General features: G+C 39.4%; 4 protein-coding genes, 2 long non-coding RNA genes and 1 other non-coding gene across 15 annotated transcripts; 3 read left to right on the top strand and 4 right to left on the bottom strand.

Annotated features, from left to right (window-relative positions):
* The first annotated feature begins 18,350 nt into the window (after positions 1-18,350).
* On the top strand, positions 18,351-25,222 carry NOPCHAP1 (NOP protein chaperone 1). Its single transcript, XM_007165749.2, has 4 exons — positions 18,351-18,514; positions 20,455-20,541; positions 22,665-22,801; positions 24,653-25,222. Exons 1-4 carry the CDS (start codon positions 18,400-18,402, stop codon positions 24,884-24,886), a joined length of 573 nt encoding a protein of 190 aa, XP_007165811.2. The 5' UTR covers positions 18,351-18,399; the 3' UTR covers positions 24,887-25,222.
* A 5,568-nt stretch (positions 25,223-30,790) lies between these two features.
* Positions 30,791-86,773, bottom strand: ALDH1L2 (aldehyde dehydrogenase 1 family member L2). Its single transcript, XM_007165747.2, has 23 exons — positions 86,610-86,773; positions 77,943-78,087; positions 72,941-73,175; positions 71,058-71,223; positions 69,257-69,358; positions 68,951-69,040; positions 66,576-66,710; positions 65,305-65,430; positions 64,653-64,744; positions 62,392-62,539; positions 58,358-58,477; positions 57,647-57,774; positions 56,103-56,253; positions 53,808-53,878; positions 53,626-53,731; positions 47,355-47,442; positions 46,786-46,879; positions 45,523-45,622; positions 44,415-44,513; positions 41,504-41,669; positions 39,949-40,054; positions 37,225-37,424; positions 30,791-35,179 (listed from the first exon to the last, which is right to left on the bottom strand). Exons 1-23 carry the CDS (start codon positions 86,655-86,657, stop codon positions 35,124-35,126), a joined length of 2,772 nt encoding a protein of 923 aa, XP_007165809.1. The 5' UTR covers positions 86,658-86,773; the 3' UTR covers positions 30,791-35,123.
* A 1,855-nt stretch (positions 86,774-88,628) lies between these two features.
* On the top strand, positions 88,629-88,701 carry TRNAG-CCC (transfer RNA glycine (anticodon CCC)). The gene has a single exon. It is a non-coding gene; the product is annotated as a tRNA-Gly (tRNA).
* Positions 88,702-92,106: 3,405 nt separating this feature from the next.
* Positions 92,107-107,729, bottom strand: LOC130709253 (uncharacterized). The gene is made up of 3 exons (XR_009009768.1): positions 107,360-107,729; positions 95,248-95,366; positions 92,107-93,610 (listed from the first exon to the last, which is right to left on the bottom strand). It is a non-coding gene; the product is annotated as an uncharacterized LOC130709253 (long non-coding RNA).
* A 291-nt stretch (positions 107,730-108,020) lies between these two features.
* Positions 108,021-194,193, top strand: WASHC4 (WASH complex subunit 4). 7 transcript variants are annotated; one of them, XR_009009826.1, is made up of 34 exons: positions 108,021-108,149; positions 111,311-111,450; positions 112,378-112,431; positions 112,528-112,593; positions 113,349-113,394; positions 113,857-113,924; positions 117,157-117,239; positions 118,873-118,915; positions 119,368-119,471; positions 120,069-120,189; positions 121,619-121,742; positions 121,847-121,974; positions 122,810-122,970; positions 128,672-128,798; positions 132,755-132,880; positions 134,705-134,812; positions 135,328-135,474; positions 135,599-135,678; positions 137,027-137,132; positions 137,696-137,812; positions 138,974-139,142; positions 139,778-139,932; positions 141,540-141,614; positions 143,345-143,449; positions 148,981-149,115; positions 151,029-151,137; positions 154,913-154,979; positions 155,452-155,538; positions 157,475-157,622; positions 159,976-160,072; positions 160,659-160,855; positions 161,594-161,693; positions 163,628-164,199; positions 164,936-166,287. XR_009009826.1 is itself a non-coding variant. In XM_007165740.3 (34 exons), the coding sequence occupies exons 1-33, from the start codon at positions 108,089-108,091 to the stop codon at positions 163,693-163,695; spliced, it is 3,522 nt and encodes a 1,173-aa protein (XP_007165802.1). In that variant the 5' UTR covers positions 108,021-108,088; the 3' UTR covers positions 163,696-163,703; positions 194,175-194,193. The 7 variants fall into 7 exon arrangements, 6 of the variants coding, with proteins under 6 accessions (XP_007165802.1, XP_007165803.1, XP_057413685.1 ...); XM_007165740.3 differs by lacking the exon at positions 164,936-166,287 and adding an exon at positions 194,175-194,193 and having other exon boundaries at positions 163,628-163,703; XM_007165741.3 differs by lacking the exon at positions 164,936-166,287 and adding an exon at positions 180,170-180,279 and having other exon boundaries at positions 163,628-163,703.
* On the bottom strand, positions 152,634-172,701 carry LOC130709305 (uncharacterized). Its single transcript, XR_009009827.1, has 3 exons — positions 172,615-172,701; positions 153,532-153,641; positions 152,634-152,925 (listed from the first exon to the last, which is right to left on the bottom strand). It is a non-coding gene; the product is annotated as an uncharacterized LOC130709305 (long non-coding RNA).
* APPL2 (adaptor protein, phosphotyrosine interacting with PH domain and leucine zipper 2) lies at positions 172,852-223,404 on the bottom strand. 3 transcript variants are annotated; one of them, XM_007165745.2, is made up of 21 exons: positions 223,151-223,404; positions 216,533-216,631; positions 205,981-206,040; positions 205,357-205,428; positions 200,334-200,421; positions 197,166-197,207; positions 196,991-197,049; positions 195,728-195,874; positions 192,782-192,864; positions 190,552-190,710; positions 188,884-189,072; positions 187,555-187,597; positions 187,415-187,471; positions 187,226-187,314; positions 182,267-182,425; positions 182,052-182,104; positions 180,241-180,415; positions 176,479-176,515; positions 176,124-176,264; positions 175,271-175,318; positions 172,852-173,781 (listed from the first exon to the last, which is right to left on the bottom strand). In XM_007165745.2, the coding sequence occupies exons 1-21, from the start codon at positions 223,202-223,204 to the stop codon at positions 173,755-173,757; spliced, it is 1,881 nt and encodes a 626-aa protein (XP_007165807.2). In that variant the 5' UTR covers positions 223,205-223,404; the 3' UTR covers positions 172,852-173,754. The 3 variants fall into 3 exon arrangements, with proteins under 3 accessions (XP_007165807.2, XP_007165805.2, XP_007165806.2); XM_007165743.2 differs by having other exon boundaries at positions 172,852-173,997; positions 223,151-223,403; XM_007165744.2 differs by lacking the exon at positions 216,533-216,631 and having other exon boundaries at positions 172,852-173,997; positions 223,151-223,403.
* Positions 223,405-272,706: the final 49,302 nt, after the last annotated feature.

The following is a 272,706-nucleotide window of genomic DNA, read 5'->3' as shown; positions in this document are numbered from 1 at the left end:
CTGTGGAGGTGTCTGGAATGCCACACTTTTCAAGCTTGCCCGTGTTTGTTTTGTAGTCTATGTAAAAGTGAGCCACAGTTTGCAACGTAAAGCCGAGAACTCATGTATTTTATTTAACAACTATCTTTTGAGCATCTTTTGCAGGTAATGGGCAACGCAGCGACGTATTCCAGTGACCCAAACAAAGGTTTCCATCCTCAGGCTCTTCTTCTAAAAGAGAGATTGTCATTTAAAAAATTACACAGCAGGGCTTCCCTGGTGGCGCAGTGGTTGAGAATCTGCCTGCCAATGCAGGGGACACGGGTTCGAGCCCTGGTCCGGGAAGATCCCACATGCCACGGAGCAACTGGGCCCGTGAGCCACAATTACTGAGCCTGCGCGTCTGGAGCCTGTGCTCTGCAACAAGAGAGGCCGCGATGGTGAGAGGCCCGCGCACCGCGATGAAGAGTGGTCCCCACTTGCCGCAACTAGAGAAAGCCCTCGCACAGAAACGAAGACTCAACACAGTCATAAATAAATAAATAAATAAAAGAACGTGAATTTCTTTAAAAAAAAAAAAAAGCAAAACTGGGCTATTCATTTCAGTAACAGTCAAGTGGTCTTAGTTTGCATTCAATTTCCAATCAGTTTCTCAATCTATTTCATCTGAAGTCTTCACATTACCCACTATAAAACATACCAATTTATTAAAAAAAAAAAATTACACAGCAAATGACACTTCCTCAAATCAAAGCTTCCACCAACTCTAAGTCACTCCAATGATTTAGTAGCAGATTTTCAGGTGCTAAAGGATATCAGAGAGTACATTTATCCTGTTTTTTTCTTCTGCTTTGCCATCAGAGTGTTGACCTTCACCTTCAGGGTGCTTCTGTATCAGTCTTGGCCATCTGGGGTAATGCTTTTTATAATGGCCCATGCAAGTGTTCTTCACCCCTGAACATCATTAGGAAAGAAAGTATAATTGCAAGGAATATGGAAAAACAGTGTTTTGACTGCCTTTTCAAGTGGTTTCTGTTCTTAATGCTTTGAATTGCATATCACTCAGAGGTAATTAGCTGCTGTTGAAAGTCGGCCAGAAGTAAAAGTTCCAAAAAGATGTGTTCCTCCTCTGGGTCCTGCAGTCTTTCAAGATTGCAAAGCATACATAGGAGAGGCCACCCTCTACCGGCTTTGAAAATTCTACCAACATTTCTTCTCAGAGACCTGATGGTTTCCATTGCCCTGAATTTCATTAGTCGTCATGTATGTAGCAACCTTCTGCCTATACAGCACCCTTCATTCTGTTTGCCACAACATAGAGTATATTTTTTTAGTTATTTTAAGCTTCAGGTTGGAATCCAAATTTAAATTAAGTTTCAACCCTGAAAATAGCTCAGGGTGGAAGCTGGCGAAGACCTACCCTCTTCTGAAAAGTTAGGTCCCGATGTGTGCAGGCAACATCACATTACTAGTCCAGCTTCTACCTGACAGCTGGCAACCCTAAATGTGAAGCAAGTGACTTAGAATTGAGGATATGTAGTAATCACTGTTGTGATGATTGCTAGAGAAAAGGCTGGGAGTTATGAAAGTGTGTAACAAAGGAACCTGCCTGTTCTAGCGGATAAGAAAGATCTCTTTGAGGAAGTGACATTTAATCTGGGCCTTGAAGAATAAAGAGGAGGAGGCCCAGCAACAAAGGGAAGGGGGTAGGGTGGGGAGTGTGCCCTTGAAGCTACAGAAACTGCGGATTTGAAGGCCCTTTGGTAGGAAGGGGTTTCACCTGTGGAGGCCTTGGGACAGGGCCACTGTGGCTGGAGTGAGATGGCTCGTTCTGCAGGAGAGGCCGGCAGGAGCCTTGAGGGCCACGCTGAGGACTTTGGATTTATTCCTAAAGACAAAAGGAAGCCACTGAAGAGTTGGAGAGGGTCCATTTGGACGTGATCAGATTTGTATTTATGAAAGACATTTCTGGTCGTAGTGTGGAGCAGGAATAGGAAGGGAGCAACGGAGGAGGCGTGAAGACCAGTTTGCGGGCAATGGGGATTAGGAGGTAGTGGATCAAAGAAATAGATCAGGGTTAGAACTGCAAAAGCTTGATCTTTGACTGTGTGTGGAAGGTGAAGGAGAGAAAAGTGTCCAAAAATGACTCCCAGGTTTCTGGCTTGAGCTTATCCTACTCCCTGAGAGGGAGAACCTGGAGGAGGAAAACTAAAGGGGACCATTTTGAGTTGCTTTGGATATGCTGGGTCTGCAGTCTCTATGAGCTATCCAAGTGAAGATGCTGAGTATATATTTGGAAAATAAATCTGGAACTCAAAGTAGAGATCTGGACTGAAGATAAACTCAAAGCTAAATTTTAAGAGAACAGGGAATATGACTTGTTTGTAAGAATTTAACCTCTAAGGTTTAGAGAAGATGAACAGAAGGAAAGGGAATCTAAATTTACTACTTGTGAGACGCTTCACAGAGGTTATTTTATTTTAATCCTCACCCCCTATGAGGGTGGTGTTATAATGCCGTTTTTCAGATGAGGAAACTAAGAGTTAAATCCTTGCTCAAAATTACTTAAATTCCCAATTAAATAAGAATCTCTGCGGGTAGTTTTGATGATCACTGAGGTTCAAGAACCACCCTGTGGACTGTTTAAAAGTGGTCCCACAAACCACATAAAACACGCATAAAGAAAAGAAGATTAGAGGAAAGCATGATTCAGAGGACATGCAGCGCATGCAGCCCTTGTTTGCAGACATATATCCCATTTCTTCCCCCTCCCCCGCATCCTACAATATCAACACTCCTCCCAGGAGTCTCTAGAACATTCATTTGTTCATTCAATCAACAAGTAGTTATGGTAGACCTACTATGTGCCAAATAATAATAATAGTAGTCATTCATTCATTTACAAATATTTACTGAGCACTTACCTAATGCCATGCTCTCTCTGTTCTGTGCTCTGGGAATAGAGCAGTGACCAAAATGAACAAATGCCTGCCTTACAGAGTTCACATTCAAGTGGAGAAAGACAACAAACAAACAGACATATGCTTGTATATGTATATTGATAGATAGACAAATGTATATCCCATATGGTGGTAACTACTATGAAGACAAAGAAAACATGGTAAGGAGTTGGAGAGTTTGGGGGCAGGTTGTGGGGATGTGTAGACAGAAAGGGAGACTTTCTTTCTATAGGGTGATCCAGGGAGGTCTTGCAGGTCTGAACAGAAAGGAGTGAGGGAAGAGCTCTGCTATCTGGGAAGTACAGCAAGCACAAAGTCCTGAGACAGAAGTATGTTTGTTGTGTTCAAGAGACAGCAGAGTCCTGTGTGGCTGGAGTGATGTGATCAAGGGGAGAGTGGTCACAGGTGCAGGCAGAGCAGTGGCTGGAGGCAGGTCACGAGGCTTGTAGGCCATGGTGAGGTCTTTGGCTTTCACTCTGGGTGAGACAGGAGCCACTGAAGGGCTCTGAGCAGAGAAGCGGTTTAGGGTTCAACGGGATCCCCGGTGGAGGACTGAATGAGACTGTGAGAAGAAAGTCAGGAGACAGAAAGAGGTAACCTGGTGAGGTCTCGCTGTTCTAATCGCCTTGGGGTGAACTCATCCAGTCTTCATGACAACTCTCTACCTTAAGTACTGCCGTTATTCCTACTTTATGGGTGAGTAACTGAGCCATTACAGTGTGCCTCAGATTCCACGGCTGTAAAATGGGGATAATAAGACTCCTGAGTTTACCACTGCATTGTGTGTCAGGGAAGACAGACAACTCGATAAACAATTACAACCATATCTGGAGCTGTGAGGGAGAGTCTGAGCGGCTGCCGTCGTACAAAGCAGCAGCATCTTCCAAAGTTTGAGGCGAGGGAAGCCAGGCAGGAGTCAGGGAAGACTTACCAGAAGAAGTGATAGTGAGTTGAAATCTAAAGGATCACCAGTTAAACTAAAAGCCATTTTAGGAGGTAGGATAGGAAAGGAAGGAGAGTATCCCAGGCAGACGGAACTACTTATGAGAAAAAGAGGGGGGACAGGGATTTCAAGGAATTGAAGAATTTCAGTGTGACGTTTGTATCTCTTTTAGAACACCTTGTTGATTGGTCCCTATTGAGAATTTTCCTCCACGAACTCGTGGTAATGTTTCAAGGGTTCCCTATTCCTGGTGTCTTTAGAACGTATCTCTGAGAAAGCAGAGGTCGGCTGTCCTTGAATACTCATCAGGGCCCTGTCGTTCCTCAGCCATGCCCATGGGTTCCTGCCTCCCAGCTTCAGGGCTTGGTGTTCTCATTAACTAGGACACTCCATTCTCCCATAAGCCTTCCCGGGTCTGCACCCACCAGCTGAACTCAGGGTCTTCCCTCTTTGCTTCCTTGACGGCCAGTGAAGGGCATGATCATGGCACTTAATTAAAATACCATGTTGGAAATGTTTACTTATCTGTCCATCATTCTACTAGGTTGCCAGCAGGGCCTTTAAATCTCAGACTAGCACACTGTTGTTAGCCTTGAACACATACTCAATAATTTTCACCCTGAAATGAATAAATAAATACATTTTAATTGACCTTCCTTTACTTTTAGTGGTGCTGCTACCAGCATTTTGATTTTCTGTTCCAGTTCCACTCCCAGCAGAATTATTAATAGATTTTATTTTTTTTTAATTTTTAAAATAAATTTATTTATTTATTTTTGGCTGTGTTGGGTCTTCATTGCTGTGCACGGGCTTTCTCTGGTTGTGGCGAGCGGGGGCTACTCTTTGTGGTGGTGCGCGGGCTTCTCATTGCAGTGGCTTCTCTTGTTGCAGAGCACAGGCTCTAGGTGCGTGGTCTTCAGTAGTTGTGGCACGCAGGCTCAGTAGTTGTGGCTTGTGGGCTCTAGCGTGCAGTCTCAGTAGTTGTGGTGTATGGGCTTAGTTGCTCCGCGGCATGTGGGATCTTCCCGGACCAGGGCTCGAACCCATGTACCCTGCATTGGCAGGCGGATTCTTAACAACTGCGCCACCAGGGAAGTCCCTTAATAGATTTTAAAATGTAATTATATATGGCATTGTTCTGGCTTCTTGAATCTGACTTTTCGGATTTTGTTGGGAGACAGGTTTTCTGTAACACTGGATGCTGATGGCTGAGATATTTTTCAGGGACATCTGGGTATTGACTACTCTTCTGGGGATGAGGGTGTGGCCTTGCTGATACTGTTTGGTTAAAGGACCTGGCAAACCCAATATTTGTTTTTGGTTTTTTTTAAGTTAATTAATTAATTAATTTATTTATTTATTTATTTATGGCTGTGTTGGGTCTTCGTTGCTGCACGCGGGCTTTCCCTAGTTGCGCCAAGCAGAGGCTACTCTTCATTGTGGTATGCGGGCTTCTCATTGTGGTGGCTTCTCTTGTTGCGGAGCACGGGCTCTAGGTGCACAGGCTTCAGTAGTTGTGGCATGCAGGCTCAGTAGTTGTGGCTTGTGGGTTCTAGAACGCAGGCTCAGTAGTTGTGGTACACAGGCTTAGTTGCTCCATGGCATGTCGGATCTTCCCAGACCAGGGCTCGAACTGTGTCTCCTGCATTGGCAGGCAGATACTTAACCACTGTGCCACCAGGGAAGTCCAAACCCAATATTTGTGACCATTCCCTTAAATGGATGCTCATATATCCCCCGCCCCCCTAAAAAGACTGTATAAAACCATTCATAGAAACAGACTCACAGATCTAGAGAACAGACTTGTGGTTGCCAAGGGGGAGGTGGGGTAAGGGAGGGATGGAGTGGGAGTTTGGGGTTAGCAGATGCAAACTATTATATATAGAATGGATAAACAACAAGATCCTACTGTATAGCACAGGGAACTATATTCAATATCCTGTGATAAACCATAATGGAAAAGAATATGAAAAAGAATATATATATGTATAACTGAATCACTTTGCTGTACAGCAGAAATGAACACAGCATTGTAAATCAACTATACTTCAATAAAATAATTTTTTTAAAAAAACTGTTCGTAGCAGTTTTGTCATAGTTGTCTAAGACTAGAAATAATCAAAAGTTCATCATAGGAGAATGGAAAAACTAATTTAATAATAGAATTACTCCGCAATGAAATGAAACAAATTATGGATATACTTAACAAAATGGATGACTCTCACTGACACTATGCTGAAAGAGAAAGAGCCTTGACAGAAAAAATATAGATACTATGCATATTTGTTTTCCATTGCTGCTGTGACAAATTACCACAAACTTAGTGCCTTAAAACAAAACATTTGTTATCTTACAGTTCTGTAAGTTACAAGTCCAAAATGAATCTTGCTGAACCAAAAGTAGGGTGTCAGCAGGGCTGCATTTCTTCTGGGGGCTCTCTTCTAGGGGAGAATCCTTTTCCAGCTTCTAGAGGCAGACCTCATTCCTTGGCTTGTGGCCCCCTTCCTCTGTCTTCAAAGGCAGCAGTGTACACAGTGTCTCTGACCCTCCTTCCATCCTCACATCTCTTTGACTCTTTTCTGCCTCCTTCTTCCACTTTTAAGGACCCTTGTGAGTACATTGGGCCTACTCAGACAATCCAGGATTATCTCCCTATTTTAAAGTCAGCTGATTAGCAACCTTAATTCGCTTTTGCCACGTAACGCATTTTGAATAAATATATTGAGAATAATGAAAGTCAGATTTCCAGTGGTACTCTGCTAAACTGGTTCTCTTGGCGGGGGGAGGGGGGGCGGGTAAAAAAAAAACAAACTTGATTTGCAGCATTTGCCAATTGCAATGGTATAAATGCTCCCATAGATGATTTCAGCCAACAACCAGCTCACAAAATTACAAATAGCTAGTAATCAGCCCTCGTGAGCTGGTTCATGCTGGTTCCAGCACATTGTTGCAAGCTTCTCATTCTTGAAGCTTTTAAATATAGATAAACATAGAAGTAAATATAGATATATTGTGGATAAGAGAGTGTATGTGTGTGTTTCCTTGCCCTCTACAATGGGAAGACCTAAAAGCTAGGACACATCAGTAGCAATTAACACACCTAGCTAACTAACACATTCAGATCTTACTTTCTAAATATCATTCTCAACATTAAAAGGTACCAGTGCTCCTTGGAGAAAAGGTTAATTCCAGGGCTGGGGCATGGAAAGTACAAAATGAATCTGCAATAACTTGTACCAGAAATTAAGGAAGTGCTCAAAGAATGATGGGGATACATAAAAAGGAGAGATTTGCAAATTGGAAGGGCTCCTGCTGGGACAATTTTAGTATCAAAATAAATTATAATAGTAGTGGATGAAAGCCCATTAAATAGAATAAAAATCCATGAGTCACACAGGTATAAATAAGTGAATAAATAAGTAAATAGGAGAAAAGAAAGCTCTTTCTCACAATAGAATACCAACTAATACATAGAAAATCATCAATAGATGTAAAAATTAAGGAGTGAAAGTTTAATGAGACAATATGTTTACATATCTCCCCACAAATACTTGTTAATTGAAAATAATAACTAGTAATTTGACAGTGCAGAAATTTCACAAACACCTTAACCAAGTGATCAAAGTTAACATCACCAGTAAGGAGACAAAACTACATCATGTGCCTCCTGATATGATGTACTGAGAAGGACCTAGTGTCACCTCTGTGGTTTATTTGCGAAAAATATATAATTTGAGTCTAATTGCAAAGAAACAGGAGAGAGACCCAAATTGAGGGACATTCTATGAAATCTCTGGTCTATCCTCTTCAAAAATGTCAAAGTCATAAAAGAAAAAATGACTGAGAAACTGTCACAGATTGATAGAGAGGACTGAATGCAGTGCATGATCTTGTGTTGGATCCTGGACTGGCAAAAAAAAGTTATAAAGGACAGTATTGAGACAATTAAAGTTTGAACACAAACAATGGGTTACATAGTGGTACTATATTCATGTTAAACTGTCTGATTTGTTCATTGTACTCTGGTTATGTAAGAAAATATCCTTAGGATTTATACACTGAAGTATTTATAGGTTAAACAGAGTAGGAAGTCTACAATCTGCTCTTAAATTATTCAAAAAAAGGATTGTATTGTATGGTGTGGGGAGAGAAAGAAAAAATATGACAAAGCAAAAATCAAATGGGGCAAAATATATCCATTTTTGAATCTGGGTAAAAGGTTTACAGGGGTTATAATACTGTTGCAACTTGTTTATAAATCAGAAATTTTATCCCCAAAAAAAGTGACAAAAAATTGAGATGGGGGAACAGGGACATAAAGAATTATTGTGGTAACATCCCACCAGTGCAGAGGTAAAAGCCATACAAAAACGTTCTGTTTCTGCGTCTGCTCTCTGTAGCCACCCCTCTTTTGATACCTTCTGTACTCTTGGCTAAAAAAAATCAGGAACTTCTAGCCAGTGTGTAGGTGGTCTGTTTGGGCAGCTTCAAAGGAAGACAGCTTCTGTGAAAATGAAAGTATTCATTTGAAAATAATAGAGATCTCTCTGTCCTGGATGGCAATTTGGGGGCCCTGTCATAGTTTATAATCAGAATGTCTAAACTTGCAAAGTGTTCTTAACATAAGATAGATGAAACAGGTAGTGTAGGATGAGAAAAAGGGAACAGTACAAACTGTACACAATTTACCAATGTTTTAAAAAAAAGTGTTTCCTTCCAGTCCTCTCTCAGGATTTAACTCATGGGTGTTACTTCTGGTTCATTAATATTTAGCAGAATTTAACACAGATCTCTTTTGTTCCATACTATGGATGGAACTTTGACAAAAAAACGACACCTTGCACTGTATACAAAATTCAACCCTTAAAATATTTTTTTCTAAATTCCAGCAGGTGAGGCAGAGAATCAAGGTTTAAGCCAGTTTATTTAAGGTGGCTACTCTTCCAAACTAGAAATAAAATCCTGTTCCCCATGCCTCCCTACTCCCTCCCCCTGCGTGAACATTTTATGTTGCTAGAAAATAAAGCATTTCTTTGATACAAATGTTTGATTTTATCCGTAGCATTAAATGGATGAATCATGAGGCTAACCAAAATAAATTATTTGCAATGTAGTTACACCATAATTTTCAGCATTAAAATATCCATGTCTCTAGAGACAAAATAGTTTTGATTTGCAAAACTGGGTAATTAAATTAAGCAGATAATTGTTCCTATGGGCCTGAGAGCCAGGTAATAGCAACTTGAAAAGTTACCAACATAAATAATCAGTTTCGTTAGTCTGCTGCAGATAAAAAATGAGTAAAATTTACCTCTTAGGAAAAAACTCTCAAAATAATAAATCCCAACTATTATTGGCTGCAGTAAACATGTGGATGCCTCCCTAATTTCCTTTGCACCCTCTCCGTATAACAGCAGCTCTGCCTTCTGGGTGATATTGACCCGCCTACCCCCAGCTGGAGGGGTAGGCCCTGATTTGCCTAAACCAATTAGGGTCATCCTAATTGTCTGAGCTAATTCAATGGCAGGCCCACAACCCAAGTTGTTTAGTTTTACATTTTAACTTTTGGATAGCAATCTTAATTCCAATTTCTTGGAAAAGTTTTATGGTAACACCCAATCAGCAATCAGGGGCTGCTTCCCTTCTCTCATGATTAGAGCTTGCCCATGATAATAACTATAACCTATGTGCAGGTCAACCGACAAGTTTCTTATATTTATATGCCTTTTAAGTATCTTAAAATTTAAAACAGTTCATCTTCTTTTTGTATGATTTTCCCTTTGAAAAAAACAGAAATTTAACCTGTAGAATTTCCCATATTCTAGATTAGGCTGATTGCTTCCTTGAGTAATTTCACTTATCCCTTTATTCCTCATATTTCCTATAAAATGGTAGTTAGAACTAGGCACTTGATTTAGAAAAGTTGTCATTATTTTACAAAACATATTAGGTGGTACTGTGCACTTCCTAATGCATTAAGATAGCAGGGCACAAACTGGTTGGTCACACTTTTAGTGATGTCAGAATGGTTGGCAGATACAGATTTTGTCAGCTTGGGCTAGTGGGAATTTCTGGAGTTAGTTCCAGATTCCTTTTGACATGACCCCAATAGTCTTTGAGAGCTTCCTTGTTTTCTGGCTCCACAGGTGTCCCAGGTTTGTATTTCCTGACCCAGACTTGAAATCAGCCATTTGTCTAAGAAGCTCTATTCCTTTTAGTGGGGAAAGGTATTTAACAGGCACTATCTGGGCTCAGGGATACTTGTATGGTGGGTTGTTATTGTTTCTAGACCTTCCAGTGGACCAAGCTAGGGAATAAGTAGTTTTTCAGAAAGAGAAGAGGAAACCATGAATTTATACAGATATTGTCAATTCAAATTTAAGATTACAGGAGGGTTTTGCTTTTGTTTCTTTTCTCTTGAACAAAAAAAATCTAAGCTGCAAATGGTGCTAATATAATTACTTATTTGCTCTATCTAAAATATTTACATAGCAGTTTCAAAATAACCATACCAATAGTAGTACGAAAAATTAAGATGATTGAATACAATTTAAGATTTCTCTGAGGGTGTGTGGCTATTGTCATTGTCCTTAAGATACATCTTACTAAGGATGTACCGTCCAAATATTGAGGTTTAAAGTCGCCTAAAATAATTCGTTTCTGTGTTGTTAGGCCACAAACTTGATATATAGTTAAATTCAGTTATTTCAGTCTGTTTTCAGTTTTGGGTGGGGATTTTCTTTCCTCTCGTATTTAATTTTTTTTAAAGTATAAAGTATTTACATGATTCCAAAGACAAAACTATAAAACAGTGCATTCGGAGAAGTCTAATACCTTCCCTGCTTCTTCCTTTCCCCTCTAGGTAACTATTTCATTCTTTTTTGGCTTATCCTCCAATGCTTCTTTTTTGAAGACATAAGTATATGTGCATATGTATGTGTGTGTACATGTATATAAACATATATAGGTATTTTCCTCATTTTATTACACAAAAGGCTGCATATTATAAACACTCTTGGAACCTGCTTTATTCACTTATCAATATACCCAGAAAATCACTCCATAGCAGGATATACATATTTTTCTCATATTTTACATTGCATAGTATTCCATTTTGTGTTTATTCAACTAGATCCCCAATGATAGACATCTGGGTTATTTTAATTTTTACTATTTCAAATAGTGCCACAGTGTGTATGTTATCTTAAATTTTCTCCCAGAGTATTGATAGGAATTTCTGGGTATAAAGGTAAATGCATATGTGTAATTTTACTAGATAATGCCTATTCCTTCCCATAGCAACTCTACCATTTTGCTTTCCCAACATTAGTGTATGACAATGTCTGGATCCCCACAACTTTGCCAGTAGGTATGTTATAATTTTTTATTCTTGCCTTTCTGATAGATGAGAAATGGTTCTCCAGTGTCATTTTCTTTTGTGTGTTTGTTTGTTTAATATGACTTTGAGCATCTTTTTTTTAATATGTTTGAGCATTATTTGTATTTCTATTTCTGTGAATTGTTGGTTCATTTCTCCAACCCGTTTTTCCGTGGAGTTATTGGTCTTTTTCTTCTCAGTTTTTAGAAGCTTTTAATGTTATGAGTATTGAGACTTTCCAGTGAGATAAGTTGGAAATCTTGTTTTCAAGTTTGTCATTTGCCTTTTTACATTGCTTATGCTGATTTTTGTTATATAAAATTTATTTTTGAATTTTTATATAGTCAAATCATGGATCTTTTCTCTTACTGCTTCTATATTTTGAATGATAGTTAAGAAAAATTTCCCCATCGATTCCAGTTATAAAGAAAATGTTTTTTCCCTCCCTCCCTCCCTGTCTCTCTCTCTCTCTCTCAGTACTTTTAAGGTTCCATTTTTAAAATTCGAATCTCTAATACATTTTGAATTTATTTGGATGCATAGTGTGTGGAATGGATGCAAATTTCCCTTTTTTTTCCAAATGGCTGTTCTTTTGTTCCAATGCCACTTATTAAAAAGCCATCTTCTCCTTACTGATCTGAGATGCTCCCGTTATCTACACCAAATTTCCCCGTGCTCTGGGATCTCCTTCTGAGTTTTCTTTTTTTGTCCCCTCTATTGTTTGTGTACCAATACTGTTTTTAATTATTATGCAGACTTTATGTTTTTAATATCTACCAGGGGTAGCTCCCCCTTCCCACTAGAGCTTTTCCTTTTCAGAGTCTCCCTGCTGTTACTGTTTGTTCGTCTTTTTGTATGAACTTTATAATCTCTCAAAGAGAAAAAAATACCTTTTGGTATTTATATTAGGATTGGGAAAATTTCATAGTGTACTTTAGGAGATTGACATGTTTTTGACGTGGAGTCTTTCTATCCAAGACCATGGATTATCTATGTTATATTGTGCCATTTACTGAAATCTGTTTTTTATATTTCCAGAATGTTTTATGGTTTTCTTCATACATTTTTTTGCAGATTTCTTGTTAAGCTTATGACGAGGTATTTTACTTTATCTTATTCCTCTTATAAATGGGTTTTCCCTTCCACTATATTTTCAGACTGGGTGGCATTTTTGTGTGTTTATTTCTTGCTACTTTACCAAATTCTCTTGTTAGTAGCAGTTTTTCTGATGCTTCCCCCACTTCAACCCCCAGGTATACCGTCATAACATCTGCATCTAGAAATAGTCTTAACTCATGCCTTTGAATTCTTGTTTCTCACTCTTTCCTCTTATGTAACTGTTTTGGCTAACATTGCCAATTCGGTGTTTAGGTAATAGTGAAGACTCAACATCCTTGTATTTCGTCTAGAGACTTTAGCAAGAAAGCCCTGTATTTCCCCATTAAGTTAAATGCTGATTTTGGGGCAGAGGTATACACATTTTATCATGCATAATGGGTATCAATTTTCATCTTACTGAATGTTGAATTTTGTCAAATATCTTTTTAACATCTATAGAGATGATTATGTGATTTTTTCTTCTTAATTCTGTTAAACTGATGTATTGTATTAATGACTATACTACTATATTAATAAATATACTAATTTCTCCTGGAATCAGCATCTCTTGTATGGCATCTATTTTTTATTGTGCTCTTGGATTCTGTTTGCTAATATTTAATTTGTTGCATCAATATTCATAATTAAGACGGGTCTTGAGTAAAGGCTGTCAGTACCTCACCCATACCACATTGGCACTTACTATTTGTGTACACATCTGCCCAGTTTTCAATGGCCAGCATTTACAACTCTTTGCCTGAAGATTTTCTCTGGCCAGTGGAGCCCACTTAACTAGAGAGCAAGGAGCAGGCCAGAAATGCAATGCTGGGAAATTTGCACCCCCTTGGAGCAGCCCTCATCCAATGACTAACATGAGCTGGTGGATAAATACGTAGGCTCACCCAGGATAACTCTGGGAATTCCCCAGCAGGATTAAGTTCCAGCTGCCCTTAGCCACAATTTGCTTGATAGTAACACATTATTGGTTCTCTTCCTTCCTCGTTTCTCTTTCTCCTTCTGGCTCCCAAACTACTTGCACTTGAACCTCACGTCCAGATTGGCTTTCTAGGGAAACCCAATTAAGCCAGGTGTATAATTTTCTTTTTTATTTATTTATTTTATTTATTTATTTTTGGCTGCATTGGGTCTTCGTTGCTGTGCACGGGCTTCCTCTAGTTGCGGTGAGCGGGGGCTGCTCTTCGTCGCGGTGCGTGGGCTTCTCATTGCGGTGGCTTCTCTTGTTGCAGAGCACGGGCTCTCGGTGCGCGGGCTTCAGTAGTTGTAGCACGTGGGCTCAGTAGTTGTGGCTCGCGGGCTCTAGAGCGCAGGATCAGTAGGTGTGGCGCATGGGCTTAGTTGCTCCACGGCATGTGGGATCTTTCCGGACCAGGGTTCAAACCCGTGTCGCCTGCATTGGCAGGCGGATTCTTAACCACTGCGCCACCAGGGAAGTCCCTAATTTTCTTTTTTGTACAATCATTGTGAAGTTTGGGTATCAATGCTATATTCATTTCTTAGAACTTGGGAAATTTACTTTTATTTCCCATACTCTGAAATAGTTTAAGTAGCATTAGATTTATCTGATCTTTAAAAGTTTGATAGAAATCCTCTTGTAAAACCAACTGGGCATGGTGTTTTTATGTGGGAGCTCTGACAACCTTCTCTGTAACGTCTATAGAAATTGCTCTCTTTAGACTTGCTATTGATTCTGGGGAAATTTTGTAAATTATATATTTATGGAACATTAACCATTTCAAATGGTTTCATACAGGTTTTCAGTTTTATTTGCATAGAGTTGTGCAAAGTAGTGTTTATAAGTTTTTATATATTTCCTCTGATTTTATGGTTATTGTTTCATTACCTTTTATTTCATATATTTATACCTTCAAACCTTCCTCCACTCCCTATTTTGGTTTAGGTTAGCTAGTGGTTTGTCATTTTCTTGACTTTTTCAGTACTTAGCTTTTGGGGGGCACAGTCTCATTTCACTATTTCCTCTTGATGCAAGGATTGATTAGCAGTGTGTTTTTACAGTTTTAGGCGGAAGAGATTTTTTTAATGTCATTATTTGCCAGTTATATAGAATTGTGATCACAGAAGGCCCCTTATATCATTTACATTTTTGGAATGTATTGAAATTTTCTTTGTGGACTATAACATGTCAATTTGGTGAATTTTCCATGTGACTTAGAAGAAAGTTTAATCTCTATTATCAGGATTCAGTGTTTACATTTATTAGATCTACTTTGTTTATAATTTTGTTTAGGTCTTCTGTATCCATACAAATTTTTTGTCCAGTTAGGTCTATTCTGTTCTGAAAGGGTGTTAAAATTTCCAATTATTAGAGTTTCTGCTTATTTATCTTTGCATTCCTTTTCAGTTTGCTTTATAATACTCACTGCTGTTTTATTGGGCACATGGATATTAATGATAGTTTCCTCTTTGCAAATTGCAGTATTTAGCATTATAAAGTGTCTTTTTGTTTCCTTTTAGGGGGAACAAGGCTGAATTCTTGCTTGTCTAATAATAAAGTCATGACCCTGTTTACTTTTTTTTTTAATTGAGATATAATTGGTATATAACATTGTATTAGTTTTAGGTAGAACATAATGATTTGATATATGTATGTGTATGCAAAGCGATTACCAGAATAAGTTAACATCCATCACCTTACACACTTAAAATTTTTTTTCTTGTGATGAGAACTTTTAAGATCTATTCTCTTAGCAACTTTCAAATATACAAGACAGTATAGTTAATTATAGTCACCATGCTGTACATTACATCTCCAGGAATTATTTACCTTACTAGAAGTTCACCCATTTCACCCACTGCCACTCCTATCCTCTGGCAACCACCAATCTGTACCTATGTGTTCTATTGTTTTTTTTTTTTAGATTCTACATATAAGTGAGAACACACAGTATTTGTCTTTCTCTGACTTATTTTGCTTAGCATAATGACCTTGAGGTCCATGCACGTTGTTACAAATGGGAAGATTTCCTTCTTTATATTGCTGAATTTATATAAGTATCACATTTTCTTTATCCATTCACCTGTTGATAGACACTTAGGTTGTTTCCATGTCTTGGCTATTATAAATAATGCTGCAAAATATGGAGGTGCTGATATGTTTTTGAGATAGTGATTTCATTTCCTTCAGATAAACATCCAGAAGTGAACTTGGTGGATTATATGATAGTTCTATTTTTAAGTTTTTCAGGAACCTCCATACTGTTTTCCACAGTGGCTGCACCGATTTATATTTCCATAAACAGTGTTCAAGTGTTCCCTTTTTTCCACATCCTCGCCAACACTTGCTGTTTCTTGTCTTTTTCGTAATAGCCATTCTATCACGTGTGAGGTGATATCTCATTGTGGCTTTGATCTGATCCCCCCCACCCTTTTTTTTTTTTAATTAATTAATTAATTTATTTATTTTTGGCTGTGTTGGGTCTTCGTTTCTGTGTGAGGGCTTTCTCCAGTTGCGGCGAGCGGGGGCCACTCTTCATCGCGGTGCGCGGGCCTCTCACTATCACGGCCTCTCTTGTTGCGGAGCACAGGCTCCAGACGCGCAGGCTCAGTAGTTGTGGCTCACGGGCCTAGTTGCTGCGCGGCATGTGGGATCTTCCCAGACTAGGGCTCGAACCCGTGTGCCCTGCATTGGCAGGCAGACTCTCAACCACTGCGCCACCAGGGAAGCCCCCCCCCCACTTTTTTTAAATTTAGGTTTTATTTAGAATGGTTATAGATATACCAGGAACACTTAAATTTTTAAAAACACCATCCTTGTATTTTTACCATTTTAATCTTATATTTTAAATAAGTCTCTTCTATCCAGCATAGAGTTGGATATTGACGTTTTATCCAATCTGAAAATCCTTTTCTTTTTATAGGTCAGTTAAGCCCTACTGCATGTATTGATACAACTGATATGCTTTGCTTCAGTTTCGTCATAATCATATAAAGTCTTTCCTATGAAGTCTGTTTTATTTCTTTCTTTCTATCTCATTAATTTGGGTATTTAGGAATATTTTAATTTTGTTCTAATACCTTTACTCAATACCATTCAGTACACCCCCCTTTTTTATATTGTCTTCCCACTATGAACAATATTGTAATTTGCAAGTCATCTCCTCTTTCTCTTCTCTCCTTTACCCCCAGCATCTAACTTAAAGTATTACCCTTTTAGGGCTTCCCTGGTGGCACAATGGTTGAGAATCTGCCTGCCAATGCAGGGGACACGGGTTCGAGCCCTGGTCTGGGAGGATCCCACATGCCGCGGAGCAACTAGGCCTGTGAGCCACAATTACTGAGCCTGCGCGTCTGCAGCCTGTGCTCCGCAACAAGAGAGGCCGCGATAGTGAGAGGCCCACGCACCGCGATGAAGAGTGGCCCCCACTTGTCGCAACTGGAGAAAGCCCTCGCACAGAAACGAAGACCCAACACAGCCATAAATAAATAAATAAACCCAAAGTTTAAAAAAAGGGAAAAAAAAGAAAATAAAGAAAAAAAAAAAGTATTAGCCTTTTAGTCCCAGTTTTTAAAAAGCCAGATTTTCTCTTCATATACAGTCTCTGCTTTCTCCCCATTTTTCGTATTTGTGTTATATCCATATTATCAAAACCTATATAAATTAAATACTATTCTTTCAACCTTATTCTCACTGTTTCTCCCCAATTCTACTGTAAAATGCTCAGCATCAAAACTTAAGTTGAATTTCTCCAATTATTTTCTGAATCATATTCTCTAGTAAATTTTTAAAAAAGGGTATGGGAATAATATTTCCTGAGTTCTTGTATGTTCATAATGGTCTATGTCTCCAAAACATTATCATATATCTGATAAGAATATGTAAATAGCTCATACAATCTGAGTTAAAATGGGCAATGGATGTGAACACACATTTCTCCCAAGTAGATATACAAATGATCAGTGAACACATGAAAAGATGCTCAACATCACTCATAATTAGAGAAATGCAAATCAAAACTACAATGAGGTATCACCTCGCACTGACTAGGATGGCCACTGTTAAAAAAAGAGAAAGAAAGAAAGAAAGAAAGAAAGAAAGAAAGAAAGAAAGAAAGAAAAAGAAAATAAGCATTGGTGAGGATGTGGAGAAATTGGAACGCTTATGCCCTACTGGTGGGAATAAGATAGTGCAGTCACTATGGAAACTAGTACAAAGGTTCTTAAAAAGTTAAAAATAGAATTAGCATACAGTCAGTAATCACACTTCTGGGTATAAATCCAAAAGAATTGAAAGCAGTATCTCAAAGATATATTTGCATACCTATGTTCATTGCAGCATTATTCACAATATCCGGGAGGAAGCAACCCAGCTATCAAGGGACGAATGGGTAAAGGAAATGTGGTATGTGCATGGAATGGAATATTATTCAGCCTTTAAAAAGAAGGGAATCCTATTACTTGCCACAGCATGGATAAACTTTGAGAACATTATACTAAGTGAAATCTGCCAGTTGTGAAAAGACAAATATTGTATGATTCCACTTATATGAAGTATCTGAAGTAGTTAAACTCATAGAAACAGAAGTTAAAATGGTGGCTGTCAGGGAGAAATGGGGAGGTTGCTCAGTGGTTATAGAGTTTCAGTTTTGCGAAAAATTCTACAGATCTGTTACATAACAACGTAGAGTTAACACTTCTGAACTGTACCCGTAAAAACAGTTAAGATGGTACATTCTGTGTTATGTGGTTTTTTTTAACCACAGTTTAAAAAAAAAAAATGAAAAGGAGGGCAGCCCTACCGCGCGCTCTTCAGGTTTTGCTAAAAAGCCAGCCTTGCCAGCTCTTTCATCCAGTCACAGGGTCTCCAGACCCTCCGCCTTCCTTTTCCCACGATAAGAATGGCCTCCTCACTCCGCTAGGGGCCGCCCTCGCCGCAGGCCACCCTCGCTCCGCCCTCGCCCCGCCCCTCCGACTTTCCTCTAATCGTAGCCCTGGCCCCGCCCCCTTCCCCAGCCTTTTTCCTGCATCCGGGCCTGGAGCGGCTGCTCTGAAGACTGGCGAGCAGCATGGAGGCCCACGGCGAATCCCAGTCCGACGCGAGCTGTTCGTCTTTTTCCCGGGACGGCTCCGGGGTCTCGGTGTCCAGGGAACTGCTGACGGCGGGCAGCGGCGGCCGCGGAGGTGACGGGCGGGCGGCGGCGGCGTGGGGCGCGCACGTGCGGCAGGGGTCGCGCTGCCGGAGCAGCCGGGGGCCGGTCGGCGGCTCCCTGCCCAGGCCCGGCCCCACCGAGGGACCCCCGGGGGTGGCCGCAGGACTCGGGGTGAGACCGGGCGGCGGGGGGGTGCGCACCCGGCCTCGGGCCTGGGCGTGGTTCCTGTATTCCGCACCGCGGTGAGCGCCCACTGCCGCGCGCCACAGCGAGACACCTCCCCTAAGGGGGCGGCCTTAGGGTCGGCTCTGGGTCCCAGCAGTTGACTGGTAAGGGGAGCGGATGAGTATTAACCACCCTTCCTCCGCAGATGCCCACAGAGCCACCCTTAGTGCCTCTCTCTAGAGGAAGACGGGTTCGGGAAATCCGCACAGGATTTCAGACACCATAATAGAGAATTAAAAAGCAAGGATTCGAATCCCAGCGCCATGAGTTATTCGCTATGGAACTTTAGGAGAGTTGTTTACATTCCCAACGCCTCAGTTTTTGCATTGGGAAAATGGAAGTAGTAGTATCTATAGAATTTGTTTTTCTTTCTTTTTTTATGGAGAAGAATAATACACCTAAGGTCTTGGGCATATTCTCCTTAAATATTCTTTTGAAGAAAAGATTCTGTGAGAATCCAGAGCATCCAAAGAAGTTATAATAATAATAGCCGAAGCTTTCTTAGTGCCTGCTTTGCCCCAGGAATTAATTCACTAATTTAATCCTCACAACCACCCTGTGTAGAAGGCTCTGTTATCGCCATTTATAGATGAGGAAACTGAGACCTGGTGTATCATACAGATGAGTAATTTGCTGGAGATCGTGTGGCTGGGAAGTGGCAAAACTGAGATTTGAATCCAATCAGCGTGGCTTCAGAGCCCGTGCTCTTTGCACTAATCCAATTGATGGGTCTAAGGTAGTAAGCAAGGAATGTTGAGCTGCTGCTCTGAGGGTGAACGGGATTTTTACACCAGAGTGAAGAGATTTTCCAGGTGTTGGAAACACGGTGCGCAAAGCCTTGGGTTGTGAAAGACGAGTCCTGTTCTCTGAGCTCTGATGGGCTGGAGAGTTGGGTTGATTTGAGGAGTTGTGAATGTAAGGCTGAATAGGTGGAGTTGGGAGTGGGGAGGTTTAAAGAGCTGTTTTGTCTAGGTTGGACATCTTTACCGAGGGGGAACTAACGTGGCAGGCATGTTTTATAAATGAAGAAATTAATGCTCAAAAAGCTTAGGTGGGGCTTCCCTAGTGGCACAGTGGTTGAGAATCTGCCTGCCAATGCAGGGGACACAGGTTCGAGCCCTGGTGTGGGAAGATCCCACATGCCGCGGAGCAACTAGGCCCGTGAGCCACAACTGCTGAGCCTGCGCGTCTGGAACCTGTGCTCCGCAACAAGAGAGGCTGCGACAGTGAGAGGCCCGCGCACCGCGATGAAGAGTGGCCCCCGCTTGCCGCAACTAGAGAAAGCCCTCGCACAGAAACGAAGACCCAACACAGCCAAAAATAAATAAATAAATAAATAAATATTTAAAAAAAAAAAAGCTTAGGTAATTTGTCCAATATAATGCAGCTGGTAAACCATTTCTGGCTTCACTTAACCCTTATGGTACTTTGTACTGCTTCTTGTGTTCTGTCATTGCCAACCCACATTTGTTACTGATGGGTTTCTGACCCAGAAAGGTGCAGTTCAGTGTGCATTTATTACTTGGCATTGGTGACTCAGAGATGTAGGAGACAGATTTAAGAAAGGGGAGATCTGTGTGCAGAACTAAAATGTTGTAATGGAACTTGGAGTGCTTTTTTTAAAAAATGTGTTGGGAAGTGAGGAACGAATGGTCAAAACCTGAGGGCTTGAGGGTGGTCTTGGAAAGTTTGCTGATGGGCTCCTATTTCTTTACGCTATAGTAAATGAAGTGTGTGTGTTTGCAGGTATATGGGACAGGTTGCTTATCAACTCCAAGCCTAATTCCAGAAAGAATTCCACTCTTCAAACAGTTTGGATAGAGAGGAGTCCCTGTAAGTACTCTTCCCTCTCTCTCTCTTCCTCTCTCTCTCTCTCAAGAACCCTCTCTGATGTGAAATTCTGCCTAATTAAGCACTTATTTGGTGGGACAGTATCTGCCTTTGTTGTCAGATATAAAACCACAGAGAGTGAACCCGAGCAAGTCTTACTTGGGAATTACGTTGTGAATTCAGTGCACAGGGATAATACATTATTCCCCTGCTTTAAGAGGGTAACCTTGCCCAGAAAAAATCCTTGTGGGATGGATTTTTGGAAATCAAAACCAATTATTGTTAATCTCCATGGGAAATTTTTCTAGAGGTTACTGAGTCCCGAATTCAATATTCATGTGTGGGAAAACACTACCAGATCCCATTAAATTGTACATAATTACTTAAATAGTAAATGTTACTCATAACAGGGCCAGTTCTCTTCATTAATTACTCTGTCATATTGCTGTACTGCACACTCACAGACCACTCAGACTTTGTTCAGGTAGCATTCATGTAATACTCAGGTTCTGCATAATTCACTCTGAATGTTTAAAAAAAAAGAATAAAAACAAGAAGTAGTATCACAGCCAAAAATAAATAAATAAATTTATTTTAAAAAAAGTAGTAAAAACAATGTAAATGATGCATGAAGTTATCATGTCTGTAAACTAAGAAATCATGAGTATTCCGAGAGGGGAACTTAACTATAGTATGCACTAAACCTACAACAGCTGAAATGACTGCATGGTGGCTCCCCATTCAAATCCAGGCTTTTGTGTGGACGTAGGTTTTTATTTTGGGGGGTACATATCTCCGAGTGGAATTTCTGGGTCCTATGAAAAGTATTCTTTAATAAAGAAAAAATTGCCAAACCCTTTTCCAAGTTGGGTATGCCATCTGGAATCCTTCCAGCCGTCCTGTTTCACAATTAAAGGCCATTTCTTGACCTTCACCTCGACTTTCTTCTCTTCTTCCATACTCTGGACATTTCCATCAGCTGTTCTGTGGTTGTAGCAGTGACTTAAGGAGTTCTGAGAGCCCATGATGTGCATAGTTATGTGCCGGGCCTCTTCTGAGAGCTAAAGAAATTAGAAATCCCTTGTTTATTGCCCCCCCCCTGTGCTTACCATAGTGCCTGTCAGTTATCGTCCCTGTTTTACAGGTGAGTAAACTGAGGTTTTGATTTTTGGTTAAATTAAACGTGTTAGTTAGACTTATGTGGTTGTAAATGACGGAAACCCAGTTCACATTGCCTTCAGCCAAACGATGCTGGCTCATTTAGTTGGGGAAAAGTACCCCAGTGATTTCAGGTACATCTGCATCCAGGTGCTTGGCATCATCCGGGATCTTCTGCTCTGTATCTCTTAGTTCTGCTTTCCTAGGTGTTGACTTCATCTAGAACAAGCTCGTCCCCGACGGGTGGCAGGTGGGCCAGTTTATCAGCAGCTCCAGGCTTATATTCAGCAGCTCACTTAGTCATTTACTCGGAAAGAAGGGATATTTCTCTCAACAGTTCCAACCTGAGTCCCAGGGTGATCTCTGATTGGCCTGACAGATCACAGTGTCGTTAAACCAAATCATAGTGGCCAAGGTTGTGGAACACGTCAGCATGAATGGGGTAGGGACGAGAGTGACTAAGAGTGACAGAGTTTAAAAGGAAAGTCATCGTTATATTATCAGAAGAAAGGGGAACAGATGTTGGGCAGGTAAAAACAGCCATTGCTTCATTAACATGCCCAAGGTAACTCAGATAGTAAGAGGTGGTACTGGGGTTCTATTATTAACATCGTCGGTCTGACCCCAAAGCCTCGGAGCCTCGTGCATTTAACTATTAAGTCCTACTGCCTACTTATTCAGTTACTGTTTGTTGAATGCCAGCCTTCTAGGAATTTCCAGTCCTGGGCATATATGAGAAACACAAAACATTGAGAAATAATTGCTGAATTGTGTAGTCCTACCGTTTTAAGAATTCAGGAGAGGATGGGAGTTTGTAAAATGGAAGGAATTTGAAAGATTTTATTATAACTATTGTTATTATTCCTGTCAAATTTAGAAGTGTTTTTACAGGAAATTCTGGATTTAAAAATTTGAAGTTTGGCCAAATACTAACATAAATATTGATAAACTATATTTTTTCTCCTTAGTATTGGCCCAAGTACAGAGCTTTCTCCCACAGATGGCTCAGGCAAATGAAAAGCTAAGGAAAGAAATGGCAGCTGCACCACCTGGTCATTTCAATATTGAAAATATTGACGAGACTCTCGGAAAAGTTATACAAATGGTAACTATGCTTTGTTTTCATTTCATAATGTAAAATTACCAGTATGCCTCGTCACCGGAAAAAGAGAACTTTTTAATTTTAATTCTGCCTGTTTTTTTCCTTCTTGCAAAGTCAGCTCATGTTTCCAGTACTGCATAGATACTCGGTCATTTGATGATTAAGGATCTCATAGGTCAGTAAGCTTCCCTGGGTGAAGTTTAGGAATTTAGTAATTCAGCATCATAGGAAGGCTTTTTCAAGTTAAATAGTACATTTGTTATGTTGAAGCATTTATTTACTAAGTGTTCTAACTGGATTTTTTTCTTATTTTCCCATCTAAGGCCCAAAAGAGGTAATCATAGTCTGATTCATTGAGAATGCGAAAGTAAATGACGTGTATAACAGAATAACTGATCACATAAGCCACGTGTGAAAACTGTCTCTCAGTTTAGGCTCTCTTGTTTCTACACTGGAATTCCCTGTATAACACTCGTGTCTGGACAGCGCTGACACCATTGTTAAGAATCATATCTGATTCATCAGCAGATCTGGCAGCTCTGCCTCCAGAACACATCCCAAATCCAGCCATTTCCACACGGCATCCAGCACCCGTGCTCTAGGTGATTACGGTCTCCCCTCTGGATTATCCCGCTAATTTCCCAGCCAGCCTTCCTGCTTCCACCCTTTCTTCCCAGAGTCTGTTCTTCACCCAGTGCGTGTGGCCCGCAGTTTGGGAACCAGGGGGCTTCCCATGACGTTTCTAATTAATTCAGAGTCCTTCGTGGGCGTGTGTGATCCTGCCTCCAGCTCTCTGTTGACCTTGTCTCCCACCAAGGACCCTCAGTGACTGCACTGCAGTCTCCATCTCCTTGCTCCGGGCCTTTTCCCTCCTTGCAGAATGCCCCTCCCCAGATTCCTGCGTCTTGACTCCTTCCATCTCTCATCACTTGTCACCTTGAGAGGCCTTCTCGGTGGCTCTATTATTAGCTTTTATTTTTTTAAATTTTCACTGCCCTACACTATGCTTTCTGTGTAATTGTTTATTGTCTTTCTTTCCCAACTAGAACAGAAGTCAGCAAACATTTTCTGTAGGGGGCCAGATAGTAAATACGTTAGGCTTTGTGGGCCCTCCTGTGCCCATTGTGACTCCTCATTTCTGCCATTTCGGTGTGGAAGCAGCTGCAGATGATATGTAATGAATAGGCAAGTTTTATAAGCTTTGTTTATGGACACCGACATTTGAATTTCATATAATTTTCACGTTTCATGAAATATTACTCTTTGGATTAGTTTTTTCTACCACTGAAAAGTGTAAAAACCGTTCTTAGCTCAGAGCTGCACTGAAAACGGGCAGTGGGCTGGGTCTGCCCTGCAGGCCGTGATTTGCCAACTCCTCCTCAAAAACATAAGTTCCACAAAGGCCAGGATTTTGTTGTTGTTGAGCCACTAGTGTGGTACCTGGTTCATGTTGATACTTGTTAATATTTGTTGAGTGAATTGTGTTGAATATAATCAGGATATATAGAATCGGTTGTGGGGGACTTTTTAGACTTGTAGTAAATATAAATCATTATGGCGGACTCTGGCAACTGAAAGAATAATAGTGCCATATTGTATTAAGAACTTTTCTTGTCCGGGGGAATTCCCTGGCGGTCCAGGGGTTGGGGCTCCATGCTTTCAGTGCTGAGGGCCTGGGTTTGAGACTTGGTCGGGGAACTAAGATCTTGCAAGCCACGTGGCACAGCCAAAAACAAGAACATTTTCTGTCCTACGTGCTGCTTGGGCTAAACGTTGGTCCCTTCCCAAAGTTGTTATTGTAACCTTTTAGGGAACTGCCCTGAAATAAATTTCCCACATGGTGGTGTTTTGCAGGATGTGGCCTTGTTTGAGATGAATCAGTCTGATTCAAAAGAAGAGGACAGTTCAGAAGAGAATTCACAAGACAGTTCAGAGGACAGTTCAGAATCTGAGGATGAAGACGATAGCACCTCTTCTGAAGGTGAAGTCACCATCGATACCATTAAGCTTCCTCATTCAGAAGATGGAAAAGGCAAAATAGAGGTTCTGGACCGTCCTGCCAGTGAAAAAAAAGAAACAGGGAAATAAACAATCTGAGAAACAGGTGATAGATGCCTGCTAATTCTGTGAAAAAGAATGTGACTTGCTGGTTATTTTGCATTTCAGATACCTATGGTGCTTTTTTGCAATATTGAATGTATTTTGCTTCTTGGAGAAACAGAAGCTGGCTTTTAAAGAGTTGGAAGAGAGAACATTTGGGGATCTTCTAAGAGCAGACTGTTTTTGGTCTCATGCTAAAGAGATTTAGTTTAGAAAGCTTAACTTTATGTATGGTGATGAGTGAATTCGTTGGCATCCTCTTTCATCAGCACAGACTTCAGAAATCTCAAACTTGTTTTAAAGTAAAAATACAAGTTACCCGTTTGTTTTTGTTTTAAATTGGCCTCTTGGATAAAACAACCTAGGTTGGGGTTTTTTTTAGGTTATTATAAAGTCGAATTTATTTGTTACCATCAAAATGGGTTCAGTGAGAGATTTTTTTTTTTTTTTTAACATCTTTATTGGAGTATAGTTGCTTCACAATGTTGTATTAGTTTCTGCTCTATAACAAAGTGAATCAGCTATATGTGTACATATATACCCATATCCCCTCCCTCTTGCGTCTCCCTTCCACCCTCCCTCTCCCACCCTGAGGGAGAAATTTTTTACAAAGAAAAGAATTACTTATATTTAGATGTCCTCAGACATATCTACTTTAATTAAAAAAAAAAATCCTTTCCAGTTTGAGCTGGAAAACTGGTGCTCTGTGGTTTAATCACTGTCAGTGACTGTGTAGCCTCTCAATGCATGTAGAATTTACTGGTTGGAAAAATTTGTGGTTTTTTTGGTTTTGTTTTTTCTTTTTCTCATAAAGCAATTTGTCTGTTTGTTTCAGCTCTTAAAATTATTCCTTCCAGTTGCCCACAGTTTTGAAACCTATTAATTGTAGACAATAGGGACACCCCAGGAAAATAGGGCACAGTACATAAAAAAGGTAGTAACAGGTTTTCCCTTTCAAAAGGCAAAATGATCCTGCATTGGAGTTGCCTTTCTGCCACATTCTTGATCTTATTTAACTTGTTTGGGATCTCATCTGCCATGGGACTGGCTTTGCTCAGGATACAGACCTGAGAATTTAAAGGACTGTCTCCAAGTGCATTGAGCTGATGGGACTTTGTTGCCTAATATTTTAGGGTTTTGTTTTAACTATTTTTTCCTACTCCTCTCATTAGCCTACGACATCTTGTAAATACTCTGAAGGTAATTCTCCAAGTTCCTTCTGGTATTTTTCATTGGGAATTGGAAATTGGCTGTGCACTCAAGGTATGCAGAAGTGAACAGATCTGGAAACGAGACTTCTCAGCTGCAAAGGGTATTATGCTGTACTTTGTAGCACCAAACACAGCTGTGATGAATTACTGGTGTGAATATTTAAGGACTGTCTTCTACCAGATAATATTTATGCCGCATTGTGGGAAGAGTTGCATTTGTCTGGTTCACTCCTTAGCTTGGTGCATGGTACACAGTAAGCACCGAATGATGTAGATAAATGAATTAACAGGTATATTGAGGATGTACAGGGCATTTTAAGCCATGGTATCCATGCGGATATGAAAGTGTAACTTCACCGGAAATACAAAGCCAAGTAGAAATAGTCTGATGGTCAGTGAAAGAGACTAGTCAGTCTAGAAATACATACTAGTGTGTAGAATTATATTTCTTCCGCCATGGCCTTCTCATATAATACAACTAGGTATTCTATACAGTTAAAGAAGTCAACTAAATTCAGTTCCTCTGGACATTCTTATGACATAGGAGGAAAAGGAAAAACAAAAATTTAATACGTAATAGGGATGTCGTTTTAAGTAAGTGTAAAATGGTTGAATTATTTAATACCCAGCGTCAGGGATGGCTGTTTTCAAACAAAGTTGGATACTAAGATAAATTATGTATGTCTTAAAGGTTTAAATATAAAGAAATAAAATTATAAGTTTCATACTAAAATATAGGTGAATATTTAATAACATAGTTAAGCAAAAGTTTTTTTTTTTTTTTTTTTTTTAAAGCAGAACATCAATGCTTGAAATTACAAAGGAAAAGAGCATAGAGTCAAGTTTGAGAATCACTGGTCTAGGTCTTAGGTCCTCTTGACTTCGCTTTACCCACTGGATCCCAGGAATATTTCCACCACACTCTCATGACGACATATTACTTCACTTGACCTACCAAGACCTCTCATTCTGTCACACCCCAACCATCCCATCTGTTTCCGTCATTTGTCCCAAAGCTGCTTTAGAGTAGTCTATACCGTCTGCTTAAACTCCTAACTTTTCAGCCCTCTGCAATTTGGCTTTTGAAACTGTTTCCCTAAAGTCTTCCATTACTGAGTATTCATTCGGCTGCCATCTGAACTAGACTGTGTGAATGGAACTCAATTTCTTCCTCTTCAGATCATCCCCTGTTTTCATCCTCACAGTGAATGATACCACTAAACTAAGGCCTGGAGTTTTGAGGGCTCTGAAATATGAACTAGAATGGAATTTCCACAAGGCTGGTGACTTTGTCTGGAACATGGCTATACTGTGCGGCATGCGGGATCTTAGTTCCCCAACCAGGGATCGAACCCAGGCCCCCTGCATTGGGAGCGCAGTCTTAACCACTGGAGCGCCAGGGAAGTAAGTCCCCTATAGCCCTTTTTTGGTTGTTGTTGAATTTTATTTTGTTTGTTTTTTGTACGGCAGGTTCTTATTAGTTCTCCATTTTAAACATATTAGTGTATATATGTCAATCCCAATCTCCCAGTTCATCCCACCCCCCCACCCCCATAGCCCTTTTAAAATTAGTGTATCATTTAAGAATGTTTATATCATGTAAATCATATCTCTGATAAGGGGTTAACATCCAGAATATATAAAGAACTCCCACAACTCATCAAAAACCCCAAACAACCCAGTTTAGAAATGGGCAAAGGACTTGAATAGACATTTCTCCAGAGAAGAAATACAAATGTCCAATAAGCACATGAAAAGATGTGCTTTTATATCATTAACATTAGAGAAATGCAAATAAAAACCACAATGAGATACTACCACATCCATGGGGATGGCTATTATAAAAATAAAACACAGAAAATAGCAACTGTTGACTAGGATGTGGAGAAATTGGAATCCTTGTGAATTGCTGGTGGGAATGTAAAATGATGCAGGCCCTCAAACCAAAAAATGTAGGGACTTCCCTGGTGGCACAGTGGTTAAGAATCCGTCTGTCACTGCAGGGCACACAGGTTCAATCCCTGGTCCAGGAAGATCCCACATGTTGCGGAGCAACTAAGCCCGTGAGCCACAACTACTGAGCCCAAGCGCCAGAACTCCTGAAGTCTGTGCACACTAGGGCCCATGTGCTGCAATTACTAAAACCTGCATGCCTAGAGTCCGTGCTCCACAACAAGAGAAGCCACTGCAATGAGAAGCCTGCGCACCGCGACGAAGAGTAGCCCTCCACTCAGCGCAACTAGAGAAAGCCTGTGCACAGCAGTGAAGACCCAATGCAGCCAAAAAAAATAAATAAAATTGAAAAAAAAATGTAGAATTATAAAAAAAAGAAAAGAGCATAAAATTCATAAATATGTAAAACTAGTGGGTGAAAAGTTTAAAGGTCAAGGGACAAATTGGGAAAAATAATTTCAATGTAAGGCAAGAGTGTTATTAGTATATAATGGGCTCTTACAAATTAGTAAAAAAAAAAAGACTAATATCTCAATAGTGAAAAGGCCTTAGGACTTGAACAGGTAATTCACAGGAAAAAAATGTTCGGTCCCATTTCTCAAAGAAATGCAAATGAAACCAATGTTGTATTTTTTACCTTTCAAAGTGGCAGATGAAACAACAGCTAGTACTTAACTGAGCCCTTTTTGTGTGTCAGCCACTATTCTAAGTGTTTTATGTTTAAGAGTTACTGCCACTCACACACACACACAAATTTCTCGAGTTATACATTTAACATCGGTGCACTTTATGTATGTTATACTTTAATTAAAAAGCTGTTTTGTTTGTAAGCAGTGTGCTCTACAGTCTCTTGGAAACTAAATCACCATCATGCTTTGGTTGGTCTGACCCTGTGGGTTCTCTGCCTGATGCTTTGGTGTGAGGTGATGGCCGCCATTTGGAGAACGGTTCTGTTCCTGCTAAGGCTGATGAAATGTTCTCTTCAACCTTGTGTATTATCTTTCTATGGCTCTTTGACAGTCATAAATCAGAAAATAAGGTGTAATGGTCTTTGAAGCAAAAATATTCTTAATGAATCTCCTCTATCTATTCTCCTGATACTTTAATTGTGCATCAAATATGGTACTTATAGAAAAACTGCCTTGCAAAGTAGCTTGTATTCCTGTGCCTGAGTCCACTACTGTGGTAGGAAAGACAAGTAAAGAGGTTGAGTCTTTCATTTGTATTTCCCTCAGTGCCTGGCATGGTGCCTTTCACTGGGAATGTACGATAAATGTTCCTGAAACTTTTTTTTCCTCTTGATGCCAATAAAGTAATACATCTTAAACATCAGTGGTTCACAATCCTGAGGAAAGAAAGACAGGTTTACTATCTTTTGATTGGTAGACTTTTCCCAAAAGTTTAATGGTGGAATCTTTGTGGTTGATTCCCCACCATATGTTCATGGAAGATCCTTGCCAGTGATTGGCTTGGGGATGGGCATGTGACAACTTTCCCAAAGAGGCACAAGCCGAGTCTTGTTAGCAGACTTTTGGAAAGAAGAGGATTTCTCATTCCTAAAAAAGAGGTACATGAAAAGATGGCTGCTTTCTTTTGGAACATGGATATCTTGTGACTGGATATGATTCCTGGAACTCTGGCCTAGTGGCCATAAACGGAGCCAGCTCTTGAGGGTACAGTCGGCACGTCAAGGATAGCAAAGAGAAGCAAGGAACATCACTGAATTACTGCATCAAATAACTCTGTAGACCAAACTGTCACTGGATTTCTTGTTTTGTGACACAATAAATTTCCTTTTTGTTAAAAAAAGACCACCAGTTTATGAGATGTTCTCTTGTACCTACTTCACAGATTTAAGAAAAAAAAAAATGGCAGGGAGACACTAAGCAAATTTTTTTAAAGCCTTACAATAGGTAACTGGTGGAGCCAACTTTTAAGTTCAGTCAGCCACATCCTGCCATTGTGGGCCTACCAGTCACTATGCCACAAGCATGGGCTCCGAAGCTGGATCGATCCCCGCCCAGCCACTTATCATTTGTAAAATGGGGATAAGAGTATCTCCCTTATGAGGTTTTAGTATGAAATTAATGAGTTAATACTCGTCATGTGCTTAGAACAGTGCTTGGTAAGTGTGAGGTATCATGATGCTGTAAGAATAATGCACAGGGCTTCCCTGGTGGCGCGGTGGTTAACAATCTGCCTGCCAATGCAGGGGACACGGGTTCGAGCCCTGGTCCGGGAAGATCCCACATGCCGTGGAGCAACGAAGCCCGTGCGCCACAACTACTGAGCCTGTGCTCTAGAGCCTGTGCGCCACAACTACTGAGCCTGTGCTCTAGAGCCCGCGAGCCACAACTACTGAAGCCTGTGCACCTAGAGCCGGTGCTCCGCAACAAGAGAGAAGCCACTGCAATGAGAAGCCCGCGCACCGCAACTAGAGAAAGCCCGCGTGCAGCAACGAAGATCCAATGCAGCCAAAAATAAATTAATTAATTAATTAAATTTTTAAAAAATGAATAATGCACAGTGGTGGCAAAAATTTGGAGAAACTGTTGGTAAGATTACAGATTGCTATATCCTTTTAATCAGGTTCCACCTCTAGGAATTTATTCTAATTAAGCAAATAACAGTTTTGTTCACAAATTTCTATCTAAGATTGACTGTGACATTTAAAATAGCAGAAAGCAAATATAAATGTCCAACAATAGAGAACAAGTTGAATCAAAGCTACTGAACATATGCAGAGGTATGTTTATTGACATAGATGCTTACATATTGTTAATTGAAAAAAGCAGGTAAAGTTATGTACAGTATTATACTAGTTCTAAAAAATGTATTCATAGAAAAAATCTGGAACATCTCAAATATCATCTGTGGTTATTTGTGGAGAGTTTATGGTTGAATCTTAACCTTCCCCTTTTATTATTTTTACAAAATTAGGTATTAATCATTTAAAAAATCTGCTTGGGTGTTATTTGCATAATAGGTATAATAATAATAATCCACCCTATCCATCATGTCTCATGTCTGATAATCTACTTATAGCCCAGGTTTCCCTTGATAGCTAGCTTCTATTTTCTTAGAAGGGAGGTATGGGGGAACCAGTTTCGTTCCTTGCCCTGTCTCTAGTCATTTCCACAAAAGCTCTTGCAATTAATGCTCACTCTGCTTAGCTTTATACTTTGACAAATATTTAACATTTGCCTACTATTCATTACCGAGGGCCTGATTCAGGCATTGGCAGTAACAGCATCTTAGCTTGGTTAAGACTACCAGCTTCATTGCTTGAGTGCCTGTTCTGCCACTGAATAGCTGTGTGATCTGGGCAGGTTTCTTAACCTCTTTCATTTGAAAGCAAATATTTATTGAGCTCCTCCTCCGTGTTAGACACTGGAGATACGTCCTTGAACAAAAGAAGCACCTGTTCACGAAGCTTACATTCTAATGGGAAGAAATCGATGATAGTAACTATGCCGGGTGGTGGTAAGTGCTACAAAAATAATGCAGGAGAAGGAGACTAAAGAATGAGGACAGATGAGGTGTGAATGTGGGGATCTATGTGCTATTTTAGGAAGAGTGGTCAGCAAATGGATCTCTACGAAGAGGATGTTTGAGCAGAGACTTGGAGGAAGTAAGGCAGCCACCAGCTGGGGGTGGTGTGTGGGGAGAATTTCAGGAAGAGGCAGTGGTGTGCTGGCGCTGGCCCACACTTGTTCTAATTACACGCATCTCATCCCAACTCTGCGTTCAGTGAAGTCAAGTTGGTAGCTTGAAATCAGCCTTGGTGAGAGCATCTGTACACAGAAATCAGCAAATGCTGCAAATCAGAGTTTTCTTTTCCTCTCAGAGAGCCACTTGTTTGTTAGATATCTACCAGCACAGCACTGAGAAGAAGGAGCAGTGAGTGCAAAGGCCCTGAGGTAGGAGTGTGCTTGATCATTTGGAGGAACATCAAGGCAGCCGGGGTGGCTAAAGAGAATGAGAAGGTAGTTGATAGGAGATGAAGTTAGAGGTAGCCGGGAACAGAATTGATAGGACTTTGCAGGCACAGTAAGTACACTGGACTTTATTCTAAGTGAAATGGGGGCCATTAGAAGGTTTTGAGCAGAGGAGTGACACCATCTGACTCAGGCTTTGAAGACAGCCACACAGGGAGGAATCGGGAAGGCCAGTCAAGAGACTGGCAATAACCTCTTGGTAGTGGTGGAGCCAGGAAAAAGAGCACCTTGATTTATTCATCTTTTCAGATGTTGTGAAGATTAAGTTGGCTTAGCATAGTGACTAGCGCACAGCAGCCCCTCAATAAATGATAGCTGTTGTTATTGACATGCCAATCCTGGGGGTGGGGGGGGGGTGCTCATATCTAATTAGGAAGACCAGTAATTCCAGCACCAAGTGGTAAGTACTATGTTCCAGACAAGTGAGAGGATAGAGGAGAGACACTTACAACCAAGTTGGGGAGTAGGAGAGGCCAGGGAGGGTGTATTTGAGCAAAAGGCTACGGGGATGGGTGGGTGCTGGGGGGCTGCTTTAGCAAAGGCACCGGGAAGTGGACTTCGAAGGAAAACAGAACTTTTAAAAGTGTCTACACCTCCCCAACTCCCCGGTTCGGGGGACAGATCACAGGTTTGTCCTTTAGATTAGCAAAATAATCAATGATCTGAAGAAATGGTGATAAATTAATTACTCAGTGTGTTAATTAAATCTCCTAGTAGGCTGTGGATCGTAACGTTCCAATTCAAATTCACTGGTAATTTTATAAATTCCATGGAGCCTTTGATTCTGGTCAGCAGTTGGATATAAAAACTCAAGCCGCTGAGAACTTTAGAACTCGCTATGGGAAAAGGGAGTTCTTAATCTGGAGGTCAAACATGGGTTTTAGGAGGTCTGTGAATCTCTTGAAGATATTTGCAGAACTAGGTGTGTACGTGTGAATTTGGGACAGAGGAGATCTATAGCTTTTATCAGATTCTCAAAGAGGTTTATGGCCCCAAAACTATTAAAAGCACTGCTACTGAGCGTAATATTAGAGGGTAAAAGTCATTCTAGAAGAAATGGCCAGGTTTTTGTTTGCCATTTCATCTATCATTAAAATATGTGGTAAAGTGATATTTTAAATCACATGAAATCAGTTAAAACACTGCATTTAAAAAGTGGTTCCTTTCTATTAAGAACATTGTCATTTTATTCAAATATGAACTGTCAGTTTGAACCCAGCTGGGTCCACATTTAGAATTTCACCTGTGCCGAGCTCTGAATGAGCTGTGGTACAATAAAAAACGCTTACAGGCAAAATTTGCTCTGTTGATCATCCAGGATCATACCTGATATTCTTCCTATTGAATGTTTTCTGCCCCTGATTTTTGTTATTGTTGTTTATTGATTACTGATTCCCTACATTCTTCTAACGTTAAGCTGCCGAGTTTCCGAAGTAACAAGTAATCCCTAAGGGCTTCTTCAAAGCCAAAGAGATGGAGATGTTTACTGAAATTTTACTTTAAAAGGAGGATTCATGGAAATTAATTGCTCTGACCAGCTACCAAAGACTCTTCAATTCAGGATCTCACCTTCTTCTAGTCATACATGGATGGTTAGAATCTACCCACCTACTTTTGTCTGACAATGGGCAATTACGTGAGTACTGCATGGGTTGTAATAATTCCTCTTTCTTGAGCACAGAGAATGGTCCAAACACCTTGTTGAGTGCGTTATGTATATTATCCCACTGGATCCTTACAACACCTAATGAGATAGGGACTTTATCCCTGTGTTATAGATTCCAAATCTGGGCTTTGAGATAGTTAGGTAACTAATTTGCCCAAGATCACCCAGCTAGTGAGTGGCAGAACCAATTAGTAGAAGAGTGGAAAACCAAATGTCCTAGAAGGACGAATGAGCTGTAGAAAGAAAAGCACCCTTTTCCTTGTACCATTTTCATTTTTCACTACATGGTATTTTCCAGTGCTGCTGTATCAGGTACTGGGTCAGACAGTGGAGGAGAAAAGCAGCATAGGAACTGATGACTACTGGAAAGGGTTGTAGGGAAATTAATTCATTGAACTAATATATCTCACTATATTTTTAAAATAGTGATGGGGAAAGCACTTAACTTTTGTTGAGTATTTGAGTATTTACCACAAACAAAGCCCAGTGCCAGGTGCTGCACTAAGATTATTGCATTGAATCCTCATTATAAGGCTTCCGAGGGAGGCATTACTGTCCCCATTTTACATATAAGGAGACTGAGGCTCTGAGAAGTTGCATAAGTTTCCCAAAGTCACATAGATAGTAAGATGGCATGATATGAACCAAGATCAGCCTCCAAAAGCTATTTACTTTATAGTACATCATACTGTAAAATCCACTTTAAAAGCTGTTGACTAGAATTTAAACTATTTGGGGCCAAAGATCATGTCATTAAATTTTGTATACTCCTCAGGACATAATATAGTACCTCGTACTTGGTAGGTACTCAAGCACTGTTTCTGGGTTGGTCACTCATCACAGTGGGTTGAAAAATAGAACATCAAAGGCACAAAGATGTATCTTATTTCCAAAAGGAAAAAAAAAAAAAAAGAACTTCCTTCATATTCCTTAGAGGATATACTGTTCCTTGAGAGCAAAATTACAGAAAATCTTTTTAACAACCCCATATGCCTGGTTCAGAGGTTAAAACCTGTACATATTATACAAGGGTTCCTAACAATGCACTTTCTGTATTATAACTGCATGATATTGACGTCTGCAAGATGAACAACCATGACTGGGTTAGTCTTGGTGGGGAACAAAAAAAGCAGCTTGATATTTTAGAAATATGTGTGGTATATGACATAGTCAAAACCCAACAACTACGCATCATTTTAAGGTATAAAAGGGGTATTAGAAAATACTCAGGAACATGTGTAAATGCTTAGACACGTGGCCCGACCCTCTTGATGGTCCTTGTGGTTTTTCTCAGCGGGTGACTGACACCTCCTTCCTCAGCACAGCCCAGCTTCTTCAGTGCGGAGGGCTGAGGAGGTGCTTGCTGTCTGCGAGGGGCTCCTGACGACGGCACTGCGCTAATATTCCAGCGTCACGGTCTTGGTTTTGAGGTATTCGTTTAGAGCTTCCTCACCTAGGGAAGAGAAAAGCAGCTGATGGACCGTGTTCACAGGCGCATGTGATGTCGCCAGATCCTGGACACAGGTGCAGGCATATCAGTCACTAGGCAAATAGAATGGGGCCGAGGCAGTGCTTCTCAAACTTTAAATTTCATGTGAATCACCTGCAGATCTTGTGACACACTAGATTCTGATTGGATTAAGTCCGGCAGAGGCCCCAAGACTGTATGTTTCTAACCATTCCCCGATGATGCTGAGGCTTGTGGGGCACACTTTGAGGAGCAAAAGGGTTTAGACCAGCTACCAGGCCTTCTAAGGACCAGACTGTTGGCTTATCACTTTCTACCCCAAACCCTTCTCCTTTATTTCCCAGCTTGATGACAAATCTCCATGTCTATTCCTTGCCCATTGAGGCTGAACAGAAGTGATCAGGATACTGTCTTTCTGATTACATTGAACGAAGCAGAACAGAGCAAAGAAAGTTTGAGATCATTTGGTCTCATCTTGTTTTAAAGATAAGGGAAAGGCAGTTTTCCTGACTTACATAGTATGTTAGAGACACAGGGGCATATCCAGGAAAAAATAAATAGGTCTGCCTTTCTGTTTCTATTCTGTTCCTATTTTGAGCTACCACAATCATCGATTTCTACAACAGTTAAAGGGCATGGGTACCACAGGTGAAACTAATGAGTATATGATTCTGGAAGTTGAGCTAAACCCAGGCTTCTTAATGTTAAATTAGAATCACCTTAGGGAGCTTTTAAAATTCCTGATCCCAGGTCATACCCCAGACCAATTAAATCAGCATCTTTGCATTTTTTTTAAAGCTCCCAGATGATTCTAATCCAATGTGCACCTGGGAACCATTGGGCTGAGGGAATTTCAAATTAGGAGAGGAAGAAACTGTTAGACAAAGTCTACTGTTTTATAATAAAACAGACATGAAGTGTGTCGATCATTCTCTATCAAAAGACAAGTGGAACACTGTTGCCTCACTTTATAAAAATAATTTCCCTAAGAAAATCTCCCCATGTGTTTTGGATCCAGGGATGAAAGCCAGATTGAAGACATGAAAAAAAAAAAACAGACTTTACCTTCAACTCAATGGAATTTAAAACAAGAGCCACGTTTATTGTTGCAAATACACTGCCAAAAGTCTTCAGGAAAGAGAAAATGTAAAAATACCCCAAATTAACCCAATTTATGTTAGCAGACTGTAATTGCAGTAAATCACAAGCATTTCAATTTTTGAAACAACCCGCCAGACCGACTATGGGGCGTGAGAACATGGGCTGCATAGCCGACTGTCTGGGTTTGCATTCTCTTTGCCAGTGGCTGTCTGGCTGACTTTGGGCAAGTTACCCAAAATCTCTGAGCCCCATTTTTCTCATCTGTAAAATAAAGAAAATAATAGCACCTACACTCCCATGGCTATTGTGAGGACTGCTCGTGCTATTACAGGTAAAGTATCAGAATAGGGCCTGGTACATATTTAGTGTTCAAAGTAAGCTATGACTGGAAACGTGATAGTGTTACTGCCCACGGTGAATTACATTTTGGGCTCTCTGCAGACTCTCAATCTGAGCTCCCAGATGCCCAGAAAACTCTGCCAGTTTCAGTGTTGTCTCTGAAAGACTGCCAGGTGGCTCAGAGACAGGATTTATTCTTGCGGCTAGCTGGTTACTGCCTTCTACCCATTTTCCTTTCTTGGTTCCACTTGGTCCCATGACATCTAAACCAAGTTCATGCTGAATGTCAGGTTAAAAAAAAAAAACAAAAAACCTAACATATTTTAGCTAAAAGATATTGTCAGGGCTTTCTTTTCAACATGAATCTTCTTTTTTAAAAGGAAACACTTTTCCACACAATTTGAGTACTTTTCTATATTTACGTTATGTTCAATAAAAATGTTTAACTTTGAAAAAAATATCAGTACCCTTGAAAGCCCAGATCCAACTGCCGTGTAGGAAGTGCCCTTTAAAGCAATACAAGAGTGTTGCCTGAAGCATGAAGCGGACTATTCTGTGACGTGCAGTAGAAAGGTAAGGCATATTCATACCTAAGTCTTTTCCGAAGCCAGACTGCTTAACTCCACCGAAAGGGGCTGCTACATCCGTCTTGTTGTAGGTGTTAATAAAAACAGTTCCTGCCTCTAGCTTTTCACTCACATACATAGCTTTATTTATGTCTCTCGTAAAAACCCCTGAGGCCAAGCCGTACTCTGTATTATTTGCTCGCTGCAACACTCCATCGATGTCCCTGCAAGATGTTTTTAGGAAGACATAAAACCTCATTAAATGCAAAAGCAAAACACCTCCATTTTCTGTGCTAATGTTTTTCCCCTCCGTGCTAGAAACAGGAAAACATTACTGCCAACGTGCTTACATTTTTATAAATGAAATATTCCAGGCTTGCACCAAAAGAAACTCCCAATGAAATATTACAACTCTAGTATTATATTTTTCACATATATCCTGAAAACACCTTTTAAAATCTGAAGTCATCTTTTCAGCCTTCTTCATTGCTTCTCCTTCATGACTACCCCATTTGTTTTCCTCTCCCTTGAGCTCCATTTACAGACATATTCTCAGAGCACCCGCAGTGTCCCCCCATCTATCCAGATTTTACATGCACATTTCAAGGCACATTCACTCGATGCCTCACCCTGAAGCCTTCCCAGATCCCCCCAGTGCCACTGTTCAGGCAGTGTAGTGTAGTGGCCTGGCGAGAAGCCTCCACAGCCAGACTGCCTGCGTGACCTTGGGTGAATCATTTCATCTCCCCTGCTTTTGTTTATTCTTGTGCAAAAAGGGAAATAATAATAATAGCACCTGTCTTGTCATGAGGATTAAATGAGCTAATAGTGTTTGGAACACAGGAAATGCTCAATGAAAGTTAGCTATAATAGGGTAGCACATATTCCTCCAATTCAGTATTTTGGTTTACCTTTTCGCGTATTTGGTGTTCACCCTCCAACTAGACTGGAAGCTCCCTGAGGGCAGGGGTAACATCTTACTTTTCTGTATACTAGGGTGTTGCACCATCAAGTGAGAGTGAACGCAATTAATATGCCAATCCAATAAAAGGGTAGTAAAATCATCCCTGAAATGGGTCTGGTGACTTCCCTGCCTTTTGACTCAGTATGTGTACACACCAAGTAAGTGCAGATGTGAGCCTGCTCTTCTCTCAGTTGGGTCCAGTTCCAACATGCCTGCCATAGTGTGAGTATCTCATCTTTATGAGTGTCATACCAGTGTTAAAAAAATGGATGAATTTTCTACAACACGGCCAGCAAATGTAAGCCAAGATTTCATCTGGGGATCCGGCAAAGAAACACGATTTCTGTTCCAAAACTGGAGCAAAAATTAGTTGTGCTGAATTCTTTGAGAGACAGCATAGGCTTCAATGTGGTGTCTTCCCAAGGGATTTTCAAAGGTAATCTTGACTATACACAATCTTCGACTCTCATGAGAAATGTGGAATCTAACTTGGAGAGGACTGAGGCTCTGCTAAAACTCTCACACTTGATGCATTGCACCTGATTGCACTGCGAATACTTATAGCCTGGACTAAGGCGGAAAGATGGCTGTATGCCATTGCCCATTGAGGACTACTGAGACGACATAGCTTCACAGCACACCTTGCCCACTTTTAGAATAATAACGAGTGTAATGACTGCAATGTCACCAACAGCAAACACTTGACTTATTTAACACTTAGAATGACCCAAAAAGGTAGATACTATTAATAACCCAACTTCACAAATAGATAAACTGCACAAATAGAGAAACTTAATAGAGGAATTAAGTGGCCCAAGCCCACAGAAGTGGTCAGTGCAGACTCTACCTACTGCACCTCCCACCTAGGCCCTCTGGGGTTAATTGCCCGTCTCCTTGTCTGTCTCCTCTATTAGATGGTGACCTCCTTGAGGACAGGAACTGTGACTTACCTAGGCTTACATCCCCTAAAACTGGCTTCTAATACCTGCATATTTAACACAAGGACCATCCTATGGGGGAACTTATAATAAGGAAAAGAGGGTAGCAGGGCATCCTTGGATCAGTATGTCAAAAGGTTACTCACTACAGCTTAGTGTCCCCAAAGGTCCCTCACAGTATGTCTGTCCAAGACCAAGAAGCCCTTCTGAACTCTGTATTCTGTTTTCTCATTGGTTAAAGGAAAACTAAAGCCAGAATTCTGAAGAATTGTGTGCAGTATACCATGAGAGTCTACTGTATTAAATATTCTGATATGAGCTCAGTTACCATACGGCCCTCTTTGATATGCTAAACACTTAGCATATCAAAGTTTCAGGCACCATAACAAACCAGTATGTCATTCACAGTTGATTATATGGTGATTGTGGACATTTCTACAAAGAGTTGAGTATTAGGCTTTTGGGTGCATGATCCCCTACGGAGAAAACACTCTTTCTTTGGGAAAATCAGATTTCATAGATGCTGCCTTCCCTAGAAATGTAAATGCGAAAACCAGTTCTGTTATTCTCAGTTACTGACCTTATTCCAGAGACATTTCAAATGCTGACTGTACAAAAACTAAAACTTAGCGAACATCCCATAATGTCAGCCATTAATTTAAGCTAAGGAGCAAAAATATATTACAATCTACATTGGTTAGCTTTCTCTTCTTATTATTTAATTAAGACAATTATTCTTATGGTAGAAAATTATATGTTCATTGATTTTATGCTCTGTACATAGCACAATGACAGAAAAAAGAAAAGTATCTAGGCAATCGGTCAAATTATGCCTGAGGAACATACCCATTTTGGAATTTAGAAATGACCATAATAGGCCCGAAGGATTCCTCTTTGGCAAGATACATGTGGTCTTCCACATCTGTGAAGACAGTAGGTTCCATAAAAAAGCCTATTTGAAAAACAGAAGAAAATAACATCAATTATAGGGTAATTTTCAATTAGTAGTTCTCTCGTTTAATTACATTATAAATTTTTTTCTTCCCTTATGGGTCAGTAAAACCAAGAAGACTTTCATTTTCCTATTTGGTGTTAGCATTCCTAGGTTATTATATTTTTAATGTCCTTATTACAAAACTTTCAAACATATGTAAAAGTAGAGAAAATAGTATAATGAACAGTAAAATAAATCTTTATGCTTATTTTGCCATATTTGATTCTTTTTTTTCTTGCTGAAATAGTTTAAAGCAAATTCCAGAGATTACAATTTATACTCCAAGTATTTCGGTACAAACCTGTGAAAAACAAGGACATTTTATTACACACCACAATACATTATCACACCTAACAAAAAATTAACGCCAATTCCTTAGTCATAGTTTACATTTCAATTCCTTTTTTTTAAGTTCCAATTTTTTAATTGAGATGCAACGACATATAACATTAGTTTCAGGTGTACACCATAATGATTCGATACTTGTATTCAATTTCTGATTTCTGGAAAATATCTTTTTATAGTTGACTTGTTTGATTCAGAATTCAATTAAGTTCCACACTGCATTTGGTTGTTAGATAGCTTAAGGGTCCTTAACTCTAGAATGTTTCTCCCCTTTACCCTTCCCCTTATTTTTCATGCCATTGACTTGGTAGACTGGTTCAGTTGTCCTGCAGAACATTTTATGCATTTCAAATTTGTCATTGCTTCCTTGGGATGATATTTAATTTGTTCCTCTATCCCCTGTCTTTCTTGTCAATGGAGAGTATGACCTAAAGGCATGATTAGATTCATGGTTAAACGTTTTTGGCAAGAGTACTTCATAGGCGATGCTGTGTTACACACTGGGCCCCACAGGAGGCACATCATAACCAGTTGTCCTGCTGGGGCTCAATCTACCCACAACAGTAAAACATGAGGCTTTCCAGTTGTTGTTTGTTTGTTTTTCTCTCCTTTTGGGTATCATGACATTGAGCTATTCACATACTTCTCTAACAAGTACGGCGTTAGACAGCAGGAATGAATCCTTCCCAGGCTAAGCTGGCTGAGATTCAATCTTACATTGACAGGAATGAAAATCACCAGTGCCTGAATAACACCGTATCCACTACACTTGTTTACTTACGCAGCTAAGGGCCCTGTCACATCCATTTTATTTGATTTTAACAGCCTCGTAAAGCGGGATATGCACATTTCATCACGTTTTACAACTGCGGCTCAGAAAAACTGTTGTTGAAGGTGTCACAGCTTATAAGTGGCCAAGCAGGATCTAGAAAGTAATTCTTCTTATCGTAACGTAAATGACACTACTTTCGAGGCAAGATGGTGCTGCAACGAAAACTGTTACCATTTATTCCAACTTAAGAAGCCAGGCCCCCAGCATACCTCCTATGGAGGTGCTCTTACCTGGCCTTTGGACTCGTCTGCCTCCGTACACCAGGGTGGCCCCCTCTTTCACTCCGGCTTCACAGTACTGCAGGAGCTTTTCCAGATGGGCCTTATGATTTTGGGGCCCGTGATCAGTAGATCTGTCAAGTGGATCACCAATTTTCATCTTTTTAATTTCTTCCACCTGTATGTCACCCAGTTCACAAAACACAACTGACTGTTAATAATAAGAATGGATACCCTTGACCGAGTTTCTACTGTGTGATGGGTATTGTACTAAGCTGTTCAAAGATGTGTCCTCATTTAGTCTTCAGTAGCACTGGAGGTAGATACTTATTATTTCCATCTTATATGAGGAAACCGAGGATCAGAAAGGCTAAGCCACTTGCCCAAGGGCACACAGCCACTAAATACTGTAGAGTTTTCTTGACTTGAAAGCCCAAGATTGTAACCACTGTGTTTTAAAATTATCCCGAATGTTAATTCATTAAAATAGCAAACCTGATGTTCTGGAATTTTTGTTAATACAGCATACTTACACTCTTCATGGCAAAATAATTTCTAAAATGGCCACATTGTTGTCTTTTTCCTTTCCCCAAATGTGGCAGACTGCCCTTGTGAAATTCTCACGGTACAGCCACACCAGAGGATATACCAGAATGTTCCAAAGAAAAACCATCTTTATCGAAGAATGTTCATCACTGACATGTGCTCCTTGGTTATCTTAATCTATTTCTGCATTTCCTGATGTTAAGTCCAATTCTAATAAGGAGAAAGAATGGGAGTTACCGTGACCCCACAGGGCCATGAATTTGAATTTAGGTCTGGCAGTAATCCCTCAGTAAGTGCTCAAGAAATACCTGCTGAATGAAGAAATGAATACTGTTCATATGTGTGCAAAACATGTTTGTTGATGGACTGATACAGCAAATCCTTGACATTTCTGGTCTCGGCATTTTAAATTTCAACAAGTTGTTGTGAAAGCCCATGACGTGTAGTGCTGTACCTTGCATTTTACTAAGGCACAAAATTGAATTATGGGGATGTTCATGAGGCAGACACTGCCCTCCGTCTGCCTCTCCCTATGACTTCCTTGTTTTCCACTCTCATGAGGAAAGATGCCTTTGCTTCTTGGGGGGTGGGATGGGGGAATTGGCTCTGAAGGAAAAAAGGCTGGGTGCTGGTTTTTTAAATAGAAACAAATTCGTGATTACTATTACCATAATAATGATATAGTGTAGTATGTTTTTTTAATTAATTAATTTTATTTTTGGCTGCGTTGTGTCTTCGTTGCTGTGCACGGGCTTTCTCTAGTTGCGGCGAGTGGGTGCTACTCTTTGTTGTGGTGCGCGGGCTTCTCATCGCGGTGGCTTCTCTTGTTGCGGAGCACGGGCTCTAGGCACGCAGGCTTCAGTAGTTGCGGCACATGGGCTCAGTAGTTGTGGCTCATGGGCTCTAGAGCGCAGGCTCAGTAGTTGTGGTGCACAGGCTTAGCTGTTCCCCAGCATGTGGGATCTTCCTGGACAAGGGCTCGAACCCGTGTCCCCTGCATTGGTAGGCAGATTCTTAACCACTGCGCCACCGTGGAAGTCCCTGTGTAGTATGTTTAGAGTTCATTTTAGCCACAGAATTCATCTTGATAGTTCTATGAATGACGTTTAGTCTCATATTTATGGAATCATGCCCAACTGCAGGGGGTATGTATGTATGTATGTATGTATGTATGTGTATATCTATCTATCTATCTATCTTAGTGGAGGAAATTATATGCTATCATTTAACTGTAAATTCAGGATTTGTAAGAATCTAGTGGTATATCTCTCATAGCCAATTTAGGGATTTATAATAATCTAGGAGTATATCTTCTACAAATATCAAGGATCTAATATACTATAAATGAAGAGCAAGGTATAGGTAGTAATAGCTCTTAAGTATACTTTATCAGGTTTTCTAATATAGACCTATAACTTTTTACTATGAAAAATTACAGGGACTTCCCTGGTGGCTCAGTGGTTAAGAATCCGCCTGCCAATGCAGGGGACACGGGTTCGAGCCCTGGTCCAGGAAGATCCCACGTGCTGCAGAGCAACTGAGCCCGTGCACCACAACTACTGAGCCTTCGCTATAGAGCCTGTGCTCTGCAACAAGAGAAGCCACTGCAGTGAGAAGCCCGTGCACCGCAACAAAGAGTAGCCCCCGCTCACTGCAACTACAGAAAGCCCACGCGCAGCAATGAAGACCCAACGCAGCCAAAAATAAATAAATACGTAAAATTTTTTTAAAGAGAAAAATTATAAACATATAAAAGTAGGTAAATAATATAATGAAACTCCACATACCCATCAGTCAGCTTCCACAACTGCCAACTCATGACCAATTTATTCCCCCACTTACTTCCTTCCCTTTTGGATTATTTTGAAGCAAAGTCCAGATATCATAATCTAATCTGTAAATATGTCAAAAAGTACTTCTAAAAGGTAAGGATTGTGTTCTTTTAAAAAAATATAACCATAGCACTATCATCACATCTAAGTTCATTAATAATCCCAGAAGTACTTTTAAAGTAAAGGCAATTTCTGGGCTTCCCTGGTGGCGCAGTGGTTGAGAATCTGCCTGCTAATGCAGGGGACACGGGTTCGAGCCCTGGTCTGGGAAGATCCCACATGCCACGGAGCAACTGGGCCCGTGAGCCACAGCTACTGAGCCTGCACGCCTGGAGCCTGTGCTCCGCAACAAGAGAGGCCGGGATAGTGAGAGGCCCGCGCACCGCGATGAAGAGTGGCCCCCACTTGCCCAACTAGAGAAAGCCCTCGCACAGAAAACGAAGACCCAACACAGCCAAGAATAAATTAATTAATTAATTAATTTAAAATAAATAAAGTAAAGGCAATTTCTATACAAATCACAGAGCAAATTTGAAGACGCTTACCACTCTTGTCACAAATTCATCATGGATGGATTCTTCCACAAACAACCGACCAGCTGCAATACAGTTCTCTCCTTTGTTGAAAAATACTGCTCCCATGCCCTTCGGCAGCAAAAGAGAAAATACTGTTATTGCTTGGGAAGTCAAGATTGTCATAAAATTGCACACACTGAGAATTAGATGTTATTGGAAGACAGCAGACAACACAGAGAATTCAGAGAAAAGCACAAGCCCTTGGCCAAGTTAGTGTTGCTTGGAGATTCTTGGTTTTGATATTTTTAGGAATTTTGCTTCTACTTTCCCCCTTTTGGTCCATGAGTACTTTAAAAAAAAATGTACATAACATGAAGGACATAGTGATAAAAACAGATTTTGTGTTATAAGAAAATTTAGATTATTCTATACATTTAAATGTAATATTTCTATTTCTATACCAAATTTTGCTTTTAAAAATCTCTACATCAGTTTAAATAAATCATGAATGCTTATAAATCTCTACATCAGTTTTAAAAACCTGGCGTCCAAGTTTCATAAACACATTTAATTATAATGACATTATTTTTTTAAATTAAGTGCCCTGAGCAGTCCCAAATCTAAACATAAAGAGAATGGTTTCTGTTTATGATTAGATAGACCCAAGTGTTGGGCTTCCCTGGTGGCGCAGTGGTTAAGAATCTGCCTGCCAATGCTGGAGACATGGGTTCGAGCCCTGGTCCGGGAAGATCCCACATGCCGTGGAGCAACTAGGCCCGTGCACCACAACTACTGAGCCTGTGCTCTAGAGCCTGTGAACCACAACTACTGAGCCCACACACCACAACTACTGAAGTCCATGCGCCTAGAGCCTGTGCTCCGCGACAAGAGAAGCCACCACAATGAGAAGCCCGCGCACCGCAACGAAAGTAGCGCTCACCGCAACTAGAGAAAGCCCGTGTGCAGCAACGAAGACTCAAGGCAGCCAAAAATAAAATCAATTAACTAATTAAGTAAAAAAAAAACCAAAAAAAAAAAAAAAACCCAACCAAGCGTCATTCTAAGGTTCCTGATGAGAAGGAGGTAGAATGTGTTTCAGAAGTGGGTACCTAGTTAGGTGGACTTGACCTACTCTTACCATTCGTACCGCCTTGTCAAGTTCACAGTCACTGAATATTATAAGGGGGGATTTGCCACCAAGTTCAAGGGAAACTTTCTTCAAGTTGCTCACAGCACAGCTAGAGAAAAATAAAGGGAATATGAGCATTTAGTCTGTCTATCAGTTTCTCTCTCTGTTTCTTCACCCATAAATTACTACTTAGCATGGGAAATATAACTGAGCCTCAGAAATATTAAGAAACTTATTCAAAGACAAAACATGAATGGTAGAATGGTGATAACAGTTGAAGCTGGGTGATGAGCACACAGGAGTTCATTACACTATTCTGTGAGCTTTGTGAATATTAGAAATCTTCTGGAATAAAAACTGGTTTCTTTTTAAATTCTGTGGTCAAATGATTAGAGATTATCATAGGTAAATTCAGATTCTTTAGGTGTAAGAATTTTGGTTACGTAAAGGCCTGGCTAAGAATTTAACCTTTAACCAGATTACTGGCACATTGGGGGAAAAGTAATCAATTTTTAGAAGTATACTGTTTATTTCTCCCTGTTTGCAAAAGTATTGTTATTTAAAGTGTTTTTAAAATACTCTTAAAAGTTCAGAAAGAAGGAAAACAATCACAGAATTCCACTCCATGGCTCAATGGCAACTATTTTTTTTTTTTTTTTTTTACCATTTTGATATACTTATTTCTGGTCTGTATCCAAGCACAGCCTTTGTCTTATTTAACATAGTTAGGATTACCCAATACATACAATTTTATACCTTATTTTTCTTTCCATTTACCGTTTAACACTCCAATGTTATTAAAAATTCTACGTGACTGCACAGTATTCCATTATGTTAACAAACTTTAACCACTGCCTTATTTTGGACATTTAGATGGTTTGCATTTTTTTCAACTAATGTTACCGCTTTTTAGGAATTAATTTTATAAATAATCCAGATTTGATTTGTCTTTTATATGTCTTTTCAGTTTCTTACTTATGCTTCAAAACCAATTTGGGCTACAGCTTTAGTACCGAAAATGTTTTGTGCTTAATGATCGTTAAAGCTCTCAGAACTTTCAGTACAACTCTGGTTTTGGGGACTTTGGGCTTTACACTTTGGAAAGTATTTTATTGTATTCAAACATTTCAATACCCTGCTGTGGTAAGATTTCTCTTCTAAATTCGATGTTATTTTTCTCCCTCCAAAAGCACCTTATTTAAAAAAGCAAAAACAAAGCCAAAGACCTGGTTTAACAGGATTTTTAGCAAATCAACACACTAAAACCAATACCTCTTCATGATCTGTTTGCCAATCAGAGTGGAACCAGTGAAACCAAGTTTGCGGATATCAGGATGTTCAGAAAGGCGCTGTCCTGCTATGCTACCTGTGGAATTATGGAATAAAACACAAATTAAAACATTATTGAGTTCTTATGGTAAAGGTGGCTTTGACTTCATTGAAGTAGATTTCTAAGCTCTCATTTAAATCTTAGTTTTACATTTTCTATACTAATAACAGTGACAAAAATCTGAATAATATCCTCCATGCAATTGTCAGTACCCCAAAGATGGGTATGCCTTGATTTTTTAATCTTCCAAAGCGATTTTTAAAAATTGAAATGGGCCACCATAGGGTGGTTTCACAATGCTGTACAATTTCCACCCCTCCCACCCTACTCATCTGCCACTGCATTTCCACTTTCAGATTTTAGCACATGGTAAGTATGTTTATACTTAACTGTTTGGTAAACTGTATTTAGTTTTAATATAGTTATAAGTCAGGACAAAACACCAGTGGGAAAACTCAGCTACCCTTGTACCATTCATTAGTTACAGCAAAGTGGGTCCTTGTTGGCTTACCTGAGCCTGGAATGATGTTGATTACCCCCTTTGGAAAGCCTGCTTTAACAGAGAGCTCTGCAAACTTCAAAGCAGTCAAGGGCGTGACCTGAGCAGAAGCAGACAGCAATTACCTGCTTCAGATTCTGTCCTGTTCTTTATATCAGTACCCAGCTTTCCTTCTATGGCCATACCAGAGTTCATTTTATATTTTCTTTTATTGTGACGTAATTTCTGACTTACAGCAAAGTTGCAAAAAATAGTACAAACAATTCCTATGTATCCATCACCCAGATTGCTCAAATGTTAACATTTTACTACGTTTGCTTTATCCTCTTTCTCTCTCCCAATGTTTTTGAACTGTTTAAGAAGTAAAATTTGGTGTGTCCCTTTACCTCTAAATACTTTTGTGTACATTTCTTAAAAACAAAGGATTCTTTTACATAACCACAATACAATTACTAAAATCAGGAAATTAACAACTGCTAGAATACCTAATTTACACTCCTTTTTCAGTTTTCACCAATGGTCCCAATCATGTGCTTTGATAGAAAAAGAAAATCCAAGATCATGCATTGCATTTAGTTACCACGTCTATAGTTTCCCTTCCTCTGAAAGAGATTCTGAGTTTTCTTTTATATTTCATTACACTGACGTTTTCGATAAAAACGGACCAGTTATTTTGTACAATGTCCTTTTGTCTGGATTTGCTGTTTCCACATGATTAGATTCAGGTTATGCACTTTTGGCAAGAACACCACAGGAGTGATGCTGAATTCTCCTCAGTGCATCATATCAAGAGGAACATGCTGTTGAATAGTCCCAATGTTGGAAATGTTAACTTTGATCCTTTGGTAAAGGTGATCTGCCAGGTTTTATCACTGTAAGTTACTGTAAAAAGAAAGGTAGCTACTTTGAGACTTTACACTTTGTAGTTAATAAATATTTTTTAGGGAGCTACTTTGAGACTATTTAAATATTCAGTTACTCCTCAAATTTCCACTAGTTTTAGTATCCATTGATGATTCCTGCCTGAATCAATCATTATTATGATGGTTGCTAAGTGGTGATTTTCTAATTCCATCATTCCTTCTACATATATTAATTAGTTGGCTTTCCACTATAAGAGCTTTCCTTTCTATCTAATCAATTAACATCAGTGTGAACTCATCATGGATTCTTACTTTATTCAAATGGTTATAATCTTTTACTACTGTTACTTTTTTTGAGGTTCAAATTGTTCCAGCTTTGGCTGATGGATCCTGTGTGGATCCTGTGCCTTTCTGACATGTCCCGGTCATTCTTTGAGCATTTCCTTGCTTTTTGGCCCAACAAGATGTTCCAGGCACACCTTGTATTTTCCTTGTTCCAACCATTTTTTCAAGAGGCCCAGGTTTCTTTTAGTGCAGAATAGCATTTTAAAACTGTGATATAATGGGAAATATATATTTGGTCTTTGTCTCTGGGTCCTGGCACAGAGTTCCTAAAACCTTGGAATCTCAAATGAAAAATGCCTTCCATATACTAATGAGATGGCTGGTAGCTGGGAGCCCCTTAGGTAGCTTCAGGATGGATTTTTGTGGCCAGAAAGATCAGGCCATGATTAGAGAGTTGGAACTTTCAGCCCCAAACCAGGGGAGAGGGGCTGAAGTTTGAGTTCAATCACCGACAGCCAATGATTTAATCAATCGTACCTATGAAATGAAATTTCCATAAAAACCTCTCAACAAAAAAAAAAAAAAAAAAAAAAAACCTCTCAACAGTGGGTTGAGGGCTCATTCTATCCTTCTTTCTGTTCATATTTGTAACTCTCTTCAACAGTGAAAAACATAGCTCCCAATATCCACAATATATTTACTTGTTTGCTTAATCCTAAAATGTACAGAAAGTAATTTGAGAATTATTAAGCCATGTCCCTGTGAAAAAGAAGCCTACTAACTTCAATACTTATTTTCAGTATTTTTGCCTCTAGTCTGAGGACATAGAGTCCAAATGTCATTCACAAGTTACTTGGGTGAGTGCTTCCTCACTCCCTTTGGCGCGGTGATGTTATTATTCATTTGAAATTTGGCTTGACTGATTTTTTTTGTATTCAATTTTGGCCTCATCTATGTTGATTATGTTTCTTTTCTTTATTTGTTCATTTGCTGTCTTGCTGAGTATGGGAAACATGCTTCCAAAAGTGAGGACTACACAAAAGCACATTCAGAGAAGTGTTGTTCTCCTGGCCAACCACCTCCCACCCCCAATCCTTTCCACCGCATCCTCCCCAAGTCTTGTAGTTAATCAACCTCATTAGTCTCCGGTTTATCCCTCGTATGTTTCTTTTTGCTCAAATGAAAACATACTTACTTTCCCTTTCTTTTTACAAAAAAATTCGTATAGTTATGGATCTCATTTTAAAGATCTATTACAGCAATGCATATCTCGGAAGCAAAATGAAAGTCATATTTTTACACTCTTAAAAAGCAATGCTGATCAAGTTTTAAATTAGGACTCGGTTAGCTTGGTCTCAAAAAATGGAATGGGCGAAAACTGAGCTGTGAATAGAAAATAGTAGAGCTTCTATTTGTATATGTCAATGGAGAAAGATATGAAATAAATCAAACATAACTAACATTTATTATGTGGCTGGATAATGGTACTCTCACTCTGTCTGAATGAAGGTCAGATGGTCACTGGTCACAGAGGTACGTGTGGTATCCTAGGAAAGAAGAGGAGCTCACAAGGCCAAGGGAAAAACAGTGGTTTCCCCACTTGCTCATGTGCTTTCAGAATATTGCCGTGTGTTCATGTTTACAGGCCAGGTTGCATGGGTTCATAGACTATGTTGTTGTTTTAACTAATGCAAACTTCATAAAATGATCAAGTGACTTAAAAAGAATCTACATAGAAACTGCATAATAAATAATACTAATAGAGCAAATACAAGTAAACAACAAGAAAAAAGCAGGGTTAACATTTTTCCTCCTTCTAGTAACAGGTCCATGACAATAACATTGTGAGGTTTAAAAAAAATGGCAATCTAGTTAGACTTGACAAGAAATTTCAAATGCCCAAATATTTGAAATTGTCAAGAAGATATTTCCAATAGTGGATTTATATCTACTATAGTTAAAGACAATCCTAGATCAAGGTGTATATTATTATGCCTTAGTATGAAGTCATCATGATTAGAAAGACTTTTTTAAAAACTATCCTAAATTAGTGATAATTTTTTTAAAGTAAGAATAAAAAGATTTTATGCCATTAATAAATAAAATAAAACAAATTGTTTCATCTTTATCTCATCCCTTTTCATTTTATTGATTTTCTTCCATTCGGCTAAACAACTGGAATATAGGTTTATATTATGGCAGGATTATAGGTTTAAATGATATATGGGAAAGCATTTAGCAGTGTTCTGGGCACGAGTAGGTCATTATTAAATATTAGATTAAAAAAGGTGTTAGAGCCTGACAGACCTGGACCAGTTCAGACCATGGGAATCTGTACTTCTTACCTGGTAAAGGGGGGAAAGCCAACTGATTCAGCCCTCCTGCCATTTGCACAGGGCCTTAATACTATCAACGGTTTCATATCATAATAAAAATATATCTCCCACATAACAATGGCAACTTTGGGTCTTTCATTCTCAGGATTAAAATTATCATCAATCATTAAACTATCAGTTTTAAACTGCAGATAGAGTTACACTGTAATTTCCACAGGAACAGAAATTTTATGTCTTTGTCACTGATAATATGCCTGGCAAACAGTGGGCACTCAATACATGTTTGTAAATTTTGAACATTCTATGTAATCACTAGGGTTTTCCAATGCTTAGCACTCTCTTTGGATGCCATATAGCGGTTCTCAACCCTGACTGTACCTTAGAAACTAATGTGAAGATTTTAAGTAATACCGATGCCTGGCCTCTGACCCAGACCAATTAAATTAGAATCTCTGCCAATGGGGCCCAGATATCAGTATTTTTAAAAGAGAACTCCAGATGATCCTAATGTGCAGCCAGGATTGAGCACCACTGGGCTAGGTTATCTGCCTTCTCTCTTCACTTTACTAGCTTCTTGCTGTTTAATGAGTGTTGCTGCTTGGGAGAAACAGCACTCATACAGGATGCTGGTGAACTATTCCATTCCCATGGAAGGATGAGCCAGTAGCTATCACACAAACACATGTATCTTTTAACTAAGCGATTCTGCTATTAGGAACATACCACCCTATAAAGATAATTGCACATGTGCATGATGCCATATTTAAAAGGTTATTAACTGCAACATAGTTTATAACAGCAAAAAGATGGGAAAATCTCAATATCTATTAATTAGGTATTGGTTAAATAAAATATTGTTTATCTACACACTGGAAACTGTTTTAAAAAAATAAGTTTTGGGGACTTCCCTGGTGGTCCAGTGGGTAAGACTCCAAGCTCCCAGTGCAGGGGGCTGGGTTCAGTCTGTGTTTGGGGAACTAGATCCTGCGTGCATGCCGCAACTGAGTCCGCATGCCGCAACTAAAAGATCCCGCATGCCACAAGTAAGACCCGGCACGGCATAAATAAATAAATAAATACATATTTAAAATTTTTAAAAATTAAAAAACAATGCTTAACACAGCATGTGGCACATACTAAGTGCTCAATAAATATTTTTTTAAAAAGTTATTTTTTCCCCCTTTGGTAGTATGTATAGAATGCTACTATTTTATTTTATTTTAATTTTCTACTGTATTATGGTTAGAACACTTAACATGACATCTACCCTCTTACGTTGTTAAGTGTACAATACAGTATAGTTAACTACAGGCAAAATGATGTGTAGCAGATTTCTAGAACTTACTCATCTTGCATAATTGAAACTTTATGCCTGTTGATTAGCAATTTCCCATTTCCCCTTCTCCTCCTGTGTGTTTTTTAATTGGTTAAAAAATATTTTTTAAAAATTATTTATTTATTTAATTTTAAAAATATGTTTGTATACACAGAGAATATTTCTAGAATACCTAAGAAACTAATAAATAACAATAACACTGGTGGCCTCTGGGAGGTAAATTGGTGGGCTGGGGGAATAAGAGGGAGACTTTTCACTATCTACCTCTTGGTATCTTTTGAATTAAAAAATTTTTGAATGTATACCTGTTTTTTTTTTTTTTTTTTTTTTTTTTTTATAGCTACTTTATTTATTTATTTCTTTATTTTTGGCTGTGTTGCGTCTTCGGTTCGTGCGAGGGCTTTCTCTAGTTACGGCAAGTGGGGGCCACTCTTCATCGCGGTGCAGGGACCGCTCTTCATCGCGGTGCGCGGGCCTTTCACTATCGCGGCCCCTCCCGTTGCGGGGCACAGGCTCCAGACGCGCAGGCTCAGTAGTTGTGGCTCGCGGGCCCAGTTGCTCCGCGGCATGTGGGATCTTCCCAGACCAGGGCTCGAACCCGCGTCCCCTGCATTGGCAGGCAGATTCTCAACCACTGCGCCACCAGGGAAGCCCCATACCTGTTTTTTTTTACTGAAATTGTTTTTAATGAGGAAAACAAGATGGCTGTGGTCACGTGACTATGTAGTTATGACAAACGAAATTGTATTTTTTTTAAGTCCTAAAAGAATAGTTAATAAGTAACAAACTGTAAACTCTTCTTGAATAGAGACCAAGTTTTCTCCACAACTTGGGTACCTCAGAATGTCTACCACTGTGCACTGTCCAGAGTAAATGCTCAGCCAGGTGTTAAGTTGGCTACCACATTTTTTTCTTGAAAAGCTACTGTAGCATTAAAAAGATGTTTTTGAGAACTCTATCATCTGAATTATTTTTTAAATTATTTCCTCATTTTCCACATGTATATATTTGCACACAGCTGCCACAATTATATACATTCTTTTGCATGCTTGTCCCTCATCTTGCATAACTTTACAATATTTTTGATAATGAAAATTTGAATGCCTGCAAAAAACTTTTTCTTTTGATATGTCGTAGCTATTCTAAATAACTCCCTTACTACTGGGCATGTGGCATTTTGCAAGAATTGAATTGGTTTGTAGAAGTTTAATGGATTTCACTGACATACACTATGTCTGCTTCCAGTGTCACGGAAGTTCTAAATTTTGGACTCCCCATAGGATACACTGGGTAGCTATTAAAAATGGATATTTACTAATATGAAAAGATGCTCATGATATATGAAATGATGTTGTGAGATATGATCCCATTTTTGTTTAAAGACATAGTATTTGTAAATGTATGTCTCTGGTTTTAAGTAAACAGGAGAGGAGGAGATGCTGCACCTGGCCCCGCGGTCTTACCTGCGCCGGCTTGAGCACTAAGGTGTTGCCTGCTGCCAAGCACGCGGCGCTCTTCCACGCCAGCATCATCAGCGGGTAGTTCCAGGGGATGATGATGGCACAGACACTGCCGGGGAAGAAAGAGACATCCTCAGTCCTCTCGAACTAACACAAGTCACTCAGAAGCGCTCTCCTTGTCTTACCCAAGTGGCTCCTTCCTGGTGAAGGTCAGATTGCGATTTGGACGGGCCTGGTTGATGGGAATTGTAGAACCCTAAAAAATGAAAAAGGTTGATACTATTTTACTAATTTCAGTGGGTAAATTTAACGAATCCATTTTCTGTCTGCCTCTCTTGCTTTTCCTTAGCTGATATTAAAAAAGCAGTGTTCAGTTTATGAGAAATACATCTACACCTAAAAAGGAACTGCTATGTCTTTCTCAAAAGAACTGAGACACAGGAGAAAAAAAACATAATTCTAATTTAATTGCCTCCATTCCCAATTTCTAGGCATGGCGGAGAATGTTAACTGCCTGAGCAATATCCATTCTCCCCTCTGTTCTTAGTAACAGAAACCCTATATTGATAATGGGAATGGCAATGTGCCCAGATAAACTGCTACGTTCCCCAGTTTCCATAGCAGATAGGGATGGCCAATGAAAGACGTAAGCACAAAGCCCTGAAAGGGGAACACTCTTTAAATTAGGTTGACTCAGCTTGGACAAGTGCTCTTTTACTCTTCCCCTCACTCTCACTTTTTCCTTCTTCCTGCTCAGAATGTTGCTAAAAAGGCTGGCACTGCAGTGGTTATCATGAGACCAAGAAGCAGCCATGAGGGTAGAGATCATATGGTATAAGGATGCCCTGGCAAAGAAAGAGCAGGAATCTTTATCTCACACACTGGACTTGATTGCCTGCCTTTGGACTCCTGAAAGTGAGATAAAAACAAACTTCTTAGTTGGGTTTTCTATTATACGCAGCCAAATTTGATCCCAGCTGATTCATGACAGTAGTCTTTAACTGAAGCTATACATCTGTTTTGCCACATAAAATATTATTGCTGTTACTAATACAAGTAAGTGTACAATCTCTTATCTGAAACCCTTGGGGCCAGGTGTGTTTTGGGATTCAGAATTTTTTGACTTTAGAAACATAATATAATGCATATACCTTATACAATGTTATTATATCTATAACCTCCAATAAGGTCTGGGGCAGTCCCCCATAATCAAGCATATGAATATTTATTCAGTGAAATATATGAATTTTCACTCTAAGCAATATGAATAAAGATTATAGACTCATCTTGGTTCAGGTCAGGTTTTGGCGCCAAATGAGTTTGAACCAATCAAACAAATCCATTTTCAGGTTTCACAGCAATTTGGATTTCATAATTGAGGATTAAGGATGGACTTGAACTGTTCTTATTAAATACTTATATATGTATGATTTTGTGGCTGAACAATAATTAAAACGACATTTATGTGCAAGACCTACTATGGTGCAGACTTTAATCCTGTAGTATATAAACACTTGTTTCTAATCCTCATAACATAACTTGCAAGGTATGGATTATTGTGACCATTTTACAGACGAGGAAAGTAAGGCAAAGAGAGGTAAATAACTTTAACAACAATAGCTGGTAAGTGTCAAAGCTGAGGCTTGGAACCAGTTCTCTCTGATTCTATATTAATGGTGTTGGCAGCAATGTGCCCAGATAAAATATTACGTTTCACAGTCTCCTTAGCAGAGACAGCCAACGGGAGATGTAAGCACAAGGTGTAGGAGGATGGGAATACTTTTTAAAGTCCTTTACCTTTCTCCCTCTTCCCCACTTCCTCCTTGCTGCTGGGAATGTGGCTGTGATGGCTGGTGCTTCAATGGTTACCATGAGTCTATGAGTGGCATGCATTCTGCTGTTTGCTGCAAGCCCTATCTCCCTTCTGTATCCCAATACCAAAGCCACGTATAGTTGCCATTTATCATCACACGCGTAATATTTATTTTCTTGTAGAAAAAAGGAAATGGAAATTTTTATCGAATTCATGTCTTTAAAATCTTTTTCTTATAACCAGTCTGCATAGCCCATCTATGTTAGCTCTCTGACCTCTGTAGGTATTTGAGTTTTCAATTCCTCCATGATACCAGGCTTCTCTCTATATGCTAACAAGACTATTAGATGCTCTCAAGAGACATTATAGTAAAGTACAAAGAACATCATTAGATTTTAGGTTCAGAAAATCTTGAGTTCAAGTCCTAGCTCTATGGTTTACTTACTATGTGACCATAGGTAAGTCACTCATTGTCCTCAAGCCTCAATTTCCTCACCTGTAATAAGAGTTAATAGATATCCACCTACCTCAGATGATTGTTATAAGGATAAGATGAGAAAACCTACATAAGGGGTGGCTCTGACAAAGTGTCTTTACAAACTAATAAACATTCGTCCCTTTTCCTCTTGGAATGATCTACATGGAGACAAACAACATTTGCACTTACTTGAATTTTGTCACACCAGCCAGCAAAATATCTGAATGTTTGCACAGACATTCCAATGTGAGTCTTCAGAGCCAAGGTGTAGACAGCCCCTGAATCGAGGGCTTCGATGGTTGCCAGCTCTTCCTGGTTCTCTTCCAGTAGGTCTGCTAGTCTGTATGGATAAAGAAATTCATTCAACAGATATTGACAGACATTCAACAAAAAATTTCATTAATAATTTGTTTTAAGAGTTATAATGAAGAAGCAGAGGGTGTTGGAAGTCTGTATCATTTGCATCATAGATGTATAAGAAGTAAAATAGTGATTGAGCCACAGTAATCCAAGGAGATCAATGATAGAAAACAGTGGGAATGTGGATAGTTCATGAATATACTGGGAGATGTTAGGGGGCAAACCACACTCCTAGAGAACCCAGGAACACTTGAGGATTTCTGGTTGGTACAGAAATATTTCCAACACTAGCTGAAAAGGACAAAGACAGAAAAACATGGAATGAATTATAAACACTGCAACAGGTTTCTGTTTGGTGTGTAGTTTCTTTGGGAAGATAAGTACAGGACTGTCTAATGACTATGAAATAGTCAAAGTTCATCTTTTGTGTTCACCTCCTCCATTTGTTTTCCTTCCTTCCTTTAGTGGTTCTGAGATGTTCCTTTTGGACCATTCCAAAGTCAGGCTTGAAATCCTCCTCCCTAATGTTTCTTTCAGATCCTGCTCCAAGAAATCTTTGGACAAAGTCAGCTATTTGGCTTTTAGTAAGTAGAAAACTGAATTAATGATCGACTCTAATTACTCTTGGCATACTCAGCTACCGATTTATAATACCCTTTCCAGGCCTTAGTGTTTTTCCTCCTTGCTCCTACTGCCTACACATGAAGTAGATTTAAAATTTCCCTTTGGAAACAACAGGGTGCTAGATGTTCTCCATGTGCAGTCTCCACCCTGCTCTGTGACCCCTGGAGGATGACCTTTATAGACTACATTACAGGCTCCCGTGCTCTCTCACTGGGCATGGCTAATGAGGGGCCAGTGGGAGGCACCCCCAGGAGACTGGCAAACTGGAGGATAAAATGGTCTGGGATTTGAATCCTCTGGTTGCCTCAGTGATGGGCTGTAGATCAGCAGATGCTGTGTCCTTCTACCAAAACCCGCTGTAGTGTGGTCTTTTCCTACAGCTATAGATCTTACCTGATTCTAGTAACAGCTCCTTCCTCTGTCCCTTCAGGCCTTGGAGTAGGAGCACCTTCCCCCTGTTCTACCCCTGCCTGGGTGCTTCACTATCCTTTGACGGATTCCCTTGACCTTGCTCACATCTTTACAAATACAAAGTCCTTTACTAAACTTCTTCTGGTACAGGCACACTGACTGAAACAAGCAACAGTACAAAAATCAGGAACTCGTATATATGGGATTTTATAGGATGCAAGGAACAAAAGACATGCTATATAACAGGTGCATGCTAGAATGTTTTGAAGAAGTTTTTAAAATCTTGGCAATGTTAGTCAGTATCCAAAGGCCACAGGCTGTGTTCTTAAAAATCATACCTGTACATCAATATTCCTCTTTCTCGTGCATTCATTCTTCCCCATTCACCATTTTCAAAAGCATCTTTGGCTGCTGCTACTGCTTTATCAACATCCACCAAAGAGGCATAGGATACTTTGCATATCGTCTATTTCAAGGTAGGAAAAAATAGGTTCTAGGTTATTTATATATGGAGATATGCAACTATGTTTCTTGGGATTAATTATTATACTATAAAATTCAAAGAATTTTTATGATGGAAAATCAATACTTCCAGTAATATAGTAAAGAAAAAGAAACAATTTTAACATGAAAATTATGAGCCTAAAATTTAGTACTTCGCATGTCACACTACAGTATGAGAAGACACATTTAGGAAACTGTATTTCTTCTCTTGCCTTGGGGAAACTGAATTTCTCACCATGAGCTTGCAAGGTCTGAGATTTTTTTTTCACACATATAGCTTTATGTGGAATTGTGCTTCTGATGTGTATAGGTATAGTGATCCATCCAAATTCATCATAAATATTCATCTTTAAAGTTGGTTACTGTAGTTAACAGCAGCCAGTACCAGAACTGAATAGTTGAAAGAAATGCATGAAGTACATTTATATTAAGTGCTCAGAGGCAGAGTAATAGAATTAGTAACTTTTTAAGACTGTTTTATAACAGTGTATAAATGAAAAAAATCCATGATCAGTGGTCACTACACACGCTAAGAAATTACTCACAGATCCATCTGTTGGGTTGATGGTGTCATAAGTCTTTCCATCATCGGCATCTGTGAACTGTCCATTTATGAAACACTGATACGGCATTTTTACTGTCATTTCATTGACCTCCTTTGAAACCTAAGAGAGAGAATTATATTGATAGATTCAATGGATTTCTGTGCATATGCATTTGATACCAAATAGCAATAAAGAAGCTTATCACTAATGCAGAGGGAGACGTTAAGTCAATGGGATTCTACTGCTTACTGTCCAGAAGAGACAAGCATATGTAATATTTAGGCCTCATGATGCTTAGATTGGCCATTGAGACAGGAGGTCAGCTTCTGTAATGACCGAAGGACTCTAGGGGGAGCTTTATAAAGAGAGATGAAATATGACTCATCTCATAGAGATGAAATATGACTCAGAAGACCTCAAGATAATGGAAACACCACCATCTAGTGGCAACATCTGTGGAGTGCACCAACTGCTGTCATTCAAAGTTTTGAAATTGCCTGTCAATAGGTTTCCTTTTACACTGGTGCATTTTAAGTTTTCTTTCCAGTGTTCGTCCCCATTTTCACTTTCCCTCTCTTACATATGTGTTGCTTAAATTGTACTCTCTACTATTAGCTGGCAAGTGAATTTAGATTAGTCCATTAACCTCTATAAATCTCAGTTTTTTCAACAATAAAATGGGGATAATATACCTGCTTCATACAGTTATTAAGAGACATAATTAAAATTATATATGTGAAAGAGCATTATTGGCATAAAATCCCACATCAATGAAGGCATTAAAAAGGAAATTGAATGATTTCAGAAATTATTTTACATAGAGAAATTGATGATGCCTGGAAAAGAAAGAAAAAATAGCAAGAGGGTAGCTTGCTGCTCATCATCAGTAAGCATTAGAGAAACACAAATCAAAACTACAATCAGGTACCACCTCACAGGTCAGAATGGCCATAATTAAACAGTCTACAAATAACAAATGCCGGAGAGGATGTGGAGAAAAGGGAACCCTCCTACACTGTTGGTGGGAATTAAATTGGTGCAGCCACTATGAAAAACGGTATGGAGGTTCCTTAAAAAACTAAAAATAGAGTTGCCATATGATCCAGCAATCCCACTCCTAGGCATATATCCAGACAAAACTCTAAATTTGAAAAGGTACATGCACCCCAATGTTCATAGCAGCACTATTTACATAGCCAAGACATGGAAACAACCTAAATGTCCATCAACAGATGAATGGATAAAGAAGATGTGGTATATATATATACATATATATATATATATATATAAACAATGGAATACTACTCAGCCATAAAAAAGCAATGTGCAATAACTGAAATTTTAAAAGTCACTGGAGAGGTTCAACAGTAGATTCAAGCAGGCAGAAGAAAGAATTAGCAAACCAGACAATGGGTCAGTAGAGATATCCAGTCTGAAAATAGGAAGGAAAAAGAATTTAAAAAATGAATAGAGGGACTTCCCTAGTGGTCCAGTGGGTAAGATGTTGCACTCCCAATGCAGGGGGCCCGGGTTCAATCCCTGGTTGGGGAACTAGATCCCACATGCATGCTGCAACTAAGAGTTCACATGCCACAACTAAGAGTCTGCATGCCACAACTAAAGATCCCGCATGCTGCAATGAAGGCCAGGTGCAGCCAAAATAAATTTTAAAAATAAATAAATATTTTTAAAAAATGAATAGAGCCTTAGAAGCCTGCAGAACACCATCAAATGTACCAACACATGCATAATGAGAGTCCCAGGAATGAGCGGAGAAGGGGAGAGGGGCAGAAAGAATATTTGAAGAAATAATGGCTGAAAATGTCCCAAATTTGATGAAAAACATTAATCTGCACATCCGAGAAGCTCAATAAACTCCAAGGAGAAAAATCTCAGAGATCCATCTTAAACACATCATACAAAAATGGTCCAGAGCCAAAGACAAAGAGGGAATCTTGAAAGCAGCAAGGGAGGAGCAACTCCTCACATAAAAGGGATCCTCAATAAAATTAACAGATGACTTATCCTCAGAAACTACGGAGGCCAGAAAGCAATAGGATGATATATTCATAGTGCTGAAAGAAAGAGACTGTCAACCGAAAATTCCACATACAGCAAAAATACCCTCCAAGAACAAAGGAGAAATTAAGTCATTCCCAAATGAACGAAACTAGCACATTGCTAGCACGTGAACATTGCTAGCACACTGCCTTTCAAAAAGTACTAAAAGGTGTCCTTCCGGCAGAAATGGAAGGACACTAGACAGTAATTTAAATCTACATGAAGAAATAAAGAACACTGACAAAGGTAAATATAAGTCAGTATAAATGTATTTTTGCTTTTAAACCTTTTTCTTCTTCTATCTGATTTGAAAGACAACTGCATAAAGCAATAATTATAAAACTTTGTTGGTGGGTTTATAATGTATAAAGATGTATTTGTATGACAGTAATAGCACAAATAAGGGGGTAAGGAGCAGAGTAGCAAATTTTTTCTACACTATTGGTATTAAGTTGGTATTAATCTGAGCTGGAATGTTTTAAGAAAAACGTCTCTTGGAATCCTCAAGGCAACCATTAAGAAAATAAAAATATATAGCAAAAGAGATTAAGCTGGCATACTAGACAATATCCATTTAACAAAAAAGAGAGCAGTAAAGGAGTAGAGGAGCAAAAAAGGCATAAAACAAGACATATAGAAGCCCAAGTGGCAAAAGAACAAACAGATTAATTAGACTTAATCAAATTTTAAAACTTTTGTGTGTTAAAGGACACTATCAAAAAAGTGAAAAGAAAACCCACAGAATGGGAGAAAATATTTACAAATAATAAATCTGATTAGGGTCTAGTATCCAAAATATACTAAGGCCTCTTACAACTCAAAAATTAAAAAGACAAATATCCCAGTTAAAACAGAAGCAAAGGATTTGAGGGAATTCCCTGGTGGTCCAGTGGTTAGGACTGGGCGTCCTCACTGCCAGGGGCCTGGGTTCCATCCCTGGTCGGGGAACTAAGATCTTACAAGCTGCTTGGTGAGGCCAAAAAAACCAAACCAAAACAAAACAAAAGAAACAACAACAATGACAGAAAAAAAAAAAAAAAAACCCAGGTGAAATATTTGAATAGGTATTTCTCCAAAGAAGACATGCAAGTGGCCAATAAGCACATGAAAAGATGTTTATCATTAGTCATTAGGGAAATGTAAATCAAAACCACAACAAGATATCACTTCACACCTGCTAGAACAGCTGAAAGAGAAAAGACAGACAATAGCATATGTTGGTGAAGACATGAAGAAATTAGAAGCTTCCTACATTGCTACTGGCATTGTAAAATGGTATAGTCACTTTGGAAAGCAGATGGGCAGTTCCTCAAAAAGTTAAACATAGAATTACTATATGACTCATCAATTCCACTTCTAGATATTTACCCAAGAGAACTGAGAACATATGTTCACACAAAAACTTATACATGAATTTTCATAACAGCATTATTTATAATAGCCCAAAAGTAGAAACAGTCCAAATGTACACCAACTGAGGAAAGGATAAACAAAATGTAGTTTATCCACACAATGGACTATTATTTGGCTAGGAAAAAGGAATGAAGTGATAATCTACTCTACAATGTGGATGAACCTTGAACACATTATGCTAAGTGAAAGAAGCCAGCTGCAAAAGGCCACTTACTGCATAATTCCATTTATATGAAACGTCTAGAATAGGCAAATCCATAGAAACAGAAAGTAAATTAGAGAGGAGAGCAGAGAATGACTGCCAAGGGATACAGGGTTTCTTTTTAGGAGGTGATAAAAATGTTCCATAACCAGACAGTGGTGATATGGTGAATATACTAAAAACCAATGAATTATACATTTTAAAAGGGTGAAATGTATGGTATCTGAATTATAATCTCAATAAAACTGTCATTTTAAAAAGGTTATAAATGTAAAAACAAATGGAGGAAAGGTACAGCATTCTTTTATAGTACGAAGGTCTTAACGATTTAGGTTTTCAACACCATGGATAGGCTTACATAATCCACCACTAGCTCCGCTTCTTGATCTTCTCCTCTCAGTTTCCTCACGACTTTTTGGATGAAGTCTTCAAACTTGGTGGCCATATAAACATCCTCATTCTGTAACTGAAGTCCTCCACATTTCTGTCTTATCTCTTCAACCAGCCTGAAAGGAAGAACCAGCTCTTGTTACTTACATTTTTTTTAACATCTTTATTGGAGTATAATTGCTTTACTATGGTGTGTTAGTTTCTGCTTTATAACAAAGTGAATCAGTTATACATATACATATGTTTCTATATCTCTTCCCTCTTGCATCTCCCTCCCTCCCACCCTCCCTATCCCACCCCTCTAGGTGATCACAAAGCACCGAGCTGATCTCCCTGTGTTATGCAGCTGCTTCCCACTACATTTTTAAAAGCGTTTAGAGGGACTGTGATTACTTTTAACATGCTTTGAAGTAGGACGTATGTCACATGCCTATTTATATCCCATGAGATCTTCTATGATAATAATCAGAGAAATTGATAAGATTGGGAGAAAAAAATTTTTAAGCTGTCTTGAAGGACAGTGGCAATTTTTAAACTTTTTATTTATTTTTTTAAAATTTTATTTATTTTTGGCTGTATCGCATGGCATGTGGGATCTTAGTTCCCCGACCAGGGATCGAACCTGCACCCCCTGCATTGGAAGTGTGGAGTCTTAACCATTGGACTGCCAGGGAAGTCCCGGCAATTATTTTTATACATGACTAGAAATACAAGAAATCAAGGCAAAGACATTTTAATTACTTGCAAGCAAGATGATAAAGGGCACATAAAATCAATTTCTTTCCTTTCAAAATACTCAAGGAATAAGAAATAAGGAAAATTTCTGAACTGTGACGATTATAAGAAACCAAAGTCATACCGTAGAATATTTTCTCTAGATCCTGTGAAACAATAAAACAAACATTTGTTTGTATTACATGGTACTAAATAGAACCATCGGGAAGGTTAATATAATTTGTAAAGTCCTTTTCAACCCTTTGATTTTTCACTGTTAATTTTTCAAATCATAGCTCTAATTTGACATTTCTTGAGTAGCAAAGGTGTACCAGACAGAGGTGTACTAGAAAGCTCACCACAGCGGTTGCTCAGCCATTTATTCCCGAAAAGAGATGAGGTACCTTGGTAGTCCAAGATAATAATATCAGATGATTATGGTAAGTCAGACACTCAAACAGGAAATGGGTAACTCCTGCAGGAGTATCTTGTTAGCAAAAAACTAGTGTTAAAAGTACAATGTTGAAATCTTTAGTTGAGCAAATGAGAAGCTTCTGGGAACTCATGAACCATAGCTGAGAAATCTGTAACTTGAGGAACCAAAACTTTTAACTTCTGATAATGATATTTGCTCTTGAGAGGATTGTTTTTGATGACTGGAATAAAAAAGATCCACGAATGAAGGGACTTTGTCTTGTTCATGACTGTATCCCCAGTGCAAAAAACTGTTCGTGATGTCATAAATGTTCAATAAATTTTGTTAAATGCATGAATGAATAAATAAATAAATAGACAGAATGTTCATCAAGAACACTTGCTTTGCCGACATGAAGGATTGTCAAGAGGAGTTCACCTTGTTTATTTAGTAAATGGCCATAGTGTGGCCCTCAAAGGAAAAGCACCTCTGCAAGACTCGCCACTGTTAGGATCCTGGTCTGCTCTTCATGCCACAGAGGGTGGCTTTCTAGTCCTCTAGCCCTTTCTACTTGTTTGAAACCTCCGTAGAGAAATTCTGACTGTAGAGTGCTTACCCTTACTCTTGCAAGAAGTCTGACAATCCTCATTCTAGATATATCATACTGGGTAACTTAGGGAGATAGGAGAAAAAGATTCGGGGTAAGCATAATCAACGTTAGGTATCCTTTTAGGTGAGACTATATAGGGAAATCCCTTTTAACATTCTCACTCAGAACTTCCCAATTCTAACTGGAGGAGAATCAACTAAGAAATATGAAGACAGATTTTTAAATGAAACAAATAATTAGAAGGGTTGTTGTTCTAGGTGTATAGTAAATATGAAAATAACTCCTGGTTAGCAACAAAGAGAAGGGAACAAATACATGTATTTGACCATGGAAACAAACAAACCAAAAAAGATGAAGAAAAGAGAAATACAGTAGATGGGTACAACAGAGTGATAACAACCAGTACAAAGGATTTCGATTTGATTTTCAAAAAGTCAAAGTCTCAAAATCCCTGGTGGAGGGGTATGAGCCAGTAAGGTGGTGGTTTTACCTGACAACATCCATTGAGCTTGCTCCAGATTTAAAGAAGTCTGTTGAATCTTCAATAACAGGGACGTTGCTTAAAATTCCAGCCCAGATGACCTACACAAGGGAAACTTTCATGAGGGAGCTGCCATGTAGGACACTGTGGCAGAGACTAGTCGGCTTCTCACCAAACCTACTTCTTTTCATGGATTGATTACAATTCTCAGCATCTCTTCAAGTTAGAGGCGGCCGTGTGATTGACTTCTAGCCGGTGAATATGAATATAAGTGACCTGTACTCCCAGTCTTGTCCCATGAAAAACCTCCTTCACACAATTCTCTGTGTTCTTGTGCTCTTCTTGGCTGTCTGAGATGGAGATGACCCCCAGCAGGACCTTGAAGATAGCCCAGCCTGGGTTCCTGCTTGACTCCACCCCTAACCCTCATGTTCCAGCTTCACCCCTAACCCCCAGGCCAACCTAGAACTGCCTTGGATTATTTATGTGAGTGACAAATAAATGTGCGTATAAATTTTGGCACTGATTTCCTTTTGCAGCTAATACGAAAATGAGGAAGTAAAAGTTCCATCCCAACTACTTTGAGGATTGATGGTACCAGTTAACAAAAATGGCTTCGTTTTCCAAGATAAGAGTAACATTAAGAACTTCACGTGTTCACCTTGATGGTCTCCGCCACCTTCACCTCTTCGGCTGTAAGTTCCACCACTGATGTCTCACCCGCTGAAAAGTACTGAAACGCAGGAATCATTTTTCCATCTTCAAACTGCAGATTTCTCACCATCAGCTATAAAATAACAACAAAACAAGCAGAAGAATTGAGGATTAGGACAGTTCAAAAGTGAGACTGGTGGGAGGAGTCTTATATGGGTATAAGAAGCGGCTTATTTGACAAATATAAAAATATGGATTAAAAGCACTCACCGTTATGTGTAAAAGGACTGAAATGGTATTTCAGCCATGGCAGCAGAAAGGAGGAAGTTAAGTCTACGGGTAGATATATCTCAAAATGGATGATAAGCACCCCCAAAACTGACATTCGGATATAGGTATTGGGTCTAAAGCCTAGTGTAACCACCATTGCTACTAGTACTACTACTACTACTACTACTGCCATCTTCTGAACACTTACTCTGCAGCATGCACTGTGCTAAGTACGTATATGCTGAAGTACCTTATTCAATCTCATAAATCCTGATGGAGGCAGGTGTCCTTATTATCCCCATTTTACTGATGAGGAAATGGAGGCTCAATGAGATTAAGTACTTTGCCCAGCGCCACACAGTGAGTAACAGAGCTGGGGTTACAACCCAGGACTAGATGGGCTCTGAAGCCTGCAATCTTAGTAACTGATCTATCCTGTAAGCCATCAGAAAGTGTCTGTGAGCTGCAGATTCCCTTTGGCTTTCTTCACTGGGCAGCTGCCCAAGAGCCCAGAGAGGCCCAGAGGCCACGCTCCCAAGCACAGGCAGAGTGGGTGGGCGTCGGCCTGGTGAGGCAGGGGAGGAGAGTCTGAAGAGGGCCACAGCATCTGAGCCTCCCAGACTCTGCCAGCGGGAAGGCAGACAGACAAGGTCACTCCCTCTGTTTTACAGATGCGGAAACTGAGCCTCCGAGGGGAGAGGCGTCCTGCCCAAGACCGGTAAGTGGCAGAGCAGGGATTCACGACCTGTTTCCTGACTAAGCTCCAAGCTCTTTCTACTGTATCACACACCAGGCTGTGCGGGTCCTCGGGGCCCGTCCTGACGAGCCTTCTTCTCATCAAGGCACCTGGAGCCAGCTCATCCGCAGAGAGATGGACCACAGACACCCTGAGCTCCCACAGCCCACTGCAAGGCCAGACTACCCTGTGAAAGCTAGTCCCTCAATAGCTTGGGTTATCAAAGGAAACCAAAAAAATTTATTTTAGAGGTAACCATGTTGAACACTCACTGCTTTTCCATCGTTACCAAAAAGAACAAGGCCGCTTTTGGTAACAAGACCAGGCTTCTTGGCACCTTTAATCTCCAGTGGTTCTCCAGGAGGGATGGAGCTATTCAGTAATGATGAGCCGTAGAAAGTGACCACCTAATAAAGAGATCAGACCCAGGTTGTGAAAGGGGGAAGCGAAGGCTGGTTATAAGGGTGTATGCGAGCAGCACTCCTGGCAAAAAAGCGAAAGTTGCAATTCTCATTTATGACAAAATTAGGGACCCCCCCCACCCCCAATGATATCAAGCATCTATGGAAATGACACAAAGCAAGAGATGGTCTGTGAATGTGTGATTGAAGAGTTTAAAAAAATGCTGCATATCCAGGTGACACGAGTATACATTTATCATTTATGCACATTGACACAAAGGTGAATGAGATAAAAGCTCTCGCAGACTTTGCAGCCTGAAGGTAGGGTTTGTGGGGGAAGTGGAGGTGTTGGTGGGGTGTCAGGGAGGGCAGATGCAGAGTAGTAAACAAACTATTATATTGCAGTGGGATGTACGATGGGAGGTACAGGTGCTTTGTGGGTCGGTTCATGGAAACAGGACTGGATCCAGACTGTAACTAAGAGAACTGGATACTAATTGATTTGTTATTATAATTATGATTATAATTCTATGGCCATTAGCTATCATTTATTGAGCACTATAATATTTAATATTTATTGAATACTTATTCTATGCCAGGGACTAAGTACTTTGATGAATTAATGTGTATTAACTCATTTCATCTTCACAACAACCCCAAACCTACAAAGGAGGCACTATTATTAGTCTCATTCTACAATGAGGAAACCAAGGCACCCAATGGTTAAATAACCTGCCAAACGTTACACAGCAAATAGTTGCAAAGCCAGAATTTTAATGGAAACATTCTGGCTTCAGATCCCACACTTTTTTTTGTGAGTATATCTGCTTTGAAAAACTGGGTATTATCAGTTGTGGTAAAATGTATTCATATGCTATGATGATGTCACTCTAGTCTAAGATATACACCCAGTACTAACCATGTGATCAAGGGTACATGTGCAAGGATGTCCATGGTAGCATTGTTTATTTTTTATTGAAGTATAGTTGATGTATAATATAAAGTTACAGGTGTACAATATAGTGACTCAAAATTTTTAAAGGTTATATTCCATTTATACTTATATAATATTGGCTATATTTCCTGCATTGTACAATATATCCTTGTAGCTTAACTTATAAATAATAGTTTGTACCTCTTAATCCCCTACTCCTACCTTGCCCCCCCCGCCCTTTCCCTCTCCCCACTGGTAACCACTAGTTTGTTCTATGTGAGTCTGCTTCTTTTATATTACATTCACTAGTTTGTTGTACTTTTTAGATTCCACATATAAGTGATATCATACAGTATTTGTCTTTCTCCCTGACTTATTTCACTTACCATAATGCCCTCCAATCCCACACTTGAAGCACTGCACTAAACCTCTTCCCTTGGTCCTTCGTTGATCCCACGTATTTTTATTGACACCTAATATGCACTAAGAACCCTGTGTAAGTGCTGAGAGTATCAAGACAATAACATGATGCTCTTGCCCCTGAGGGGTTCACAGTGTACAGGGGTAAGAGGGATAGATACATAAAGAGACGCTTATAGTATATAATACGCTGTGTCAGAGCTAGGCAGGGCATTACAGGAACAGAGAGAAGGGACGCCCAATCCCGCCAGGCTGGGCGTGTGAGGTCAGGAGACTTCCTACAAGAGGTGAAACCTGAGAAGCTGAGTTGAGTGGAGATCCCACCGGGATTAGAAGGCCTTTCCTGCCCCTGCCCCCAGCCCCTGCTGCATCTCTCCCCGTGCCTCTCACACCTGATCCTCACGCCTGGAGCTACAGCTTCACTGAACTCTACGGCGAGTCCCTGTCCAGGTAATATGCTCTCCTACCTCTGGATCGGTAACTCTTTGACTCATTCTCTACCTGCTGACCTCTTCTCGAGGTGCAAGCAAAACAGTCAGCTTTTCTAGAAAGCCTTTCCTAAGACACCTGAGTCTGGGCCTCAGTTACATCATTTGTCTTACTTCATTGTGCGTGTTTATTCACTTCTCTGCTTTCTCCATAAAACTGCAGTCTCCCTGAGAGCAGAGGCTGTGCCCAGTGTCTGCTTCACACCAAATGCTCAATACATGGGGAGTAAAGAGGGAGGTGGTCACGTGTACCTAGAACTCTTTTAGCTGGTCACGTGTACCTAGGACACAGACTCTCCTCACAACCAAAGGAAGAACCAGAGGAAGCCTAGACTTATGTGTAATACCTCTTACAAAGGTTATATGCAAAAAAAAAAAAAAAAAAAAAGGTTCCTAGAACATACCTGTCCGTTTATCTCTGTCCAAGCTCCAGGGACTTTATCATGACCTCGGATCCAGTTATGTAAAGCTTCAGCAGACTGATCCCAAGAGATCTAGAAATGCACAAAGCACAGGTTGAACTTCTAATGCTGCAAGTCTCAAAGGCAATAGAAACATTTCTCTCCATCAGTGGCGGACATGAGTAGGGATGGGGTAGCAGCCTCTCTTGGAGATCTACCTTTTGGTAAGGAAATGGTATACTGAGAACTGCTTAAAGGTGGACGACAATGAACTAACTCGGAGATGTGTTACTGAGTTGATATAAATACCTCAGCATTTTCCTTTTTCTGGATACCTTCATATGTTGCAGCTTCTTCTGACTGGGGAATACGAGGAGCTTTTCCATCGGCTATGAGCTGGACAGCTTCCACCTAAAGCCAAAAATGTTACCTGTGTTAGAGCCCAGTGGTCAACAATGGCATGGCCTGTTTAACTGAAGTTTCTGTTTAACAGAATTACTACATATAAATCTGTCCAGAGAGTCAGACTTCGATAAAATAACTACCATTTCTTTGGATCCATAATTATGCCAGGCAGTGTGGTGGCTACTTTATGTAAAATATCCCTTGCAACATCATACCAGCCCTACAACGTGGGTATTATTAGTCCTGTTTTACAGATGAGGAAACCGAGGCCTGCAAAAAGCCTCAAGCAACTAGCTCGAGAAAAAGCAACTAGCTCAAGATCACAGAGATAGCTCGTAGGTGGTAGAAGGAGGATCTGCATCCAGGTCTATCTACTGCCAATATCCAGCCTGTACTTTTTAAAATGACCCCTTTATTTAAGCAAATTTCAATCTCCCCTTGGTGTTTCAATGGAAATTTCAGGAATATAATTGTAAAATAAGTCATTGTGGGTTGTTTCTGCTCATCATGATGATTCTAGAAAGTCATATTTAAGGAATTCAACTGGCTTTCTAGCTTAGGACACCTGGAATAAAAAAAACAATTAAAACTGTCCATGAGTTTGATTGCCTTTGGGATGTGTCCTACATCCCCTTCCATGCCACATTTATGTTTACCTTGAGTTGAGAGACTCTCTCCTTCACTGGGAGACCTATGTGAGCTCAGGTTCTCAGTTTTCTCTCTAAGTACTCACAGCTAAGTACTCCAACCTCCACAAGAGCATGTGGTGGGAGCCACCTGGGAACAGGGCCAAGTTTACAGCTCATTCATTCCACCTATTTCTGGCTATAATATCACCAGGTACAGGATCCAGGCTTGCTCGAATGCTACTGAACACACAAAATACTATTTTGATTATAATGGTCATTTTGAGCACCTCCTGTGTGCCAGATGCTTTACACAAACGTCATTTAATTTTCACAACAACCCTATAAGTCAGGCAGTATTATCCACATTTTATAGATGAGGAAACCAAGGCTAAAGAGGCTAAGTGACCTGCCTATTATACAACAAATAAGTGGTAGAACGAGAACTACTCTTTTAATCGTTAAATGATACAAAGCATTGCTCTCCTCTCTCCTAAATCAATGGCTGCTTCTTTATATCATCTTACTGTCCATCTCTGTGTTGTACTTCCACCATATCAAACTACAGAAGACATTAAATGACACTGAAATTGTCTTTCAATGTTTTTACAGGTTAATATATTTTTTCTTTGTGGTGCACATGTTTCGAGCCTTTAATCCAGAGCATATCTGAACAAATAAAACAGTGTTAAATTTCATCCTTTTACATAGACTGATTTTAAATGTTTTTGAAGAAAGCCCAAATTACTATCAAAATTTCTTAAGATTCTGCCGCTTCTTTACAATTAGTCATTATAAACAGGGTTGGAGATTCAAATATTTGGTAAAATGAATGAAGGAGTTTGATTACTACTTTATCCACTTGATCACTGTTCTCAGAAGAACAAGTCAGATTCATAGACTAAGAAATTCTAAAGTGCAGATTTCCACCTTCAAAATACCATGCTACTGGCAAATATAAAATCTAATTTTATTTTGGGTTTTTTTATTTTTAGTACAAATTCACAGGAGCAAATTCTCAATAAAAGAAAAACTTTAAAGCTTTACTAAATTCTCCTTGATAGCATAAATATACTGACCATGGCCTTGATTCCTTCAGGAAAAAGAAATCGATTATAAAGTGCATCCACTGTATCATTGGGTTCGACATCACACGACCTCTGGAGAAGGATGGGTCCTGTGTCTAAACCATCATCAGCCCAGAAAACAGAAAACCCAGCTTTCTTATCTCCCATGATTAGAGTCCTGGGAAAAGAAGAGTTTCAACTTAAAATGTTGGTTAACTGTATCATCAGGTGATAAATTAGTGACATTAAAGTACAAGGTGTTTACAATGGAAAATAGACAGTGAATGAAACTACTGTGAAAATTACAGCAGAGCTGGGAGATGTAAACACTCATAAAAAGCAAAACTTAATGGTACTGCTACTTTATACATCCTCATCTCTGTAGTCTTTCTTGTTAACACATGCTAATGACTTATAGGCTACTCAAAAAGGCATTAGAGACCATCAGTACTACCCCTCACTGATTCCCAGGTGTCGGCTTTCTACTGCAGCATCAAGTAATTTTGCCCACCCATGTCCAGTTCCTACATCGTACCTGACCCTGTATTAGGCAGAATAAGATAATGGAAGATAAAACAGAAGATGATCAGTGCAATGTGAAAAGGAGAACTGATTATTAATTTAGGTTGTGTAATTCAGGTACAAGCATCACTTAGAGCTAGAATTAGTTCTAGATTAGCTATAAATTGTAGCAAAAGATGGTTGATTAATTCAACTATTTGTATTTTGTATTCTATAAATCTAGCCTCAGAGGAAATGCTGGCCCTACAGGCCTTATAATACATACAGTAAACCAGATATATGGAAATACATACATAAAAGAATATCAGCGAGCAGGCTGATACAGACAGAGTATGAACTGGTAGGTCAGCCATGCTCTCCAGCTAATCATTTTTACCTCTCTGAGCTACTAATCAAGCAAGACCTAAATCAATCAACCAACCAGGCAATCAACCACTCTTTTCAGAAATATTGAGGAATTAATTGGCATTGTGTTATCTAAGAGCCTTGAAAATATTCATGTATTTTGACCCAATGATTCTGCATGTGCAAGCAATGTGAATTGAGAGAAAAATACATGTTTAAGGACAAAGATATCTACTATAGTACAATTTACAAGAGCAAAAAAGAAATCAATTCATGTAATTGGTCTTAAAATACAATGAAATGCTTTTTTACCACCTTTAAACTAAGTATAGATTTTCTGCCTATCTGATAACTTGACACTAAGAGACAGCTGGGAGACGTGCAGGTAAAGGAGAAAAGGTAGAGAAGGTGGGAAAGGCCCACCATGACCCACAGTATAGTATACCTATAGGACTGGGCACCTACAGTATACCAGGCAGTGTTCTTGATACTGGGACATATGGCAGTAAAAATGTTAGACCAGAGTCCTTTTTCCCCTCAAGAGGCTTAAAGTAGAATGGGGGAAGTCACACCATGAGAAAGATAATTTCAGGTAATTCAGCATTTCCTGAAATATACTTGAGACATTCTATGCAAAAAAAAGTTCTACGGCCAAATAAGTGTGGGAACACCTTGTACTCAGATTTCCTCTTGGAGATTATGATGTCCACATTAAAGCACATATTAAAATCTCTAAGTCCTGAGATAAAGAAATCCAGCATAAACTAAACTTGTCTGACCACAGGGCCTTTGCCTGCTCAATACCTAGTTACATCTGATAGAGCCAATACTACATAGATTATTCTTGGGAAACGCTGTTCTGGCTTATGCAGTACCTCTAGATCTCAGGGGAGTTTGTGCAACAGTAGCAATCAGTCGGGACCTCACAATTGTTCAAGCATACCTAGTTCCTTGATCACCTAGGTAAAACACAGAACGATTACAAGCAATGGGAATGGGCCCATCTTGGTTATTTTAAAAAATCTCACCAGTTGATAGCAGAGGCTCCTCTGTGTCTGGGAAGGACAGACGGGTGATAAATGATGGAACCATGTTTAGGGCTGTCAATTACATCCATGGGGATGAACTGTGTGCAGAAGGGAAGCACGTTTAGCTCAGCACCCACGGATCTGTAGGCCTCCGCCACTTCCTTTATGGTCTTGCCCTTGACTCTCCATCTAGGGAACTTGAACACAGGGGTCCCATTTTTCTCTGCAGCCAAAGCTGAGCATGAAAGAGAAGATTATTTTCATCAAAAAAGTTTTAGTCATAATTTTGTATTACTATGGATCCACACATTGTAATTTCATGAAACATTTACAAATAAAACATGATAAAGAACAATTTAGATTCTGACCAGGATTTGACATGATACAATTTTATCAAGATGCATCCATTTTTCTAATGTGATTTTTACCTATATATTTAAGGCATAATATGTTTCAACTCAGAAGTTTGTGGCTAGACAACGTTTTGAGATTTTAACTGAAGCTGCTTCTTTTATAGATCAAAATTGTACCTTTATTACTGATACAGCCATTTAAAGGACATTTGCTTGTTTGTTTCTTAAGATTTGGAGTCAAGTGCCAAAACATCACCACCCCAATTAGACGTAGCCTCTGGTGCAGATGGAAAACCTTGATTCCCTTCCCACACCTGTTTCCTGGGGGGAGTCCCTTTTATCACAGGGCAAACTGTAGACTGGAACACTCTCCCCGCCAAACAGGCAGATCCCAAAAGATAAATGGAGAAAGTGATAGGGATAGAATAAGATAGTTACACAGCTAGAAATCCCACTAGGAGAAGATAGATAGAGAGAGACTTCAGGAGATCACCATAAGCTAGACACCAACCAGAAAATGCCCAGACCATCGGGCAGCTAAGCAACAATCAGAACATTTTGAAACTAAACAGACTTACTTAGGCCAATACCACAGAAAAACAGGTATAAGCCTACACTCGGCCTTGGGAGGTCTATAAGATAACAGACCCTGAGAAAAACTGCATTCTTGCGTGTAGCCAAGACAGGTATACAGATGAAAGGGGAAAGAAACTAGGTGGAAGGGGACATTATACCGAAACCTGAGACAAATTACCATATTTTAGTATATGTTACCACCCTTTTGCTAATATGCATATGATTTAAATAGAGCCATGACAGTCCCGGTTAGACCATGTAGGGTCAAAGGAGGAACTAATGATGTAAGCCTTGACATCTACACAAAATGAGGAAGAAGGTGGTCTTCTCCCCTCCCATTTTTTCTTTGACTATAAAAATGTAGCCCTCTGGGGACTTCCCTGGTGGTCCAGTGGTTAAGACTCATGCTCCCAATGCAGGGGGCCCGGGTTCGATCCCTGGTCAGGGAACTATAGATCCCGCATGTGTGCCACAACTAAAGATCCCGCATGCCGCAAAGAAGGTCCCGTACTCGGCAACGAAGATCCCCTGCGCCTCAAGCAGTGCTGCCAAATAAATACATAAACATTAAAAAAAAAAAGTAGCCCTCTTTGTTCTTGGGGCCGTGCTCCCTTGCCGGCCTGCTTGTATCTCTCAAGCCTCCTATGCTAATAAACTCAGTCTTTGCCTGCCACTTTGCCTCACCCTGAACTCTTTCTGTGCTGAGACAAAAGAACCTGAGCTTCAGTAAGTCCTGACACCAGGTAAGCGGTTTCAATGAAAAGACAGTGGGCTCAAGTCCCCTCCTAGGTCAGGGATTGTGGTTCAAGTCCTAGTCCGAGGTGTCGCTGGGTTCGAGTCCCATCTGAGGAGGAGTGTGGTTTCAAAAGTAGCTGAGTCGAGCTGCGTCTGTCTAGTTCCTCCTCCTAAATTCGCCCATAAGATAAGTTAGTGGAGGAGAGAGGTCAAGAGTGGGGTATCCATGCTCCCCGTAAGGGTTTGCCCTATGGAAGCAGATCCCAGGCTCTTTGCTCAGGAAATGTTGTCCCTTCTGAAAGGAATGACTCCATCCTACCTGTGTGTGAAATGGAATGGCCCTCCAAAGTACAGACAGCACGAGCCCATGTTTTCCATAATAAAAGAGCACTTTTACTCACTATATACCTTACATACATTAAGTATATATACATTTATTCTCCATCAATAACACAAAGAAACTACATTTTCGGCAATATCCAGAAGTCTTAACTAAGGCATTTTACCTGCATGCTCTGGCTTCCTTTCCTTTCTCCCCATCTAATCATCAACATCCATAGACTCTGGAGGGGATGATGTGCCCATGAAGCCTAAAGGCCAAAGCCTAACAAGTCCTAAAATGGCCTTGGCCTTCAAGGTGGCGCTTTAGTCAATCCATTTGGGAGAATCTGAGAGACCAGTATAATAATGTTTACAAAATGTAAATGTTCCTAAAATTGTTCAAAAAGCTGTGAACAAAACAAAATGTCAGATGATAGGAAAATGGGTAAATGGTGGTGAAAAAAATGTGGTGAAATTGGGAGAAAATTGTGAAAGGTTAGACTGGGAAAGAAAAATGGGGTGGAAGAGACTTAGAAGTCTTCATTTGAAAGATCCACTCCACTGAGACAAGCTTGAGCCATTCAGGTGTTGCTCCCCCATATTGATTTTTGGCTGCCCCAGGACTATTTTTTGTTGCTCTAGTTGACTATACTGACAACAAAAATCGCCGCTGTCATTATTGATCCTTTTTATGAATCAGGTGCCGTGCTGAGCACTTTACATACGTTATCTCATTTAATCCATGTGAGATGGGTATCACTGCACTAAGCTTAATGAGTTTAAGTGACTTGTCCAGGGTCACACAGCTATCAAGTGGCAGAGTCAGAACTAGTTTCATGATTCTAGAACATACACTGTTAACCATATGCTGGGACCAGGTACCAGGGAAAAGTTCATTTCCCAGGAAACACTCTGAAAGGAGATGTAAGAGTCACATGCTTGCAATTCTTCTGAAGTTCATGTACATGGTAGAGACTCTTAGTTGCCCCCTTTCCTCCCTTACCAAGGATTCCTCTACTTTAGCTGAACACATGGCCACCCCAAATAAAATCTGTATTTCTCAGCCTGTTCTACAAATAGATTTGGCCTATGACTAAGTTCTAGCCAACAGGATACAAGTGGGAGGAATATGTAAAACTTCTGGATTATGCCCTTAATAAAGGCTTGCCCTCTGCTTCCCATCTTGGCCTTTCTGCTTGGTGGAATGCAGAGTTGACAGTGGGGGCTGAAGCCACTACCTTGGACCATGAGATGGAAGCCCAGTGTTGATAATGTCAAGACAACAAACAGAAGCAGCCTTCATTGTGATAAATACCTGGCTGCCACAACAGCTGTGATGGTCAATCCAAACTTGAGAAAGGGACTTCTGTCTTATTTAAGCTAATATTATTTGAGGTCCTCCTGATTCAACAGCCAATCTGATACCCCAAATATAAGTCTTTCCAAACATCCCCCACACAAAGCTGGTGGGAATAGATAATGATGAGACAGGTAGTTAATGATGAGACAGGTAGTCCCAGTGATGGGAATCTGTCCCCTTCTGCCCTTGGAGCCAGGTATGAATTCATGAGGCAGATTCCCTCAGAATTTCCCAGGTAGAGCTAATCTTTTTCGGAAACACGAATAATTTCTAAATCAAGTGGTTAAATCCATGTGCATATGTGTTCTTGGCCCAACTCTTTTTTAGCTTGACTCTTTTTTTTTTCTTCCAGTTTTACTGAGATATAATTGATATACAACACTGTGTAAGTTTAAGGTGTACAGCATAATGATGTGACTTACATACATCATGAAATGATTATCACAATAAGTTTAGTGAGCATCCATCCTCTCAGACAGATACAAAATTAAAGAAAAAGAAACAAATTTTCCCCTGTGTTGAGAACTCTAGGAATTTACTTTCTTAACAACTTTCACATATAATGTACAGCGGTGTGAATTATATTTATCATGCTGTACACTACATCCCTAGTCCTTATTTATCTTTTTTTTTTTTCAAACATCTTTATTGAAGTATAATTGCCCCCCAATAGTGTGTTAGCTTCCGCTCTACAACAAAGTGAATCAGCTACACATATACAATACGTTCCCATCTCTCTTCCCTCTTGCATCTCCCCCACTCCCACCCTCCCCATCCCACCCCCCTAGGCGGCCACAAAGCACCGAGCTGATCTCCCCGTGCCATGCGGCTGCCCCCCACCAGCCATCCATTTTACATTTGGTAGTGTATATATGTCCATGACACTCTCTTACCCTGTCACATCTCACCCCACCCCCTCCCCCCTTATTTATCTTATAATGGGAAGTTTGTACCTTTTGACTGCCTTCATCCAATTACCCCAGTAACAAGAACTAGAATAAACCCCAGAGCTGATTCCTCCAAGAAAGAAAAGTAAAATTTTAGGGTTATCACAGATATTGTTTCCCAACCAATGTATTGCATCATACCAGTGATTTATAAAGATTCAAGTCATAAGTCACGATTTCTAGATGCTAGTTCTTATTCCCTACCTGTAGACTGTTTCTTGTACTCTTTTTCAACATAACTATAGTGTGAAAATCAGAATCATGCTGTAGGTTTGCTCTGAGGATGGCTATTTTCTTTACCTACCTTAACAACCAAGCAGTCATAGCTATAATTTGTTCTGAGATAAATGTATTCTTTATGACCCCACATCAATTGCTATTGTTGGGTGTGGCCTTCCCTGCATTCCTATTGGCACCTCTGCAACAGACATTATTCTAGATGTCCCATAGCATCTTTGGAAAGTCACAAGTGTAATTCAGGAAAAACACATGCTTGGAAATTCCTCTGAGGGACCTGGTGATTACCATGGAGGTAAGTGGAGAAACTCTTAGTACAGTAGGGGCCTGCATCTTTGTCTTGAGGCCCACAGAGAAGGGAGAGTTTCTGAGTCTGTATCCACCACACAAATAGACTTGGCCTGAGAAGGCTTTCAACAGGCAGAGGGGAGGCCAGTGCAGTCCTTGATCCAGTTGTTCCAAGATACACTCACCCAGTGGGTCAGCTTTTCCATCCTTATCTGGAACTGTGAACACTCCCACAACTCGGTGGCCCTCTTTGCAGAGGTGGCTGTAGACTTCTTGTCCAAAGAGGCTCTGACCAATAAGTGCCACCTTCAGCTTGTTTTTGAAATAAACCTGTGAAACAATTCAACAGTGACAGGTATTAGTATGGATAGAAGACATATGGATAATAAACACTCTTTTTTCAATCATACAAGATGACTTGAGCATTACAAAAGGCTCAAAGATCTACACAGTAAAATAGTTATTGACATACACTGAATTCAGACTACATGCTATATAGATAGTAGTGAAAATAATTTCACACCTAAGTATTCCTCATTTTCCCTTTGCTCTAACTCCCTTGATTATTCATTATAATCATTGGGATTGCATATATTTTTACAAGGCATTTCAACTCCTTGATGAAATGAGGCCAGATGTTAACAAATAAGCATAAGTTTCATAGTTAAAAGGGGTGTAATTCTGAGCAAGATCTATTTCAATATGACAATGCTTTTATGCCCTGCAATTTTTTATGCCCACCTCCAAAAGAGGCCAAGAGCTAACATCTAGTATAACATAGGGGTCAAAAGCAGATCCTAGACTATCTAGGGTCAAACCTAGTGTCACCCACCCCTTATTAGTTGTGTGACCTTTAGCAAGTAACTAACTTCCATTTGCCTTTTTTTCCCCTCATCTGTAAAATTGGAATAACACCAACTCACACAATTCTGATCAAGGTAGATGACAATATGCCTTAGGCTTAATGCAGTGTCTGACACAAAGCACTGTTTAAATAAAAGCTTTAATAATGTTTTAAAGGCTTTCCTATATACTAGACAATTCTGTGTTTTTTCACACGGTCCAGAATTCTAAAATCCTTGGTAAGGGGCATAAACTCATTTGGTCTCAAGACGTGGACTGAACTAATGAAATGTTCTTTATAGTCCTTGTAGGTTTCTTATAAGTTAATGCAGTCATTTGGCTTCAAACTTGACCTGAACTGATAATGTCACTTATAGTCTTTACTTATAGTATATTGTATTTTGCTGCAGAAAAGTCAATGTGCTTCATTACAGATACTATCCCAGACCCTGCTGTAAATTGTGTGTAAGGTCCTATGTACCATACTGACCTTCTCAAATGTGAATAATTCTGAACCCCACATTTGGCCCCGTAGATTTCAGATAAGGAATTGAGGCCTGCACATAATTTCATTTATTTTAATCCTCACAACTATCCTGTTTTCTTATCCCCCATTCTGTACCATTTTATGAATGAAGAAACCAAGACTTAGAAATATCAAGTATATCTCCAAGGTCATACTAGCAAAACAAGGGAGGGGTAGGATTTGAATCCAGGGCCATCTGACTCCAAAACCCGCAAATGTACTTAAAAATAAAATGAGCCACTACTGCCCATCTCTTCCATCTCCTTTTTTAGAACATTAACACTGATGCACAAAAATGCAGTGATTGTCAATAAATATAAACACCACATAGATAAGAGTGGCACTAAAGGAGTTAAAGTTTTTAAGGACTGTCTTTAAGCAATTATGTCTTCTGTAAATTCTCCCAAGATGAAACCTTTTCACAAAGCTTAAGGTAACATGTTGACATGATGATTGTTAAGACGGTGATGAAGAGCCACCAGGTGAAGCAGGCTAGATGCAGGATTGTGCATGTGGAGGTAATCAGAGGGTCACGACCTCCTATGAGCTTCCCGTCTTGGCAAAGAACCAACCCCAGTTCCCCAGAGTTCTTTCCATCTTTCATTCCTCCACGTTAGAATACATCTCCACAGGATTTGGATTTAAAATATTTTTCCTTCAATCTAAATGGGATTCATTAATGTTCCAGAAAGTCATTCTAAATTAGTAAAGCCTCACTGTTAAAATCTGACTATGAGGAAACAATTTTCCCTTATTTCCCACTTTCTTAAGGGCATAGATGGCATCCCTTTTTAGGCATGAACTTAAAAGCGTACAGGTTCAGGGACCACCCCTGGTGGCACAGTGGTTAAGAATCCACCTGCCAATGCAGGGGACATGGGTTCAAGCCCTGGTCTGGGAAGATCCCACATGCCCCAGAGCAACAAAGCCCATGCGCCACAACTACTGAGCCTGCGCTCTAGAGCCCACGAGCCACAACTACCAAAGCCCACGTGCCTAGAGCCTGTGCTCCACAACAAGAGAAGCCACCGCAATGAGAAGCCCGCGCACCACAACGAAGAGTAGCCCCCCGCTTGCCGCAACTAGAAAAAGCCCGCGTGCAGCAACAAAGACCCAACGCAGCCAAAAAAAAAAAAAAAAAAAAAAAAAAGCGTATGGGTTCACATCTTTCACATCTTCCCTGTGAGCTGATAATTAACCAATTAAGGTTTTGGTATAAAAATTCTTTTCCATGGCCAGCCAAAGTTTCTATCCCAAAAGAGCCTAGAGCTTCAACGTCTAATAGATTCTTGCAAACAAACAGATTAACTCTGTAAGAACAGCACAATTTGCCTGCAGATAAGGCATGACTATTTCATTTCCTCTCATCAAAAATATCAAAATGTTCTGTAAGTATTCTATCTTCAAATCCTATAATTAATGCTGTTGCTTGAAATAGAACTGACGTGTTGGCTATCTTACAAAATTTGGCTTTACCTCGTACCATTACCAACACCAAATATTTTAAGACTTCTAAAATTATTAGTCTTAAAACATACAAGAGCCAAGAGGATGAGGCGACTCAATTGTAATGTGCTCTCAGCTGTCATCTGGTTATTGGGAGTTCAATTCTAGAGTCAACACTGCCCCAGAAAGACAGTGTTTAAAGAAACCATGTCAGTATCTCTGGAAATTCTACACTCACTGAAACACTTTCTGAGCTTAGTGGTAAAACTGAAACCTTAAAGGTGAGTTTCTAGCAGTGAGAAAAATTTCAGAGTTTAAGATTTTAAGTATTTATAATCAGTTAGTATAATTCCAAAAAGCTGGACTGGGATATTTCACCTTAGTCTTATTTCTCCAAGTATGATCTGAGGACTGACTGCCCGTGTTGGTAGAATCAGCTGGGAGGAAATGTTAAAAATGTGGTTTCCTGGGCCCCATCCCTGATCTACTGAGTCAGACCCTCAGGAAGCTGGCACTAACTCAAAAGCATATGAGGAAATTTGGATCCTGCCTCTGCACCTTATTAGCCCAGGAAGCTGCATTTGAACAAGCTCTCCATTGATTGACAGGCACACTAAAGTCTGCGAATCTCTGCTATATAGAGTGTGTGTCCGCCCCCTACAAAAAAGATTTTGCCCTGGGGAGTTTGGGTCAGGAAAAAATGGTGGAAGTAATAGCAAACATTTTAACGAGACCCTGGTATGTGTCAGGTATTTAATATATGTTACCTCATTTTGATTGCCCAATGACTCCCAAGAGACAGACATTAATAAGCCATTTTACAGATGGCTTTACAGATGAAGAAATTAAAACAAAGAGAGGTTAAGATACAGCCTGGGGCTTCCCTGGTGGTGCAGTGGTTAAGAATCCGCCTGCCAGTGCAGGGGACACGGGTTCCATCCCTGGTCCGGGAGGATCCTACATGCCGCGGAGCAACTAAGCCCGTGCACCACAACTACTGAGCCCATGCGCCACAACTGCTGACGCCCGCGCGCCTGGAGCCCATGCTCTGCAGCGGGAGGGGCCGCCACAGTGAGGGGCCTGCGTGCTGTGGCAAGGAGTGACCCCTGCGAGGACCCAACGCAGACAAAAATAAAATAAAATAAGTGAATAAAAAGAAAGAAAGAAAGACAATGCATGGTATTAAAAAAAAAAAAAAGACACAGCCTGGAGTTAAATCACTACTCAGTGGCAGCTCTGAGATTCTAATCTAGTTATTACCCCAGTGCCATTGTTTTTCTATAACACCAGCTGTTCGATCTTGAGCTCAGCCTTATCAATTAAAATCTGAATAATAATAGTACCTATCTCATAAGGTTGTTAGGAGGATTTAGTGGGATCAAGCATGTAATGTATTAGTGCAGTGCGTGGCAATAACAAAGGCTCAATAAATGTCAACTAGTATCATTATTATACCACAAGTAATACCCAGGTAAATAAAAATGATGATAATGGATCTTTCCTACTGGGAGTGTACCATGAGGCAGGCACTGTATTGAGCCTTTTTCACCGATTAAAAGGAATGTATCAAATCCTTATCGTATGTCCGTGATCCATTTTACAAATGAGAAAACATAGGGCTCGGGGAAGTTAAGTAACTTGTCCACGGACAGGGCTAATAAGGGGCAGAGGAAGGATTCAAACTCAGATCTATTTCACTTCAGCAGATGTGCTTCTATGGCTTTCCTATGTTGATGGTTCCCCCTCCCACCCTTCTTTTTTAAAAGGAAAATTTGGCGATAGTTTGACAGGTCAATTATGGGAAATAGTTCCATCAGACTTCCTAAAGGAATATCATGGTGGTCCTGACATGGGAAACAGCACCATTCATTAAAGGGTTAGGCTGATGACCAGAGAACATACTTTAAGGCACTCTCAGTGCCTTGTTATATTGGTGAGAAAGAAGAAGGGGGCATAAAATGACCCACAGCATTTCTAAATCCGGGTGATAAGTGCTGTTATCTTGGGGTTCTCTAGAGATAACCTTCTGCATTAGAAGAGCCTTTTGCAGGGAACAGAGCTTTTGTTTCTTAAACTATCAAATATTGCATTCCCAGGCTATCCACATCCTGGTGAAATTCTTCGGGAAGCAAGTTAATATGGACTCTGATTATGCTCCAACGATTTAAAGAAAAATACACACAGTCTTCTCTGGAAAACTTAAAGGCACAGGGCTAGGAGTCTGTGCTGATCCGAAGCCCTTTTGTGAAGCAGATGCTACCTTAATAGAACCAACTGAGCAGGATGTAAAATAAGGTCAAAGCTGTCCACATTAGCAATTGTGAGAACTGGCAGTTTTCCCAATGAGAACTGGAAAGGAGAAAGGACCTTCCCACAAAAGAATAAAACAAAATAAATTTTTCTGAGACACTGAGATGCCTAACTCTTAATGGACCATTCGGCACATGGTTCCCCAAATCGTGCCTGATGGTGCGCAAGATCTGTTCACCGAGCATGTTTTGAGCATTTGCCAAGCTCTGGGCACAGTGCATGGTGGGGCTGCAATCAGTGACCTGGCAAAGAGGATTTTATTTGGCCCACAGAGCATCTGCAGAAGAACTGTGATAAGATTTTTAGGAGGTTTCACATTAGCAGGCTGAATTTCTGACTTCTCTTTAAAAATCAGGAGGTTTGTCAACCATGGTCGACATTCCCATGTGGGAACGGTCGGCTGGAGCTGAGCAGGGGCTGCCCCCTTTAACTCTGAACGTGGTCTTTCACTCCTTCCAGCCCAAATGCTACATTTGTCTTACCTGTTTGGCCTCGGGGGAGGGGGGGTTTGTTTGGGATCCCTAAGCTAAAGGCACAAGAGTAGTGCCTGCCCTAGTTTGGTTGAGTGCCTTTTCATATTTTATTGTCCACTTGTATTTCCCTTCTGTTATTATCCTTTACCTAAAGGCAAGTTTAATCATCTGTCCCACTAATCTATGGACTCCTTGAAAGCAGGGACTATTTATCTCTTGTTTATTGTTTTATCCTTTTTGGCTGTGAGACTCTAAAAAAATTATGTAACTTTTCTGGGTCTCAGTTTCCTGATTCGTAGAACGGGCATTATAATAGTACCCACTTCATTGAGATGTTATGAAGACTAAATGAGTATATGTAAAGCATTTATAACAGTGCCTGGTGCATACAAAGTCCTATATCAATGATACCTATTATTATTATTATTATTTCTTCAGGATTTACATGAAGTGCTCAGTACATAATACACAATTTAATATGGTTTGAAGTTGAATCTGAAGGTCCTAAATCAAATCAGATGCCAAAGCAGAGGGTCAGGCAATAAGGAAACAAGTTAAGGACCTGGTTGCTAGAACTAGGGTATAAAGCCAGTACTTGGTTTCAAGAAGCAGGGAAGGGTCCAGCCTCTTGAATTGGATCATAAAGTAACCCTAAGTCCTGGAACCAGGTTATGAATCCAGAGCATCAGCCAGGTTTGTCCCAGACACTGGCAGAGGAAATAACAGAGTGCCAAATAAATATGAGGGCTGAATAGCTCCCACCATCGGGAGAAATTAAGAAGCAGTGAGCCAGGCAAGATACTGGAAGTGGACCATAATAACTAATTGACAAAGGGTCTTATTGCTATATATAGTTGCACTAGTTAATGAGATCCAGTCATATCATTAAGCTGAGATCATTAAATATTTCTAAGTCCATTTCTTTAAGACAGAGAATGGAAAAATTAATTATATCAGGAAGTGTTATGAACTTATTTCCTCCTTGGATTTTGTTAAGTTCTGAGAGATTTTTTTTTCATTCCTCCTTCATTCTGCTTTAATACCAAACTCAAAAGCGCTGTGTGATTTAAAAAAATGTTTTTCATATGAAGGTACAATTTACATACAATGAACACACCATTTTCAATGTAAAATTCTTTGAGTTTGGACAAACACACAGTCATGTAACCACTGTTACAATCAAGATAAAGAACAGTTCCATCATCCTCCCAAATTTCCTCCCGTCCCTTTGCTGTCAATTCCTCCCCCTATCTCCAGCCCCTGATAACCACTGGCCTTTTTTTCCATCACTATAGGTTTACTCTTTCCAAAGTGTCAGACAAATGGACTCATATACATATGCAGCCCTTTGAGTCTACCTTCTTACACTTAGCATACATATTTGAGTTTCATCCATGTTGTTGTATATATCAGTAGTCCATTCCTTTTTTTTTTTTTCTGAGTTAAGATTCCACTATATGGATGGATATACCACAGTTTGCTTATCCTGCCACCAGCTGAAAGACATTTAAATTGGTGACTATGAATAATCCCTTTGTAAACATCCATAAATAGGTATTTGTGTGAACATAAGTTTTCATTTCTCTTGGGTAAATACCTATGAGGGCAACTGCTGGGTCATTTGATGGGTTTATGTTTAATTTTATTAAAAAAAAGTCGGTTTTCCAAAGCAGCTGTACCATTTTACGCTCCCACCAGCCATGTCTGATTTTGAACAATTCTTATAGAACACAGTCCAAAGGATGAATCTCCATTTTCTATGGAGTAAAATATCCCAAATTCTTCACTTATTATTCCATGTCTTCCTTTGACCATTGAAGAACCTGCCTTCTTCCCAGCCATATGGCACTGCTCTCCCAAATGTATTCCTAGAGATAGACTCAGGCCCCTGACCCCTGACCATACCTGGTGCTTCCCCACAAGGGTGTTTTTGTTTATGCCATTTGCCACCTGGGATGTTCATCTTTTATAACTGAAATCTTATGTAACCCCACTATTGGCATTTTTTCATCCTTCAGGAACCCCTTCTGCTCTCCAAAAAAAGACAATTAAATGAAAGGTGTTGACAGAGGAGGCCAATAAAACAGTCATGCACAAGCCCCTTGTTCTCTGTGCCATCCAACCCAGATTCCCGTGTGCCACGTGGCAGGAGAAAGCTAAGGAGGAGTCGAGAGCTCTGCATAGGACAGCAAGCAAAATATCTGCCAGAGCAAGTTTCTTTTTGCTTATTTAAAAAAAGGTGAATACTCCCAAAATAACTAGAACTGACTGCATGGGATAAAGTGAATTCTCATTACTTGTGGCTGTCTGGGGGACAAAACCTTTTCCATTTATGCAACTTTGGGCCAGTTCTTGATGCTACTCAAGACTTCTCTCTGCTCCAAGTTTTTTACATCTGGATATGTACACATGTGCATATGACTTTGGCAGAGAAGAGGAATCAAAAAGCAAATTCTTTTATAACACAGCAAACATGCACTTCCTATAAAAGAAATGATGTACATGGGGTGGACTTTTTCTTCCCTAAACAGCTTGGAGTCTGCCTAGATGCAGGGAGGCATCTCTCCCCAGGTCCCTGAAGTGCTGAAGGCAGCGCCCCATGCAACGTGTCCTCCTTCATTCCATTTCTGGAGAGGCTGATGCAATTCCAAGGCGCGGGGCTGGGCCAGGGCTAGGTTTTTGCACCATAGTTTACTAATGTTCCAGGGTGGCTGCTTCTGCAGCGCCTGGTGATCCTAGAAATCTTGCCGCCTGCAGCTCAGGAATAATGAGCTTGCGGTCAACGGCCCGGAGTGCCATTCTCTGAATGGGCCCTGCATGCCAGTCGGGAGCGCTCACACCTCTCAGGCCGCGGAGGAGGACCCGGTTGACTTGATACCACTCTCCTCCAGGAGGTGGTCTCGGTCCTGCACCTCGGCTCCATCTCGTAACCAGGCAGAGATCTCACAATTGAAATGAAAACGGAAAGGGAACCGACTCTGTCCCTCTTGCCGAGTGACTGTTTCCACCCTGTCAATTCCAGCCAGACATCCTCAGCCCCGTCCCGGTAGAAGACAATGGCTCGCTCGACAAGCCCCATTCAGGACCCTCCCCGGACCCTTCTCTTCACTCTCCCGGTTTTAAAAACGTCGTCCTGGCTTTTAGCAAAGTAAACACAGCTGCCGTCCCTCAGCCCCGCCGCCCGGCCCGCCCTCTCCGGATCTGGAAAGCAGCCCCCGGGTGAGAGCCGGGACGCTCGCCGGGGCCGGACTCACCTGGCCGGTGGAGAAGCGCCGGAGCGCCCGGTTGCCCTGCCACAACATGCTGGAAAAGAGCGCTCGTGCGGGCGGCGCGGGAGGCAAGCGGGAGGCAGGCGGGGGCGGCTCAGCCTAGACGCGGCCTGCAGCCTCGGAGTCCCGGGCGAGTCCCGGGACCCAGCTCGCGGCCCCGCCCCCTCATCTGTCAGGGCTCCCGCGGCCAATCGCGAGCGACTGGGCGGGGCGTGCTCCAGTCTCCCGGAGCCGCGCTGGTGCCCAGCCCAAGCGACAGCTTCTGGCGGCTGCCTCGGTGCAGTCTCACTAGCTGTGGGATCTTCTTCCAGTTACTCACACCCTCTGACGTACATAAGGATCTGCCTTAAAGGTCAGTCTGACACCCCAGGTCATGTCCTTAACATAGTCCTGAGAAGACAGCAGGCAAGTGCGTGGAGCCACGAAAGATAAACGAGTGAGGGCACCTTCGCGACGTGAGGATCCTGATTCCTATCTCGTAGTCTGATAAGAAGATTTAATGAGAGATTGTGTATAAAGCACCTGGCAAAGGGCTTGGCACAGAGTTGGTCCCGATAGATGATAGACAAATAGATGGGTAGATAGATGATAGACACCCGACAGCCTTTTCCCTCACCTCTCTGAAGAAACGCTCCAGACATGCTTTAGCTGAGCACTTGTCTCAAACAGAACTCCTTAGCCTGGCATTCAAGGCCGTCTGTAGTTTGGCACTTACTCTTATTTCTCGCTGCTCTTTTGCACATGTAATTCAGTGTGACCATAGTACTTGCCTATTCCTTCCTGGACAACGTTTCCCAGGAAAGCTTGCCACCTGTCACTTGTCACGATCTAGGCATGACCAAATTCCTTCTCTTCTTAAAGGCATAGCTCAAATGCTGCCTCCTACAGGTATTTTTCCTGATTCTTTCCTCCCTAAGCTCCTTACTTCCTCAAAGTAATCTTTCACTCCTCTGAACTGGGAAGGAGTTTTGTCTCTGCAGCTCTTATGAAGCCTCAGTCTGTTACTACTATTTATGTAGCAGTCATCTTCTCTACTGGAAGCTCTTTGCAGGCTGACTCCATGCCTTATTTATCAAGATTTACAGTATTTAGCACTAAGCAGAGCTTAGAAAACACTTGTTGAGAGGGTAAGAAGGAAAGAAAAAGAACCACTCTTTAAAAATTTTTTTTAAATTGAAGTATAGTTGATTTACAATGTTGTGTTAATTTCTTCTGTGCAGCAAAGTGACTCAGTTATACTCAGTTACATATATATATATATATATATATATATATATATATATATATATTCATTCTAGAAAAAGAACCATTCTTAAAGCCTGGAGAATTGCAGCAAACATCCAGGGTTTTGCTTTAGGAACTGCCCCTTGACAATTTACCCCATTTCTCTGACTGCATTTTTGTGACTTCTTGCTTCTCTGAAACTTCCAAAATTGATATTCATTTTATTTGTTCTAAACCAGGGAGGGTGGGCAAGGAGTGTGGTTTTTCCTGAGTGAAGTTTCCATAGTTATATACTCCAACTCCCAACTTAAGAAAATGAGCTTATGTTCGCCCAAATATAAGAAAATATGCATGATGTCTAAGATTTTCTTCTTTAAGAACCAAAAATGTAGTCCTCTTGATAATTGGAGGTTAGGCCAGATACAACTAGAGAGTTTAACAAACAAAAAATTGCCTGCCAACCTAGACTTCTCTTACCAGCAAAAATGGAGATGAAATAAAGTAAACTTCAGAAACAAAAACTTGAGAGACTTTGTCATCAGCAGACATAAAATAAAGGGAATATTAAAGTATCCATCAAGCAGGAGGAAAATTATCTACTTGGAAGCCCGGAAATGCAGGAAGGAATAAAGACCAACAAAAAAGGCAAATATGTGAGTGCATTTAAGTAAACATTGACCATATGAACAATAATAATAATAAAATCTTGTAGATATATATATATATATATATACACATGAAAATATACAAACAACAATAAAAAATTGTCAGGTAAGGACTTCCCTGGTGGCCCAGTGGCTAAGGCTCTGCACTCCCAATGCAGGGGACCCAAGTTCAATCCTTGGTCAGGGAACTAGATCCCACATGCCGCAACTAAGAGTTCACATGCAGCAAGTAAAGATCCCGCATGCTGCAACGAAGATACCGGCACAGCCAAGTAAGTAAATAAATATTTTTTAAAAGTGTTTGATAAGTTGGGAGGGCTGGGAGGAATGGAATATTCTTTAGGCAGAAAGATAATAATCCTAGATGGAAGCTCAGAAATGAAGGAATGAAGAGCTTTAGCAAGGGTAAATACAAGGACAAATTTTAATTAATATCGTCTAAAATGATTCTAATAATGTTCTATAGAGTTCAAAAATATGTATAATTAAAATACATGACAACAATAGCATATGACTTTCAGGGAGAAAAGGTTAAGTTAAAGGTTCTAAGCTTGCAGCATTGTCTTGGAAATAATAAAAGTACTAATTTATGTTAGACTTAATAAGTTAAGGATGCATATTATAATCTCTAGTACAACCACTAAAAGGATAGTAATATAATGTATAGCTACCAAGTTAACAGAATGTAAAACTATTAAGACAATAAAATGATAAAAAAATCAATCCAAAAGAGGGCAAGAAAGGAGAGAAAAAGGAACATGGAAGAGGAGTGAAAAATAGAGGGAAATTAGTAAGATGTTAGATTTAAGCCAGTAATTGCGGTAAATGAAAATGGACTAAATGTTTTAATAAAAAACAAAGATCATCAGGTCGGTTAAAAAACAAAACTCTGATGAGAGAGACTCATAAAATATAAAGATTCTGAAAGCACTCATAAAATATAAAGATTCCAATTTTTTAAAAAACCACTCAAACACTAGCCAAAAGAAAATGTTAATCTGACAGGAAGATAAAAATTCTAAGTTTGTATACACTTAATAACACAGCCTCAAATTTTATAAAGCAAAAATTACAGAACTTCAAGGAAAAATAGACAAACCTATAACCATACTTGAAGATTTTTTAAATACTGTAATAATTTTTTATTGAACTATAGTTGATTTACAATGTTATGTTAATTTCTGCGGTATAGCAAAGTGATTCAGTTATATATATGTTATTTTTAAAATTTTCTTTTCCATTATGGTTTATCACAGAATATTGAATATAGTCTCCTGTGCTATACAGTAGGACCTTGTTGTTTATCCATTCTCTATATAATAGTTTGCATCTGCTAACCCCAAACTCCCACTCCGTCCCTCTCCCACCTCCCCCCACCCCCATGGCAACCACAAGTCTGTTCTCTATGTCTGTGAGTCTGTTTCTGTTTCATAAAAGTTCATTTGTGGGCTTCCCTGGCGGCGCAGTGGTTAAGAATCAGCCTGCTAATGCAGGGGACATGGGTTCGAGCCCTGGTCCGGGAAGATCCCACATGCCACGGGGCAACTAAGCCCGTGTGCCACAACTACTGAGCCTGTGCTCTAGAGCCCACAGGCCACAACTACTGAAGCTCACGTGCCACAACTACTGAAGCCCGTGCACCTAGAGCCTGTGCTCCGCAACGAGAGAGGCCACCGCAATGAGAAGCCCGCGCACCTCAACGAAGAGTAGCCCCCGCTTGCCGCAACTAGAGAAAAACCTGTGTGCAGCAACGAAGACCCAATGCAACCAAAAATAAATAAATAAATAAATACTAAAAAAAAAAAGTTCATTTGTGTCATATTTTAGATTCCACATATAAGTGATATCATATGGTATTTGTCTTTCTCTTTCTGACTTACTTCATACTTGAAGATTTTTAACATACTTCTCTTAATAAGTAATAGAAGCAGGCAAAATATTAGCAATGATACAGAATATTTAAATGAGATGATTAATGCATTTGGCCTAATTAAAACATTTAGAAGCACCCAACTACCAAATACACATTCTTTTTATTTATTTATTTATTTATTTAACTTTTATTTGCATCTATTTTTTGTGGCATTTATTCTCGGGCCATAAGTTTTTGTTTCTTCTGGGATATCTTTTTCTTCTGTGCAACCTCCTCTTCTGGTTTAGGAACAATCTCTTCTTTTTCAGTAAGGATCATCTCAATGTGGCAGGGAGAGCTCATGCATGGGTTGATCCAACCATGAGCTCTGTTAAGTCCTGTGCCGCATCTTGGGGGCTTTGTTCACCTGAATGTGCTCAATGACCAGAGAATCTACCTCTAAGCCCTTAAGTTCAGCATCACTCTCTGCATTTTTGAGCATGTGCAGTAAAAATTCAGCACTTTTTTTGGGCCACCGACCTGAGTCCAGCTCCACTGTTTGGCCTGGGCACACCTACCAACTCCACCATTGTAACGACGGAATAGCACACATTGCTTCTTTAAAGTGACATCCTTCAGATACTTGGTGGCTTTTCGGATATGCATACCCTTACTGGCCTGGGCAGTTTCACGAGTGTTCTGAAAGTGAACACGAAGATTTGAATCTCTTGACTTGTATGAGTTTGTGGGGTTTTCTGGGTCAAGTGAATAGCAAACCATTTTTTAGAGGTCACCGCGAGACACTGGACCTCCAGAGTCGGCACCGACCACAGCCTGCCTGTACCCCTGCCAGCCCCATTCCCAACCATCGAGCCCCTCTGAGGCCCGCAGAGGCCTGAGAGCACGGGGCGCCAAGCCAGGGACTCCGACACATCCCCCCACACAGAACTCTGCTCCGGAGGGTCTCGAAATCAGCACCGCCAAGGCCAGGATGGCAGCAATAACCAGAGGATTCACCACTCGAGAGAGATGCCTCACATTCTTTTTTAATACATACAAAGCATTTTCAAAAATTCACCATATGCTAGCCTATAAAGAATGTAAATCATAGAGTTTGACTCTGGCTATAGTGGAATGGAGCTAGAAATCAATAACAAGAAGATAATTTCTGTAATCGCCACTTCTTTGGAAATTATGAAATACACTTCTAAATAATGATAGGGGAAGTCACTGGAAGAGATGGCATGTTCTTTGCTTTTCCCAGTGTCAGGTGTATGAGGGAGCCCTGTATCTGCAGACATTCCCAAGACATCTTTGCTGAGATGAAGGAAATGAGAGAAAAAGTGCCTAGTCTAGAGAAAAATGAAGAAGCAAAGTTGAAAACGAGCTATCCTCATCAGAGATGAAAGTCCGGGGGCAGAGCTCTTGAGGAAATAGTTGCAAAAAAGCCTTTTAAAAAATTCTGAGAATTACAACATGGATAAAACAAAAATGAAAATCAAGCAATTTCTTTTATTATTATTATTATTATCAAGGTATAGTTGATATACAATATTATATGTTTCAGGTGTACAACAAAGTGATTCACAATTTTTAAAGGTTACACTCCATTTATAGTTATTATAAAATACTGGCTACATTCCCTGTGTCGTACAATATATGCTTGTAGTTTATTTTGTACACAGTGGTTTGTACCTCTTAATCCCCTGCCTCTATCTTGCCCCTCCCCGCTGAAGATCAAGCAACTTCTACTGCAGCCTCAGATGAGACATAGGTGTCTAGGGACCATGTCTCCTACTCGACGGGACCTTCCAAACAGAGACCATTGCTGTGGCTAGTGAATTGTCTGGCTGAGTAAAAGAACTGAATTGGGAATCTTCTCATTTTTATTATTTCTTCTTAATATATTACTTCTCAGCTATTTGTTTCCTTTCATACACTATGTCATTGGGACAGCTTTGTAGGTAGCAGTGAGATGTGCTGTTTCTTGAAGGGGTATAATCTTAAAATTTGAATGTGTATAATTTTTGGATTAAACAATGCACCAATGAAAAAGACACATCAGAGCAGTATAAAGTAATTTTCTGAAAACAACTGTATATATTTCATATTTTCTAGTGTAAAACTAGTTCTAACAAGTAATAAGCAAATTTTATGATTTTAATGTTTTGGGTTTCCTCACTTAATTTTAAACTTTTAATATTTTTCTTATTTCATATAATCTCTATTGTTACTTTCCTCTGTCTTTTTCTTTTTGGATTTTGTAAAACAGAAGTTTAAGACCACAAATTAGAAGACATCACATATTTCAGGCAGATATGAAAGACTTGTGTCCCTGTAGTTGAACTTGATTTGCCTTAAACTTGTTTCATTTTTAAAAATAGAATTTTTTCTGGGCAATATTTGCCTATTCTGGTGTAACCTTGTGTGACCCTAATGCTTACGTAAGAGAGCCCATGGTACCTAGTGTTTTTCACTTCTGTAGTGTTAGAATATCTTTTTGTTTTTGTTGAAGATGTGAATGAAGTATGTACATGCATAGACTGTTGAATTCACTTTTGTGCCATTTTTGTAAATACAGTAACTTGTACAACTTTTTGCAAATGTCTGAATTGATTTCACACATTAGGTGATAGATGATGTGTGAAGTGGAAACCCAAGAATTCCCACAAAAAACTCTGTGTGTAGAGCTGTGTATAGTAAAAGTGATTTATAGTCTTGAGCTTCTAGAATATCACACTGAAATCTTTACTCAGTCTGCCATGGATAAGTGTTTACTTTTGTGACTGATATCTGTGACATTCAGAGGCCTTGTTCAAATATGATATGTTGCTCAGGGATCTATTTTGTCCTAGATAGAACATTCATTCAGAATTTTATGAAACTGCAAGTCATATAATTTATAAACTTTTTTAAAATATAAATTTATTTATTTGTTTCTATTTTTGGCTGAGTTGGGTCTTCGTTGCTGTGTGTGGGCTTTCTCTAGTTGCAGCGAGCCGGGGCTACTCTTCGTTGGGGTGCGCGGGCTTCTCATTGTCATGGCTTCTCTTGTTGCAGGACACAGGCTCTAGGCGCGTGGGCTTCAGCAGTTGTGGCACACGGGCTCTAGAGCGCAGGCTCAGTAGTTGTGGTGCATGGGCTTAGTTGCTCCGTGGCATGTGGGATCTTCCTGGACCAGGGATCAAACCCGTGTCCCCTGCACTGGCAGGCGGATTCTTAACCACTGCACCACCAGGGAAGCCCTAATTTATAAACATAGAAAAATTTTACTTTCATAGTCAACTTCAGGATTTTAGAATAAAATTCTAGGAGTTTTCATACTCTTCTTTTGTTTGGTTGCTTTTTTGACTCAAACTGATGTGCAGCCATTTTTGCTATTTGGAAACATAGCTGTGTTTATTTATTTATTTTGAATTTGAATTTGTTCTGCTGAATACTCTATGTTATTCATTTTTAGAATGGTGTTTCTTTATAAATTCTCATTTTAATTAACACACTCTTGAACCTGTATTATTATTAATGTTTGATTATTGTTAAGTGAAAATAATTTCATGATAAAACAAATACTTGAGAGCGCTGGCCGAGGAATCTACAACAGGAAGAAATGGAGTAGAGGCCAAAAGGCAGAGCAACCAGCAGATTTCAGCAATCTCATGGCGGTACAGAGAACAAATGGAGTTTGAGCAGCCAGGACTTGAGCCAAGGTCTTGGCAATAAGGGAGATACAGAGGTGAACTTAGCTCCTGACACTCACTTGATTTCTGCTTATTTTTTTTTTGGCTGCATTGGGTCTTCGTTGCTGAGTGCAGGCTTTCTCTAGTTGCAGCGAGCGGAGGCTACTCTTCGTTGTGGTGCACGGACTTCTCATTGCGGTGGCTTCTCTTCTTGCATAGCATGGGCTCTAGGCGCATGGGCTTCAGTAGTTGCAGCACGCAGGCTCAGTAGTTGTGGCATGCGGGCCCTAGAGTGCGTGGGCTTCAGTAGTTGTGGTGTGTGGACTCAGCAGTTGTGGCACGCGGGCTCAGTAGTTGTGGCACGCAGGCCCTAGAGCACACGGGATCAGTAGTTGCAGTGCGCAGGCTCTAGGGCACATGGGCTTCAGTAGTTGTGGCGCGTGGGTGCAGTAGTTGTGGTTTGCGGGCTCTAGAGCGCAGGCTCAGTAGTTGTGGTGCACGGGCTTAGTTGCTCTGTGGCATATGGGATCTTCTCGAACCAGGGATCGAACCCGTGTCCCCTGCATTGGCAGGTGGATTCTTAACCACTGTGCCACCAGGGGAGTCCCCTGACACTTGATTTCAGTTTGAGGTATGTGCTGATTCTTAAGATACATGGATTAGAGGCTATAGAAACAAGCAGAAAATGGCTAAAAAGCAAAGTAGAGTTTCCAGTACCCAGAAGTTGGAGCTGAACATCTGCCAGAAGGAGGTAATCCAGGAAACATCTCATCCCTCTCAACTGATACTCTTGGAAGGCATCCACCGAGTGCAATCTAGAGGTAGAGCAACTGCTGTAAGACTGCAGCCCAGCCTCACATGAGCTCAGCCCTCACTGTAATGAACTGATCTGCCCTACTTTAGTTGCCTGCCAAAAAATAAGGTCAATTTTTTCTGTAGAAAGATAAGATCATCTAGAACCTCTGTAATTGTTTATTTTCCTGCATTCAATCAAAAGCCTTCAGGGACAGCAAGTAAAATGGCCCAAAGAAATAAACTGTATCATATGAGAACTGCTAAGGTAGAAATGACCACCACCGCTTTCATATTCCCACCAGTAATCTCTGTGCAATAAATAAATAATATATTGTTCCATCAGGTCTGCCCCCACCAACTTGTGTCGAATTTAAGGACAAGTGTTCAATAAATCATTTTTGAGCACCTACCATGTTCTAGGCTCTGTGGTGGATGGTGGGCGTGGAGAGATGACGAGACAGAGGATTCGCTTCCCTCATGCTGCTTATGGTCCAGCAGGGAATGGCAAATAAGCGAAGTGTGATCAGTGCTATAAAAGATGAAACAGAGTTTTATGGAAACACAAAGCAGGAGGACCTAAGGGCTAGCCAGTGTGCTGATCAACCTTGCACCCCAGTACTCAGCATAGTTCTTGACACATGGAATGCATGTTTACGGAACACAGAAATAAATGAATCTAGTGACTGGATAGAGGCTGAGGAACAGAGAAAGGAGTGACCAGCTCAGTTTCACATCATAAGGGAGGATTTCACAAAAGATTTACCACCCTGCCCACTCTGACCGCCCCCACTCTAAAAGGTAAGTTTTGAAGGGGAAGAGTTTACCAAAAGATAAAGGTGGAAACAGCATCAGAGGTACAAGAAACAGCAAGTAAAAGTTATGAAGGAGAGAAAGAGCACGGTAAGATCAGAAAATGCTTTCTTGATGGTAACTGGGATAACCACTTTTAAACCTTTAATTAGAAGCAAAATACATTTTTTAAAGGAAATATCATGAAAAAGCCCAATACATTAAGAAATAAAAGGCAGGGGCAAGGAGATCCTCTGAGTGAAGGAGAGCCCTTAATCCCCTGCTGTGACCTCCAAGGCACTTCCAGGAAGAGACTTTGTTAAGCTCATTTTGTAAGCCACTGGTCTACAAAGAGTATTCACTGGAGTCAGGGGGAGTAGGCCAAGATGGAGAGGTGGTGTGGGGTCTCATAGAGCCTGTATACCATGCTAAGTAGGTGGCGGAAAGCACTGAATCTTTTTCTTCCGCTCATTACTAAAGATTGTAAAATGCCAAAATGTATAAGAACAAAAACATCAAATCATCAATCCCACAGTTCAAGGATAACTACTCAACATCTGGGTCTTTTTCCTCACTGAAGCATAGTTAAGCAATGCAGGGAGGAAATTCCATTGCATTTTAGGAAAATGCTTTTCTTAACAGTATGGAAGGTGGTAAGTGACACCGGAGGCCATTTAGGAGAAACTGTAATAGGCCAAACAAGTCATCCCCATTACAGTGGGCAGGACAAAAGGGATCAATTTGAAAGACATTGTTAAAGTCAACTGAACCCTGTGACTGACAGATGGAGGGAGAATGAGAAATAGAAGAGCATCTCCACAGTGGGCTTCTGTGGGAAATGAAACCATTTACTAAGACATGGATTGCACACAGGATGAGAAGCAGGTTTTGGAGTGGAAGCTCATGAGTTCACTTGTAGACAAATTGAATTGGATAAGATGCCTGTGGGAAGTTCCTGTGGAGATATCTAGCTGACTACAGAAAAATCATGAGGGATACACCTAACACCATTGTGAATCTCAAACTTTGGTGATAGAGAAATCTTTCCCTCACACTCCTGAGGTCCTCCAAACCATATTCCTGCCAAGAGAATTTCTTGTTTAAATCATCACCCTTCAAACTGATCACCTTTCAAATTTCCCCCCTCAGTTTTTTCTCTCTTTTGATAATCTTCATTTTGATTAGAGAAAACAGTTCATTGCACAATTCCTTTGGGAACCTGTAATAAATTATTAAAATCTTAGAAGCTCTTTCATCCTGGAGCCTAAACATAAGAAGCATCTAAATAATGAAATTGTTCTAAAAGGAATTTTGAAATGGTGATCTTTTTAGAAAAAAAAATCACCCTACTGTAATAATCAAATAATTATTTGCTCTAGTACCTGGCAAATAGTGACAGTGTGATCTGCTTGACTGCAAACGACCAAATGGCTGTTTAATGTAATGACCATGTAATGCTTTTGCCTCCCACCATCTAAGCCCACATCTTGGGATAACAGTACTCTGGTTTTCATCTGAGGATCTGTTTCTCCTCCTGTCTTAGGCCATGTGGTTTCTATGAAGTTACCTCTCCCCATAAACCCCCTTGGAGCCAGGGGTGGAGCACATGATCTACACTAAGCCAATCAGGGCGTCCCTCTCACCCTCTTAATTACAATGATTGGTTCAAAAATGTGCAAAGTATCCTAGTAAGGCTAATCAAGGCCTACAAGACTTAATTCTGGGACTTCTCTTTGAGCTATCAGTTAAGCATGCTCTTTATCTCTCCTTTGCTAGATGTGACATTGTGTCGATATGAGCCTGAAGTTGCCAAGGGCTAGCATATGCAACCTAAAGAATGTAGCAAAAACTGCAAGAGATGGAAGAGAAACAGTGAAAAGTCAAGACCTGACATCATTTGAATAATAGAACCAGATGCACAAGAAGGCCAGTCCCACCACTACGTTTTAAAATTAACATACAGTAAAATTGACTTCATTTTTGGTATACAGTTCTATAAGTTTTAGCATATGTATAGATTTTGTATAAGGAACACCACAATCAGGATACAGAATAGTTCCATTCCCCTAACACCACACCCCCAAATTCTTGCCCTATCCCTTTGTAGTCATGTCTACCACCACCCCTGAACCCTGATAACCACTGACATGTTCTCTATCCCTGTTGTTTTATCTTTTCAAGAATGTCAAATAAATGGACTCATGTAGTATGTAAGTTATTAGACTGGTTTTCTTCATTCAGCATAATGCCCTTGAGATTCATGCTAATATTTAGAAATTTTCCATTGTGGTCAGAGAATATAACTGTAACATTTCAATCCATTTAAATGTACTGAGACTTGTTTTATGGCCTAGCATGTGGCCTGTCTTGCTGGGTATTCCTTGTATACTTGAAAAAAATGTCTCTTTTGCTGTTTTGGGTGAAATGTTTTATAAATATCAATTAAGACAAGCTGGTTGAGAGTATTGTTCAGTTCTATATCCTGTCTACTTGTTATATCAATACTGAGAGAGACATGTTAAAATTTCCAACTATAAATATTTTATCTATTTCTTCTTTCTAATTCTGTCAGATTTTAGTCAGTTAAAACTTACCACTTGTAAAAAAAAAAGTAAATTCACTGACATTCTGGATTCTGTTACATTCTTAAGAAAATTATCATGGCTTTAATTTAGAAAGAAGTAAATTTGCCTGGACTCAAACCCTGTAGAGTGTAGTAGCTTATGTTTCTGCTTAGTTCTCCATTTAAACAAAGATTTGGCCAATGTTTTTGCTCAGATTATGGGGTTCACCCTCTTCACTGCTCCCCTAATGATCAGTTTTTCCCTTCTAAATGTCAAGTTACTCTCTCTGCTAGCCCTGTCTCTGTTCTCTGCTATCTTAAACCCACAGGGCTTCAGCTTTTGCTGCCTGAGGTGCACATCTGTTGGGGAATATAGGTTGTCAGAGGGCAGCAAACACACCTCTCACCCAGTGCTATTGTTTTCCAAGGACTCCTGACTGCTATTGCAATATTTCAGCAGGCCTGGGCATGTAGTTGAATGCAGCCAGGGATTTTGGCAGAGTTGTTACTCGGATTTTGGATCTTTTCCCTTCTGTGGGTCCTTTGTTTCAGGACTCCCTTCCAAGTTTGCAGGTTCTCTTCTAACAACCCTGAACTTAGTTTGCTACCACCTTGAGCCAATAAGACTTCAGTGTTGGGACTTCCCTGGTGACGCAGTGGTTAAGAATCCTCCTGCCAATGCAGGGGACACGGGTTCGATCCCTGGTCCGGGAAGATCCCACATGCTGTGGAGCAGCTAAGCCCATGCACCACAACTGCCAAGCCTGCGCTCTAGAGCCCGTGAGCCACAACTACTGAGCCCGCATGCCATAACTACTGAAGCCTGCGTGCCTAGAGCCAATGCTCCATAATAAGAGAAGTCACCGCAATGAGAAGCCCGCGCACCAAAAGGAAGAGTAGCCCCTGCTCGCTGCAACTAGAGAAAGCCCGCATGCAGCAACGAAGACCCAACGCAGCCAAAAATAAATAAATAAACATATATACATATAAAAAAAAAGACTGCAGTGTTTCACTCCTGTATTTGAAGGGGTGAGGGACACTGTCAGGTAAAAAGCCACAGATTCATAATTATCACCAGTTGCTGAGTAAATTCTGTGGTTTCTGCCTAAATTCATTGTCTTTCAGATCTTTAAAAAGTTATCTTTATTATATTTTGTCTACTTTTCTTTGTTATTAGCTGCACGTGGGTTCACGTGACTGCTTTAGGCTGCCACCAGTGCCTCTTGAGGACATAGAAGTATCTTTGTGGATTACTTTAATATGTTGATTATAAGATTTTTCTAAGGTAGTTATTTTTTTTAATTAGGTTATTTCAACCCACTTTGTAAACTAAAACTTATGTAGAAAAACATATATATGTATGTGTGTATATGTATATTGTTCATTTTGCTCTTTTGGAGTTAAAACAAGAGTTGGCAAACTTTTTCTTAAAGGGCCAGATAGATATTTTAGGCTTGTGGGCGTTATGGTCACTGTTGCAACCACTCAACCCTGCCATTGTATTGTGAAGCAGCCATAGACAAAAATGCAAATAAATGGGCATGACTGTGCTCCAAAAAAACTTTATTTACAAAAGCAGATAGTGGATCTGCTGACTGTACTTTGCCAATCCCTAACTAAAATTATCTTAATAATATATCTTATCAGACAACTGGGTTCTTTGGAAGATTTTAGTCACTATGGTGTATCAAACAGACAAGGTCCTGATTAAATACTGGTGGAAGAAATGACTAATTTAAAAAGCCACTTTTAAGTGATTTTTTTTTTTTTACACTTACACATTCTTTAACCAACAGTGCCACCTCCTGACTAAGAGGAAATAATTTTCCTGTAAAATGAGTATTATAGAGCAATTGAAAAAATAATTATTGGTTTATTCTTTCAACAAATATATATAAATATATATAGTATACCAAGCACTATACTTGGCATTGAACTGTATCAAAGAGACATGGATGTTTATAGAGTTTATAATCTAGTGGGAGAGATAAGCAATGATTAAGCAACTAACCCCCAAATAAATGATCCAAAGTTTTGACGAGAGCTACAAAGGAAAGAAGTATACAGTGAATTTCATATAATAGAAGTACCTATTTGGGCTTGTGTAGTCAGGGATGTCCTCACTAAGGAAGTGATATTTAATCTTAGATATCAAGATAACTGGAAGATATCCAGTGGGGGGTAGAACTTTCCAGGCAAAAAGAGGGCACAGTATGTGTACAGGCCTTCATGTGAAAAAGAGCTCAGTTTGTTGGAGGAACTAAAAGACCAATGTGGCTGGATCATAATGAGTGAAAAAGAAAGAGCCTGAAGAGGATGCTGGCGAGGTAGACAGGTTTTTCCTATAGATGCTGTATTTTATTGTAGGCACAATTGGAAGCCACTGATAGTTTTTTAAACAAAGGAGTAGAATACTCTGATTATATTTTAAAAATCAAGCTCTGACTACTAAGTCAAGAATTAGCTAGAGGGGGAAAAGAATGGAAACAGGGAAGTAAGCAACTTTATTAAAAACAAAAATAGAAAAGCCTTCATGGCTTCTGGCTATGACTGCCTAGCTTATATCAGAACAACCCTCTTGCTGAGAACAACTAGAAGAGCTGGTAAAATATATTTTAAAATCTTTCTGGGGGGAGAATTTTTAATTGTGGTAAAAAGCACATAACATAAAATTTACGTTCTTAAGTATACAGTTTAGCAGTGTTAACTATATTCACATTGCTGTGTAACAGATCTCTAGAATTTTTTCATCTCGCAAAGCTGAAACTCTATACTCCATAGCACAGCTCCCCATTTTCTCTTTCCCTCAGCCCCTGGCAACCACCATTCTACTTCCTTTTCCATGATTTTGACTACTCTAGATATCTCATAGGTAGAATCATATAGTATTTGTCCTTCTGTTACTGGCTTATTTCACTCAGCATAATGTCCTCAAGGCTCATCCACTGTGGTAGCATGTGGCAAAATTTCCCTCTTTTTATTTTTATTTATTTATTTATTTTGGACTGTGTTGGGTCTTTGTTGTTGTGCACAGGCTTCCTCTAGTTGCGGAGAGCGGGGGCTACTCTTTGTTGCGGTGTGGGGGCTACTCTTCGTTGCGGTGTGCGGGCTTCTCATTGCGGTGGCTTCTCTTGTTGCGGAGCATGGGCTCTAGGTGCGCAGGCTTCAGTAGTTGTGGCGTGCAGGCTCAGTAGTTGTGGCTTGTGGGCTCTAGAGTGCAGGCTCAGTAGTTGTGGCGCATGGGCTTAGTTGCTCCGCAGCATGTGGGATCTTCCTGGACCAGGGATTGAACCCGTGTCCCCTGCATTGGCAGGCAGATTCTTAACAACTGCACCACCAGGGAAGTCCCTTTTTTAAAAGCTGAATAGTATTCCACTGTATGTGTGTACCACATTTTCTTTATCCATTTATCTGTAGATAGACATTTGGGCAGCTTCATCTCTTGGCTATTGTGAATAATGTGCTCTGAACATGGGTGTGCAAATATCTCTTCAAAATCTTGCTTTCAATTCTTTTTGATACATACCCAGAAATGGATTATATGGTAATTCTAATTTTAGTTTTTTAAAGGAACCTCCATAATGTTTTCCATAGAGGCTGCACCATCTTACATTCCCTCCAGCAGTTTATAAGGATTCCAATATCTCCACATTCTCATCAACACTTGTTATTTTCTGTGTTTATTTAAATTTTTTTATAGTTGCCATCCTAATGAATGTAAGGTGATACCTAATTGTGGTTTTGATTTACACTGCTCTAATGATTAGTGATGTTGAGCATCTTTTCACATGCTTGTTGGCCATTTGTGTACCTTTTTTGTGAAGTGCTTATTCAGGTCTTTTGCCTATGTTTTAATCTGGTTACTTTTTTTTTTTTTAATGGTAGAATTGTAGCAGCTCTTTGTATATACTGGATATTAACCCCTTATCAGATAGATGATTTGCAATTATTTTCTCCCATTCCATAAGTTGCCTTTTAACTCTGTTGATTGTTTCCTTTAATGTGCAGAGGCTTTTAAGTTTGGTGTAGTCTCATCTGTCCATTTTTGCTTTTGTCGCTAAAAATCTTTTTGAAGGCATTGGAGACCTAGGTAGGTGAGGATTTGAGAAATCGAGATTCAGGAGAGAAGGTCCAGGGCGGTGAACCTCAAGGCATCTGCTGATTTGTAAGTACCAGAAAGCAGCAGCTGTGAGGTTGAAAAGCTGAGCAGAGGTTTGGCAGGACTTGCCCAGCACCCCTGCAGAGCTACATCCTAGGATTAAGATGATACAGAAATAGACCAGCCCTCACAAAGACAAAAACCCAGCTTGGAATCAGAAAAGTCCTAGACTAGGTTAAAGTAGTCTGCCCCTACTCTAATAACCTTCCAGAAGAGATAGTAATCCCCTCTGGAGGAAGATAACACCATTCAGATCCTCAACTTATCTCTGTAATTTTTCATACTTAAAGACCAGGATGCACTAAAAAATTTATCAGGCTTATCAGGAAACAAGACCAAATGGTGGAAAACCAAGAGGGGGGGGGGGAAAAACCCACACACATACCAAACAACAGAGTAGAGACATACAGATAAATCCAGATATTGGAATTATCAGAAAAGATGTACTATATGTACAGACGTGAATAATAGACTCCCAAATATGTCTATGTCCTAATTTCCAAACCTATGTTTATGATAACCTATGATTATGTTACCTTACCTGTTTAAAGGGACTCTGTGGATGTGATTAAGTTAAGGTTCTTGAGAAAGGGAGATTATCGTGGATTGTCTGCATGGGCCCAGTGTAATTGCAAGGGTCCTTATAAGAGGAAGTCAGGAGAATCAGTGTCACTAGTAGATGTGATGGCAGAAGCTAGAGACTGGAATAATGCATGGAAGCCAAAAAAGGCAGGAAAGTGGATTCTCCCCTCAGTGTCTCCAGGAGGGACCAGCCCGGCCAAGACCTTGATTTTAGCACGGTGAGATTCATGTCGGACTTCTGATCTACCCAACTGTAAGATAATAAATCTGTGCTGTTTTAAGCCACTGAGTTTGTGGCAACTTGTTACAGCCATGATAGGAAACTAGTACATAGCCTAACAGGGGATACAATTATACAAACATACAATTTCAAAGTAAATAATATGGGGGCACAGGGCTGAAGTGCTCAGTGCAATCTGGGATTCACAGAATCAGGTGTGATGGTAACCTACATGATCCCATAATCATTGGTCATCCATGAGTATAGGAATACAAAAACCCAGCTGAATGGCAGATTTTTGGAATAATCAGGAGGCTGAAACAAAACTTCATTGTATCTCTAACTAAGAAGTTTGATTTGATGAACATAGTACTCTGCATTCAATACTTAAAGAACACCTCTTTTTTTTCAGGCTCACATCCATTTTCTCATTTCACCACTTATAAGGCTACAAATTAGGATAGAAAGGAAGTCTCATAATATTTGAAAGAATCGATATCACACAGACCATCATCTGTGACCATATGAAATTGAGTTAGATATCATTTTGAATGATAAATCAAAAATCCCCATGCATTTGGAAATTTAAAAACACATTCAAAAGCACAATAAAAATAATTACTGTGTCAAAGAAAAAAATTTAATGAATATTGAACTTAATAAAAATGTCCAGGGCTTCCCTGGTGGCACAGTGGTTGGGAGTCTGCCTGCTAATGCGGGGGACACGGGTTCGAGCCCTGGTCTGGGAGGATCCCACATGCCGCGGAGCAACTGGGCCCGTGAGCCACAACTGCTGAGCCTGCGCGTCTGGAGCCTGTGCTCTGCAACAAGAGAGGCCGCGATAGTGAGAGGCCTGCGCACCGGGATGAAGAGTGGCCCCCGCTTGCTGCGGCTGGAGGAAGCCCTCGCACGGAGGCGAGGACCCAACACAGCCAATAAATAAATAAATAAATAAATAAATAAATAAATAAAATACAAGAATCTTTTAAAAAAAACCAATTAAAAAAACCCCCCCAAAACCCCCAAGTTTAAAAAATAAAAAAATAAAAAAAATAAAAATAAAAATGTCCAGATGGTAGTGAGCTAGAAAGCTCTAGGAGACGTCTGTAGGATGATGAAATTAATGGAGCACCACAGGCATCTGAACATCCTGAGAGGAAATTTAGACAATTGGGGAAGACTTTCAGGTTGAATTGGTAAAAACAAAACTAAGCAAACAACATTAAAAAAAAACCAAAATAATTATGCCAGGAAAAACAAAAAGCTTTGCATGGAAAAAATGTCATAGTCTACTACATGGCTCAACTATGAGTTGTGTTAATAGAGTCATAACACTGAATATTGACCTACCAAAATTATTATATAACTATATTGGAAAAAGGGTGGGATGGCAGAGATATGGATGGTGGGGTGAGGGGATAAAGATAGTTACATCCTCATCTCCCATAGTGGGAAGACAATATATAATTCCCAAAGTTGAAAATTAAAGAATATTGTCATTATGCTATTTAGAGAAATGGAAGTAAGTATTAAAATAATCAACTAAAAGAGATAGAAGTGGTTGCCTTTGGGGACAGGAAAATAGGGGAGGGGGTGGGTGAGACTTTGCTGTTTTTCACAACAAACTTTGTATAACTGTATGATTCTAGACCAGGGGTTGGCAAATCTTTTCTGTAAAGGACTAGACAGTAAACATTCTAGGCTTTGCAGGCCATATGGTCTCTGTTGCAGATTGGAAAAAGCCTTGTATTCCATCCTATGAAGTGTAAACTCCATGCCAAGGACAATGGAATTCACTGATGGACTTAAAGTGGGGCATTCCCTGATCAGATAGGTTTTGAGAAACTTCACTCAGTAGTGTGGACAATGCAAAGAAAAGATCTGTCATGATAGGTTTAGGAAGACTCAAATTCCTGTCCAGGTGAGAGATTATTTTGTAAAGAAATATATGAATTACCATATTAGGTATCGTTTTGACAGATACACATAGGACTCTGACAAATTACTAAGAGAAATGCCTTTAGTGAATTATTACCATAGATTTTCTATTGTAGGAAACATACTTTAAATGTATATTAAGAAACAAGTTCACCAAGACCTTAGCACTGTTTTATACACACACACACACACACACACACACACACACACACACTCACTCACTATGTTTTGGTACAGAATAAACTGGTACTTAAGTTGTGGGTATAAGGCTTAAAGGCAAGGATTGCTAGGTGCCAGAAGGCAGGCACGTTCTGAAAGCAACTGTTCTAAAGTTCTTTGAAGCTCTCAAAATAGCACAATACTTCCCCTTCTAGTTCCAAACTTGCCTTTCAGAAAGTACTGTTAAGAATGAAAAAAAGTAGAAAGAAGGATATTTAATTTTTCAAAATGATTATTTGCCTTTGATAGCCTAGGCCTGGGAAATATAGAACATCTGTTGTAATAGATAACTTTCAGATAGCACATTTCAGTTTATAGCGAATGTGCTTTATTTATTTATTTACGATGTGGACCGTTTTTAATATTTATTTTTATTATTTATTTATTTAGGCTGTGCTGGGTCTTAGCTGCAGCACACGGGGTTCTCCGTTGCGGCATGTGGGATCTTTAGTTGCAGCATGCGAATTCTTAGTTGAGGCATGCATGTGGGATCTAGTTCCCCAAACAGGGATTGAACCCAGGGCCCCCGCGGAGTCTTACCCACTGGACCACCAGGGAAGTTGCTGAATGTGCTTTAGATTTAGTATCTAACTTGTAATTCTCTAATAAAATTGTAAATTCTAGGCGTGGAATTTGATTTAAAGATATGTAAGCTCAAGACAGGCAATCCCTGACATGTCCACATTGCTATATTTAAAATGGATAACCAACTGAGGACCTACTGTATAGCACAAGGGACTCTGCTCAATAATATGTAATGGCCTAGATGGGAAAAGAATTTGAAAAAGAACAGGTACCTGTATATGTGTAACTGAGTCACTTTGCTGTATACGTGCAACTATCACAACATTGTTAATCAACTATACTCCAATATAAAATAAAAAGTTAAAAAAAAATACAGGCAATCCCTGAGATTTCTTTTAAAATTAAGGATATGATGAGTCAGAACAGCAAACATTTCTATAGTATGTGGTTGGCATTGCTCTATGCCTCTTACATGTATGAACTAAATTAGTCCTCATAACAAACCTATGAGGAGTTTACTATTATTATTCCCACTTTACAAATGAGGAAATTGAAGCAGAGGTTAAATTACTTGGCCTAAAACCCCATGGCTACTAAGTGGCAGAGCTATGATTTGGACCTACACAATTTGACTGTAGAAGCTGTGTTTTCGATTATTACATGACATTGCCTCTTGCACTGATTTAATAATTAGTGGATATGCAGATTCAAATTGCTCTGACCTGTAATTTCAATGTATCATAATGAGCTACTGGGAGATTAATTACAGTGATTAACACAAATGTGAGGAATACAGCAAAGTCAAACTCATGATCACACATAAGTAAAAGGAAAAATGTCTGCCAACCATGAGGCACTGATGCTACCTGTTATTTTCAAATTTCCTTTCTTTTTTTCCTTTCTAAAATGCCCACTAAGACTGCAAGCACCATAGGGGTGGGATCCACCTTTCTTGTCTGTTTTTTCATAATAATATCTGCATCTAGCATGGTACCTGGTACCTAGTGGACACTCAAATATTTGACCTACTGCAGATTCGCGGGCCTCAGGGAATGCTCTTCAAGAGGCCATTTACTAGCTTTGATTAAGTTAGTTATTTTTGGTCCTTTTTGAGACTACAGAAGACCTTCATAAGTTCTCCCTGTTAAAGATTTAAAAATATGTAAGTAGACACAATAAAACTTGAAAATTCACTTTCTAATCACCAACACATACTCTTTTCCAGTTGACAACTGTCCTGTTTGGTGTGATCCGAGTTCTCTTTCTATGCATCTACGTGCACATATGCCAGTACACGTTTATATAAAAATACAAATGTAACCACAAGTACACATTTTTCTGCAACTGCCTCCTGTCAGTTTCTCATGTCTCTATAAACCTACTTCATTTCTTTTAACAGTTATCTAGTATTTCGTAGTATGGACATATTAAACTTTATGTAATTACTCCCTATTGATGGAAGTTTACCTGGATTCTTACTAGTATCTATTAAAAACCATGCAGCAATGAACACTGCTGTGTAAATACCTGTAGACATGTAGCCTTACTGGGTAACACAGATCCTTGTTCACCGAAAAGCCCGTTAGCAGGTAGGCGCCTTCTAGAACCCACTTAAACAGCGCTTCTTCTTCCCCCCTGCCTTTTTAAGAAGAGGTGGGTCGAGAGCCGGTGAGCGCAAGTTAGCAGAGAAGTAAAATTCCTCGCTTAAGGTGTTCGTAAAGTAACTATTCCTCTTGCACACGGCTTTTTTTCTCAAGAACAATCTGCATAGGGCGTGCAGAACAAGAGCTCGGACGGTGGCGACCGGGAAGACGTGGGATAAACGGGCTTCTGGGAAGAAGCGCCTGCACGGCGACGTCCTAGAGGACAGCGTCTGCCCCGACCCCATCAATTTTGCCCTTTTTAGGCTAGACTGAGGGAGCACTTCTCCTAGTATTAAAAATGGCCCGGAGACAGCAGAGCGAAATTGAAGGTATCGATGTGGCGTGAAAAGTGCACTGAACGGTGGCGAGGCCCAAATAAGAACGGGAGGACACCGCGAGGACCACCGCCATCGCCGCGGCAACCTCCTCGAGCCACCACGGAGAACTCGCTTTCCCAGCGGCCCCCGCGACCTGCAGGGGCAACGAGCCCGGCCGGCCCTCGCGACCGGGGGCGGGACTGAAGCCGGAAGTCACGTGCGGTTACAGCCGCCCGGGTGAGGCCGCGTCGTCGCCAAGGCTGGTCCGGGCTGTGACTGTGGGAGGCGCCGGCGTGATGGCGGTGGAGACTCTGTCCCCGGACTGGGAGTTCGACCGCGTTGACGACGGCTCACAGAGTAAGGGAGCAGCAGGCAAGGGTTGCGGGTGGACGCTCCCCGGCCCGCCTCAGCCCCGGCAGCGCTCCTGCGGGAGGGCTCTGCGTCGCTGTCGGCGCGCAGCGGTCCACTTCGGGACATTTTCTGCGCCTCGGGGTGTGAGACGGACGCGCTCGCGAACCTAACTTTCCGTGTTGGGATCCCCGGCGACGCTGGGTCAGGCCCGGCCAGGGCTCGGCCTTCGGGGCGGTGACTGTCCTGGGGAGCCCGCTGTGGCCCGGGGGGCGCGGCGTCCACTTCGTGCAGCCGGGGGCTCGGGCGGGGCACGCCCGGGGAGGCCCGCAGCCCGAGGAGCGGAGGCTGCCTTGTCTCTGGCCGCCCGGGGTTTTCACCAGATCCTCAGAGCGTGCAGTTGTAGGTGAGGCTGAGGTCCGGGTTCCTGTTTCGGTTTCCTGTCTTTCTTCGTTTTCCTCCCAAACCAACTTTTGGAAGTTTGAGTGTTTTTACCTTCGTATTCATATGCTTATCTTCGCTAGAAGATAGCGAAAAAGAACTCATTTCGCGGTAAAAAAATAAACACGTGAATGTCAGTTTATGTCCTCCCATGCCTTTTATTTACGTTAAGTGGTATTTTTCAAAAGTGATGTCCTGTAGTTTCCAGCGCACCTAAAAAGGTTTCAGAAATTACAGCAAATCTGCTTCCGATTTTACTTAGTAAAATTGGATTGTCTCATTTTAACCTAGCAAATTCAGTTCCACGCAGCAAAATTTAGAGGCCAAACTATTTCAGTGAAAGTTTACCTAAGATGAATGCAAATTGGTGATCTGTTTCTTATCTTTGGTGATATGAATCTGCATAGGTGATATAAGAGAGATTGGAACATACTGCTTGTGAATTTGTTTTTTTAATGTAGTTTTCTCAAAAGGTGAATGTAATTTTTAAAAATTAGGCGTAGGGCTTCCCTGGTTGTGCAGTGGTTAAGAATCTGCCTGCCAATGCAGGGGACACGGGTTCCATCCCTGGTCCGGGAAGATCCCACATGCCGCAGAGCAACTAAGCCCGTGCGCCACAACTACTGAGCCTGCGCTCTAGAGCCCGCGAGCCACAACTACTGAAGCCTGCGCGCCACAACTATTGAAGCCCGCGCGCCTAGGGCCCGTGCTCCGTAGCAAGAGAAGCCACTGCAGTGAGAAGCCCACACACCGCAACTAAGAGTAGCCCCCCCGCTTGCTGCAACTAGAGAAAGCCTGCGCGCAGCAACAAAGACCCAACGCAATCAAAAATAATAAATAAATAAAATAAATAAATTTATTTTTAAAAATTACGTGTAAATTTTGCATAATTTTATAAAAGACAGGCACATTAGATGTAATTAGGTTTTATTAGCCTCTCAAAGAAGCATGAGCTTAATTCAGGATGGTTAGCAGTTTTTCATAAAGCATTCCATAAGTTATAAGCTCCTATGCAGCATGAAAAAATGATCCTGGTAGTATTGAATCTTTCAACTTGTTTACGGAGAAGATAACTGTATTTACTGTTAAAGTGAACTGCACCTTGTCATGTATGAAGTTTTATGGACAGAGGTTCCCTACTTTAGTATCTGCAAAATATTGGAATGAAAATATGTTTTGGGTTTGAAAAAAGGTTGAATCAGAATGATCTGGTTCACTCAAAAGACTTTTTCCACATGCCAGGAACTGTGGTAGGTATTATTAGGGATACAAAGATAAAACAAGGAATTAAGTCTGTTGGAAGAGATAAGCATGTAAATAGGTTTTTGCATTTTTTACTCTTGAATCATTATGGAATTCTTATTTCAAATCTTTTTATTTTAACTTTTACCAATTTAAAAATTTATCAGCAAGGAACGTTAATGTTATTACAGGTTTTCTCTTGCCTGCTACTTTATGAATTTCCAAACAGACTAAATGAATAATTCATTGGCATGTTTTTCTAGCATTGCCTTTAAGAACTCATTTGCTGTTTAAACGCAGCTTTGGTCATTTCCCATGTAACTGAAAATTAGACATGTACTTGGGATGCAGTTTTTAAAATTTAAGCTGTAGGGAAGAGAGGACTTCTCTTCTCTGTGCCTGGTTTTCATTAATTTTTGGAATATGAATCATATCTAGACTAATTGTTTCCCAGAATTGCCTAGATTAATACTATAATGAGATGGGAACCTTAATGAACTAATTGATCCACCTGATTTGGAGCATTAGTTGCAAAATAGGGGAGAATGTGAAGCTAGGTCTTTATCCTTAATGAGTTAGAACATACCTTATCTTAGAGTTGCCTGGCATTGCTAATTTGAGGAGAGAAAATTTTTACTTTTTTTAGAAGACAGCGATTGAATAAAGTAATTCACATCAATAAAAGAAACTGAGTTGGAGTTGAATTTGCTGCCTTTGGAATGAGTAATGAATTCTTATGTTTAATAAGGTGGAATATTTACTGTCATTAACTTTGCTGAGTAGGCAAACTTTTATTGTCCAGATTATTCCAGTGAGTTCCTAGAGTCATCTATTAATGTGTAAATTCTGTAAATATCAGCACAGTATTCTGTACTCACTGTCCTTTAGTGGCTTTTCCAATTCTATTATGATAGTTAAATAATTAAAACAAAATATCTTGGTAAATTTGAGGCATTACAGGAATAATATGATGAAGCAGGTCTAAAACCATTTAAAAAACAATATTTAGGTGTATTTTTAGACGTAGTTTACTGTGTAATTAAGCATTACATTTTAAAATTTTGCTTCTATGACAACCCAGATTTTTGCGCCTAAATCAGGTCATGATTTTTTTTTTTTTTTTTTTGCACAAAAAAGTTGTTTATGACTAAAACATAGAATCAGGACATTGAGTTGTCTAAGGCATTATTCACATTTTTTAGATTATGGAGTAACTTTTTCATAGTATTTTAAAGTTGCAGTTTTAAGCTGATATCTCTAATTGGTAACATCTACTGTTTTTACAATTATCGTATCTATTTGGAAAAGATTGAAAGTTCAATTATTGTTTAACTTTAAAACTTTATTTTTAAGAAGTCCAGACATTCTGAAGTGATACATTAACAATGCTTAGTATCTACTTTGCTGTGACTTTTGATATTATTTGAAGTAAATGTCTTGTAATTCATTACTTATACTTCTTACAAACTTTTAAAATTTAAATTTAGAAATTCATGCTGAAGTCCAGCTTAAGAATTATGGGAAATTTCTTGAGGAGTATACCTCTCAATTGAGAAGAATTGAGGACGCACTGGATGATTCAATTGGAGATGTTTGGGATTTCAATCTTGATCCTATAGCATTAAAGGTTTGATTTTGTTTTATTTTTTAATTTATGTATACTTTTTCAGGACATACTGTATCTTGAAAACAGTTTTCAAAATTGGGATATGTATTTTTATTGTTTGGAATCTAAAAGAACTAAAATAAACTTGGAGAAAAATGGTTAATTTCCTTTTCTCTAAGCCATGCATGTGTTTTTGTTTTCCTTTTTAAAGAATGACACAAACTCAAAGTCTTTAGTGTCAAAGAATGACACGAACTCTTTGAGCTAACTTGTTTTTCATTATCAAGAAAATGAAGAGGATTGGAATAGCATATTCAAGCTTTACTTGTTTTTTTAATTGAGGTTATTTTACATACAGTGAGATGCATAGATTTAAAATACTGTTCAGTGAATTTAACCAAACACCTATTCCCATGTATCTCATATCCCAATCAAGATACTGAATATTTCCATGATTTCCCAAAAGCTCCCTTATGCTATTTAGGGGATCTTAATATGGGAGTGATTTTTTTAAGATATAAAATAAGTCACTCCTGCTCTGTTCCATTTTGAGGTAGTTCTGTTTTGTTTTATCTTTGAAACTGTTGGCGCTTAATAGCTAACATTTATTGAGTACTTATTATGTGCTAGACACTGTCCTAAGTCACATGTAGTCTTACTTTAATAACAGCTTTCCTGAGATGTAATTCATATATCGTACAATTCTTTGGTTTTTACTGTATTCATAGAATTTTGCCACCATCACCAGAGTCAATTTTAGAACATTTTCACCAGCCCAAAAAGAAATCCCATAGCCATTAGCAGTCACTGCCCATCTGGCGTAGTGCTAGTGCTGAGTACAGGGTCGAACACAAGTTTCCATAGAAGAGAGATAGTCTCAGTTTGTGTATTTAGAATTTTCATGATTTTTTTCAAATTAAAAAATTTTATTTTCTTTTGTTTCTATAGCTTTTGCCTTATGAACAGTCTTCCCTTTTGGAACTCATAAAGACTGAAAACAAGGTACAGATTCCTAAACCTAAAAATCTGTTTTTAAAATGCTTTAGTTATCTGCTATAATTTACTTTTTTCCTTTTGTGTTTTTACTCATGAAACTAGGTCTTAAACAAAGTCATCACTGTTTATGCTGCACTTTGTTGTGAAATCAAGAAATTAAAATATGAGGTAATTATTTGTACTCTTAAGATATTAAAAACATGATTTAAAAGCAAATATGTGCTTATATGTGTACAGTGTGCATAAATATTTAGTGAATGTTGAATGAACTGTATCTTTATAATAGTAGGAGTAATGAGTACCATTCACTGGGTGTTTACTGTGTACCAAACACCATGCTAACCCCGTTAATGCTAATAACCACCCAGGAGGTATGTGAGGAATAGATGAGGAAACCGAAGCTAAAGGAGTGTCACTCACCTAACATTTTACTGGTAATAATGGTTTGAGTCTGGGTCTGCATTCCTTCTGTGTTGCTTGTTGTATATAATGGCTTTCTGGATATAACTGATTTTTTTTAAAAGCTTTGAATTTTTAATATGTTCTGTGTTTCCTCACCCATGAGCCATTAAAACTCTGGTGGAAGATGGTAAACTTCATCTTTTTTTCTCTACCTTTTTGATACTATGTGGTTGCTTTTTCTCTCCTGAACTAGTGGGAGGATGTGGGAAATTACAGAGTGGTCAGATAAGACAAAGAAAAGGCTAAAGAAATCAAGAAATAAGGTTGAGTATCAGTAATATCTTTGGTACTCTAAAGATAAATTGCATTTACCTATATTGCAAGCAGTTTTTGAATTTAAGTGAATTTATGTGTGTGATGTAGTCATCGGCTTAACTATTAAATAGGGATAACTAAGAGAGCTTAGGAATTTAAAAACAAAATAGCAACCTTATAAAATTATTTTAATTTTTTTTAAACAGGCTGAAACTAAATTTTATAATGGTCTCTTGTTTTACGGAGAAGGAGGTAAGTTTTAAAATTTCACATTGTAATGTTGTGATGCTTTTTTTGCGATTGAAATGAACAAAAAGTTAACTGGCAATTCTAGGACTGTCATGATCATGTGAAGTATTAGTGTGAGGAAATAAACATTCAGATTTTTTGTTGGTTTATTTTTTTGTTTGGTAAACAGGTAAAAAAACCTCAGTTATGAAGCAGCAGCAAATTCTGTATGAAGTTTATTTTGATATTTTTATAAATTACAAAGCACTGTAGCTAGATGATTCTCCTTGAATTCATTAAGTTGTGAAACAGATGGTTACTTTTAATTGTGTGATTAATGATTGTTTCATTTTTCTCTTCAGTGTAAAAATTCTGTTTTCAATACTATGCAGATTAGAAGATGTCCTAATGAATAAAAATCACATTTTTTCTTTTGGTGTTGATTAACATAAAAAATTGAAATATTCTTCATGTTGCCTTTTAAAGCTACAGATTCCAGCATGGTGGAAGGTGATTGCCAAATTCAAATGGGGAGATTTATTTCATTCTTACAGGTAAATGGTTTTTACTTTTTATTGAGCCTTTTCTTTGAAAAGTTTGAGTAAATCACACATAATCAGAAAAGAGTTATGAAACCTTCAAATGCTAAGAATGTGTACTGTGAGGGTAAGATACTTAGTTGGCGATGGATTAAATTGATAGTTAAGGAGATTGTAATTCCTGGAAGATTTTCATAGCATTTTTAGTGAGATAAGCTATCAAAATAAGTTTCTTTGTATAATTTCATTTATGGACAGTTTATCACCATGCCTTTTAAAATAATTTAAATTTTGTACCTGGTAGGAAACGATACTTTATGTTAGAAAAAGTTGTTAATGGAGATCATTAAGCTGTTATGTGAGCAGTGATGAGGTTTAAGAGCAGCAGCACATGATGCTTCTAACCAGATGTTTCAGTTTAGATATGCTTTTCATCACTGCAAAGTTTTAGTTATTCTAGGTTTTCTGGTTTATCAAAAGAATGAAATAACTTCTGTTTCTCTGTTATAAAAGCAATGCTTATATAATATGACAAAAGCAAGAATTGGAGATAAGGAAACAGTACCCATAATCCCACTTACCTTCTGATTGTTGGATATAAGATTTGATATATTTCATTGAATCAAGCATGCTACTATATTCAAATCTTTTATATCTTTACTACTTTTTTTGGTCTTCTTACCTAACTGAGAGCATTTTGTTGAAATTATCCTCTATGATGGTATGTGTCAGTCAGGGTTCAGTCCAGAAAACAAATCACATGAGGTATTTCAAAAGGGGAGATTTAATAGAGCTATCATACGATCTAGCAGTACCACTCCTGGGCATATATTCTGAAAGACAAAAACTCTAATTCAGAAAGATACATGCACCCCAATGATACAGCATTATTTATAATTGCCAAGATATGAAAGCAACCTAAGTGTCCATCAACAGATGAATGGATAAAGAAGATGTGGTACATATATACAAAAATGGAATATTACTCATCCATAGAAGAGAGTGAAGTAATGCCATTTGCAGCAACAGAGCTGGACCTAGAGATTATCATACTAAGTGAAGTGAGTCAGACAGAGAGAGACAAATATTATGTGATATCACTTATATGTGGAACCTAAAAAATAATACAAATGAATTTGTTTACAAAACTGAAACAAACTCACAAACAGAGAAAACAAACTTATGGTTACCAAAGGGGAAAGGCAGTGGGGAGAGATAAATTAGGAGTGTGGGATTAACAGATACACAATACTATACATAAAATAGGTAAACAACAAGGATTTACTGTATAGCACAGGGAACTATACTCAGTCTTTTGTAATAACCTATAATGGAAGAGAATCTGAAAAAAATATATATAATTGAATCACTTTGCTGTACACCTGAAACTAACACAGTATTATAAATCAACTATACTTCAATTAAAGAAAGAAAGAAAGAAAAAAAAAAAGGGGAGATTTAATATAGAGAATTGGTTCCATAAGAATTGGAGGGCTGAAAGAAAAAACAGTGAGGGAAGCCAGAGGAAGCAGATATCACCTCTACATCTAGGGTATAAAAGGGAAAAGGTTCGGGTTGCCAGAGTCTGGGAGGTATACGAGGAGGAGCCCTAGGGAATTAGTATCATACCTCTGAGGAAGCAGTGCTGCCTGGCTGCTGCTGGTAGAGTTTAAAACTGAAGATCGGTTCTGTAGTGCTGGAAGCAGCAGGCGCCTGGGGCAAGCTGCCATTGCTGGGGTGAACTGCTCCTGCCTGGATTATGTTGATAAAAACAGCAAGAAGTAGGAAGGATGTCCATTTCCTGCCTTCTAGTCTGCTTTTAATGCCACCTGTTGGCAGAACCTAACAGGAAGCCTGCTGGGCAGGAGTCTAAGAAATGTTAATTTACAAGGTTGAAGTGAATGTGTCAGTTTCTCTAGTTTTGTCAAATTTTGCATTTCTTATTTTGAGGATGTTTTATTCGGTGCATACAAGTTTATAATTGTTCATAATTCCCAGTAAATGGAATCTTTTATTGTGTGGTGACCTTCTTAAGCTGAGATAATAATTATGTATGTAACATATAATTACATATATGGTCATTAGCTATAGTAATGCTAATAAAATCTGTTTGATATTGATATCATTGCCCCAGCTCTGTTTTAGTTAGCATTTTCTTTTTTTAAATTCTTTTTATTCTTTCAGCCTTTCAGTGTCATTATGTTTTAGTTGTGTTTCTTTAAAACTGCATCGCTCTGGATTTTGCTTTTTTATATAATCTGAAAATTTCTGTGTTTTAATTGGTTAATTTTATTTCTGTTTGATAGTGTATTATGTATCTGGACTTATTTCTGCCTTTTTGTTTTGTGCTTTCTATTTGTCCTGCATTTTCTGTTCTTTCCTCTGCTTTTATTAGACTTTTAGAAGTTTAATAAGAAATGTAAAACTAGAGCTGTTTAAATAAAATTGAAATGTATTATTTTCACTTTCAAAAAATTTAAATTGTGGATCTAACAGCTGCATTTGATTCCATTTTTAAACATTCAACAAATGTTTCATGAGCCTATCATATGTTAGAAACTGTTCTTGGTGCTTGGGATACAGCAGTGCACAAAACCAACAGAAATTTCTGCCCTCATAGAGCTTACAGTTTAGAGCAGCCATAGGTTTAATTAGGTTCTAAATATTTTAGGATAGATGTGAGTTAACTATTTAATGACAAACATATTCCTGGGATAATTAATATTTCACTTGATGTGTGCCAAGCCTGTTTATAGATAAGGTTCAAGGTAATAAACATTTGAAGTTATTTCAGAGTGACTTCTGAAGACCCCCTCCCCTCATTGTCATACTTTCTAAACTGGCAGCTTCTGAGCTTCTTCATTCATTCAGATGTTCACTCATTTATTCATTTAATAGGCAGACATTTATTGAGAAGCAGTTGAGGGTTAGCCACCATACTGGGCAGTGGCCATTCAAAGAAGGAATAAGACAGTCTCTGTCAGTTAGGAATTATATGAGTAATGAAAACAGGACTTAAAATAGAAGGATGCGTGAAATGCTGTAGGGGCAAAGAGGTAGAAATAACGTTGGGAGGTGAATTAAGAACTGATTGCTTGAAGGATGCTTGAAGTTGTCTTGCTGCAGGTTAACTGGAGATTTTTAGTAGAAAACTGTTTTGTTTTTGTTTAGCATTGTTAGCATAAAATTCAGTCAGAAATAGTGACATTTACTCAACTTGTAACATATACTCAACTTGTCATTTCAGGAACTGTCTTGTTTTGTTACGAGGTGCTATGAAGTGGTGATGAATGTAGTCCATCAGTTGGCTGCCCTCTATATCAGTAACAAGTAATGGATTTTAGAAATGTTTTTACATTTTTAATAGAGATGCAGGAAATGTTTTTCTTAAACTAGCTAAATATCTGAAAGTTTTTCGTTTGTTCACTCACTCACTCATTCCTTCATTCACTTATTCAGCGTTCTTTGAACACTCATGATGTTTTAAACACTACTTGATGTGTGTAATCCATAGGTTAGTAAGACAGTTTCTGCCATGGTGAATGAGCCCATTATCTGTATGAACGAGAATGTTGACAGAGTAATCTTAAAGAAATCTGATTGTATAGAAAAAGGCTAATATAGAATTAGTATATGTACCAAGTTCTCCCTACATATTTCCTCTTTCCTTTACATTGAAGGGTCCTTGGATTAGAATCATGTGACACTTTTCTTAAGCTGCAGAATCTTGGGGAGTGGGGCTAGGTAATCTACATTGAAAAATTTTTGTGAGTAATTCTAATGCTCTTCCAAGTTTGGGGACCACTGCCCTAAATCAAGAAAAAGACCAAATTTTCATAGAGCCCTTAGTATTCTTAACCACCACAAAGTAATATCTTGCATTTGATTAAAACTGTATACTTAAAATTTTTCCCATTTACTACTTAATTATAATGTTACAAAACTTTGTTTAGGTATATGACTAGGGATTCTCAATTATGAGAAGAGAGATAACTGAAGCCCAAAGGAATTATTTGCCAAGATTCCATAGCAAGTTAGGTACTGCTCTTTTGGTCACCAGTCCATTCATAGTTGTTCTTACTATACCATGCTGCATCTCAACTCTCTTTATAAAGTGAAAGACTGTGTTAACTGTTTCTCATTCGCATGTTTTTCCAGTCAGTCAGTTATTTATTTTATGTTCTGTGCTCTCACTGAAGTTCTCCTCATGACAGAAGGGAATGAGAGCACAGCTCCCCCCAACCCCTGCTGTACTTGGTGTGGAATTCAAAGAGACTCCCCACTACCACACTGCTGCCCTTGAAAGATGAAATTTGTCTGAATTTTGTGTTTAATTTTTTAAATATTCTATCTTGTGGGATATTTATATATGCTTTGATATACAAGTATTAATTTATTTACTGTTGAGTAGATTGACTCTCTAGGAAGTAAAATTGAGTTATCCTGGGGCTTTTGACTCTGGTATAATCCCATTTGTATGCATTGTTTTTTCAGTAGGAATGAGAATGCTAGCAATAAATGCAACTGAACAGAGGTCTAGTTCCCAAATGCCAGTTCGGGTGCGATAACAAAGATTCTAGTTGAAAATTGAGAAATTCTCATAGTTTAGAAAGAAAGAAATACCAGTTTTGTTATTTCTTTAGCGCCATCCCAAGTTAGATCCTTTAGGTTTGAATGGCTAAGGTTATTCATGGGCTGCATATTGACATATACCTACCCACTGAGGAGTTGGGTGTAGGCAAGGAGAGCCCAGACTCTGTATGTACAAGTTATCTGCTTGGGAAAGTGGAATATGATAATAATTCTTTGGGTCGTTTAAATTTTAGTGACTAAAGCCTAAATAAAAATAAATACATATTAAAATTCCAAGAGCTTCTGCTTTTATGTGTTTTCCTTAAACATGAACTGTGACAAAAAAGGAGATTTTTTTTTTTTTTTTAACTTGGGTGTTATTTTATTACAGGATTGCACCCAAAATTATAGAGACAACTGGAGTTCATTTTCAGGTAAAAGTAATTTAACTTGACCTGTAAAACTGTAATTTTTAGTATATTTTACTTTGGAGTTTGTATGATTGGGGAGTACAACAATTATTGCAAGGCTCTTAAAGGAGCTCTTTTTTTTTTTTTTTGGCATTTGTTCTCTTTCATCTGTGAAGTTGATGAGGCATTACTGACCCACTATCAGTGTAACTCTTCCTAGTATTGGCCCAATGCAGACTCTCCAAGTGGTCTCTTCAGAGAATCTACAGTATCACGATTAAGGATGAAATATTGGGTGAGGGTTTCCCAGTGTAAGGCTGATGGTTCCATCTGAGGATTAACAGTTTCATCTGTAGTTTAATTTACCCACTGCTTTAATTTAGTAATTAGCCCAAGTGTGTTTAACTTAAAAAATCCACATGAAGCTTAACTTCTGACTAGTGATTAAATGATAATCATTTAAGGTTTTTTGACAGACTATGTATGAGCACTTGGGAGAGCTGTTAGCAGTTCTGCTTACCCTGGATGAAATTATTGATAATCATATCACATTGAAAGACCACTGGACTATGTACAAAAGGTGAGCCAATTCCAATGTTTAAAATACTCTCTTACTTTGTATAGGTAATGTATTAGTAAAAAATAAATAAATGTAAATAGTACAGATCCGTTAGGAGACCTGAAATCTGTATTTAGAAGGATCTCATGTCAGATTTTCTTTGAAGACAGTAACCATTCTTTTAATTTCAGGTAGGGTTTTTGAGAGTATGATGTACTTGTATAAAGCATCCTAATTCTTAAAGTGTAGTTGTTAATTTGACTACCTTAGGACTCAGATTCATTTTTTCCTTGTTCTATACGAATGATAGTTGTTTATTCTCAGCTTGGTTTTATTTTGTTTTATACTCCAGAACTTTTTAAAGTCAAGGCATTTTGTTTTATTCAATTTATAAGCATTCACTAAATGTCTGTTATCTAGAGAGCACCAGATCTGAATTTAAGATGATATAAAAAGGTATGATTAGAAAATTAAATACGTTAGGATTGTTTTTGTTCAAATTTTCAAATATGTAGAGCCAAACAAGTGATACAAATATAAAACTTTGATTTCTGGGAATATTTTTAATACAAGAATTTATTAGGCAAATCAGAGGTGTTTCTCCTACTTTTCTACAAGGTTACTGAAATCTGTCCATCACAACCCTTCAAAATTTGGAATTCAGGAAGAAAAACTAAAGCCATTTGAAAAGTTCTTGCTGAAGCTAGAAGGGCAGTTACTTGATGGAATGATATTTCAGGTATGAGCGCTGTATCAGGCTATACTAAATGGGCTTATATTAGTAGACCCATCTCAGAATTGTAGTGGGTCACTTTTATAGCATATTGTTGTGACTATATTTTTCTTTAAAAGTGCTTAGGCTTAAAACATGGTTAATGTACTAAAATATAGTTATATCAGTATCTAGTAGCAAGTGAAATTAATAGTATACTGGTTGTATTTGTGATAAGGGTTTTTTAAATTATGTAAAAGGATAAAACTATTCAAGGGTTAGTATCTGAGTAGTTGTGTCAAGCATTTTGTTTGTTGTTAACCTCTAGATTTAGGTTAGTAAGAGAGCCTTTTATAAGTCTGTTTTAATTTCCTACTCAGGGAATATAATTTGCATCTGCACAATCCAGGTAGCTTCTAACCACATGTGGCTGTTTAAATGTAAATTAATTTAAAAAAAATTCATTTCCTCTGCTACACTAGCAACATGGCAAATTCTTAATAGCCACATGTAATCTCATTATCACACTGTGCACCTTAAACTTATATATGTTATATGCCAGTGATATCTCAGTAAAGCTGGGGGAAAACCCAGCTGTGGCTAACAATCATATCTGACAGCACAGATGTAAAACATTTTCATCATCACAGAAAGTTCTGTTGGATGGCACAGCTTTGGGTAGTATCCACCAGAAATTGCATTACAGTACCCTTGAACAATATGGGTTTGAACTGCACAGGTCCACTTATATATGTATATTTTTCAATAGTAAACGCTACAGTATTACACAGTCCACGATTGGCTGAATGCAAGTGTGTGGAGGAACTGTGGATGCAGAGGGCCAGCTCTAAATTATACGGGGATTAACCCCCACTTGTTCAAGGGTCAACTGTATGTTCCATTTAAAATCTGCTTCAAGGTTACCTTTATATTTTAGATGATCACAATTTTTACAGAATGATCACAGCTCTTGTTTATACCAATTTAACTGTTAATCTGTTAATTTCAGAAGAATTTTTTTGTTGATTCTTTTTCCAGGAGCCATTTCTACACATAATGTAATAAAGTGTTAGGAAAGTAATTGTAAACAGAAAAAATAAAGTCTCCTCTTAAAAGTGCAAATTAAAATAATAAAGCATGCTTTCCCATGCTTCATCAGATACACCTTCTATACATCACCAAGCATCACTTGTTTGTATCTCTTCATGTAGAATTATAGATTTTGGTTCAGTTTTATTACTTTCACATAAGGGGTACTCAAATGTATAAGTACATATACATTTCCCATTTAGAAGGATTTAGATATTAGGTTAAGGTAAAAACCTGAGCCTCAGTGTTAGTAAAATCAAAATGATGAATGTAGGAGTTTATCACTCTATATTTAAATCTGTTTAATAACATATGAAGTCATAATAGCTTATGAGAGTGTAAATTTCTCTAAATGTTTCCTGTCTAGGCCTGTATAGAACAGCAGTTTGATTCTCTCAATGGAGGAGTATCTGTGTCAAAAAATAGCACTTTTGCTGAAGAATTTGCACATAGTATTCGCTCAATTTTTGCAAATGTAGAAGCCAAACTTGGTAATGTAACATGCATTTTTTGGTTTTCATTTAAAAGTTTTCATTTCCTTTAAAGCAGAATTTTAAGTATATGCTGTTTTTCTCTCATGTTATTGTTTTATAAGGAGAACCTTCTGAAATTGACCAGAGAGACAAGTATGTAGGAATTTGTGGACTCTTTGTATTGCACTTTCAGATTTTTCGAACTGTTGATAAAAAGTTTTATAAGTCTTTATTGGACATTTGTAAGAAGGTAAGAACTTGCAACTTCTATTTTTTTCAATTTGAATAGATGGAAAAGATTTTGGATAAAATTGGGTATTTTAAAATGTATTTTATTCCTGCTTACAAAAATAATAATTTTTGTAATATTTTGTAATAATCATTACAAAAATAATATCATAATATTCATTTAAAAAAATCTAAGCATTCCAGAAATAAGTAACATAGTAAATGAAAATACCCCATAATTCCACATTGTATAAATACATATTAGTGGATGCTTTTCCACATTTTTTCCTATACATTAACTTGCTATTACTACTTTTTTCTTTCTTTTCCTTCGCTTTCTCTTCTTGCCACCCATTCTCATTATTGAAGTAGGAAAAAATTTAAAACAATTTTTTTCTTTGTCTTTGCTGTTTCCATGATGTGGCACCTGTTTTCAAAATTGAAAATTTAGATGGTGTATAGAATCAAGTGATATGTGACCATGAGAACCCAGCCATCTTGAATATTTATTTTGTATTTTTTCACTAAAATAGAGTGAAAGTAAAGGTCATGAAGACTCAAGTTTCTGTTTAATTTTTGCATATTTTTATTCATCTGAAAATCTGTGTGTGTAAGTGTATGTGTGTGTGTTGTTTAATATTTAGGCAGAATAAAATTAGTGTCATGCTCCACAACAGGTATAGGAATGCCTTTACTCTGTGCCACATTAACATAACTTGTCTCATATTAATGAGTATCTTTTTATCATTATTTTTCTTGAAATAGGTTGTCTTCCATTGCATGTTGTAGGATTATTAAACAGTTTGTTGTTTAACCTGCATTTAATGATTTCCCTCCTCTTTCATTTCCTATTTCAGGTACCAGCCATCACTCTGACTGCTAATATTATTTGGTTTCCTGACAATTTTTTGATCCAGAAAATACCAGCAGCTGCCAAACTTCTGGATAGAAAAAGTCTTCAAGCCATTAAAATACACAGAGATACTTTCCTACAGCAGAAAGCTCAATCGCTTACCAAGTAGGTTTTATAAGTACCCATAATGTAAATATTTAGATAGTTTATATTTTCAGATCTTATACTGATTGTAAATATGCAGAAAGCATTTGAATTATAAGATCAGACATAGTTACTCATTACCAGAGAAAACGTTGGGCAATCTCTAGGAGATTTATTTTCTAGGAGTGTTTTTTTGTTTTAAATGTTTTAGGCTTAAACTCAATTTAAGATGTAGGCAAATTATACTTTATGGAAATACAGATATGTGTGCATACATTCATATACTTTTTGTCAGGTGCATTAAATATTTTTGTGTGTAAAGTGAAGTCTCTGCAGTAGATGCCAGTTGATGACATTTAGAACATTGTGTGTACATGACTCAATGTTGATTTTTGCAGGAGTTGACTTTAATTTAATGCACTCCTTTTTTTTCTTTTTTTTCTTTTTTTTTAAAATTAATTAATTAATTAATTTATGGCTGTGTTGGGTCTTCGTTTCTGTGCGAGGGCTTTCTCTAGTCGCGGCAAGTGGGGGCCACTCTTCATCGCGGTGCGCGGGCCTCTCACTATCGCGCGGCCTCTCTTGTTGCAGAGCACAGGCTCCAGACGCGCAGGCTCAGTAATTGTGGCTCACGGGCCTAGTTGCTCCGCGGCATGTGGGATCTTCCCAGACCAGGGCTCGAACCCGTGTCCCCTGCATTGGCAGGCAGATTCTCAACCACTGCGCCACCAGGGAAGCCCCCTTTTCTTTTTTTTTATGAAAGTAATGTATGCACATATTTAAGAAGTTAAAAAGTACTAAAGGTTCAAAGGAAAAAAAATGATTGTCCTCTGCCCCATTCCCCCCTGTGCCTTCGTCCTGCTTCCTAAAAGAACACTTTTAACTCTTAGTTTCTTCTGATACTTACATCTTTTAGCTTATCTTACTATGTAAAATTTCAAATATACACAAAATAGAGAAAATAATATAATGAGCCCCCATGTTCTCATCACATAGCCTTAACAATTAAATTTACTGTACATTGTCACTTGAGTATACTGCTAAAATTTCACGTTGACTGGGATGAAGATTTTAAGTGAAGCGACACAGGACTCTGCCAGTGACCCTGTACTGGACATTTTTTTTTTTTTATAAATTTATTTATTTATTTATTTTTGGCTGTGTCAGGTCTTTGTTGCTGTGTGCGGGCTTTCTCTAGTTGCGGCGAGCAGGGGCTACTCTTCGTTGCAGTGTGCGGGCTTCTCATTGTGGTGGCTTCTCTTGTTGTGGAGCGAGGGCTCTAGGAGCGTGGGCTTCAGTAGTTGTGGCATTCAGGCTCAGTAGTTGTAGCTCACGGGCTCTAGAGCACAGGCTCAGTAGTTGTGGTGCATGGGCTTAGTTGCTCCGTAGCATGTGGGATCTTCCCGGACTAGGGATCGAACCCGTGACCCCTGCATTGGCAGGCGGATTCTTAACCACTGTGCCACCAGGGAAGTCCCGACTGGACAGTTTTTAACTGTAACGTGGTTAAAGGGTAATAGGGATATTTACCTACTTTCTGTTAATCTTGACTATTGAGGGGAAATTGGGTCACTCCTGTACAGTGGGGCAAAGAGGAGTATATCTGGAATATACGAGATCCCCTAAAGCATCTCTTAGTACTCCCAAGTCCTATAATTAAAGTCAGTGGAGAGTGACAAGTCAATTCAGGCAGGACTACTCATGGCAGAGATTTCAGGGCTCTCCAGTACATTCTGAAACAGAGTTGAGGAGGGATAAAGACATAAGATTGGATTTAGATTAAAGAGGTGAACTCAGTAGGATGGAGAGACAGGACCAGGCTTTGTAGCAGTAATTTAAAAAAAGATGTGTATGTTTTAGTTACCAGAGACTTAATATTCTTTAACAGTATGATGCAGTTGCTGAAACTGTCAGTTCATACTTAGATTACATTAATAACTATACCCAAGTTATGGAAACTAGTAGTTACAATATCTAGGCTAGGGGAATTGGTAGTTCCATTAAATTCTTACTGGTCAGATTATAATGAGTGGCGGTGCCACATTTTAAGGGGGCCACAAACTGTCGCATCTCCAGATGAACCTGATCAGGTTGTTAGATCTGAGAGCCATGACCTTTGAAGACTCATTGAAAAGTCTCTATATAGTTTGGCCTGTAAAAGAGAAATCTGAGGAATGATGTATTAGATTTCTTTAAATATTTGAAGGGCATTCAGGTTGAAGAGGGAACAGATTTGATCTCTGTGGCTCCAGGAAGTTGAATTAGAACCAAAAGATGAAGGTGACAGATATTAGTAATAATTGCCAACATTATTAAGCTTATAACTGTGTAGTAGGCATTATGCTAAAGGCTTTAAACACATTGTCTTTTGTAAACCCTGTAACAGTCTTCTCATATGGGAAATAACAAAGTCACAACTAATATTTACCCTGTGCTTTCTATAAGCCAATAACTATTCCAGGAACTTCATGTGTATCATCTTTTTTAATCATCAGAAAATCCTATGAGGGTAGGTACTGTTGTCACGTCCATTTTATAGGTGAGAAAATAGAGACACAGAGAGATTGAACTTACCCAAATTGAAACAGCTAATACGTGTCAGAGCTGGGAAGTCCAACTCTAGAGCACAAGCTCTTAACACTACTCTGTAGTGTTTCTCTATATTTTTATCCCATTTTCAGATAAGGAAAATGAGGCTTAGAGAAATGAACTTGGCCAGGTCACACAGCTGGGAACGTATCAGAGAAGGCATGCAAACCCACGCCCGTCCTAGTCTAGAGCCTTTGTGGCAGAGTTGTGTAGGCTGCCCTGAGAGGTAATGTACCCTTTCACTAGAGCTACGTAGGCAGAATACAGATGACCATCAGTCCAAGGTGCTGGAGGAACTGAGTCTTATTATGTAAAAGATTGAATAAGTTGACTTTCAAAGACCCCCCCCTCCCCCGTGTGATAACATTTCAATATTTCTAAATTCTTTAATTTCAAAAACATAACTCTCTGCAGTCACTATAGAGCTCCTTTGAGCTGAAGGGGGCAATGTCTTTTTCATTCTCCTCATAACTGCGAAAGAAACCTAAAATTCACAACGCTAAAGTGAAACCCAGGAGAGAGGAGATGGTGTGATCAGCATGAGCTTTGTCTGACATTTTAGGAAAAGTTGAGGAAGTGACTAAGGGCTGTCCCAGTAAGGCTCCAGAGTTCATTGTGGAGGAGGAGGAAGCAGTGGGGGACAGTTTTCCTGCCTCCGCACCATACATTAGACCCCACGTGGCCAAGTGCCCCAGCCACCTCTTTGACTAGGGTCCAAGGTTTGTAGGTTGTTGCATTTTGCTTTTTGTTCACAACCATTTTGATGCTGGGGATACTGCCCTTGGAGGGTAGAGGTATGAACCTTTCTTTCAAACCCCCAGTTGACGTACAAGTGTTGACACTGTTGAGTGCTTTATATCAGGACAGGAGATTTGTTCTTTCTCCCTAGTGTTTCTCCTGTTTGTACTTTGAAATGAAGCTGACAATCTGACAGGACCCTTTTTGGACTCACTTTGTCAATTAACTTGGCTTTTTAAAACTTGAAGCAGTTTCATTTTTATATATTTACAGGAGATAAAGATTATCTGGTGTCTGGATGTAGGAATGATGGGTGGAGTGACAGACAAACCTCTGCTTTATCCCGTGTAGTGTGATCTAAAACTGAGTGATTCTTGACTGCCCTTGACTGTGTATTAGCCTCCTTCTTTTAAACAGGTTTTTTTTTTTTTAAAGGAACTCCTTTATTTATTTATTTATTTATTTATGGCTGTGTTGGGTCTTCGTTTCTGTGCGAGGGCTTTCTCCAGGTCCAGCAAGTGAGGGCCACTCTTCATTGCGGTACACGGGCCCCTCACTATCGCGGCCTCTCTTGTTGTGGAGCACAGGCTCCAGACGCGCAGGCTCAGTAGTTGTGGCTCACGGGCCTAGTTGCTCCGCGGCATGTGGGATCTTCCCAGACCAGGGCTCGAACCCGTGTCTCCTGCATTGGCAGGCAGATTCTCAACCACTGCGCCACCAGGGAAGCCCCTAGCCTTCTTCTTAATGTTACTGACTTAATCAGTAACGTTATGTTATGATTATGATATGTCTTAATGTTATTGCCATCAACTTGATTGCTGTTGTAGGCCTCTTTCTTCTGTCCCTGCTCGTGACTTTACTGTTCCCTTCTGTGCATTGTATCCCTGCTTGAGTCCTGATCACAGCCTCTTCTTAAAGTGGAGGCATTGCCCTAGGACTCTGCTCTTACTCTGTGTTCCAGACTTCTAAATCAAATCATCCACAAGTCAAATAATACATTTTAGTGCCATTTGAGGCAAAGCCAGAAGTGCAGCTATTGGTGTCTTTTGTCTAATGGAATCCTGGCTCAGAAGAAATAATTTTTCTCAGATTTGATTGAATTAATTAAAATTAAACTTAATTGTTTTTAAAATAAAGAAGTATAGCTTAAATAGCTTGTGGGCTAAAAGTTCTCATCTTGACTAATTTGAGATGCATTGATACAGTGATTTAGTGTTAGTAAGCAGCCTGCATAGTAGAATTATATTATTTAGTTTTTCCACGATGGGAAAGCTTCCTAGATTTGGGCTGAAGTCCTGGCTCGGCTGTGTACTAGTTGTATGATGTTGGGCACATTACTTCTCTGTGTGTCAGTTTCCTCTTCTGTAAAATGGAGATCGTAATACTTAACCTCATAAGGTTAATGTGAGGGTTTAATGAGTTAATTTGTGTAAAGTGCTTATAACAGTGGCTGGGCATATATAGTAAGCATTCAGTAAATGTTAGCTTTCATATTCAGATTCTGACAACTTCCATTCATCTCTGGTTCAAGCTGTCATCCCCTTTTTCCTGCATTATCACAGGAGCTTCCTAAGTGGTTTTCCTGCTTTTACCATTGTCCCCTTTATAGTTTATTTTCAGCATACCAGTCAAAGTGATATTGATCCTCTTCAGAGTTAGAGTAGGTCACTCTACTCAAATCCTCTAGAGGCTTTCCACTGAAGTCCTTACTGCCCTACCAGGCATTACACAAATCCTCCTTCCACTCTCCATTTTTCCTATTCCTCCAACCCCCTGACCCCTGTACCTCTCTGATCTTCTCTGTTCTCATCTCTGCCCTCTGTGCTCCTGTCATACTGACTTCTTTGTTATTACTTGAACATGCCAGACAAACTGCTGTTTTGGGATGATTGCATTTGTTATTTACTTTCCTAAAATTCTCATCTATATATTTGCATGGATTACTTATTCAACTTCTTCAAATCTTGGCTCAAAATCAGCTTTACAATAAGCCTACTTTGATCACTGTATTTAAAATTGTACTTACCACCCCAGTGGCTCTTTTCCCTGCTGTATTTTTTCCATAGCACATATCTGACATCTTACAGATTTCAGTTTCTGATTTCTTTATTATACAAGTCTCCTTTCTAGAATGTAAGCTTTGCGGGGGCAGAGATTTTTTATTGTGTTTACTGCCCTTTTTTGTTTTTAGTACTGAGAAACAGTGCCTGGCATGTATGGGCATTCAGTAAATATTTGCTGCTTAAGTAAATTATATTTGTATATATGATATATGTATATATTGAAAACAAGAAAGATGAAGTGGCTGCTGCAGAGAAATACTCCATCCAGTATGAAGAAATGGAGGTAAATTTTCTTTCCTGTGCTGAATAACCTCAATATTTTCCTTTGTTAGAGATGTACAGTCTTACTACGTCTTTGTGAGCTCATGGATGATGAAAATGGAATCTATTTTATCTAAAGAGCAGAGAATGGATAAATTTGCTGAAGACCTCACCAATAGATGTAATGTTTTTATACAGGTAGTTGCATCTTCTTACTTAGAATATTTGGGGGGGGTCATTTCTTTGTTAATCCAATGTACAGAAGGTACACTTTGAATAAATTGTAAAGGGTAGGATGTGTTTTTGTTTTTAAAACTGAAAATTGATTTGGTTATGTATGTTTGGATCTGTTTGACTTAATTAATTTAGATTTTCTAATATATGCATTTAAATCTCTACACTCCCTCCAAGGCATGACTTTTTTGCTGTATCGCATAAGTTTTGATGTGTTGTATTTTTATTATTCTTTAGTTCAGAATATTAAAAAAAATTTATTGTGATTTCTACTTTGCTCTCTTGGTTATTTTGAAATAAAATTCTTAATTTCTAAATGCATGAGGGTTTCCTAGTTATCTTTTTATTATTGATTTCTAGCAATACTAAAATACTTCCAATATTTTGAAGTTTGTTGAGATTTGCATTGTGGCCCAGCCTGTGGACAGCTTTGGCAAACATTTCATGTATACGTAAAAAGAATGTAATTTGCCTTTTGTTGGTTGTGGTGTTCTATATATATCAAGTAGGGTCATGTTTGTTAGTGATTTTGTCTGAATATTCTATCAGTTACTGAGACAGCTGGGTTAGAATCTCCCACTATTATTGTGGATTTTTCTATTTATCCTTCGTAGCTTTGTTAGCTTTTGTTTTATATATTTTGAGACGAAGTAAGTGCATAACATTTAGAATTGTTATAGTTTACTGGTGAGTCAAACCTTTTATCATTGTGACATGTCCCTTTTAATCTCTAGTAATGCTTTTTGTCCTAGGTCTTTTGTTTGTGATAGTAACATAGCTGTACCAGTTTTCTTTTAATTAAGGTCTACATGGTCCATCTGTTGTCATCCTTTTACTTGCAACCTGTTTGACTTCTTTATTTAATGTGTGTCTCCTATAAGCAGCCTGTATTTCTCCCCTATAAAACCGTTTTCTGTATATGTCAATACTGATATTTAGATTTAAAATTAGCACCTGATTAGTTGCTTTCTATTTGTCTCACTTGTTCTGTGTCCCTATTCTTTTCCTTTCTTGCTTTCTTTTGAATTATTTTTATTATTTCATTCTTCCTTCTATTGGTTTGTTAATTCAGTATTTTACTGTTTTTTTAGTGGTTACTGTAGAGATACTAAGATGCATCACTGAACATTCAACTCCAATATAAATTAGTAGTTTCACCACTTTCCAGACAGTAAAAGAATCTTAAGCCACTTTAATTCTATTTATCCCTCTCTCACCTGTGCTGCTGCTGTGTATTTTGATTCTGTATATATTTTAAATCTTACAAGGCATTGTTGCTGTTGTTTTCAATAGTATTCATTTAGATTTACCCATACATTTACCCATTCTGTTGTTTTTTATCCTTGTTGCATCTCCTCATCTTTCTCCTTGCAGAATACCTGTTAGTATTTCATTTAATTTTTTAAATTTTGTGTTTGTTGAGAAGTCAGCTGTCAGTTTTGTTGCTTTTTCAATATGTGTCTTTGTTTAATTGCTTGTAAGATTTACTTTTTGGTTTTTAGCGATATTATTACTTTGATGAACCTATGTGTGGTTTTCTTTGTGTTTGTGCTGCTTGGGATTTGTAGAGCTTCTGGAATTTCTAGAAAATTCTCAGTCATTAACTCTTTAAGTACTATTTCTGTTCTATTCTCTTTCTGTTCTAATTATTTTTTCAGTTACATCTAACCTGCTATTAAACCCATCTGCTGACTTCTTTTATTTTTTTCTGAGTTCTTAATTTTAATTATTTTACTTTTCAGTTTGTTTCTTTTTTATAGTTTCCAGTTCTTTTATGAAATAATTTTGTGTTTTATTTCTTCAGCATATTCAACATAACTATTTTGAAGCCCGTGTCTAATAATTTCATTATCTAGATCTTTCTATTAGCTATTTTTTGTTGTCGTTGTTTGTTTTTGGATATGTCTTATCTCTTTGTATGCCTTGTTATTTTTAATAACGCATTTTGTATATGGAAAAACTGTAGATATAATTGAGGATCTGGGTATTGTTTTTCTTCCTCCAGAGAGGATTTAATTTTTGCTTCTGATACACAGCTAGTCTAGGACAAGTAGCACCCAGATCACCTCAGCCCAGTCATGGATTGAGATGACTTAAAGTGGGACCTAAATTCTGTGATGGCTGTCTTTTCTAGTTCACGCTTACTTTCTAGGGGGTAGTTTTTAAGAACCCAACTCAGAGCCTAGGTGATTTGCCAGGACCCCCTCCCCTCCTTGATGGGCCGTGAACTCGTATTTTTACCCTCCTTCCCTTGTGGGGGTTGTTGAAAGATACGTTTGGCTTCTGTCTTTACTACCCTCTTTGGGAATGGGCAGATGCCTCTGTGGGAAAGCAGCCACAAATGCCAGGCTCATGTCTCTGGGTTTCTGTCTTCTCCCAGGTCTTGGCCTTGTATTTTCTTATTTTCTTGATAGCTCTTTGATGCTTCTCAAGAGATTTTAAAAATGTTTTGCCCAGATTTCCTAGTTGTTTTCTGTGGAAAGGTTGGTCCAAATTATTCTGCAGTTAACAGAAACAGACCCCAGACCTCCCCACTCCCCATTTAGATGTTTAAAATACATCTTTCATGTATGTCCTTCACAAATTAATGACCGTCAAGGAATGGTGTGCTATTGGTCCATGAGTTCTCTGCCCCCTTTCCCCCACAAAAAAGAAACTCCCTTTTTTTTTTTTTTTTTTTTTTACCTGCCTTAGAGTTATACTTTTGCTGTTCCTTGTCTCTGCTTTTTAACTTTTCCCAGTGCTGCACTAGGGCAGAGTCTGGTGTAATAGTCCTGTAGCTGACAAGGTAAGACTTGTGGCTCTTTCCTGCATGTATGCCCCAAGCTTTGGTCTTATTGTCACCGCTTAGGATGCTACCTTCTCTCTCATTTCTTAGTTCTCTTAATTTTATCCCATCTCTTCACCACAGAGCTATTATTGGTTCACAAAAATCCCCTCTCCCCCCGTTGAGTATCACTCCTTTAGTGAGCCATTGTTACTGATGGTAGAGCAGGAGAAAAAGGTTGAGGATCACTGGCATATAGCTTCTGCCCTGGCTCATTGGATATATTCACAATAACGTAGTTCATCTCTAAACTGTACAAGTATCTTTTTTGGTCCCTCTTTATAAACCTAAAGAATCTCCATCATTATGTTCCTCTGTGTCCTTTTTGGATCTAAATGAAAATATATTTGAGAGGTAATACCCTTTTTCCTGTTTTGTGTTCTATACTGTTTCCCTGGGTTTACTAGCACTAAATTTTTTTTTTAAACCTTAAAAGACCTGTGGCTTCCTTCATAAATAGAAGGATAGGAGAGAATCTGTTCTTATTGGGCTGGAAGGAGAGAAAGTCTGAATAGCACCAGCATAAGCAGGGGACATGGTAGCAGATGGATAGTAGGGATTGGCCTGGGTGAAAAAGAAACGGGGATTCGCTTGGAACTGAGAAATACTGTTGGATATCTGTACTGGCCAGAGAGCAGCTCTCTTTCTCCTTCTCATTTTTCAATTCCTACTTCCTTAGAGTCCTCAGCTCTTGTCTTAAGCTGCAGCAGATAAGAGTCTTTATCCTCTTGCCTGGCAGGTAAGATAAGGATGAATAGATATCTTCCTGACATCCAAATCGTTCCTCTGAAAGTTTTGTTTTAATGGAAAGATTCTTTAACTGTGGTTATATGCTGTAATGTCAACCGTACTAAACTTCTGGTAAGTGATAGGTTACATAACTTTTAAGGGCTGCTTTGAAACTTAACCATCATGTATAACATTGTGTAAGAAAGAATATTTCAAAATCTTAAGAGCTGACTTTAAAATGAACTTTAAAAACACTAGTTATTGGCAAGTTGAAGAATTATTATTATTACATGGAGAATGAAATCTTGAAGAAATGAAACCTTTTCTTGTGATTATAATCAATGTTTTATATTATTTTTTATAGGGCTTTTTATATGCATATAGTATTAGTACCATTATTAAAACCACAATGAATCTCTACATGTCCATGCAAAAGCCAATGACCAAAACATCAGTTAAGGCATTATGCAGGCTTGTTGAACTTCTCAAGGTAGGTTTTAGATTATTTTACCTTGCCATTATAATTGAGAGATGATGCGAGCTTAAAGCAGGATTTTTTTTTTTGGTTAAGATTTGACTTCTTGATGATGAGAATAAAAAAATTATGGAAAAGTGTACTTATCTCTCAGCTGGATAACGGAACTAGCCACTGAAAGAAATTTCAGAGTAATTTTCTATGAATGGCCAATAAACTTTATTAAAAGTGAACATGTAGTGAAAGAGAAAAGAAGGAAAATGAAAAGGTTAGCCTAAGTATTGGTAAAGTTTTACTCACGGAAGTTTTAAGCATGTTGCATGAGTTTTAAAAATACATGAGACGTTAATATTATTTTATAGTATTCAAATGTATATGAGGCTAGTCAGCAGGAGGCTGTTTATTTTGTAATTTAGAGAAAGTGTTATAATTTTGGGATTTGAATACTTTTGAAAATGTGGTAAAATGCTTCTTAGCATACTCTGTATAAATAAAAAAAAGAAACTCCTTACAGGCAGGAGAGCCCACTTTTAACCTTTTGTAAAAACTGAAATAAAGATTTGCTAGTAAATTTCTGCTAATAGTGGCTTTAGATTTGTTAGGAAATAAAGATAGTTTGGAGATTGTGTTTTTAGATTTTTAGCATTTTTTTCTTTAAGGTATTACCAGTTATTTTTTATGAAATACAAATACAGAAGTGTATATATAGATGCATATATATCTTATATCTACTATATAAGCATAATTTTAAAAATAATAAACACTTAAAAACCTATCATCCCACTTAGGAAATAGAATGTTACCAATATTTTCAAAGCCCCTGTGTTGTCCCTCCCTGATCGCATCCTATGCTACCTCCTCAGAGGAAGCACAGCTCTGAATTTTATCATTCCCTTGTTTCTTTTTAGTTTGCCACATATGAATGAATTTATCAACCATTCATTGTTTAGTTATGTTTTTGAAATTTGTGTTAATGTATTCTTCATGTATTCTTTGGCTTGGTTCATTTTACTCAAAATTTTTTATTTGAACTTAACCATGTTGGGATGAGTAGCTGTAGTTCATTAATTTTCATTATTGTGTAGCTTTCCTGGGGATGGACTTTTGGGTTTTTTTCCAGTTTTTGCTATTATAAATAATGTTGCCATTTTTGTATATGTCTCTTGGTGTAATTGTGCAGAAGTTTTTCTGAAGTATTGTATACCTGTGAGTGGATTGCTGGGTTCTGTGATATGTACATAATCAGCTTTTCAAGATGATGCCAGATTGTTTTCCAAAGTAGTTCTGTCAGTTTACACACCTCCCACAATATATTAGACTTCCCATTGTTCCCTAACTGGCCAACATTGGTATCATCAGCCTTGTGTGTGTGTTTGTGTGTGTGTGCACGTGCACATTGGTGTTTATAAATGATTTTATACTTAACATTCATTTCCCTGATTGTTAATGATGGTATCTTGTCTAATACTATTAACTGTGTTTCTTTTGTGAAAAATATGTTCATGTCTTTTGTTCAGTTATCTATTGAAATTTTTGCCTTTTCTAAAAAGAAGTGTTTAATTTGTTTGGTGTCTTTACATATTCTGTGTACTAATCCCTTGTGTGTGGCAGATACTTTCTCATACGTTGGCTTGTCTTTTAATTTTCCTTATAGTGACTTTTGATAAATAGAAATCATTAATTTAATATAGTTGAATTTACCAGTCTTATCCTTTATGGTAGTGCTTTTTGCCTCTCATTTACAAAGGTCTTACCTAGCTCAAGGTCATAAAGATATGCTGTAATTTTGCCTAAACGTTTTAAGTTGATTTTCATAAAATCACTTCCGATTCTTTTTAGGCAATAGAACATATGTTCTACAGGAGAAGCCTGGTTGTGGCTGATTCAGTCTCACATATAACACAGCATCTTCAGCATCAGGCTCTTAATTCTATTTCTGTGGCCAAGGTATGAAAGTTAGTATGTATTCAGCATAATTATATTATCTTTCTAGTTTGCCCTTCCTGTTGTTTTATTTGTGTTTTCTAGTTAAACCTGTGTACTCCGTTTCTTCAAACACAGTATTCTTGGTTATAATCTCCATGGTATTTTATGATTTTACTTAGAGTGATCAGGGTTATCTTTACTCTGAACTTGCAGCATTAACACAGTTCTATTAAAAAATGACATATTATGCATTTTAAAAATATGATGCATCTTCTTTTAAGAAATGATTTTCTTACTACATTAATACGGTAATTTTGAAGTATGCCCTAGTAATTTGCTGTCCCTGACAGTGCTCAGCGATAATGTTATGGCAGTAAAGCATCTAACATTATCACAAGAAGCTGAATGGGGAAAGTATTTGTCTGAGTGCTCTTAAGTTGAATCATGGAAAAGATAACTGAGAAATTTTTCTTCTGCGTCTTTTGTTATTGCCTCAGATTTAAAGCTGATATTTCCTGTTTTCTTTTATCTTTAAGAAAAGAGTAATTTCTGACAAAAAATATAGTGAACAGCGTCTTGATGTGCTTTCTGCTCTAGTTTTGGCTGAAAACACTCTAAATGGACCAAGCACAAAGCAACGACGACTTATTGTTTCTTTGGCACTAAGTGTTGGCACACAAATGGTAAATGTATTGCTGTTTCTTATGGAATAAAAATGAGATCTGAGGTTTCACACTTCCCTTACTACTGACCTAAGAAACCTGTCCTTCAAGTGCAACTTCTCTGCCTTTTTCCCCTCCCTGATAGAAAACATTTAAAGATGAAGAACTCTTTCCACTTCAAGTAGTCATGAAAAAGCTGGATCTTATCAGTGAACTTAGAGAAAGGTAAGTAGGTATATGTAATGATACTCAAAAGATAGGGGTAATGGAAACATCAGAGCTTTTTTTTTTTTTTTTTAAAGATAGCAAGACAAGGAATATAACTTAGGTAGACCATTAGTTCCTGTTCATAACTTCTTTAGCATGACTAAAAGTAGACTGTGACAAGCTATCATATTTCTTTAACTTTGCTTCTACAGTAAGGCTGTAGCTTTTGGAAGAACTCACGTGAGAAAATGTGATATAGCCCTTAGAGCATCTGGCAGACCCTGGAACATATTGTGATTGTTGTGATGCGTATCTCTGATGGACTTAAAATTGCTGCTTTATAACAAGACTTCATCTATTTGTGAGACTTAGAGCCATCTCACATAGTCTTCTGTAATTTTATTTGGGGCATGAATTTGAATTACATTGTTGGTTAGCCAGTCACTAAGATGAATTAGGTTTTGGAAGACTTATTTATATAGCTCCTGTGGCTTTATTGTTTTCTTTTTGTTAAGTAAGCAGTAAGTTTCTTAATGGGAAAGTGGGTCTTCTGAATTTTGATTCCCAGCCGAATTAAGGTTTCAGCACAATTTGTATTTAATGCTCATATTTGTAACATGATGTTTTTGTTGTTCTAAGAAGCTCAGATTTTTGTAGTTAGTGGCATTTAACTTTCCACCCTTGGTAGAAATACTGAGCCTTCTTTACTCTAAGATATTTAATGATCATTTTGTTGCCCGATAATGTGTGAAATAGTCACTTAGCAAAGATTATAGACAGGTTGAGTGCGACTGGTTTTTGTTGTTGTTGTCATTGTTTTGGTCACAGTTTTTTGAAAGGTCTCCGTTTCAGCTTTGAGACAGGTGCATGTGATGCAGGTCTTGTAAGTCTAGTCATATCAAATAATATTGAAAATAAATTTATTTTAAACTCTAAAAGTTATCTGTATATATTTTTTAATACCTTTATTGGAGTATAATTGCTTTACAATGTTGTGTTAGTTTCTGCTGCACAACAAAGTGAAACAGCTGTAAGTATACATATATCCCCATATCCCCTCCCTCTTTAGCCTCCCTGCCACCCTCCCTATCCCATCCTATATTGTTTCTTAAGTATGCTTTAAAACTGAAGTGTATTTGCAGAATTCTGACAGTGTCGGGTATTGGAGTGTTTTGTTAATGTTGTTCAATTTGAAAAATATTTATTTTGTGGCTTTTCTATACTAATTTTGGGTTAAATGATGTAAGGAATACAAAAAAATGAGTAAGACAGAGCTTTTACCCTTATAATATATAATGTCATTCCTTTTATTATTTTTTGGGGTTACTTGAATTTTGGTACCACTAATTATTACTTTACATTGTAGAGTCCAAACACAATGTGACTGTTGTTTTTTATACTGGCATCGAGCTGTCTTCCCAATTTATTTAGATGATGTATATGAAAATGCTGTTGATGCAGCCAGATTACATGTAAGTAAAGAATAATGTAAAGAATAAACCCATCATTTTTTTAGTCACTGTGTAAACCACTTTAATTAATTTTAAAATAGATCATTTAATAAAGTGTTTTAAAACTGCTGATGCCGTTTTTTAACAGTGCTCTGCATATTCAGTACAATTTATATAGTCTGTAGATAAATTTTATATTGCTACTAATGAATTAATATATATTTCACTCTTCCCCTCATATTCCTAATCATTCTCATTGCACTGGGTTTTAGTTTGTGTCAAAATAATATGACTTATTTGTCAGTAAGTTATATGTTGTTCAGATCTTTCCATTTCTTTATGGAAATGAGTATTTGAATGATCAAGGTAGGAAAAGGATAAGTTAATGTGAATTTTTTGTATACTTAAAGTATATGCTTTAGAGAATAAAATTCGACTCTTACTTAGGAAAGTAATATAGTCATATGTAAAAAAAACAGCCTTCAGATTGAGGTTTTGTCTTTTAAGGTAGATAATTAACCTTTGTAATATAATTTAGAGATGTAATTTTTCTAAATTCATGTACATTCTACTTTTCGTCTTAGTACATGTTCAGTGCTTTACGTGACTGTGTACCTGCTATGATGCATGCAAGGCATTTAGAATCCTATGAAGTACTTCTGGATTGCTATGACAAGGAAATCATGGAAATTTTAAATGAGGTAACATATTTTGAGATTGAAAAGCTTAAAACGTGTCTAGAATGCAATGTTTAGAAAAATTTTTTGGATTGAAGCAGGCTTTCACAAATTTAAGATTATTATTGTAAATCACAAAGGAACTATCACTATTGTGCTAAATTGGTCTTTAATTCCTAATTTTTAATATAGAAATCCAGATTAGGTATTTGGAAAACTTTTTTTTACTTTAGTAAGTAGTATATTTGAATTTAAAGTTCTGTTTATTAGAAGAATGCAAATGCAAAAATTGGTTTGACTACTGTCTGCAGCTAATGGTCATATAGTTAAGGTAACTTAACTATTAATGTTTTATTGAATTTCATTTGGAAAGCTAATGACTGAAATATTTTATATTTAAAAGTATAAAGCCTATTGTGTAACAGATAATTTGAATGCAGTATAGTACATCCGTCCCTGTTTTAATGAAGTGTGTATTATAAACACTGATATCTTTAAAATTAAATTTCCAACTAGCAGTATTTTTATATGGAGGGAGGAATTAAAAATGAGTAAACTTCACAATATAAACCTTATATAGGTTTGATAAAATTGTGAAATTTTTAAATGTAGTTTCTCATATTAAATACTTATATTTAGAAAATAAAATACATGTCTGGCCAGTACTTAGAACCCTGTGGTACACCAGAAAAAAATGATTAATTTCATTGCCTTTAGCTCAATGAGTTTTGTGATTTTTTTTTTTAATGATTATTAAAAGGAAGCTTTTAAAAAATTTCCTCTCTTGCATATTCTCAGAACCTTTCCTCCTTTGTTGCTGGTTTCTATAAATTTTATGCTTAATATTGTGTATTCATGTTCCTTGTAATGAAGCCATCAGATGTTAGCTTTTGATTTTTTTTTCAAGGGTGTTATACTTAAAATAGTAATGAATTCATTAGAACTCATCTAACTGCTCCCTGGTCAAAAAAAATCATTGATTTTCAATAGATAGCAAAATAATTTCACTCTCCCAATAAAATAATATTTTACCATAGAGTATTTAGACTCTTAAACCAGTTTGACAAATTTTTTCATCATTGCACAGATAATAAAGCTCTAACAGTGAGAACATAGACACCTAGAAGAGTAATAAAATTAGAATATTATTTTGAAAAATTAAGATAGCAATTCTTTTGTGAATAGCATTTGCTGGACAAGTTGTGCAAAGAAATAGAGAAGGACCTGCGACTTTCTGTGCATACTCATTTAAAGCTGGATGACAGAAACCCTTTCAAAGTTGGCATGAAAGACCTGGCCCTTTTTTTCTCTCTGAATCCAATTCGGTTTTTCAATCGTTTCATTGACATTCGAGGTGAGTGTTCTGGTTTCCTTCTTAGGGTCATATTCTATATTTGTTTGCCCTGTTAAAGAGAAAATAACAAAAATGAAACCTTGAGAAAATCTTTCTTTGTTTTAGTGCATTTATTCTTGAATTTCTTTTTGTTTCTTCATTTTTATTTTCCTAGCACCTTACTTATTTATTTATTTATTTATTTATTTATTTATAAAGGAATTCCTTTATTTTTATTTTTTATTTATTTATTTATTTATTTTTGGCTGTGTTGGGTCTTTGTTTCAATGCGAGGGCTTTCTCCAGTTGTGGCAAGCGGGGGCCACTCTTCATCGCGGTGCATGGGCCGCTTACTATCACGGCCTCTCTTGTTGCGGAGCACAAGCTCCAGACGCGCAGGCTCAGTAGTTGTGGCTCATGGGCCTAGTTGCTCTGCGGCATGTGGGATCTTCCCAGACCTGGGCTCGAACCCGTGTCCCCTGCATTGGCAGGCAGATTCTTAAACACTGCGCCACCAGGGAAGCCCCCTAGCACCTTATTTTAAAGGAAGAAATTTAATGTTCAAAGACAAGTTGTTTCCTTTTTAGTTTCATTTCTCTGCCTTTCCGACTGTTCATGAATCAGAAAAGTTTTGATCGTTTTTTTTTTTTTTGAAGCTTATGTAACTCACTACCTAGACAAGACTTTCTACAATCTAACAACAGTAGCTCTTCATGACTGGGCCACTTACAGTGAAATGAGAAATTTAGCTACTCAGCGTTATGGATTGGTTATGACCGAGGCACATCTTCCTAGTCAGACTTTGGAACAGGTATAGTATAAACTGTTCTTAGTATAGTCTGATTGTGGCATGATAACAGTATTTCTCTAAGAAAAATTTTTTCTTTTTACTTTATTTAGTATGTGTTTATATTCCAAGAAAAAACCTCATACTTGAGAAGAATAAAAAATTAGATGGTGCTAATTTGCTTTATGAAAGAATTTACCACAGCCTTCCAAATGTTTATACTTTTCCTTTTGTTGAAAATTTGAAATATACATAGATTTATATACAGCTTTTCAGAAACATGTTGGGATAGTGAGGCGACTTCTGCCGTATTTTAAAAAGTTTAATCAAGGTGACAGTTAAGGATTTTAAACCTAGATACAATATATAAGCTTTAATATCTTAGAAAATTGGTTAAATTTATGTAATTGTATTTGTCTTAAAATGAGTGCAAACAAGTATTTGGCTTTACTAATTCAATAAGCTAATTTACAGTATGGCAGTATCTCATGAGTGCAGAGGTTTGTTTTCAGTTAATTTGCATGTAATTCTTTCTAAGATAATCCAGATAATATTTACCAAAAAATCTTAATTCAGTTCCGAAAGTTGAGGATCATAATTTTTCATTCATCTTACTGCATATATAGGGACCAATTGCAGGATCAGTTTGTATATCCTTTCATTCATTTATTTATAAATTTAATATTTACTGAAAACATGCTAGACACTGAACTACATTTAGGGATACAGAAATAAATAAAAACACTCTCAGCTCATGTGGGAGAAAAAAAATGAGTAAATAAATTTTTAGATTAAAACATGAGAAAATCTATAATAAAAACTTAATCAAAGGGGTATTGTGATATTACTTTGAGCCCCAATTAGAAAAGCTGTGGAACAGTTTATATGATACTGTTAGGTATTAGAGTAGTAAGAATGAAGGATTCTTATTAGGTAACTTGTATATTAAAAGTGATCTAGTATGATTAAAAGAAGCATAAGGATTTGGAATTAGATATTTTTAAATCCCTGTGTTCTGCCTCTTCCTAGCTTCCTTGCGGAACTCCCTTAGCTTCATTTTCTTCAGCTGTGGAATTAAGAATAATACCTCATATTGGAGAATTCCATATAAAGAACCTTGCACAATGCCTGAAAAATAGTATATATTTTATAAATATATACTGTTTATATATAATACACATATTCTGGCTATTATATATAGAATAATAGCCAGAATCTGGCTATTATTTTAGAATCTTTTAGAATCTAAAATAGATTCTAAAATCTATTTTTAGAATCTGGCCATTAGTTTACTTTGCAAAAAATATAGAAAAGATCTTTGTGAAGACAAATATTCTCAAGAGTGGTGGTGAAATGATTGTGAGTCATGGATCTTCAAAATTTTAAATTTAACCGTTCCTGTCTACACAAAAGGAATAAGATAACAAGCAGTCAGATTTCCCCAAGTAGATAGTCCTAATTGTACATGTCAGAAGACTCTTTTTAACCTTTGGTTGTACTTTTTGTATAGTTGTTCTTTAAAATAATTTAAAAATATTGGGAGACTTGGTATAAGCAGTAAGTCACTATATTGATATGTCTGATTATTTTAAACTAATAATAATAGAACTTCTTTGTGGATTGTTTTGTAGGGCCTGGATGTCTTGGAAATTATGAGAAACATTCATATATTTGTGTCTCGATACCTCTATAATCTCAACAATCAAGTGAGTGAGTTTCAGAAAAAAATTTTTTATTAAAAAAAATTTTTTTTATATCTTTATTGGAGTATAATTGCTTTACAATGTTGTGTTAGTTTCTGCTGTACAACAAAGTGAATCAGCTATATGTATACATATATCCCCATATCCCCTCCTTCTTTAGCCTCCCTCCCACCCTCCCTATCCCACCCCTCTAGGTTGTCACAAAGCATTGAGGTGATCTCCCTGTGCTATGCAGCAGCTTCCCGCTAGCCATCCATTTTACATTTGGTAGTGTATATATGTCAGTGCTACTCTCTCACCTTGTCCCAGCTTCCCCTTCCCCCCACCCCCATGTGCTCAAGTCCGTTCTCTACGTCTGTGTCTTTATTCCTGCCGTGCCACTAGGTTCATCAGTACCATTTTTTTAGATTCCATATATGTGCATTAGCATATGGTATTTGTTTTTCTCTTTCTGACTTACTTCACTCTGTATGACAGACTCTAGGTCCATCCACCTCATTACAAATAACTCAATTTTGTTCCTTTTTACAGCTGAGTAATATTCCATTGTATATATGTGCCACATCTTCTTTATGTATTCATCTGTCGATGGAGATTTAGGTTGCTTCCATGTCCTGGCTATTGTAAATAGTGCTGCAGTGAACATTGTGGTACATGACTCTTTTTGAATTATGGTTTTCTCAGGGTATATGCCCAGTACTGGGATTGCTGGGTCATATGGTAGTTCTATTTTAAATTTTTTCAGGAACCTCCATACAGTTCTCCATAGTGGCTGTATCAATTTGCATTCCCACCAGCAGTGCAGGAGGGTTCCCTCCCTTTTCTCCACACCCTCTCCAGCATTTATTGTTTGTAGATTTTTTGATGATGGCCATTCTGACCGGTGATGTGATACCTCATTGTGGTTTTGATTAGCATTTCTCTAATGATTAGTGCTGTTGAGCATCTTTTCATGTGTTTGTTGGCAATCTGTATGTCTTCTTTGGAGAAATGTCTATTTAGGTCTTCCGCCCATTTTTGGATTGGGTTGTTTGTTATTTTGATATTGAGCTGCATGAGCTGCTTGTATATTTTGGAGATTAATCCTTTGTCAATTGCTTTGTTTGCAAATATTTTCTCATATTCTGTGGGTTGTCTTTTTGTCTTGTTTATGGTTTCCTTTGCTGTGCAAAAGCTTTTAAGTTTCATTAGGTCCCATTTGTTTGTTTTTGTTTCCATTACTCTAGGAGGTGGGTCAAAAGGATCTTGCGTGATTTATGTCATAGAGTGTTCTGCCTGTGTTTTCCTCTACGAGTTTTATAGTGTCTGGCCTTACATTTAGGTCTTTAATCCATTTTAAGTTTATTTTTGTGTATGGTGTTAGGAAGTGTTCTAATTTCATTCTTTTACATGTAGCTGTCCAGTTTTCCCAGCACCACTTATTGAAGAGGCTATCTTTTCTCCATTGTGTATTCTTGCCTCCTTTGTCAAAGATAAGGTGACCATAATGTGCGTGGAAGAAAAATTTTTTTAATGTAGAAAGGCTGAGGGGCAAAGAATTGATTCTCAATAGTGCAAGTTAGTAAAATAAAGAAGACAAAAAATAATTGTTTAGAGATTATCTTGTTTATTCCTTTGCTTTGACTGTATTATCTTTTTGAATGACTTTTCAATTATCTTTAATAAAATAAAATTCTAAAATTCTTGGGTTAACTGGTCAGTGTTTGCTATTGATTGTGTTTGTTTCATTACAGATTTTTATTGAGCGAACAAGCAATAATAAACATTTGAACACTATTAACATTCGGCATATTGCTAATTCAATTCGAACACATGGCACAGGAATCATGAATACAACAGTAAGAACCTTCTGGGAGGGGGGCTGTGTGGGTAATAGACCCCTGTTGAATTTGGTAGTTTGAAATTAGTTTTTTTCATCAAATATTCTGGTAAATATACATTATTGCTTCTTTATATTATACCTTAACCTCCATTTTTCTGTTTGGTATAATTAAAATGTCTGTTACTGAAATTGTGTTAGATGTGATGGAAGCTTTGTAACTCAAAAGGCACTTTAGGGACTTCCCTGGTGGTCCAGTGGTTAAGACTTCACCTTCCAATGCAGGGGGTGCGAGTTTGATCCCTGGTTGGGGAGCTAAGATGCCACATGCCTCGCAGCCAAAAAAACCAAAACATAAAACAGAAACAGTATTGTAACAAATTCAATAAAGACTTTAAAAATGGTCCACATCAAAAAAAATCTTAAAAAAAAAAAAAGGCACTTTAGAATGTTTTACCATCTTAAGATCATCATTATAAATAACATTGGAGATTTGAGGACATCAGCATAAGTATATATCTGGGTGGATTGTTTGATATTCTCTGTAAGTTGCTTCTGAAAGCAAATCATTGATAGTTTATTTAATATCAGTCACGCTCTTTTTTTGGAAAGGCGTTTACTAGTTATTTGATATCCATAAAAATAGCAATTTGCTGAAAAAATATCTTGAATCTTCTTAGAAATGGGCATTCAGTCACTTGCGACAGTCATTTGAGCTTATATGCTATGTTTCCTTCAATGGAAAAAGAGAAGTCTTTAAATTTACCTGGTTTTCAGGCCACAGTTTCTCCTTGAGGAAAGAAGAACGCAAATGTTTAAATAGTAAAGTGTTATTAAGCGTATTTGGGAGTAAAGGAATAGGGAGAAGTTACATGACTGGAAAGTTACGTAGGGACCATTTTAGTGTAGTGGGGAAGCCATTGAAGTATTTGAGCTGATAAGTAAATGTGATTGGAGCTCTGTGTTAGTGGTTATCAATAGAGGAAGGGGACATAGGTAGTCAGAGTTTCAAATTTAAAACAAGGAGTCATCCATGTAGAGATGTCTGAGCCTTTCAGGATGAATAAACTCTGAACCTTTAAGGATCAAACTCTTCTTTGACCTCATCTGTCAAACACTCATTCATGTAACAGATATAATTATGCTCATATTTTATGTGTCTCAGGCACTGTGCTGGGCACTGGGATAAGAAAAACAGACATTTCCTGCTCTCATAATAATTGTACTCTAGCAGGAAAAACCGTTGTTAATCAATTAACCACACTAATGAATGTAAATTCCTGATGCCTGGTGATGATGAGGTGAGCATAGAAGAAATACGATCAGAGGCTGGCAGTGTTACCCACTATTAAGAATGGAAAGGATATGGGCTTCCCTGGTGGCGCAGTGCTTAAGAATCTGCCTGCCAGTGCAGGAGACAGGGGTTCGAGCCCTGGTCCTGGAAGATCCCACATGCCATGGAGCAACTAAGCCCGTGAGCCACAACTGCTGAAGCCCGTGCGCCACAACTAGTGAAGCCCACGCGCCATAGAGCCCGTGCTCTGCAACAAGAGAAGCCACCACAATGAGAAGCCTGCGCACCACAACGAAGAGTAGCACCCGCTCGCCGCAACTAGAGAGAGCCCGCGCGCTGCAACGAAGACCCAACACAGTCATAAATGGATGAATGAATGAATAAATAAATAAGTGTATGGAAAAAAAAGAATGGAAAGGGTAAAGAAGAGACTACTTCTAAGACTACTACTGCTGAGGAGATCAAGAAAAAGCAGTGTTTAAGCCACAAGAAAAGTTCTGAGAAAGCACGTCTTTCTATAACTGGGTGATGAAGACTGTTACAAAGCACGTACAGGAGATTAACCAAGATGGCGGAGTAGAAGGACGTGCTCTCACTCCCTCTTGCGAGAGCACCAGAATCACAACTGGCTGCTGGACAGTCATCGACAGGAAGACCCTGGACTTCACCAAGGAGGATACCCCACGTCCAAGGACAGAGGAGAAGCCACAGTGAGACGGTAGGAGGGGTGCAATCAGAGTAAAATCAAATCCCGTAACTGCTGGGTGGGTGACTCACAGACTGGCGAACACTTACACCACAGAAGTCCACCCACTGGAGTGAAGGTTCTGAGCCCCACGTCAGGCTTCCCAACCTGGGAGTCCAGCAACGGGAGGAGGAATTTATAGAGAATCAGACTTTGAAGCCTAGTGGGAATTGATTGCAGGACTTTGACAGGACTGGGGGAAACAGAGACCCTACTCTTGGAGGGCGCACATGGAGTAGTGTGCACATTGGGTCCCGGGGGAAGGAGCAGTGACCCTGGGGGAGGCTGAACCAGACCTATCTGCTAGTGTTGGAGGGTCTCCTGCAGAGGCAGGGGCTGGCTCTGTTTCACCGTGGGGACAAGGACACTGGCAATGGAGGTTCTGGGAAGTACTCCTTGGCGTGAGCCCTCCCAGAGTCTGCCATTAGCCCGACCAAAGAGCCCAGGTAGGCTCCAGTGTTGGGTTGCCTCAGGCAAAACAACCAACAGGGAGGGAACCCAGCCCTACCCATCAACAGTCAAGTGGATTAAAGTTTTACGGAGCTCTGACCACCACAGCAACAGTCAGCTCTACCCACCACCAGAGCCTCCCATCAAGCCCCTTAGATAGCCTCAACCACCAGAGGGCAGATGGCAGAAGCAAGAAAAACTGCAATCCTGCAGCCTGTGGAACAAAAACCACATTTACAGAAAGATAGACAAGATGAAAAGGCAGAGGGCTATATACCAGATGAAGGAACAAGAAAAAACCCCAGAAAAACAACTAAATGAAGTGGAGATAGGCAACCTTCCAGAAAAAGAATTCAGAATAATGATAGTGAAGATGATCCAGGACCTTGGAATAAGAATGTAGGCAAAGATTGAGAAGATGCAAGAAATGATTAACAAAGACCTAGAAGAATTAAAGAACAAACAAACAGACATGACCAATACAATAACTGAAATGAAAACTACACTAGAAGGAATCAATAGCAGAATAACTGAGGCAGAAGAACGGATAAGTGACCTGGAAGACAGAATGGTGGAATTCACTGCTGCGGAACAGACTAAAGAAAAAAGAATGAAAAGAAATGAAGACAGCCTAAGAGACCTCTGGGACAACATTAAACGCAACAACATTCGCATTATAGGGGTCCCAGAAGGAGAAGAGAGAGAGAAAGGACCAGAGAAAATATTTGAAGAGATTATAGTCGAAAACTTCCCTAACATGGGAAAGGAAATAGCCACCCAAGTCCAGGAAGCGCAGAGAGTCCCATACAGGATAAACCCAAGGAGAAACATGCCGAGACACATAGCAATCAAAGTGGCAAAAATTAAAGACAAAGAAAAATTATTGAAAGCAGCAAGGGAAAAATGACAAATAACATACAAGGGAACTCATAAGGTTAACAGCTGATTTCTCAGCAGAAACTCTACAAGCCAGAAGGGAGTGGCATGATATACTTAAAGTGATGAAAGGGAAGAACCTACAACCAAGATTACTCTACCCGGCAAGGATCTCATTTAGATTTGATGGAGAAATCAAAAGCTTTACAGACAAGCAAAAGCTAAGAGAATTCAGCACCACCAAACCAGCTCTACAACAAACGCTAAAGGAACTTCTCTAAGTGGGAAACACAAGAGAAGAAAAGGACCTACAAAAACAAACCCAAAACAATTAAGAAAATGGTAATAGGAACATACATATCGATAATTACCTTAAACGTGAATGGATTAAATGTTCCAACCAAAAGACACAGGCTTGCTGAATGGATACAAAAACAAGACCCATATATATGCTGTCTACAAGAGACCCACTTTAGACCTAGGGACACATACAGACTGAAAGTGAGGGGATGGAAAAAGATATTCCATCCAAATGGATATCAAAAGAAAGCTGGAGTAGCTATACTCATATCAGATAAAATAGACTTTAAAATAAAGAATGTTACGAGAGACAAGGAAGGATACTACATAATGATCAAGGGATCAATCCAAGAAGAAGATATAACAATTATAAATATATATGCACCCAACATAGGAGCACCTCAATACATAAGGCAACTGCTAACAGCTATAAAAGAGGAAATTGACAGTAACACAATAATAGTGGGGGACTTTAACACCTCACTTACACCAATGGACAGATCATCCAAACAGAAAATAAATAAGGAAACAGAAGCTTTAAATGACACGATAGACCAGATAGATTTAATTGATATTTATAGGACATTCCATCCAAAAACAGCAGATTACACGTTCTTCTCAAGTGCGCACGGAACATTCTCTAGGTTAGATCACATCTTGGGTCACAAATCAAGCCTCAGTAAATTTAAGAAAATTGAAATCATATCAAGCATCTTTTCTGACCACAACGCTATGAGATTAGAAATGAATTACAGGGGAAAAAACGTAAAAAACACAAACACATGGAGGCTAAACAATACGTTACTAAATAACCAAGAGATCACTGAAGAAATCAAAGAGGAAGTCAAAAAATACCTAGAGACAAATGACAATGAAAACACGACGACCCATAACCTATGGGATGCAGCAAAAGCGGTTCTAAGAGGGAAGTTTATAGCTATACAAGCCTACCTCAAGAAACAAGAAAAATCTCAAGTAAACAATCTAAACTTACACCTAAAGAAACTAGAGAAAGAAGAACAAACAAAACCCAAAGTTAGCAGAAGGAAAGAAATCATAAAGATCAGAGCAGAAATAAATGAAATAGAAACAAAAAAAGCGCATACATATGCAAAAATATATTAGTAATATTTGAGGGTGGTGGGGATGGAAATTAGTACAAGGCTTTCATCTATAGGTCAAAATTAGTCTTGTTATTTTGACTTTAATCTCAGCTCCAAGCCTACTTTTTCAGTGTTTTCTGAGTCTAGGTCAGGACCTTTTAACCCATTCTCAGAACACCTACACTTCTCATTTTAGAAATTATTGCAGTGAGATATAATAGTTTATTTAACATTTACTTGTCTTAAAATGCCTGTCCTGCTAGAATATACACTTCATGATGATGACCATGTCTAGCATGAGAGCAGGCACATTGCCTTGCACATAAGAGGTGCTCAAAATATTTATGGATAAATAATTGAATGTTTACTCTCTTCCTTCAGGAAAGGTCAAAGAGCACCATGTTTCTTACTTTAGTATCATTTTAGACATGTAGATTAGTAATAAGTAATCTTATGAATGGTGGAACATAGAAACTTCTGAATGTGGTTTATGACTTGAAAACTAGAGTGTCAAATCTGGTTTATGATTCTTACTATAGCTCTTAGTCTTATTATGAAAGTATTTTCCATTTTTTAGATTTCTTTTTTCCTTTTGTATCATAAAAATATTTAAGGGAAGCTTTTAGAAAGCTCTGTAAACTTGGGCAAAAAAAACTTCATTTATTTAAATATTTCAGGTCCAACATGAATTAGACTTTATAAATAGACTATTTTATTCAGTAATATTGATTTGAAATTAATTTTCATAACTTTCTCCAATTTTTGAAATTTTAATTTTATAGGTTAATTTCACCTACCAGTTTTTGAAAAAGAAGTTCTATATATTTAGCCAATTTATGTATGATGAACATATCAAATCCAGATTGATTAAAGATATTCGGTTTTTCAGGGAAATCAAGGACCAAAATGATCATAAGGTATTTTTACATATTCTTTTTAAGGTAGTTTGATTCAACTGTTGAGTATATAAGCTAACCTTATATTACTGTGCTTTGCTTTATTGTGCTTCTCAGATACTGCCTTTCTTACAAATTGGTTTGTGGCAAACCTGTGTTTTCAGATGATGGTTAGCATTTTTTAGTAATAAAGTATTTTTAAATTAAGGCATGTACATTTTTTTTTACACATAATGGTATTGCACACTTAATAGACTTCAGTGCAGTGTAAGCATAATTTTTATATGCACTGGGAAACCAAAAAATTCATGTTACTTTATTGCGATATTTGCTTCATTGTGGTGGCCTTGAACCAAACCTGCAATATCTCCAAGGTTTGCCTGTATGGCAAATGTTTATGCTAAATTCATTATGAGTTACTCTCTTGGGGTGTTTTTTTCTTTATTATTTTTCACATAATGTCTCCTTGATTTGGCTTCCTATTTTCTATATTTTCCCTCGCAATTTCTGACTCTTTGCATTCACTGTAAACAAAAGTGTAAGGAAAAATTAAATGATCAATGTAGTCAGGTGTTACCTTTCTTTGTTTTAAAATAATACACAAGCAGAACATACTCATTTTGAAACATTTAGGCAATATAGAGTGCATAAACTACATATCCTCCCTCATTTCTCTTTCCTTCCAGTTTCATTTTCTGGAGGCAGTTGCTATTAACAGTGTCATGTGATGCCCTCCAGATGTCTGTGTGATAAATATGTATTTGTGCATTACAAATAATTGCTTTTTTTTTCTTAACAAAAATGGACTAAAACTAAACATACTGTTTTGCAGTGTGCTTATCACATGTCAGTACTTACAGGTCTACCTCATTCTTTTAAAGAGTTGATAGTAAAGATGTATACTGTAACTCCTTTAACCTTCTCCTACTGAGTGGATATTTAGTTTTTTCTGATTTTTCTGTGTTACAAACAGTGCTACACATAACATCTTTGCACATTTATCTGTGTGTTCAAATATTTTTGAAAGACAAATTCCTTGAAGAGGAAAAGGGCAAAGAATATGAGTATTTAAAATTCTGATACATATTGCCAAGTACTCTAAAAATACTGTACCAACTGACAGTCCCATCTATAATTTATAAGCATGTCGTTTTCCCTTCACCCTCAGGGCTCAGTTTTCCCATAGTGAAATGAAGAATTGCAAGTGGTAACAGTACAGCGGCATATGCCATGTGGATGGAGAACCAACAGGCTTAGATGGGTCTTACGTTTGATTTGCCACATCCAGAACTATCTTAAGCATCACCTAGTTCCAGCCCTTTTATACACTAGTTGTTAGGTCTTTTCAGTGTCAGAGCAGCAAAATATTACTTTCTGGTGAAATAATTATTAAAATTACAGATTACAGTTATCAGTACAAAATTATATTCACTCTCATCTTTATTGGAACAGAAGTTACTAGTGTTTAGAGAAATAAATAATAAAACTGTTGTTGGATAAGTATTGTTTCCATTTTTTATTAATATAAAATGAGTAATTTTCGAAATCTTTTAATTAGCTAAGACTTGAAAAACTATAAGTCCCTGATACTTCTCAGACCATGGAAACTTAGTCACACATTTCTGAACGAATGTTTCTAGGAGGAGTTGATTTCTTTTATCTATCTGACAGAGTAGTTGGGTCTAGGGAGACAAATAATGGTGGTGGAAAACCTAAATTTGGTGGCATTAATAATTATTCTCCTTATTTAGTTTATATTGACCTTGAATGTTGGTAGTTTTTGTGCTATAAATTTTTTGTCATTAGAGTTCAGTGACTTTTTTTTAAGCACAATGGAAATACAAAATTAGAAAGGACAGTGGTATTGTCATGGTAGGCATTTTATGTTTTAGGGGTCTTTGTTAATAATGGTAGTCTTCAAATTATCTCCCTAGTATCCTTTTGAAAGAGCAGAAAAATTCAATCGAGGCATCAGAAAACTTGGAATAACCCCAGAGGGACAAAGCTACCTTGATCAGTTCAGGCAACTCATCAGCCAAATTGGTAAGTTATTGTAAAAGTGTTGGGAAATAAAGTACAAATCCCAAGAATCTATCTCATATATTAAGTATCTCATACGAATAAACTTAATATGTGAGTGCCCGAGTTCAGCTTTATTTCACTAATAATTTCCTTTTCTTACCAAAAGTTTTTCAGGTATGATTAGACTGTTGGTGCATAATAATAATTGAGAGATTGTAATTTAAATAAATGAAATATTTATAAATAAAATAATATAAATAACTTTTTGTGGATAAGCTCTTCAGTTAAATTAAAAATATAATAACCTACTCATCTCAAAGGCCATACTCATGGTAAATAGTCAACTGGTAACTATTTATTGGGTACCTACTCTGTTCAAGGCAGTGTTTTAGACTTTTAAAAGTTAAGCCTAAATGCAAATGTGTGAAATGTTTATGTGAAGTTAACTAATAATTTTTCTGTGCTACATCATTTCATATTTATATATAATTTCTTGAGTTGCCCTTCTGCTTACAAGTAGAACTTGGCTTCTGAAATGTGTAATACTATATTTAAAAACAACTGCATTTAAAAATAATCCTAGATTAAAAAAACTTTATGCTTACTTGAGCTTTTCACATATATTATCTCTATTAATATCTGCACAGTAACCCTTGAGATAGGCATGTAGTCATGTTTTTAAAGATGAAAAAAGAGAAACTCAAGAGAGAGAAGTGGCGTTGCTGGGACTTTTTTGGCTCCAAGTTCAAAGGTGTTTTGTATTCTTCACAGTTGCAGACACCAAGCAGTTAGTAAATTCTTATTGACTATAATTTGGTAAAATTGTGGCTCCTGAGATTCATTCATTCATTTATCAAACATTTATAAAGGCTCTGTTACACCAGATATTTTTCTAGATGCTAAGAATACAAATAGCCTTTGTTCTAAGGGGCTTTAAGTTTACTAGTGGGAAGGGTATTATAAGCATTTAGTTAGGTAGTAAAGTCAGTGAGCACTAGCTTAAGTTTTATAAATTAATTGGTTTACATATTAGGCCTTTCTATTTTGTATTAGTACAAGAACTTAGAGAATTTTACCTTAGTAAATTTTTAATTTTAAACAATTTAATAATAAGGTATTTTCAAATAAGTACTTTTTTATTCATAGTGATATTTGATGACATATTAGATTGTAAACTTTTGGAGCAGTAGTTTTTAGCCCTTTTTGAGAATCTGATGAAAGCTCTGGATTGATTTTTGTTTTTCCCAGAACAATGCCCGTATGCACGTTCACATACAGTTCTGCATATAATACACTGGAGTTCAGGTGCTCAAAGTCAGAGTCCGTGGGCCTCAGATTAAGAGCTGTTTCTCTGGAGCAGTGTTGCTTAAAACTTCACTTAATTCATATACCAGTATCTGAGTTTTTTCCCCCATGTGAATACTGCCTGTAGTAGTATTTATTTCATGTTTTTATATTTTTTAAAAGTATAATTTTGTACTATGAAATTATCATTAAATCATGAGCTTAGTATGCTAGTCATTTTCCCCCAATACACATCAAAATACACATTTTCCCCCAATACACAAAAAATAACGACACCTCTGTTGCCACTAGCATGTATTCCGCAGTTGGCGCATATTATCCTTTTTACTTTGTTCCAGCATTTTATTCTTTATTCTCTTCTTAGGAAATATAAATTCTTTACCTCTACCTATACAAAATTGTAATGTGCTTTTGAGTCTCTTCACTCTCTTGAGAAAAGGAGTAAGGAATCTCAGAGCCAGGAGCAAAGTGAGAAGTCCTTTTGTCTAAGTCCTTCTTTGCCTGCTGAAATAATTAACAACCATTAACATTTATTGGGCATTTATTTACTATGTGCCAAGGCTGTTCTGAGTGCTTTATATGTTCTAATGCATGTAAAACTCAACAGTGTTATGAAGTAAATGTTATTTCCATTCATTCATTCCACAGGTTTATTGAGGACAACACAGTGTTCCTAGGTGCTGGTGATACCTATGACAATAAACAAAGTCTGTGCCCCTTTAGAGCTTAATTTAACAGATGTGGAGACTAAGACACAACGTTTATAACTTGACCTAGGTTTTATAGCTAAAAAGTACAGAGTCCATATTTGAACCCAACTAGTCTGGCTTCAGAGGTTTGCTTTTAACTGCTACTCTCTATTTACTTCTCACTAGCACATTTGATCAGCCAGATACCAGTTTGACAATTTGGAGGAAAACAATCACACTAGATACTTGATTTGTCTAAGATGCATAAAGAAACATTTTAACATCATTTCTCATATTGAGATAAGCCTTAAAATAGATTCAGTAATACTACTTGAGGGTTTTAAAAGGTATCAGATGAGATTATGTATATAAAGTACATATTACTGTAATATATGGTTGTGAAATGTTAACAGCTTCTTACCTTTTTGTCTATTCTTTCTCCCAAGTAATTTCATTTCATTTGAGTAGGAAATGTTGGCTCTAGGGATAGAGCAGTGAAGAAGACAAAAGCTGTATCATGGATCTTGCATTCTAGTGGGATGAGACACAAAGAGATATGTAATTTATCAATGATAGGTGCTGAGTAAGGAGATGTAGTGGGGCTGGGCAGTGCTATTTAGTGATATTCAGGGAAAGCTCTAAGGAGGTGACATATGGGCAGGAACCTAAATAACATGGAGGAATAAGCCATGTGCATGCATAGCTAGGAAAAGAGTATACCAGAAAGAGGCGACAGTAAATGTAAAATCCCTGAGTCTGCTTGGCATTTTTGGGAAATTCAGGGGCTGGAATGGAGTTAGTGAAGACCTGAATGGTAGGGCATGGTATCAGAACAGCAGCAAGGGGCAAGATCATACAAGGCTGTGATGACCATGTTAGGAATTTGGATTTTATTCTGAGATGGAAAGCTATTGTAGAGTTTTCAGAAAAGGAATGAAATGCTCCAACTTAGTTTTAAAAGAACCACCAGCCGCTATGTGAAGGAAACATTGTAAGGGGTGGGATGCTAAAGGTGGAAGTAGAGAGATCAGGAGGCCATTGCATAGTGCATTTCTAGGCAGGAGATGGTGCTGGTTTGGAATAGGGTGATAGCTGTGAAGGTGGTGAAAACTGGTTGGATTCTGGCTACATTTTGAAGGTAGAGCCAACATAATTTGCCCATTGATTAGATATAAAGTGTGAGAGAAAGGAAGGAGTCAGGGATGACTTCAGCGCATTTGGCCTGAGCTACTGGAAGGATAGAATTGTCAATTTCTAAGGTAGAAAATATAATTGGGGGTGAAGATCTTGAGTTTGAGTTGAACTTACTAAATTAAAATTTCTCTTAGACATGTAGTGTAGGCATTGGATAAAAAAGCCTAGAGGAGTAGCCCAGGTTGGAGATATTAGTTTGGGAGGCATCAGATAAGGATTTCTGAATATCACTTCCGGCTGTGTGTGTGTATGAGAGTGAGAGAGAGACACAGACACATACTTAATGTGAGTGAAGAAATTATTGATCTAGTAATATATTAAAGTTTGATTTTTTAAAATGTAGTCAGCATTTAATGACTTTACAAGTGAAAGTTACATTTATTTAAAAAATATTTAATATAGATGTATATATGTACATTTATATTTTAAGTGCACAAATATGTAAGTTTTATTTTTATGGAGCAAAAACTGAAGTGTAAAATACAGCAAAATCTCTTGCTACTTAGGAGTGGAAACCTTGTAATTGCTATAAATAACTGTATTCCTGATTATTAGAACTTAGAGTTATTTGTATAAACATCTGATTTTTTGTGTGTGTGGTTTTTAAGGTAATGCTATGGGCTATGTACGGATGATAAGATCTGGTGGCCTTCATTGTAGCAGCAATGCCATTAGGTATGGATGCAAACATATTTTTGCCTTGTTTATGCCATTTAGAAATTTTGTCATTAAATCTGTGTTTTTTATAAGTAATATTGTAGAGAGGGTTTTTTTTCTTTTTTTGTTGATATATTTTGAGATCAAATATGGAAGAAAATCATTAATTGTACTAGTTAAATTTTTTCTCAAATTTTAAGACTACAGCAGACCGTTGAAAAGCTTTATTTCTCTTAAAGTTATAGTTAATTTCTTTTATTGGTACAGTTTGTGAATGGTTCTATAGATTACATGATTTTTAAGGATAACTTGATTATTCATATATCTAAAATTCAATTATGGAACTAAAGTGATATTAATAATATAACTGAAATGCAAAATTCTTTCCAAAGATACAGTTGAAAAATTTAGAGTCTTCCAGTACTGCTTTCATATCTGTGTCAATTGCACATATTTAACTTAATAAATTCCTTCCCAAATTCTTATGTAGATTTGTACCTGATCTTGAAGATATTGTAAATTTTGAAGAACTAGTAAAAGAAGAAGGTCTTGCAGAAGAAACATTAAAAGCAGCTAGGTAATCTAATTTTGGAATAATTTAAATTTGGAGATTTAAAAAGTATATGTTCATTTAAATGCTAAAGACAAGGCTAGAGGGTAATATATAAACTTATATGTCAGTGTTTTTACTATGCAAGTTATGGTCTCAGTTTATGAAATATAATGTTTTCAAGACTACAGTATTCTGATGTCTTTCCAACTTCCCTAAAAGGGATCTTCTAGACCATGGTCTCTAATACATGTGACTGTTGAACACCTGACATGTGTCTAGTCCGAATTGAAATGTGCTAAAGTGTAAAGTTCATAACTGATTTTGAGGATTTAGTGTTTAAAAAAGAATGCCAAATATCTCATTAATAAAACTAATTTCACTTATTTCTTTGTACTCTTTTTAAATATTTCTATTTGCCAACACATTTCTAGAATACTAGTCCTTCCTTTCATGTAATCTAGAGCAGCAGTGTCCAGTACAGTAGTCACAACCACATGTAGCTGTTGAATACTGGAAATAGGGCTAATGGGACTAGGGAACTGAATTAAAATTTTTATTTCATTTATATTTAAACAGCTAATGACTATCTTATTGGACAGTGCAGATCTACAGACTTGAGTAAATAGTGATTTTGGAAAACAATTTAAAACTTGAGAGAGGCACGCAGAATTGTTAAGAAAGTCTTTAGAAAACTAAGTTATATTATTAATAATTGTAACACTTATTGAGTCAGGCATGAAGGGGCACCCCTGGGCAAAGTGGAGACAATTTGAATATCAAAAAGAATAATGGTAGAAATTGCTTATAATACATTGAATTAAAAAAGAAACCGTGAGTATAGTGATAATAAGAAAAGTTGGAGAAGCAGAGGGAAAGTTCCTTTTTACAGTGCTAGCCAGCTAGTAAATATAGAAGGGATGAGAAAATTTAGGGAAAAAAACAGTTTTGCAGCCATCACTGTAATACTTGAAATGAGACAAATCGTCAAAACATTGGGTTCTCAAACATTTTTGGAGAACAGAGTATTCATTCACTATGAAAAAATTATCTCAGAAATTGATTATTAAACACAAAGGGAAAAAAACATCTTCGCAATGGAGAGACTGATGTATTCCACCTTAACCAGGTGGTCAAACTTAGCATCACCAGTAACAGGACATGCTGACATTATAGGGCCCCCTGATGCAGTGTAATGGCAAGTACCTATTTTGTAGTCTTGCCCAAAATGTTTACTCATCAAGTGAAGGAAAGTTCATGGCAGGTGAAGTCATGGAGTTATGAGGTTATGATAATGAATTGATTATCTAAATGGACATTAAGTCTTCCAGAATGATGGAGGAGAACTGGAGTAGGTATCATAGTCCGAGATAAATAAATGTAGAGCAGTGGTTAAAACCGTTATAGATGCCTGCTTTCAGGAGGGGGTAGTTGGATATAGTTGGATCATGTGACTCTCAAAGGAGAGATTTCTAAGACTGTCTAGTGGTGGGGGAATAATAATTTGAAAGTGGTAATAGCTATACATAAGGGATGTAGGAGAAAAAGCAGCTAATATTTCTGAAGGTTGAGTGGGAAGCTAAGTTCTTCAAAAGGAGATGGGTTTCAGTTGAGGTAAGGAGGTATAGAAGAAGTGTTAGTGAAGAGATTTAAGATGAAAAGGAATTTATTTACAATGAAATGGAATTCTACAGGGCTCATTGTGAGGAGAAGAAATACAAAACTCTGTAAAGTTCCAAGAGACGCTACATATTCTGTTTTAGGGACTAAGTTAATTAAATCATATTGATTAGCCTCTGTCCATGAAAAAATGAGTTCATTCTGAACCCCAAGGAAGTTTACTTAGAAATGTCTTATATTTCATATTTTTGAGTGCTCTCATCTAAACTAATGAGAAGTGGATTTTAAAATCCACATCCTCTTTTGAGAAAGGAACCAAGTAAATAATTTTTTTGTATTTTAGGCATTTGGATTCAGTCCTCAGTGATCACACCCGAAATTCTGCCGAAGGCACAGAGTATTTCAAAATGCTTGTGGATGTTTTTGCTCCAGAGTTTCGAAGGCCGAAGAATATACATCTCCGAAATTTCTATATCATTGTTCCACCTCTGGTGAGTATTTTTAGTATACAAAATGATTTTTTTGAAAAAGTATTAATAAATAGATCCAGTTTTTTTTACAGCAGGAAATGCAAACAGACTATATTGTTGACTTTCTGGTTGTAGATAAAATTAAATGTGGTCTCAGTGAATGCGGCCTAGAATTTTTACTTATTAGCTATGCAGAATGAGACTTATTCATAGTTCAGATAGATTCTTATTTGTTCATAACAGCCAGAGAAATTCTAGTGTGATTAAAATTACTTGAGTATACACTATTTTATACACACACACACACACACACACACACACACACACACACACACACACACACACACACACACACACACACACACACACACACACACACACCCCCCCCCCCCCCCCATATAATCTTTGGGCTGAATTATACCATATAATCATTTTAAGTGATTAATATAGACTGTTACAATATGAAGTATTTCTTAAAAGCATACTATTTGAGGACAACTTCTGTCTTTTTGGTAGTAAATATGAACATCTAAGCTAAAATTTTAGTGCTTTCTCGTTGTAGTATATGGTATGTTTTGCTCTAATTCTGTAGTTGGCATCTTAAAAATAGCTCAAGTTAACCAAAATCACAGTGGGGAAAATGGAGTTGAGAGATTAGAGAGGTATATATTAGCAATAAGAGTTATTTTTCTATGAAGGTTTCTATAACACAGCTCTTTCATAAAAAATTTGTAAATGGATAGCTCTAAAATCTAAATATCACTGAGCACACGTAGCTTTTGATTACATCTAACTTTGATCGAGTAATAACTTTTCACGTTGCTGCCTGAATTAACACATATGTTCTAACATATTAGAACCATTATTATCCATTGAAAGTAGCTGATGGCCTATGGACAGCTTTTTTCTTTACGCATTTTCCTTTCTACTGTTTTTTTTTATATGTTAATTGTTAATGCTCTATTATAATAATTGTTATATAGCAAAAATGTCCACAGTTATCTGATAGGCATTATCTTTTCATCTTCAGATATGAATATGAAGTGTCAGATTGGAGGCGAGTCTATCTTAGTTATACTTTGATAATAGTGTAGTTAACTCACGGTGAGTTCTCACCATATTTCTTTAATTTGAATTCATGGTAAACAGCAATGGCAAACCATTTGTGGGATTGAGGAAGAGTCTAGTTTTGCAGAGCTGCTGTCAGAATTCAGTTCGTGATGGAGAAAACAAGAGGGATTACAAACACTACAAAGAAGAGAAGTATAGGACGCTATTCTTGTGTCCTTGAGTTTATAATCTAATTCCAGAAAGAAGACAAACATAAATGAGATATCTAAAGAAGATTTAAGTAAGAGTTGACAAAGATTTTATAAAATGTGATTAACTGCCAAGTAAGTTTTACAGGCAAAAAAAGTGGAACTTGATAATCTTGTTTCCAATGTAGGCTATTATAGTACTTATCACACTGTACCATAATTATTTTTAAACAGGTCTCTCTCTATCCCAGTGCTGTGCTATCCTTTTGTAGCCCCTAGTGGCTACTTAAATGTAAATTAGTTAAAATTTTATAAAGAAATTCAGTTCAGTTCCTAAGTTTTACCATACACATTTCAAGTGCACAGTGGCCATATGTGGCTAGTGGCTTACTGTATCAGACAATGTAGATACACAGCATTTCTGTCATTGCCAGGAGTGCTGCTCTATAGAGTGTGAACTCTTTGATGGTATTCATTTTTTTATTGTAATTATTTAATAATGCCTGGTATTATTATTATTAAGTTTCAGTAAATATTTGTTGAATAAATGCTATGATTAGATAAGGTATTTCAGAGGAGCTAAACTTTTAGGGAAGTGCTTTTTTGGGGGGAATTTGTTTATCCAAATGACTACTAAGCCTTTTAAACCGAGAATATGGTAAGAAATACTATTGTAGAATGAATTGGGTGGGCAGAAGTAAGGACTGCCATGCTTAAGAGCGCTTGAGCTTTTAAGTAAAGCAGGCCTACTTTTCTGACTACAACTTTGATTTAGAGTATGACTTTAGGCAAGTTACTAAAACCTCTCAAATCTCAGTGCCTTCATTTGTTAAATGTGCATAATATTTTAGAATGAACCATACACAAAAGCACTGTGCTTGGGTTAAGTGGTGATTGAGGGAGTGCTCATATTTAAAGGACTTGGAAAGAAGAGCCATTAAGAGATACTTATACAGATTATGACCTCACCAAGAGGCCATTTATATGAGGGAAATGTTTCAAATCAAAAGGACAGGAGCTTAGAAGAGATCCTGTTTATAATTTTTGAAATGTCTGTTTTAGGAACTGAAGATTTTTTAGCACAATTGTTTCTCTAATATGTTATATCTTTTTAGACCCTCAACTTTGTAGAGCATTCCATTAGTTGCAAGGAGAAATTGAATAAAAAAAATAAAATTGGAGCTGCCTTTACTGATGATGGCTTTGCCATGGGTAAGCTTAGTGGAATTGTTTTCTCATGAATTTTATGTTTACCTTACAATGGATTTTTCAAAATGTTTGCTTGAGAATAGAGCTATGTGCTCTTTGTAGATTTGTTTTTCATGAGCAGTGTTTACTGTTTATGTTTTGGCTGGGTCATCTGATTGACCATTATTTATACTGTTGTTCATGCTCCTTTGGTATTGCTAATCACTTAGAGTGGTTGGACCTAATTATTTAGGCTTTGTTTTTGTTGTGGTTTTATTTACAGTTTGAGCATCTTGTATTTAGTTTCCCTGTAGCTTCCTAGTTGTCTATTTAGCAGTGGAAGTTTTTCCCCACCCTTACAGCCATATGTTATCTCCTGGTGATTTTCATAGCCATGTTATTTCTTCTTGATTGGCCTTTTTTTTAGTTCTTTATATGTTTTTAAGGAGGAATTAAGCCATGTTGCTAAACTTATTCATTTGTGCTGTAAAATGTAATTTGAAAGAGGGTTAATTCAAAATGGTTAGCTTAATTTTAGGAATTACTGGTGGAGTAGAATATAACTTGTCTACACTTTGTAATTTCGTTTTGGTTTTGCTGGTGACTCTAGGTGTGGCTTATATTCTGAAGCTTTTGGATCAGTACCAGGAATTTGACTCACTTCACTGGTTCCAGTCTGTTAGAGAGAAGTACCTGAAGGAGATAAGAGCAGTTGCTAAGCAACAGAATGTGCAGTCAACTAGTCAGGATGAAAAACTACTACAAACCATGAATCTCACTCAGAAGCGACTGGATGTTTATCTACAGGTAGAGAGTAACAGTCAGATCTGCTTTGACTTTTTAATACCCATTACTTCTTTTTTTTTTTTTTTTTTTTTTTTAAGGGATTTTTTTTTTTTTTTTTTGAAATTTGAGTCTCAGATTTTTTTTTTTAATTTTATTTATTTATTTATTTATTTATTTATTTATTTTTGGCTGTGCTGGGTCTTTGGTTCGTGCGAGGGCTTTCTCCAGTTGCGGCAAGTGGGGGCCACTCTTCATCGCGGTGCGCGGGCCTTTCACTATCGCGGCCCCTCCCGTCGCGGGGCACAGGCTCCAGAAGCGCAGGCTCAGCAGCCGTGGCTCACGGGCCCAGCCGCTCCGCGGCATGTGGGATCCTCCCAGACCAGGGCTCGAACCCGTGTCTCCTGCATTAGCAGGCAGATTCTCAACCACTGCGCCACCAGGGAAGCCCAATACCCATTACTTCTTGATCACTGAAGAAACATAAATCATATTGAAACTCCCATTTTAACAAGTGAGATGAATAGTGGTCATAAGAGTATATTTTTAAATGAATGGTATTTGGAAGCCATTTGACTCATATCTTAAAAAATGGGTGGATTACACAGTTCAGTTTCTGTATTTGCGATTTGCACTCACTAGAAATAGAAATAATGAGATATTAAATATATTTAAATATATTAAATATATTAAACATAATTTTGATGTTTTACTAAAGTAAGTATTTTCAGCTTTTATTTCTAATTTTTTTAATTTACTTAGGAATTTGAATTGCTCTGTTTCTCACTGAGCAGTGCAAGAATTTTCTTCAGAGCTGACAAGACTGCAGCTGAAGAAAACCAAGAAAAGAAAGAGAAAGAAGGTCAGTGAATGGCTTAAATTTGGAAAGACCAATAAATCTGTCTTTAATAGTAGACACGAATACCCCAATTTATCTAGTCAGACTTTTCCTTTTGAAAAATAATGTAGACCTAGAAATGTCTTTTTAAAGAAGTAGAGCCTAAGGGGATCATTTGTGAAACTGAAAAGAAATTTAACATAGTTTATGCATTTTCATTCTGAGATAACTCTTTATTCAGTTCATCTTCTCTTAATTTAAAAAAAATTTACCAAGTTTAGGGTTTTTTCTTTCATCCTTCAACTGTATCAGATAAGACGGAACAAATTAGAGGAGGAGACTAAATGTTGGCTTAAGTCAGAGCTGCTGATGACTGGACACTGACTGAATGTATGGGGCAGGTGATGAAGGAGACATAAAATAGTCCAGGTCATTTTAGCGTCACAGTAATAGCCTCCAGTGCTCCTCCACAGCCAGGCCTTGGAGAATTAGAGAGCAGTAGAGCCATAATAGCTGATAGTCATTAAGGAGAGGATTCTGTCCGTTATATTCTTTGTGGGTGTAAATTGTTCAGCATTTCATACTTAAGGGACCCTCGTGGTACATTTCTCTCAAATTTGAAATTTAGCAACAATTGTCTTCCCTGAAGAATGGATATTTCCTTTTTTCTGTTATGGAAATTATGTAACTTAGGTTTCCTCTTTGGAAGCTTAAAACTAGGTACAGCAACATGACAGGTTTCATGTTTGCTCTTTTTCCTTTTTCTTACTTGTATTTCACAGATCAAGAATAAAAGATACTTCATAAAACGTGATGTTTTTGTTAATCTTATTTTGCCAGTTAAATTTTTAAATAAATATGTTTTTCACACTGAATAGAGGTGATTCATTTGGGTAGACCACTTATATCAGTTACCCTATTCCCTGTTGATAATGTTCCATCAGTACTATTAGCCTATGCAGGCATTTTTGGAATCTAGACTGAATAATAATCATGTTCTTGAAGAATGATTGCCGGCTGTTACCTGGAAGATACTAAATATTTATTAAATAAAAAAAAATATATGTTATGTTTGGGTTCATTTAAAAATAATATTTAGCGAAGCCATCTGGAAGAATTTGAGTCAGTATAATCTAAATTGTGAAGACATTGAGTTATTGCTTACGTTCTGCTCAGGCCTTTCATGATGCCAGAACCTTGTCTCCAGCCTAGGTAACTAGGAATATTCTGCAGGTGGATTGCCATTTACTCTAAGGCCTAAAGCATTAAGACAAAACGAACATTTCAGTCTCAGTGGAGCTCCTTGCTTTGGACTGCTGTTCTTAAGGAGCTCTCTAGGGTTTTGGGTAATGTATGTCACCCACATGCCTGATGCTGGGTGGTGGTTCTGTTTTAGGACTCTATTTTAGCTAAAGTTTGCTCAGAGATGTTGTCAAAGTTGCTGAAAACATTAAAGTTTTTCTCTGTTAATGAAATATATATATATATGACATTTTGCACAAAAGGCAGAAATTCATTTTATCAGTCATAATAAAAAACTGCATTTAAAAATAAATTATAAATACAATTGGAAAGTTATTCATTCTGGACAATTTTATACGTGAACTTGTAACCATGTTTCTATCAATAATAGCACTACAATTTCTTGGCCCAGCTGGGGGAATGTGCAGTGTGAAACCTCAGGTGCAGTTTTGCTCTCTCACAATTCTACACTACTATTACAAACCAGTCAAAACGATTACATTTGCAATATTTAGCCTAGATTTCTAAAAAATTAAGGTAAATAAACTACATATAATTTGTGATGTTAGAGAAACATTTGGTGGATGCAGCATTTTCTTAATTTGAAATTTAGCAATATAGTCCTTAATTTTTTTTTTTAGTCCTTAATTTTAGTTACTTAATTCATTTTTTAAAATGAACATAAATATGTCCATTATTTTCACTCATGCTTCCAGAAGAGACTAAAACAAGCAACGGAGACCTGTCCGACAGCACTGTGTCTGCAGATCCTGTTGTCAAATGATACTGATGGTATGCGTTGCCCCTATGAAATCATCAGAATTGTATATGAAATGGATGTTAATAAGCTAATAACCAAGTGTTTCCTGGGTCACCTCTCTGGGAAATATTTAGATGCTGCAACTCTCTAAGGCAGTGCTCTAAAGTTAAGTCCATTCTTCTTCCGAAGGCTCTACTTTTCAAAGGTTGAGAATGAGATTTTAAAATCAGATTTTTGTCTGGACTTTGGCTAGATGTGCCTGGGAACAGTTATTTGAAATGAAGTTTTAGAAGGGTTAACTTAAATTCCTAAACTGCCACCTCAGACCTCTTGTAATCTACATGAATGTTTATAATTTGTATTTGTATAGGTCTTTGATCCATATTTGTCTCAGTCATTGGAAATTCAGTGCATATACTATGTACAGCCAGTAATGTTTAAACAAAAGGAATTGAGCCTGAAATTCATGAAGCATACATTTCAATATTCTTATAAAAGGGATATATGAAGATGGTTTTGATACTAGAGGTGAGGCACAAGTGTTACCGTACCCTTTTTGTACAGTGTGAACTGATTCGTTGTTAATTTCATGTGGCTCACAAGAGCTGCTGCTGTCTGTGGTGAGATATTTTATAACTAGTTTACATTGCTTTGAGAACATTTAACCTCCAAAAACTGCTTTAAATTTAAGATTTACTTAATACTCAAGGGGAAGAAGATAGAGATAAAGCCATAGAGTCCTGCTTGAAGCTTTACTTTTGGCTGAAGGCATTATGTATGATAGCAGAGAAAATTGAATGAATTCTTATTTCTACATCCAAACTCAGGTTTCTTCTACATTAGGTTGAACTGAAGTCTTGATGATGGTTTGGGCAGACTTTTTCTTTAAACCAAGTATAATCTAAGAAATCAGATTAAGCACTGTGCAGGCTTTTAAAAAATTACCACTGTGAGAATAAAGTTCTAATAAACTAAATCACTTACTGATTTAAAAGGTAAAGATTTTGAGTAAATTTAATTCCTGGCAAGCTATTAGCTTTATTTTGGTAAAGATTATATCAGTTAAATGGTTAATCATGGCCTATAGTCTTTTAATATAATACAATGATACCTTTACAGTGAAGACAAAAAAGTTTAAAACTTTATGTGTAATACTAAATAACATCATTTTAGGAAACACTTGATTTTTCCATTGCACTTGCCTATTAAGCATTTCTTTGGGTAAATCCTGCAAGTAATTCTAACATTGTTGTTTGATTTCCAGCTTTTGGAACGGGTGTACAATGCCCTGTCTGTATTCATTGGTCACGGTCAGGGTAACTTTCCCAGCTCAAGATAACACTTTCACTGTTAAAGTTCAGAAGAAACAGAATAGGTAGGAAGTGTTTTTTGTTTATTATGTAAACATGACTTACAGAGTTATGTACAATGGATGGATTAAAGGCATTTAATATTTGTAATTTGTACTAACTGTAGAAATGGCCCTAAAGCATGCTGCATAATTAATAATTTATATTTTCATTATTGTAAATGTTTATATTAATGATATTGCATTTGATTGTATCAAATTGGTCACCATTTCATAGCAACAGTATTGTTTTTTCTGTTTTTCTTCTCTAACTTCCCTAAAATCATCTCCTTTAATAGAGATAGAAATTCTAAATAGAAGAGAATCAGATGTCTCTGTCATTATCCCCACACATGTCAATTATTTTATCAATACTACATAGAGTTCACATGCTGACTCCATGGATACCTACAATTGAGAAAAATGTGACAGATTATTATTTTGCCTTTAGTTCAAAATAATGTCACTGCAGTCTGGATGAGGTATAATAAGTTTACTTATTTGAAATAAAATCTCTGAAAAGATTAAGCATATTTAATTGCTGTTAAAAGTGCAGAGCAACAGGGCTTGAGTGTTTTACACCTAAGTTGATGTACACATTTAGATGACAGTTTTCCTTGCTAATGTATTAATGTTAATATTCTCATTTTTTTCAGACATAACTGCAGTTTAAAAATCAGTGTGAGCATTTGTTGTAAACTCACAGAAAACTTAATGTTCAAATTCTCAGGAATTAAGGACTAACCATAATATTGTCAGTTCTAATTAAATTTTATAAAAGATGGCAAGTTTGTTATCTCCGTTAAGTGGGGCTTTCCTCTTCCCCAATTCTAAGAGAATATAATATGCATTGATATAATAGAACATTAATAAATACAGTTTCAAAAATTTACTTCCTCTGGATGTTTATGTTCAAAATTGAATGTCTTAAACCAGTAGTTCTTAATATTGATCTTTTTGGAGTTCCCTTTGATCTAATAGTGTGTGGAATCTCTTTAAAAAAATACTTGCTTGCACATAGGCAAAATTTCAAGTATAAAACTGGTACTGGCTCCTCTTTGTATCCCAGGTGGACTTTTTATTTTCTTTCCTTTTTATATTCTTAATCTTTCTGTTGCTTGCTATTTTCAAATAAAAGAACCCACATGAATGTTTAATTTTAAATCTTAATCCTGGGAAGGGATCATTAGTTTGCAATGCTGTAGTGCCATTTGCAGTCATGACTTGAACTGAAACAATCATAATAAAGGAGAGCCTTTTAAATACTATGCTGGAGAAAATGTTCTTGCTCAAAAAGTCTGATTGCTGCTCCTTCTCTTCTGAGGAGAAAAGTTTGTAAGGTTGTGGGAAAGATGAGACAATACCATCACATACATTGTCACGTCACTCTTTTATGATGGATTGGCCAAACGTAAAAGGTAGACTTTAACCAATTTTAATAATTTTAGTTCTTCTTCCAGCTTAAGGTGCAGAAGTTTCAGACTGATGGTATACCTTTTCTTAAGAAAGATGTAATGCTACAGTTTTTTGTTTTTAGATGTTAGGAACAATTTAACAGGTTGTCAAAGACTTTCAGTTTTAAAAAAGAAATCCAGAATAAGTGGGTCTGTAGAGATTACGTGAAGTCATAGGACTATGCAGTGAACTCAGAGATGGTGATAGCAAAATGAGAGTTTGGTTTATACAAAAAGTTCTTATATACTGTATGAAAGGTCGATTTGGACAAGTATATGGATATTTCCCTCTATTGTAATAGTTTGGTTCTTCTTTACCACCTAGTTTACCAGATAGTGCTGGTTGTTCCTATCAGTGGAGACATACTCAGGAAAGTAGATGAAATTTATCTCCCAATCAGTGCAGATCTGATGTCGTAATTCTGGGATCACCTTTAAGGACTGTACATTCTGTAGTGTAGGTAAGATCTGTGTGTACTGACACGTTCTTTGGTAATGCCCTCATTATTATTAACGTGAGGGAAAAAAAGTTAGCACTTCTGTACCCAGAAGCACCACCTATATAAAATTAGTATTACAGTAATCATTTCAGAATGTGTACAAAAGGTAATAAGGCATTAAAGATGCACTTTTAAGTTGATGTAATTACTGAATATCAGAATAATCTTCAAAGATTAATGTATTGAGAGAAACGTTTGGAGATTGGTTTTCTCTGTGTGTTAGTAACATAGCACATAGTGGTTAGAAGCATAGATTTTGGAGCCAGACTGTGATTTGAATCCTGATTTGCTGCTTACAAGGTTACTTAACCTTTCTGTGCTTCATTTCCTCAGGCATAAAATGGTGTAATAATATAGCTCATAGATTGTTTGAGGATTTAATTTGTATAAAGCACTTTACTAGGAAACTAACTACTATAAATATTAGCTATTATTATCATTGCTCTTACAAGCAGAAATACACTTGTCATATAATTATTAGCTGTTGAAAAGTTTGAAGATAAACTGTATTTGAGTTGGTCTTATAAAAACTATTTCTTTTTAAATGGTTCAGCTAAGTGTTGACAATGTAAGGCAGGTCCTGCTCTTCCCTAACGGTAGTTCTGACAGGTGGCTAAACAACCAAAGGCAATGCTGGGAAATGAAAATTGGTGAGGCTAGCTTATTTATCCCAGGGATGCAAGGATTCTTCAATATATGCAAATCAATCAATGTGATACACCTATATTAACAAATTAAGGAATAAAAACCATATGATCATCTCAACAGATGCAGAAAAAGCTTTTGACAAAATTCAATACCTATTTATGATAAAAACTCTCCAGAAAATGGGCAAAGAGGGAACCTAAACATAATAAAGGCCATATATGACAAACCCATAGCAAGCATCATATTCAGTGGTGAAAAACTGGAAGCATGTCCACTAAGATCAGGAACAAGACAAGGATGTCCACTCTCACCACTCTTATTCAACATAGGTTTGGAAGTCCCTAGCCACAGCAATCAGAGAAGAAAAAGAAATAAAAGGAATACAAATTGGAAAAGAAGAAGAACTGTCACTGTTTGCAGATGACATGATACCATACATAGACAATCCTAAAGATGCCACCAGAAAACTACCAGAACTAATCAATGAATTTGGTAAGGTTGCAGGATACAAAATTAATGCACAGAAATCTGGCATTCCTATACACCAACAACGAAAAATCAGAAGGAGAAATTAAGGAAACACTCCCATTTACCATTGCAACAAAAAGAATAAAATACCTAGGCATAAACCTGCCTAAGGAGGCAAAAGACTTGTACTCAGAAAACTATAAAATGCTGATGAAAGAAATCAAAGATGACATAAACAGATGGAGAAATATACCATGTTCTTGGATTGGAAGAATCAATATTGTGAAAATGACTATACTACCCAAAGCAATCTACAGATTCAATGCAATCCCTATCAAACTACCAACGGCATTCTTCACAGAATTAGAACAAAAAATTTTCCAATTCGTATGGAAACACAAAAGACCCCCCAAATAGCCAAAGCAATCTTGTGAAAGAAAAACGGAGTTGGAGGAATCAGGCTCTCTGACTTCAAACTATACCACAAAGCTACAGTAATCAAGACAGTATGGTACTGGCACAAAAACAAAAATATAGATCAATGGTACAGGATAGAAAGGCCAGAGATAAACCCATACACGTATGGGCACCTAATTTGCAACAAAGGAGGCAAGAACATACAATGGAGAAAAGACTGCCTCTTCAATAAGTGGTGCTGGGAAAACTGGACAGCTACATGTAAAAGAATGAAATTAGAACACTCCCTAACACCATACACAAAAATAAATTCCAAATGGATTAAAAGACTTAAATATAAGACCAGACACTAAAACTCTTAGAGGAAAACATAGGAAAAACACTCTTTGACATAAACCACAGCAAGATCTTTTTTGACCCACCTCCTAGAGTAATGGAAATAAAAACAAAAATAAACAAATGGGACTTAAAAGCTTTTGCACGGCAAAAGAAACCATAAACAAGACAAAAACACAAGCCTCAGAATGGGAGAAAATGTTTGCAAATTAAACAATAGACAAAGGATTAATCTCCAAAATATACAAACAGCTCATGGAGCTCAATATCAAAAAAACAATCCAGTTAAAAAATGGGCAGAAGACCTAAATAGACATTTCACCAAGGAAGACACACAGATGGCCAAGAGGCACATGAAAAGATGCTAAACATCACTTATTACTAGCGAAATGCAAATCAGAACTACAATGAGATATTACCTCATGCCGGTTGTCGGAATGGCCGTTATCAATCCATCTAGAAACAGTAAATGCTGGAAAGGGTGTGGTGAAAAGGGAACCTTCCTGCACTGTTGGTGGGAATGTAAATTGATACAGCCACTATGGAAAACAGTATGGAGGTTCCTTAAAAAAAACTAGAAATAGAACTACCATATGACCCAGCAATCCCACTACTGGGCATATACCCTGAAAAAACCATAATTGAAAAAGACATGTACCACAATGTTCATGCAGCAGTATTTACAATAGCCAGGACATGGAAACAACCTAAATGTCCACCAACAGATGAATGGATAAAGGAGATGTGGCGGGCTTCCCTGGTGGTGCAGTGGTTGGGAGTCTGCCTGCCAATGCAGGGGACACGGGTTCGAGCCCTGGTCTGGGAGGGTCCCACGTGCCGCAGAGCAACTGGGCCCGTGAGCCACAACTGCTGAGTCTGCGCGTCTGGAGCCTGTGCTCCACAACAGGAGAGGCCGCGATAGTGAGAGGCCTGCGCACCGCGATGAATAGTGGCCCCTGCTTGCCAAAACTAGAGAAAGCCCTCGCACAGAAACGAAGACCCAACACAGCCAAAAAAAAAAAAAAAAAAAATTAAATAAATAAAATAAAATAAAATAAAGAACATGCACCTAGGCAGAGCATTCTATTACACAAATCACAGCACAGCAAGATCCTTAAAAAAAAAAAAAAAAGATGTGGCACATATATACAGTGGAATATTACTCAGCCATAAAAAGAAACGAAATTGAGTTATTTGTAGTGAGGTGGATGGACCTAGTCTATACAGAGTGAAGTCAGTCAGAGAAAAATACCGTATGCTAACACATATATATGGAATCTAAAAAAAAGGTTTTGATGAACCTAGGGGCAGGACAGGAATAAAGAGGTAGACGTAGAGAATGGACTTGACATGGGGAGTGGGAAGGGGAAGCTGGGACAAAGTGAGAGGGTAGCACTGACATATATACACTACCAAATGTAAAATGGATAGCTAGTGGGAAGCTGGTGCATAGCACAGGGAGATCAGCTCAGTGCTTTGTGATGACCTAGAGGAGTGGGATAGGGAGGATGGGAGGGAGGCTCAAGAGGGAGGGGATATGGGGATGTGTGTGCATATGGCTGATTCGCTCTGTTGTGCAACAGAAACTAACAGTATTGTGAAGCAATTATACTCCAATAAAGAAAGATCTACTAAAAATAAAATGCATGCTTAAATCTTCAAAAAAAAACAATCTCATTTTCCACCCTCCCACCTTTCATTTACATGGCACTTATTTTCAGAGGGCCTTAATGTGCATTAACACACATTTCAGTTAAGTTGAAAGTCACCCACTCTTTCTAAACTTAAAAATTTTATTAAAAAATATGATGCATGTACAAAAGAGTATATAATATGTAATGTACTGTTTAGTGAATGAAAGTAGAATGCTTGTGTAGCCACCAGGTAGGTTAAGAGCTTATTGCTACCAACTTAGGCGCTCCCATTATTCCTCCTCAGGTCTTGGCTCCCCTTTCTACTGCAGAGGAAAAACCACAGTGCACTGTGCTTTTCTTTGGGGTTACAACCATCTATATTTTTAAAAATATGGTGTTTTGCATGTTTTTGTAAAGTTAATATAAATGTATTGACTTCTTTAATTCACTGTCATTTTTTAAATTCATCAGTGTTGATGCATATAGCTATATAGTTTATTTAGCTTTATTTCCCTCATATCGTGTTATATTTAGTCTGTAGGTAAGATTTGGGTTATTTCCAAGTTTGGGATACTATGAATAGTGCTGCTGTAATCATCATTGTACATGTTTCTGGGTACGTGTGTTGAGTTTCTGCAGTGTCACAAATGAATCTCCTAGGTGGTAGGGCCAGGTGTACCTGCAAGTTCATTGGAGAGAATGCTAAACTGTTCTCCTATCCCAGCAGTAGGTGAGATTATTCCTCATTGTTCCATCCCTACCAGCAGCTTAATTTCTGCAGTCTGTAGTCAGTATCTGTGTGGTTTTAATTTGCATTTCCTTGATTTTTATATGATTGAACATATTTCTGTTTAAGAGCCCTTTTTATTTTTTATTTTATGAAATGCCTTCATGACTTCTATTTTTTTTTTTCAATTTATCTTTTTCTTACTAATTGTAGGAATATTTTGTATATTCTGGATACTAATTTTTGTTGGTCATATGTGCTTGCTGAATATGCTCAGTTAATTTTGTGTTTTCATTCTGTGTTTTTTTTGTGAAGTTAGTTTTAATGTATTGGATTTCAGTCTTTTGGTTTTTCATGATTTGCAGGCTTTGTGGCTTAGTTAAGCCACACTGTTTTGTTTTGGTTTTTTTGGGTAATACAGTCGATTTACAATATTGTGCTAGTTTCAGGTGTACAGCAAAGTGATTCATTTATATATATCAATATTTTTTTCAAATTATTTTCCATTATAGGTTATTACAAGATATTGAATATAGTTCCCTGTGCTATACAGTAAATCCTTGCTGCTTATCTATTTTACATAGAGTAGTTATATATATACTAGTATTTGTTATTCCCATATTCCTCATTTATCTATCTACCCCACCCCGCCTTCCCCTTTGGTAAAGTTTGTTTTCTTGTCTTAGTCTTTTTCTGTTTATAGATTTATTTATATTATTTTTTAGATTCCACATATAAGTGATACCATATGATATTTGTCTTTCTCTGACTGACTGACTTCACTAAGTATAATATTATCTGGGTCCATCCATGTTGCTGCAAATGCCAATATTTCATTCTTTTTTTATAGCCGAATAATATTCCACTGTGTGTGTGTTTGTGTGTGTGTATTTATATATATGCACACCACATCTTTTTAAGCCAGTTGTCTGTTGATGGCACCTGGGTTGTTTCCATGTCTTGGCTATTGTAAATAGTGCTGCCTGCATGTATCTTTTAAAATTAGTTTCCATCTTTTCCAGATATATACCCAGGAGTGGGATTGCTGGATCATATGGTAGCTCTGTTTGTTTAGTCTTTTTTCCATAGGCCACACATTATTAAAATTTTTTTAATTAAAAAAATTGATTGCAGTTTCTAACAATGTTTGTTGTTCTCCTCCCATCCTGAACAATTCTAAGCAAGAATTCAGGGGACTGTGGCTCTTGAAGCCTGTCAGAACTTACTGATCTACTATGATTACGATATAGAAATTTATAAGACATTAGTTAACACTGAACTGATGATTTTATGGTGTATAATTTCATACTATTTGTTTTGACTAGCTCACTGTGTCTCTGACGGTGCACACATTATAAAAGTGGATTCCTCAGTTAAACCCTTTAACCTAATTTTGAGTTGCAAAAGTTACCTTATTAATCCACCATTTTAAGAGCAGCACCTTTTAAAAACTTGGCATTGAGATCACGTTATTCCACTCATGTTGCATAGTACATCCCCTCTGCTCCACTCATGTTGCATAGTACATCCCCTCTGCTGTGATTTCAGTATGATGTCCTGGTTTTCTTTTGGGAATTAACTGTTTAAAGCTACAGAACCAACTTTAGTTTCTTTTCAGGGATGTTCTAGAAAATAACCACAAAAAGCAGAAGAAACAAAGATAGCTTTTATTTGCTAGCTTTTATTGCTAGGTTAATTTATTACAAAGAAAGTGATATTTCTGTTGAACTTTGTTATAATTAAACATACTGTACCAATTAAAGATAATTATACTTGTTTCCTAGTGGGCTGGGATGCCTGGAACCAGACATGTCAGGGTGGAAAAAGGAACTTTTATACCAAGCCCCATGGCCAGCTGTGCTTCAAGTGAGTTTTAAAGTTAATTGGTCCCTTCTTTAAGGAGGGTCTGGCTCAGAAGAAACAAACAGGAATTGGTAGAGCTGCACCCTGTCCATGGTGATCCGCCCCTAAAAACAGTATCTAAAGGACCATAAACTTCTGAATGCTGGTTCATTAAGGTTCCACTGTAAAACTAAACATCTTTTGTGGTACTCATCTGCTTGTCTTTTTATTGCATGATGTTTGAACAATTACCAAAACTAGACATGCATTTCTGCTAGTGCTTGAGCCTCAAAGCACAGGGCTCATCACCTAACTGCACAAATTAATGCTATTAGGCCCAATTATGAGACAAACTTGATTATAAATATACAATTTTCAGAATGACAGGCACTTAAAGCTCATTAAGTAAAATACAAAAATAGATTATATTAATAGGAAATATTTAGTGTTTATCAAATTATAAATCTAGGCTTTTACCATTTTTTGAAAAGATACTGGAAACTGAAAAGAGATGACACTGAAATAAAGTGAACAATGAATTTTTTCCATAGCTTTCATTCTGAGCGCTGAACAATGCAATCTAAGAAAAGGACTTACCACAAAGCACCTAAAATAACATTTGTAGATGGGTATGTTGTCAACCATTTCTTACTGTTTCCCTCCCAAGTCTCAGTATCAAGGCATCAATAGTACGTTCCACAAGCGGCTGTCAGCATTCTGAAACCAAGTGGTGTGCCTGTATGTATCAGAGAAGTTGAAAACCCTTAAGGAGGTAGCTCTCCTTCCTGGGTGCTCTTCACCCAAAGGCGCAAGAAGGTTATGCTTCAGATTCTGCGCCTCTATTTTCACTTGGACTTCCATCATTGTCATCTGGTTGATCGTTTAACAGTACATATTTTCCATCATTGGTTAGTGGTATGGACAGCATTAATTGAGCCAATGCTTCTGGATCCTGAAGTTATGGGAGTTTAAGAAGGAGAAAAGAAAATGCTTAAAATGCACTTAAAACCCCTTTGGCTTGGCTGTCACTGTGTTCTGTAATGTAGCCTCATTCCTTCTGACTCGTCACGTGTGCGCCTTCAGGTGGGTCTCCTTGAATCTCTAAAGAAACCCTCAATTGAATTACTTCCTCCAGAAACTAGGCCAAGTTTCTACCTCTCAGCCAAAATATCATTTACATAGCCAACTCAGAATCATCTTTCTGGAAAGAGTCCAGAGAGGAACTTCCCTCACAACTTTGACCTTTAAACTCATTCTTTTCCTTTTACTCTATACCAAGAGTTGGCGAACTATGGCCATTTGGCTCACCACCTGTTTTTATAAATGAAGTTTTACTGGAACATAGCCATGCCAATTCATTTACGTACTATGGCAGCTTTTGTGTTAACAGCAGAGTTGAGTAGTTGGCAACAGAGATAGTAAGCTGAGAAAGGTTTAGTTATCTGGCCCTTTACAGAAAGTTTGCCAACTCTGATCTACACCATAAAATACGAACTTGCAGGGCTTGCTATTTTTTCATTATGTTGGTCTTAGTCCTTGATCTGTCTGCCCCTCCCTGATAGATCAGAATTGCACAAATATGATACCCAGTAGCTATTCAATACACATTACTATTTACATTAATTAAAAATTAAAAATCCAGTTCCTTAGTCACACTAGCCACGTTTCAATCTGCATATTAAATAGATCTTTTCCATTACTGCAGAAAGTTCTACTGGACAGTGCTGAACCAGAAGCCCCTTGTTCACTGCTGTAATTCCAGGGTTTTTCTTATACAAAATTTAATCTCAAAAATTAGTTGGGTAAATGAAAGATTGCAAACTGCTGAAAGACAGGTCTGAGAGTCTTCATTTCCAATAAGCTTCCAGGTAACGTCTCAATGTTGCTGGACCTGGGACCACTCTGAGGAGAAAGGCCTTAGAGCACATGGTAGATGCTGAGGTTTGTACCAGCTTAATTTGAAAGAAAGGAAATCTAGCCAAAAACAACAGCAAACAAAAAAACTGATAAAACAGTAGGAGCTGCAGCAGTGATACTAAGAACTCTACGTGTTACCAGTGACCATGGAACTAGCTGGTCAAAAATGCCTGGTAGTTAGAAGGCTTAAAAGGAAATCCCAAACTTGGCCACCCTGCCTAGTGAGCATCATTTCTCTCTTTGAGAGAAATCTAAGTGTAAAGATAGCCTTTGAGTTGTTGTTAAACCAGCACTAAAATGCACCTTACCTTCTGAACCTCAATGATTTCTTTTCCCAAATTAATAGCATAACATATCTGCAAAAGACAAGAAAAGTAGCGCTTGGCAAAGGCAGAAAAGGATGAAGAATTTTAGAAAGAAATGTGATTATGAGAGTACAGCGAGGTCACTGTCTGCTCACGTCGGCATGGGGACAGAGGACCTGGCTGTAGGAGAACTCAGCACACAGGGCTCTGAACACTAACGTCCACCTGTCCTGGTCGCCTGTTGCCGGTTTGTGCGTACAAAAAATATCCAGGTTAAGTGAAAACTGAAGGTATTAAATCGTTTAAAGTTCTTACCGGGATACTTTTTTCCTTTCTCTCTTAACCATATTTAACCACTGCACGTTCATACGCAGTGGTAAACAGATACTTCCTGAAAGAAGGGTTGATTCATTTTGATTAATTCTAAGTAGTGAATGCAGTTTTTCATACTAAAGAAAAGAACAGTTTAGATGTACTTTCCTGACATCTGCTTCCTTGGTTTGCTCTCTGAGAACAGATTTTCTCCATTGTAAGTTTTCCTTTAATTTTTTAAAAAAGAATAAATTTGAGAGGAACTGCTTTAAACATTTCCTGATATCTCTACTAAACACTTACATTTCACCATTAAAGTTCTTCATTCACTCTATTTTGGTTGATATATATTTTCCATAAGGAAATTATACTCCAGTTTTCTTTCAGTGGGGCCTTACTAGGAGGTATTATTATCTAAACTACTCAATGGGGACCTGAAGAACAGTCAACTAAATATTCAGGGGGGTTGTGTAAAATAACCCTTTAAGTATCTTTGTTTGGGCTGAAATATTATGGAATCTTAAGATGAAGAAAATAACAATACCTTTTCTCCTTCTGAGTTGCTTTCAAAAACATATGTGCTCAGGGACTCTCCGCCTGTGGATTCAGGCATGCGGACCACAAAGCCAACCAGTCTCTTGTTTTCTTGATGAGCAGCAAACTGGGTGACACTGGTGAGTTCAAACTAGAAAAAAACAGGAATAGACCTAATATCACACAACAAACTGGAATTAAACAGACAAGATCATTCTCCATGGCAAAAGTCATGAAGAAAGTGCACTATTAGTGACATTTAATTTGGCAAATAAAATTTACTAAGTGCCTACTTTGTGTTTCAGGTGGCTACAAAGATGAATTAAGGAGTAATCACTGAAATTAGCATGCATGAGGGTACTTACATTGGCCCTTGTTACTTGAGTCTGAGGATCTATCAACCTGAAATTTTAAGAGATTCATTGTATCACAAATGTTGGATAAAATTATATCCTTCGATGAGTTTGTACAAGTTCAGAATAAAATCACACAAAACCCCTCGGAATATGAAAATATAAGACCTAGTTGAGGGCGAGGTGAGGTTGCTCCATGTGACGGTCCAAAGGGAGCACGTGCCATGATCTCTGCCTGTGTTGCACCTGTGTAGTTAAACCTCAGGGTGTCTTTAATGGAAGATTATAGCAAATAGAGAATTTCACAGTATTTTAGTGCTTATCCAAAAAGGCTGCATTATAATCCTCTAGAAAATTCTCCAGAAAATTAACGTGGATGGATCTTATTCCGTACTGCCTCCGTCTCAGCACTATCAGTCTGTTTCCCTTAAAGTACTGGATGAATGGATACTTCTAAGTTTAACCATTTTTTTTTAAAACATGGGGTAGAGGTGAGACAACAGTGAAGGGATTTTAACAAAACTATTCCCTATCGGTTTGGGTGCAAGAGGAGTCACTTTAAGAAGGTATTCTACATGAATTCTTTAACAACATTTTAAGCATCATCAGTGTCTCTGAGAAAATTAACTGCATTAGAGAATTTAATGTTATTTTATATATAGGTAAAAATTTCTACTTTCTAACACATGGTATTGTGTATATAAATTATTATTGATTTGCTATAAGTTTCATAAGTGAAAGCAAAAAATCTGTTAAAAAGATGGTTATAATTCTGTTTATATGAAATGTCCAGAATAGGCAAATCTATAGAAACAGCAAGATTAGTGGCTAGGGCTGAGCAGCTTGCAGGGGAAAAGGGAATGACTACTAACAGGTATGGGTTTTCTTTGGGGGGATGATGAAAATGTTCTAAAACTGTTTGTGGTGATGGTTGCACAAATCTGAATATACTATAAAACACTCTAAAGGGGCGAATTGTACAGTATGTAAGTTATATCTCAATAAAGCTGTCCCCCCCAAATGGGTACAATTTGAAAGGTATGCAGTTATACTTTTTAAAGCATGGTGTTTATAATCAGAGGGCTTAAGACTGAATTCCAACCTGTCTACTTACTTTATGATCTTGTGTAAGTCACCCTTACTTCTCTCAACTGCTTTGTAAAATTGGGATAAGAACCTCCATATTTCAAAGAGGTGGTTAAGAAAATGAGAAAATGTGTATGGAATTTTAAGCTACAAAGCTAAATAAATAAATTTTTATTTATGTCCCTATTAATGAGTAAGAATTTAATGATTTTTAAAATTTGCATCATCAACAATTTCCCTCAAGTTGGGATAACTTTAAATATTTTGTAAAATTTTTCTATAAATGAAGATTTAAACCATTCATATCATATTTTGTGAGTAACTTTTAAGTTTGCTGTCTACATCAGGTAACCTGGATTTGCTTAAGATCTGATTTTCTGTGTGACTTCTAAATTGTCTCAAAACATGAATTCCCATACAAGGATTATGTATGGTAAAATTTACCATTATTGATATTTAACACATCACAACATTGTACAACCATCACCACTATCTAGTTCCAGAACATCTTCAGCACCTCAAAAGGAAACTCCATACCTGTTAAAGCAGTCACTTCCCATTCTACTTTCTTCTCAGCTTTTGGCAGCTTCTCACTAATCTGCTTTGTCTCTATAGATTTGCCTATTCTAGATATTTCATATAAATGATCATACAATATGTGGCTTTTTGTGTCTGTCTTTCAATTAGCATAATGTTTTAAAGGCTCATCCATGTTGTAATATGTACCAGTACTTCATTCCTTTTTAAGGCTGAATAATATCCCACTGTATGTATATACCACATTTTGTTTATCTATTCATCTTCTGATGGACATTTGGATTATTTCTACCTTTTGGCTACTGTGAATAGTACTATTATATGAACACTTGTTTTCAGTTCTTTTGGGTATCTACCCAGGAATGGAATTCTATGTTTAAGTTATAGAGGAACTGCCAAATTATTTCCCACAGTGACTGAACAATGTTATATGCCCACCAGCAATGGGTTCCAATTTCTCCACATCCTTGCTAACACCTGTTACTTTCTTAAAAAAAAAAAAAAAAATCCATAGCCATCCTGGTGGGTGTGAAGTGGTTCTGGATTTGGTTTGCATTTTGCCCTAGTGACTCACGACACTGAGCATCTTTTCACGTGCTTGTTGGCCAATTACATATCTTTGGAGGAATGTCAACTCAAGTAGACATTCTTCCATTTCTTAACTGGGTTTCATCCATTTCTTAACTGGGTTTTTTCTGTGTTGATTTGTGAGAGCTCTTTATATATTCTGGATACTATACCTTTATTAGATAAATGATTTGAAGATGTTTTCTCCCATCCTGTGGGTTGTCTTTGCACTTTTGGGGATAGTGTTATTTGATGTACTATGGTTTTTCACATTGCTTTTACATATATTTACTCTGATCTTTTTTGGTGGTGATTATAAGAAAGATTATCATAAGCTTTGTAGCTTATGAAAGCTTTCAATGCCTATGAAAGGTCCAGGACATACTTAGAGAAAAATCTTTAAATAAATATAAGGTTTTAGTCATAAGAACCTCATTCTCAGTAAAAGGTTTATAACAAATGAAAAGGACTGATTTTAATAAATGGAAGAAACTATATTCTGATTTTTGCCGAAGTACTAATTAACTTTTTTGAAACTACCATTTATTGAGTACTTTCTTTGTGCCCATCACAGCTGTAAATGTTTTACCTGAATTAACTCATTTATTCCTCATGACAGTACTATGGGGTGTGGATATGGTTGTTTTCATTTTATAGCTGAAGAAACCGAGGCACAAAGGTTAAGTAACTTGCTCAAGTTCATACAACTAATAAATGCCGAAGTCAGGAGTAAGGCTCTAAAGCAGTGCTGCTGTCCCACAGAAATTGAGTGTAAGCCTCGTATGTACTTTAAAGATTTCTAGCAGCCACAGCAAGAAAAGTGAAAACAGCTGAAATTAATACACTTTAATAGGTTGGAAATATTACCAGCTAGGTGTATTATTAATTTTAAAATTATTTTGCATTCTTTTTTGGGGGGGATAGTATGAGATCTTAAATGTTTGGTATGGGTTTTACACTTAAAACACTTCTCGATTCAGACGAGTTAAGTTTCAAGCGATACGTGTAGCTGCACTATTTATCGTACAGCACAGGTCTTAATGCCCATGGCAGCCACAGCTTGACTGCCGTTTGCCATCGTTCATACGGATCTTATTACTTGAAACCCCAAATCATGTAGTTAACATGACTTGGCTTATTTTCAGCCCAACAAATATTAATCAGATTTTCCTTGTGGTGGTCTAGTTACCTCAGGCAGGCTCCTGTTCTGTTTTCATAGTTTTTAATTTTTATAAATAGTACTCTCAGAGATGGAAGAGAAAAAACAAAAACCCTTCCACTTGCAAGCTCTGAGATACAGAGAGTAACTCTCGAGTGATGGCATCTTTACACCCAACAGGGTAGAATTCACTCACCACTAAAGATACCAGTTGCTAATAATACCAGCTCTTGTCTTTAAGGGCACTTCTTCTAGCCAATGTATCTTATAAAACCAAAATGTAAAAAACAGAGCAGAAACATGAGTAGCATCTTTACTTAATCTAATCAAACAATTCTACTGTGAACATTCTAGATGGTTAAACGTGCTTTCAAAGGGGAATCAGTCGAAGCTGTAAGAAAATCTGAAAACGGAACTGAATGTACCTCAGAGCTTGACTGGTGACCATCAGATGGGTTTCTGTCATACGGAAGATGTTATGAATAGCCCGAGCAGCCAGTACTTGTCTCATCGCTTCGTAAATCACTTCAGTAGTGTTGTCTGTTTTAACTGCCATTGATCCCAAAAACCGAACTATAAACATCTGTTGCAAAAGAGAATCTGCAAGAGAGCATTTTCTGCTCAGGATCATTTCACTTCCTGCCTGTCGATGCGCATACCAGAGGCACATGTGCTGGTCTGAGAACAGGCTGAAGACCTGGGTTTGCCTTGCTTTCTGGAGGGCTTTCTACCAAAACTTCTGAATACTCTGCTTTTATATAAGCCACAAATTGCCAAAGCTCTGAATCTCCTATTGTCCATATTTTGTCTGTTTGGAAATATTCATTAGACTAGAAAAGTACCTCTTTTTCTTCATGTATAAAATGAAACCACATGAACATCCTTCTAGCATGAAAACTCTAGGTTGACTATGTGTAAGTGGCAGTATATGCATCTTACCTTTTCTCTGAAAATAAGAGCTTTTCCACTAGACAACAGAAAATTCATTCATTACTTTGGCCCGCTGATAAAGTCCTCTTATAGAAGAAAATAAGACCTGATGTTGGGTTTCATTCAATTCATGCACATCATTTACTGAAGGGCAGTGGTGACATTCCATAAACTAATGGAGATTGCAGAACTATTGATTAGCTTATTTGAGGCTAGTGAGCTGACAGTACTGGCTTCTTGATAATGGCACGTAACCTGACAAACTGAATAACAGCAGCCACAACTGGAAGATCATGAAGAAGGTTTAAAAGATTTTTTTTTTTTCTGTAAGAACAGTAATTCACTTATTCACCATTTGAAACTAAGAAGCCTACTTTTTCTTCACTTGTCCTCCCTATGAGTATCCTTGCCCCTAAAAAATAAGGGTTAAAAAAACTTAATTAGGAAAATATAATTGATATGTTATAAATGGTTACTCCCATATGAAGCTAATTTTTACAAGTTAGAAAGTTTTTTGTGTAGACAGTTAAAAAACTGTGGACTGGTGAGAAGTCAGCTAGATATAAGCAGAGAGTCAGATTTGATGCAGAGCCTATTAACATCATTTTTTCTTTTTTTACCTAAAGCTGTAAGGAATGCCAGTTCTCAAGTCCTACTTTTAAATTTAAATAAGTGGCATTTCATTCTAATGACATTCTCAGGCTTCAGTCAAGGAGAGGCTGTGGTAAAATGAGGTCTTGCCAGCACTTCTAAATTGCCTTGGCTGGGAAGTGTAGCTCTTTGGAGTAGCAGGTTATGGTCAGCTCTACTGAGTATGTTCTTATGTACCTTGTAAGAATGTAAATCAAACAACAAAAATCAGAATCTGAATTTGAACAAATTAAATACCATTTTTTTTTTCATGTCATCTTCAAATTTAAGAATGAGTTACTTGTGTTTTTGGTTTTCTAAAATGTAATAGCATGTCTATGACTCACCCAGATTTTATCCTCTTGGACTTTGTTTTGCAGTAATGTTAGATTTAGATTTGGCAGCATTTCTCTGCAGGAGCTACAAAAAGGGTATGGATGTGGCTGATGGTACGACAGCTGCAGGAAATCTGTCAGCCTCCCCTTAGTGTTTATCCAAGGACGGTCCTAACTGCATGTGTCCTAGTGAGTTTGCACAGAGAACACACATCTGTGGATCATAATTTCAATTCATATTTCAAGTCAAAGCTCTTTAGAACATGACTTCACATCTTATTTCAATGGCCCTGGTCATTTTGTGCCAGGGAAGGAATAAGTACACAGAACTAGCCACTTACCTTCTGTTTCTGGAAATGTCTCATCCTCAGTTTCACCAAAAGGGTTGATACGCCTAGGGGAATAGCCAGAGTCAAACATCCTGACAGTTTCAGCTAAAGGGACACATGACACTTGAACTCTAAGTCAGAAGGTGATAGTCTCTGGAGGTGGGTAGGGACATGAGACGTTAAATTTATTTTCAGTTCTCCCAGAGATAACCCCCCTTAGCCCATACCTGCTCCCTCTGTTCTGGTCAAGGAATTCTGTAGCAGGAAGTACAATGTCAAACTGAATAGGTGTTCCAGGTGCAATTAGTTGTTCAGCTTCAGGTATAATGACTGCTGCTTTGGGAACAATCTTGTCATTTTCCACCTCTGAACTTTTCATGTTCTGGCTGGAGTACAAAATAGGAAAAAAAAATTTTTTTTAAATCCCTTTTAACCTTAAGCTTTTACAATCAAATGAATACTTGTTGAATGCCGATGTAACTTTTACAAGTAGATAAGGGAGAAGATTTAACCCACTCTACCAATAAATCTTCGTAAAATGTCATTCACGTCCATGGTTAAAATCCCTCAGATCTCCACATTACCTATAGCTTGTTCTGGTGCACAGCATTCTGCATCAAGACTACTTATTATATTACCTATTAATTTCCTGTTTGTATCTTTCTCCCTTTGAGACAGGTGTTTGAGGGCAGGAGCTATAGCTAAATCATATTTATTACTTGGTACATAGTAGGCACTCAAAAACGTTAGCTGAATGAATAATACATCTTGGCCTAGCATTCAACCACCTGGCTGTCCTTTCTCCTGAAGGTCTCCCTCTCCCCTCCCTTAATGCATACTCCACTAGAGCTACACCAAACACACATGTGCTTCTCATTTCCAACTCCATCGCAGGTCTGCTGCTCACTCACTCTCTCCTGCACTTCAAACACCAGCTCAAATCGCCACTCATCCACTAGGCCTTTCAAGCCAGCCTGACCCTCCCCTTCCTCTGCAGTCCTGTGGTTCTTCTCAGTAAGCCATGAGGACAGTCTTGGATCTCTATGTGCCTCCTGAGCACTGTGCCCACATGTACTGTTTTGAGATTGTGACACGTAAAAGTAGAGCACGGTATGTAGTAATTAATCACGTGCCTCCATGTTTCTTCTCTTCCAGTGTCAGAATGCTGTAATTTAACCTTTCATGTTTAGAATCTTTTCTCCTCAGCTAGAGTGTAAAAACCTTTGAGGGGCAAATCATGTAAAAGTATTTTGATTTCTTACATTGTTTGAACCATAAGAAGACTCTCAATATCTTTCCATTCATTTGATATTTTGTGTATCAGTATTTCAAATTTCTCAAGTATGTCAATAACTAAATAGGTTGTATGGAACTATTATAATATCATCTGACGAATGAGCATAATGAATGGAAAATGGATACAAGCACAACAGACAGAATGGTAGACGGTCACTGCAAGGAGAGGTGCTTAGTTTTAACCTCAGTTATTAACAGAAAAGGAAACCGAGGCCTCTAGAGAAGCTGAGTAGTAATCCTGAAGGCACTCAGTTATCTGGTGAGTTAGGTAGATTAAGAACTGAGGTCTCCTCACTGCCAGTATAGTGCTTTCCCACAGTGTTACGCTGCCTCAGTAACCCAAATGAATCACATCTGCTATGTGATCCAGTCTTTAAGAGAGGAGTATGATAATAGTAAGTGAAGCACTGGAGGAAGGTGTGAGTAGAAGCTTCAAGGGAAGGAAGCGAGTCCCAAGATGTTGGTTCCCCAGCGGGTATGAGGGGAGATCACACAACAAAGACAGGACGGGGCCAGGCTGTAGAGGGCTGTTAACACCATCGGGTGAGGTCTAACTTGACTCTGCATGTAGGTGGCCACTGAAGACTCTTTGAACAGAGGAGTGAAATGATGCAAATTAAAGCATCACCTGTGATCTGCATGTCACCAACTCGAATGGACACTTTGGGATCATCATCCTGTTTGGTCTCCCAAAGCATCTAACATAATTGACCTCTCCTCCTTGAAATTCTCCTTTCTTGGTTTGTGCTGATGCCACACATTATAGGTTTTCCTCCTACTCTTTTGCTGTTTCTTAAGTGTTTTTTGCAGGCTTCTTCTCTTCTAATCCACATGTTGGAGTTCTTTAGACTTCTGTCCCAGGCTCCACTTCCCTCCCTCTACACTCTCCCTAGCTGACCTCTTCTACCACCATTTCCGTGCTGATGGGCTCCCAATTCAGAGACTCAGCCCAGACATTTTCTTTGCCCTCCAGACTTATATCAGTTGACTACTTGACAACTCACTGGAATGTCTCACAAGCGTCTCAAACTTATGTCGTAAACCGAACTCCTGATACTGACTACCAACTCGTCTTCATGTCTTCATGGTGGTGTCATCATGGTTGGTATCACCACCAACTGCCCAGGTGTTCAACCCAGACTGTGGTCATCCTTTGTGTGCTCCTTTCTTTCCACTTCATATCTCACATAACAAACGTCCTACAGATTCTGCCTTCAAAGTAAGTCCCCAATCCACCTATTTTTCATCTCCTCTGCCATGATCCGTTTAAGACACCACCGTGTTCTCCTGGACTATTGCTACAGACCGCTCACTGGATACCTGCTTGCCCAGCTCTGCCTTGTGTGTCCTCCACAGCAGTCAGAGCTGACCTTGCAAAATGTGAAGTGGATCATCTTTCTCTCGCTCTCTCACACACCCCTACCTCTAAAACCCTTCCACAGCTCCCCAAACCCCTGCCCTGACTTCCTTCATCATCTGTCCCTGCCCCCCTCCCTCCCAACCTCGTCTTGCTCTATGACCTCCCTTTGCCGACCATTGTCTAGTTAGTGATCTCCTTTCAGTTCCTGAAAGACACCAAGCTCTTCTCTGCCATTCAGCCTCCACAGCTGGGATCAGGAATGCAGTACCTCTGGCTCTTTGCAAGAGAGGCTACTTCTCATCTCTTACTTCTCAATTTAATTATCTCTATAGACAGGCCCTAAATCGGTCTCCTCCTTATTCTCCATGACAGCACCCTCATCTTTAACATAATAGTGCTTTCCTGTATTTTAACTCAGTATTTGTTTACCTTTTGCCTGTCTTCTCCTACAAGTCTGTAAGTTTCATGATCTAGCTCAGCGCCTCGACACATACTGGACACTCAACAAACATTTGTTGAATAGCTGGATAAATGAATGAATATTAGATATAAGTAACTGCAGAATGAGGGAAGGCCACACATGAAATTTGCTTGGAAGTGAACAGCAGTTTGTTCCCAAGAACAGAGTTTCTCTACTTCATTCTCCCACTGTCATCAAAACATCTCTTTATTCTAATGAGCTGATCCTAAGAGAGATACTGCCCCGCCCCTCCACTGCTCTGGGGCCATCAGCTGGCAGCCACATCTGTCACCCTTCCAATCGTTGCACTGATTCAGCTGTCTGGCTACAGTCATTTTTTTTCTAGGGATTCTTCTGTATCCCTTCTATGGGTTCCTTTCTAAGAATGTGATTTACTTATTCTGTTGTAGAACAGAGGAGAAAAATCAGTTACTGAATAAATACATCTGAGCTGCAGACTGTTGTTTTAGAAAACCAGTCACACCTTCTGATTACGCCCCAGAAAGACAGCATTTTAGAGCTGTAAGAGGCCTTGGAGGTGGTCTGATTTCTCTCATCTTACATCACAAAGTTGAGGAGACAGAGGCCCAGAGTGCTGACGACCCACTCAAGGACATCTAGCTGTGTTCAGAGCAGAGCTGTTGTTAAGACCATGTCTCCTAACTCCAAGTCTAGTGCAGTGTTCTCCACTATGTCCCTCTAACACTCGTGTGGCTTTACAGAGAGAAGACAGACACGTTTACCCAGTACAATGCTCACAGGTTAGCCCACTGGCCGGATCTGTATTTCCATTTCCATTTATAAAGTGCTTTCCTTAAAGCTGCACTTAGTAAGCATGCTACTTTTGTGTAAACTGTTACCCTTAAATTATGGCACTGGAGTGTTCTCAGACTTGTTGCCTCGTCCCCATTTTGATTCCCTTTGCTCAGGTTCTCATGTTCTGTTTCACAGCTACTATCACAGGGACATCCCGTGGGGCCTCGCTGCCCTCCCTTCTCCCGCCCCACCCGCTATCTCCCAGAAGGTGCCGCCCAGCAGTCTTTCCAGCCGGTTCTGACTATGCCTCCCCTCTTGTCAAAGCCTGCAGTTCTGTTCCCCTGCCTGTGGCTCCTCAGCAGGGCACCTAATTCTTTCACCATCGGACTCAGCCTATTCTCTGCTTTCTCTCGGGCCGTTCCTCCTGGCGTCCCAGGGCTGGGTGTGCGAGCACTGGCTCCACACTGCACCGCACTGAGACCCTGGGAAGTTACTCAACCACTCTGAGCTTTCTGACAACTTTCTTCTGGAGTCGTTAGACAATATCTGTAAAACATATAACGGGATTCTTTCTACCTTGACACTAAAGATGGAGGCCTAATACAGTCATGATTTCAACTTGCCCTGTGATGCCATGCTTTCATTAGCATAACAGATAATACAGCCTTCTATTATTTAATCAAATGGAAACTCCCATTAAGATGGCATTCCTGGAATAAATCCTAAAGCAGTATTCAAAACGAGGAAAGCTGTATGTGTGAAAATGCTCACTATAAATGACAACAGCAAACAAAGGAAGGGGAAGCAACCTAAATATTCAAATAGTCAATAATAATAAATTATTATTATATGAACAATTATGAAAAATGTGAAAATATGAAAAATATATATGTGAAATAAATGCACATGATAAGGCCTGCACCATAACATGGACACATAAAAGGTGATTTTCTTCCTTATTTAAAAAAATTTTTGTTTTGGTTCCATAATGTTGTTGATGCTGATACGAAATGTGGGGAGAACCCCTGACTAGCAGGATACTCAGTGCATGTCCTATGTGCTCAGGCTGCAGCTGCATGGTCCAGGGGAAGGAGGTGGACATTGAAAGCAGACAGCTTTGAATTCTGACTCGGCCCCTCATTTGTGGTGTGAACATGGGCAAAGTATTTACCCTTTCCTGGTCAGAGTTACTGCTTCTGTAGAACAGGGCTGAACACCACGCTGCTGTAAGGATGAAATTCCTAGTACAGGTGAAATCCCTAATACACAGTTTGGCTCCACAAAAGCTAGTTTTTTTCTGTCCTTTATAGTTACCTGGGGCAAGGGCTTTCTTGTTTTTTTGCAAAACTTGTAATTGGAGTCACTGCTTGGAGAGCCGTCTGATTCAACTTGATGGCGACTGCCTAAAAATCCAGAGGAAGACACGCTCAGTTGCAAGAGGTGGACGCTTACCTTTCTCATTGAGAAAAGAGCTGAGACGCATGTAGGGCAGCTGTGAATTACCTCTGGGTTGTCAGTCAGGTAGATCTGTCTGGAGATGTTGTTTATTGCACATATCCACTGTAGATGACATGAAAAAAACCTGCTGAATCCCAAAGTCACCCACTATACTAGAACAGAAGTGAAACAAACAAAACCTTTACCTCTTCATTTTCCTTTCTGCTTTCTGCCTGGAGGATTATTCCCCTGAAATAAAGTAAATCTAAGTAAGTGCTTCCTGGACCTCAGTGACTGAGTATCTGCATGCAGCGGGCCACTAGTAAGATACAGATAATACTGCTTTACTTCTGCGGAGGCATCACTCAGGAGTAAGATACAGAGAATACTGCTCTAGTTCTGCGGAGGCGTCACTCAGGAGTAAGATACAGATAATACTGCTCTACTTCTGCGGAGGCGTCACTCAGGAGTAAGATACAGAGAATACTGCTCTCCTTCCGCGGAGGCGTCACTCTTACAGGGGCTCCACTCCACACGTGCCAGTCCGTGTTCCTCATCTCATCTGTAGGACGCGGGGAACATGGATCTCATCCCTATTTCTTACCTGAGGGAACCAAGGCCCAGAGGACTTACGTAACAGCCTGGGACTGTGTGTGACTAGAACCCAGAATCTTCATTCCCAGGTCATTTACCATCACCCAGAGAGGGAGGAGGATGTCTAAAAATGCTCTGCCGTTCTGGGAGAAGAGATGGTCTACATCATACCAACGCTGCCCCCTCCCCATGAACGTGCTATTGTTTAAATAAAATCTCAACTCAGAAGCCCAACAGAGAAAGCAAATGCAAGCAGAGCAGCTCTGACTGAGAACGGGGCCACTCCTCTCCCCCAAGCAGGTGAAGCCTGGAGCACTTCATGGGGCTCCAAACTCCTTGGAGCAGTTTGAAACCACTGCTCTGAGAGGGGGTCCCACTGGGATGGGATCTACTGTGATGATACACGGCTGCCATTCTGCAAACATGGCCTCTCCTGGGCCCGAGGTGCACGGCAGATGTGGGGACAGAGTGCTGACGAATAACTCTGCTGCAGCGGCACGTCCTGTTCACATCTCCTGTGTCGGCCGGGGAAGCGGACTCCTCGGGCAGGCACCCACTCTCCCCCTCAGCCCCCCGACCCCGTGATGTGGACACAAAGGCTGGTCTAGAACAGACAAGGAACGGCTACGGCCCCACCCCTCTCTCTCTGAGTCTCCGCTGACAAACAGCTCCTTCTATTGCCGTCTTACACACGGACGTCGCCTCTCCTCCACAGCCACAGACAAATCCTCTCTGGGACTTCTTAGATAAGGGAGGCTGGATTCCATATGGTCCTGTGTGCTTGCTTAAAGAGGACATAAAACCACCCTCCCGAAAGGTCAACACCGCCCAGAACGGGGCCTCCCCCGTGGAGGGCTGGCACACAGGAGTGACCTAGCAGGCCCTGGGCAGAAGCGGGTCGCTGCACCTGCTTCCTCCCACATAAAACCCGTGTGGCCTACGCTCTTCCATTGGGAGTGGTGATCTGGAAGCAGTATCGTCGGTCTTCGCAGTCCACCGCCATCACCGAGCAGTTGTCCAGGTCCTGGATCAAGCCTCCGGCCACGGCGCCCCGGGGCTGACACATGAGATTCCCGCCTTGGGTGAAGAAGTAAAGTCTCTCCCAGGTGGTGGTGACCAGCCCTGTTTTACTGTAAGAATTGTGTTGTGAAAAGCTCATTAGTACTAGGAAGCATGAGAGGCACCTCAGTCTTGCTGCCTCTTTATGGGTATTGGTAGCATTTTAGAAATAATGTGTTGCTTTACATTAAAGCAAAACTTCTCTGAAAAGAATTCAGGTGCAAAGAGTAGCAGGAGAGGTACAGGTTAGCTTGAACGAGCTGGGAGCTGATGGGCTCTGCTCAGACGGGAACGGCCGGTTGGTCCACAGCCAACTCCAGGGTGGGGGCAGGGGGCGCCCACCCCGACTGCAGCCAGTCTCTGGCTTCTAAACCCAGGATCTAGAAACGGAATTAGTCCATCACCATCGGGAACTGAAAACCTGGAAGATCATTTCTCTAAGACACAGAGCTGAACTGCTCTAAGTCTAGTTAGTCACCAGGGTTACCCTGGCCACAGCGCACACCCCCGAATCCTGGGCACTTTATACCAGATTGGGTTTTGCTCCAGCTGGATGTTATGCTTCTTCTGTGGGCTGTTTACAAGAGAAAAATCTAGTTCCTGGCAAATAAAACCAGAACCTTGTGGAGTTTTCTATCTGTACAGAACTAAAGGAGACCTTTGGCCTGTGATCTCTATGAGCTTTACAGACCTTTGAAAGGCTCTAACCTGGTAAGAAAACAGCTGGCAATTCCTCTTCACACATCCTCCATTTGGGGGATATCAAATATATTTATTTGATTTGGTATTTACTGAGTAGCGACTATGTATGGGGCACTAGGTTTCCTGCCTCAATAATTACAATTTCCAAAAATGGTAATAGCTAACATTTGAGTGCTTATACCTGCTAGGAATTACCTCACTCAATCTTTGTGACAACTTTACGAAGTAGGTGCAATCTTCAGCTCTATTTTACAGATGAAATGACGGGACAGCGGGGCCCAGCCGGGCCAGGACGTCTGACCAAAGTCAGAGCTCACCACCGCACCTGACAACAACCCCACCTGCTCTCAGGCACAGTCAAACCTGGGCACCTCTTTAATTCATAGTGAACAGCTGAAACCTGAGGGTTAAACATGGGGTTCAGTCTGTATGAACCTGGATGATTCTGGAAGCTTCCTGGCCCTCAGACTCTGGCCTCAGTGCTGCGTCACCGGCACACTGCTCTCACCCGTCAGGGGTCTGGGGAAGGGTCTCAATGGTCTAGGATGGTGACAGTGAAGAGCAGTCTATGTCAAATGGCCACGGTGACCAGGGAGGGGCGGCCTGTGGTGTCTTGGAGTCCACGCACTGACTGGGTTCTACTCACACGACTGTTTCAAGCCCCATCTCTCAGTGCAGTTTGGGACCTGGGCCCAGACACTTCCTATGTCCCAGGCAGGAGGGGCGCCGTGGCGGGAGCTCTAACCCAACCTCACACACCCCCGCCCTCTGCTGGGGCACTTAACAGGTGTTTAGCCACTCCCAGGGAACACAGGTTTTAGAAGAAGAGGCAGGCGATGAACTCTCACTTTCTAAGATTAAGGTAACCAGCCTTCTGGATGAGGTTCCTGTTGATCTGGGGTGCAGCCATATCCAAGTCTGGAGTGTAAACAGCTTCCTCAAGAGAAAGTAATTCTTGCTGGGATGCCCGCATCTCCTCCGCTTCCGCTTCCAGTTCCACCTGGATGCTTGAGACACAAGGTGTCAGGTCAGTCACTCGTCACAGCAGATGGTGGAGCCTCCCCACGGCTTCCTGCCTCACACAGGGGGGCACAACGCTCCACCTCCGAGGCTCTGAAAGCTGGAGATCACAGGGACTCCGGTCTGTGCTACCAAAAGTGTTTATATGATTGTCGTTTTCAAACAGAGCGTAATGAATACCACTGGACGATGCCTGAACCCAGCTAAATAATTTCTCTGTTGACACAGTGGTATCCAGGCTCAGAACTGCTGATGCAAGTTTTAGAAGACGAGCCCATCCTCAGGAGCCGCATGTGCTGGCAGCCTGTGAAAGAGCCCGAAAGGCAAGAAGGAAACGGCAGTCATTCATGGCCCCCACCCCCCGGTTTAGGCAGGAATGGTGGGGACGGCCACTGGAGACCGGAAAGTGACCAGGAGGTGGTACCAAGGTGCAACAGCAAAGCCAGGAGCAATGCTTTTCCTTATGTGAGAGCCACACAACTGCCCTGAGACGGTGCAGGCTGGCCGGCCCGGCTGCCCATGGTCTGAGGCGTGGAAAAGCTGGAAGCTTTAGCTTGAAATAAGCAGCTGCCCTTTCTCCCCATAACGTGAGGCCTCAACAGCTACCCCACCCAGGGGTGACAGCCTGGGTGACAGTCCTAAACATAGTCTGCCAAAATGGGCCCTCCATCCGAGAAAACAAACTCTAGAGGCATTGTTCCACTTCTCCACTGTGTAAAGGAGATAGGACTGAATTCCAATGTTGAAATCAGGAGGAGCCTTAGGGGCTAGCGAGTCTAGTGTGTTACAGAGTGAGCTCCTCAGCATTTCCTTTCAGAAGCGTGCTGTAGGTGAGTGAGACTGGGCTTGTATGTTCCAGATTCTCCTCTTAGAGGTTCACAGTGTATACTACCTGTGTCTTGTTTAATGCAACCCCGAGGCAAGCGGTCAGTCCAAGTTAATTTTGGCTATTTTGATATTTGAATGGAACGACCAGGGGCTCCACCAACAAACTTCATTGGTTTAACGGGGTTGTCATTGCCAAGGCTGAGAGAATGGAATGAGAAAAAAGAAGTTAAGCTGTACAGAAGTGGATGGAGGGAGCCAAAAGTATACAGAACCGCTTAGGTCCTTCAGCTTTTGTGAGAAGCCTCTTTGAGGATCTGATGAAAGGTAAGGATTGTCTCCCCCAGAAAAGCCCTCATGTGAACCAACGTGACATCATGTACACAACTCCAGGGAGTTGTCCCCCCTCTGCTCCCCAACCCATACAGGGAGGCTCAAAAACTCTAAGCTAATCCAAGGCTCCCAGAACTCAAAGAACAGGGTAGAAAAGCAACTACCTTCAATTGTTCCCTTCGAAGATTTTTATTTTAAATCATGTTTCATTTAATTTAAAAAAAAGCGTGCGTGCGTGTGTGTGTGTGTGTGTGTGTGTGTCAGGAAAAAAGCCTGAAGTGTATCACTGTGAGGTAGGGACTAAAAGAAAAGCCCCGGCACTGTGGGGTGGTTTGAAATGCCACCCGTCTGGGTTTAGGCTGGGTTCAGAATCCTTACACCCTGATGCAGCGAGGCCAGGCGTCCACCTCCCGGGGAAGGACTGCAGAGCCCAGAGCCACCACTAGACGTTGTTCCTTGGCCACTCGGGCTGGCTGGCTGCTGATGCACAGCAATGTGGCAGCAAGACCCCTCCTAGTGGCACAGGAGCAGCAGTATTTATCTACTCACCAGGACACAACGTAAGGGATAGGAAAACTAGAATTCTTAGCTGAATGCTTTAGCTGTTTGAACCAGGAGGTTCCTGTGCTCCCAGATTCCACTGGGAGCCCTGCCTGCTGCCCCTGTAACAGGATGTGCCTGGTCAGGCAGCAGAAGCACGACTCACAGAACTAGACCCAGCCCTCGGGAGCAGGCTGTGTGGCCGGGGCTTTCAACGCCCAGTCACAAAACTGTGGGAACAGCTGGTGCTGCACTTTGATGGCCTAGTAATGGCTCAGAGAGACACTGACAAGGAGAGAGGACACAGGCTGCAGGATGTGAGGAAAGATACATGAGATGCAAACCGGAGTGCGGCATTACCTTTGAACCATGTCTGCAACGGAGGATAAGAAGCTGTCCATACTTTGGGAAAACATCTCTGCTCCCTTCTTAAAAAAGTTAATCTGAAAGATATAATTATGATATTCTGAAAAGTGTCTAAGCAAGGTGATCGATGAATTCATGACACGTGAGACTAACAGCACAGGGGCAGCAGACGCTGGCTGGCCCCTCCTCGCTGGCGGCACTTGCTGCCTCTCTGCTGAGCCCCACCTCACCGGCTGAGATTGACTCCCAAAGCCCCTGGTGTATCTGTAGAGGGAGGAGGGTGAAGCCTGCTCCCCAACGTTCTGATCCGGGAGCAGCTCTTGCCCTGGGTGGTGGGCATGGAGATCGACCTCTCACCTCTAGAAGGCTAGTAGGTGTCACCAGCACAGTTCTGACTCCTTACACCTGGCTCCCCAGACACCCTGGGGAAGTATGTACACCAATGTACTTAGTTTTCACAGTACAGAAACACAATGATCATGATTATCCTAATGCAAGGTATACCTGCAGGGAGATGTTCTGGCCCCATGATCTTTGAACCATACAGAGATAACACTGTAAATGCCATTCTGGGTCCCTGAAATGTTGAATATCAAGGTCCGTTAAATAAGCTTTCTACATTTCTAAGTGCACAACATCAAGGTGGCTTTTTCTCTCTTTCCCCTCCCTGAAATCCTTGGATTTTATACTCTAAGTCCATGTCTCAGCTCCTCTACTATTCTGTAAATGCCTAAGGCAGGGGCTCATGCAATCCCTATGAATGAACGGATGGAAGGAAGGGATACGACACTGGCTTCTACAGCCACATTATGTAGTACTTACCCTGTAAATACGACACTAAAGTTCATTTTTGTGTTCTCATGAACCTGTACACAGATAACAAAACCTCAGTTTGTATGCAGGCCTGAGGACTGAATCATGGTCTAATTGGAAACCTGTTTAATGAGGGCCACGGAAGGAAGGAATGGAGTCAAACCACCTCCACTAAGGTGGGTGGTGCTGAGAAGTCTCACTCAGCGCAACATCATCCAAAGACCTAAGTTCATGGCCCTCTGTGAACAGCAGGAAGCACTAGGGTCATATGACCATCAACTAACAAAGTAGATGCTCAGTGGGCATTGGTTAAAGAGGGCTGATGAGGCAGTAGGACAGCGAATGCTTTAGAATCATCCCAAAGATTCATGGTGTCAGACAACAACCTGGTCTTTAGGAAGGAACTATAGTTTTCATCAGGATGAAAAAGTCTGCAGGGTGAGACTTTTATTTGGTCTTCTGTCTTGAAATCTGCATACTTTTCATATGAAAAATGAAACATGCCATCCTCAGTCCTCAAAAATGACGCTGCCACCACCCAACAATGACGGTGTGCTCTGTTCTGACTTCCTAGGCACGGGGGCTACACTGGTGCTACTGCACCCAACGTCTTGTCCTCCCCAACTGTGTCCAGGCTGGGAGAAGTGGTGGAGTCCTTGGCCATGGAAGCGAGTGAAACCAGCCAGTATCAAACCCATCCTTTAGGACTTGTGAAGACCCTCCTCTAAACAACCAAGCTCCCCAAGCACTGATCCATCAGGCCTGGAGCAGTTCATCTTTCTGAGATGCTGAGTCCAGGTCCCTCCCTGACTCAGGGTCTCTAACTGAGCAGGAATTACTGCTTCAAAGGCAAGAAATGTCAATCAGGGAGGACAGATGTGAGAGGAGGTATTAATCAGAGACAACAAAGGAGTACTGGCATTCTCCAACAAAGCCAGGACATCGGCAGGGGCAGAGGTGCAACAGGAGAGGGAAGGGTGACAGAGAGTGAGCGAGTATACACGTGTGGACACAGTGCCCATTATGAGGAAGCGGGGGGAGCTCCCAAGGATTTGCTGAGGACTGAAGCCCCCAGCTGCACAGTGCTAGTTTTTGGTTTAATCCAGCTTTACTCCGCTGACACAGAATGATTTTATTGCTCTAGTTAAATACTACCTCTAAAGACACCAAGCTGACCTTAGTGTTCCTATCACTCAACAATAAAATAACCACATGAAGAAGACAGACAGCTGAGCTTAGATGTTTAAAGATCCTCTCTTGTTCTCCTTTTCCCTGAATGAAACTGATATTGTATTCTTTTGAAATATATGTATTTTTAAAATGTATTTTAAAAAAATAGATGCTCACATGTGGTTTTTTTAAGTTGCTTTTTTTCTTCTCAACATTTTGCTTCCTCACATTCTTTTATGTTCCTAGATTGTCAACTGAGAGAAGGTTCCCAGCTGTGTTTCTCACATGCCCAAGTGAGGTTTTGGAGCCAATCTAAGTGGGGCTGAAGCAGGGCAGGGATGGAGGGTGAGGGCTAGTGCCACACGGTCAAGGGCCCATCCCAAAACTGGAGCCTCCCTGCAAACAAACGTTCATTAGCCCACGAAAAGTGAGGAAGAAGCCAGATAAATATTCTACAGAGACCTCATCAGGCAGTGGCAACATTTCCCCACGCCCCAGATGCCAAGGTGCCAGCAATAACCTCAGCAACGTATCCTTAAAGAACAGCCCAGCTGAGGGTGACCCTTACCACACAGAGCAGCAAAGGATCGTGTGGAGTCCTGGGCTGTAGGCCCAGCTCCACCAACCTGGGAGTTGGCTGCTTCTCAGAAAACTGGACCAGGCCTGGCTTTCATTTGAATCCGACACAAAGGGTCATGCCAGCTCCTCCCCATAGGAGTGCTGGGATCAAAGCCATCATTTCCTGCACGTATAGCCTAGTAAGTCCAACTAATGATGACCCAGCCCCTCTGGAAGCTCTCCAAGTGCTGAATCTCAGAAATTTCCAGCGAGGCTGTGCACCTGTGTCTCTTTCTCTGATGATGCTTCCGTATCTCCTAAGGGCTACGTCAGCAGAATGCCATGCTGTTGTCCACAGCGGGCTTAGGTCTGACGCCTCAGGGACAGGGATCACCCTACCTGTCCGTGGGCAAAGCCCAGCATGGGCTCCATCATGGCCACCCGCTTTCTGTACTGCAGCGTGTTGAGAGCACAGTAATACTGAAGGGATGAAAGGTGCTGTTTCCGCCGGGCAGCTGCCACCTCCTTTACAATTTCAGTCTTCACCTGGTTAAAAGGGGAAAGGAAAACAAACATCAAGCTGTCCAAAGCAAGGGGCAATTCTGTAAGAGCATGCAACTTCAAAACATGTTTGTTTATTCATTAGAACAATTTTTGTGACAAATAAAAAGCAGATGAGATTCCACCTCAAGTTTTTAAAAAATCCAAATTAAAAATACCAAATTAATAGCATCTCAGCGTTTCTGAGGCTGCACTGGGGTGAAGACAATACTTTCTGCTGGTAGCACTACAAAGAGCTACAATCCTTTAGGAAAACAATATGGCAGCATGCATTCAAAGCCATAAATATTTTGGTTCACTCATAAGATTGTACTCCCAGGAAATCATGGAACAGAAGTAAAAGCTATATGCCTGAAAATATTCGATATTATCTATAGCAGATAAAAAGCTAGAGAGCATGAGTTAAAAAATCAGAGTCAACATCCAGGGCAAGGAGTTCAAGTGCCCAAGTATATGTGAGTCAGATAACCATATGAGCTATCAAGCTTAAGTTAGAATCATTATGTGATTATCATTTTACAATGGTTCCAAGTTGACATTTAATAAACCAGTTTGAAAAAAGCTAGAACAGAGAAGAAGTCTACTTATGAGGTTTGGAATAAATATTTTAAAAATCCAGGAACTCCCCTGGTGGCACAGTGGTTAAGAATCTGCCTGCCAATGCAGGGGACACAGATTCGATCCCTGGTCCGGGAAGATCCCACAAGCCGCGGAGCAACTAAGCCCGTGTGCCACAACTACTGAGCCTGCGCCCCAGAGACCGCAAGCCACAACTACTGAGCCTGTGTGCTGCAATTACTGAAGCCTGCATGCCTAGAGCCCATACTCCACAAAAAGAGAAGCCACCACAATGAGAAGCCCATGCACCACAACCAAGAGTAGCCCCTGCTCGCCGCAACTAGAGAAAGCACCATGTGCGCAACGAAGACCCAACGCAGCCAAAAATAAATAAATAAATAAATAAATTTATTTTTTTTAAAATCCATGTATAGGAGAAAAAAAGAATTCATCAGGACACCCTCAATGCCACAAATTCACAATACGGAAACGTAAAAGGAGCTTAAGTAAATGAAGTGAAAAATGGAAGGTAGGTATTCGTACCTTTTCATTCTCCTTTTTTTTAGGAAGCCTGCTATATTTTGCCATTGAGAGGTCATGCTCTAAAAATAAAGAGATATTTTAGCACCCAGATGGGCTGAAAGGCAAGAACATTCATTCAGCATCTCTTCCCACAGACATACTAAACTCACATACCAAGAAAAGAGAAGATGCTTACCACTGCTGGCGAGTCCAAAAAGATCCTTTAAAGTGCTTACTTCTGAACAAGAGAAAAGAAACATCTTAAAGCAAAGAAAAATAAAACACGCTAACCCAGAGCTCTGTGCTTTCCCAAGAAAATAAAGATATGTGCGTGGAAGGGGGGAAGCTCCGCCAGCACCCTCGGGTCCTGGTGCCTGGGGATGCTTGTTTTAATGAAAGACATCTGAAGCAATCTAGTATACTGTACTTGCAACAAGCCAACACCAATAAATACTACCCCATGTGGGTGCCACACCCATCATGCACAAAGACGGCTTAACAAAGTCTAAGACCAAAAAACCAAAAAGTTAGTGAGAGCAATGACTGTCCAAGGTTAAAAATTTAAAAACACAGAGATATTTAAAAGGAAGTGACACTTTGTACGATTCTAAAACAATCCATTTTTACTTTGTCAAACAGAGCAAAGCATTTTCACATCTTCTACATTGTTTTTCGATTTGTCTCAAAACTGCCTCCAGCTTTTAAATTTCTCTTCACATTTTTCTTACTCTTTCTGATATGGGGCTGCTTTCTGCCTTTCTATTCTTTAATTTTTCATTTCTTTCTCATCTTCTACTTCCTGTTGGAGCAGTTTTAGAGTTTCTTCCTCATCAATTTTAAATAGCTTCCTGAATAACTCTTGTATTGTCTTCATTCAGATTATGTACTTATATTGGTGGGTAAATGAAAAAGGCAACAAAATGTAAGATAAAACACCACTCCCGCTACTGGGCATATACCCTGAGAAAATCATAATTCAAAAAGAGTCATGTACCACATGTTCACTGCAGCTCTATTTACAATAGCCAGGACATGGAAGCAACCTAAGTGTCCATCAGCAGACGAATGGATAAAGAAGATGTGGCACATATATACAATGGAATATTACTCAGCCATAAAAAGAAACGAAATTGAGTTATCTGTAATGAGGTGGATGGACCTAGAGTCTGTCATACAGAGTGAAGTTAAGTCAGAAAGAGAAAAACAAATACCGTATGCTAACACATATATATGGAATCTAAAAAAAAAAAAAAAAAAAAAGGTTCTGATGAACCTAGGAGCAGGACAGGAATAAAGACACAGACATAGAGAATGGACTTGAGGACACGGGGAGGGGGAAGGATAAGCTGTGAAGTGAGAGAGTAGCACTGACATATATACACTACCAAATGTAAAATAGATAGCTAGTGGGAAGCAGCCGCATAGCACAGGGAGATCAGCTCGGTGCTTTGTGACCACCTAGAGGGGTGGGATAGGGAGGGTGGGAGGGAGATGCAACAGGGAGGAGATATGGGGATATATGTATATGTACAGCTGATTCACTTCGTTATAAAGCAGAAACTAACATACCGTTGTAAAGCAATTATACTCCAATAAAGATGTTAAAAAACAAAAACAAAAAGAAAACAAAAAACAAAACACCACTAAGCAGAGGGGATGCCAGATTCTAATTTGGTTCTGATTTTGACTCAGGTATGACCCAAGCCAAACACTTCAAATTTCTGTCTTGGTGTCAGCAGAAAAGTATACCTTGATTAACTTTTTTCATAGATACTAAGAGCTTCTCCTTTTACTACTACTAGACAGTTTTATTTTCTTAAAAAGGAATCATCACCCTGGGCAAATACTACTGACACTACTAACCCACAAGTCGAGCCTTTCGGACTAACAAAGGCCACATCATCAGCAATGCTGGGCATTCTCAACCCTAGGTTCCCGTAACAAACCTGAAAGACATCAGTCTGACGATACAAGTCTTAGGGGGTAATTATTTCGTTTCTAAAAGACTTGGAGTTTGTTTTTTTAAATGATATCCCCACACATTTCTAATGTTTTCATTTAGAGAAAATCTTTTTTAAAAATGCATTCAATGAGGCTTTCAGTCACTACCGGATAATCAGCACATGACCGCATTTAAGTTTGGGTTTTACCTGCGATTACAGATGAGCAACACTAAAAAACACTAAAAACCCTTCTCAATCAAGGTTTCTCTTTATACAAGCTGACATATTATTTATTATTTTTTATTTACCAAGTGTTAGTGCTGTCACTCTGCCCTTGGGTAGAGTTTATGCCAGTTCTACTGTTTCCCCCATAGGCTTCAGGTGACATGATCACAGGGGATCTCAAAGTGAGGGGACAAAAAGCTTCATATTTAAGATTTGGCCTTCCATTTACTGCATCTTTTCTGCCTAAAAAGAAAGTTTTAAACTTCCTGTTTTTAAACAGGAACTACTATACTGAACAAACAGATCTTTCAGCACTCAGGTTTAGACTTTTTTGGTCTGCGATGTTTTATAATCAGTGTTCTAGAAAATACAATTCTTTATTCTCTATGCAATGAATATTTTCAATGAAATAAGAAAGGACAAAAGGACTAGAAAATCTGCATTCCCTTTTGTAATATCAACTAAGTTTTTTCAAGATTATTTATTCTTTTTTATATTTAGTTTTTGACTACCTTGATTTCAAATGATATAAAATTATTCTGAAGTTTTATTTGAGTTGAAGAACCAAAATTAATCCAAAAGATCAACTAGGCTCTCTGAACTAGTCACAGATACTCCCACTCACTAAAATGGAGCTCCATCAGAACAGGGACCCTATATACCTTGTTCACAGCTGTACCCCCAGAGTCTAGCACATTTAAAGTATGGTCCCCACTCTGTCCTTCCCTCTCCAAGCCTTCCACTTTACGTTCCAAAGTGTTCATGGCTCCCCAAGAACAGCATGCCTTTACAAATGTCCCCTAACCTGTAATATAAGCCTCGCCATCTTTGTCTACTTGGTAAACATTTATTTATCAAAACCCAGCTCAGAGATCTTCTTCTTCTCTGGGAAGCCTTCCCTGGTGCCTCATCCTCAAAGGGTAATCACGCCTTTCTGTGTGCCATTTCTATTCCTTGTACATCTCTGTCCTGCTGCCCTCATCACATAATATTACAATTGTCTGTTTCCAAGTCTGTTTTCTTATTGGCCTGTGACTTCCTTTAGGTGAGCCAAGAACATAGTGAAGATTTAATAAAAGCTGAAAAAGAAGGCATTTCTCAATGATCCACACACTTAAAGAAATAATTGCAGTAAAAATTACTATTAAATGAATTAATATTCTTAAAGTATATGGCACTGAACTCAGTTACTTTACCTGTAAGATCCTTTTCTCGAAACCGTATAATAGGTAGAACCATTGTGTCTGCCAACTGTTTAGCCAGCTCTGTATGGAGAACATTAACCTGAAAGAAAGAGAAATCTACTGAAGAAAATTATACCCACTATTACTGACACTGTCTTATTTCACTGAGGGGTCACACTGAACACATCCATGTGGTTAAAGAGCTCAGTTAGACTTCCTTAGCAAATAAATACCCTTCATAAAGCAGTAAATGACAGAAGCTAAGAGGTATTAAAAACTAAATGCAAGCTTCTAACTGACCGGGGCATCAGTTAAGTTTGCTAAAAGAGTCCCCGAGCCCACAGTTACTGTTTGTTAACTGTGCAAACTGTGGCTCTGTGTTCTTGATGTGAGCCACACCCGCCTAGAGAGGGAGAAAGCTCTGATGTGCTGGCAGCACAGGTCAGCACTTTGCCGGGCCTCTGTGTGCTCTCTCACTCTCAGAGGGGGCTGAAGTCACCCCTGAAAGACAGGCCTGCTGGGAACCTACTAACCCTGCAACTACAGACACTGGGGGCCCGGGAATTGCTCTGGAGAAAGAATGTTCCCCGCAGAAATAACTCAGCCAGATTTCAGACCTTTCTAAGCACAAGAAGGCTGTATTCAAATGTGCTCCTCCTCACTAGATAATTTTAACAGCCCTTGATTCTTTCTCCCCTTCTACCTCAAGGCCTTACTAAATCCTGTCTTTGTAAATGGTCTAGGAGAAATAAAAATTATCACCATCAGCACAACCACTTTTGAGCTCTTTCTGTGTGCCACCTTTCCATGCTTTATACCACTTAGTTCCCACCTACTCTATTAGATGGCTGTTATTTATTATCCTCATTTTTACAGGCGGGCAAATAAATCTCCAAATCCAGAGAGCAACTAAGTGACACAGCTGGGATTTTAATCCTGGGCTACTGGGATCTAAAATCCATGCTCTTTCCAACACATTGTCTGGGATATAGAGTTTGTCTTTCATGCTCACACATCTGCCAAAACTTTAAATATGTGGTAGTCAGTAATGAACACAGTGGAAGGCCCAGACTTCCAGATATTATGAGGATGCTCTGGGATTCCTGTTGGGTGTATAAGGGGAAATCACCCAGCAGTCATCTTGTGGAGTAAACGTTTGGCAAAGTTTTCTTTCAGCAGTGATAGCAGTCACATGTCCGAATCCCCCTTCTGCACACGGATCTCCCCCCAACAGGTCTGGTCCTTCAGGGTTGTGCTTGCAGAGGTTGCTCTGACAAGCTTGAAGACTGGCTTAAGGTCAACCATCTGTCAGGCCAGGGAGTGACAGGCCAAGAAGTCAATGTTCTCCCTATCTTTCAATCAAGCCAAAGAATGGCAGCTTTTTCTGCGGGGAACACATGAAGCCAGCCATGCCAAAAAATGCATTAGGATAGAATGTGTTAACTACTTTTCCTGAATAACTTCAATAAGAAATGTACTGTTTTTTTTTTTTACTAACAGTTAATTAGATGAATTGGCTCTGCGCCGAATGCTCTGATATAATTATTTAATTTAACCTTTATAACAGCCTAATTAAGTGGTCTGTCCTGCTACTGCCATTTACAGATGAAAAAAAACAAAACTCAGAGAGGTTAAATGGTTTTTTTCCAGTGGTTATGCACTTCAAGAATAGCAAATTTCCTAGCTACTCTACTACTGCTTCTTAAGGATCAAGTGGTCTGTGTCACCAACTTTTTGCCTTGGGGCTTTGAGAGGTAAGGGATAACCACTTCCAAACACAGCACCTTTGCCAAGGAGAGTGCGAAGAGCACAGACCACCTCTTGGCACTTCAGTATCGTCACACGGAAAATGGGCGTTAACAGCATCTTCCCTGCATGGCTCTTTTGACAATAAAACAGGACATGAATAGGAAACACTCAGAGCAGAGGGCCTGACACATACTGGGCAATGAAATCCATAATGTCAAAGATTTCCTGTCTCAGATGCACTAAAAGGAAGTAATCTAGAAACCTTGCTTTTGGTGCAATCACCAAGGATAAAAAAAATCTCTGTATGCCTAAGACATCGAACACCTGAATCCAATGCATTCTATTAAATATAAGCAACACAAATCTCTACTTTTAGTTGGATTTTTCAATTTCTGAGTCAAATTACTTCTCTTGAAAAATTTTCAACCTGATGTAGCCCCACCTTTTGAGAAAACCACCTCAAAAGCTACTCTACTCTTCCCACCTGAGTTAACTGCTTTCACTGGCTTAGGTCTTGACATCAAGAGGCTTGTTTAAAAACTCACAGTGTTAAGTTTCCAGGAGGCCATGACACTGCCTTTAAATTTTTTTTTTTTTTTTTTTTTTATTTATTTTTGGCTGTGTTGGGTCTTCGTTTCTGTGCGAGGGCTTTGTCTAGTTGTGGCAAGTGGGGGCCACTCTTCATCGCGGTGCGCGTGCCTCTCACTATCGCGGCCTCTCCTGTTGCGGAGCACAGGCTCCAGACGCGCAGGCTCAGTAATTGTGCTCACGGGCCCAGTTGCTCCGCGGCATGTGGGATCCTCCCAGACCAGGGCTCGAACCCGTGTCCCCTGCATTGGCAGGCAGACTCTCAACCACTGTGCCACCAGGGAAGCCCCATGACACTGCCTTTAAATCACAATTCTAGGCTTCCATCCTTTTGGAATGATTCACTCCCCACTAAAGGAATTGTCATTAGCTAATAGGCAAATGAAAAGATGCTCGACATCGCTAATTGTTACAGAAATGCAAATCAGAACTACAATGAGGTATCACCTCACAACGGTCAGAATGGCCATCATTAAAAAGTCTACAAATACTAAATGCTGGAGAGGGTGTGGAGAAAAGGGAACCCTCCTATACTATTGGTGGGAACGTAAATTGGTGCAGCCACTATGGAAATCAGTATGGAGGTTCCTTAAAAAACTTAAAAATAGTTACCATATGATCTAGCAATCCCAATCCTGGGCATATAGCCAGAGAAAACTCTAATTCAAAAAGATACATGCACTCCAATGTTCACAGCAGCACTATTTACATGGCCAAGACACGGAAGCAACCTAAGTGTCCATCGACAGATGAATGGATAAAGATGTGGTGTGTATACACACACACACACACACACACACACACACAATGGACTACTACTCAGCCATAAAAAAGAATGAAATAATGCCATCTGCAGCAACATGGATGGACCTAGAGATTGTCATATTAAGTAAAGTTAAGTCAGAGAGAGAAAGACAAATATCATATGATATTACTTATACATGGAATCTAAAACATGATACAAATGAACTTATTAACAAAACAGAAACAGACTCACAGACATAGAAAGCAAACTTACAGTTTCCAAAGGGGAAGAGGGGAGGAATAAATTAGGAGTTTGGGATTAGCAGATACAGCCTATTATATATAAAGTAGATAAACAACATGGTCCTACTGTATAGCACAGGGAACTATATTCAATATTGTGTAATAAACTATAACAGAAAAGAATATGAAAAAAAGATACATATATCTGAATCACTTTGCTGTACACCAGAAACTAACATTGTAAATCAACTATGTTTCAATAAAAAATTAATTTTAAAAAAAAGAATCATCATTCCCACCCATGAAAATACAGCTCTGAGTAAATATCTTAAAGTAGAAATCCTGGTTTAGGGTTTTGACAACTAATCACATTTCCTGAGCAAATCTCCTCTAGTCAAGAAAACACGTAACTTCAGTGGGTGTAGACTACTGCTTCTCCCCCTGGGTTATTCATTCACTGTTAATTAAGAAAAATTCTTCTCCCCACCTTCAAAAAACTTTACTTTCTGCTCCTCTCTAATTCCATTTTCATTCATCCTCCTACTCTTCTGGAATAGATATGCATCCATATTATCACACACTTCAAAGAGCCACAGCAGTGGGATAGAGGACAAAGATCACAAGGAAGTGGACAGTTTGTATCTATATCCCCAGCACCTAGAACTGCATCTGCTAAATAGTAGGTGGTCAGTATATGAACGTTAGTTTCTCATTTTATGAACTGAAGATAGCGTTACCTTCATATCAATGATTGCACAGTGAAATGGCATCTGTGCACTGCCTTTTTTGCGTATTCTCTATGATGATATTCTACGGTAGGCACTACACACTCCTTGGAAGATGAAACAGTTCACACCTACCTAATTCGGCAGAGGGTTCTGCCCCACACCAGTAGCATCTGAGCTCGGTTTGTACAATTAGGATTTATGTACTTTTTCCTATAACAATACCTGCTTTTCACAAATATTCCAAATGTATTATACAATACTGCTACAAAAACAGTTGTAAGAATCTCTCTGTAGTGGGTTGAATCACACTCCCCCCAAAGATATGTTTATACCAAACACCATGTGAATATTTGGGAAAAGGGTCTTTGCAGATTCAATAAGGGATCTCAAAATAAGACCATCCTGGGTTATCCTGGTGGGCCCTAAATCCACTGACAAGAGTTCTTATAAGAAGAAAAGACACAGACAGAAGAGAAAAACACGGGGTTGGCGTGGGAAGAGAAGTCAGGGGCAGAGATTGGAGTTATGCTGCCACAAGTCAAGGAACACCCAGAGTCACCAGAAGTTGGAAGAAGTAAAGAAGGATTCTCCCCTACTTTGGAGGGAACGTGGCACTGCCAACAACTTGATTTCATACTTCAGGCCTCCAGAACTGTGAGAGAATAAACTTCTATTGTTTTAGGCCACCTACTTGTAATTTTATTACAGCAGCCCTGAGAAACTAATTCTCCCTCCTTAGGAAACTGAATTCTTAGAAGTCTTTCTTTCAGGCTATTGTTCATATATACCAAAGCCTTTCCCCTCAAACCAGAAACAAATGGAACAGCATACAACCTCTTTTATGAAATGAACCTTGGAAGATAAGGTTGAGATACCTTCTCAGATATTTAAGTAGATATCTAAAAATAAAAAGTGGGCCAAAATAAAGATGAAAGAAAGTTCAAAAAAGAATCAAATAAAATTTTGCCATGTGGCTATCTTACCTCATCCACCACTTTGGAAAAACAGTGGAGTGTAGAAATTACTTCTTCATCGCCTTTGCCAAGAGCAAAATTCTACGACCAAAGAAGAAAAGTGGCAGGTGTTAACTGAATGCTAGGGAATTCAGCACTATGGCATTGCCCCATAATACCCTGCCCTCCACCTCGACTTCCTCTCTTCTCCCAAGAGCACATCATGTCAGAGCGTCTGACTGCGGAGAACTAGCGCTCTCCCCTTGTTCTGCCCCAGCCACGCAGTCAACCGCCCTTCCCAGGCTATTCCTTTGTCGGTCATCACCCTTCTGTTTAGATATAATGGTATCTTTCAGTTTATTTCCTGGAATTCTTAGTGTTGATTCACTTGTAGTCCCTCGAAAAATATGAACCCTCAGGGCAGTTGATTACTTCTGTAGGCTAATAAGAATACATCATAAAGACTTTGGTACAATCATCAGAATTTATCAGTGGATAGGAAAAGGCAAGACAAAAGAAAAAATGGAAATGGTCTGTGGAAAAAAAGAAAGGAAGGAGGGAAGGTCTCTAAAGGTTGCCTCTAGAGAATTCCTTTATAAGAACTCCGCTTGAGTCCTAAGCACAGCATTATATGCCATATATATATCAAGTTACCTGTTCTTCATATGCCAGCAGTTGCTTAGAAAGCTGTTGAGTAGCCAGGCACATTTCATTCTGTAGGGAGAAGAGAAAAGCAAGTAAGATTTGTCCAGTGCATACACAGTCACTGAAAAATGCCACCTCAGAGAATCACTTAAACATAATATGTATGTATCTGTAAAATAATAAAATATTTTGTTCAGAAATTATTTGGAAAACAAGACCAAAACAAATTAAAAGGTTAAAGCTTGCTTTTTGCTCCCCATCATTTATAAACTGATGCTCCTTCTGGTCATTCAGTCAGTAAACAAATGTAGTAAACAACTAACATGTGCCAAACCTCCAACAAAGACGTGGTCCCTGCCCTCATGGGGTTTACTGGGGAAGCAGACACTAAAAAATAGTTACAAGCATGATGAGAACCACAAAGGAAATACTGGGTGCAGTAGGAAGCTCTGACTGGAGGATCTGCATGGTCCTCAAGAAGACCATGGAAGAGATGTTTTAAGCAGATCCCTGGAGAAAGACCAGGAGCTAGCCATGGGGATGAGCTTTCCAGAAGGAGGGGCAGGCATGTAAAAGCACCCTGCCTGTCTGAAGAGCTATAAAGCAGGGCATAGCTGGAGCATGGGGTGCAAGGCGTGGAAATGAGACAAGCCTGGCAACACAGGCAGAGCAAGGGCATGCGGGGCTCCACGGCCCAGTTGCAGACTTTAAGTGCAGTGGGAATTTAAGCAACATTATGACACAGTCAGATTCTACCAAATTTATAGCACTAGGTCAGTAATGATGGACGGTAACACAGAAGCACAGCTACAATGCCTGGGAAGGCCCTTTCTGTGCTGTTTTTCACTGGCCAATACTATCCACTTTCTTCTTCTCGTATTTATCCCTCTGATCTTCAGCTACACAGCAGCTGTCTACCACTATCCTCCCATCATCAACACATCCAGCCTAGAAAACGTGTCTTACGTTTTTAAAGCTCAGTTAAGGATTCTATTTAGGTTCAGGGTGTATTCCTAAGAGAGGGAGGGAGCTACTGGGTCTGACCTGGAGCAGATAAGGGGAGGGCACTGGCCAGCCTTGGCCTCCACTTCCTTTCTAATTCCCCTGGGTTTGCTGTTCCTTAGGGGTAAGGCCTGAACTCTGCCGGAGCTTGTTTTATTTTTCATGGGCCTCCTTTGCAAGACCCATCAGAGCCTAATCCTATGTTTTTTGGGCCTTCTTTGCAGATAACTGGTCAACCTGTTCCCTGCCTTCCTTCATCTGCCCCAAGAAACAGCCATCAGTAGACCCTGAAACGTGGCGTTCTCTCTTCTCCCCCAGAATAAAGTCAGGCAAACACAATGATAATTCCTGGCTTTGGCATCCTACTGGGGTGCCACCACTTTGAAAACTAACCAGAGCTGGCAGTCACAAAGCCAAGAGGAGGGCAAACAAACAAATCCAGAAGTGCTATGTCCTGGATCTAGACAGGAGCATGCAACCATTCCTAGCACAGAGCAGGCGCTCCACAAATGTTTGATGAATGAAGGAACAAACAAGGTTAGAAGATTCATATAAACTTCAAGTTTTTAAACAATACCTGGAATCATAGTGTGAGGGGAGAAATACTTCCTAACCCTGTAAGGCAACATCACAAATGGTGGGCAATAAAATACAGAGTGGACAGGCATAAAGCAGTCAGCCAGTTGACCATCTTTAGCAGTGCTGTTTTGAAGATCAGGGCGCATGGGAACAAGGGTCTTAGCCCATTCACTGAGCTGCTACCCTGCTGTATCAGAAAATCCCCATCTCCTCTTCTCTGAGTTAGCAGCAGTGCGTTTAAGATGGATTTGTTCAAGTTACCTTGGCATCTGGCTCCCCAGGCAGCCCCACGTAAACTATGATTTGCAGACCCACAAAATCATCCTAACAATAGCAGCTAACATTTACACAGCACTTAATGCATGCCAGATACCAACTAACTGCAATCCAGGCATTATGTCATTTAATTCTGACAACCCTGTCAGGCATGTTCTAATTAGTAACTCAATTTTACAGAAGAAATGGAGGCACAGAGATGTTAGGCCACCTGCCCAAGGTCACACAGCTAGTTAGTAGCAGGGCTGGGATGTGAATTCATGTCTGTCTAAAATCCACACTCTTAAACACTACTCTCTAAGATCCCAAGTCCTGCTAAGAGAAAAGACCTGAGAAGGCCATTGCCTTAGGCTAGAGTTGACAAAATTCTCCTGTAAAAGGCTAGATAGCAATTATTTTTGGCTTATGGGATATACGGTCTCTGTCACAACACAAGAGCAGCCATAAATAATTCATGAACAAATGAGTATGGCTTTGTTACAATAAAACTTTATTTACAAAAATAAGAGGCCCGTCCAAGGGCTGTAAAGTACTGATCCTGCTTTAGACAGTAACTGTCTCAAAAGAGCCGTCCTCTGCCACAGCTCCCTCAGGAGGCTCTCCATGAAGCTACAATCCTTCAGACTCAAGAAACAGTTTCTACTCTTCTGGTCCATTCTTTTCTTTATTTTAGCTAAGTCTAAAATATTACTCCCCCATATCTGTATTCTTTAGAGACCGGTCAACAGATATGATAACCACCCTCCGTGCTTTCCTAACAAGCAAGCGCCACAGGCTACCTGAATTCTTCTCTCCTTTAGAAGGTACTGGCAAGCACCCCGCGTGTAGTGGACACACCTGCCAGGGAGCTGCTAGCATCCGACTGTGCCCAGGCCAATGGGGGGCACTCATGTGCCATGCGCACAACTCCACTGAGGCCGAGGAAGAAGGGGCACAGCACACAACAAGGACAAGTGCTTCCAAAATTCCTGTGTACGGTGGACTCTGCCGGGTCTCTCCTAGAAATACTTTCTGAAAGTGCTATGTATTTCAGATGTGTGTGATTTCAGGCAGCAAGATTCTGTTCTACCAGCATGATTCCACTGGGTACAAACAATACATGTATAAAATGGCCTGTCAACTGCCCTGAAAAGAAATGAACCTCTCCTATACAGAACACGTGACATGAAAATAGACCAACTTTAATCTTACTCACACTTAACCTACTGTACACAAAGGTTTTATGAAATGCTTTACCTAATTAATACACACCCTGTGAGGTAAGCCTGCCTAATTATCTCTGCAACAAGACTTGCAAAACTGGAACTTGCGTGAAGAGTAAATATTAGCAGTAACAATAATAAAGATAGCTGCTAACATTTACTGAGTCTTTTTTAGGGACCTGACATTGCTGTTAAGCATTTTTTATATATTATTACATTTAATTCTTACAAGGCACTTATGAGGTAGGGTATATTCTTACCCTCATTTTACAAATGAGGAGAAAAAGGTTCAGAAAGGATAATACCTCTCTATAATTACACAACTAGTAACTGGCAAGGCAACGATTCACCTCAGATCTGTCAGACTCAAAATCTAAAGCCCAAGTGCTTAACACCATACTATTCTGATCCAAAGTCCAAAACTGTATTTAGTAGTACTGTACTCAGTGAGCAGGCCTCACAGGGGCTACAGATATCAGCATAAATCCCATACTTTTCTAGCTGTAGTCCAGCAAACGTGGTGGCCTAAAATGTAGATTCTAAATGGAGTTCTGCGAGTAAGAGTCCGACACTCTGGAAAAGCTCTCTGGTTACTATCTATGCTATTGGGTGCCTCACAGGAAGCCTTAAGGGAGAACCTGACGGAGGGTTTACCGACAGAATATCCGATGCTCATCAGAACTTCCCAAGGCTGGCGCCAAGGCAGAAAGACCAGTGGTTAACAAACCCGGAAGGAAAACTGAGCTCTGGGCAAAGGACTGTTTACCTTATGGTGGCACAGAGCGCTCGCTAACTGCAACTGTCACCTGAAACCGCCCAAAGGCCTCTGGGCAGGAATGGAGAGGCCAGGAGCAGGGGCAGAGGAAATCCACTAGAGTCAAAGTCACAGTGTAGGCACTGCTTTGATCTAGGCCAAACATTTGGCCAGAAATGTTACCTAAAGCCAAGTGGCTGAGAGTCTCATTCATCACAGCGCTACCCCAAAGCTGGGGTCGGGGGGTCGCACTGGATCAGGAGCCCCGGGGGGGGGTGGGTGCGGGCGGCGCACAGAGGGAGTGGTGAGAAACATAGCAAGGACAGAGGCTGGAGAGCTGTGTTTGGGGTGGGCCATGTGGGGACGCTTGCTGAGGACTCTGACATTATTCTGCCAGCACCAGGGAAGCCCCGAGGAACTCTGGCAGGAGAATGACAAGGTCAGATGTGAGCAGAAGAAAAATCATGAATGACTGTGGTGGAAAAACAGGATGACATGAGGGTCAGGAGACCACCTGAAGTCGAGTGAGAGAGAAAAAAGGCTGAGCCCGAGCCAGAAAGTAGCAGAGATCTGCCTGGTATCGCTGAGGCAAAACCAACAGGCTAGAGTGAATGAGGAAGGAGGGGGAGTCCAAGACGAACGGACCCTAGACTGGATAACCCATGATGGCAGTGCGCCGAGCTAAGGCGCTGACAAGGGGACACAGATCTGGGAGGGACAATAAAGCGCACAGAGGGGGTGTGCCGACGGTCTGGTCGAGGTGGCCCGGATGCAGTCTTTCCTTTAACATCTATTTATCAAACACTGAGAGGGGCCACGGAAGGTGCTGGCCATTGGAGACAAAGACAATCTGCTCTCAGAGCTCGCAGTGCACAGGGAGGAAAGAAAATCCCCCACTGTCCCTCAGTGCTCTGACCAACAAGAGTGCAGGGCATCTGGGCACACGGCTGAAGGGTGCTTTGGTCCGAAGGGAGAAAAGGAAGAAAGAAAAGGTGTCAGACACCTCGGACCTGAGATCAGTCTTAAAAGCCATTTGCCGGGAAGGCCATTTGCCAGGGCAAGGGGTCCATGTGGAGTCCTGGAAGCAGGAAGGGCACAGCAAAGTCTCGAGATGGGCAGAGGGCCTGGCACGTTCTGGAACAGCCAAAGACGAAGCTAGAGGAGGAGGCTGAAACTCAGCTCATGAGGAGCTGTGCGCGCCTTGACGAGGAGTTTTTCCCTCTGCCTCGTGGTTACAGGGAGTCAGGGAAGCAGGTGAAGACAGGGAGGGAAGGGAGGTCTGCAGGTGGTAGCTCGAGAGTACAGGATGGACTGAAGGGGAAAACAAGCCCCTGACGGCAGAAAGGCTGCTCAGGACGGTGCTGCAATAGCCCAGGTAAGAGCTGAAAACTCACTCTCCACAGTGACAATAGGCAAAAGTCGTTTGGAATAAGGACCTAGAGACGAGGGCTAGAAATAGATTCTGAAATGGCCAGGCTTTGCTGAAGAAGTGACCTTGCCCAGGAAACGAGTAGAGACTAACCAGAGAAGGACTCCTGTGGAATTTTGGAGAACACCAAGACTTAAGGGGCAGGCAGCAAAAGGGCGCCAGGAAAGGAGAAAAATCAAGAATGGTGGGTAGACACTCGGGACAGACACTGTCACAGGAACCAAAGAAGGACAGTTTTGAGGGGGCACTGTTAATAGCATCGGGTGCTGCCTGGGATGGAGGGTGGAGAGAGGCTATGAACCAGGCATTAAGCAGCCTGTGCTGCCAGTGGGGGATGGAGCCCAGACTGAGGAGCCGGAGGAGCAAATATCAACTATGCAGTGAGGAAGTGAGGAATGCAGGTACAAACTGCTCCTTCAGGAACGTCAAGATCAGAGGACCAAGCTTCTATTTAACCCAAGTAGCAGTCCCAGGGTACAGTGCTATCATAACTATTATTATTCTAAGGCTTAGAAGGTGGTTATGTTAACAGTGAGCACTTTGTGCCAGGGACTGATCTTATACTTTACAGGTATTAGTTCTAATAACAACCTATGAGGTGGGTATTATTATGGCCTCTGTTTAACCAATAAGGAGACTCAGGCAATCACGTGACTTGCCCAAGGTCACACAGCAAGTGGCCAAGTCAAGACTGGAACTCAGATCTGATGCATCTAAGGTCACACACTTAACCTCATACCTAATGAATGAGCCTGGCCCAGAATAATCTTCCATACTAATCTGAAAGCCTTCAATGCCGGAATGAGGGAAGGCTGTAGATCCCACATGCAAATCAAGTGCAAAAACTCAGGTCTTTGAAGTTGCTTCCAGAAACCACTCAGGGACTCTCTACTCCTGAATGCCTTAAGCTACACACATATTTCTCTGTCCCTGTCATAGAAACCTCAATTTGACTGTTTTTGAGAGCTGTTAAAATGCACTGATTGAAACCATTATGGATAAAAACCAATTAAACAAGGGAAGTTACTCTGGGATACAAAAAGGAGCTGGCTCCCACCCATAACACACTACAAAGCTGTTAGGCTGATAAGTGTGGGTGTTCTATGGTGACAAGAACAACCTTTGAAGACTCCCGCTTCCTTAGCCTCTGCTGCCATTTCTAGAGACCAGTATGTCCAAAGAGTACAGCACAGGGGTTCAGAGTGAGAGTGGAGGTTTTGGAGTCAAAGACCTGAGTTCAAATTCTGTTCCTGCCACTCATCAGTTGTGTGACCACAGGCAAGTTACATAACCTCTCTCATATAATAATACCTCTCCTTTATTGTGAAAGCTAAATGAGATTATACACAGGCGGTGCCTTGCCTAGTGTGTGGTATGTTTATGTGCCTAATAATATTTTTATTATTAAAATATACAGTTCTGATCCTGTCTGCCTCCCAAATCCTTCTCTCTCCCCTATCACAAGCTCACACTCCTGGATGCCCACTACTCTGTTTCCCAAGGGGAACATTAACTTATTTAGCTTGATATCTATATATATTATCATTTCTAAAGAAAAATATTTTCTTCTTTCTAATACCAAATGTATGCATATCTTCCCTTCAAAGTATTTTACTCCTATCCCCTCCCACGGTCTCACCCCAGTTTGAAAAGATACTACTCCCAACTCCAATGTGGGCTTTTACATTTTAGGATCAGGAGTTCTGCACTCCCAAAGGTCTGGTTCAGAGCAGCTGCAGAGATGAGACTGTGTTTGTGTAAGCCTGCTTTGCTGAAAGGAAGTGAGAGAGCCTGAACCATGGTTCTCACTTCGAAAAATTCCATCCAAAATGTACTTAAAAAAAAAAAAAAATCAACAAAACAAACAAAAAATTCCATCCAGACTGAAGGCACCAACTACAGAGGCTTGTCATCCTTTGGAAGAGAAAGACAGGTTCCAGGAGATGCCAGGTTTCACTAATACTGCTAGGAACATCATTTGACCTTCCCGTTTTCTCAATACAATGTCTGAGAGGAGAAGTAAGATTACGTAAGTAAATTTCATTGTAAGACCCTAAAAAATCCATTTCGAAAAGATTTTTTAAAATTTTAACCTCTCTAGGAAAGAAACAAAATTACGGTAGATATACAGAATCAAAACAAGTATATCAAATGTATTAAATGCAAAATTTGAGCAGATTTTACTGAATACGTATACCCATGCATCTATTCAGACACTATAGAAGTTTTAAATTTAGTCAATAGTTTGAAAGATAGCAGAGCTTTCTAAGTAAGCCGTCTCTTGCTGCATGAGAAGTGTGTACGGCTTCCTTCATTCAGATGACCCATGATGGAGTACTCAGTTCCCCCATGTGCAAAGGCACATCTGACAATCAGGAGACCAGATGTGACCGGGGACTGCTGTAAAATGCTGAAAACAGCTTACAGCCTATAGCTTCATTCTACTGCTTAAGCCAAATAAAATTTAAAATCTCCCCCAAACTAGCCAAAATCAGCAAAACTGTTCATAGAACTTTCCTCTAGTTTTTTTTACTCTTCCTCTTTCTAAAACTAAGGTCCAAATAGTATTTACTATATCAGAATCCAGAAACTTACCATGTGGCCTGATTTTAAATATCTTTTATGAACATTTATCATTTATCAGCAGCATAAATCTGGTTTAAATAATATAATAATGAAAAACAACATCTTACTAAGTGCCTCTGTTTTTAAAAATGAAATTATAAAACTCTATTAATGTAATTTAACACGTCTAGGTGTAAAATATTTAAGGAAGAATGTTAAATAAAACCAGGAAAACATAACTTTGGGGAAAAAAGTTGAATGAAAACATTGGTAACTCTCTTCTTTATCTTTCTTCCCACCCTCATACATACATATAAACAAACTGATCAAAGAGGAGTTAGAAAGTTTTCTTTTTAATTTAATTGAAAAGAAACAAAACAAAACATGTTCAAATAAACCTGAAAAACAACTGACCCTGACCCAGCCAATCTGAACGCCACTGACCACTGCTTGTATCTGTCACTGAGTTGGCAGCACTAGCCAGACGTTCTTGCTAGCTTCTGCTGCAGGAAATGCCGAGGCAGAAGGAAGGGCTTCTGCCAGTAACCCATGGGATGATCATGTGATGTGAAGTAAAAGCTGGTTACAGCCTCTTGGAATGCAAGACCCACTTAATTTTGGCAAAATGCAGTTTTCTGGCTCAAAAGAAAAAAACGCATAAGAGAGCATCTGGACATCTCCAAGGAAATGATTCTGACAGACATGGAAAGGCAGAACAGAGACTCTTGGGAGTGGCGGAGTCACCGTCCCTAAGTCTTGGGACTCTTAAACATGAGACAAATCACTTAATAACAATATTCAAACTACTAAAGAGCAGGTATAAGCTCAGTAAAAAATTTTTTTTCTGTTCCCTTAAATTTTGAATAGTTAGGGAAAAATACAAAAACATATAATAGAAATAAATAGGGCTTTTAAAAAATCGACAAAGTATGTACCAGTTTTTAAATGTTTTACCTAAACAAACGAGCAAAATCACAAATGAGCGCATGATTCTTTTGGTCGTTAAAATTAGTTCCAATTAATCAAGTTACACTTCTATAATACAGTAGTTTGCAAATATCGATCTCCAGCCTGAACTCTGGATCTGAACTTTCAACAAGATCTTTTTCCCCACTTTTATGTCCCATGGACACCTCAAAATCAGCCTCTCAAGAAAGAATTAAGGGGAATTCCCTGGTGGTTCAGTGGTTAGCACTCTGCGCTTTCACTGCCGAGGGCCCAGGTTCAATCCCTGGTCAGGGAACTAAGATCCTGCAAGCCATGATGACACCAAGAAAAAAAAAGGAAAGAATTAAGATTGGCATCCCTGCCATTCCTGCCACTGCCACACACACACACACACCCTGCTCCTCCTCCTGTATTCTCCCAACTATGCACCCTGTTATTCAAGTCAAAGACGTGGGCATCATTCTTGATTCATCCTTCACCCACCCAACCCCTTCACATAGAATCAGTCACCAATCCACTTCTTCCCAATTCCACTGCCACTTCCCTAGCTCAGGCTACCACCCTTATGCTTAGTAGTTAAGTGTTTGGGCTTTGGCTTCAGGCTGACTTGCTCTACCATGTATTAATGGGGTGGAATTGGAAAGTCATTCATCATCAGAATCCTTAAATCTCCTGACCTACAAAATGAAGATATAATAACAACACCCACCTCAGAGTTAGGGAATTTAAGTGAAATGATTACATGTAAAAGCCCCTGAAACTGCACCTGGAACCTATGAAGTATTCAATAAGTCTCAACTATCATAATCATCCTCCTTTTGGGTGCCCAGCACAATTCCTCCAGGTTAGGTGACCCTTCTCTCCTAGCACCACTAACACTCTTTGGTAATTATTTTTGTCTGTCTCCCAACCCAGTTGTAAGCTCCCTAATGGCAAGAGCTGAGTTTTTTTCCCCATATATGATATGAATGAATGATTAACAAAACCATGATAATAAATGATTATATATGAATATTAAGAGCTATGTAAAATAAATGAGTATACATGATTATTGATATATTATTATTATACACTGAATGTGGTATTTATTTAGAGATCGTCAATGAGAAAAAGGAACATATTAACAGATAGAGGCTTAAGTCGGCAAGGAATCAATAATGAAAAGTATCGGTTGCCATAATATTTTGATGTGTAACATAACAAATTTTATTTTTAAGTAACTCACAAGTTTTCTCTTAGAAAGTAACATACATGGGCATTTCTTGATCTTAAAAAGTTTCACTTTTGCTACTCAGCAATTTATTTTCCATGGTTTTGCAAGGCAGAGATATTTGTTCCTCAAAACAAAGAAGCCACCCAACAGTTCCAGAACTGTGACTCAAGTCTTTTCAGAGGAAGCCCTTGAAAAAACATCTCTACTCGCCTACACTGACATCTAAGACTGACCATTTATGAGAAAGACAAAGAGCCATGCCTCAGAATACTGAACCCACTCATTCACAGGGAGGAAGAGGAGACTCAAATGTTTCCCTTTGGAGTAGAATTTTTTTAAAAATTAAAAAGCAGTTATGTGGTACCTTTCTACTGGGTCTACTAGTTACAGAACAGTTACCCTATTTCTTAAGCTGTGAAAACAAACTGTTCTCAGTCTTTTGAGGTGAACAGAAGAGAAAAACAATTGTGATTTTATTTCAAAAGTTTAAATGGTGGTGTTCTGACTCAAATCTCTCAACCTCCTGAGAGAAGTTCAAAGTGGGCAGAGAGCGCCCACTCCGTTCCTCTCCAGGTGAGGGGGCAGGAGGATACCTGGGCTCCATAGACGCGTTGCATCGCCTGGAGCAGCTGGTTTGTATAATCCGTGAGCGTGCCAGCATCTTCTTCAAACACACTCAGTAAAGAGCGGGTCTGCAAGAAAAGAGGTCAATTTTATTTCTAGGTGGAAAAGTTACAATGGAGGTAAAACAAACACACGCACACAGAGATATGGGGAGGGAAGATGTCTGTGGTCTGGCTTTACTTTTTTATCGCTAATACTAATATAAGCTGATTCCTAGAGCTTTAATTCAGAACTCCTTTTCTAATCCTTTAGACTACACTGCGAGGGCAAACTGAATACAGTTTGAGTATCGGGGCCAGGGAAAGAAAGCCAATTTTTAAAGGGTTAAGAAGACTCAAGGGCTATTACCTGTCTCGACTTTAGCCTCTACCTAAGTACCAGTAAAGTCCATCCAATAAAGTACGTGTTAAAAAGGGCAGTCTCTCCCTTCAAGCCCATAAACTGAACTCAATGTGTGGCCTGTGTGTATACCTGGGGTGTGGTCACCCAGCACTGCATCATCACAGCAGTTAACCATCTGTCCGGTTTTCTGCAATCTTGGACGTCTTGCAGGGGTGTGTCATTCTTTCCACTTAAGATACTACAGTCAGGCTCCATGTCTTTCGTCATATTTTATTCAACCAATTTTCAAACTCATGACCAGGAAATTTCATGTACCATGGGCCCACCAGTGGAAGCTCTGGGCACAAAACTCAAATAGCAACTTAAGAATGCTGGTTCAGTTCCTTTGGGAAGACTACTCAGTGCTTCGAGAGCAGCTGAGCAATGTCTTAGATGAAAGGTATTTCCTATCATTTTCATGCGTAGTGCCTGATACGCTGAGCACTAAAGAAATATTTATATATTGGATGGTGTTTAAAGAAGTATCAAGGGACCACATAAGAGACCATATCTATTCAAGGGACTTTTGTTAACGTCTCCAGCACAGTGGGAATTTAAAATACTACATTAGTGATAATGGGATCTATATTTCAGAAAATAACCCATTAGGCATAGAATGGAGAGTAAGCTATAGAAATGTCTTTAATGAGATGATACCAAAGGCACCTTACAAAGAACAATCCATTAAGGTTCATTATTTTCCTGCAAATGAATTTCAATTCCTTCTTTCTTTTTCTAACCTATCTCAGGTAAGAGAATAATAACTGACCCAAAAGCACCCCCAATAAACTGGAAGAGGAACCCCGACGTTTGAATCATTCTACCTTTGATATTGTTGACAAACTCTGGTGGACTTCACAGTAGTACATGCTTATCCTGGTTTTGCCCGAGGTCTTTAAGGCTGAAAATACCTGCTCTCAGACCAATGTACTCTCTTCAGTACCAATTCTTATCAACAGAAGGATCAAAACAAACAAAACAAAAATCATGGATGTGACCCACTGGATCTCATAATCCACTAATGGATGTCAATGAGTAGGTGAAAAACATCGGTTTAGAATTCTTTATTACATCTCTTTAAAATATACTATTTGAAAAAAAAAAGATTGTTAACAGACGTTTTGAGAACCTACAGTGATTGGTCTATCACTCTACATTCATTCATGTATATACTTCCGCCTTCATCCAATATTTGATGAAACATTGTGTTGGGATCTGAGATTCAAAGGTGATCAGAACCAACTCTGTTCTCCAGGAGCATACAGTCTACTGGGGCCTCTCAAAGGATCTGGGATCCCCTTGGGACCGTGTCAATCCTGGGTCCAAATTCAGGCTCTAACACTAATTTGCAGGGAACACTAGAGGTAATGAATTACATAAAGTGCCTACCAGTGCCTAATACACAGTGATAGCAGATGACACTGATTATGAAGAAGATAATGAACTTTGCTTATAATATGTTGGACACTAAGGGTTTCACATGTATGATTTCATTTCAACACTAAAGCAACACTATTATCTACATAGCTATCTATAAATGTCATCTAATAGGAGAGAATCTTTTGGTATTCGTGGTGCCAATGCTGGAGGAGTCCTTCAATGTTTATGATGATTCTGGTTCCATTCTTTGCTATAACATTATATCTAAGAGAATGAAAAAGAGTGATACAACTGGATTGAGGATATTTAATTTTTTAAATACTACTGATGTCCATTTAGTTGAGTCCTATTTATTGTTTTTAATACTCTTAGAAATAAAATATATAGAATGGAAAATGAGCCACAGGATGAAAAGAGAGGGCTTGTATAAATGTCCTCCATAAAGAGAGTAGAAAGAAAACTAAAATTACCATTTACTCTGTACTTCCTATGTGTCCGACACTGTTCTGAGCACTAAATATTACTTCATTTAATCCTTCCGACAACTTTATGGGGTAGACACCACAGTCACATTAATCCCATTTTAGAGATGATGAAACTGAGGCTCATCAAGGTGAAGAAACTTGCTCAACCTCCCACAGCTGGGAAGCAGCAGGGTTGGGATGTAAACCCAGGTCTGGCTGGTACCAATGGCCATGCTTTCTCCACCGCAAGAGGCTGCATCCACCACCTAGCAAAGGTGGGTCTCAACAGTGGGCATGCTCTTTGGCCCACAGCCCACCGTCCTGTCTGGAGGCAGGATGCAGACTGCTTGGAGCTGACTTCTCTTGGGTCATCCTACTGTCATGCTCTCACCTGTGATAACTGCCAAAACTACATCACAAGTTTTTTTTTCTTTATATCCTGAACATGTTTACCATGACATCCATTAGAACTGAAAAAAACACTCCCGTCTTCCCTTTCTAACTTAACTAGGCCATGATCATCCTTGAAAAAAAATATACCCTGCTATCTCAGACACTGTTTTAACATCCACATTTATCAGCTCAGCATCTGCTTAAACTTATATTTGGAAGAACAGGAATGTTCTAAGACCTAAAGAAGGAATAAGACCAAGGACCAGGCAAAGGTATACCAGTTGCTCGAAAGTTCCCCCAAAATTCCGAAAGACATTGGTGCATATCACTTATAAAGACAATAACAGCAATCATTTATGGAGTTACTATAATATGCAGGCATGAAGATACTTTACATATGTTATTTATTCTTCATAAGAATTAAGCAACTATTTTTATTCTAATTTTACACATGTTGAAACACAAACTCAGAGAGGTTGAGTAACCTGCAGAATCAAGATTTAAATTCCGTCCTTTTTCTACTACCCTACACTCTCAAGAGTATGCATGGACAGAAAAACGAAACCAAACACCTTAGCCTTAGCTCCACATTACCCTCTATCTTAGAATAAAGAAACTGGGTGTCATCTAATAAACTAGTCCTAGACATTTTTCACTCCTAAGAATAGCATCTAGTTATATAATGGCACAATTTTAACAGCTGTGATTGTAAAATATACACACGCACACACACGTGTATATTTTATATATATTTAAATATATTTTAAATGTTTTAATATTTATCATATATAAGTATAAATATTATACATATATATATATTTTAAGGTAAAAACAATTAAAACTCTTATTCCCACAGTGTGGGAGAGGGAGAGAAATGTCTCAGTAGAACCAAGGCTACTGAAAGGAAAATGTATCATAAACAAAGAGTACAGCAGGACAAAAGCCCTCCACAATGAAGACAAAACCACCAGGTAATGTTTTGAGGCATCCTGCTTGAGTTAAAAAAGGCCTGGTTTCCCAGCTGGACCTCCCACTGAATAATCTCAGAACTTAATCTTCAAATTCTCTGTGCTTCAGCTGTGCCAACTGCAAAAGAAATAAACAAATACCGTAACAAAACAGCAAGCAACAGTGCTACACTTTATCTCAAAAGCACACTACTTACAGGAAAGGGAATAAGCCCCTGGAGAGGTGCGAGCTGCAGCAGCTCAAAGCAGCATTTGTGTTCCTATCACAGCAGCATTCACACAGTACTGCAACTGCTGCTTTCCTTATCTGTCTCCCAGAACAGACTGTGAACCAGCGGAGGGAAGGCACTCTTATCTTATTTGTCATTACGTTCCCAGCATCTAGCAGCACCTAGCGAGGAGCAGAGGCTCGCAAACAGCAGTGGAGACAAGTACCTTCATCCCTAAAACGTTTCGTCTTTCATACACCAGAGGTAACCAGAAATAAAACACGTATGCACAAAGACTAGTCTTATAATACACTGTGCAGCACTGTGAACTGAAAAGGGCATGAATAGATGTGTATAAGGTCAGTCAACTGCTATTCAGCTCTTCTTGGGTCACCGAGCTCAACTATAAAAGCTTTTGTGTTCATTTAATGAATCCTGTGCAGCCAGGTTACTGGAGCAACCCTCATAAATACCCTACATAAAACAAGAGGAAACAAACAATAGATGGTTTCTTCAGATCACTTCCTTTTAGTGAAACATTTTAGGTCACTGATGACAGAAAAGCCAGGTGCTAGGTAGCTGGGCTAACTTGAACAACATAGGCAGACTGCCTGGGTTCCAATCCCGGCTCTGCCACTTGATAATGTATAATCTTGGGAGCAAGTTATTTAACTTCTCAGCTCCTTGGTAATTTTAATAGAGGACCTACTTCAAAAGACTGTTGAAAGGATTAGATAAGATAACATATGTAAAGCACTGAGAACAGTGCCTGGAACATAAAAATGCATGTACGGCACAGGTGTTTGCTACTGGTTTTATTCTTTACAGATAAAACTAAGGAGCTGGATTAGATTCCTTCCAGTTACAAGTCTATGAATCTCCTTGGCAGTAAAGCTGCATTAGGCACATACCCCATACAAGAGTGCTAAATATGCTCACATGGTTATCAAAGACCTTCCTGGTAGTTTGCTTCCATTCAAACCTCACCAAGAACCCTCACAGGGTGACACCCACGTCTCAAAAGCAATGACAAATTCCCTACGTAAAGAGGAACATTAAACAGAAATGACAATGCCTCTTAACTTCTTCTTCCTCATACAAGCTCAGTTATAAATCATGCAGATATGACACAATTGTAAGCCCCTTAAATATTATCCGCTCTGTGACCCTCATTCTGCAGATGAGAAAACCCAGCCAGTCACAGGATGGGGATGAGTGACTTGCCCAAATCAAATGATAAGTTAGTGTTAGAGCCACAATTAGGACCCAAGTGTCCTGACTCGTTTGCCAGTCCGCTGTCTCCTACCTCACAGCTGAGCACATCCTGTAAACAACTCAGAACCAGTGCCTATTCATTGATGTGAGAGCCAAAAATTCCGAATGTAACTCCTCGGTGAGGGCAACGTGGAGAATCAGTTAGTGCCACTTCTCTAACCTGGCTCAGCCGTCACCATGTTCAGTTAGGAAAGCAATATATCTTTGCATCTCAGTTTCTCCAACTACAAAGCAAGTGGAAATCCCTATTCAAAATGATATCATTAGAAACTCCACAATACTATGTTCAGATCCCAAGCAACAGGTGTGAGGATGGACAAAATGACTTCTACCCAGGGCTTTGATCCTATTCAAATGCCAGAAGCTTAGAGACTTCAGAGAGGCCTTTGAGAAGTCAATCAGACCAGCGGATAACAATTAAAGAAAAAAAAAAAGTCGCAGCTTGCTTACACTTTCTTACTTGCCTGTGTAAAGAAGATCACAAAGAAATGGGCACAAGGCAACTAAGCACACAGTCCTTTTGACTACTAATTCTGAACTGGAGAGATGCAGAGTGGGTGTAGGTAAGTCCATCAAGGGATCATCCCTGGGAGGCACAATTCACTAAGAAGAAAATGGAAAGGAAGCACAAAGGGAAGAGAAACGGTGAAAGGAAAACAGGTTACTCTTACTCTAATTTTTCAAGAGCTGAGATACTAGGGAATAAAGAGAGGTATTTAAATAACCCAAGGATGCAGAGCCTCTAGGGCAGATATGAAGCTGGGGAAATGTTAATGAAGGAGAACAAAGGTTCCCTGGGGAAAGGTGCACTGACTTATGAACTAATGTCATTCTGCACTCATTTACTACATTTACACACCAGCTTTCATCTGCAGAGCTCAAAGGACTTGATTCTCATCTCGGGTGCGCTCGCTAATGAAGTTCCCCTGTGCGGCAAATAGGGCAGGTATTGTAATTTCCTCTTCACGAATGGGAACACAGGGCCAAGGGGCGGTCTGGCACCGCTGGGGAAGAGGTCTAGGCTCTCTGCATCCCACTCTGGTCCTAAATCCGCCAGGTCCCATCATATCAGTAGTAGTAATGATAATAAGTAAGACTGACTTCTTATTCTGTACCAGGCATTGCCCACGAACAACTTGACAGGCATTTCCTTATTCAATTCTAACAACTCTAGGAGGCAGGTACAATTATTCTTCCTATCTTACGACAAAGCTGAGGCAAAAAAAGATGATTTGCCCGGGGCACTTGGTGGAGCCCAAGCGTAGGCCGAGCAGCCTCGGTTTCAGCTGAGTTTGGAAAGGGGTCGGGACACAAAGACTCCGGCCGCGGGGAGCTTTCCCGGCGTCTCCAGCTCTGCCTGAGGGATGCCGGCTCCCGGAGCATCCCGGACTCAAGACATACGGCCGGGCCCGCCCCATCTTCGCCCCCGAGGGGGCCCGGCGTACTCCCAGCCTCCACCCCGGGGCTGGAAGGGCCTCAAGCCCTCGGGCGAGAGGGACCCGGGCGGCGGGAGGTACCTGGGGGCTGTCCTGCAACGCCTCCTCCAGCAGGAGCTTGTCCACGGCGGGCATGGTGCCGCGCGGCGGGGCCGAGGGCCGGACGGAAGCACGGAGGGCAGGTGACGCGGCGGCCAAGGGTGCTCGAGGCTCAGGCGACGAGGCGGACGACGCTCTGTGCCCAGGGCGGCCTCGCGTGCGCCCACGCCTGGCCAGTGAGTGACCGCCGCCACCCGCCCGCCGGCCCTCCTCTCGGCCCAGCCCTCTGCGGAGCCGGATCAACAGGAAGTGTGGCGAGCGCCCGACCCTGCCACCGGAAGTGTGGCGGCCCCGCTTGCCGCCCGCGCCCACCTCTCGCGGGAAACCGCAGACCCCACGGGTCAGCCGGGCGCCCAGGGAACGCGAAGGGTGTTAGGCTCAGCAGTTAAGGGGCTGAATCTTATGCCGGTCAATGCATCTAAAGCCCAGGAGGGGGAACTCAAGAGCGGAAAGATAAGGTTTTATCTACGTGTGGCTCTCCAGATTTTTTGAGTCAGGGAGATAGGAGCTAACAGTTTTGCTGATGTGAAAATCTGTGAAATGCTGTGTGAAAATCCCGCGCTTCCCGCACCACTTTTTCTACGTAAATCTCAGTGCCCTCGTAACAGCTCTGAGAGTAGAGAGATCAACTAGTTCTAGGGGAAAAAAGGGGGTAACTGAAACATCTGTGATATTTAGAAGTAACTTTTTGGGAAACCACAGCTATTTAATTTGGCCAATATTATTAGGGCTCAATTTGGCCAATATTATTAGGGCTCGTCCTCGTGATTGCTGTGTTTTGTCATTTTGGAAAGTTTCATAATCAAGTTTTTAGAAATGGAAGGGATAGATGATCTAGTTCAGTGTTGTCGTTTAGAGATTTAAAAATAATAATAATCAGGGACCCAAAGAATGAAGTGATTTGGTCAGAGTCAGTTAACGAAAGAAAGCTAAAGAAAGAAGAGAAGGAGGGAAGGGGGAGTACTTGACATCTTTTAATACCAAAGGCAAGGGTTTCAGAATCTCCTTCTTTAGGAATCTGTAAGATTTGTGTAATACACCAACAACAAACAAAAACGGTCAGAATATGGTAAAATAATACAAATTCTGTGTTTTATAGAAACACCTAGGTATATTAAGGCACAATCTGAATTGCCAACACCTCTGAAAGTCTGATCACATGCTGCCTGATCACTTGAAAACTCCAAGGCCATTCATTATTCCCTGTCCGGCTCTAGATCAGCACTAACCTTTCCTGAGCCATCGTGTAGCTCCATGGGGAAATCATCCAGCATCCTTTCCCCACCATATTCCTTCTTCTTCTTGGGTAGAATCATGCTCACACCGTGTTTCATCCTTTTCCTGTGTTTTCTATCAAGTACCATTCAGTTAATTTCACTTCATATACTCTTCCAACTCTTTTCTCACTGAAATCCTCTTGCACAAGGTCAGACTCAAGCAATTCCTGCTCCCTTCCTGGCCCCAAAGATCACTGAACAGGCAACGCCTTGATTGTCATCCAACATGACTTACCCAGTAGTGCTTTTTCTTTCTACGTGTGGGTCTTACTTCCTCTATAAATACTAAGCTTCTCTGTGTCACCTTCCTTCTATTCTGAATACTGAGACACATAATAACAGATACAAGTTTGCTGTTTACGACATGCTCATTTCTTCCAACTCTTTTCCAATTACTGAAGAGAAATTTCCCTCTACCTTCTATCTTGCTTTGTTCCTACCCTTCCATCCAACTGGAAACACAACAGTTGTTAATTGCCTACCAAGCAAACAATAATGATCATGCTGATGATAAGAATAGTGTAAGACTGTGCCTAGGGAGAGAAATGCATGCATTTTTATTTGAAAATAGATGTAAAAAGGAGACAGTACCCTCCAGAACACTTGAAAGGTCTCAGAAGTCCCCTTCAGAATTACCACATTTTTCATGCACCACCTCTTCTCCTAATTAAAGTTACTTTTCCTCAATCACCAGTATTCCAAATTGTTTAAACCGAATTCTGACACAATGCCATTATTTTTCTACATTTTATTGCTATATTATGGGCTAAACAGCCTTAGTGGGATTTCTTGGCACTTAAGACCATTTATAAAATCATTTCCGTGGGAAAATGCATCCCAAATTCAAACCAACTAAGTTACAAAACCAATTTTGGGAATACAACACATTTGCAAACTGTCAATTTAATTAATTTCATTCATTAATTCATCCAATTATTCATTCATTTAATAAATATAGACTGCTCAATGTTAAGCACTGTATCTCTCACTCATTTTACTGTCTTTATTATGACCCTCATTTAAATTCTGAAGCCAAATATTCTCCTCTTCAACAGATAATCTGTGCAAAACTATGTAAGAGGAATTTTCATGTAAACATGAGAAAGTTTTAAAAATGTTTCATTAAAAATATTGGTCCCTGGGGCTTCCCTGGTGGCGCAGTGGTTGAGAGTCTGCCTACCAATGCAGGGGACACGGGTTCGGGTCCTGGTCTGGGAAGATCCCACATGCCGCGGAGCGACTAGGCCCTTGAGCCACAACTACTGAGCCTGCGCGTCTGGAGCCTGTGCTCGGCAACAGGAGAGGCCGCGATAGTGAGGGGCCCGCGAACCGCGATGAAGAGTGGCCCCCGCTTGCCGCAACTAGAGAAAGCCCTAGCACAGAAACGAAGACCCAACACAGCCATAAATTTAAAAAAATTAAAAAAATAAAAAAACATTGGTCCCTATTAAACTATTGTGAGGGTGGACTTCAAACATCCACCCAACTATATCTGAAATCCCTGGACAGCTGTGAGGTTGGTGACAAGAAAGTACACAAATGAACAATTTAGAGTTGCCATGTCCTCTGGGGAGAGAAAGGATGAACTCTATGGAGCTATACTCTTTTTACCCATTGAAGACCAATGGGGAAAAGTACACTGGCTGTTTCCATAGGTACCTATCCATGTGTCCTGTATTAATCAGGATTTTTTCAGTTGCGACTGACAGAAACCTAACTCCAGTTTGCTTAAAGAAAACATAAAAGTCTGGGAGAAACTGAGAGGTGAGAAGATTGTATTTCTTAGATTATTTGTACACTGATGAGGATAATCCAATAGAGTAGGGAGGAAAATTGAAGATACAGGAGGGTGAAGGGACAATTGCAGGATGAAAGTCCTTGAGCAGACAAAAAGGAGTGGGATCCAAGTCACACATGATGGAAGCAGAGACAGTGCATTCAGGCTGATACATGAGACAGTAGGTTGGTGGATGAAATGGAGGAGGATGAAGGAGTTCTTTTCTGATTGTTCTTTTCTGAAGAGTAGCCCTCGCTGGCCGCAACTAGAGAAAGCCCGTGCGCAGCAACGAAGACCCAATGCAGCCAAAAATAAAATAAATAAAATAAATTTATTTTTTAAAAAGTCTACAAATAATAAACGCTGGAGAGGGTGTGGAGAAAAGGGAACCCTCCTACACTGTTGGTGGGAATGTAAATTGGTGCAGCCAATATGGAAAACACTATGGAGGTTCCTCAAAAAGCTAAAAATATTTACCACATGATCCAGTAATCCCACGCCTGGGATTGGAATTATATATAATGGAATATTACTCAGCTGTAAAAAAAAATGAAATAATGTCATTTGCAGCAACGTGGGTGGACCTAGAGATTATCATACTAAGTGAAGTAAGTCAGACAAAGACAATTATTATGATATAACTTATATGTGGAATCTAAAAAAAATGATACAAATCAACTTATTCACAAAACAGAAACAGACTGACAGACATAGGAAACAAACGTATGGTTACCAAAGGGGAAAGGGGAGGGGAGGGATAAATTAGAAGTTTGGGATTAACAGATACACACCACTGTATATAAAATAAAAAACAAGGACCTACTATATAGCACAGGGAACTATATTCAATATCTTGTAATAACGTATAATGGAGAAGAATCTGAATGTATGTATGTATCCTGAATCAATTTGCTGTACACCCGAAACTAACACAATATTGTAAATCAACTATACTTCAATTTTTAAAAAAAGAAGACAAGTACGTGACAATGAACTGAGAAGCAAGCTTGAGAAAAGCTCCCAGAGAGATGTTCTCAAGTTCTGAAGCCATGGGCTCAGTTTATCATCACCTCCTTGATGAGAGATAAGACTTGACTTTCCATTTGAACTCATAAAACAAGACAGTTTAGGAAAAACAGTCTTGGTCATAAGGCCACTGGCTTTAGACTTCTGCAAAGTTAGCAACTAGGCCCTCTGTTACCAGTAAATTATAAAGTGGGACTAGTCAGAGCCTGGGAAATGCTCCAGAGAAATCACTGTCTGGTCCTCATAGCTTTGGTCATTAAGCAAGAAAATTGGAAGTTCAGTAGCATGAATATACCTAAACTTGAAGCCCCGTGTTTATAGAAAAGAATGCTAAGGATAATGAACAGATTAGGAAGAAAGTGTGGCATCATATAAAGATCACTGACTTTGGAGTTAGACCTGCATCCGAGCCCTGGCATCTCAGTATGCTAGCTGTGAGTCTTCGGGCAAGTTATCCAAACTTTCTGAGCCTCAGTTCACTTCTCTATGATATGGGAATGATAATATCAACACAGCCTGTTTCCATGGGTGCCTGGCCACCTGTCCTGTTTTTTTTTTTTTTTAATATTTATTTATGGCTGTGTTGGGTCTTTGTTTCTGTGTGAGGGCTTTCTCTAGTCGTGGCAAGTGGGGGCCACTCTTCATCGTGGTGCGCGGGCCTCTCACCGTCGCGGCCTCTCTTGTTGCGGAGCACAGGCTCCAGACGTGCAGGCTCAGCAACTGAGGCTCACGGGCCCAGCTGCTCCTCGGCACGTGGGATCCTCCCAGACCAGGGCCCGAACCCGTGTCCCCCGCATTAGCAGGCAGATTCTCAACCACTGCGCCACCAGGGAAGCCCCTGTCCTGTTTTAATTAGGACTCTTTCAGTCACAAATGGCAGAACCCTAACTCCAATGAGCTTAAGGAAACTATAAATGGCTGGGAGAGAGTGGAGGGGAGTGAGGGAAGGTTGGATTTCTGAGATTGTGTAACCAGGAAGGGCGGATGTGAAGCTGGGAACAGTCGGAAGGAGGAACTCAAAGCCCTCGGGGCTCGCTCCTGACTGGTCATCCTCTCCATGTTGGCTTCCGTCTCTCAGCCCTGAGTCTCAGGGTCTCTAGACCATATCTGCTGGCAGTTGCACGTTCACCTCTGGCACCAAAGAGGAAAGGGATGTCTCCCAGCTTTAGTTTGAAATATCCTAGTTAAGGACTCTGATGATCCTGCCTTAAGACCACTACCTACCCACTCCTTGGACCACTACCTACCCACTCCTTGGACCGCTAGCTGTGACTGTGTGTGTGCATGTGCACACGCTTCCTCATGCCATGACGGACTCAGCCCAGGTCAGGACTGCACCCTCAAGGCCAGAGGAGGTGGGGTCAGTTACCAGAAGAAGGCAGAGGGAGAAGTACTGCATAGATCCAGGCATGAAGAGTCTACCCCCTCTCCCAGACCACCCTTCCCCTTCAACCCATCCCTCCTCCCTCACCATCCCATACTCTCTCTTTCTTCTATTCCACATCTCAGTGAATGACTTCACCCAGTGGCTGAAGCCAGAAGTCTGGAGTCCTCTCCCCCATGGAATGACTTATCCAGCCCTAGAACTCTGCCCATGAACTCCTCACACTTCTATGCCTTTCTCCCCATCCCCCTGCCCTGCCCTAGCACAGACTGTACCATCCTTTGCCAGTGTGACCATGATAACGGATCTTCTTTCTCCTTGTTGTGCCTCCCTCTATATTAACTTCCACCCTCTGCTGAGAGTTATTTTTCTAAAGTAATAGTCTTGTCATGTTTCTTCCCTGCTCAGGATTTTTTTAATGGCTCTCCACCAAGGCCAGCTACATACTTTGTGGAGCCTGGTGCAAAATGTTCAGAAAGCAAGGGAAAAGTGCCATTAAATTTACTAAAATATAAAGTCTCCTCCCTTTTTTGGCAGTCTGTCTCTCAACATGTCATGATATTTTTATTTATCACTTAATGTCCTAAGGAAAGAAAAATTCGAATGATAAATGATTAGCGTGGACTTTACTGTTCATCTTTATATTGTTCAGTGCCCATTTTAAATGCAAACATGAGTGTTTAACTCATATGAGGAATCACTGAAATGATACAATTTGTCTTTTATAGCCCATTGTACAAAACTAGCCGAACTGTTTTCTCTCACTTCTTAAAATGCACATAGTCTATCAACACTCAGTGGGTGCTGATGCCTTCCATAATATGCTTACCTTGTACTAGCTTTGAGTCATTAAACTCCCACATGTAGTAGGCCCACTGGAATTCTGTGCTCATGGAGCTTCACAAACACTACATGTGAATGAAGCAGCAAGGTAATGCAGATGTGCACCTTGCATATACCTCCTTTGCTTGTGGGTATGCTCCATTGTCTTATTGGCCTTCACTTACAAAACACAAGTGCAGAGATAAAATTATTTCCATCAGCAGGTGAATGGGTAAAGAAGATGTGGCATATACATATACAATGGAATACTACTCAGCCATAAAAAAGAATGAAATTTTGCCATTTGTAACAACATGGATAGATTTAGAGGGTATTATGCTAAGTGAAACAAGTCAGACAGAGAAAGACAAATACCATATATATCACTTATATGTGGAATCTAAAAAATACAACAAACTAGTGAATATAACAAAAAAAGAAACAGACTCACAGATACAGAGAACGACTTAGTGGTTACCAATGGGGAGAGGGAAGGGAGGAGGAGCAACATAGAGGCAGGGAATTAAGAGGTACAAACTACTATGCATAAGGTAAGCTACAAGGATACATTGTACAACACAGGGAGTACAACCAATATTTTATAATAACTATAAATGGAGCATAACCTTTAAAAATTGTGAATCACTATATTGTACACCTGTGACTTACATAATATTGTACATCAACTGTACTTCAATTTAAAAAAAAAATAAAGTAAGAAAAATAAAATTATTGAGAATTTCAAGACAGCCGACAGCAGAGCATTAAACCAATGGGTGAGTTCAAGCTGCTTTAAATGAAATACCAGACCCTTTAAAATAAATCAGGCTGAAGCCTCCTTTCTTTCCTTTCTCCATTCACTCTCCCACTTATTTGCCCCACAGAATTTTTTCTCGTCCAAGGATGAACTTGTAATTTTCTCTCACACCAACCTCATTGCCTGAAATGTCTGAGATTCTCCATGCATCTTAAGTCTCAGTTCAAAGGCTGCCTCCTCTGTGAAGACTGCCTTGACTCTCCCAGGAAGATTAAGACCTCATCTACTTTTGCCTGCACTCTGATATGGCCTGTAGTCATTATATATTGCATCGCCATTGCCTGTGGGTCCATGTCAACAAGACTGTCAGCTCTTTGAGGGCAGGAACTGTCTCTTTTCTTTTTTGAATTCACAGCGTCCAGCAGAGTGTCTGGCAAATGATAGGAGCTCACTCAGTAAAATATTTGTAAATTGAATGAAAGAATGAGACAATGCCTGGCATGCAGTAGGTATTCATTAATTAATTGATTCTTTCAAAAGTAGTTACTGGATGCCACTATATAATGGACTCTGCGCCATGTCTGTCCCTCCTTCAACAAATAGTGAGTGAGCGTCCATTGCATGTCAGGGCCTATGATAGAAGCTGGGAACACACTGGTGAACAAGATAGGCAGGCCCCCTTCTTTCTAAGACCTTATATTCCAGTTAGCTCTCGAGAAATGTGATTTCACTTCCTCCCTCTTCCTCTGCACCTCCCAAGAGGTAACCAAATCAGTCCTACATATTTTAAGACTTTCTCTGCTTCCACCTTCTGCTGGGGATTCTCTTTCTCTGCTTTGCTCTCAGGTACCAAGAGATGGATGCTTGATCTTGCCAGAGCTGTTTTGTTTTGTTCTGTTTTGTTTTTTCCAACCACTGCAGAGATCAACATGGAATGAACATGAAACCAGCTCTTTGGCCCCTGCACCAGCTCAGGCCTTCTCACTAAATTGCTCCAGAGGTAACTCCCCTTAGGCTCAAGGAAATCACTCAGTGCAGACCAATGTTTTCAATCTCTTCCCCTCCCCTAATTGTTTCTCTTACAAATTAGAGGTTTATTTCCTTGTAACACATATCATGTCTGGTAATCAAAACTGTGTGTGTCTCGTTTGGGTGCAGTTGGCTCCAGAGCTCAGCTCAGGCTAAGGAACGAGAGAACAGAACTGTTTGGATGCTTGAGTTCTGGGTGACATAGGCCAATTTTCCATCCTCCCTTCACTTCTCTGTGACCTTCCGCCCTCGTGTAATTTCGAAGTGTTCTTTAGGAGAGAGGAATGTCACGAAGTCTCTGTATTAAAGAACTCTTACTCATACAGAGCTGATTTTCCCCATGTTCTCCTAGCTGAGATGAAATATTTCACACTTAATCATGGCTAAAAAACAAATATTTTAGGAAGTCTGACCAGTCTCACTTTCAGGAGCTATTTATGACTTAGAGAATTGTAGAACTGTTTAAGTGATGAAGTCTCATAAGGGTCATACTAGGGACCCAGTAAGGCACCCTCCCCCATTCATATGCTGAAGCCCTGACCCCCCAGTGTGATGGTATTTGGAGATGGGGCCTTTGGGAGGTCATTAGACTTAGATAAGTTGGGGGTGGGATCCTAATGATGGGGTTAGTGGCTTTATAAGAAGACGAGAGAGAGGTCGCTCCCTCCCCAGCATGTGAGGACACAGTGAGAAGACGGTCTTCTGCAAGTCAGGAAGAGGGCTCACACCAGGAATTAGCCAGTACTTTGATCTTGGACTTCCTAGTCTCCAGAAGTCATAATTAATTTCCACACATCTCTGTTAAGTGCTAGTCACTGTTGAATAGTTTGGGTCCCTCCAGGCATGTTAGAGGCTAGACTGACCACGTCAACTGCCTCAGCCTCTCACTGCACTTTTTAAATTCAACTGATGACCCCAGCTGAACTCTGACACCTTGGAAGTGGCAGTGGGTTGCTGGATCCAATGACCACTTGCAATCATTCCCAATCCATGAATAGGATGTCATGGAATTCTTGTTCCTGAATAAACTGCTGTTAAATCATTATTTTTGACACTGGAGGACTCAGAATCCTCACTGGAGAATCTCGACATGGAGGACTCAACTCTCGGTCACAGCACTTTGGCGCAGTCTGCTCTCCAGGAGGTCACTGAAGATTTAAAGAAGGCAGATGCGATGGTCCAACTTCAGCTTGAGACTGCCCTATTGTAACGGGGAAGAGCCAAATCTGACTACAAGTTGGATCTGCTTCTTTTACTTTAACCTTTGCTTCCCATTGCTTTTGTTCACTTAAAGGATACTGTCTGTACATAATGGCCTGCCTCGGGGAACCCTTCCCCTCTGCCTGAGGGTTAAACCAAAGTGCCTTTGTTCAGGGAAACATCCGGGCCCCGCCCACCTGTGGATGGTTACAAGAAAGAAGAAATTAACACATCCCCTCCCCGAGGCGGCCCATTCCGGGGAATATTTGCAGAACTTATGGCCTTTTTACTTTACTTCCTCATCTCCTCCCCCTCTCTGTTCTATAAAAGAAACTGGCATCCAAACCCCAATAAGATGGCTCTTTTGGGACACTAGTCCGCCACTTTCTCGGTCTGCCGGCTTTCCGAATAAAGTCGTACTCCTTGCCTCAGCACCTCGTCTCCCGATTCATTGGCCTGTGGTGGGGCAAGCAGAGTGAGCTTGGACTCGGTAACACTACAGCAACTTCGCTTATCAAATAGAATATTTTGGAATACTTGGAATAGAATAACAACAACAACTACTGCAACAATAATAGATAAAGATAGCTCCCATAAATGGAGGCCTAATATATGTCAGATGGTGTGCTAATACTTTATAATACATTACCTGTAATTGAGGTCTCACAGCAACCATGCAAGCTATGTACCATTATTCCTGTCTTACGTATTTGGAAAGAGAGGCCCACATAGCTAGTTTGCAGGTAGAACTAGGACTTGGACTCAGGTCCACCTGACTCCAATGCATTTGCTTTGCTCACTATACTGCACTCCCACTCCCACTCTGCAAATCAAAAATGTGATTCTATACCTCAACCTTACTTTTTGGGAAAAATCTATAACTGACTCAGTGTTTGATAGTTAGAAAAGTCCAATCCTCTGGTCCAGGAACCAGTGAAGATGTGTCTTGAAGTGGGACTCTTCTTGCAAAGATTCCTTTGATCTAGCATTTTAGGAACAGGGTGTGTTTCCCATGTCATTGAATTGTCAGTTTGTTATTAAGAGAAAACTTTTTTTGAGGAGGGTCAAAAATCTTGGGAAAAAAAAGAGCCTTTGATCTTCTTTGCCTTATTAAACAGAGTAGATTGGGCATTCAAGAATAGTTCTATTCTTGGTGTGTCAAGACCATTTTTTATATAAGCATGAACTATGAACATCTAACATAACTAGTGTCATCCCTGGGGCTATTGCAAGCTGCTTTGTAGGGAGCTCTGGCTTCTATATTAACTGGCATGAGTTACTTTTTTTGGTTTTGTTTTATTTCTGTTTCTTGTTTCTCCTTCCTCTTAGGCAGCAACCTGTCACTTTTTCTGAAGTCAAAGGGACGTCTTCTGGTAATATACCTCCCCACTCCCCCAGTTTCCAATTTCCTTTATCGAATCTGCTACTCTTTGAAAACCATCTTGAGTTAATTGAGTTGGGAACTTTACTTTTCAAAAAATTTCAGTCAACTGTGGGTAAGGGTGTGTGGCCGCCTCTTGACTCTCCCTGCAGGCACTGTGTGTGGGTTCATGACGGTGCTGATTCTTATGACTGTCTCTTTTGTTTTATTCTGGGTTTGTGACAATGCTTTAGGTATCATAGCTTCTTGTGAGTCTGGTCTTTGAACAAGATGGCATTACTCATATAGCAATGATGGATGCTATTACTTCCAAGGAAGAGACAGCCTTACTCAAACTGGCTTAAATAATAAGGAAATGTATCATCTCACATGACACTAAGTCCAGAGATAGGGCAGACTTCAGGGTTGCTTGATTTTAATAGCTCAACAGCATTATCAGGGACGCAGACCTTTCCATCTCTTGGTTTTGCTGTGTCTAGAGCAGCTCATTGTTATAAGATGGCTATTAGCAGCAGCCGAGGGCATCATCTGATAGCAGTGAGGGAATCATTGTTATAAGCTTGAAATATGAATTCTCCTCTTTAATCTGATGGTCTAATGTAAGCAACAAGCCCACCTCTGGAACAATACCATCTGCCAGGGGAATTCAATGCTCTGATTGGCTTAGACCCGGGGTCAGCAAACTTCTTCCAAAAAGGACCAGGCAGTAAATATTTTAGATTTTGCCAGCCATAGAGTCTCTGTAACTCAACTCTGTTGTTGTATCACGAAAGCAGCCATAGGAAATGATGGGTGTGGCTGTTTTCATATAAATGTTATTTACAAAAACAGGCAGCAGGACCATCGGTAGTTCGCCAACCTCTGTAGACTAACCAGCATCCACCCCTGAACCTAGTGATGAATCAGCATCTCCAGAGTCATGCGGGATAGGAGTGGACGTGTGTGAAGAACGAGGAAATGTGGTCTGTTAGGAAGGAAGGGGGATGGATGCTAGTAGCAGACAATGTGATTCACTGCATTGTTTTTGGAAGAGGGGAGTTTGAAACCACCACCTGTTTCAAATACCATGAAAAGCAAGGGAAGGAACTCCGAATGCCTGTCAACCAAAAACATGTAAATTTGTTATAGCTTTTCACGAAGCTGATCACTTTAAGAGCTACTCGCTTTCCTTACACCTGGGCTGCAGCCTTTCTAAGAAAGCACAATTCCTGGAAGGCAACGGGTTCTCTTGAGCCTTGGCACTTGAGCTTCCCTTCCTTAGGCGCATACACTCCCATCTTTGTCACTTGTTCCTAGCCATCCCTCCTGCTCCACCTTGGAGACCTTCACTGACCCTAAGGTGGGATGCTTCTCACTGTGCATAGCTGCATGATAGTGTGTGGCACCCTGCACTGTGCAGATCTGTTTACAGATGGGTATCCCACCTAATAGCGCCGTCCTGGAGGGTCCCTTCCACTGCGTGTCCCAGTCCCTGCTCAGCAAAGCCACTGCACATCGTAGTGCCTCAGTACCTATTTCTTGAATGAACGAGCATTTGTGCCTTGGATGATGAAAGGAAAGTAATCACTGTCAACTGAAAAAAAAAATGCACAACGTGAGAGGTGTGAGTTAAGTTCTTTGGGGGCAAAATGAGGACTACACCCCGGGAGACAGCATCTCAGAGAGCTCTGAGGAACCGCTCCAAAGAGGTGGTGGGACAAGGTCAGTAGTATAGATGATTTTAGTGAAGGGGCAGGGGGTACGTGCAGTCAGACACACATTTTGGCAGAGGCCTGTGGCTAGTCATGAGGAATAGATGTCACTGTTAATGATTTTAGTGTTTTCCTGGATATGCGAAGATAAAAGAATTGGGCTCATAAAATCTTCTCCTGAAAATATCTGACTATCGGAAAGCCTGTTTTGCCATTTTTTTCCCAGAGCACAGAGTGCCTCATTCCTAATCTCCACCCCAAACTCCTTTCAGGGTATGTTAAAGGTCAGTGATTACAGTGGCTAGTGACCTAATCCTTGTAGAGGTAGATGGCAAGTGACAATTTTTAGTTGGCATTACTCTTTCAGTATGTTTGGGGTGTTACCCTTGTGGTCAGAGTAGCAAAAGGTATAAATCATTTTTTTCTGAATGCCTTTCTTGTTGAATATGAGTTTCAGGCGTTTGACCCTCTAATCTTTAAATATGGAGCTGATTTGATGGTTTCTGTGTGCCTGTGTCATTCTGACTTCAGACTTCATTTCCACAACTCTGCCTGTGCTGTGAGACCCCCTCAATCCCACATTCACCTCCCACTCCCCCCACCAATTTACTCATGAAGAGGTGAGTGTCTGTGGCCTCTGGCTGTCTCTAGAGAGGTCAGCAGATGGATTCCTCGCTCTTCAGTTTTCTCTGGATCTCTCCCGGGCGGGCGTGTATCCAGGTCACCCTGCTGATAGCAGAATTTCACTCCTGGAATTCTTGGTATTTGCAGCATTGGCGCTCAGTGGATTTGCAAGTAAAGCTCTCTGGTGGGCGGGCGGAGGAATGGTCTCTCCTCAGCCCTTTGTGCTGAAGCAAGTATCCAGTGAATACATGGGCTTAGAGGGATGACTGCCTTGCCTTGGTTACTGGCCAGCTGTTTACTTAGCTTCTCTAATCTACAGCTTCCTCACTGATAGGGAGACGATAATAAAAGTCCCTACATCATAAGCTTTTTTAAATAATTAAATAAAATTATACATCTAAAGTGTAGCATTGAATCTGGCATACAGTAAGTTCAATAACAAAAGCTACTAATTGATGCCCCAAAGGCATGTGGGTGTATAATTGATGATATAATAAATTTAATTTTCTAGTCTAGAGATTCTGGATATGATTCATCTAAACCTCTGGGGGAAGGTTTCTAGATATTATTACAAAACACGCCAACCTGGAAGCAGCAAAATGCAATACAATATCAGGATTAGGTTCAGCGGTGAGTAACAAAGACCTCAAATCACCATGGCTTAAACAACATAGAAATTTCTCCTTTACATTAAAGCCCAGAATTGGCAGTCTAGGGGCGGGATAGCACTTTACTCTGCGGGGTCCTCAGGGATCTAGGTTCTCTCTAATTCCCACCCCCAGCTTTATTGCCGTATAATTGACAACATTATATATATTTAAATTGTACAACTTGATTATTTAATATATGTATACATTGTGAAATGAGTACCACAATCAAGTTAATTAATACATTCATCATGTTACACAGTTACTTTTTTTTTTTTTTTTTTTTTTGGTAAGAACACGAGATATATTTTCTTTTTTTTACTTTTTTTTTTTTTACTTTTATTTATTTATTTTTGGCTGTGTTGGGTCTTCGTTGCTGCGCGTGGGCTTTCTCTAGTTGCGGCGAGCGGGGGCTACTTTTCGTTGAGGCGCGAGGGCTTCTCATTGCGGTGGCTTCTCTTGTTGCAGAGCACAGGCTCTAGGCGCGCGGGCTTCAGTAGTTGTGGCTCGTGGGCTCTAGAGCTCAGACTCAGTAGTTGTGGCACACGGGCTTAGTTGCTCTGCGGCATGTGGGATCTTCCTGGACCAGGGCTCGAACCCGTGTCCCCTGCATTGGCAGGCGGATTCTTAACGACTGTGCCACCAGGGAAGTTCGAGATATATTTTCTTAGCATATTTCAAGTATACAGTACATTATTATTAACTATAGTCACTGTGAAGTATATTAGATCCTCAGAACCTATTCATCTTATAACTAAGTTTGTACCCTTGAACCAACATCTCCCCATTTACCCCATCCCCAGCCCTTGACAACCACCATTCTCCTCTGTTTCTATGAGTTTGACTTTTTTTTAAGATTCCATATGTGAGTGGAATATACAGTATTTGTCCTTGTCTGGCTTATTTCACTTAGCATAATGCCCTCCAGGTTCATCCATGTTGTCACAAATGGCAGGATTTCATTCTTTTTTAAGTGAATAATATATCTTTAGCTATTTCACATTTACTTTATCCATTCATCCATCCACAGACAGACACTTAGGTTTTTCCTCTATCTTGATGCTTCACCATACAGAGACTCCAAAGGTCACTTCATGATCCAAGAGGGCTGCTCAGCTCCATCCATCAAATCTAAATTCCAGGCAGGAGGAAGTAAAAAAGGGGCAAAGAGGAAAGAGTAAATGGTGCAAGCCTGCCTTCTTTTTTTTTTTAGAAATTCACGGTCTTTTATTTATTTATTTATTTATTTATGGCTGTGTTGGGTCTTCATTTATGTGCGAGGGCTTTCTCTAGTTGTGGCAAGTGGGGACCACTCTTCATCGCGGTGCACGGGCCTCTCACCATCGCGGCCTCTCTTGTTGCGGAGCACAGGCTCCAGACGCGCAGGCTCAGTAATTGTGGCTCACGGGCCCAGTTGCTCCATGGCATGTAGGATCCTCCCAGACCAGGGCTCGAACCCGTGTCCCCTGCATTGGCAGGCAGACTCTCAACCACTGCGCCACCAGGGAAGCCCAAGCCTGCCTTCTTTTAAGGAGGATTCCTGGAAACTGTCACATGACACTTCCACTTAAATCTCACTGGCCAGAACTGAGTCACATGGCCTTACCCAGCAGCAAAGGAGGCTGAGGAACCCAACCTTTCTTCTGCATTGCCATATGCCCAGCCACAAATCGGTGTTCTATTACAATGGAGGAAAGGGAAAATGAAGATTGAAAACAGTCTCTGCCATGAAAACCTATCTTTCTCCTCATGATATTTATTATAACCAGGGACATGAAGTGAGATCCCTAAAACTTCACTGTATTGTTTTTAATAAATTCAGTAATAAGTCCCAACATTATGCTTGGCACTGATATACATGCCATAAATCTTGGCACTGGGGATACAGAGATAAATAGGGAAGAGTTCCTCCCCAAATAAAAATAGTACAATGTTTTATGTGCTGTACCAGTGGTGGTTACAAAGTGTTACTGGATTTGGAGGAAGGAATGATTAAACCTTCTGGGGAAGAGGGTCACAGGGGATGTCCTGAGGAGGCCTCATAGAAAACAACTTTTGTTTGGGACCTTCATAGATAAAGAGAACCATCTTAGAAATGAGCAGATACAAGCCCAAAGCCAACTGCTGGGAGCATTCGCCACTGTAGGCAAGGGATGCTTGGCTCAAGAAAGTGCATTCAAGCAAAGAGTTAGAGAGAAAGGGAACGGACAAGGAGAACCCTCCCCCTCCCTGTTTTGTGTACCCCAAGGAACCAGAAGGAAAGAATGGAATACAACGATCATTCCTTACTTTCAGTGATGAAACTTGGCTAGACCACTTATGGCCCTAGTCCAATTTTTTCGCCCTGAAATATTGGATACTTTTCACAAAGAGCTAATTTATCATAATGTGAATGGGGCGGAGAGATCCTTTTTAGGGACAGATTAAAAGTATTAAATTGCAGACTTAGCTGATGTATGCACAATATGAAATTTCTGCTGAAATAATAGAAAATAATCTCATTGAGAGAGTAATCAAAGCTCTGGGGGAAAAGCTTCAATGATGGCAATGAAATCAATCTCAGTTTATAATTACCAATGGGGAAATGGATTGACAAATTTAGCTAGCTTTCCCAAATCATGGGGCTTTATCGTGGAAGGAACTCAGATTTTCTCATTCCTGGCAATGTCGGGTTCCCTCAGTTACCAAGCCTCTTTTGAATATGGACATGGAGTTTTCTATACTGCATACATGGGATGACAAATTGAAATAATAATGGAGTAATCACAGTTCAGGCAGACAGAAATGGAATTGGGCAACCATTGAGGATCTGGTCTCAGATACGTCTCTGCCCCACTGTAAACCTGAACTTTCTTTGTACTATACCAGACCCAAGGACACCACTGGCCATACTCAGAACACCACCTGACAGCTACAACCTTATGGTCTCAAGGTCTCCCCTTGTATCGATGCAACCATTTCGGACCCCAACAAACCCTTACTTAACAAACACCCTTACTTCTTGCCAGCTCCAATTATAATTCTTGATGAATAACTCATGTAACTAACTGTAACCTTGCGATTTTTGCCTTTATAAGGCTCCCCCATTTTGTAGTCTGGCAGAACACAATTCAAGTGCTTCTTGAATCTGTGTCCTGGGCTGCAGTCCCAACAAACCCCACATAAACACCTTTTTATTTCAATCAGGTCTCTGTTTCTAAAATTCTGGTTAAGCCATATAACGTTTCAAATTCCAATTTGTTTTCTATTTTGTTCCAGCATGCATACATTCTAACATAAACTCACATGTACAAGCTGAAAAAAGACCTATAGTTAACTGTGAAAAATGTCTTGATAAAGCTTTCATCATGCATCTGGATAACAAATTAGCATAGATTGTGATGCTACAAAACCATCACTATAAGCGTAGAAGCCATCACATGTCAAAACTGGATTCAAAATAATTTGAAGACACTTCTTTCTTTTTTTTTTTTATGATTTTCCCTAAGAATATTAAAAACCTTACTTCACTTTCTTCTATTAACCTCTGCCACTGATAAAAGGTGTGATATTATTCTGATTCTAGTGCCTTATAAGTGGTTCACCCCTGGAAACTTTTAGAATTTTCTCTATATTCTTGTCCTAAAATTTCCCAGTGATGCCTAATTATGTGGGTGGCCGCTGCCCCCCAACCTTCCCATTCATTGGTACTTGGTGATCTCTTTGAATCTGAAAACCTGGGTTCTTTCATTCAGGGTAATTTAATCTTATCTCTGATATTTTATTTCCTCTCTCTCTCTTTTTTTTTTTTTCCTATTTTCTCCTTCTAGACCTACTGTTGGTTGTTACACCACCTAGATTCTTAGATTCTTTTTCTTCTCTTATCTTTTCTGAAAGACACTTCTTTCTAAAAGAGCACAGAATGACTCCATTTCATCAGAATCTAGGGAAGAAAAGAAAAAGTATTCAGCTATCCGAGGCACTGCTAAGTGTGACATAACCCTCCCTACGGTTGGGGTGGGAGCCTTTGAGAAACCCGGAGTCCATCCAAGAGAAAGATACAAGGTGCTGTGTGCAAAATACGCTGCTCTCAGCAGGAAAAATAAGGGCAAAGTAAAATTAAAGTAGCGATGGTGTTAGGCTGTTTTGTTCTATGTGAAGGAGGCATTTTTTTTTTAGTGCTAATAAACTGGAATGGCCTATTGTGAAATAATTTCACTATGTAATTGTCAAGGAAATGCAATAAAAGTTCCCCAAACAATAAATGTCACCTTTAACTTATAAAACTTCTTGTTGCCCAGTGGTTTTGTATTCTAGATGGTTTAATTCTCTTTCTCTATCTTTTAACTTACTTTTAATTCCCTTCTGCTTTTGCATTTTTGCGAGAACGATTGCCATCTCATAAGTCAGATACAATTTTACTCTCACTCTTTTGGACTTTCCTTGGGAACTTTTGTTTTTGACTCTTCCTCCTGGCCAGGGTCTTCCTCTAGCTGAGCCACACCTGGGTTTCCAGCACAAGAGGTTGAGAGGTGGCAGACTCAGTTAGCCTGAGGGGCTGTGTGTTATTAAGCATGCAGATCCTGGGTTTGAATACTGGCCCTGCCACTTTCTAGCTGTGTGACTTTGGACAGATTATTTAGCCTCTCTGTGTCTCAGTTGCCTACCTCTGAAGGTTGCTGAGAGGATTAAATGAGTGCCTAGTGAGTGCTCAAAGAAATGTTAGCTATTATCATTATTGTGTTCTAATACTCTATCAAGATATTTATGTTGATGCAAATGCTTCTTTAATGTTTTCTTTAATATAATGTGTCCTGAAGTGGAGAATCCAGTTATTGAAGTCAAAAGATCTTGGTTTGGGGCTTCCCTGGTGGCGCAGTGGTTGAGAGTCTGCCTACCAATGCAGGGGACACGGGTTCGAGCCCTGGTCTGGGAGGATCCCACATGCCACGGAGCGACTGGGCCCGTGAGCCACAATTGCTGAGCCCGCGCGTCTGGAGCTTGTGCTCCGCAACAAGAGAGGCCGCGATAGTGAGGGACCCGCGCACCGCGATGAAGAGTGGCCCCCGCTTGCCACAGCTGGAGAAAGCCCTCACACAGAAATGAAGACCCAACACAGCCATAAATAAATAAAATAAAATAAATAATAATAATAAAAAAAAAATTAAAAAAAAAAAAAAAAAAGATCTTGGTTTGAAGCTCAGCATTGTCACATTCTAAATGTATGACTTTGGGCAAATCAGATTTTTGTTTTGTTTTTGTTCCTCAGTTTCTCAACCATAAAATGTAAAGGGGGATGGAGAACGGGATAATTTCTTAGTCATTCATTTAACAAAGTCATTCATTTAGCACTTTATATTCATCTCCAAAATCCATGTGATTGCTTTAAGCATTTTTTATTTTGCGTCTGCCGAATATTATCCCAGGTATTACTTTTTCAAGTGGAGTCATTCGTCAAGGGTTCTCCCACACCACCTCCTTCCCCCACCTCATATCAGCTTTCCTAAATGCTGAGCATTACCTCATAAGACTGAATGAAGCCTGCTCTCCCAGGAGTTCTCAACCCTCCCCATGACACTCCCATGTACTAAGGAAATCTTTTTTTTTAAACATCTTTATTGAAATATAATTGCTTTACAATGGTGTGCTAGTTTCTGCTTTATAACAAAGTGAATCAGTTATACATATACATATGTTCTAAGGAAATCTTTAGGTCCCTTGAGTTTAGCTTCAATTCCATTCCTTTCTCTCTTACTAAAGAAAGCACTTTGGAAAACAAGTGAAAATGCAGTTATTAGAAGGATAATCTTGAATCTTTTAAAATTTAAAAACATAAGTGTAAATCATTAGAAAACTTGGTCATCTCTCAAATGACACAAGACAAATGAGATTGAGAACCACTGGCTTTCATGGCATACTGAGCAAGAAAGGGATTGAAAATGAAATGAAGAAGAAAGCCTTGAGCAGTAACTTCTGTGGTGCCAGGCTATAGTTGATGACATTACCTGGAATCAGGTCCCAGAGAGGAATTTTTCCTGACTTCCATCCAGGAAGTTACACCGTCTACCAAAAGTAATGGAATTGGATCTCTTCCCCTCCACAGGGAAAGTGCCAAGGGTGTGTCCTCAAGAAAACGTAAAGAGAAACCATTTCCTTTGTAGTAAATAATAAATGGTTGATACTTTGTAGAGCCAAACTTCCTGAGCAATTGACTGAAAACTGTATCTAAGATAATGCTTGAAAATGTCCATTAGCAGAGATCAAGAATAAGTAGCCCATAAACCCAAAGCTATCAGAAAAAAAGAACTAATAAATATTAGTGCAGAGAGAAACCAAATTGAGAATAGAAAAATGATAGAGAAAATCAACAAAACCAAGAGCTGGGTCTTTGAAAAGATCAACAAAATTGGCAAACCTTTAGCTAGATTGACAAAGAAAAAGAGAAGAATCAAATAACTAAAATCAGAAAAGAAAAAGTGGACATTACTACTGATCTTACAGAAATAAAAAGGATTATAAGGGAGTACTATGAACAACTGTACATCAACAAGTTGGATAATTGAAATGAAATAGAAAAGCTCCTAGAAACACACAAACTACAAAGACCAACTCATGAAGAAATATAAAATCTGAACAGACCTATGACTGATAAGGAGATTGAACCAGTAATCAAAACCCTCACAAAAAAGAAAAGCCTAGGGCCAAATGACTTCACTGGTGTAGTCTACCAAACACTGAAAGAAGAATAAATACCAGTCCTCCTCAATGTCTTGCAAAAAATCGAAGAGGAGGGAACACTTCCAAATTCATTTAATAAGGCCATTGCCCTGATACCAAAGCCAAACAAAAATGTTACAAGAAAACTACAAATGGATATCCCATATGAATATTTATGCAAATATATTCAAAAATACTAGCGAACATAATTCAATAGAATATTAAAAGGATTATATACTATGAGCAAATGGAATTTATTCCTGCAATGCAAGGTGGTTCAACAAATGAATGTCAATCAATGTATTACATTACAGAAACAGACTGAAAGGATAAAAAAAACTTGAAAAATTCAACATATTTTCATGATACAATAACTCAACAAACTACTCCAACATAATAAAGTCCATATATGAAAAGCCCACAGCTAACATCATACTCAATGGTGAAAGAATGAAAACGTTTTCTCTAAGAGCAGGAACAAGACAAGGATACCTGCTCTCGCTACAATTATTTAACGTAGTATTGGCAGTCTTTGCCAGAGAAATTAGTCAAGAAACAAAAATAAAAGGCAAATTGGAAAGGAAGAAGTAAAATTATCTCTCTTCCAGATTACATAATATTACATGCAGAAAACTAAAGATTACACACACACACACAAAACTGTTAGAACTAATAAACGAATTAAGCAAAGTTGCAGGATACAAAGTCAATGCACAAAAATCAGCTGTGTTTCTTTGCACTAATGATAAATAATCCAAAAAAGAATTAAAGAAAATAATTCAATTTACAATAACATCAAACTACGTATTATTTACATATGGTACCCAAGGTCTTACACCCTATTTTCTTCAGAGAAATGACGAGAAAATCTGAAGTTCAATGCTTTCCACTTACAAACTTACCTAAGCCCTACTAAAACGGGGCTGAGATTTCTGAATTGCTTCTCTGCTTTGGCAGAGCTTTGATTTTTAATCCCCGTCTGTTTGGTTCCAAAGTTCATGCATTTTCTTTTATATCAAATACCTATCTAGTTGGATGCAAAACTGGAAAAAAAAAACCTTCATCTTTTCTGATACTCATATGATGAATGTTGCTGGTGTATCAGGACCAAGGAATAGGAAATTCATAACAAATGGCCAGCAGTAATCAACTCTAAAGTGCTTGAAATTGGTTGGGAGAAATTTTCATAATCTAACAAAACTTTTCACTTACCTTCTTTACCCTTTCTAGTCATTTTTGAGTTCCCTAGATAAATGTTTAAGATATAAAAAACATTCTTTATTAATTGTATTTGCTTTTATATTTACTTTCATTACCGTCACTGAAACATCTTGCTCCTGCAATTTTTCCTGCAAATAGAATTTGAACAACACCAAGGCATAAATAAGTCTCTGGGGGATGATCTGGGAGCCCTACCCTTTAGAAATTGTTTCTATGAGAAAACATGTTCCAATTCTAAACAAACAAATTGGAACACTATCCTTTTGTACATTGGACATGGCTGATTTGTACCAGGTTAAAAGCATGGATTGGAAGTAGGATTGATTGAATTCTAAATGCTGGCTCTGCTTCCACCTGGGTTTGTCATCTTGAGCAAGCTTCTAAACCACTCTGAACCCCTGTTTCCTCTTTTCTAACATGGGGGAAATAATAGTACCTACTGCAAAGGGTTGCTGAAAGATATGAATGATATAATGTATGTAAAGCTCATTGTAAAAGCTCAAAAATATTAGCTATTATGATCACGTTCTTAAGGTGCCCTTTAGACCCCAGACTACACAAGTTGGGAACTAGAAAGATCAGGGCTCAGGCCCAAAGTCCCTTCTAGCATGAAATCCAGCGGTTTATTACAGAGATTACTATTACTGGTAAGGATTCCTTGTATCAATATAACCCTGGAAAGTTTCACAATATTCTGTATCTGTGTTTTCTTCTTTAGGATAGAGGTAAGTAATAAAAAAACCTGCCTCTCCTTTTTTTTTCCCTCCAGTTTTATTGGGATATAGTTGACAGGTAACATTGTGTAAGTTTAAGGTGTACAACATGATCATTTGATACATGTATATATTGTAAAACAGTTAACATAATAAGGTTAGTTAACCCCTCCATCACCTCACATAGTTACCTTTTGTGTGTGTGTGATGATTACATTTAAGATCTACTCTCTTAGCAACTGGCAGATACATAATACACTTCTGTTAACTGTCATCACCAGCCTGCACGTTAGATCCACAGAACCTATTCGTCTCGTAACTGGAATTTTGGACCGTTTCACCAACATCTCCCCCTTTCCCCCACTCTCAGCCCCTGGCAACCACCTGTCTATTCTACTGTCTATTTCTATGAGTTCAAAAACCCACCTCTCCTCAACTCACAGAACTACTGAGAAAATGAAGGAGATGATCTTTGCTCTCAAGGTCTTTGAACTAAACAATACCATGAATAAGGTGCCATGAATCTCAGACTTGTGCAACTTTACACCTACAGTCCTTTTTCTTTGGTGGGTAAAAAGGTGGGAGACCAGACTACAGGGGGTGCTGAAGCCACTGGCTGTGGGCCTGTGCTGGGATATTTGGGCTCCTCACATTCCAATGCTTATTCACAAGCTCCGGTTGCATTGAAGAACTTGGGAAACAGATTGACTTGAGGTCTGGTCGTAGCTCTGACCCTTGCCTGCTATGTGACCTTGAGTGAGTCACTTAATTGCTTAGGGGTAATATCAGTATTCACCTCAGAGGGCCACGCTGAAGATGAAATGAGTTGTTGCACATGGCACACTTAACACAGTGCCCGACACAGGCTTGGTGGTCAGAACGTTAGAGATGATGAAGATGGTGATGATGATGGTCGTGATTATGATGACAATAATGATGGTGAGGATGATGGTGGTGATGTTACTGATGATGATGATGGTGATGGTGGTCATGAGGATGGTGATGGTGATGGTGACGATGATGATTTTGTTGATTTACTGCTTAAGATGGTCTACACTGACATATCACAGCTGTTCATTTTTCTTTTCAGAGGTGCTGTTGCAGCCGCAGGTGCTTAAAATACAGACCTGAACTCTCCGAAGATACTCCCTTCTCTATTTTCTAACATAGTCTTTTTGAAATTGTTGCCCTGGTCAAATTACCTTGTTGGTTCCATATCTACTTTTTGTCCAATAAGCCACATAATTGTTAAAACAGAGAGAGAGAGAGATGATGCTAGACATATCTTTCTACATTTTCTTTTTTCATTTAGTTTAATGAATTTTCTGCTTGTTTTAAAGAAGTAATGATGTTAGCAGAGTGTGCAGATTGTCATTTTGATGGATCTTTGTAGTATTTGACAAGATTTGACAAAGAGTTTTCAAAAATTATTAGGTTTGTCAAAATTCTATTCTGTACTTTGTCAAGACCCATCATCATTTACTATAAATCAGAGACTTGTCGGATAAAAGCGTTGTCATAGCAGGGGTTGTCAGTCTGTGCCCCTCAGGCCCCCTGTACCATCTTCAACCTAAACAGCTACAATTTTATATCCTGGAATTCCAGATAAGATTTCATTTGAAAAGAGGTTGCACAGCTAAAATGTTCGTGCTTTTGTACATGCATGTCTTCTTGTAGACTTAGACAGGAAATATATTTTCAGACAAGAAAAAAATTATAGTCATCTTAGTGGGTCAGAAAGGTAATGGAGGAGTGACGAGAAGTATAAGGGAAAAAGGGAGGTAAATAAAGACGGATAGACAAGGCACATTTGATTAGGAAAGTGAATTTTAAAAACATTTTTTGTTTGATATAAGGTTAACATATCCATGAGATCTGAGTTCAACCACCAGCTCCTTGAGGGTACGTGCTGGGTTTTAAATTGGGTTTTGTACATCATTAGGAATTGCAGAGTTCAGGTATGGCCAGATCCAGAAGCTCAAAAACTGATTACTTACTGGTCTCTTTCTTTTCATCACTCTGCCTTCCTATGTTGACTTCATGTTCAGACAGGATTTTGCCAGCATCAGTGATGACTGCTGCCATGGTCTCTAGCTAGTGATCCTGGGGGTGGGGGGTTAAGGTGTGGGAAAGTACTCTACTTTTCCAATACTACTAGAGCTTGACCCTCATTAGCCTGACTTGAGTCATGTGTCCATATCTTAGCCAATCACTGTGGTTAGGGGAATGAAGTACTCTCATTGGCCATTTCTGGGTCATGTTCATTGCTAGAGCTAGGGCCAGGAGGTAAATTCTATTCGATGTATGTGGACCTGAGAGTAAGGAAGGGGTGTGATCCCAGAGGAAAATTAGGGTGCTCTTCCCAAGAGGCAAAGCAGCTGATATATATTACACCCCTGAGGCTACCTCACCTCTCTCCTCTGGTTCACTCCCAAAATTCTCAAAAGGAAATATTGTAAAGAAGGAGTTAAGACACCAGTTTTGAAGTAAGACATCCTGTGTTTAAATTCTGTTACTGCCACTTACTAACTTGGTGTGTCCCTGGACAAATGACTAAACTTCTTTGAGCTTCATTGGTTGCTGAGATTAAATGAGATAAGGCTAAAGCAACACTGGGATGCTTGGACCTAGTAAGAACACAACCAATGTTATATTTCACAGAAGCTCTGTTAACCGCCATCTGCCTAATTCATCCATCTGATTAAACTTCACTCTCCATTCTCTCTTAAAACATACAGATAGACACCCAGGACACACCTGTGGCTTGCTGGACACTTCTGTTCCCACCTTTTGAGTTGCAATTGTTCCCAAACCAAACCTGTATATCCCACCTGTGCTTGTTATAATAATTACATATTTATTACTAAACCAATGTCATAGAAGTGCAAAAAGAGAGTTGTTTCTGTGAAATGTCTTTTGAATGCTTTATGAATGTTCTGGAAAGATTTGATAAAAGTGAATTACTAAAAAGAATTGCTACAAAATTAGGGATGGGCAAAACTAGTGTAAAAGATTGGGAAAAATGGTAAAGTTCTAGAAGGATTCTGCCCACAAAATGGTTTACGAGTGTAGTTTATTCAAGAAACATGATACAGAACTCTAATCAGAGACCTTTACTCAAGTAAAAATTTTAGCTATAGTGTATCAATTGACTGTTGACTGTATATACAGTTATGTGTTTTAAATTCAGATAATGCCTAAGGTATCTATGAACTATTTTTTATGATTCCATGCTTCAGTTATTTTTTTAACTGACTAAACAATAAACAGTTCTAATTGCTTTATATAGATAGAAAATGGCATCTGCTGTATTGTTATTATTTTTATTACTATTATTATTATCACTAGGATTACTACTTCACTCATTGTCATCACTTTTTAACCTCCCATTCATTCCTCAACCATTTACAATCCGGCACCTATACCTATCACTCTCCTGGAACTCTTGTCTAAGAAATTTATAAATGCAGTTCTTTACTTATTCTTTAAACATTACAGTTTCTCAGAATTCTGCCTCCTCTGAAATATTCAGACTCCAGGGGACTATTTCCAAATGCCTCATGAAGCTGAAGAACTAGAAAATCTAATCAGTCTATTTGGGATCCAATTTTCTGTATTATCAGTACCACCACTGATGGCCCACCTGGGTCATGGGGTCCTTGTCCGCTGCTGTAGGACACCTCTGCTGTCCCAAGTACCTGCACAGGCTTCTTTCATGGTCTCCAACATTCCAGGTCCCAGACTCACACTCACATACTCTGTCTCCATTCCTGCAGCATGTCCACTATGCCAGGGGTCTCCAGAACAGAGAGACCACTTCTGCCACATGCCGGGACCAACACCCTAGACCTTGCTGTTGAGCCTGTGTCTCCTGTTCCCTCTGGAGAGCTCTTCCTTGGGCCTTTGTTGCCTTTCTCTCTCAGTCCTGAATTCAGTCAGGACAATCCCAGTGGCCTAGAGTTTTGTAGGGAAAACTGTCAAAGTCATTAAGATGAACAAAAAGAGTACTATTTGTCTTCAGTGAAAAACAAGGTGTTTTCTGGCACGTTTTTCTAGATTATCTGATTGTATGTGAGCTCTGTGCCTTCTGCTGTCTTTAAGGGATTTTATAACTGTAATTTGAAGACAGCTAATAGCAATGTAAACTATATTTTTCCATGGATAAAGGCAAATTCTCTCTGCTATAAGGACAATTGCTTCCCCTTCCTCACCCAAGGAAGCCAGTTTTGCACCTACTTCTAAGTTTATCTTTGCACTCATGATTGACCTATGTAAGTGGGATACTTTGAATTCTCTTTTGAACTGATTGCAACATCTTATGGCTACTTCATTAATTAATGAGTTAACTAAAATCTTTGACAAATGTTCATTTTACGTTTGTATAAGAGTCATGATTATACCATCTTTAAAAAATTATTCATTCTTTAACAGCTTTTAGTACCCTTGATACTCTGAAGGGTAGCCCTTGTCAGACCAGAGTCCTGTTACACCCTCCCTCAGGACAACAGGTAACAACTTTCCTTCCATTTACACTGGTAGGAGAAGCCACCTACATATTTCTTCCCAAGCTGAGAAACTCTGCACCAAGATGATTTGCTGTTTCCATTTGGAGAAGCAGCTGACAGCTCTTACATGGCAACTTCTCTCTCTCAATTTCCTTCTAACAGGGATCCTCCCTACAGGAGTTCACAAACTCATTTTTCACACTCTGCATGAACCTGTTCATCTGTATCCTTGTGTCATCCTCCTCCATCCACCCACTCTCTAGATCTTTTGGAGTGAGGACATGTCTTTTTCATTTTTGTAGTCTCCACAGTGTCTAAAATTGTGCCTTGCATATAGTAGGTGTTCAGAAAATGTTTGCTGAATTTATATCATATTACAGGACGGAGAAAAATAAAATGGCAGTCAGTTAGAGCAAGGATCTTAAAGTATAATATTAGGTTGATAGAATTTTAGAATTAAAAGGAACCTTAACCATCTTCTAGTGGATATGAGGAGAGGAAAACTAAAGTGGGAGTAGTAGCTGTCTATTGACAGTCGCTTCAGGTGTACCTTCATAATGCCAAGGTCACTGGCTCCCTCCTTGCTCTAAGGGACCAACATGCCCCTACAGACCTATGGGGCTTTTATTGCACTTGAATCAAGAATAGGCCTTTACACAAACAAGGCCAAAACTTTCTATTATTTCAAATCTGGGACATACTGAACTAACAAGGACAGAGTGATTATAAGCCAAATAATAACCTGGCACTTGCCATGCAGGGAATTCTAGATAAAGAGAAAAGTATTCTGTAATACCTTGAGATTCCTTTTTAGCTAGCACTCAGTGATCCCAGAGGAGATTAAAAATACCACCAAGATTTTTTTTTTTCCATGAAACTAACCCACAATGTCATCAATTTAATGTAGAACACACAGCTCTGACCATTCTTCTGAAATTGATTTTTACAAGGGCAAAATTTAAGAACAGTGCTGTACGTGGGCATACCAATAAGGTTTGGTCTGTATATATTTGTAAATGAAATAATATAGAATAAATTAATGAGCTCCATTCATCTCTGGGAGTGTCAAATTCAGAATCACAGACTTTCAGAACCATAGAGCTAAGACTATCTTGGATTTTCCAGTTTAACACCAATGAGAAGCACAGTGTTTACCTTTTGTAAGCATGTTCCAACATCACAAGAGGAAGAGAAACTGACTCCCCAAAATAATAACTATCGTTAATTGAGCACCGTCAACATCCTTTAGCCAAAGGAGCTTCTTCAGTCCATCAGGAACGCACCTGTGGTTGAACAGGCTGGGTTTACTGCTCATGGCAGCCAGGGGCAATGCACACCATGGAAACCATGGGGCATCTCAGTAAGGGGTATTAGAAAGAAACTATAACAGGATTTGGGTGTTGGTTGGGTCATCTTGGGGAGGGTCTGATAAAGCAAGAGCCCACTCTAGATTGGGTGCTATCAGGAAGCAGGGACCATACCACGACTGGGCATTTCAATAAATCTTATCTCTAGGCAAGGCAGACCAGAGCGGGGGATGAAGCTGTATGGTAATTGGTAAGGAAGTAGCAGTCACTGATTTTAGCAGAGACGGGGGATGTTTGGTATTCTGTGGGCTGCATGCAACCTTCATTTGTTGTGCTTTATCATGGTCTCAGAGTGGCCTTGTCTAATGTTAATATCCTGTGAGATGGTTTATGTCCAGCAGGAGAGCACACCAGTGCCTGGATATCAAAGGCTACTTTGTCAGCATTAGCTATGCATTGAGTGCTTCACACACATTATTTCACTTAAACCCTACAATTCGATTAGGCAGATATTATGAGTCTCATATTACAAATGAGACATTAGAGATTTGGAGAAATTAACGTTAGCTGTGAGTAAACGGTGGGCAGAGTCAGGAGTGATATAAGCTGGGTGGATGGAGGTGCCAGTAATAAAGGTTGGGAGATTGGGGCTTGGGAGCGGTGAATGTGTCCCTCAGCTCCGCATCTGCCCAGGGCTCTTTGGAATCTCTGTAAACCAAAGAAACCCTTCCTTTCAGATGGGTGAAGGCACTTGGTCATTAACTAACAAAGATTAATTTCACAAGAAACCCATATAAGTGTCCAATAATCTACTTGTGGGTTTTAAATTGGATGTGTCTTTAAAATGTAAAAAGGCAAACATTAACTCTCGGATCTACTATGCTGTACCACTTCTGGCTTCTCGAGAAGTCGTTGCTTATTTATTAAGAAATACTCTCTACCGCCAGCCGCTTTCTTTAATTTTCTTTCGAAAATAGCAACCAACATATGCTGCTTTCAGTTGTTGGAATGAATTAGTGTCAATTTACAGACTCAGTCATGGGAACTGTTCCAGGGTTACTCACTCTAAATAATCTATTAAAGGTAGGTAAGAAATGAAATGAAAGTTGATTTTTAAAAGTTCAGCCAGAAAAAGGAAAAATTAGTCTCTGTGATAATTTTTAATTTGAAAAATACTTTCAATACTCCCCCCCAATAATTCTTGAAACTACTCTGTCGATTTCAAAAGTATCTCCTACTTCTAAATACTACAGATGCCTTGCTTTTGAAACACACTAATCTATATAATAAAGGATATGAATATGAATCTACTATGCTTAAAAAGCTAGAAAACAATTTCAGAACAATCATCAATGCTTTCCCTGAACTAATGTAACAAACTCTAGAGAAAAAAATTAAATGATTCTCAGTATCCTGAAAAAGAGAAAAATTTACTTTTAGATCTTGGCTGATGACTGACTGTAAATTTCTCTAACATTTATCTGGTTCTAGGTACTCCTTCTTTTTACTCAGTTGTTACAAAAATGCTCGTTTCAGCAAATGAATTTTAAAGAAAGAGCAAAGCAAACACTAGAGAAGGCAGGTGTTTCTTTTCTGAACTCTAAAAGGAAGAAGCACCGTTTTCACTGCTGGTGATCACATTCTGAGGAACTCAGGGTTGAAACCTACTCTTCGCTTTTGATATTTTTACTTTTCTTCCTTGATTTCCATCATGTACCTTCACTGCTCAAAATCTTATTTGAAAAGCTGTATTTTTTTAAACAAGATTTTTAAAAAAATTATTTTACTTTATTTATTTATTTTTGGCTGCATTGGGTCTTCGGTGCTGCGCAGGATTTCTCTAGGCGAGCCGGGGCTACTCTTCATTGCGGTGCGCGGGCTTCTCATTGCGGTGGCTTCTCTTGTTGCGGAGCCCGGGCTCTAGGTGCGTGGGCTTCAGTAGTTCTGGCACACGGGCTCAGTAGTTGTGGTGCACGGGCTTAGTCGCTCCACAGCATGTGGGATCTTCCCGGACCAGGGATAGAACCCGTGTCCCCTGCATTGGCGGGCGGATTCTTAACCACTGTGCCACCAGGGAAGTCCCTAAATAAGATTTTAAAGTCATAAAGAACAAAAAGGTATACAATACAGAGAAATATCTTCTCCTGTTCCCCAGTCACTTAATTCCCCTTCTCAGAGTCAATCCATGTTTTCAGTTGGTTGTGTATCCCTGCCTCCAGATGTTTTATGTGTTCACACATAAATATATATTTGTATGTGTACATGTATCAATTTCTTCTTAAAAATAACTTTATATTTTGTACTAGTTTATGAATCACAAGAAGCTGCAAAAATGGTATAGAGGGTTCCTATGTACACTTTACCCAGCTTCCCCCCAAAACATCTAGTATAAGTATAGCATATGCTCAAAACCAAGAAAAATGACATTAATATCATTGATCTAATACTACCAACTTAGATACAGACCTTATTCCATCTATTTGTTTTTATCCAGCCTATTTTCATATAACTGCATATTCTAATTGCATTATTATATTATAATAATATAACATTATCTTAACATAACAGCATATTATATATTCTATTTAGCATCTTGCTTTTCTACATTTAACAATATAACTTGGAAATTGTCTCATATCAATACATAAAGCACTTCTTCATCTTTTTAAAAGACTGTAGGGTATTACTACATGGAAAATCAGTTTAACCAGATTTCTCTGATATGCTTTCAGGTTGTTCTCAATCTTTTTACAATTACCAACATTTCTATAATGAATAATTCAATACATATGTTATTTGCACATGTGATTATATCTGTAGGAAGAATATTCAGAAATAAGATGAGGGGATAAAAGGCTATGTGGATATGTAATTTTGATATTGCCAGATTAGTCTCCAGGAAGATTTATCAATTTACATTCTCCCCAGTTTTGTGGTAGAAAATTCCTCTTTCCTGAAACCCTCAGTAAGATAGTTTACTAATCTGATAGAGGAAAAAGTATATCCCAATGTGGATGTGATTTTTACGTCTTAGGTGTAGCATATTTTTATATGTCTAAGGGCCATTTGTATTGTCTTTATTGCCAATGTATTGTGTCTTTTCCCGTGTCTGCTAACTAAATGTAGAGAACTCCAGCGGATTCTCGGTGGAGGAATTTGAAGGCCTGAGGGATGGCAGGGCCGCAGGTGAAAAGGGTCTGGCTCCTGAATGACCATGTGGAAGGTAACCTACCAACCAAGAACATTCTCAGTAGGCTTCATGTGTTACGCTACTGAGATTTGAGAGTATTTGTTCCAGCAGCTAATGTTATGTTAACCAGTCCTGAAAGAATACAGATGTTGGTAACAGCAAGATATGGGGTAGGCGTTGTGTTACCATGTGCTTCTATGTGGGTGTCTGATCCAACTGGAGGTTTGGAAGAATATTGAAACATATTTGTAACTCACAAGGTTGGGGAAACCTGGAACTGGAAGCCTGGGGACCATCCTATTGGAGTCCCTGGAGAGTTATTTCAGACTGAACAGCTTAGACCAGGGCACGTACTGCTGGAGCGGGTGAGGAAACATGGGCGAGAACAACCTGTCCAGTAGGGGATGTGATTTCCAGAAAGGTGGGGAGATAGATAGTCTCTTGATGGAGGCTAGAAGAAGGAGGCATCTCAGAAATGATGGCAGACTCGTGGCCAAGGAATAAGATAGAAACAGGGTGAATCCATGTAGGAGCCCTGTGAAAAGTTTACATGGGATACTTGTCCTTTTGTCGGCAGGAAAAGTAGTATTTAGCAGACAGTTTATTTTATTTTATTATTTTTTTAAAAAATTAATTTATTTGGCTGCGTTGGGTCTTACTTGCGGCAGGTGGGATCTTTTGATGAGGCACACGGGCTTCTCTCTACTTGTGCCATGTGGGCTCCAGAGCGTGTGGGCTCAGCAGCTGCGGCGCGTGGGTTCTCTAGTTGTGGCGCGTGGGCTTAGTTGCCCCACAGCATGTGGGATCTTAGTTCCCTGACCAGGGATCGAACCTGCGTCCCCTGCATTGGAAGGTGGATTCTTAACCACTGGACCACCAGGGAAGTCCCAGTAGACAGTTTATTTTAAATAAAGCATTTTATTTATTATCAGCTATTTTAAACATTTTATGCTCCCCTCTAGTAAACCCTGCTACTTTTTCTGAGTTAGTATTGAGAAGGGAAGTAATTGATAAGGTCCTAAACGGAAGCTCCATATTTATAAGCACTTCCTGGTCCGTGCAAGGGGAGTGGGTTGTAGACATAGCAATCACCCACGTTTGGGAGAGAGGGGCTTGGAGTCCATGGATTATCATCCGTGAACAGCACAAAATAAGAGTGGAACCACAGTGAGTGAAGATCAGTGGGAGGACCATGAAATTTAGAGGCACAGTAATCAGGTGATCTCTCAGGAGGGGATGTAATTCAAGCCCCCCCCCCATCCCTTCCTAGATAGATGCATAGAATAAAAGCACAGCTACATCTACACAGAACTGTTAATAGTCATTATCTCTGGGCTGTGGGCTTGGGAATGGGAACAATTTAATATTCTACTTTTGTACATTTCCAAATTGTCTTAATTTTTACAAAAAATTTAATATTTTGATATTGATGAGGTAAAATGTGGTTTGAAAAGTAAAGGGAAGGTAAACTCCTAGAGACAGAAAGTAGAGTGGTGTTGCCATGGGCTGAGAGGGGAAATAGAGAGTTGCTGTTTGATGGATATAGAGTTTTGCAAGATGAAAAAGTTCTGGAGATTGGACAACGATGGGAATATACTCAACACTACTCAACTGTACATTTAAAAGTGGTTAAGATGGTACATTTTATGTATATTTTACCACAATTTTTAAAAAAGTAAAGGGATTTTTAAAGATTTCAAGAAGCAGAATTTAATTCGCCATTGGAATGTAGCCAAGATCCGGATAAAAAGCCTTCCAAATATTTAATGACCATGTATGGTCAGGCCCTGAGATATTATGATCATCTGAAAAATTTAAGCCTTACACTTCTCAGTGAGGGAAAATGAGAACCAGTGAAAATACCCATGGCCATTTTTCATGAAAATGCCTTTGGATATTGACCACAGTTTTAAGATATGGAAGGAAAAAATCTAGAGTTTGTTCTGAACATTATTCTCCCTCAAAATCCTGAAATCATGAAGTCAGATAAGCTCTGATGTGCAAAACTTCGTATCAGTTTATTGTTATGGATACCCTACCAACTAGATTTCTGAGCAAAGATTATATTACCAGGAGTAAAGAAGGTTAAAGGTAATTTCATAATAATATAGAGGTCAATTAATCAAGAGAACACAACAATCTTTGATGTTTTTAAGGGTCATGTGTCTATCCCACCAACAATGCCACCTGCTTGAAGTGGGGATAGGAGCAGTTCTTGCAAAGCAAGAGACCTAAGTAGAAAAAACAATAGATGTTTATTACAAAGATGTTTGGTTTGACCAGTCCAGGGATATGGATGAGACATGGTACAAAATATTTGACATTAGAATGTTCTGGGAAGTCCAGGGGGTATCTTCAACAAATCTACACAACACCCTTTCTTTTCTGCACTCAAGGGTGTTCATTATTGGCATTTGTGGAAGAAGTGAAGAAATCTGTGAAGCTGTCAATTTCAATTCTAAAGTTGACATTTTAATTTGTTTTTTTTTCAGGGACAAGTCAAATTATTTTATGATGGGAGAAGTATGGCTGATAAATGATGCATTCGATATAGCCTTTTAAAAAAACATTTGTTTAGCAAAAGACCATATGCTTTCTACTGCTCAAAGAAAGTGACATTTTGCAAAGTACAGTTCTTGGATCCTTGATTATGTCACATTTCTATTACTCTAAACCTGTAGCTTCTAGATGTGGTTTGCATGACACGTTGAAGGGAATACGTGAGTGTATAGTGAAACAAAAAGCGTGAAAATGTTTTTCTTGGGTTCTATTTCCATTTTTATCTGATAACAGCTGCACAGCTTTATTTCTATATTAATTTCTCTGCCTTTAATGTGCTTTCACATACATTGTCTCTTAGTAATTTAATTCAAAAGGTTTTCTTCCGCTCCAGATTGGAGGAGGCACTGAACTTACACTGCGGGGACTTGGAGGAAGCACCAGTCTTTGCATCCAATGCAATCACAGTCTCGGTGGTGAGGGTACACAGTCCATACACAAAGAGGGTATAATAAGAGATCATTCCCCTCACCATTCTGGAATTCTAGCTTGCAGGAATGTTTTGAAATTCAGCTTCATATTTATTTGAGGGCTTAATTGGTCCCTTGAGAAAAATAATAAAGAGACATTTGGAACTGAGGGATGGACATGGAAACATTTGCTTTCTTCTGCAAATACTTTCTGACTCTTTCTCTTTTTTATAAATAACCCTCCTTGTTCCAAAATAGACTATTTCCCCTTGAAAAATATTTGTCTAAAAAACTTGATTTGCTAAAGCAAACATTTTATTTAGAAAAAAATTGCCTAGAAAATTGTTCCTGCCAGTGTAATTTCCATTCTATTTTTTAATTTTTTCTTTCCTTTTTTAAAATGATTTTTTAAATTGAAGTATAATTAACTTAAAATGTTGTGTTAGTTTCAGGTGTACAGCAAAGTGATTTAGATATATATATAGATATATAAGATATATGTATCTTTCAGATTCTTTTCCATTATAGGTTATTACAAGATATTGAGTAAAGTTCCCTGTGCTATACAGTAGGTCCTTGTTGTTTACCTATTTTATATATAGTAGTGTGTATATGTTAATCCCAAACTCCCAATCCATCCCTCCCCCATTCCGCCTTCCCCTTGGCAACCACAAGTCTGTTCTCTATGTCTGAGAGTCTGTTTCTGTTTTGTAGATAAGCTCATTTGTGTCATATTTTAGACACAAGTGATATCGTATGGAATTTGTCTTTCTCTTTCTGACTTAACGTCACTTAATATGATAACATCTAGGTCCATCCATGTTGCTGCAAATGGCATTATTTCATTCTTTTTTTATGGCTGAGTAATATTCCATTGTATATATGTACCACATCTTCTTTATCCATTCCTCTGTTGATGGACATTTAGGTTGCTTCCATGTCCTGGCTATTGTAAATAGTGCTGCAGTGAACATTGGGGTGCATGTATCTTTTCGAATTAGTTTCCTCTGGATATATGCCCAAGAGTGGGATTGCAGGATCATAATGTAGTTCTATTTTTAGTTTTTTAAGGAACCTCCATACTATTCTCCATAGTGGTTGTACCAATTTACATTCCTACCAACAGTGTAGGAGGGTTCTTTTTTCTCTACACCCTCTCCAGTATTTATTATTTGTAGACTTTTTAATGATGGCCATTCTGACTGGTATGAGGTCATTGTAGTTCTGATTTGTATTTCTCTAATAATCAGCAACATTGAGCATCTTTTCATGTACCTGTTGGCCATCTGTATGTCTTCTTTGGAGAAATGTCTATTTAGATCTTCTGCCCATTTTTTGATTGGGTTGTTTGTTTTTTGATATTAAGCTGTATGAACTGTTTGTGTATTTTGGAAATGAATTCCTTTTCAGTAGCATAGTTTGCAAATATTTTCTCCCAGTCTGTAGGTTGTCTTTTTGTTTTGTTTATGGTTCCCTTTGCTGTGCAAAAGCTTTTAAGTTTAATTAGGTCTCATTCATTTATTTTTGTTTTCTTTTTTATTTCCATTACTCTAGGAGATGGATTTCAAAAAATATTGCTGCAATTTATGTCAGAGTGTTCTGCCTATGTTTTCCTCTGGGAGTCTTAATAGTATATGGTCTTGTATTTAGGTCTTTAATCTATTCTTTCTAAATGACAATAAATTTTTAGCAAAACCTCTTTTTTTTTTTAACCACTTGATCACCTTCTATCTTTGCATTATTATATAACTGTGTCAGGCTTGTATATCTTTCACCCTCTAACTCCAGGGAAGAAGGTAGATTTTATTCTCTTTGAATATCCTTCAGTGCTTAGCACATCACTCTGCATATAATACATATGCAATGAGCATTTGCTTAATGAATGAATAAATTGATGAATTAATGACTGCTAAAGCTTAACAATTTTGAAGCTGTCTGTAAACTCTCTTTTCAATTTACAGTGGATTATGTTATAATTTGTTTTATAAGAAAGCAATCTGTAAGTAGGCATCTCATATTCACATTTAAAAAATACTAATGACAAAAAGGTAGGACAAACTTCTTGGCATAGAGAGAGACGCATCCCAAAGTTAGAAGTGTGAAATGTGAAGAGTCTTTGGAAACAAGGGTGGGAAAAAAAGAAAAGGAAGCTTTTTAGAGAAACTGATGATCAGCAGGCATGACGCTTAAATGAGGGCGAGGGAGCAAATTGGGTTCTGAGATTCAATTTCCAACGTGTGGGTGGAGATTCCCTCATAGCACCAAGGAATTCTCCAGACACCAGCTGGTATCCTACAGTGCAACTCAATTCTGACACTATCTACGGAGACAGCATCAGATCAGGTTAAGGGTTCAGTCTTACAAGACTGCCCAAATCCCCTCCCCCTTCCAGGTTGTTACCTGGACTTCTGACTGATTAGCTGTAAATCAGAGGTTCCCATGACTCCCACCTCTGGTTTGATTAACTTGCTAGAGTGGCTCACAGCACTCAGAAAAACATGTTCATTACTAGATCACTGGTTTATTATAAAAGGATAGATTTCAGGAACAGCCAGATGGAGGAGATGTATAAGATAAGGTATGCATCCAGGTTCCATGCCCTCTCCAGGAACACCCCTCTCCCAGCACCTCCAACCTGGAAGCTCTCCAAACCCTGTTCTCTGGGGTTTTATGAAGGTTTCATTACAGAAGCGCGGTTGATTAAATCATCGGTCATTCGTAATTGATTCAACCTCGAGCCCCTCTTCCCTCCCTGGAGGCTGGAGGGTAAGACTGAAAATTCCAACCCTCTAATCACATGGTTGGCTCCAATGGCAATCAGCACCCATTCTTAGGTGCTTTCCAAAAGTCAACTCTTTCACATAACAAAAGACACCTTTATCACTTTCAACTCTTAGGAAGCTCCAAGTGTTTGGGGAGCTGTGAGCGAGGAACCATAGAGGAAGACCAAATATATATGAGAAATACATTTGTCATGTGAATGACCAAATATATATGTATTTTTTCTTTTCCCTATACAACAGGGTGCCTCATTGGCTTGCTAAGAAGTACATTTTATTGGATTCCGCAAATAACAGAAACCTCCATTTGGTAGCTTAAACACATAAGTTTATTTGTTTCATGTCTGCGGGGGGGCTGTGCAGAACTGGAACTGTGGCTGCAACTTGTCTCCAATGGTTCCCATATGAGGAGCATCAAAATCACTTGGGCACTGACTAAAAGTCAGATTTCTGGGCCCAGGTCACAATTTACTGAATCAAAGTTCTAGGTGTGGCCACTAGGAATCCGAATGGTGAACTGGTACCACCTGTTGTTCTGATGGAGGGTGTTGACCTAAAACAAATAGACTGCCAGTTATTTCTCCAGCAAAAATGTTTTTTGAGGGGGATCACCAAAGAATTGCAATCCAGACCCACAACCATGGCAAGCCCTGTTCAAGTCCCCACATAGCAAGAAGAGGAGAACTCTTTTAAAGAGGGGAAAAGGAAGTTGGGAGGGCAATAGTAAACAAAGAGTCTATTGGAGGAATTGAAAATTTGAAGTATAGTGGCTTTTCACTGGCTGAGTAGTGACAGTCTCTCATTGGCTGAGCTCTTTCCAGCCAAGAGGAGAAAGTCTTTCTACTTCCTGTTGGGCTCTACGCCTGTGGGGTGTAAGAGCTCCCCCTTCTGGCCTCTGGACTCTCTTTTAATTGAGGCTTCTGTTTATGAAATTTTACAAGGGCCTGAGTTGAGAATCTGTACCTTTCTAAATTCCTACCTGCAGGAATTTCTGTCCTGAGATTTCTTCTACAAGCTTGTAAAGTTGCTTTGATCTCTAAATGGCTAATGGCAGAGTGTTAAGCCAAGAGTCCAGCATGGAGGAGGAAAAAGGAAAGCAAAAATGTGTTAAAGCTAGTTTCTCAAAGCTATAATCTAAAGAGAAGATCCTTGTTCTTCGGCTAGTGACAATGGAATTTTACCACTGAGGAATACTAAAGAATATTCTGTTTGGCGTTGACTCAGCCTATTTCATTAGGACCTATCAAAATGATAAACGATTATAGTTCTTAATAATAACACTCAAAATGTTGGACATTGACAATCAAACTTTTCAGGAGGGAACTAAAGCAGTAAAAATTTTGCTTGATTTATGGATCTTTTCATTTAAGTAGGAGAGACAAAGTAATTTTATGTATAGGGCGCATAAGATTGCAGATAGGAATTTACTTTCCCAGTCTCCATCCCTGTAAAAGTAGTTTTAAGGCTTTTTTCTCCTTGAGCTATAATGTTTCCACCTCCAAATTTCAATGTAAGTTGTTTGTTTATTCCCCCATCATGTATTCTCCTTTACTACTTTCTGTGTACATAGTGCTAGCGAGTGTCAACATTGCTTTGAGACCTGGTGCTAACAGGATAATTAGAAGAACTTGCATCTTGAGAGAAAGTGCAATTCCTTTAATTGAGAAATTATACTAATGGACTTTTATCTCATTTTCCTAGTGCAACAGTCCCTAAAACTGGTTGATGATTAGAATGCCCTGGGAGGCTTTTAATGTATTTTCCACTGTTGATTGATTAATTTCAGTTACAAAAGTAGTATGTGCTTTTGGTTAAAATAACACAAAAAGTGCAGAAGGGTAGAAAGTGGAAAGTAAATCCCCTCTCCTCCACTTTGTACTTCCTACAATAATCCCACTGTCAATATATCATTGTATATTGCCTTTCAAAAACGTTGATACATATTTATATATATTTTTCCCCACAAATGTGACTATTCTATAACCACCATTCTGCAGTTTGCTTTTCCAGGCCACTGTCTCCTGGACATCTTTTTAATGTAGTATATGTAGCTCCACTTCAGTCTTTCAAAAGAATATGTTTTCCATTAAAATGATTCTGATTCATTGAATCAGGGGAGGCCTGGGGATTTGTGCTTTTCAGAGAAGCTCCCCCATTATTTCTGATGTAAACTAATCCATGAACTAGCATTTAGAAACCACTGTCTTAGCTCATGTGGTGAAACATGTTTTAAGATACATCATTTCCATGTTGGGCTGAAACTTTGTTGCATCAGGATTAGAAACTATGTTTACCTTTCCACTGCCTGATAAGAATGAGAAATGCAATATACAACTGCCCCCAAAGAGATTTTTTTAAAAGGACAAACACATTCTCCAATATGCAGAAGGAAGAAAAGTTTCCTAGGCAACTGGTGGCAAGTCTGGAAGACAATGAGTGGAATTTATCATAAGAATAAGGAAACGTTTCTACTGAGAGAGTGTCAGAGTGAAGTGGTCTCTAAACAAGGTACTTACAGATCTGCATGCAGAGCCCAGAATAAACAACTGATAGTCATAGATAAATAGATGAATCGTGGCAAAGTAGTTAAAATTAGATACTGCCCCTCCCCAAAGCTAAAAGTATTTTTCTTCTATCAAAATCATCTTTACCTTGAACTTGGGTCCTGGTGAATTGCCTTAAGTAATTTTTCCTGTCCAGGGATAAAGACTTCATTTTTGAAAAATGCTATCCAAAGCCTTGGGTGGAGGTTTTGAATAGTCTTCTAGGAAACAACTAGAAGTCAAAAAGCCTGCCAAGAAGCTTCTCCGGGCTCCCTGCATGAGCAGCTTGTCATCCACTAGCAGTTAAATGTGTTTTTCTGTAGGGTGAATCTTGGCTGGTCAAATTCAGACTTGCTAAGAGCACTAATTAAAGTAATGTAAATTGGAGTCCATTTTATCCCTTAGGAAAGATTATGAATGGGGTGTGGGGGGGGGGGACCTGAGACTATTGGGTCCATTAAATTCCTTAGTTTACAGGGAAGGACCTGCCCCTTCAACCAGAACATCTCCCAACTTGTGACAAGTGTTGGACACGATGAGTTCCCAAGGCCTGAAGATCAAGCTTTATTTTAACCACATCACAGTTTCTAAAATGAAAAAAAAAAATCAAACAAAACTCAAAAGATCATTTAAGCTTAAATTTTTTTTGCCAAACATATACAGGAACAATTGGAATAGAAGCTGAACACTATCAAAACACACGGAGATTCCAATTTGGATTTTATCAGCCATGGGACTATCCCATTTTGGAAATTACTCCTTTAAGAATTCAAACTGGGACTTCCCTGGTGGTCCAGTGGTTAAGAATCCACCTTCCAATGCAGGGGACGTGGGTTCGATCTCTGGTCGGGCAACTAAGCCCGTGCACCACAACTACTGAGCACTCAAGCCACAACTAGAGAGCCTGCATGCTGCAACGACGTGCCGCAACAAAGATCCTGTGTGCCACAACTAAGACCCGACACAGCCCTCCCCAAAAAAACAAACAAAAAAAAGAATTCAAACTGCATGGGAATGCATATTGTACCTCTGATAACTATGGAAGAGATGCATATTTTAGTTTGTACTTCTAGATTGGTTTCTGAAGAAGTACTCATTAATTTATATATTTATTTGTCACTATATAAGTTATATTCCTTTGGTTATAGTTAGAAACCAAGTCAGGTTAACTTTAAAAAAATGGAATGTGTTAAAAGGAAATGACATAGCTTTAGAGAATCAAAGGAGGAATTTGTCACAGATAAATGGATAAATAATAGCAAAGTAGTTAAAATTAAATAAATGTTTTTTAAAGCTAAGAGTGTTTCCTTCTATCAAAATCATATTTACCTTGAATTTGGGTCCTGGTGAATTGCCTTAACTAAGTTAGTTAACAGCAGGCCTTTGGAAAAAAGTAAACAGGGAAGATCTGGAGATTCCACGAACAGGCTCTTCGAGGCATTGCCATCAGGATGACTCAGCCCCACCTACTTTCCATGCTAGTGTTACTCTGCTCAAGATTCAGATTCCTGGCGAAGAGCTGGACTGGCCCAGCTTGGATCACAGCCCACTGTGAACCAATTCTTCTCCTTGGTGAGCTATCATGGCTCACAGTCTCATCAACACCACACTGAATGGGAGACGGAGAGTTACCCAAATGAAAGTCTGGTTCTTGTGATAAGAAGAAGGGAGAAGAAGTTCTGGGTAGGTCAAAACTAGAGCAGCCCAGAGGGATAAACTGGGAGATTGGGATCGACATATACACACTACTATATATAGAATAGATAACTAATAAGGACCTACTGTAGAGCACAGGGAACTCTACTCAATACTCTGTAATGACCTATGTGGGAAACGAGTCTAAAAAGAGTGGATACATGTATATGTATAACTGATTCACTTTGATGTACACTAGAAACTAACAACATTGTGAATGAACTATACTGCAATTAAAAAAAAAAACAAACTAGAGCAGCCCACTACTGTCACCAAGTATATCAGTTAAGATGATTTCAGTGGCAAGAAGCAATACCTAACAGTATTGTGGAAAGTAGAGGTTTTACTAATCTCACCACCTTAGAAGAAGTCCAGAGGCCCTAGAGGCTACTCAACAAATACTCATGATGAGTAGACAGAGAGATCTAGAAAGACAGGAGGTATGCCATAAACTGGGGAAGTGAGAACAGTTGGAAGGAACAGTAGGGGGATAGAATTGAACAGTAGAGTTTATTTCTACAACTGGAGGAGATATTCTCACTCTGAAAGCCAGAGAAGAGGTAAAAGCTGATGATCTCTGTGGGAAAGAGGAAAGTGATAGAAGTGAGATGTCTTTTTCGGTAGCACAGGGGTGGAGTCTAAGGCACAGGAGGGTGACCTGCTTGCAGAAAAAGTACATATGGGAGCTTTCACAGGTGGTATGGGGTGGATAATGCCCATCTCAATTTTTGATGTACATGACTGCATAATATGACTACTCCAGCAGCCCAACCCTGATAACAAGGCAAATGAGAGAGAAAACAAAGTCGCTGATTTTAAATGCCCTTATTCTACTTTTGCTGCCATAGGCTTTCTCCTATTAGATGTAGTTCATTCCCAGTGATGTCGGTGAAGCACTTCTCAGCACCATTCAGTGAGGGGATCTGAGGGTCAAGTCCCCACTTCTAATGGCAGAGCCTGAATTGGTCTCATGTATGTCCCTGGCCAGCTATGGAGGATAAGAATTTCATTCTGTGCCAATAGGTGGGAATTACTTCCAATTTATTGCCGAGGGGAATTTAAGTCATGGTCTCTAATAACCTATGAGAGCTCACTGGATGGCAAGAGAAACTCTAATTCCAGGACTGGGTCTCATGAGTTGGGAGACTCCAAAGGTGTAGTTCTTCCAATTATTTTTCTCTTATTGGATGTACATTTCAAAAGCAAGTGCTCCAAAGACTAAGGAGTGAGAAAGTCAGGAAATGCTGCTTGATTTTCCTGCACGAAATTGCTGTGGACGATCTCTGATCTGGTTGAGTGACTCCTTCAACAAGTTCTCCTTGACTGACTCCATGACTTAGTGAATATTTGCCCAACATCCACCAGAGAAATAATAGCTCAAGATTATTGAGAGGTTGCCATGTGTTTGGCTAAGCTCTGAAAACGGAAAGTTGAATAGAACCTTGATCTTGTGGAATTTGTATTTTAGTGTTGGTGGGGGGGTGGATAAACAAGACCTAATGATACAATGTGGTAAGGAATGCACCTACGTTATAGAGGGAGGAGGAATGATTTCTTCCTGGGAAGATAGGAGATGTTACCTTTGCTGAGAAGGTAACATTTGATGGGTCTTGAGGATTGAATATGAAAATGTTAGATGGAGGATGGAGGAGAGGGAAGAAGACATGCCAGGCAGGGGCACCTCTGTGAGCAAAGGTGTTTGGAGTGCTCAGAACACAGTGCTTAGGAAGAGGAGTGGCTGGAAATGGAGCTACAAAGGAGGAAGTGTCGGATGGTACAAAGCCTTTGAATGCCAACTAGAGAGTTTAGCCTTTGTCTTCTTGGCAGTGAGGAACCAAGATGGGATGTAAAGGAGGAGAATGATATGATCAAGTGTGTTGGGACAGAAAGATGCCTTGGCAGCAGTGTGGGAGGTGGCTGCTTTCTCTCCTGGAATGACCCCTTGTCTTCTCTATCAGGCTGGACCATTCATATTTAAAGGTTCAGCTCAAGTGTCACCCCCTTTAGAGCCTTCTCTGATCTCCTCCACCTGGGGCGCCATGGAATCCCATGCAAATGTGTACCATAGCACCCAAAACAACCAATGACACATTTCCTTTCCTGCTAGCCTGAGAGTTGTGAGGATTGGCCTCCTATCCTTGCATCTCTGTGTGGTCATCACCTGCCACAGTCTGCAGCATTTCATAACTGCTCGCTAAAAATGTTTATCGTTAAATGAATGAGAATAAGCACCCACTGCCTTTATATTTTCTGAAGCTGGAAATACACAATACGTATTGTACTACTGATTGAATGCTTACTCAGTGAGATACTTTATGATCTCACTTAATTCTCACACAAAACTGTTAGCAATAGTGATAATAACATTTTTCTTCTACTGCTACTACTACTGCTACTACTACCACTACCACTACTACTACTACTACTACTACCACTACTACTACTACTACTACTATGACTACTAATACTGAAATCTCTTATGTGGTTCTTGCCCTGTGCCAGATACTGAAGTGATTTATGTATATTAACTCATTTAATTCTCCTGGCAACCTACTGATGTAGCTGCTATTATTTTCCCTTTTTTTACAAATAAGGAAGCTGAGACAGAGAGTGCCTAGATAACTTGTTAGTCAGTGGTGAATTAGGATTTGGACCCAGGCAGTCTGGCTCTAAGAGTCTGTGTGCTTTCCGTTATTATAGGATGTCCATACGGTAGGTCTAAAGATGTTAGGGGGTTTTAGGTTATTCAGTTACAAATGTCAGGACAGGGAACTGACCCCATGTCTGCCTGACTTCAAAGTTCTAAGCCTTCAATTTCCTGCCCTGTTTTATCATAAACATAATATGAGTGTTCACCAGGGTTATCATTAAGGCATTCAGAAAACTGAATTTCTGCAGAATTAAACAAAGCATGGTAGGGAGAAGTCTGATTCACGGAGAGGTTAGAAGCAGCCAGTTGTGGGGGAAGAAGGAGAAACTCAAGGTGAGTGAACTGAGTGTCTGTAAGAGACTGGGATTTAGAATCGCTTTAGTCGAGGAAGTTTCTGGCCTGAAACTCTGTAGCCAAGATCACATTTTAAGATCTTCAAGCTAGCAAACATCTGTAATTTAATAAATCTTTTTGGTCATCTGTTGAAGCATTTAAAATCAGAAAATGATATCCTTATTATCTCCCTGAATCCTGAAAGATTTTCTTTACTAAAGGGCCCTGAACGTGGAAATCATTTTCTTCGGAAATCCCTTTGTGTCCAAACACAGGAGTCCAAATTTCGTGCGCTTTAGCTAATGATTAAATATCCCCCTTTCACCTTCCAGTTCCTTCCCTCTTTTCCAAGCAATTTAATCTTAACCATTCATGTATATTGTTTAGTTAGTCATGGCAACGAGGCTCTTTGATAGGCCAATTAGCAACTAAATTTAGACATGATATTGACAGTCTGGCCCTGTTAGCCAAATTTTTGATATTCTAGCATAAAGGTTTGACTGATCTCCATGGATTGCCAATTCGCTTGGAAATGATCATGTTGTAACTAAAGAAAAAAGTTTCCTTAGCATGTTAGACTGTATTGCTTTGGCTTTCAAATACATTGGTAAGGCAAACATAAGGAGTGACAATGCAGCTTGTTTGGTTTCATTTAAAGTAGTCTGTGAAAAAATAATCCAGAAGGAAGGGACTTCTTTTGGAAGAAAGGAGATTTTCAGGAGAAATGTGGATTTGAGAATTTCAATATCAAGCTTCCTTTTATTTTCCTGTTTAGAGAAACAAATACGTAACTGTTAAAATCCCATTTTTAAATATTGAACTTATAGAAATGACAGCCTGTTGTAAGGAAAACTTCATATATATGCATCTAAACTGTCATTCCCAGTTTTCTCTAAGGTTTGGTTGTGTTGTATAATTTAAAATACGTGATCTTAAATGTAATTCAAGTAAAAGGTTGTTTACAAGTTTAACATTGTTTGTCAATGTTACTGCATGTTTTCTTAAGCCATTGAAGATTATTTAACCATGTTTCAAATCTTCAAAAATAGCATGTAAAAAAAATTCATAAACAAAAAAAATTTCAGGCAAATTACTTCCTGTTCTTGGTTTGGATTCTAGCTTGATCTCTCTTTAATTCATCAGGGCAAGCTCATCCACTCTACACAGGCTAATTGTTGTCTTTCACATCTTGAATGTTTAGCTGCCCAAGGAAAATGCTCACAGCTCCCTGTAGGAAATGAGGACATGCTTCAGAGAAAAGGACGTGACATTATTTATTTTACACGTGCATTGAACTTTCATCATGGTGCTGATTAGGCCCCAAGAAGCAGGTTTGCCACTTGCCGGCTGCAAAATTTTCCCAGCTTCTCCTCATTATTATTATAAATAGCTACTGACTCCCAGTACAACTTTTTATTCTCAGTCTCACTTGGACCTATTTAGTCTGTAAATTCATGGGCACACAAAACAATATACAAGCTTTGATAATGTAAAAGTACTATGGAATAACCCCAAATTTAAACTGTAATAACATCTCCATTTATATGAAATACTCAGAATAGACAAATCCACAGAGATGGAAAGCAGATGAGTGGTTGCCAGGGGCTGGGAATAAAGGTGGGAGATGGGGAGTGACCACTTCACGGGTGCAAGGTTTCCTTTTGAGATAATGAAAATGGTTGGACTTAGATAGTGGTGATGGCTGCAAAACATTATGAAGATTAAATGCCGCTGAATTGTAGTATAGTTGAAAATGCTTTATTTATGTTATGTGTATTGTAGGTCAATTTAAAAAATGTAATAACTTCAAACTGTGAGGGCTGGCAATGATGCTTGGTGAGGAAAATGGGTGCTTTACAAGGAGATTGAAATCACATACCTATTTTTGGTCTCTGCCCCAGTCCCTTCCTTTAAAAATGGCCAAGTAATTAGATGTTAACCTAGAGAAAAAGAAGTAGATACATCGTGTGAGCTCTAAAATGGGGTCGCCCCAGAGGCTTGATGGCAGGGCATTGGACCACAATTCCTGGGATCCTTTCTTGCTCTGAAATCCCAGGAAATTTGCTCAGCACATTTTCCTCTCCACTCTTGGGGCCCCGCCTGTTCCTTGGTTCTAAGCCCCAAGTCTTGGAGTCCTGAGGTTGTCATAGCTGATGAAACACATAGCCAAGAAGCTCTAAGAGCCTAGCTCCATCCTACCCTCAGATGTCACCTTAAAAGTCACCATCACCATGTAAGGAGCTCCTCCACTTGTGTATTTGATCTCAGCCTGTTGTGAGGCTGAATCTCTTCATTGCACTTACCTCAGCTGATGATTTGGGGACATCTATTTGTGGGTTTTTGTTGTTGTTGTTTTGTTTTATTTTGTTTTTTTGTCTGTCAGCTGCTCTAGGTCAGCCCTACAGTGGCATGGATAGATGCTCACATATATTCCTGAGTCCCTACTTTGGTCTAAGCACTGAGTATAGTGCTGGAGAAACAATGATGAAGCCAAACCAAGCCTGATCTCTGTGCTAATGAATAGATAGCCTCATAGGAGACACAGAGGTTAAGCTAAGAGTCACACAGAAACCTAAACCTGCAACTGTGACAAGTGCTTTGAGGACAAAGAGGCTCTGTAACAGGGAAACTTAACCCTGTCAGGGAGGTGAGACCAGGCTTCTCTGAAGAAGTAACACTTGAGTAAAGTTTGAAGGCTAACTAGGAATTAATTAGGCAAAGAGGAGAGAAAAAGAGCATTCCAGGCAAAGGGAACAGCTAGTGCAAACGCGTAGTGGTGGGAGGGACACAAAGAGAAACCCAAGAAGGGGATAAGAGGAGCATAGCAGGAGGAGAGGGGGATGGAGGTCAGACCAAGACTGGCCTTGGAGGCCAAGTCTAGGACTTTTGTTTTTTATCATAAGAGTGATGGGCAGCTATTGAAGATTCTAAGATGGGAAAGGGGTGATTTGATCGGATTTACATTCTGAAAAGGCACTCTGTTTTGTTTTTTTTCTTTTTTAGGCCACACCATGAGGCATGCAGGGATTTTAGTTCCCTGACCAGGGATGGAACCCGCGCCCCCTGCATTGGAAGGGCGGAGTCTTAACCACTAGACCACCAGAGAAGTCCCTTGAAAAGGCTCTCTTTAGTGCAAGGAATGAAAAGGGAAGGGGAGCCCACCTTGGTGCCTGACTAAGGTCTGCTCTTCCCGGCCCTCAGGCCTAGTCCCTGCAGTCTGGGCGGAGCGACTGGGTGAAGTAAGTCTGGCCAATCAAATTGCCACACCCTCTTGTCCTCAATGACTCTTTCCTGGATGAGCATGTGATGCAAAGATGGCTCAGTCAGAGTGACAATTGGGAATTGAGCAGGAATTACCAGAAAAGATGCATGAATTTTCTCGTTGGCCTTGAACTTGAGCACACATGAGGATCTCATGCAGCTGTCTTGGCCACCATGATGTGGAGAGTCTGATCCTACCAGGGGCCACTGAGTGGGACCTGAGAATGGGACCGAGCTGAGAGATGGTGTGAAGCTGAGTCCTGATGACTTTTGGTATCTTGTCAAAACACAGCTGAAGTAGTCTTTGCTTATGTACTTTTCAGTTCCATGAGGCAATGCTTTCCTGGTTTGCTTTTGTCAAATTTCACCCAAAGGGTGAGAGGGCTGGTGGGCAGTAGGGGCATGTGGAAGCAGTCTTCATCTGGGCATGCTATGTGATGCATTAGGACTGTGGAAGAGAGGGGAATTTCTGTTTCAACTACTCCAGCCAAGGAGCGTGGACACCAGAGGAGGAGTGGGAGGGAAATGGACTCTGGCCTGGGAAGATGTATTTTTCAATACTTGGTTATCTAGTTAGGATGAGATGTGTAAATTTACCCTTCTCTATATTGAAAAAATTATGGTGTGGGTGCTGCTGTCTCTTGATTTCCTGGTAAAGTTCATTTTGGAAGCTTGGGTTGGCTCTTGGCTGATCTGAGGGAGAAAGGGAGGGAATCGGGGAACAAGAGAGGTCAGAATGCCCTGGAAGCTGGGAGGCCGATGGTGTGGCAGCCACTGAGGCCAAACTTCAGCTCCAGGGAGATGTGCCTGTGGCCGGTCACCAGGGAAAGACACGACTGTCCTCTTCTACCCATGATGGGGGCTCCTGCTAAGTACCTGCCAACACTGCCTCTGCAGCCAGGAACTCTGAGTTCTAACTGATGTTCTAGGTTTTCAGAGCCAAAGCTGCCTGCCAAATCTGATGGTTATTTGAGGTTCAAAGATTCACACCCCTCAATCTCTTGTCTACCAAAGGAAGAATAATATCTGCAAGGGAAGAGAACAGTCAGAGGGTTGTCAGTGGTCCAGTGTATCTTTAAGGATGAAAGAGGCAGGACAGTATAGTCTGGAGATGGAGGGTGGGGGGCGTCAAGTTCTTGCTCTGCTATCTAACGGAGCAATGGTGAATAGACCTCTTTGCTGAGTTTCCTCACTCTCAGATGAGAGCATCGGAATCAGTGTTCTTAAGTCAAACGCTGTCCATGTTATAGTAGATAAATGCCTTTTAAAACTACTCAGAAAATGAACCCTCTCTCAGGTTTGGGGGAAATCACCTACTAAGTCACGATGGGAGGCAGAGCTCCCCTTTTCCTCTCTCGATGGAAGGGAGACAGCTTCTTTTTCTCTCTGACCTTACATAGCATTTCATTTTGGATTTTTCCTCCTGGGGCTTTGAACCTTGCCGCAGAGTGGCACGTAATTAAGTGAGGGTGGGGTTGGGTTTGTGATAGCAGCAGTGGTGGATAGAGACAGAGGCAAATATAGTGCCACTGGTGGCAGGTATAGTGGCACTTGTGGACAGGCACAGCACACCGTGGTTGCAATGTCCCCATCGCTCAGTCTCCCTTGCCTTCTGACTGCTTCCCAGGTCTCTTCCCAATCTTCCTAGTAAGTCTGTGAACCACCCAACAGAATCTACTCCTTAGAATTTTAATTTAATCCCCTTGAGGATTAAATGAGATAATTCATGCAAAGTAGTTGTCATTGTGCCTGACCCACAGTAAGTGCTCAAAAATTCATTATTATTGTTTTCAGAACGATGATGTAAGTTCTCTGGAAAAACCAGTCCTAGATTAATAATGGCATTTGGGCTAAAAACGTTTTTACAGTGAATGATTCTCTTTCTCTCTCCCTCACCCCTGTCCATTTACACTCACACAAAGACATTTTACCTGCTCTCATAGTGCACTAAAGGAAACAAAAAATGGAAGACACATCTCTGTCCTCAAGGAGCTAACGGTTTAATCAGAGAGGTGCGAGATACATATATTCAATGTTGTCTGTTAAAAAATGTCACTTAT

The sequence above is a fragment of the Balaenoptera acutorostrata genome, chromosome 11 (assembly GCF_949987535.1).
Source record: "Balaenoptera acutorostrata chromosome 11, mBalAcu1.1, whole genome shotgun sequence".
In the NCBI taxonomy this organism is placed as follows: domain Eukaryota; kingdom Metazoa; phylum Chordata; class Mammalia; order Artiodactyla; family Balaenopteridae; genus Balaenoptera; species Balaenoptera acutorostrata.
This window is presented reverse-complemented; position numbering and strand designations above follow the sequence as displayed.

Bases quoted from the DNA above. Each gene is read 5' to 3' on its own strand.
- WASHC4 (XM_007165740.3), top strand. From the start codon at position 108,089: ATGGCGGTGGAGACTCTGTCCCCGGACTGGGAGTTCGACCGCGTTGAC. The intron at 112,594-113,348 runs GTAATTATTTGT...TTTTTTAAACAG, and splicing joins TCAAGAAATTAAAATATGAG to GCTGAAACTAAATTTTATAA. The intron at 121,743-121,846 runs GTAATGTAACAT...TTGTTTTATAAG, and splicing joins AAATGTAGAAGCCAAACTTG to GAGAACCTTCTGAAATTGAC.
- ALDH1L2 (XM_007165747.2), bottom strand. From the start codon at position 86,657: ATGTTGTGGCAGGGCAACCGGGCGCTCCGGCGCTTCTCCACCGGCCAG. The intron at 62,540-64,652 runs GTAAAACCACCA...TCTTCCTTTCAG, and splicing joins AGCTCAATGGATGTTGTCAG to GCTGGTTGAAGAGATAAGAC. The intron at 53,879-56,102 runs GTAAGTGCAAAT...TTCATTTTTTAG, and splicing joins GCTGGTGTGACAAAATTCAA to GGTTCTACAATTCCCATCAA.
- NOPCHAP1 (XM_007165749.2), top strand. From the start codon at position 18,400: ATGGAGGCCCACGGCGAATCCCAGTCCGACGCGAGCTGTTCGTCTTTT. The intron at 18,515-20,454 runs GTGACGGGCGGG...GTGTGTTTGCAG, and splicing joins GGGCAGCGGCGGCCGCGGAG to GTATATGGGACAGGTTGCTT. The intron at 20,542-22,664 runs GTAAGTACTCTT...TTTTCTCCTTAG, and splicing joins TTGGATAGAGAGGAGTCCCT to TATTGGCCCAAGTACAGAGC.
- APPL2 (XM_007165743.2), bottom strand. From the start codon at position 223,204: ATGCCCGCCGTGGACAAGCTCCTGCTGGAGGAGGCGTTGCAGGACAGC. The intron at 195,875-196,990 runs GTACGAATACCT...CCTTTTAACCAG, and splicing joins AAAAAAAGGAGAATGAAAAG to GTGAAGACTGAAATTGTAAA. The intron at 176,265-176,478 runs GTAAGTACCCTC...GTTTTTTTCTAG, and splicing joins CTCAAGTAACAAGGGCCAAT to TTTGAACTCACCAGTGTCAC.